This window comes from Macaca nemestrina, chromosome 5, assembly GCF_043159975.1.
Source record: "Macaca nemestrina isolate mMacNem1 chromosome 5, mMacNem.hap1, whole genome shotgun sequence".
Taxonomy (NCBI): domain Eukaryota; kingdom Metazoa; phylum Chordata; class Mammalia; order Primates; family Cercopithecidae; genus Macaca; species Macaca nemestrina.
The window spans coordinates 164,847,803-165,136,160 of NC_092129.1; the positions used below are offsets into that span (position 1 = coordinate 164,847,803).

Genomic DNA, 288,358 nt, shown 5'->3' on the forward strand with positions numbered 1-288,358 from the left:
CTTGCCCAGCAGATAGGGGCTGGTCCAACCTGAGCACCCTTTGGTCTGCTGGCTTCTCACAGGTCCCCAGCCTGGCTATGCATGTTTGCAGGACAGTTTTGGATACCCTGGGAACCTACATGATAGCTTCCACTCTGGCAGACCAAGATTGACTGGTGTAGAGCTCCAGTGGGGTGGCCCCTGCAACCACACACCAGCCCACATGCCCCTTCTCCATACTTCAGCTTCTGCCTGGGACCAAGGAAACTTTCCACATTGCTTTGCGGGAGCATGTCTGCAGGCACGTTTTGCATTCCTTGCCCTGACAGCAAGCAGGAGTGAAGTCTGCCCCACCTCTCCCTGCCAACCGCCATTGCTGACAAAGCCTTCACAGGCACAGAGCCAGCCAGCCTCGCGCCAGCCAGTGCCCTGCCCTTGCGCTAACACTGTGCAGAGAACAGCAGATACTCCACTGCCCCAAGCAACCACTCCTGCTTGTGGGGCACAGAAAAAGCACCCAGACCTGCAGTCACCAGTGTACTGTCTACAAGCCAACACCACCTCCAGTATGACCATGCAAACAGTCACCAGGAGGAGCTCCCTCAACTCCCACCTAGCTGAGTGACCTCCACCAGTGTGGTGAATGCCTGCAGGGAGGCAGGTACCCTGGCACCCACTAGCACTCTACTGCAGCTGACGCTGTGAGGATGAATTCCACTGTCACCGCACTACAAAATGCTTTGTCTGACACTGCCCTATGGGAGAGTAGTGACCAGTGGTCCAGAAGCACCTTGGGCCTGCCAGCAAAGTGGATTTCTAACCTCAAGGAGCCAGAGGACAAAGTCACGGCCAAATACAAGTCCCTCAGATTTAGGGCATGCAGCCCAGAAGTTGGGAGCTGCATGTTGGCCCCCTAAAATCTTCCAGAAATGAAGCCATTTGGCTGAATCCACTTTGTACCATAATCAAACCCTGAAGGTCATCAAATAAAATAAAAGAAAAAAAATCCAAAAGTCAGCAAACTCAAAGATTGAAGGTAGATACACTCATAAACATAAGAAAGAATCAGTGCAAGAACCCTGACAACTCAAAAAGCCAGAGTGCCCTCTTTCCTTCAAATGACCACATCACTTCTCCAGCAAGGGTTCTAAACCAGGTTGAGATGGCTGAAATAGAATTCAGAATATGGAGAGGAGCAATTGAGCTACAGAAGTACTCAATCCAAGCCAGCTAAAAACCAATCCAAGCAAGCTGAAAATTATGATAAAACAATGCATGAGCTGACAGATAAAATAGATAGCATAGAAATGAACATAACTGACCTGATAGAGCTGAAAAACACACTACAAAAATTTTAAAATGCATTCACAAGTATTAATAGTGGAATAGACCAAATGGAGGAAAGAATCTCAGAGCTTGAAGATTCCCTTTCTGAAATAAGACAGCCAGGCAAGAACAGGAAAACAAGAATGAAAAAGAACAAATAAAATCTCTGAGAAATACAGGATTTTGTAAAGAGACCAAATCTACAACTCACTGGTGTCCCTGAAAGAGTTGGGGAGAATGGAACCAACTTGGAAAACATATTTCAGGATATCACCCATGAAAACTTCTCCAACCTAGATAGAGAGGCCAACATTCAAATTCAGGAAATACAGAGAAACCTAGTAAGATAACTCATGAGAAGATTATCCCCAAGATACATAATCATCAGACTCTCCACGGTTGAAGTGAAATAAAAAATCTTAAAGGCAGCTTGAGAGAAAGGTCAAGTCACCTACAAAGGGAAGTGCATCAGACTAACAGTGAAACTCTCAGTAGAAACCCTACAAGCCAAAGAGATTGGGGCCAACATACAATATTCTTAAAGAGAAGAATTTTCAACCCAGAATTTCATATCCAGTCAAACTAAGCTTCATAATGAATGAGAAATAAGATCCTTTTCAGACAAGCAAATGATGAGGAAATTTGTTACCACCAGACCTGCCTTATAAAAGTTCCTGAAGGAAGCACTCAATATAGAAAGGAAAGACCATTCATCAGTGACTACTACAAAAACACACCAAAGTACACAGACCAGTGACACTATAAAGCAACCACTAAACAACTGTGAAAAATATCCAGCTAATATCATAATGACAGGATCAAATCCATACATGTCAATACTAACCTTGAATGTAAATAGGCTACATGCCCCGATAAAAGACATAAAGTTGCACGTTGGATAAAGAACCAAGACCCATTCATATGCTGTCTTCAAGAGATGCATCTCACATGCAATGGCACACATAGGTTCAAAATAAAGGGATGGAGCAAAATCTACAAAATAAATGGAAAACAGAAAAAACCAGAGGTTGCAATTCTGGTTTCAGACAAAAGAGACTTTAAAACAACAAAGATAAAAAAGACAAAGAAGGGCATTACATAATGGTAAAGGGTTCAATTCAAGAAGGCCTACCTATCCTAAATATATATGCACCTAACACAGGAGCACTCAGATTCATAAAGCAAGTTCTTAGAGACTTTCAAAGAGACTTAGACTGCTCCACAATACTAATAGGAGATTTTAACACCCCACTGACAATATTAGACAGATCATTAAGACAGAAAATTGACAAAGATATTCAGGACCTGAACTCAGCACTGGATCAAATGGACTTGATAGACATCTACTAAACTCTCCACCCCAAAACAATAGAATATACATTCTCCTCATCATCACGTGGCACATACTTTAATTTGGTCACATAATTATAAATAAAACACTCCTTAGCAAATGCAAAAGAACTGACATCATAACAAACAATCTCTTGGACAACAGTGTAATGAAATTAAGAATCAAGACTAATAAATTCACTCCTAGTCATACAATTACATGGAAATCAATATGGTTTGGCAGTGTCCTCACCCAAATCTCATTTTGAATTATAGCTCCCATAATCCCCACATGTTGTGGAAGGGACCTGGTGGGAGATAATTGAATCATGGGGGTGGTTTCACCCATACTGTTCTCATAATAGTGAACAAGTTTAATGAGATCTGATGGTTTTATAAGGGGTTTCCCCTTTCACTTTGCTCTCATCCTCTCTTGGCTGCCACCATGTAATACATGCCTTTCACCTTCTGCCATGATTGTAAGGCCTCCCCAGCCACGTGGAACTGTGAGTTCATTAAACCTCTTTTTTTTTTTTTTTTTTAATAAATTACTCAGTCTCATGTATGCCTTTATCAGCAGTGTGAAAACAGACTAATACAGTAAATTCATACCAATAGAGGGGGGCACTGCTGCAAAGATACCCAAAAATGTAGCAGTGACTTTGGAATTGGGTAACAGGCAGAGGTTAGAACAGTTTGGAGGGCTCAGAAGATAGAAAAATGTGGAAAAGTTTAGAACTTCCTAGACTTGTTGAATGGCTTTGACTAAAATACTGATAGTGATATGGACAACCAGGTTCAGGCTGAGGTGGTCTCAGATAGGTATGAGGAACTTCTTGGGAACTGGAGTAAAGGTCACTCTTGCTATACAAAGAGACTGGTGACATTTTGCCCCTGCCCTAGAGAACTGTGGAACTTTGAACTTGAGAGAAATAATTTAGGGTATCTGGTGGAAGAAATTTCTAAGTAGCCAAGTGAGCAAGAGGAAGCAGAGCATAAAAAGTTTGAAAAATTTGCAGCCCAATGATGTGATAGAAAAGAAAACCCTATATTCTGGGGAGAAATTCATGCTGGCTGCAGAAATGTGTATAAGTAATGAGAAGCCAAATGTTAATTGTCAAGACAATGGGGAAAATATCTCCAGGGCATGTCAGAGGTCTTCATGGCAGCCCTTCCCATCACAGGCCCAGAGGCATAGGAGGGAAAAATGGGCTATGGCTTCAGAGGGTGCAAACCCAAAGCCTTGGGAGCTTCCAGGTGGTGTTGAGCCTGTGGGTGCACAGAAACCAAGAATTGAGGTTTGGGAACCTCCACCTAGATTTTAGAGGACGTATGAAAATGCCTGGATGTCCAGGCAGAAGTTGGCTACAGGGGTGGGGCCCTTAAAGATAACCTCTCCTAGGGCAGTGCAGAAGGGACATATGGGGTTGAAGCCCCCACGCAGAGTCTCCACTGGGGCACTAGATAGTGGAGCTGTGAGAAGAGGGCTACTATCCTCCAGTTCCCAGAATGGTAGATCCACCAACAGCTTGAACCATGTGCCTGGAAAAGCTGCAGACACTCAACAGCAGTCTATGAAAGCAGCCAGGAGGGAGGCTGTACATTGCAAAGTTACAGGGGTGGAGCTGCCCAAGATCATGAGGTCCCACCTCTTGCAGCAACTGTGACCTGTATGTGAGACACAGAGCCAAAGGAGATCACTTCGGAACTTTAACATTTGACTGTGTCGATGAATTTTGGACTTGTATGGGGCCTTTAGCCCCTTCATTTTGGCCAATTTCTCCCATTTGAAATGGGTGTATTTATCCAATACCTGTACCCCCATTATATTTAGGAAGTAACTAACTTGCTTTTGATTTTACAGGCTCATAGGTGGAAGGGACTTGCCTTGCCTCAGATGAGACTTTGGACTGTGGACTTTGAGTTAATGCTGAAATGAGTTAAGATTTGGAGAACTGTTGGGAAGGCATGATTAGTTTTGACATGTGAGGACATGAGTTTTGGGAGGGTCAAGTGGTGGAATGATATGATTTGGCTGTGTTCTCACCTGAATCTCATCTTGAATTGTAGCCCACATAATTCCCACATGTTATGGGAGAGACCTGGTGGGAGATAATTGAATAATGGGAGTGGTTTCCCACATATTGTTCTCATGGTAGTGAATAAGTCTCATGATATCTGATTTATAAGGGGTTTCCCCTTTCACTTAGTTCTCATTCTCTCTTGCCTGCTGCCATGTAAGATGTACCTTTCGCCTTCTGCATGACTGTAAGGCCTCCCCAGCCATGTGGAACTATGAGTCCATGAAACCTCTTTTTCTTTATAAATTACCCAGTCTTGGGTATGTCTTTATGAGCAGCATGAAAACGGACTAATACAGAAATCAAACAAGCTGCTCCTGAATAACTTTTGGGTAAATAATAAAATTAAGGTGGAAATCAAGAAGTTCTTCAAAACTAAGGGCAACAAAGATACAGCATACGAGAATCTCTGGGAGACAGCTACGTCAGTGTTAAGAGGGAAACGTATAGCGCTAAATACCCACACTGAAAAGTTAGAAAGATCTCAAATTAACCTAGTATCACAACTAAAAGAACTACACAACCAAGCGCAAACAGATCTCAAAGCCAGCAAAAGATGAGAAATAATCAAAATTAAAGCTGAACTGAAGAAGACTGAGAATCAAAAAAACATTCAAGAGATCAACAAATGCAGGAGATGTTCTTTAAAAAAAACTAATAAAATAGATCACCAGCTAGACTGAAAAAGAAAGAAATAAAAGATTTTAAAGTAAACACAATCAGAAATGATAAAGAGGATATGATCACTGACCTCACAGAAATACAAAACAACCATCACATAATATTATAAACAACTCTATGTACATAAACTAGAAAATCTAGAAGAAATTGATAAATTCCTGGACTTACACACCCTCCAAAGACTGAACCAGGAAGAAATTTAATCCCTGAAGATACCAATAATGAGCTCTGAAATTGAGTCAGTAGTAAAGACCCTGCCAAGAAAAAATACCCTGGACCAGATGGATTCATAGCCAAATTCCACCAGATGTACAAAGAAGAGCTGATACCATTCCTGCTGAAACTATTCCAAAAAAATGAGAAGGAGGAACTCCTCCCTAACGAGTTCTATGAGGCCAGCATCAGCCTGATACCAAATCCTGACAGAAACACAACAAAAAAAGAAAACTACAGGTTGATATCCTTGAGGAACATCAATGTAAAAATTCTTAACAAAATATTTGCAGACTGAATTCAGTAGCACATCAAAAAGCTTATCCACCATGATCAAGTAGGCTGTATTCCTGGATTGTAAGGTTGATTCAGAATATCCACCTTAATAAATGTGATTCATTATGTAAACAGAACTGAAGACACCACATGATTATTTCAATAGATGCAGAAAAGGCTTTCAATAAAATTCAAAACCGCTTTATGTTAAAATTTCTCAATAAATTAGCTGTTAAAAGAACATATCTCAAAATAATAAGAGCCATCTATGGCAAACCCACAGCCAATATCATATGGAATGGGCAAAAGCTGGAAGCATTCCTTTTGAAAACTGGCAAAAGATGAGGATGCCCTCTCTTACCACTCCAATTCAACCTAGTATTGGAAGTCCTGGCCAGGGAAATCAGGCAACAGAAAGAAATAAAGAAAGAAACAGAAAGAAAGAAATAAAGAAACAGAAAGAAATAAAGGGCATCCAGGTAGGAAGAAAGAAAGCCAAACTTTGCAGATGGTGTGATACTATATGTAGAAAACCCCACAACATTAGCGCAAAAGCTCCTTAAGCTGATAAACAACTTCAGCAAAGTCTCAGGATGCAAAATCAATGTGCAAAACTCACTGGCATTCCTATACACCAAGCCATAAATCAACTCAGGAACACAATCCCAGTCAAAATAGTCCCCTGCAAAAAATACTAAGGAATACAGCTAACCAAGGAAAACTAGAAAAAGCAGTTTCAAAATTCATATAGAACCAAAAAAGAGCTCAAATATCCAGGGCAATTCTAAGCAAAAAGAACAAAGCTGGAAGCATCATGCTACCCAGCTTTGAACTATATTACAGGGCTATAGTAACCAAAACAGCATGGTACTGGTGCAAAAGCAAATACATAGACCAATGGAACAGACTAGAGAACCCAGTACTAATGCTGCACATCTACAACTATCTGATATTCAACAAACCTGACAAAAACAAGCAATGCAGAAGGATTCCCTATTCAATAAATGGTGCTAGGATAACTGGCTAGCCATATGCAGAAGATTGCAACTGGACTCCTTTCCTTATACTATATACTAAAATTAACTCAAGGTGGATTAAAGACTTAAATGTAAAACCTACAACTATCAAAACCCTGGAAAACAACCTAGACAATACCATTCTGAACATAGGAGTAGGCAAAGATTTAATGATGAAGAAACCAAAAGAAATTCCAACAAAGGCAAAAATTGACAAATGGGATCTAATTAAACTAAAGAGCTGCTGTACAGCAAAGGGAACTGTTAACAGAATGAATAGGCAAACTACAGAATGAGAGAAAAATTTTGCAAATTATGCATCTCACAAAGGTCTAACATCCAGTATCTATAAAGAACTTAAACAGATTTACAAAAACAAGCAAGCAAACAACCCCATTAAAAAGCAGGCAAAGGACATGAACAGATACTTCTCAAAATGTCCATCAGAGACAGACTGGATTAAGAAAATGTGGCACATATACACCATGGAATACTATGCAGCCATAAAAAAGGATGAGTTTGTGTCCTTTGTAGGGACATGGATGCAGCTGGAAACCATCATTCTCAGCAAACTATCGCAAGAACAGAAAACCAAATACCGCATGTTCTCACTCATAGGTGGGAACTGAACAATGAGGTCACTTGGACTCGGGAAGGGGAACATCACACACCGGGGCCTATCATGGGGAGGGGGCAAGGGGGAGGGATTGCATTGGGAGTTATACCTGACGTAAATGACGAGTTGATGGGTGCTGACGAGTTGATGGGTGCAGCACACCAACATGGCACAAATATACATATGTAACAAACCTGCATGTTATGCACATGTACCCTAGAACTTAATGTATAATAATAAAATAAAATAAAATAAAATAAAATAAAAAGAAGACATATATGGGGCCAACGATCATGAAAAAAAGCTCAACATCACTGATCATTAGAGCAAAGCAAATCATCAAAACCACAAGGAGATATCTCTGACACTAGTCACAATGACTTTTTTTTTTTTTTTTTGAGATGAAGTCTTGTTCTTGTTGCCCAGTCTGGAGTGCAATGGCATGATGTCAGCTCACTGCAACCTCTGCCCTCCAGGTTCAAGTGATTCTCCTGCCTCAGCCGCCCGAGTAGCTGGGATTACAGGTGCCCACCACCACATCCAGCTAATTTTTGTATTTTTAGTAGAGACAAGGTTTCACCATGTTGGTCAGGCTGGTCTTGGGCTCCTGACCTCGTGGTTTGCCTGTCTTGGCCTCCCAAAGTGCTGGGATTATAGGCGTGAGCCACTGCGCCCAGCCCAGAATGACTCTTATTTAAAAAGTAAAAAAATAACAGATGAGGTGAGGTTGTAGATAAAAACTTTTATACACTGTTGGTAAGAGTGTAAATTAGTCCAGTCATTGTGGAAGACAGTGTGGCAGTTCCTCAGAGACCTAAAACAGAAATACCATTAGACTCTTCAATCCCATTACTTAGTGTATACCCAAAGAAATATAAATCATTCTAATACAAAGACACATGCACACATACGTTCATTGCAGCACTATTCACAATAGCAAAAACATGGAATCAATCTAAATGCCCATAAATGGTAGACTTGATAAAGAAAATATGGTACATATACTCCATGAAATACTATGCAGCCATAAAAAAGATCATTTCCTTTGCAGAAACATGGATGGAGCTGGAGGCCATTATCCTTAGCAAACTAATACAGGAACAGAAAACTAAATACCGCATGTTTTCACTCGTAAGTGGGAGCCAAAAGATGAGAACACATGGACACATAGAGGGGAACAACACACACTGGGGCTTACATGAGGGTAGGGGGTGGGAAGAGGGAGAGATTCAGGAAAAATAACTGGTGGATATTAAACTTAATACCTGGATGATGAAATAATCTTTACAACAAACCCCTATGACACAAGTTTACCTGTATAACAAACCTGCACATATATCCCTGAACTTAAGATAAAAGTTAAGTAGAAAAATAAAATATATAGTAAGTATAGTATTATATTTAATTTTATAGGGATTTAATTATAGAAGAAAGATAAATTGATGTGAATTTAAAAGCATGCTGAAATTCTCCTTCATTATCCTAGATCATAAATAGATTTACCATTTCTTAAAAAATAATTTAAAGTTTAGAAATATTTATGAAAAATTGTGAGAGACTTGTCAATATTGTTTTTAATCAACCTGTTTTCATTTTACACTGTACAGATTGACTCCCTGCTATAAAGATGAGACTGTTAACATGTGTATCTTTCCCCCATTTTCCTCTCTTCTTGCTTCCTGGTTTTGTTAATTATTTGTTTTGTTTTATGCTGTTAATGTGTTTTACGCTGTTAATTTGTTAATTATGTGTTTTATGTCAAAGTTTCTTCTGTTTACATTCTATTTCATGATAAACTGCATTCATTTTTAGTGTTAATTCTCTACTTAAGATAATTCCATGAATGCGACCCTCAAATTGTATCTGCTGTATTCTTGTATTCTTAATTTCACAATTTGTTTGGTTTTCATTTTTCATTTTTTCTAACTTACAATCACAATCAGCGCATCAAATATGGATTGTGCAATTGTAATTCATGAGTTTCCTTAACATTTTAAGGTATCTGCCTATCGCCTTCAGACTAGAATTACATCACTGTGGAACTTAATTTTCTCTGTCACAATTTTCTTCATCTAGAAATTTGTTCATAAACCTCTGACTCCCATTATTCAGTGTGGCTGAGGAGATTATTTTTTTCTTCTATCTTGGAAGCTAAGTAATTTTTGTGTTAGGATTTCTAAGGTATTCTTTATTTTTCCTGTAAGTGTCATACACCAAGGTTTGTTTTGATGTATAGTGTGCTTGATATATAGTGTGTTCTGTCAATTTGCAAATGTAGTATTTTTTCATTTTAAGGAAATTTTTGAATACTTTTAAGTGCTTTATCTTCTGAATTTGCTAAATTTTTAAATTTATGACTGTCCAATATCTATATGTAGGCTCATTCTTTCATTCTTTTCTTTCTTTTTTTTTTTTTTTTAAGATAGAGTCTTGCTCTACTGCTTAGACTGGAGTGCAGTGGTACAATCTTAGCTTACTGCAACCTCTGCCTCCAGGGCTCAAGAGATTCTCATGTCTCAGCCTCCAAAGTAGCTGAGATTATAGGCATGTGCCACCACACCTGGCTAATTTTTGCATTTTTAGTAGAGAGAGAGTTTCACCATGTTGCCTAGGCTGGTCTAGAACTCCTGGCCTCAAGTGATCTGCCTGCCTCAGCCTCCCAAATTGCTGGGATTACGGGTGTGAGCCACCATGCCCAGCCTATATGTAGGATCATTCTTTTTTTTTTTTTCTTTTTGAGACGGAGTCTCGCTGTGTTGCCCAGGCTGGAGTGCAGTGGCTGGATCTCAGCTCACTGCAAGCTCCGCCTCCCAGGTTTACGCCATTCTCCTGCCTCAGCCTCCCGAGTAGCTGGGACTACAGGCGCCTGCCACAGCACCCGGCTGATTTTTTTGGTATTTTTTAGTAAAGACGGGGTTTCACCGTGTTAGCCAGGATGGTCTCGATCTCCTGACCTCGTGATCCGCCCGTCTCGGCCTCCCAAAGTGCTGGGATTACAGGCTTGAGCCACCGCGCCTGGCCTAGGATCATTCTTATCTGTCTTCCATTTCGATTAGTTTTTCTCAGTTGCTTTAATCTCTATATTTTTCATGAGCTTTCACTGGGCTTATCCCAAACCATTTTCTCTTTGTAATTATCAATTGTGTATGCTGTGTTTTGTTTCCAATGTATTCTCTAATGATATTACTTATGTCCTCATTTTGTTTTCTTAGGCCTGTAACTTCCCTTCTTTTGATTCTGGATTTACTAAATTTGTGTTCTTTAACACAAATTAAAGCTTTTAAAATAGTATAAAACATGCATATGGAATTACATTATGTGAAGAAATCTGAGTTAATTTGCAGTCTATCTTAGAATACTTGATTACTTATAAGGATCTCGTAAATGTTCCATAATAAGATTCACCCCAACTAATTGAGAGGTGCACCCAATCCCAGAGAGGGATATCCACAGGGTTGAGATAGCTCACATGGATTGACATGAGGCCCTGACCTTTGACGTCCTTCTGAACAAGTCAATCCCTTGACTCCTTCTCACTTTTATTTGTTTTACACTAACAGCTGTTGTCACCACTTCCTGGGAGGAGGAAGGAAGTCACAGATAAGGGTATCTTCTCAAAAGAGGATCTGTCTGGTTTGGGAGTATTGGTGAGAAAGCTGAGGTTTATCAATGCAGTGCTTGTGGGTAAGGGTGGTGATTAAGGGAACCAAGCTCTTTTGCACTGTGCCTTTCTCCCAAGCTCCTAAGTTTTTTTCCTTGACTTTTACTCCTTGACATTTATGGCTTTGGGTCATCTTTTCATCATGAGTTGATGTAAGGGAAGTTTGTCTAAAGAAACAGATTCCCACATTCTTACTTCCAAGATGTCACCATTGCACTGGATCCTGCTCTCCAGTCTGGGGGTGCCTGACTCTTTAAACACAAAGGCAAAATAAGGGAACCGTGCAGTTCACGTGCAAATCATGAACGCCAATGATAAAGTATTAATACCTTTCTCCAACAAGTCTTTAAACCCAACACTAGAAATTTTCCTAACAACTCTATTCATTCAGTTTTTTTCATAAAGCTGGAGCAAGAGAGATCATTAGAAAATGATTTCCAATGAAATTGGGAGAGGTACTCTGAGAAATATGCTTCATTGTACTGATACTTATAAAAACTGGAAATAGTGAGTGCACTACAAGTAGAGCTCTTCCCTCCAAGAAGATGTCCTCACTTTGTGTCCAGTTCACCACACCAGAAGCACATTAGCCAGATGCTTTCTCAGATATAGTCTACTTTTATTGTTTTGACATGACGACTGACAAAGTACTTCTAGCTTTTAGTGTTGGGTCAAACCTAACACACCCAAACCCATTCTTGCAGCTGTGTTTTCCCATAGTTGTGATGTAATATACTTGGGGAAGGCTACATTAATACAGTCTTGTCACTTAACTGGAGGTCACTGATTAATCTGCATAAAGATCCTATGGAAGTGCTGGAGCTTGAAGGTTAATCTTGTAGAAAATGAGAGAGCCCGTAAGATTAGTGGTCTCATATTGCACTGTGTAGGTGCTCAATCTATAGTTGGCAATTGATTTATTTTCCTTGTAGAACCCCACAAAAGCCTATGGCAAAACAAATAACAGGATCATTTCCCTTAATCTCACCCTAGTGTGCTCTTTTATTGGATTTAGAGAAATGAAAACAAGCCAACTTATTATTCTTGGAATAAAAAATTCACATTTTGGTTTGTTTTGCATATTTGACAAGCCAAATTTAAGAGGGCACTTATAATCAGATTTGAAATCTGAAATAGATTTAGAGGAAGAATTATTTTGCCTACACCAATCATCCTTCTCCCCCAAATGGACTAACACAATAAAAACTGCAAATAATTGGTTGAAGTACTTTCCAGGTTTCAAAGATTTAAGTAGAGTTTATTATCATCTTTAGAAAGTGTTCTTAAAATTAAATCTAATTTTGTCCAACTTCCTTCTTAGGTTATGGATTCCAGACCTATGGAAAGGAGGGTTTTGTACATTGTAAGCAGTAGGTTGTGAATATGCTAGTGTTGGTGAAGTGGGTTTTTAGCAATACTCTTTCCTGTCCTTTGGCCTCCTTTGCATTGTGCTTAGGCCTGCAAACTTTAAGAGAAAGGAACTGCATCTTCCAACCAGAAAAGAGCCTTGAAGGCAGGTGCTTCTCTTCACCAAATAGGAAAGGTCCAAAGTAAGCCCTAGTCTCTCAGCTGTGCCACGTTTGCTGGTATCATGGTCTGTTTGTACCAGAGCAAGGCAGCATTCTGGTGGGGGTGACACAACATGAGATCTCTCAGCTGGGCCTTCATATGAACCTTAATGAGGAATAGTAGGGTGGGTTGTTATTGCTGTATAAAGAAAAGAATGCTTTTTCATTTACCTCAAAACTGTAGGGAGAAAAAAAAAACTTTATGAAGACAAAAAGGCTGAATACAAAAAAGCAATTATCTTTTATTCATTTACATTCCATTTGGTAAGAAAAAAATTATATGCTGTTGGGCTTGATATCTTTTAAAACATTGAAAAATCAATCAATCAAATAAATTAGGTGCTTTGGAATTTTACAGTCAATGTCAAGAACATGCCATGGGGATTACATATGAATTCGGAGCTATTTTTTTCTGAAGCATATTGCATTAAAAACATTTTGAAATGATTTGAAGCAATACAATACAATATAATACAAATAAATGTGAAAAGAGAAATAATAACTGGGCAGGGGCTTCATTTGGAAGGGGAAAATATCCATGCAAGGCTTGGCCCTGCTAAATTTCAAATGTGGTATCAGGGCTTGAGTTTTTTTTTTTTTTTTAAATTTATTTATTATTATTATACTTTAAGTTGTAGGGTACATGTGCATAACGTGCAGGTTTGTTACATATGTATACTTGTGCCATGTTGCTGTGCTGCACCCATCAACTCGTCATTTACATCAGGTATAACTCCCAATGCAATCCCTCCCCCCTCCCCCCTCCCCATGATAGGCCCCGGTGTCCGGGGCTTGAGTTTTTAGAAGAAACATCAAATAGATTCAAGTCTGCTAAAGCCTATAGGTGGCTTTGTTGTACAGTGTGGGGGAAAACCTTTGCTACGTACTTCTCAGTCTGAGAATTCATTATACAGTCAATCAATCTCTCCTCCTCCTCAGTTCTAAGGTTGGTTCCTGCACTAAAGCCCAGAGTCAATGTACCACAGACTTAGCTGTCATTGTGAAGATAATGTTTGTGTCCCTGTGTTTTGTCTATTTTGAGATGCAACTACAAATAGTCCCTGACTTATAATGGTTTGACTTCAATTTTTCAAACTTAAGATGGGTTCATCGAGGCATTAAATATACCTTCAACTTCTGATATTTTTGGCTTATGATACGTTTATTGTAATGTGACTCCATCGTAAACAGAGAACCATCTGAATTCATCTGTATACTGATTGTCATTGGTTGACACTTTCATACATATTTAACTCACACATTTATCCCACTTACTTTCTGTTATCAAATCTTTAGCATCTAAAGATATTTATTAGATATCACATTTTTTGTACTCTTCTAATGGCAAAGTGCAACATATACAAAGCAGAAGGCCTTTGTGATGCTGAAATATTTCACAGCTTTTCAAGAATAAACAAAAGGTATTTGGTGTAATTTTAGTGGAAATGGTATTTTAATCATATTCTAATATTTGTTAAAAATATGTTAACCCCTGTATATTACACATGAGAATTATCTTTATTCTGTATAGTGTCATTTATTTATTATGTATAGTTTCTTTCTGGTAACATAGTTTATTTTATATTCACATGTTATCTACTTATTTGCTATAGTCTTGTCTTAATTTTGAATGTCATCTGACAAACAATATCATGCATACTTGAAAAGAGATTCTAGGTTCTATAAAGACAGAGCACAGATGCTCCCTGTGTTAATGAAAGTGGGGCCATTTGGAAAAATAACCTTCAGAAAAATAGAAAGGCAAAGACAGGAACTCATAGGAGGGAAAGGAGGAGAAGAATATCATGGTTGAAGCCAAGAAGATGAGGACGATAATGAACATTCCCTAGGAGCAAGGATGTAGGATTGGCAAAGGATTTTAAAGAACAAGTAGCTTTCTTGATTGTTCTGCAGCGTGGCAACATTGTGTAGCCCTAGGCCTTCAGTAATACCTGCTGCACACTTATCTTTAGGCCAGTGGTACTCTGAGAATTGAAGTCATCACGGCTTTTTCCAGTGATAAGATAGAGAGTTGAAAGGGCAGAAAGTGTTGAAGAAGTCAGTTGTGGAGACCAAGAACAGAAGCAGAATACAAAACTAGGTAATTAGGAGAAATACAACTTCTCCAAATAATTCTCAGTGATAGTAGCTGGGATGCTGGATGTCCCATTTTACGTGAGTTAGAGATTTAAGTCAATATTTCTTACATTTTAAAGTACTTAAAAGTCTTGAAAGAACCCAAAAAGGTGATATATAGGTTACATTCTGTTATTGCAAAAGTCTAAAGAAAATTCCATTCACAGGCATTAGTATAAACTTATCAATGCACGGAGAGATTATTGTAACTAAAATGAAGCCTCAATGTACTGATCATACTAATCTGAATACAAGGCAAAGTGGGTCAGAAGTCACTGAACCCAGAGACTCTGGGAAAGAAGATTGAAGTCAGTAGTGAAATGAAAGGGAGGAGCTGTTGGCGAGGCTTCTGGGACCAATTTGTTTTGGCAAATGTTATTATGCGTTCCGCATAACTCGAAGATGTGGGAGAATTGTACCTTCTTGTTATTCTTCAGGCAAAATTTAAAACACTAGTTACATGAGGGTGTGAAATAATTATTTTATGATTAAACTATGTTCATGTTAGCAAACCGCAATGGTTTGACTTTCGTGAGTCCTGCTCACCTGATACTATTAGCCATGCAACAGAGGAGAAGTTACTAAGCAACGTGAGCCTTAGTTTCCTCATATAGAAAATGGTATATTAACAGGCAAATCAACCAGCTGCCGATAGGATTAAATGTGAAAAGTACCTAATCAAGAACATGATTTAACAGTGATGTGCAGTACATTTTATTAATCCCCTTTTCCTTTTCTGCAGAAGTCATCACCAAAAATTCCAAGGAAGAGATTAGGTTGGCATCCATAGTCTAAGCAGGAAATAGCTTAACTCATACGGTATCAATCACCACAGCTGGGGATGGAATGTGAGGCCAATTTAGATAAGGGAGATTTAAAAAGAGTAATAATTGTGAGTGGTCAGCATGTTCTAGAATATGGCTTGACATTGGGGGTGGAAAGTTAAGAAAAGCTTGAGACCTTCAGGCCAAATCATCAAAGACTATAGATCTAATGATCAGAAGTCCTAGTAAGGTGGGCTCTGCAAATTGCTATCAGACAGGGGCTATGGGTGTTTTCTTAGGATACAGAGATTGAATGCTTAGTAAAGAAAAAAGTTGAACACATTTTGCCTTGGCAAGTGTGGTAGGAAGCTCCAACGCCTGAAATGCGTATCTCATTAGAGCCTCTTCTGCTAAAAGCAGCTTTCGATTAATTAATCAATGGAAGCAATGCATGTGGATGCTTTATTTTTTATTTTTATTTTTTGAGTCATTATCAGGGCCAAATTTTAGTATTTATCAAGACTACCTTAATTAACCATTAGGATTGCAATGATTTTTCTTAAATCTACAGAATTACTTTCCAAAACCATTTGTACCTGTTCCCTTATATCTGCCTCATGCCATAGTCTAGACTAAAACTGGGTTATTATGGCTCTACAAGAGTGTTATATCAAGAGTGGAACAACTCCAGTCTTCCCTTTTCACTTCACTTTCAAACTTTCTAAGCTTCTACCTGCGTTGTTCCAGAAGCTTTTGGATTAGGGTTTTGGTCCTATTATTGAGATATGCATGTCTTTGACAAGCCTCAATTTCCTTGCCAATGTTACAGGATTTCTAGAGAACCAAATGGCAATAATGCACTGGCAAGAGCCTTGAAAAGTAAGAGTATTATGCAAATGGGAGACACTCGATATGGTAGAGCTTTGAGGGCAAAATAGGTAAGTGTAGCAGTGATAGCGATAGATAAGTGTTCCTTCTAGAGGCAAAAGAAAGGCCCAAGTTTCTTTTTCAGCATCTTTCTCCTTCTTTAGTTTCTGTATCTCCTTTCTGCTCTTGTGTTTACACATAAATTTGGCTATAATAGCCCAAGATTTGTCCAGGAGCCTCTGCTAGGGAGGCATGTTGGTTGGTTTTGTTTTTCTCTACTTCAGTGCATGGGTAGGAAGGAATGGCAACTGTGTGAAAAACATTACTTCTCTCTGTAATGGCCAGTGCATTGCAGTCAGGCATCATCTTTCCTTTGATGCTCTTGGTAACTATCGAGTGTCTATAAAGGGTGACATACATGATTGATTTTCAAGGAATCCCCAACCTGTATACAAAGAAGTATGTGACTACTTTAGAGGAAAGACTTTAAAAGCCAATGCCAAGTCTTAAAAAATTTACTACCAGAGCGTCAGCTGGAAGGTGTCCCAGATAGCATCAGAGCACCGAGATGTTGAACCAACATTGTCCTCCAAGAGGGTGTTAGAATATTACAATGTGCTCATAAAAATAAATGGTTAAATTAAACCTATAGGCAGTGACTAAAATAACCACTTCCATTATATAAATTCATCTATCATGGGCAGATGCACCATGGCTCCTTCAAAGAGCTATTATGACCCCTATGACTTCAGTGTCTGAAGATAACAGGTTCTCAGAAATTTTTGACAAATTAATAATCTAACAAGTGAAAATGTTTGTATAACTTGGATCAATGGTTCCTCATTTCCCAGCGTTAGTTTAAAGGGATATTATGCTTTTGAACTATAAAAATCATGACATCTTTTTAAAGTTATCTACATATCTTACTCAATAATTAGAAAAAGCACTGAGCCTGCAGTCAGAGAGAAACCCAAGTCTTAAACTCTGACCTGCCTCTACTGAGACTTCAATTTCTTTATCTGCAAATTGAAATACTTGACTTGAACATTCTACTCTTCTATATATTGTATAATCTGATGCAAATACATACAAACAAACAGATCCTGACTTATGGTCAAAAGAAAATCTTGGAGTCTGTTGACAGTACAGCCCAGAGTTAGGTCCCAAGTTTAAAGGTATGATTCCAGTCCATGACAGTCTCTGTAATGCAAAAGAATCTTGGAGCAAATTATATAAACTGTTACAAAGTTGTCTTCTCTCAACCTGGTAGTAGCCTTTTATTCAACCTTCCAACATTCCTAGTACACTTTCTATGTTCTGTTATTGGAGCCTGAAGGCAGTGCTTATACCTCCCACTGCTCCTGGATTTCCTAAATTAAAGACAAGTAGGGTGTGGTTTGGCTGAGATAAGGAAATGAAGAGGAGTTGAAGTTCCCTAGGGAGGAACAATGGCTGCTGTGGTGAAGATTACCAGGTTAAGGAAAAAGAAATCAGAGAAGAGGGACAGTAGCAGCCGGAGGACTACCTATGAGATTAAAGAGTGACTAAATCTGTGGCTCAGACTTCTCAAGAAATTCTGTAATCGTTTCCCACCTTCCTCTCCTCCATTCCCATCCTGATCCCAACCAAAAACACTTGGAAAGGACTCATTTGGCAAACTGGCAAGGGATCTTTGGGATGCAATGGTCAGAACACATTGGAATCTGAAATCTGCAAGGTGGAATCAGTGGAGTCGTGGGATAGAGAGGGAATAGGATGCCACAGAAGGATGCTCAATCCTTGTGTTCCAGATCCTGTTTGAGAGACTCATATACCTTGTCACTTACCTCTTTTCAAAAATTATCATTTTCCTAAGCAGTAAATGTTTGCAGATATACTTAAAATAATATGACATCCCTATACTCTCCATCCAAATTCAACATATGTTACTATTAATGCTAATATTTTATAATCTTGATAAAGATCTTTTAAAAAATATAAAAATAAAATCGTACACACCCCATTGAAATGCCCCTCTTCATCCCTCTGATTATGTTTCCTTCTATTCCTTCTCTCTCCTCTTAAAGGCAGAGGAGTTGTCCTTCTGTCAGAAGCACAGAGTCTGAGGGGGGAGTCAAAGGTAGCCAAATGGTGACCTGCAGGAGAGATGCCTGGACCATTGCCAAGGTTGTGTGAGAAACCTCCAGGATAGGGAGTCTCTGAAGAACCCATAAGTGTGTCCTGGGAAAGAAAGGAAGCAATTGCACATCTGCCACATCCAGATCATTCCAATGTCTGGATCACAGTGAGACCAGAAAAGTGACACAATTTTTACCGTTACTTTTCTCCCTCCCTTTCTCCAAGACAGCACAGGTCTTTTCAATTAGGTCTCAACAGAAAACAGATGGCACTCTCAAAACAGCATAATTTGAGGAGGGTTTATTTATAAGATGACAGCTTACAAAGATGTGAGTATAGGGGAACCACCAGAGATAGCACAGTAACCCAGGGCTGGTCACAGCTGGGTAGTTCACTTCTAGGCCCAGAGATGAGGGAAGGGTGCAGTTACTAGAACTCAGAATAAACTGTTAGCGGGACATAGCCATCTGGAGGCAACCACTTGGAGTGGATGCCAGGAGAATAAACCCACTAACATCACTTTCCTAACTCCACCTGATCCCCTGCTGTGGCACCATCATGAAGCCAGAAGGCACTGGAACTCATTTACATAAATCTATACAGGTCAGCCATACATTTACATGCCAATACTATATTAGCAGCATTAAAAAGTTTTGCTCTATGATATTTCACATTCCATTCTAGATACTGTGCAAGTTCTATTATAGCCTCTTTGACCCAAGAATTATTTACAAATAAAATTTATAAATGTTCAAATATGTAACTTTGTGGCTATCTTTCATAGTTTAATACCAATTTTCTGGCATAATCCAAAAACATGGTCTCTACTATATAATTTTTTGTTGAGTCTTTTGGGACCTGGTACATGATTAATTAAAAGCTGTTCAAGGTATGGTGGATAAGACTGTATAATCTTAGTGATTATAGAGTTCCATATATATCCATCTAATCTAGCTTATTACTTTGTTGCTCAAATTACTTTTCTACTTTTTAAAAAAATATATTATTTTCAAGAGAAGATCTCACTCTGTCACCCAGGCTGGAGTATATTGGCACAATCATAGCTAACTGCAGCCTCAAATTCCTGGGATCAAGCAGTTAGCCCACCTCAGCCTCTCCAGTATCTGAGACTACAGCATGCAAGACTATGAGGCTAAGTTTTTTTATTTTTTGTGGAGAAGATGTTTTGTATGTTGCCCAGGCTGGTCTCAAACTCCTGGCTTTAAGTGATCCTCCTACCTCAGCCTCCCAAAGTGTTTGGATTACAAGCATGAGCCACCATGCTCAGCCTCTTTTTTCCTTTTTTCTTTAGAATTTTTAGTTTTATTTGCTTCCTGATTTGTTTTTTGTGAATTTGAGTCAACAGTTTTCACTTTGCATTTATTAGTTTCTCATTACAATTTTATTAATCTTTGATTTATATAAAGTTACATTGCTATGTGCCAAAAATAACTTACATTTGCTACATAACTCTTACAATTTTATTTCCATTATTATGTAATGATTGTCTTTTCTGTATGTGATTTTTTTTTTCTAGAGACTTTTTAAATCTGCTATTAACATGGCTAAGCAAGCTTTATTTTTGACAATATTTTCTCAGATGTGTTTTTTATCCTTTAACTTTCAAAGCATTTGTGTACTTATATCCTAAGTGTCTCATAGACAGCATATAGCTGGATTTTATTCTATATTTTGGTCACTGGCCAAAACAACAAGCAATTTAAATCTATTTAATTTTATTAAGACTACTATATATGTGGGATGTTTAAATATTTTCCTTTGCTTTACTCTTATGCATTTTATCGGATTGACTGAACTATATTTCCTTCCTTCCTTCCTTTCACTCTTTGTACTGAGATGAAGTTATGTATATATTTATTCTCTTTCAATTTTCTTATGACATTTTTAATTTAACAGCATTTAAAGTTAAATAATTTATCTCATACTCCTACAAAAGCAATGACATTAGTATGCTTTAAGCCTTCTATTTTCCATTTTATGATTACTATTTTTGAGTTTTATTTGTACCATACCAAAATTATTTATGTTAATTATTATGGCTTTTTAGAACCAATGCTCCCTTAGTTTGTCTCTCAGTTTCTTTGGATATTTTAGGTTCTTGGTTTCATTGCCTCCTTTCGTTTGAACTTTTCTCCAAATGATATTTATATTTCTGTGATTTTTTAACAAAGGTTTGTGGATGATAAATTATCTTAATTTATTTTCCAACATTATTTTTTCACTTTTTGTAATAGTTTGGCTGGTGTTGAAATTTAAGTTTATAGTTATTTCCCTCAGTTTTTTGAGAAATCTTATGCCTTTTGACTTCTTTGTTGCAAATTTGTGTTTATTATAAGGGACCTGCCACATTTCTCTGATTGCTTTTAAAATTTCTTAAGATTTTGATTTCTTTAGTTTTATTACTGTCTAAATGCAGAATTGTTTTTTAGCCTGTCTCAGTGTGCTTCTTCAATTTGAGCACTCATGATGTTTTTCAATGCCAAAAAAATCTCAGCCATTAATGTTTTGAATAATGTGTTTGCACTATTTTTTTCCAACTACTTTTTCTGGAAAACCTATTCTTTGTGTTTTAGTCATTCTCATTCTATCATCTATATCTTTTGAACCTTCTTTGCTGTTTATGATTATGATTATTATTGTTAGCTATAGTGTTCTGTATAATTTCCTCATATCTATCATCTATTTCACTAACTCTCTCTGAATTGTGTTTTTCTGCTCTTTATACGTCCCATTGATTTTTATTTCAATGACTGGTAGTTCTACTTGGATATTTTATAAATCCACTTTTTCTCCATAAAATCATATTCTTCCATTATGTTTTTTATTTTCTTTTAAACCATCATGCTCAATATGCTGATTTTCTTATTTCTTTTAGATATTCCATGATCGCAAGTTCTAATTTTTCTACTTGTTTCTGCTGTCTCTTTTTCATGGAGATTTTCTGTATTAGCCTCATTCACTCTGGATTGGACCCCTATACTGGTATTTTGCTACAGAAGCCTGAACAGATTAAGACAATTAAAGTGGAGAATTTCTAAAACAGAGATATGAAGAAAATGATGCCAGAACACAGAGGGGCGAATTGAACTTTAAAGTCCTGATAATGATTTGCCTGATTTCAAACTGATATTAAAGATAGAACCAGGCCAGGCGCGGTGGCTCATGCCTGTAATCCCAGCACTTTGGGAGGCTGAGATGGGTGGATCATGAGGTCAGGAGGTCGAGACCATCCTCGCTAACATGGTGAAACCCCATCTCTACTAAAAATACAAAAAAATTAGCTGGGCGGTGTGGCGAGTGCCTGTAGTCCCAGCTACTTGGGAGGCTGAGGCAGGAGAATGGGGTGAACCTGGGAGGCGGATCTTGCAGTGAGCCAATATGGCACCACTGCACTCCAGCCTGGGTGACAGAGTGAGACTCCATCTCAAAAAAAAACCCAAAAAACAAAAGATAGAACCAGTGAATTGGGTTGCTCTTCCATTGCTATAAAGAAATACGTGAGCCTGGTTAATTTATAAACAAAAGGGGTTTAATTGGCTCACAGTTCTGCAGGCTGCACAAGCATGGTGCCCACATCTCTTTGACTTCTGGGCAGGCTTCAGGGAGCTTTCACTTATGGTGGAAGGCAAAGTAGGAGCAGGTACATCACATGGCCAGAGTAGGAGCAAGAGAGAGAGTAGGTGGGGGGATTGCACACACTTTGCACTTTCTAACACAAAATCTCCTGCCTTTTAAAGCAGAAATGGTAGTAGCAGCTTCAATATAAGGGTTACATCATGAGTGGTGGGAGAGTTGTCCTAGATAGAGTGCTGGCTTACATTTCAGATTTAACATTAATTAAATAATCTTCAAAGGCTCTTGCACCCCTCCCTCCCATTTCCATTTGAAAATATATATATATTGCTCTAAGCCTGAGCTTTCTCTTGCCACTAATTTCCCAGCACCTATGACAGAGAGCTCAATGGTTAAATGAAAGCGAATTGTAAACCAGAATTTGGGATTCCAGGAAGTCCAAGAGCATAGAAAATGGCAGAAAAGAAGGCCTGGTAGGATGAGAATATTCTGGAGTTGAGGCTTGGTAGTTTTAGACTCTATGGGAGGGAAGGAGATACTATCTGGGACAGTTTATAGCCTTACAAAACAAGGACTTCATGTGGAAAACGTCTAGGAAACAGCCACCAGGCCTCCTGCTGTTCCCTCCTGTTGATGAGCAGAGAGACTTTTCAGAGACTTCACCTTAATTTCCTGCCCAGTTGGCAGCCTTTGAATTTTTCAATAAGTTTTATGTTAAATAAAATTGTTTTCTTCCTCTTAAAAATGACAATTTTCTCATGTATGTGTTTTTGATCTGGAAAATTCTTAGAAAGTCATTAATTATTTTATCTGATATTAATTTGAAATGAAAAACCGAAAGAAGAGGCAGGCAGATCTGCTACACTGATGATGTTTTGTAGCTAATTTGATTTATTGGATAGGAAGAAATGTCAGGAAAAATCTAAAGTCTTCACTTCATCAGATATGGTCTGATGGCACCTATGAATCTACCACCCTCACCATTTCAGAAAATAATGCAGGTTTACACACACACACACACACACACACACACACACACACACACACACACACACACACCTTAGGAGCCTGTGGCTATCTTTGTGGCTTGGCCAAGTTGGCCCAATAGTTCAACTTCATTTGACGGTCAGGTTTCAAAAACCTATTTATTGGTGTTGTATCTTACAGTCTTAAAATTTTTAATTAGCTGGGTGTAGTGGCATGTGCCTGTAGTCTCAGCTACTCAGGAGGCTGCAGGAGAATCGCTTGAACACAGGAGGCAGAGGTTGCAGAAAGCCGAGATTATGCCACTGCACTGCAGCCTGGCAACAGAGCAAGACTCTGTCTCAAAAAAAAAAAAAAAAAAAAAACCAACAACAACAACAAAAAACAATTTAGTTTTCAGTTTTCTTAATGTTTCCAATTCAGCTAATAATTTACTTGTTGATAGCTATAGGTGTGATAGGAATGTGGATCAAAGAAAAAAAGTTTTTCAGAAGGACAAAATATGACACCAAAGCAGAAATTTAAGGCATTATTTTTGTGCGCCTTACAGTCGGCTTGACATATATGTGTTGACATCTTCCAACCAGATCTCTTTTACTCTGGATGTATACATTAAGCCACTTATTGTACACTCCATCTGCTGCTTGAACATTTGCCTTCAACTCAATACATCCAGAATTGAATTTATTGTCTCGCTAACTTTCTTCTTCCTCATCTGCCTTTTCTTCCTATATAACTTAAATGAGTGAATGGCAACACTACTTAACCAAGTGCTAAAGCTAAAAGCTTGGCAATGTGTTGACTTTTGTGTTGTTCTTTTTAAACCCCAAACCATAATATGATACTTTGATATCATTTCTTGGGTACCTCCTACTTGGTAGGCTCTGTAGTAGGTACCATCTCATTTAATGTTTACAACAATCCTCTGTGCAACCTATTATTGGCCTATTTTCTAGATAAGGAAGCTGAGGCACAGAGAAGTTAAATAGCATGCTCTTGGTAACACAGGCAATAAGTGGCAGAGTCAATATGCACTACTTTCAGCTTCCTCAACGTATCTCAAGTGGTTGCCTAGAACTTTTCTTCTCTATCTGTTTGACTTACCTTTTATTTTTTTTTTTTTGAGACGGGGTTTCACTCCTGTTGCCCAGGCTAGAGTGCTATGGCACAATCTCAGCTCACTGCAATCTCCACCTCTGGGGTTCAAGTGATTCAAATGGAACTTCGAGACCATTTGATTAAATCCCTCAGAAGAAAGAGAATCCCAGAAAGATACAGCAATTTACCCAAAATTCTGCTGCTAGCAAACAGTAGCCTATTTCTACTTTATTTACTCAGCTTCTCTCTATCATTTTGCCTTTTTGGGGTCAGGTTGATCTCCATTTGGGTGGGTGGTTATACCTGAGAGCCTGGGCTCTACCGACTTGTCTCTGGAGGCACTCAAGAGGGCTCAGTGCTGTGCCTCACTTCTTCAAGGTCATCCAAGACTGACTGTAAGACAGTCTCGTTATCTGGTGTTGTAACCTCAGAGCAGCCTGCAGCGTGACCAGTCACTCACTGAACAGAACAACAGCCAATTCTGTCACCCGTCCAAGGATTTGTAGCTTAGCCATGACATCTGGGGAAAGTGTTTACAGAGTCCAGCGCTGGACTCACTGAAGACATGTACTCACATCTGGAGTCTAGACAGCGTGGCTCTCTCATCTGGGCTCACAGCTTCTTCACACCTCCTGCACTTCTTTCTGACTGCTTCTTTACCCCGGTTTTCATTTTACTAAAGCTTCTTCCCTACCGCCATGTGCTTCTCTCTCTTGTTTTCTTCTTCCATTTTTTTTTTCTTTTTTCAAATCACATTGGGCTTAAGTTTTTCCAGATAATCCTGACAAACTTCTTAGAAACAGGTTTTTCCAACAATGAGGAGATCATACAGGCATAATGTCATGGTAGACAATGTCCTAGCAACGTTCTGATACAAGGTTTTCTACTGACCAGCTGCATGACCTTAAAAAAAATATATCACTGTGGCTTGGTTTTGAAAAAGTTAGACTACATTTGGTGCAGTCCAAATGTATGTTTTTTTTAAAAGCAACAAAATCCTTTCTTCAAATACAATTGTATGAGGAACATCAATATGGGGAAAAATGAAGAAAAGCTTTTCTGATTAACATGAGGGAGGGGGCAGAATAACTTTTTCACCTTCAAGAATCCCTAATGAATGCTGGGAGCAATAGAGCTCCTGGCATGCACAAATGGAAAATCTTTGGCCTGGATGATCTTGGAAGTCTTTTCTATTTGGTAGGTATGGCTGAAACAATAATGCTCATCACATATACTCTTTGTACCCTACACTCCTCAGCACCTTGCAGCTAGGTTTTGCAATGCAAATAGTTCTGGCCAATGTGGGCAGACATGATATGTCATTACTGAGTCAAGACAGTGAAAACTCATGTGATTCTTGTAAGATACAATAAATCTTTCTGAGTTTATCTTCCAAGAGTTTAGCCTGTTAACTTCCTTATCCTTTGTTCTCAAACTCAACTTTCTTGTTCTTCCTTGCCCCTTGTTACCATAAACAGCCTACTCCCTTCCCATTAGCTCTAATCAATAACTCACATCCATTCCCTTGGTTACCTGTACCCATTGTTCCCCTGAAACTGCATGTCTCACATGCTCCACATCTGTACACCTCACGTCCCCCTCCCCTTCTATATTTAGGAAAATATGTACAAGTAGCCAATTGGGTCAGCTCAGTTTGTGCAGTTCGACCCCAGCCCATGGGGGAGTCACACAGAGATAGGGACTGCATTAAGGATAAACCCCGCCTCCCCCGGTCTCCTTTGTTCTCCGTGCTCTTGCAATCTTGATTAACGCAGGTAGCATCTTTCTGCAGAAGTAAATTGCCTTGCTGAGAGAATTAAACTTTTGCCTGAGTGCTGGTTTTACTTTGTGTCACTGAGCATTTATTCCTAGAGCATTTTTATATTCAACATTCTTCATACTTTTTTCCCTTGCTGCAGTGACAAAAGAGGCTGCCTCTTGCATGGGGTGTACCTATGAGAAGATGAACTCTCTGTTAGCCTGGGTCCTTGAATGGCAATGTGGAGCAGAGATGTTTATGGTGCCACTATGGACATATAGTATGATTGAAAAACAATCCTTTGTTGTGGTAAGCCACTGGGATTTGGAGATTAATTGGCATGCTGAACTGAAGCCAGCCTATGTTGATTAAGGAGAGAGGTAAGAAGAATAAAATTAGGAGAACAAGATCAAACTTTCCTTCAAGTTAGGGCTTATTCAGCTATCTGTGCATTGTGGAACTATCTCTTTCTACTGAGTTATATGATTAGACAAACCAGACAGTTTCCATACTGGTTTATTTAAATGAAATTCAATAAAAAAGGAGTCTCCTGAATAATAAATAGAAATGCTTTGAATATAATTATTCAAATCTCTTCAAATCTATAAAACAATTTTTAAACAAAATCCTTTCCCCAAATAGGGGTCCATACATTTCTACAGAATCCTATACCTTGGAAATAGAATGTTAGAGCTCTCAGGGCATCTTTGGAGAGGAGGGCATCAGAACAGGCTGGAGCAGAGGCTGCTTTCGTATTGTAATGCAGGACTTCCTTCCTGAGGGCTTTCTCTGTTTCTTCCCCCAAGGGCACTGTGCTAACTGAGGATCATTATTAGTTGGTATAAATACTCCAGCTCCTACCTGGGGATTAGTGAGAAGTGGAGGTAACTCTGAGTCCCATATTGTACAATGAATCCTGCAGGATTAAGCTCCAGTTACTCAATGGGTTAACTGGCATAATAAAATCCCCTTTATTGGCTGCCTTTCTTTCCCTCTTTCCCTGTTCCACTCCCTTTTTCCTTACTGTTCCCCCCGCCCCTCCGTGGTATCACATATCAATAAACCACTGCACATGAATCCTTATCCCATGATTTTGGGGGAACCCAAACCAATACAAAAGCCATTTAGCCCAGTCACTCCATTTTCCACAGGTCCAACCAGTCTCCTCCAGGAAATTTCTAAATGACATGAATTCATTAGATAAGTGATAAAATCAGGTATTTGGGTGGGTTTTTTTTAATGAACATCACAAAAGAGTTGAGAGTTTCTAACTGGAATTGAGTTAAATCCACTATGGAACTGTAGCAGTGCCTCCTACTGGGTTTTGCTGTTAAGAGATTGCTAAAACTCATCTCCCACTTATTAAAACAAAAGTCTTAAAAGAATGCACCTTGTTTTTATGCTGAATCTCCCATTTCCATTTGTTCACAAGTGCAAGAGTATTGTCACATGACCATTGCCCCTAAAGTATTCCTGGTTTACTGGGTAAAGGCTGATCAATGTTCTTGGGAGAGTGTTGGACTATAGAACAGAAAATGCTAATGGATACAAAGAAAAGAGATCAGTGCTCCAAGGGGTGTAATGTCAAATAGATTTTTGTATTAGAAGCATTTGAGGGAGTGAAATGGGAGAAATGATGCTGATGATCTCAGAGTATAATGTCTGATTTCAGGAGTGGTACAGCAAAAGGAACAAATTACAAGGTATAACGACAGAAGGAAGTGGCTAAAACAAAGTGAGAACAATGGAGGAAAGATGGCAGAGAAGTATATAGCCGTCAGAGTAGGGTCGTATTTCTAATTCCTGTTAGTAATGAACTTCATGTTTCTAAATGTACACTTAGTCTTTATATTTGTAGATTTCTCAAAAAATGTTGCCACTCTCTCTCTCTCTTTTTTTTGTTTTCCGCCAACACACCCACTCCTCATCTTGGCTCCTTGGCTCCATAACTTTAGGAGTCTCATTTACCTCTTTTCTCTTCCCATATTCTTTGCAAATACCTCTTTTTAAAATGTTGGTGCTCCATAGGTGTTAAGTCCTACATTCTCGGTAGTTCCCGGTCAGCCTTTTTCTCTGGATGATTATATCTATTCTCATGGTATTAATTCCCATCTGTATGCTGACAAGTCCCAAACCAATATCTCTAGCCCAGACTTCTTTCCTGAGCTCCTTCAGTTGTATACCTCAGGGGCACCTCAAATCGAACGTGTTTGAAACAGAATTTTTCACAACTCCAACCTCCCACCTAAAACCCACGAAACACTTTCTATTTGACTTTTCTCTATCTTAATAAATGGCAACACTGGGATCCAAGCTTTATGAAGCCAGAGACTTTTATATGTTTTATCTACTGAAATATCCCCCATAGAATGGTGCCTAAAAAAAGAGTAGTTATTAAAAACTATTTGAATGAATGACTGCTTGACTCTTCCATACTCTATAAAATCAACTAAAAAGTCCAGTTTAGCTCTGGCTGATTAGTTGCTTGCCAAATTTCTGTCCAGTTCATCACAGTGCAAAAATATAGGAGAAGTCCAATAATAGGAAATAAGTTTATCACATCGTTATTAGTAGCAACTAAATTTCATATTGATATATGTGATTTTAGATTGGGTAATAATTCATACTCTGTGACTGAAAAATGTGAATATTATGGAAAAGGGAATAATATATAATAGTGCATTTTTCAAGGGAGCATTGACTATTTCAAATATAGGATATTTTTAGTACATTCATATATAACTATATATGTGTTTAATGTACAAACAAGTGACTAGAAAAAAATATAGCAAAGTATTAATACTGATTTTCCTTAGAATAATGGTTTTTTAAAATTTTTATTCTTTATACTCTTGGCTCTTTACCAAGTTGTCTACAAATAAGCATGCTTCACTTTTATAACCAGAAAAGAGGTCTAAAATATTTATATGTAATAAAATCAAGGTTAAGCATTTGGTTCTTACCCTTTTTTGGGGTGGGGTGGGGTGGGGTGGAGGGAGGATCTCACTCTGTCACCCTGGCTGAAGTGCCGTAGCATGATTATGGCTCACTGCAGCCTTGACCTCCCCAGGCTCAAGTGAACCTCCTACCTCAGCCTCCCGAGTAGCTGGGACTGCAGGTATGTGCCACCATGCCTGGCTAATTTTTTGTATTTTTTGTAGAAATGGAGTTTTACCATATTGCCCAGACTGGTCTTGAACTCCTGGGCTCAAGCAATCTGTCTGCCTCAGCCTCCCAAAATGATGGGGTTAAAAGCCTGAGCCACTGCATACAGCCTCTCTTTTTTTCATATTTTAAATTTTTTACAGTTTTCTTTTATTATTCAGTTAATTTTACTGAAAATATTTTCTTTTGATATCTAATAATGAAGTCAAATGTTTATTTTTTAATAGAACTACAAAAAAAAAAAAGAAAATGGTTTTATGTCCTGTGTCTCCTTATTTTTTAAGTACTAATATACAATGGAATATAACATTCTTTTTATTTTATGTAACTACTTACAAAAGATCTGGGCCCTAGATGCTTCTGTAAAGAATATAGAGTCAACAGAACAATATTGCTTTTTATATTAATGAAGGTATGGGTTAAATACCCTCATCCTGAGTTTTAATTGCCATTTATAAACTTTATGGTTCTTCATAAGTAAATCTGTAAATTGCAAAGCAGTAGTACCCATCACAATAAGAATACATTTCTCTGTCTCCACAGATATAGAAATATGACCAAATGTGCTATTACGAATGAAGATTGTTATATACATATAACCTGCTCCGAGAAAGGACTTTGTGAAAGAGGAAAGTAAAAACATGACTATGAAAAATTTAGAAAGATTATAAATATTCCTATGTCTACAAAATATGAGTGTACATAGAGTCTTTAAATGTGACCCATGTTAAACACAAATTTTGTTGTGAACTGAGAAAAGTTTATATCGTCATTTCAAATAGCTTGGATTTCAGAGAAGAATAGCACCTAGGAAGAAAAAGACCATCTTTTGTTTCATCAGGGTTCAGTATTAATTCAAAAGAGTGAATGGATTCCTTCTGGTTCTCTTCCCCAACCACCTAGCAATTTAGCTATATATCTCAAGCAAGCAGAGTTTTACATAAGCCTGTTCATTGCTTCCATCACACTCTCCAACACACATTCACTCACTCTCCTCTCCTATTTTGGGATAAGCAGTTGTGAAATTTTGCTGAAAATTTCTTACTGTGCCTTTGAGATTAATTCCCTCTGTTAAGTGAATACGGATGGAAATAATTAACCTTTCACTTGGTTTTAATAGAAAAAATGTAGAATTTCGGTAGCACTAACTTACTTTATAGGCTATTACTTCTATTGTCTCCATCCCATCTCTTCCCACATGTGACCATCTGGTTGGCTGAATGCAGCTGTTCATTTGTGTCATTTGCATGACTACAGGTCCAAAGAGCATAATAGGAGGCAAAGGAAATCATGCACATGTAGGGAGGGGAGAGCTGAGTTATGGACCCCAGGAGTTCTCATTTTGGATAATTTCTGAAAATGCATAGCATATCACTGCTGGGTGATGTGATTGTTAAATTGCTGTTCTGGCCTCAGAAAGGGAGCCTGGGTGCAGCAATTGGTGTTTGGGAAAAGAAACATGTTTATGGTATTATATGTTCAAATGACAAGTGAGATTTAATAAGCAGGAATACAATATCTCCTGCCTTTACTGCACACCTACTCTGACCATGGGAAATGAAATGTATACAATATGGTGTTCGACGTTGAGTATCAGATACATAATCCCACCTTCTAGGGACTTTTGAGGATGTCTCTGCCTGCCTGCTTTTTTTTTTTTTTAGATGGAGTCTCACTCTGTCAGCCAGGCTGGAGTGCAATGGCGTGATCTCGGCTCACTGCAACCTCCACATCCTGGGTTCAAGTCATTCTTATGCCTCAGCCTCCCAAGTAGCTGGGACTACAGGCATGTGCCACCATGCCTGATTAATTTTTGTATTTTTAGTAGAGACAGGGTTTCACCCGATGTTGACCAGGCTGGTCTCAAACTCCTGACCTCAAGTGATCTGCCCGCCTAGGCCTCCCAGAGTGCTGATATTACAGGTGTGAGCCACTGTGCCTGGCCTGCCTGTCATTCTATACCCTAAGGACAGACTCTGGAGTTCAAACCCAGAAATCTGTGTTTTAACAAATTCTTCAGAAAATTCTGACACATACTCAAGTTTGAGAACCACTGGCAAAATCTTTCAGCCATTTACTCGAGGTGATGTTTCTTTCTACTGTTTTAGATCCAACTATGTTGTTTTTTGATGTGTTTTGTTTTCACTCTTTCATTCCTTTTTTTTTTCCGGGTATCCAACAATTTTCACTGGACAATCGAATTATGTCTAACAATTGTTTCTCTACCCTGAATAACCTCTCCACCTTGAGCTTTTTTCCAGGGGTGGGGGTTACTTATTTTCATATTTTTTTCATTGATATATTATAGTTGTGCATCTTTTTTGGATATGTGTGATATTTTGATATCTGTATACAATGTGCAAAGACCAAATCAGGGTAATTGGGGCATCTATCACCTTAAGCATTTATCTTTTCTTTGTGTTGAGAACATTGCAATATTTATTTTCTAGCTATTTTGAAATATACATTAAATTATAAACTATAATTTTTCTATTGTAGTATCAAATACTAAAATTTGCTCCTTTCATTTGACTTTCTTTGACCTTTTAATCTTTTTTAAACATCCCTTACATCATGGCCTCTTACTTCAACCCCTAGAAACTCCCCAGTGTCAATTGGATGAAGTCCAATTGTCCTGCCCTGTTCTGTAACACTCCACATGGTACAAGCTTCTGACAGTAACTTATGAACTTATTTTTTTTTTCCTTTCTTCACAATTTAATTCTGTGGTGAAATTTATTTCCTTAATGTCTATACCATTCCTTGCATATATTTTTCCTCTGTGCTTTTGTTTACCCTCTTCTTCCAGGTCTAGATCATTCTTTTTTAACCGTTCTTGTGTTTTCTTTTCTTTTTTTTTTTTGAGATGGAGTCTTGCTCCGTCACTAGGCTGGAGTGCAGTGGCGCCATCTCAGCTCCCTGCAAGCTCTGCCTCCCAGGTTCACACCATTCTCCTGCCTCAGCCTCCCAAGTAGCTGGGACTACAGGTGGCCGCCACCATACCTGGCTAATTTTTTGTATTTTAGTAGAGACAGGGTTTCACTGTGTTAGCCAGGATGGTCTCGATCTCCTGACCTCGTGATCCGCCCACGTTGGCCTCCCAAAGTGCTGGGATTATAGGTGTGAGCCACCGTGCCTGGCCCCTTCTTGTATTTTCAAATCCTAATCACCTCTCAGTTTTCACTTCTTTCAGGAAGACTTTCCCATCACCTCATTTACTTACTCATTTACTTGCTTACTTACTGTTCATTCCTCTCCTCTGACCACTACATGTACCCTATCTTATACACATGTCCTCAAGGACAAAAAAATTTGATTTTGACATTTTTTGTGTCTTTTCACCCAATAGCTTACAAGGCAGACTGAAGTGTTAATAAACCGTAGTGGTCTTTGAATAATAACTCCAAAGTTTTGAAAAATAGGTAGAAGGCTTATCTTCAGTGAATTGTTATTTAGATTGACATATTAGTATTTAATTGTTGGTCACGATTCACTATCCTAACTAGAAATCACTCTGGTGTTTTGGGATGAAGGTAACTGTGCAATGAGAGGTCATTGTTCTGTAGAAGCAGAGGAGCTCCGATGGCCAGTGGCAGTGAATAGCTCTGAGGATGGAATTATTGAACCAAGATAAGGAAAACTGGCACCGGCTTCAGTTTCTTTCAGTGTCAGAATTGCAAGTTTTCTAGTGCCACAAAGATAATGTTCTGGTTTTCTGTCAACGATACAAAAAGAACAAGGTGGGGATGTGGGAGGAGGATGAAAATCCATCTCTCTGCTTGCCTTTGCTACTACAGGAGAAAAGTATGTTGGAAAATGAGAAAATTACATCAACTATACAACTCAAATGATAAACAAAGTCCTTATTGTAAATTCCAGATAAAGTTCTGATTTGCTATATGAGGTTGGTCAAGTAACTTCATGCTCTGATACTCAGACTTCATCTCTCAAATGAAGATTCGAATCCCTTGTCCTTGGGATTGTAAAAATTCAAGAGATAATGGCTGTTCCTGGATCAGAAGTTGGCCAATTAAATCCTTGCTATTCTGGGGCTAGTATTGGGACAAGGTGTGAAGTGCAGGGTGTTCATCGTACCAAGGATGACTGCCTTTGTTTCCCATGTCCTGCATTCTCCTTCTACTATTGGAGCTTTCAGGCCCAAAGGAGCTATGAAGAGAAGAAAGTCAAATGCTCAAGCAGATATGAGGGAAATAGCATGGCTATACCTTTATTAGGATAAATAGATCTTATCCCTGGGTTTCCCTGGATACAGAAATATAAACGTCCATTTACTTGTGGAAACTATGCTTGCATAGTATCTCTAGATTTCCCGAGTTCCTGCCATGAGCCAAGCAACATGCTAGATGCCCTTACATAGATCACTTCAACCTGGTCACAGCTCCACGACGTAAATTGCCCAAAGAAGAAAAAAAATTCAAAGAAGGATATGTTGATTTCCCAGAGATATTTTTTACTCCGAAGATGATGTTCTTTCTACTCTCCCAGGATGCCATTCTGAAGCCAGCATGACCTAAGAGAAGAAGCCACACAGAAGAGGAGGGAAACTTGTACTAACTGTAAAAGTTTTGATCCAAGTGGCAGCTGTATTATAAAAGCCCCGGAGTTCCCTATTTTACTTGGGATAATCTACACAAAACCATATCAGTTAAGAATATTGAAGGGTGGAAATCAATAAGAATATAACATGTCTATGCCTGGGATAAAGTTGCATACAATTTTTAAGTAATAGAGCATCCACTCCTGTCTGATCTAGATTCAAGACTCACTGGCACAGATTTATCAGTCTCACAAAACACTGGTTATTTTGCTCCTTCACTACTCCATTAGTTGTGCAGTCGTCTTGGGGCATCAGAGGTGAGTCCTTAAATGGTGGTTGGTCAACTCTCAGGGAAGCATGGGAAAGAGTATGAGACAGGTTCCCTACTCCATGCACTGGCCCTAAGCACTTAACATGGAGTCCCTCTTGCATGCTTCATTTGGTTCACAGGCTCCAGCATGACACTGGCCTTAGAACATCATCAGGTATCCTGAACCATTTCTTTGTTCTTTTTCCTGTCTTGTGCTCATGGTCCTGCCAACCCTTGATATTTGTTTAAGGTTCTCATTAGAAGACATCCTTCATGCCTTTTCTCCTGCAAAGGAGCAGATTATCCTTTCTAGAAGAGATTGATGGCCTATTTAGAAAGACCCAATTGCTAGAAATACAGAGTGAGTTCTTTGTCCAGCTTGGAGAACAGGTGGGGCAAATCCCTGTTATTTGCTGTTGATGTTTCACCCCTCAAAAGCCTAACAAAAAGGTTTCTTGCTATAGCAATGAAAAATAAAATACAAGTTAAATTCTCAAGGCACTCCGTAAGATAAGCCTTTGGCAGCATTCCCTCCTAAATTTATATTTCAACAGAGGTTATTTTTCCATATTAAAATGAACACAGGGAAATTATGAGAAGGAAGAGGAGAGGAAAAGATGGAAGAATTAGTAAAATGAATCCAAAAGGAGAAATTTAGATCTCAGGTTAGCAGTATATCTCTGAAATTTTGTTCTGTCAGTGCTTAATTTATCTGTGCACTAATGAAGGTAAATACTTGCTACTCTAATCTTAAAATCTCAGTGTTTCAACATAGTAAAAGCAAATTTTTCCAACACATTAGCATCTCATACATATCAGCCTTTGGGGGCTAGTGGAGGGGCTGTATACTCTGTTTCACACAGTCATTTGGGAACCTAGCTCCAGCTTGTAGCTTGCCATCTTTAAGAACTCAGGTTCTCCAATTATATTCTTTGCTTTGGGCAAAATGAAAGAAAAGCACAAGTGGAGAGTATTTCAGGAAGCTTCTAGGGGTTAGGACTAAAAGGGGCATACTTTCTCCAACATTCCATGGGTCAAAATTCAGAAATATGGCTTCATCTGTCTGTAATGGAAGCTATAAATAGAGCTTAGTTGTGTAAACAGGAATTTTAAAAAGCAGGATTTGGAGAAAACCCACATTGTTTGGTAATAATTTGGGACCAGAGCTAGGAATGGCTTTCCCCACTAGTAGTACTTCTTTCTGGCTAAGAGAGGAGTGTCCAACCAAGCTTTGGGAGCCTCTGGTTAGCCTTTTTAAACATTTAAACTGCATGTGGTAAAAGAAAATTTGACCTTCTTTTGTACTGTGTACAAATTCACAAAATATACCAGTAATTAATTTTTTGAATGTAAGTGAAGAGGTTTTATGTACTAGTTTAAATCTTAAATTGATGCTGCCATGAAAACATTTCATAGGTGTCTATATTTCTGCTGGCTTAAAATTTAAAATACATTTAAAAAATTATAATCTGTAATGTACCTGAAATAAAATTTTGAGCAGAAAATAACCCCAAAATTGGTGTGTTCTTTTCTCCCAAAAGCTTTCCCTTAAGTAGAAATAGAAAGGGTTACTGTAGGATTAGCATGGCAAGTAAAAATATTCTTTCAGCAAAACATACATTCTTCTATTCAAAAATACATAATGGCAAATACTCAATAGTTGATTATAGATCAACATTTGGGTAATAGAGTTGTTGTAATTTCCCCATACTCCTCTATGTTGCCATTACAATGCACTAAAAAGCATTATTAACACCGTGATAAATTACATGTGCATAGAGATATATAAGTCAGAGTTTAACTAGAAAAATAAAAACCAGTTCCGGTACCTATGCTTAGAGAATTGGTTATACAGGTGATGGAGGAATTTAAAATGCAAATAAGACACAATAGAGTAATCTAAGATATTTAAACAGCAGGAAACCACTCCTAGTCTGAGGCTGGAGAGATAAAGGAAGGAGGTAGTGTTCCCTGGCATAGGGGCTGGGGTTACTGAGTGGAAGCCCGAAGCATAGCAGATGTGTCCTGCAGGAAGTGGTAACGTGGAGATTATGAAGGTGCTAGATATGAAGGATGTAAAGGAGCTGGCCCTGTGGAGAGTATAAAACCAGTGTCCAAAAGTCTGCTGGAGAGAAGAAGAGAAAGAAACACTCGGTTTCTTCTCTCCTTACCTCTCACCTCCCACAAGCTTCTGCCTGTGTCTACCATTGACCAAACACAGCCAAAGTGTGGCCGATAGTCAGAAAGGAAAATGCTTGGTACCTGCTTTTCCTCTGATAACACAGAGGAACAGACAGTAAAGACCAATGCCTCCGAAACAAGGACACCCAGGATCATCAAATGCAATGAATGCACCTAGGCAGATCATCATGCGTGCTTTATATTCTCCACTGATTTCTCTTATTCAGAGCAAATGAATGATAGCCTCTCTCCATGTAGCTTCTTCAAGAGTACCTACAAGTTCAGAAGAATTCCAAAGCCTTCAAGTCATGTCTTTGAGTAAAACTAATGTTTGGTTTTAATAAATTGCTACCTAAGTTTCCAAAACACATGTTGGAAGTTTGATTTTTAGAATTGTGTTCTTGCTAGAAAAAAACTTTTAAAAAATAAACTAAAATAGTTGGGAAAATGCATCTAGACTTCACACCTAGAAGATCCTCTCCAAAAATATCTGAGAGATGAACATAGGAAGGAGATTGTGTACCTTGAGAATCTGAGTGGCAAATACTTTAAACTAAATGTCAAACTGACAGAACAGGTTGATAAACCCTGGGAATTCATTCCCCAGTCAACAAGCAAGAACTACACAAATAAATTCCCATACTTCCTACACTTCTCTAAAAATCTGTAACCTTTCTTTAGAGTTAGTTCAAAATCATGCAAATAACCTCAAAGATAAATAATTTGAGACACGCTGCTTTTTGAAAGGTGATAGAAATGAAACTGAAGTTGCAGAAACAAAAAGAGTTGGGCATAGGGAGAATCTCAGGGCAGTAATGAAAATGGCACATTTTCAACCCGGTAGTGCTAAACCTTATTAAAGAAATGTCTGGATATTAAATGCTTTAATAGTTCATAAAAATAATGAGCGTTCCAACAACTTTAGCCAAATCGATGTCACCAGAATTCTCTAAGGCTAGTGTCTAACGTGTATTTTGTCTGTGAAAAGCTGTTACTTTTTTTTTTTCAGAATGAATTACAGTCGAATAGAAAGAGCCAGAATTATGTAGCCCAAACAGCCTAATATGAGGCTGATTTAGGTATCTACTAAATGTATGGCCTTGGAACAAAGCATTTTCTCACAAGAACCCTCAGTTATTTCTTCAGTGAAAAGGAGAAATTACTTCTCTTATGGTTTGTGATAGGAATTAGCAATAATGTTTATAATGAGCTGACACATAGTAAATCAGTGTTCCATAAGTCTTGCTTGTGATTATTATCTTATTATTTGAGCATTTGTGCATAACACAAATTGACAAGGTAGCTTCCTTTAATATTATAATTTTTCTCTTCTCATCAAGAAAGAGATTATAACTTCTTGGAGACACCTTAAAAATGCAAACATCCTTGAGAGGAGTTACTTCTTTAAATAGTATCTGTGAATATAGTGGTTATTTTTAATACCCTTGCAAAGCTCAGTTGACAGTCACCAAAGAGCAAAATTGGGGCAGGTAGTTGGGTGGAAGGAGGACTTGCAGAAAGCTTTAATTCACATATTAATTGAAATGCTTGTCAAAAATGCAGGCAACTAGACACCATGCCTAGGATGTTAGAGCCCAAGAATCTGTATATTTACTAGGCAAGCCAATTGACTCTGAATTATGTAGCCTGGAACCTCACTTTGAAAAAATCACTGCTTTACAGAAAATATGAGAAGTTGCCAGGGAGGAGGAATTGAGAGTGGTGAGTGGTCATCCAACACAGACTACAGCTCCTTAAAAGTTTTGCTAAGCTTCTTGATTCTACCTTATTTTGTTGCCAAACAAACAAGAATAGACTGAGAGTAACCCAAAGGGTTTTATGGCTTGATGCCATAGCTTTGAGTCCAGGAAATCCTTTAAATGCCAGAACCTGTTGTTGAGGAGAGGGGAGTGGTATCTACAATTACATATTTAGAACTGCATTTTGGCATGATTTTAAAAATAGTCACTTTTTGCAAAGTATAGTGAATTTATCAATGCAGGTAGAGGGCCAAGAACCCACATTACCAGGGAATGGACAGTCCTCATTTTGGCAGAGATGGAGGGTGGGCAGACTGGTATGACCCTGACTCACATTTCAGAATAGTAATTGTGCTTCTCCTTTGCCACTTGACCTTGACCTTTTCTTGCCATGTTTTATTTTCTGTCTTCTGTCTGCTATATTTTGTACTCAGCACATCTACCACCCTTTCTTCTTACTCATCAATGATTTGAGTTGGCCTGTGGCTAAAAAGGTCACTCACCTACCCTATATGTCCCAGCCCAAATGTTAAAGAAGTGACTTACTCCCAGGTTCTATAATGATTCTATATTGAGTAATAATAATGACAAAAATCATCATTGCTTTATTAATACTCCTGCCACTACTAGGAATATAACAAGTAAATGCAAAGGTATGCCAGAAAAACTAAAATTAATTTTTAAAAATGTTCTTATGGTTATCTATGTTAGTTCCAGTAAAAATACTTAAAAAGCATACAGTTTCATTGTTACAATAGTATTTTTCAGGGCTGAGATGATGAACCATCAGTAAATTCATTCCAGATTCAAAAGGAGAACCCACTAGTAGTTTGCTCCTCCCCCCTGTAATATCTTACTGTGACAGAAATAAACTCAAATTGCCAAATCACAGAGTAAATATGCAAGCTTCCTTTGCTGGTAGAAGTCTGTGAAATGTGTTCCTCCTGCTCTTTGGATTTCTGAACATGAAATTGAGTACCTTGTTCTTGGATCCAGCTGACAATCAAGAGAAGCTCACTGTTTTACATATTAGCCTCTGTAACTCTCTTTTTCCTTTAGACCTAGGTGACTTATGAAACTGATAGCAGACCTTTAGAATCAGGAAAAGGCCAAGGCTGAAGTCTTTATTTAATCTGATTTCATGGAACATCCCCTTTTTCTTTTGGATCATAGGTGCTGTGAAGTATAAAACTTGAGCTGTATGTCAGTTTCAGTTGAGGCAGTTTAATAATTTTACATACATGATCAGTTTCACACCTGATTGTCTTCCTTGCTCCAAATCTGGAGAAATGGTAAATTTACTGACTCTGGATCTCAGTAAATACGAAGCAAATATAGAAAATACACCCTGAGGCATGGACTCTTCTATTAAATATATGATACTATTTACTAAAATCCTTAAACTTAAATATGGCCACTGATTTTTAAAAATTAATTGCCTTTTTAAAGAACAAATATAGATTTACAGAAAAATTGAGATGATAGTACAGAGAGTTCCCATATTCCATCCCCTCTTTTGCACAGTTTCCCCAGTTAAAATCTTGCTTTGGAGCAGTGTATTTGTTACGATTAGTAAACCAATATTGATACATTATTATTAACTGAAGTCTACAGCTTATTGTAAGGTTTACTCTGTGTTTTACCTTCTATGAGTTTTGACAATGCATAAAGACATGCATCCACTATTGCAGTATCATACAGAACAGCTCATCACCCTAAAAATCTATCATATATCACCTACTTATTCCTCTCCACTCCCCTCTGCCTGTTTTCCTCCTGGCAACCACTGATCTTTTCATTATCTCCAGAGTTTTGGCTTTTCCAGAACATCAGACAGTTGGAATAATATAGCATGCAGCCTTTTTTGACTGGCTTATTTCATTTAGTAATTTGTATTTAAGTTTCCTCCTTGTCTTCTCATGGCCCTTTTTTTTTTCACTGAGTATTTTATTGTATGGATGTACCAGAGTTTATTTATTTATTGTTCTACTGAAGAACATCGTGAATGCTTACAGTATTTGAAGACTACTCATAAAACTACTATAAACATTTATGAGCAGGTTTTTTTTTGTGGACATAAGTTTTCAGCTTAATTGAGTACATCCTTGGGAGTGTAACTGCCGGATTGTATAGTAAGACTATGTAAGCTTTGTAGAAAGCTGCCAAACTATCTTCCAAGGTGGCTCTACCATTTTTCATTCCTACCAGCAATAAATGAGAGTTCCTGTTGTTTTACAACTTTACCATCATTTGGTGGTGGTGTTCTTTGGATTTTACTCAAATAGGTGTGCAGCGGTATCTTATTTTAATTTGCAATTCCCTGAAGACATGATGTTGAACATCTTTTAGTATGCTTATTTGCCAGGTCATCTATATATATCTTCTTTAGTGAGGTTTTAGTTGAGATCTTTGGCCCATTTTTAAAATTGGATTGTTTATTTTCTTACTGCTGAGCTGTAAGAGTTCTTTGTATATTTCGAACACAAGCTCTTTATCAGTTATGTGTTTTACAAATATTTTCTCCCAATGTGTGTTTTTCTTCTCATTCCCTTAACAGTGTCTTTTGCAGGGAAGAAGTTTTTATTTTTAATAAAGTCAGTGTATCGGCTTTTTATTTCATGGATTCTGCTTTTACTGTTATATTTAAAAGCTTGTCACCAAACCCATGGTCACCTGCATTTCTTCTGTTATCTTTTAGTATTTTTAAAGTTTTGCAGTTTGCATTTGGATCTATGATTCATTTTCAGTAAACTGTGGAGTGTCTGAAATCTGTGTCTAGATTATTGTTTTATATAGAATGTCCAATTGTTCTAGAACCATTTATTAAATGGTTTTCTTGTATCCATTGAACTGCCTTTGCTCTTTTGTTAACTATGAAAGATAGGTTGAAATAGTAAATTTCCCAACTCTGATTCTGAGTACAAAAGTAATTGGTTAAACCAAATACAGAAAATCTATACTGAAACGTGCTTTAGTATATCAAATATTTGGTAATGTTTGTTAAGATCCTTAAACTCAAACACAGCCATTAATTTTCCTGTTTCATCAGAGATATAAATATTTCACTGTGGCTTGAATTCTAATAATGAAGTAATCATTTATTGAATGTGAGATGCTAAGCTCTGTCTCTCTATATATATTCATTTAATCCTCACAAAACCCTTATGAGGTGTTATCAATATCCACATGGAGCATATCATAGAATGGTGGTTTGCAGAAGTTAAATACCTTGCCCATGGTCATCCAGTCAGAATATGGCAGAGCCAGGATGGGAAGTCACCAGGTGATTCCAGGAGCAAAGATCTTAAGCACCTTTTGATAATTTCTTCATGTTCTCCTTTAAAACTTAAGAGTCCTCACTTTAATTGGCTTCCACTTCAGGATTGTGGTGAAATGACTGCTGCAGTTCTGGGTCTCACATCTCTTCCAGGAACTTTAAAAAAGAAAATCAATGGAACTTTTTCTCAGAGAACCTCTTAGATGTCCCCTTTCATTTTGGTTTTTTGTGTATTCCTAAAACAACTCCAGTGAGCTGGGGAGTGATGAAAGGTGATTGGCTTTGCCATATAGTGTTGATCAACTGCTGTTGAGGCAATTAAAATTATCCATAGAAATATAAGGCCCTTTGAGCTGGGGATAGTCAGGTTTCCTTGCATGGGATGGTGATGATGAGAAGACACCTATTTGGAAATAAGCTAGGCTCTAAGTAGAAAGCCAAGAATTTCCATGATACCTGTTTGTATACTTTCCTAATCACGTTGCACCTTCCAGCCTCATCTCCTGTGTACTTTCCTTAATTTCACTTAAACTAGATGGTCACTGTTTCTACTTATGCTCGTGATAAGCTCCCTCTGTGCCTTTGCTACTTTGTAGAGGCATTGTACGTTTGAGTCGAAGACAGCTGGTTGCAAATTCTAGTTCTGTTCACCCAGAGTGAGTAACTTACCCTCCCCCATCCTTGGTTTACTCCATTGCAAAAATCGAAATCACAGATACCTCATAGAGTTACAACAACTATAAATTAAAAGAAGAACTTATCGCAATGCCTGTGGTGAGGAAAAATAAATGATTCCTTGAAATACCTCCTCGATAATACCTCCTTGCTAATAGCACACAATTGTCTTCTGGCTTCATCTCCATCTTATCTGTGTCAAGAGTTGAAAAATAACCAACGTATGAAAAGAGGGAAACATGGTAGTAAAAGCTTTTTTTCTAAATGTTTTATTTTAGACATTGGAAAAATAAACTTCTATAAAGTATGTTCAGAATCCTTGCCATGAACACGAGGCAAGGAAAGGAGCTAGCCTCTTACATTACTTTCTGTTCCTCAACAAAAGTGGCTCCTGGTGCCTGCAAAGCCTGAATTTCCCTCCCCTGCCATTGACATTTGGCTGATTCCTTTATTTCTTCTTAAAAATGTCACCTCTACAGAGAAGATATTGCTGATCCTTCAATCTTTCAAGCTCATTAAGTCTTCTGTCATTGGTTCAAACAACACTCCATCCTTCCCCTCTTGTAGCCCTCACCACATGTGTGATTATAGGTTCTGTCTTTGTCTTCTTCCCTGACTTGTGATCTCTCGAGGACCCAGGTGGCTTTATCTCCTTCATTGCCATAGCCTAGTGCTAGTATGGTCCCTGGCACACACACAGGCACTTAAACATAGCTCTTAGTTAAGTGAATGAACAATTGGAACCTGGACTGAAAAGTGACAATTCTCAGAATCCAGAAAGCTAGATAGACTTATTTGTTTGCTGCATATGCCTAGAAAAGAGTAAGAAAAATTAGCAGAAATAAAATATTTCTAACACAACACAGAGATCTATTTACTGCCTTGTGGGAGTATTAAATGTCCAAACTGTTCCGTGAAAAGTAAAATGATAACTACATTGGGTAAGTTTTATTTCCAGTTGACAGACACATTCTTGTATAAGTGTCACATCATTCTTATTGAATCAAACCATATTTTACAAATGCAAAAAAATGGAGCAATAAGAAAATAGAGTATAAGAAAAAATAGAGGTAGACATGGCAATAAAACTAATTAAAATTAAAATAAAGGATGTGAGGCAAAATTCCCTGAAACATCTTTAAAATCCCACAGAATATTACAAAGAAAATGTTTAGAATGACTTAAACACAAATAAGGTGACTGATCTCATTAATATGTTAATCACATTAGACAATTTCTTTTGTATATTGAAAAATAATGCATAAAATTTGTTGATTTAATTTCACTGGTTCCTGAAGTACAGCACTGAAATTAAACACTTCAGATAACAACTTGAATGTTCCAAACGCAGTTCATTGCAAACTTGGAAAAAACCAAATATAATACAGTGTGCTGCTGCATGGATTTTGGCATTTTTCAATTCTCCTTGAAATGGGAAGGAATCTACATACTCCAAGGTGATTATCATCAAGAGATCCATGAAAGGTGATTAGTATAAAGTTTGTATTTTAAAAAGTTGAAGCCTGAGAGAAATGTATTTATAAAACATTTATGACGGGAGGAGAATGGTGTAGAATACAGGATTGGAATTCAGATTTTCATAGGTTTAAGTTCTAATTTCCAGTCAGCTATTTATTGCTATTTAATCACTCTGACATTGTTTTCAAAGCTACTTGATAAGGATAATAATTATAATAAAAACTCCATATTATTTTTGTTTGACTCAGAAGTAATATACACCAACCAGCTGACACAGAAATAATGGCACAATAAATAGTGAGTTTAATTTTATTGTGTAGAATAAGAAGCCACTTCTTGTCAATAAGACAATAGGCTGCTTCCCTAACATGAAATCAAGTTCATTTCAACACTGAAGTTGAAACCACCAACAGTTACAAATACTCAGGTAAAGAGCGATATATTTGGCCAATGTCATACAAAGAAACAGTCCTTGTCTATTACAAATTGCATTTATCATAAATGCTGCTGACAGCTTTGGTAAGAAGGCCTCAAAAGGAAAATATTTGCAAAACTAGAAAATGCTCTGAGGGCTCAAAGGAGAAAAAGATACTACTGCCAGCAAAAATACCTGTAAGAAAGCTTTGTTCTCAGTTGAACTTTTTTTTCTGTCAGTCTAAAAACCACCGGTTTCCTCCACCAAATGCAAAAACCAGTAGAGGAAACAGAACTGATGGATGAGTTCAAAGCCAGATTTCCTTAAGCCTGTGATGGCAGGTAGAGTCAGGGATAAAGATTGCTTCTTCAAGTGATCTGATTTCTTGAACTTAATTTCACAGTCTATCAGTTACCTGAGAGACATTATTTTCTTCAGCTTGGTCAAGTCAAAAGCAAGATTTCACAGATATAAATAAAGAGAGGGAGTAATATCTTCTTTCAGGGGAATATTACCCCCTAGAGACACGAACCAACTTCTTATAGCTGTTTGTACCTCTGATGTTTCCTGAAAGGTTGGTTAAACCATGGAATACCTTTAATAGCTCCAGCTTCCTCATGTGGAAAAAAAAAAGCCCAATAATATCTTAAATGTACAAATAAAGGACATTGCAGCAGTGGATAAAATGTCACCATAAGATTTACAATATCAGTGGTATTGTGTTATTGTTCTTAGGTATATTTTAATGACTTTAACATACTTCTCTTGGATGATTTGGAAAACAGATCCTCTTAGCTAATAGAAACAAAATCAAAACAAATAATTTTCAGAAGGAATTAGCCTTCAGCGGTAGATTTGTGGGTTGTGTAGTATAAGAAGACTAGCAGAGAAAATTTTGATGTATTTATGTATTAATTCATTTTTATGTATTTATGTCTTCCCTTCTTCCACAAATGATTTAAGATGCCTAAAAACAACACAACGTGATTTTTAAAAATTAAAAATAACTCAGTGAGGAAATGAGGGCAAATAAAAGAAAGAAAGAAAAGATAGATTGACAATTGGTACAAAAACTACGGCCATGTGGTTTAGAATATGTGTTGTTTTGTCTACGATTCAGAATTAATTTTTAGTGAAACAGTTGCCCAAATGGTTATGGGCCAACAGAGATTTTACTTTTCAAAGACTGAGAAGAAATAAAGTGGTCCTGACCTGCTTCCCCTGGAAAGTACTTCTTGGACCCCACCATGATGGTAGGTGGCCCAGTCTATTTGGCTGAAGTTCCTGCATTTGACAGCTTGTATAGCTACAGCTTAATCACTGCTGAAACTTCAACAGAGGAAAAAGGGTATTCTAGGTATAATGAAAGTTAAACTTTTTTCTCTGTTATTCTGTATACCCTGCATATGGTCATCACAGATAATGCCTGCCAGAAAAGCTTCACAAAGCCTCCCAACACAAAATCATATCAAAAGAAAATGGCCTCAGCTATAATGTAAATAGCAGTTTTTATTGTAGGTAGGACCACTTGAATCTACAGGGAGGATTTCCAAGGTCATGACTGTGTAGCTTTTCTCTCTCTCTAATTCTTACCCAGGGGATCGTCTATGTCAAGAATGACAAATAGATTTTCATATTGAGTTACAACTTAGCTCAATGGTTAATTGGTAGTTGATAGCTAACACTATACGTTGAGCAAAATTCTGTGCCTGAATCTGGCCCCAGTGAGAAAGACTAATGTGATCAATTAATGATATTGGCCAAGAGAGTGAGAAGAAGGGTGGCGGCAACTGCACTGAGCATATCTGGTTTCAGGAGTTTTCTGTTTTTTTAATTCTGATTATACCCCAGAGGTGTAGGAAATTGACCTTATGGTACCTATATTTCTTTCCTAAGACCCTTTTAGAAAGGGTGATGATGAGTCAAGAGTTTTCTCAACTCTATATAAGGAAAGAATGATGACTTTCCTCCATTCTGTGATTGCTTCCATGTGTATTTGTTGCTGTGAACAAAGTACCAATATGAACAACAGCATATTTCATATGTTGAAAAAATTATCCAATTTAAGCAGAATTGATCTGGATTGCAGATGAAGAGCGAGAAAAGGGATCCATATCCAGGGTTATATATTTTCTGTCATTACGTTACAGATCTTTTCATTATATTAATTTGCTATTAAGCCAGAAATAGGCAGTTATGACAATCTTCTGCTTCTAGTGTGTAGGTGGTTTCCAATTTTAGACTCTTCCTATTATGGATGGTAGAATGATTTCAAGTCCAACATAAGTCATGTTTGTCTTCTAAGATTCTGGAGGTATTACTTAATCCTCTAGGAATATGAAAAGTATTGTGGACATTATCATGATTGAAAGGGTAAACACAGATGTGTGTTGCCAGTGAATTTTTGAGCATGAATAGTGTGAGAACATCATCGATGGAATTCCAAGAACTTAAAATGCTGTGGGAAACTGGCTCCCAAAAAGTTACACAACATCTGACATGCAATTATCCTTCCACTAATCATTTCACTAAGAGTCAGTAGTGTTCATGAGGCTAGTTAGTTGCTTAAAAATGTTTAGAGGAGAACATTTAAAACTGTAATGAAATTGTAATTGTAGACTGAAATTTGTAGCTGAAGATAATGATAGAATCCAGGCAGTTACTATTATTTTCATATATAAATGTGTATAATGTATTGATCCATGACTGGAGTCATCTGTGATGTTGTAAAAGATCATAAAACTTGCTTAGAGAGCTAAGGCTTCCCAAAATTGGTAGGTGAATTTCTTTTTACTGATGTTGAATGTATTTACATTTTTATTATTGGAATAGAAATCTGTTTGGTAGGAAGCGAGCAGGTGTCTCTGAGGAGATATCACAGTGGGAAATGTTTATGGAATTTCCATACTTGGTTTCCACCCAATAGTACATATTTCATAACATTTCAGCTAAATTAGCACATTCATTTTTGTGTTATATGGGGGTGGGAAAGAACTAACCTTTTCTAGTTTTTGAAAATTAATCAGACATTTTTAGCTTTCATTTTCTTTTGAAATAAGAAATAAAAGTTGCAAATATGAACTTCCACCTTGGCAGGATTAAAAACTCATTCAGGCATGAAGAAAATCAATATCAAGTCAGGAGAAAAAGGAAATGAGAAGGCTCAAGTATGAAGGTTTGAAATAAAACTCCTGTGCACAATGAGTCCTATCTTTTCAATGTCATCCCTGGTAGCTGCTGATCCCTACAAAGACAAGAACTTATGAATCAGGAAGTATAGTACAGCATGGTTGAGGGAACGCTCTCCGAGGGAGAGCTTCTGCATGACTGCTGCCGCCTTCGGAGAATCTCATAGCCATCACTGATACCTCTAAGGCAGGTATTTAGAAGACGAAAGCTTGATCTGGTACTTGAGAAAAGCCACCTGACCAGGAATATGCATTATGTTACATGAATAAGAAGTAAATTTTTATTGTGTTAAGACATTAAGTTTTGAATTTGTTAGTTTCAGCTGCTAGCATCATTTTAACTAACGTGGACAATTCTTCTTATCATCTCCAGAAATTTTTCCAAAGTGTCTCAAAATAATAACAAATTAAGTAAAATGATATTCTTGCTAGGTAAAGCTAGCTTTCAAGCAAATGTTCTAGACCCCAAATCCCTCCTCTAGAGAAATTAGAGATGAGCCTCCAATTCCCCCACCTGTCACATACTTCCACTAAAGTGTTCACAGGAAAGAATATACCCACCACGAAGGTGCCATATAGAATGGGTTTCCTGGCAAATAGGACCTGGAGGTATTGTGATATAATAAGAAATATATTTGTGGATTCTGCCCCAGATTCCTGACATACAGAGCTCCTAAAACCCTGGTGTATAGGGGTGCTAGGATAATTTTTTGTTCTAATATTTGCTCTTTGATCCAGGTTCCTGACACAGAGCTCCTAAGACCTTTGTAATTTTCTGAGTGATAGGAGCATCTGGCACAGAGCTCCTACATTCCTTGGAATTTCCTGGGTGAGAGCAGTATCTTTTGTTTTCTGATTGCCAGGGAACCAACAATGTGATTAGAAGATTGGAACCTTCAGCTCCTGCCCCGAAATCCCTGGACCTCTGAGGAGAGGAGAGGGGCTGAAGGTTGAGTTGATCACTGATGTCAATGACTTAATCAATCTTATCTATGTAATTATGCCTCCATAAAATCCCAAAATGACTAATTTCAAATAACTTCTTGGTTAGTGAAAACATTTGCATGCCAGGAGGCGCTCACACTCCAACTCAACAGGTATGGAAAATCCTCCACTCAAGGCTCTTCAAGACCTTGCCCTATGTATCTCTTCATCTGGCTGTTCATCTGTACTCTTTATTATATCCTTTATTAATAACCTGGTAAACATAAAATGTTTCTCTGAGTTCTATGAGACACCACAGCAAATTAATTGAACTCAAAGGAGGGGACCATGGAGACTCCAACTTATAGCCAGTTGGTCAGAAGCATAGGTCACAACCTGGGGCATACAACTGGCATCTCAAGTTTGGGCAATTTTTTTGGGACTGAGCCCTTAACCTGTGGGATCTGATGCAATCTCCAGGTAGCTGTGACAGTATTGAATTGAATTGGAAGACACCCAGCTGGTGTCCACTGCAGAATTGCTTGGTGTGTGGGAAACACTCCACAGGCACCTGGTTACAGAAGTGTTAAGTGGGTGTGTGAGTAGAAAAAAACACTATGATTTTTCCTATCCATATTATATTCCCACCTCAATTCTAGGTAATCCTTTTAGTTTTCTAACAAGCAAACAAAACAATGAACACCTTAACACTGAGCGCTACCTTAGGAAGCCTTAACTGACTTACAGGACTAAGAAAGGCAAGATGCTTTATGTAAGGTAACAGGTTGTATATTAAGATTCCTGGATATTTTGTTTATTTGCCTTTTTTGCATGGAGTATCAAAGCAATAAACAATTTTATGTCAGGCTAATAGTGTGGCTGGAACATGAAATTTATAGAAGTAGTAAAAGCAATGATTTACGTTCTAAACTGAAAGGGTAATCACGTGATCTAAGACTGGCAGAATCAAAAGTCAAAACTGCTATCAGTCATCTGGAAGTTTTCAAATATTTAGACATTTGGCAGTAAGTAAACAAAAGGTTTGAATAAGTCACAATTTTTTCCTTAGCTTTTGAGAAAATTATTTTGGTATGTACATTAAATATTAATTGAGATAGTATATTTCAAATATGCATTTTAAATTGTATAGTAATATAGTACTACCACTATTTTAAAACCTTTGTTATAGCTTTGGTAAGGTAGCTATTCAAAATATACTTTAAATTTTTTATTGCCTGATAGATACTGCCCATATAAAATATCCTTCCAGGGATATGACAATAGAGTAATTTTACTGAAACATTTCCTAATTTTTCCAAGAATATTCTGAACAACCACGTATATGGAAATGCGAAATTTTCAACTAAGTGATGATTTTCTGCAGTCATTGAAAGCAAAATAGAAAAATTCAACTGTGAATCTAGACTCAGAGGTTTAAAAAAAATCAGGTAGAGTCCTAAACAAATTAAGGCTGTCCTGGTTCATGCTCTGGCATTAATGTTCCATATGAATTTTGCTAAAACACATGCAAGTACTAGAATTTGTGGTCAACAATTGTGGACAGGTTACATTTTCTTTAAATCCAAGATACTTTTAATTGCTCTAGGCCTGTATTATTAAGAAGATCCATTGAAAGAAAAGATAGAATCCTTGAATTTATATTCTTTTTATTTTATGAGATTCCTAGATAAGAATCTTAGGATTATTATGGTGGGGGAGAATTGGGAGGTTAACTTAACTGGGTTATAGCCTTTGCATCATATGAATAATAGTAACAATAAGTAGTTAGCAGATATCAACCATTGGTCTTAGATGCTATTGCAGAATTCTTTTTACAGAAAGAAAACAAATTCCATATTTTTGAAAAAGTTTACAATCTAGTTAAGTTTTGAAAAACAAATACTTTAAGGATTGATATAAAGCAAAATATTAAAAAGTAAGTGTTACAGGGATGCCAAAGAAGACTGGCATTAATGGATAATATTACCTCCAAAAGAGCTGAATATTTGAGGTTGATCTTAAAGAGTATGATGGGTATAAATTAGTGAAGAGTAGGGAGATAGAGTTCCAGACTACAGCAGGGTAAGAACAGGGAAGAAACACTAGTGGAAATTTATATTTATTCACTTTTTCATGTAGGTGAGAGTTTAATTTACCTTGAGAATGCAGCATCTAGGAATTGTGCTTTTTGTGCCTCTTTCAGCAGATTTTTTAGTTCATAATTTTCCTCTGGCCCTGGTTGTAAGATATTTATGCTCGACTGTGTTCATTGTTTTTTGTGAACTTATAAAAATTGCTTTTTTATTAGTCTATAAAAGCCATGTTTGGAGACAGCCTAAAATAAAAATTAATGCAACTTATCACCCTACAGCATGGAACAAGTGCCTGTTTCAGTCTCTTATTTAAGCACCGCAGACGCGTTGAAACCTAATAAAAACAGTTCCCTGGCACATCAACCCTAACCAGAGAGTAAGAAGTTAAAAATCTGTGAATCGCCTACAACCAAAGGGGAGTCTTTTGAGAGCTGCATTGTTAAAACTCTGAGAACAGGTATGTTATGTCTAGAGGCCTAAAATCTGGGCTTTGTGAAGAAGCAAATGTTTATGACTTAGTAAATTCTCTTCCTCCTTCATCACCTTGACTTTTTAAAACAATTAGTCCTTTTAACTGTGATATGGCACTCTTTGGCTTTGAAATATATCTTGCTAGACAGAAAAGGAAGCTGCATTCTTTATGGTCCTGAAATAATAATTGCAAGTAGTAAGACATATGAGATGTGCTAGTTTAAGGCATGTTCAATAACTATCTCTCTATATCCATGAGGGTGAGGGTCATAGAAAATACATTAAAATGAGCCAGTTTGGAAAATCATAACAATAACAGCAATAATAATGATTATTATTATATTACCAACACAAACACAGCACACAGCCCTGTGGATGTGATTGTTTCCCAGCAGAGAGCTTGGGCCTCCCAGTTTACTTCTGAATGTGTCCAGGGATGCTGTGCAGATGGCCAGTACTTGCAATGTGAGCCAGCTCACTGGTACACAGAAAGCTGGAGTTTGAGAGGAGAGAGCAAAATACAAGGTGTGTGTCCTAGACTTTCCCATCTAGCCTTCTCATGAGATAGGCCAACAGCCTTCAACAGGTGATGCTTCCTTCAGTAGCCCCACCTCCCTTGGCTCCTGCCCCTGCCCTGGCTCGGGAGTCTTCATGGGAACAGCGTGCCCTTGTCTTAATCAAAAGCAGCCCTGCGGGGAGGAGGCTCAGAAGGAACTGGTAGGAAAATAGCACTCTAATGCTTTTTCCTCAGGTGCTCTCCAGATACGTTCTCAAGGACACATTCATCTGTGAATGCGGATTTTTATTCCTGTGCCTCATTCTGTTGGAGCTGTAGAAAACCAAACTCTCTATCTGGTTAGTTTTTAGGAAAAGTATGCTGGTCCTCCCAAATGTGATAAGAAGCCAGTGAAAATGATCTGGGCATTAAGGCAGCCACAGTGGAAGAATTATAGCTACATAGACACCATCTATACCCCCAGAGCAAGCACATCACATCCAACTCCTGACCCGATTATCTCTGAGCTATGGCTCTTGTGGCTTGGTCCACAAGTCCATGCCTGGGGTTCCCAGAACACAGACCAACTTGTTGTGCAATGAAGACTTTATGAGAAACTTTGTTTTCTCTTTTCCTAAGGGCCTGAAATCAGCAAGCCAAAAAGCATTTTATCCTAATATAGAAAAGAATTAGACAGCAGATGCTTCTTCACAGCAGCCTGTGTGCTGGGGATAGAAAAAAAAATGGCGTAGCCTTCTCTCTGGCAAGAGTTAGGACTGAATCATCATGGGAGTGTTTGTGGTAAAATTACATTTTTCCTTTAGATAGTGGAATTATTATCACTGGGCTATAGACAGCTAGTCCGGAGTGACTTTGATGAGACATACTCTTTTTCACCACATAAAGAGTGTGTCTTTTGACTCCAAGGGAACAAAATATCCAAGAATATCGTCATGGGAGGAGAGCAGATAGGAGACCCTGGAAAAAAGTTGGCTAAGATCAAGAAGGGAGGGGAGCCAGCAAAGTAATGAAGAGGATTTGTTTTCTTTTTGAACTAAGGATGGGGATTCGGTCATGTCTCAATAATCGGGTGAACACAAAAGGTCATTCCAACGAACAAATTTCCCAGTGGCCTCCATGAAGCAAACTACAAAATCAATTCTATATCATCCAACCAAAGACCACCAGGAGGGACTAGGACGCTTTCTTAGGCTTGATGAGTGAAAATACAATTTTGTCTAGAGGTTTATTCAGATCAGGAAGGGAAAGGAGAAAAGAGAATTATTGAGGAAGTTCCTCCAATGTTGGACAACATTGGATTCCCCCCCGCACCCCCCTCTTTTTTTTTTTGACAGACCTCACTGTTGCCCAGGCTGGAGTGCAGTGGTGCAATCCGGGCTCACTGCAACCTTCGCCTCCCAGCTTCAAGTGATTCTTGTACCTCAGCCTCCTGAGCAGCTGGGACTACAGGCGCTTGCCATCACACCTGGCTAATTTTTGTATTCTTTGTTAGAGACGGGGTTTCACCATGTTGGTCAGATCAGTCTCGAACTCCTGGACTCAAGTGATCCTCCCGCCTCAGCCTCCCAAAGTACTGGGATTACAGGCATGAGCCACCGTGCCCGGTGATTTTTTGCATTTCTAATGCTTTAGGTTTTCATCTTTACCTGGCAGTTGCATAGATATCCAACTTGACTCCTTGCCACTAATGTCTTCTCTCATTTAATCAATTCTTCCAGTTGGCCTTTGTTTTATCTTTCTGAAAGATTAAATTTCCCTCTGCAATCCCTTCCCTTTGCTAGCTCCTCATGAACTATCAAAGTCCAGCTTCTTCAACCTGAACATCATCTATAAAATATGGATACTCTCTGCCTCCTCCAATCCTACCTCCCAACAGTCCTCTGATCCTAGATGACTTTCTTCTCACTATTCCTGGAAGATATCTCCTCTTGCATTTCTATGTATTCAGTTGATTATGTTGTTCTCATCAAAAATGGGCACCTCCTTATATACATCTGCTTATCCAAATCTGTCCACTCCCCAAGCCCCTCCTTCAAGATCATCTTCAGTGCTCCTCCAGATGTGTCTTGCGTATCTGAATTTCTATAGCATCTAATGCTTATACTTTTGTAATTTTAGCACTCCATTTAGGCTTATTCAGATTTTTTTCCAACATTATTATGTATTTGTATAGAATGTCTTCTCCATTGAAAGAAAAATCTCCTCTATGACACGAACTGTGTCACAGACATTTTAATATCCCTCATGATAGTTCAAACAGTTTAATATAAACATTCAAAATCTTTTTGTTCCCAAATCAGTTTACGTGTATGTAGCCTTTAAACCTCATTGCCAGCCTTTGGTAATGGGAAAATAAGTCCAAATGAGGCATTCCATTGGAGGCTCTTTTAAAGTCATCATGCTTCTATCTCTCCTCTCCCCACTAGGTCAAGAGCTCAGGGTGATCTTTGAGCTAACGAGGACGCTAGGTGACACCAAGCCCAAACACTCTCTGAGCAAGTGCCTGGTCCTGAGAGGTGATCGAGGTCACACGACTATAAGATATAGGCAGGAACTGAAAAATCACATCTCCAGACTCATCACTTGGTATGTTTTTTCTCCTTTTGTTATATTGCTCCCCAACCTAGCTTTTCTATGGCTGGTGGGCCAGCAAATATTGGTTAATTCAATTTTAGAAAGAAAAAAAAAAACAAAACTAAATAAATGAAAACAGTAAGAGAGAGAAAACAAAATTTAGGGTTGGTGTGAACAGGGTTTTAGCTTTTCAGTTAGGTTTCCAATGCTTCAGGAATACAGGGCATGGATATCAATTATGGCTGTGCTTTTGTTCACTTTGATTCTGTTTTGATATTTTCTTTTTGACATTTTAGAAGTTGCTTTGTATCGAACTAACCACTAACTAACCACATAAGTGGTTGCTTATACCACTAATTATGATCAATTGTCAAAAAAGAGCCACATTATGCCCTCCAAACTGTTGGGTTGCTGCTTCTTTGTTCCAGATAATTCTACCTGAGATAAAGCAAGAATCACAATGTTGGACCTAGGAAGGTAACTACCCAAAGGGGATTCTAATGAAAATATTGATGAAATATTCAAAGTGGACAAATGCATAAAATGTGAAAAAAAGAGTAGAAATTTGATGCATTTTAGAAATACTCTAAGAATCATTACATTTATATTTTAGGATGCCAAGAGGTATTTCTAGAAGGAATAAAATTAACATATCAGTATGGTTTTATAGAAAGAATTCTAAAGCAAGGTTTAAAAGTCCTTGAATTTAGCTGTTTTTCAAGGTATCAGTCATTAAATTCCTTGATTCTCAGTTCCCCCATCAGATGAGAATTACACAACTCACATATTTGCTTTTATTATTAGAAATATATATAAAAGTATGGGAAAATGTATTTACACATTGAATTTACTTTTTGTGGACTTAAAGAAGGGTTGTCCCCTGGGCTGAGACTTATTTTACTGGTTGTGTTATACTGATTTTCCATGTGCATTTGCTAGGAAGAAAATAGTAATAGGATTTTTACTTTTTAAATGTGAGGCTTACCAATCAGGCTCCAAGATGGATGAATTCAACCATATAGCATACAATTTTTTATTCTTTATGCTTCTTTGTTATCTTCCCTCCATTTCTCTCCACATCCCACATTCCATCACCCCATTCTGATCACTGTCAATCACTGCACTGTTTTTTCCTTGCTCTAATGTCCTAACCAGATAGATCCACAACTGAAAGGAATTTATCGGGAGAGACACAACAACTCACAACATACAAGCCATATATGAACCTGACAGCCCCTATTAGGGGTGGATGCGCACAGGATAATGATAGAGCCGTTGACAAATAACTAGCAGTTTGGCTCATTTACACTGAAGAGTTGTGCACACTGGGGTAGTTTTGTGCCCATTTATTGCACCTTCATAGGCAGTATAAATCCGATTTAGTCCACTTAACCCTCTACTGTGATTTCTGCTGAGAATGCACTTACATAGTCTCACGGTAAAAGAGATGATCAGAACTGAGCAAAAAACAAAACCAAAAACTTACTTTCTAATTTTCTTTCTCATAATCACCTTTAGGATCACTACAGATCAAACATAACTAGTGTTTCTGCAAAGCAACATTCTTTTTTCACATGTGCAAAGGTAATTCTGTTAACATAATAGTTATTTATAATCTAAGTAGGTCTCCGTTTCTGCTTTCAGCTTGGTGTAGTTTATAGCAGACCAGTGTTAAGATCCAGAAAAAAAAATCAGATAAAACAAACATGTAGAAAATTGAAATGTAAAAATAATATATGCTATTTACAATAGCTCAAAAAATATCAAATACTTAAGAAAGACATGCAAGACCTCTGCACTGAAAATTAAAAACAGTATTCAGACACACTTAAAAACTTGCAAATAGAAGCATATTCCATGTTATAGACTGATGACTCAGTATTTTATTTTTTAATTAAATTCTAAAAATATTCTCAGAGTCAGGGGATGAATTGTAAAGTGTACATTTTATGAACTATGTCCCAGTTCTGGCCACAGCGTCTTACTGATTTCAGCTGCCGACGACTACCTGCTCCCCAGAGAGGACCATTTTATATCTTAATGGTGTCAAAACGAGGGTTACTTCATTTGCAGTTCTGTAAAACCTACAGTCAGATGGGTATGGTGACAGGATCTGGTATAAGCAGTAATCATATTCAAAATTAACATACTAGGGGTTGCTAAGTTGCCTGTAACCAATCATAGAAAGGGTGTGAACTAACACATGTAGAATGATTAATAACAGTGTAGTGAGTTAACTAGTGTCCACTCCAAATTCATGAGACACAATTTTTTCAAGGTTTTCTGGTATTTCCAAAGTAACATATATGGTTACTACAATTCCTATCAAGATGCCAACAGGTTTTGCTGCTGTTGCTGTTGTTGGGCTGTTGCAATGGTGGGGTGGGGGTGTGAAGATTGTCGGGCTTATTTAAAAATATATATGCATATGACAGGCTACCTTGTGGAAACACAACGTTGAAGGACTAACACCGTCAGATATCGAGATTTGTTCCAAAGTTTCATAATTAAGACAATGAGGTGTTGGTTCAATGATAGACCGTCAGATATCAAGATTTGTTCCAAAGTTTCATAATTAAGACAATGAGGTATTGGTTCAATGACAGACCAATACAACAGAATAGAGAATCCAGAAATGGACTCACAAATATATAGTCTCCTGGGGCATAACAAAGTGTAACTGCAATGCAGTGAAGGAAAATATTTTATTTTCAATAAATGATGTCAGCTGAAATGTATATTTGTAGAGGAAGAATTAGTTTAAATCATAATTTAAGGTGGCTCATAGATACAAATGTGAAAGGTAAAACCCTAGGACCTCTAGAAGAAAAGATAATATTTTCATGAAACTTGGGGAGAGAATGATTTTTTAAAACAGGACTCAAAAAGCACTAATTATAAATAAAACTTTGATTAAGATTAAAACAGTTTCATTAAAACACACCATTAGGAGAGTGGTAAGGCAAGTTACAGAGAGGGAGAAGACATTGGCAATGCATACACACACACACACATGCACACACACACACACATATATACACACACAAAAGACTTATATTAGGGATACATAAACTCTTACCTATCAGTAACAAAAAGATATGTCAGTAGAAAAATGAGGTAAGGATTTCAATAAGCACTTCTCCAAGAAACACATCCAAATGGCCAATAAAAATATGAAAAAATCTACCTTCATTAGTTGTCAAGGAAATTCTGACTAAAACATAAAACTCCTACGATACAACCAAATTGACTACAATAACAAAGACTGACAATAGCAAGAGATTGTAAGCATGTAGGGCAACTAGAAGCCTCACACACTGCTAATGGGTGTGAAAAGTGGTACAGCTGTTTGCAAAAGTTTGGCAGTATCCATTGATATATATAATATGCATAGTTTATTACCTAAATGTTTGTGTTCAACAGAAATGCATATGCGTGTGTTCCCAAAATACTATTTGTAAGAGCACAAATACTAATAGATATTTAATCTATTGTTGATACCTGCAATAAGATACTATACAGCAATTGCTATCACATGAATGACTTGATAGCATTGCTATCACATGAATGACTTGAATAATCGCTGCACACACTACTGAGTGAAAAAAAACAGACATAGAAGAGTACACACTATATAATCCGATTTATGTAAATTTCAAATACTGGCTAAACTATGTTGTTAGAAGTCATGAGAGTGATTACTTTTTGGGGAATTGTGACTGAGCAGGGCATGGGGCTTCTTGGGTGTTAATGTTCCATTTCTTAGTCTGATAGTTAAAGGGGTGTGTTTACTTTGTTCAAATACATCAAACTGAGCACTTGAGATTTTTACACTTTTCTACATGCATAATATACTTCATTAAGAGCTTTCTCAAAAACAATCCAGATCACCTATTCCTTCTGCTTCTACTAATCACTTTAAGTCATTTAATGCAATTACTGTTGCTCTCTAAAATTGCTATGTAATATCAGTGCAGTATGTAGAACCTGGTCTAAAATAATCAGGAAATTCCAACTTTAACGATTTCATGTTGTCTTTTAAAAATCAACACACATACAATCAAGCTGTCAAGGACCCAGCTTGTCTATCGGAGATAGGAGATTCAGGCCAAGAAGAGAATTTTAATATGGCCATGCATTATCTATAACTTGTAGGATGAATAAAGATAAGAATTAGAGTGGACTTAACTGAAAATAGCCTTGTGATAAAAACAAGTCACTTTATTTCAATGACACTCACTTCCACTGTGATTTTTATCTTGTGCTTATTTAGTTCCTAGGCCCAAACCAAGCCTTCTCAGGTTTTTTTTTTTTTTTCTTTTCATTCTTTTCTTTTTTTTTTTTCTTCAGCTCTGCAAAGTCAATGTAACCTATGGAAATGGAATTGCCCTTTTGCACAATGTCACTGAAGACATAGTAGAGAAGGAAAGCAAGTGTGAAGCCAAAAGTATTTGTGAAGTCTGAACTACCTGTTCTGAACTTAAATTTCAAAAACATTGTTTGAAGTGACTCTGATATTATTTTTATTTACTATATTAGAAACAGCCCTTTCTTAGTTCAGACTTGCAAGCTAGTCACATAAATTAAAGCAGGATCTCATGAGGGCTGATGAGAGAGAGGAGAGAGAGAGAGAGAGAAAAGACAGGTAACTTCATACAGGCAAGCGGAAGTATATGTTTTTAGTAAGACTTTGAGGGGACATTGCCAGATTAAAATTCTTGTCCTTAATTTTTCAAATGATACCCTCCTTAGTAAATTTAAATACTATGCCAACTTCAATTCATTCAGATACATCACCTACAATATTAATTTAATTGCTCCTCTATTCCATTCTGGTTTCTCTTGTTGCTCTGACTTTACATTTGGTCATCAAAATATAAAGACAGAGTCACCTCAAAGCAATTTCCCCAAAGGCGTGGAAATAAAATAACTTGGGGCATTTTTAAATGTAGCTTGAAAGTTCTAGGTAAGAAAATATAAAACTAACGAGAGTGAGAGATGAGAGGGTAAGCAGCCATCCTTAATCTAGTCCTGAGAGATTAGGATGATGACATCTTGTTGTAACAGGAATTCTTTGAGAAGGTGATGAAGGGTGAATAAATGGGTTGTCACTGGCTATTTTACTTAAGGATGTTTGCACCACTATGGTTATGTACCTTTAGAAGACTTCAATTACCTGAAGATGAGGTTAGATATTAACAAAGCCATGTGAAATTTACTGTGATCAGCAAATAGCTCACCACAGGTGAATCTGGAATTATACTCCTCCAATTTAGCAAGGAATAAACTGGAGTTGTCTGACAGGGACAAAAAAACTGATATTTAGTAAAAGACATTTCACAGAAGGTCTGTTCAGAAGGAAATAAAATTTAATTTCTAACAATTTTTTGTGGCTAAAATTGCATTTTAAAAATGTAATTAGCAGCCTCAATAGAAACTCATATAACCAACTGAACCATGCTTATACACACAGCAGTTTTCACCACCTCTTAAGAGACAACAGCTGATAATTTTGATCTGCCTGCTTCCTAGACAAAAGTTCACTGTCTCTGAATTAGCCCCATATTTGGAATCACAGCCCTTTTTTTTTTTTAAATCTATGCACGTTCTTATTGAGCAAATCCTGCACGCTAACTTGCTGCAGAGTAAATCACTGTATGGTCTAAGATGAATGAGCACTCTTCTCCTCCCCCTCATCACCAGTGCTTTATTATATGTCACAGCAATAATGATGGCATGAATAAAGAAACAGTAATCAAACTACCCCACTGTAAATGGAAAGTTTATACTGAGGCTCAAACCATATTCTATTTAGGTGGAGAAATGGGTATCTTTCTCAATGAAATATAGAAAATATCCTATGCTACAGTTGTGGCTAATGCTTCTCTGTAACCAATCTAACAATGTTGGAAAGTTATTAGAAGTCAACTTTTTCCAGGGCTGGTACTTAGTGATATATACGTGGACTTGGACACTGGAAACCTCGGCATGAATAGCTTCACCAAGATAACTGGGCATTCATCATGTCTCATTCAATAAAATAAAGAAGTTAGAAAATAATGCACTCTGTGACATCTTGTATCTGCCATGTAAAATTTTAATCATGTATATGACCTTGCATTTGTAGGATATAGTAAATTCCTCTTCAAAGGTTTTAGCCTGTAATTTGTTAAGTACAATGAGTTCTGAGATCCTCTTTAAAGAACCAATGTATCAGCATGTTCAGCTCCCCTGTTCTTTGTTCTCCGTTTTAAAATTTAACTTCCTTGTTCTCCTCACACCTAGTTTCAGTAAACAAACTTTCCCACCAGTTCTAATCGGTAGTTCACATCTGTTCCTCTGGTCACCTGCTCTGTCTTGAGTCACTCCTGGTCACCTGCTCCATCCTGAGTCACCCCTGGTCCCCTGCTCTGACCTGAATCATCCTGAGTCACCTGTTCTGTAACTGCCCTTCCGACCAAACTACTCACTCCGGCACTATGGCTAGTACCCCTGCTTTCTTTCAAATAGCCAATCAGAATTAGCTTAGACTGTGTAGTCCAACCCTAGCCAATAGGGGAATGACACAGCAGTAGGAGCTACCTGCATCAGGAATAAAAACCCCTTCCCCTCCCTTGTTTGGGTGTGCTCGCCATTGCTCCTTCCGTGAGTCATACCCTTCTATGGAAGTAAAATTGCCTTACTGAGAAAATTGAATTTATGTTTGAGTGCTATTTCTTTTGCTGCACCAAAAATTTATTTATAACACATTTATGAATCTGTATTTGCTACTAATGGCTGCTATTGAAAGATCGGAGAGCTTAGAAGCAACTTTCATCTATATTTTTTGTAAATAAGGTGATGCTGATTCTAGATCTTACCAAGGTGTTAGACAAAACAAGTTATTCCATTGAGTGAAAAATGAAGAGCTTTTGACCCCAGGCTTCTAATACTACACTTGCCTCAGTACCCATGGAAGGCAAATCATTTATACACTAATACTCACATTTGCATTTTATAATTGGTATGGTAGTAAATAGTTTATAAGCAAAATGAAATTCAGTTTAGTTATTAGGAATTCATGTTCACAAAAGGCAAAGATACAAGTGTGTAGCTGGTTTATCAGAATAGGAAAGCAAAGGATTATATGGATTGAGAATGCCAGAGAATTCAAAGACAGAAAGAAAGTTGTGATTCATGTCGCATGTTAGATATGGACTAGGAGCTGAAACCCAAAGAAGTTCAATTACTTGTCCAAGTTCATATAACTAGTTGGGGGTGAAACCAGGGCTATAAGAGAAATCTCTTCTTTGTGATCCAATTCTTACACCACAATACTGTGCTTCTTTTTGAAGATTAGATTTTCATATCTGTAGCTCAATACATTTTAATCATATATCTCAAAATTTCCTTCTAAGTGATTGTTAGGTAAACACGTCTATTTTCAAAAGTAGCAGTATTGCCTCAGGAGGTCACCAGGAGCTTTTAATGCAGTTTTCATTGTCAGTTGTTCTGCTCCAGCTGAAAGCAACAGTCTCCAGGCTCCTGTGCAACCCAAATTCAGAATGTGTTAAAATCCCTGGAGACCGCTCTGCCATGGGGCCCTAAAGAATTCATACAGTCACTAACAAGAGTCCAGAAATAAATTTAGTGGCTAAAATATGGTACCTTGAGTCCCCACATAATGTGAGGCTGTGGGTTCTCTGCCAAAAGTGGGGTCTACAATGTTTGACTCTGTAAGCTTTAGTGTGAAGAAAACCAGGGCTTGGAGGACATCTGAAACCCTCATGACTTTTTAAAAATTTTTTTCCCTCTTGAATTTTAAATAGAGCTGAGCTGTGAGAATCCTTTTAAAGTTTTTGACAATTTCCTAAAATATAGTATGCACATTGCCATTGCCAGGTGATATGAGTAGAGCTCATTTCACCCAAGTCTTACATTGAAAACCAGAAAGCTAAAAGAGACCGTGACTCTTTTTTCAATTAAAAATACCAATTTGACAGATATTTTACTCACAATAGCCTGGTAACAATCTACCCAAATGGCATGTAGTCATGCATTTTCTTTTTCTCCAAGGACTAGCTATGTCTCATGATTTTCACATATATTATGCAGAAGAAGAGGAAATGTTCAAAGAGGATGCTTAGCTCAAGTGAGTACTCAGTGAATGCGTGGAAGGGAGAACCATTAAGAAAACTGAAACAAGAAGAGAAGCAAGTCATTGTGGGAGAGGGATCGATAGGCACAGCTGATATATCATGCATCTATCCATCCAGTTAATATTTATAAAATAAACTCCATTTTCTTGCAATAAACTCACCGTGTTACAGCAGAAACAGATCAAAAAGGAAACAAAGAAACAGATAATTATTTACAGGTACATATCCTGGTGGATTTTTCCAGCAGACAGGTTGGAAGTACTAGCTTGGGGATGAAATAAAAATTTACAGATATTTGTATGGGAGAGGGTAAACAAGGAGTATAATAATTCTTACAAATGGCACCAGAATTCCTTTTAAGGTGGGAATTATGTTTGTTGGGAAATATAACTTAATTGCTTGGGGGAAAAATCGAGATCCTTGTTATTGGTTGGTTCCAAGGTCTCCAAGAATAGAGCTAAGTTGTTCTGTTAGATAAAAGGGTGGTATGTGTGTTTGATTGGGTGGGTAGGAGGGGAGTGCAGGATGGGGAAGACTAGAAGATTCTAGAGCACTTCTAAAAGTGGGGTCTGCAGAATTCTAGGGGTTACTGATACTCTTCTAAAGGACCTGAGAAGTCTAAACTATTTATAAGATAATACTTTGGTGTTACTTGTTTTTACTTACAACATTGACATTTGTACTATTGGTACAAATGCAATGGTTGGTAAAACTGCTGGTGCCTGTGTGAATGAAGGTAGTGGCACTGAAAGATATTTTGTAAAGCTAATCTAATTTAAAAACATCTTTTGGCCTTGTGCAGTGGCTCATGCCTGTAATCCCAGCACTTTGGGAGGCTGAAGTGGGAGAATCATTTGAGCCCAGTAGTTTGAGACTAGCCTGGGCAACATAAGGAGATCCTGTCTCTACGAAAAAATTTCTAAAAATTAGTAGCATGTGGTGGTGCATGCCTGCAGTCCCAGCTACTCAAGAGGCTGAGGTGGGAGGATTGTTTGAGCCCAGCAGGTAGAAGCTTCAGTGATCCGTGATTGTGCCATTGCGCTCCAGCCTGGGCAACAGAGTAAGGATCTGCCTCAACAGAAAGTCTTTCATAAGGCAGTAAACGTTGTTAATTTTATCAAATCTTTTTTTTTAATTTTTGTAAATTATTTTATTTTATTTCTTCCTTGATGAAGGTACTATCAAGGTACTGTCTTCAAACCAGTACAAATATTTCATACTTAATACCTGGTCATTTTCTAACCAATTGAGTAATTTGTTGCACAGTAAGCTACCTCACATCTTTCAGCAAGAAATACATTAAATCTGAATAGTAAAGACATTACATAATGAATTAGGACACAATTAAAATTTGCTTTAAATATTGCTTTGTGGGAGAGGACACCATACTTCTACTCAATGAAGAGAAACATTTTTGCAGTCTAGAGGTCTTTTATTTTTTAACACCTACGAGGCCATGAATTCATAGAGAAGAGGTTCCAGCAGCTCAGGCTCCTTCCCATTGGTTCTCACACAGTGTGCTTCTCTGGGTAGAGCAGGCTGGTGCTTCAATTGAACCCGGGGACCTTTCTCTTTGGCTTCTTTCTTTTTCTGATCATTATCCTTCACACGTTTCAGGAAGCTATCTCAGCTCTTAGAGTGCTTAATGTGCTCAATACGCACATTAATTCTCTTGGCAAGAATCTTACCCTTAACTTGTTTGTTTACAACAATGTTACAGCATGCTGGGGAACACTGTAGACTCTCCCAGTTTTGCCATGGTGACATTGTGGGCATTCCTTTTTGAACAGTACCCATTCCCTTGATGTCTACAATATCACCTTATAGATTTGCACATACATAGCCAAAGGAACAACTCCATGTTTTTTAAAAGATCTAGAGAACATATATCAGGTGCCTCTCCTCTTTCCCTTTGTGTTCGTCATTTTGGTGAATTACTGGAAGATGGCAGTTCCGGCCAAAAGAAATGATCAAATCTTAATTCTTGAGTTTATATCTCCCTTTCCAAGCATGTATCTGGGCATGGTCATATTTTCTTCATAAACTACAGCAAAAACTATTATAACAGGTAGAATGCAGAAACAGATATGAGAATCAGCCATCTTCTATTATGCCAAAAATTAAATAGGTTTGCAAAAATCAAAACAATGCCATAGTTCATATGTCGTAGAGCAGCTATGCCACCCAATACAGTAGCCACAGCCACAAGTGATGATTCACATTTAAATTAACTAAGATTAGAGTAAATATCTAACTCTCAGTCATACTAGCTCACTTCAAGAGCTCAATGGCCACATCAGCACAGAATGCATTTCCATTTTCACAGAAAGTTCTACCGGGCAGCATTGTAATAGAGTATACATATAAAGGTGATTTTTATTCTGTGTTTCTAGACAAAAATGAAGTTTTTAAGAAAAAAAACTGAATACTTTCATTGTAATGCGTAAAAATAAGCAGTTTTCAATAAAACTGGTCTCTGTTCTCCTCTTCAACTTCACTTCTTTTGGGCACTCGGAATCTCCAATTCCCACTGTCAGTCATTTCAGATCAAGGATCAGATGAAGTAAGCATATTTATTTACTCCATAGCCCAGAAGGTGCCAACCCCAGGCTGTTCCCAAGCAATAAGGTCATCTTCAGTCAAAAGTCCCCGAACTCAAGTGACCCTGTTGTCGGTAGAGCTCTTCTGTTGTCAGAAGGAAGACAGAGAAGGCAAAAAAAATTCTTCTTTCTAGCATGAATTCAAGTTACCCTCTCAAACCTTCTTAATAGCACATTTGCCCCCAAAGTCACAGTTCCCTCTTCTGTGTCCAAATCTGCAATACTTATGACACACATTTCGAAGAATATGGCTCTACCCCAGAGATTTAAGATTGCTAGAAACTGGGACAAGAGAATGCCGGTTAGCAGATGCCAATGCTTTACTTTCCCAATATTTTCTCTTCCTGTGATAACAACCATCATCATTCTTTTTTTAGGAGACAGAAACCCATGCACAGAAATTTGTGTGCTGTTATTCGCAAGGTAACGATATTTGAGTGTTTACTCTCACGCTGGTGTTAATTAGTTCACAGCATATTTAAGTCTGGGAACAAGGCAAGTCAGCTAACATCTCCGAAGGACATCTTTTACACAGCTACATTATGTTCTGACAAAACCCAAGCAGCATTGCCAAGACACCAATGGTGCCTGGTAAACACGGTTTTGGCAGAGTGCAGAGGGATTTTTCTCTACTGGCAACCAGGCAAATCCAGGTTTACAAATGTGCCACTCTTGGTTAATTAGTGACAGTGCTGGCTTTTAATTTAATTTAAAGCAATGTGAGAAAAAAATAAGGAAAAAAAAAAGTGGGTAAACAAGCACACTAGTCTCACTGCTGGAGAAATGAAGTTACATAAGCACGAACGATCCAGGCCTGCAAAGAGCTTGATGGATGTGGTTGCTTCTGAAACACAAGAACATCTGGTCACACTGCACAGCTGAGGGGGAAAAAAAAGAAGGGTCCAAATTCATGGACACATTTCTGTCAGAGACATCGGTAAACAGATGGCACTGGTTCCAAATAAAGTCCCATAGATATGCTGAGAGGTTTTGAAAACTCATGTGCCCATAAAGGCATTCTTTCTACCCCTTTATTTCCAGCTCAGTAACTTGTCATTAACTCCTTCCCTATGCACTATCTTCAGAGCAGCGACATTTCTGAAGGCAGAGGCAGTAGTCATCTGAAGGCAGAGGCAGTAGTCATCTGAAGGCAGAGGCAGTAGTCGTCTGAAGAGGTTCTGTGCTGTGCTCTTATCCTCGACCAAGTCTGACAGATGTGATGAGGAAGAACCACATACCACGATCTAGGATTTCAGTCTAGGTGGGAACCGTACTGCTACAAGAACCAAAATGCTCCAGATAAATGAAAGGCTAATAGATAGTAATGGCCAGCATTTATTGAACACTGAATATCAGACATTGCTTGTATTATCTCATGTCATCTTCATTCATTTTATATGGTGGCTACTATTATAATAATTTAAATTTTAAGGATGAAGTTCAGATACACTGGATACCTGAAGTTATCTAATTAGTCAGCGGCAAGCTTAAAATTCATACTCCGGTCCCTGCTGGCAAGATAATAGGTTCCTAATTACTTCACTGTCCTGCTGATGAATATTTTGGGATAAATCATGTACTTTTCATTTGAGGCAGACAAGTCCCAGGCAATAAGAAGGTAAGATGCATCATTTAGAGCAGTAAGTTGCTGTAGTCTTTTGAATAGGAAATCATATGTTGTTGAGCAAATATGTCTAGAAACTGAAATTTAAGAGATTTTTGCTTCTTTCTGTGATCTGCTTCTGGTCCAGAAATCTCTTACACATGGAGAGGGGAGGACAGAGAGCGGCAGCTGAAACTCCTTGGAAAGCCAGCAGAAGCCTGTGCTTGCTGCAGAACCAGAACCCCACAGGTTTCGCCCATTGCCCCCACTCAGCTGAAACCAATCAGGAACAGAGTTATTACTCCTAGGAAGAGGACATATCAAAGTTCACTTGTTGCCTTGCTGTTCTAATAGATGATCACAAATACCCACAAACATCAATGTCATCCATGAAGACGAGATACAATAGAAATTAAAAGCATTGGCACGGTGGCTCATGCCTGTAATCCCAGCACTTTGGGAGGCCGAGTCAAGAGATCGAGACCATCCTGGCCAACATGGTGAAACCCCGTTTCTACTAAAAATACAAAACTTAGCTGGGCATGGTGGTGCACACCTGTAGTCCCAGCTACTCGGCAGGTGGAGGCAGGAGAATCGCTTGAACCTGGGAGGTGGAGGTTGCAGTGAGCCAAGACTGCACCAGAGCAAGACTCTGTCTCCAAAAAGTAAAATAAAATAAAATGAAATAAAACAAAACAAAAACACAAATATATACAGACTTAAACACCTTGAACACAATGGTCTGCAGAGAATCTATGCAATCCTACAGCTCTGAAAATCAGACCAGATGCAGGCAACTGGTGATACTGAAGCAATGCATACTTTCATTAAGCATGACTCTAATGATGTAACTTTTTCATCAACCAAAGAGAATCTGGTAATAAGGCCATCTGCAGAAAAAGACATAAAAAGGCAAAGTCATGACTGTATTATTGCATTACTTATGCCATACAATTTATGAGACCCAGACTTGTGGTCCAAACTGATAGTGGAAATCACATAAGGCAAAAGAGGATTTTGCATATTTTCTGATTTTCTCACTTCTGAAGCAGTGCAAAACTCCACAAAATAATTTGGTTCTGTTTTTGACTGTTTGCAACTACACTGGTTCACTGAAGTGGTAGAAGGTAGAGAATTAAGACTCAGTTCACTAAATTGAATTTTAGAACTAAAAGAAAAAAATACTTTATTCTTTCAAGGCTCACATTGTTATACATGTAATAATACATGTAAGGATAACAAAATGCTTTATGAATTTACATGGTATGAACTCAGAATACTGGTTATATAGTTTTAGTATGTTTATAATTTGTTACTTCTATCTCTGTCTTCAGATTGGGCCCAGGAGTGATTGCTGATTACTGTATAGCCCGTAGTGAGCCCAATGTTGGACTAAACCCACATGGGTGAAACATATTATGGGCATCCCTTACTGCACTAATACCAGGGAAATGACATCTGCAGGGAAGTCTGACACTGCGAAAAGGGCACTCCTTTGGAACGTGAGAAGTTCATTAGCTGCAAAACATCTTAGCTCAAAATTAATTCTAGTCTGCGGAAGGGCTCTAGATGGGGTATGACAATACCAACAATGATAATGATAACCGATAACATTTATTGGGTGCTTGTGTATGTTCAAGGCAATGTGCTCAACCCTTTATGGACATGACTTCGTCACAATAACTCTATTCAATTAGTTCCGTAATTATTCTTTATCATCGGAGAAAACTGAGGGACAGAGAGGTTAAAACTTGCCCAAGAACAAACACTGCCAAAAACTAAGTCAGAAAATGACAGCTTCTAGATTCAAATTCTAATCCATCTGGTGCCAGAGCCCCTAAATTTAACTCCTATTTTCTGCTGAGTGTATGGGAGATCTGGAAGCAGAGCAAACATATCATTTAACATCTTCTCAGGGACATATTTGAAAGTGGAAGGAGGCACTATTGATAATTACACCAGGACAGCACGAAGTAGGATGTAAAACCATTCTACCTAAGAAGAGTACTGACATGAGACGTGTACCTGCCTGAGAGAGGAAATGACAAGTCTGAAAGCACTTGGACATTAACATATGTCAACTGCCCCCAGATTTTAATAGAAACATTTTCAAAAGAGAGACCACCATCACCAGGTAGGCAGTTCCCCTTATCTGTTTCAGATGAATATGGGCTTAAAAAGTTAGCCTGTTTGCCTTTGCCTAATATATTTTAATACCTTTCTCTTAGTTTCATTTTATGCTGTCACAAGCATTTTTAAACATCAAGAACATTTTGCTTTCAAGTATTTGTTGCCTTTCTAGTTTAGGTTGGCATTAAAGTGAGCTGTTTTATATAGACACTAAGGCAGAATTGCAAAATCCCTGCACCCAAATGACCATTTTCAAATGGTTTGGTTTTTAAAGTCTTGGCTGTAGTGAAAATACGCTCACAGCACTCGGTTTAAACTCTTAGTGATTCCAGTATACAGGAAACTGGCTTTGGGAGAAATATTAAATATAGGATTATCAATTCTATCTGTTCTTCTCACACATTGCCTCCCCCAAGGCAATGTACATGTAACAGTAGCATTTCTTTTTAAGCAAGTCTCTAATATCATGAAACTCCTATCACATCTGACACTGTGGGCCACTTCCCTCTTTTCCTGAAACTTTGCTCTGATGATTTTCTGGGACTTTCCTCCTTCCCTGTTTCCTACTCTTCCTCTGTCATTTCTGTTTTCTTTCTCAGCCATTCTGAATGTTGCCACTGTCCCTGGGTCTCACTACTGGCTTCCTGTTTCCATTTTTCTCAATACAATTTGTCATTTGACAATCTCATTGATTTCATGGGTTCAATAAATACTTTCAGGTAATATAAGACTCCCAAATCTATATTTCCTGCTCTAGCATTCTCTCTCAAACCCTAACACTCTATCTGTCTAAAATTCTCTATCAGGATTTCAGGATATTTCCTTCTGACATCTCAAATTCAATGCGTGCATCTGAAGCAGGTCTCACATCTCTCTTCTCTTGGCAGCCCTCACCAGTGTCCTGTCTATCCCAGGCATGCCTCTTCCTTTGAATTTCCTCTTTGCAAATGAAACAACTTACCTAAGCTCACAATCTTTGCATCCCTTTTCTTTTCCTCATCTAAAATAATCCAAAATAAAATTAGTTGACACATTCTCTCAGGTCTGCCGTTCTAATACCTCTTAAATATAATATATCACTTTCTCTAATTGTTTCTAGCCAAAGTTGTCCAGAACATTACTGTCTCTCACCTGAAATATGCTAACTGTTCTCTCCCATTCTTAATTCCTCTTTTGCATTCATCCTGTAGTAAAGATTCAACTGCTTTAAAAAAAAAAACAGATTGGAGTATGCCATTTTTTTCTTCAAATTTCTGTGCATGCAAAATATCCTGTTCTGTTCACATTTCTCAGGCAGGCATCTAAGATTCAGTATTGATTTGACCCCACCTCATGATTCAGATCTTAGTTGGCAAGACATTTCTTCTGTCAGTCCCTCTCTGAACCCATGGGTTGTGTAGCCCTGATCTGAACTCTCCCAGCACCTTTCCCTCCATCATAACCTGCATCGTGCTTTATTGCAAACACTCATTTACTTACTTATCTTCCCTTAGTCTTTCAAGTGTCTACAAGGACAGAGAGAACAGAATGCTTAGTCGTATCCCAGTCCTAGCCTGTGGGGGGAATTCAATAAACATTTGTCAAATTAACAAATAAATGAATCTACTCACTGTAAACAAATAAATGGACCTATTCACGCTAAAGTTCTGTGGCTCTGGACAAAGTGACTCATTCTCCCCAGTTTAGCCATTTATCTATCTCAACGCGGTCCTTAGCTGGTCCCACCCACCAGTCTCCACATGGCTAACCTCAACCTACTTTGACAGAAGTGTAAGTAAAAATGCCCCCTCTACCAAGAAGTCATCTTTGAGTCTCCTGTGACTGACCTGTTCCACTTCTAAACTCTCACAGTATTTTCTGTGTACCTCTTTTATGGTATTGGGTGCCTTCCACTTCGTAGCATGCATATTTTACTCCCCAATACATCTGTAAGCTCTCTGAAGACAGAACCTTCGTTTGATTTGTTTTTAATCACCCTAAGTACCTAGCGTAATGCCTTTTAAAAAGAAGCTCAAAAGATCAATATTTATTGATCTAATGAATCAATACGTGGCTTTAATGACCTAATGAATTTCTTATATCCACAAATAAGACACTCTCTTACTTCAAACCATCAAATCTGTATTTCTCAGAACTGTTTTGTACATTTTTATTGAAACAGATTCTCAATTAGAAAAAAGTGATGTCCCCTCCCTCAGTGATTTTAAGACTTGCACTTAGCTCCACAGTAAAGACCTTGTGCACACAGTTGATTTCTCTCTCTGTGTGCATGTGTGTATGCATGCTGTCTATATGCAAGTGTGTATACATTTTCAAAATATAAACTACAAGCAAAAAGTACAATGATCACAGATGTACAGTTTGGTAAATTTTCTATAGTGACTATATCCATGTAACCAGCACTCAAATAAAGAAACAGAAACAGCAACAGCACACAGAAACTCCCTCATACTCCCTTGCAGTCATTAAGTTTCCAGAGACAACCATCATCTTGACTTCTAATCATATAAATTACATTTTCCTGCTTTCAAGCTATATGTAGATGAAATACTAAAATATATATTTTATATACATTATGCACAATCCAACATTTCATTTATAAGATTCATCCACGTTGTTGTATGCAGCTGTACTTTGTTCATATTCATTGATGTACAGAATTTCATTGTATCAAGATTCTATAGTTGCTTTGTCCATTCTATAGTGGATGGACATTTTGGTTGTCTCTAGTTTGGGGCTATATGGGTAATGCTGCTATGAACATTTATGTTCTTTTCATGAACACATTCATATATTTCAATAGGGCATATATTTAAGAGTGGAAAAATTGAGTCAAAGCACATATAGACCAGACTTTAGAAGATACTTCTAAACAGTTTTCCAAAATGATTGTTTTGATTTATACTCAACTACAGTGTATGAGAATTCCAGTTGTTCTGTAGCTTCATCAATGCATGACAAGGTCATGATTATGATGAGGTTGTGATTATTAATAATTAATCATTATTAATTTCATTATTCTGGTGATATGGCATTATATCATATTGTGTTTTTAATGAGCTTTTCTCTGAGAAATGAAATTGAACATCTTACATTATTATTTGCATATCTTCTGTGGCATTCAAGTTTCTTTGCCCATGAGTTTTTTTAATCATTTTTTATGGGTTTGTGAGAGTTCATTTTTACATATTTTAATATTAACTTCTTAGTTAGATACAGGTATTGCAAATATCTTCTCCCAGTTTGTGGCTTGCTATGTACTCTCTTAAAGGAGTGGACTTGTTTTTCTGCTTCACTGATATTCAAGTTCAAGGACCATACCATGTAAGTGTGATTAAAGAAACATTCTTTAGCTTGACATATCTTACTTTAAGCCAAAGCTGCCCCTCCATGCTGCCTAAGTTAGATGATAAGAAATATGTGTCAGCATCCATGGCAGCTGGCAAGTGTCCTAAAACTGCTTGTTCTCTAATCCATGTGGGAGCCAATTTTTCTGGGTTACACAGAATCACATAACACATAGAGCATGAAGTGAACTGAAGGGGCACCTGATATAGTACATCTAAACTGGGTTCCTCTGAGTTCTAGGGTCCCTTACATGTGAAGTTGAGGACTGAAAACAGAGAACGGGATATGGGGCTTTATACCCCTTTTCAATTTATACAGCTACGCATTTCTTTGATTCATTTAAGAGGGTTGTATAAGATTTCATTTGACGAATTTGGAATCCGTGCTTGAAAACCTAGATCTTATTCAACTATCTAACACAGTGTCTGTTGAACAGTGCATTTCCATGTTTGGTTGATGGGTTAAATTGAGTTGCATTTAATTGATGAGAAAACTGAGCTCTGAAGAAGTTAAACAACATAGTAACTTTACACAGTATATCTGGCATCTCCCATACACTACATCAGTTCACCCATTGCTTTGGCCACCAACTGATGTAGTGAACTACCATGCTCTGATGACTTCCACGCTGGCTTTGTCTAGGTTTGCACAGGCACAACAGGCAAAGCCCTACCTGAGGCCCATACTACATACCTCATGGTTCCTGTTCAGGGACTTCTCTGATGCCTTGTATTGAACACCTCATGGAAATGAAACCAGAGAGTTTCCTGATTCCTCTTGCAGGACGTGTGATGGAGTGTCATTGCTTGGTCACCCTGCAGTTCATACCCCCAGGGGAACATGCAGATGGGCAGCTGCAGAGGCCAACATGAGTGCTTTGGGGCTCTGGCCTCATGGTAGCGTCTAGGGATGGGTGTCTGCAACTCCCGAAGCCCCAGTGGGCATGTGTTACCAAGCTCTTTCAGATGTGCCATCTGCAGAGGGCATATGTGTTAATTAACTCAATGTACCCTCTGCCTTATCGCAAGAGCAGGGGGCCAATGTGACAGTCTTCTGTATCCCGAGTCCTTGCCAGTGTACTGGAAGATTTGGATCACATACTGGAAGAATGTGTGCAAAGTTTTATTGAGTGGTAGAGACAGCTTTCAGTGAGATGGATGGGGAGCCAGAACGGGGGGATGGAGTGGGAAGGTGGGCTTCCCCTGGAATCAGGCCACCCAGTGGCCAGACTCTTCTCTGACTTCTCCTGGCTGAACTCCCCTTGTCCTCCAGGCATCCCTCCTCTTCTCTGTTTCTCTGCCATGTTTTTCCACCGTCTTTTGCGCTGGTCCCAAAGTTCAGCCACTTGTGTGTGTGCCTGTTGAGGTCTCGTGGTGGGCCAAAAGTCAACTTTTGGGGTGCGAAAACAGAAATGCCTGTCCTCATTTAGGTCCACAGGTCTTCAGGCTTGAGGGTGGGGCCTTTGCAAGGGAACCACTCACTTCTAGCCAGTATTTTCCTGTCTCCTGTCTATACCAGAAACACATGTAGCACTCACCTATGTGTAAGCCAGAAGTATAAGGGAGTTAACCTATACAGGTATCAGGTGACAGCAGATAAATGCTTCACTCTTTTATACTTGGGTGGACAGTACGAGACCTATTTCATAAAGCTCCTGAAGAGATCTAGTGGGACGGAATTCTAGTTATCCTCTCTGGTTGCTAGCTTAATAATGCTTCCTTGTATTGGCTTTTTTTCTTTCCTATTTCATTATCGCTTCCCTATACACTTGGTCCTTGCCATGGCACTCTCCAGTATACAACCTCAATGTCCTCACATGAGACATGGTCTCAGTCTGCTTTCAGAGACCCAGACTAAGACACATACCTATTAAGTTGGAAGACCCAAATATTGGACTTTAGCTCTATATATTTAAATGCATTTTCTGCTCCTCTGGCCCAGAAGGTGTGAGCTTTGCAAAAACTTATAATGTCCTTATTTTATTATCTCTCTAAGGAACATCACACCTAGAAGTAGAATTAAACAAACAAAAACCAGTGTCACTGGTTACCACTCACTTTTTCCCCCATGAAAGAATGAAATAACCAGTATCTGGAAAACTTAGAAACACATACAACATCCATGTGTATGTGTACATAGTAACCACCAAATGCTTTTCAGTAGAGACGATGCTATAGAAAAAGAATATATTACAGCACAAAGTGCAGATTTGGACTGCTTCCATTGCGGGCTTAAATATTCAGTCAATGGTTAACTATGATAATTAGTGCAGAACTTATTTATTAACACAGAGAACAAAGGAATTCTAAACTGAGACGATATGAAGAACTCTTTACTGGATATCCAAATACCACGCAGATAATCAGGAACAGACAGCAATGAACATGAACCTGACTGAAAGCCCTATCTGCCACATCACATGGCCAAACCATCATTATTTCAGAGAAGAGGACTCCAAAACAAACACTGTGTCCCCAATTTGTGCCAGACACTGTCTTAGTGCTTCCCTCTTATACTATCACCCCACACAGGCATCCTTTACAATAATATGAGTAATAACATAATCATAATAATAGTAGCTCTCTGTCCTCTTTTATTACATATATATATCCAGCACTATTTTAAACATTTAAAACCATGTTATTTAATATTCATGACAACCTTATGAGGTAAGCACCCTCATTACTCCTACTTTTCAGATGACAAAATTAAGGCTTACAAGACTTGCTGTCTCTTGCCTGGTGAGGGAGAGCAACAGATAGGTCTGTAACTCGAAACCTTGAGTTCTTAAATTCAGATTACTTCTAGAACTTCAACGACTTTTACTTCTCACATGGACATCCAGGTATTAGTCAGCACTGTCTCAGATCTTTCATTCTAACATATTTCAGTCACACTCTTTGCTGCAAAACTGTATTCCTCATCTGCCTGATCACTGAATCATGGCTCAGTTTTGCTATCTGTGGCCCTATATTTCCGAGGAATCTCAACTATTCTCTGGGCCAACCTATCCTCTGAGATATCACTCTTATCATTAGTATTTGGTGAAAATCTGCTCATTAACATGGGCAAATGGATTTTCATTCATCCTGCACAGATAGGCTTTGAAACATAGGCCTTTTTTCAAGGAGATTTCTTCATCCTAGAGAAGCCTAAGATTTACACTTGCAATCCTTTATCATTTGTTTGTGCTTAGGTCTCTGAGAATCTGCTTCCATTTTTAAGACGGCTATTGTGATGTATCATAAATAATCTCAGATGCAAAAGTTTCCTTATTTGCCAAGTAGCCATTCTCAATAATCTTATTGAGGTTATGTTCCATAGTTTTAAAAACCCTCTATTTTAGGAGTCACTTCCAAGTTCCAAAGTCTACTCTTTCTGCAAGCATATGACAGAGACACATTAAGGCACATTCTTTTATATATCGCTTTTCCTAGAGCAACAAAATGCCATGTTTTTTAAAATAAACTTTCTATTTTAGAATAGTTTTATGTTTACAGAAAAATGTTCAAGAGAGTACAGAAAGTTCCCATATACCCAATACCAGAAAGATCACAGAAATAAAAAGCTATTTACATCACATCATATGAAATGTACATACTATCAATGTGACTTACCACTGTTGATGTTGACCTTGGTCCTTTAGCTCAGACAGTGTTTCTCAGGCTTCTCCTGTTAATAACATCAAATATAGTATGGCACATTAGTTACATTAATGAAATAATATTGATACTTTGATATTAACTAAAGTCCTTACTTTATACAGATTTCCTTAGTTTTGTCCTTTTGCTATTCCAAAATCTCAGTATTTCATACAGGCTACCACATTACATTTAATCATTTAATTGTCATGTTTTCTTTTATTTTCTTTTTCTTTTCTTTCTTTCTTTTTTCTTTTTTTTTTTTTTTTTTTTTTTTTTTTTTTTTTTTTTTTTTTGAGACAGAGTCTCGCTCTGCCACCCAGACTGGAATGCAATGGCGTGTTCTTGATTCATTGCAACTTCTGCCTCCCAGGTTCAAGCAATTGTCCTGCCTCAGCCTCCCAAATAGCTGGCATTACAGGGGTCCACCACCATGCCTAGCCAACTTTTTTGTATTTTTAGTAGAGGTGGGGTTTCACCATGTTCAGACTGGTCTGGAACTTCTGACCTTGTGATCCGCCTGCCTCGGCCTCCCAAAGTGCTGGGATTACAGGTGTGAGCCACTGTACCTGGTGAATTGTCATGTTTTCTTAGGCTCCTCTTGGCTGCTACAGTTTCTCAGACTTACATTTTTTTTTATGACTTTGATAGTTTTGAGGAGTACCTGTCTGGGTATTTTGTTAAATGTCCCTCAATTAGGAGTTGCCTGGTATTTTTTCATGATTAGCCTAGGGTTATACCTTCTTAGAGAGGAAGATCACAGTACAGACTAGCAAAATGACTTATCACTACTGATGTTCACCTTGATCATCTGGCCAAGTAGCGTTTGCCAGGTTTCTCCATTATAAAATAATTGTTTTTCCCCTTTTCCATATTGTACTCTTTGGAAGGAAGTAACTATGTACAGCCCACACTTAAGGAGTGAACAGCTATGCTCCCCTTCGTGTAGGGTGGAGTATCTAAATAATTTACTTGAAATTCTTCTATATGGGTGATTTGTCTTTTCTCCTCCATTTACTGATTTATTAAATCATTTATATGCACTCACAGATATAATACTTATTTAATACTTTGGGCTATAAATACTGCTTTTCTTATGCTCTAGTTGTTCCAGGTTGACCATTGAGAGCTGCTTCTGTTGTCCTTGTAACATAACTTCATCATTATGGGTTTTCAGTTTGTTTGTTTGTTTTGCTTTTAGTACTTCTTCATTTCTGAGCAACAAAGTGCCATGATGCTTGAGGTCATTTTGTATATTTCCAGCCCTGGTGCTCAAATCAACCATTTCTCCAAGAAGTCCTGCTTACCTTTACTAGAGAATGGTATTAGACACCTAGATCTTGGTGCTAGGTGTGCTTGTTGCTAACTGGTTGTTTTTAGGCTGCCTCAACTGACAGAAGAGGAAAATAAATGTCTGTATACTTACCCCTATACATACACATATTTATAAATATTTCTATTCATAACTATCTGTATATTAAGCTAAACATGAGTTGATACTGAAGTGTCCAAATCTAACCTACTACCACATGGATCATTCTAGCTTCCTCCCCTTGTTTTTCTATAGATTTCTACTCCAGCAGTGAGAAACTTAGCTATCATCATCTGTCATCTATTTACTTCACTGTTCAATCCCAGTGTACCTGTATAGCAATAACAGAATTAATAACCCATACTCCCATGGAAAACAACTTTATCATCTAAAGTATAGAGCATTGCCATGTTTTTTAAATGTATGTATGAAAAAATAATTCTAAGGGGCTCTCTTCATTTTTCCACTCTTGATTTCTAAATTTTATTCACTTTACAAGTGGAACAAAAACTACAGACCAGAAAAAAAATATATATCTAGAAAAAGTCTTAGGAAAGAGTAAAACTGAAGTCCACAAATATAGAGTTGGTACCTCAGGACTATGAGAGGAGTGAGTGCAATTTCAGATACGACTTTAACAACCCCAGCACAGGGAGCTGTGTTGCTGTCTTTGAGTACAGCACAAAGCTGTCTTTGATTGACAGGCTATCTGAAAGCTGGTGGCAGGCAACAATAGCCCTTTACTTTCTTTCTTTAGTACCCCGACTTGAGAAACAACTCCAGGCTCACCCTTATCATTGCTAGGTGAATGTAGAGGATAAAACTAGAAACTCTTTCTTTAAAAAGAAAAAAAAAAAAAAGCTTTAGTTTTTAAAGCCATTTTGAGTTCACGGCAAAAACTGTATACAGAGTACACAAAGAGTTCCCCCATACAGCCTGCCCTCACACAAGCACAGCCTCTCCTACTATCAACATCTTGTATCACAGTGACACATTTGTTATAATTGATAAACCTACACTGACACACTGCTGTCACCCCAAATCCATAGTTTATATTAGGGTTCACTCTTGGTGTTGTATACATTCTAGGGATTTTACAACTGTATAATGGCATGTACTCACCTATTCAGTAACATGCAGAATAGTTTTACTGGCCTAAAAATGCTCTGTGTCCTGCCTATGCCTCCCTTTCTCCTGCTTAATTCCTGGCAACTACTCATCTTTTTACTACCTTCACAGTTTTATCTTTTCCAGAATGTCATATAATCAGAATTATATAGCATTTGGCTTTTTTCGAAATTGGCTTCTTTCTATTAGTAATATGCATTTACACTTCTTCCATGTATTTTTATAGCTTATTTCCTTTTTACAATAAATAATATTCCATCATCTGGATGTACCACAGTTTATTTATCCATTCACCTACTGAAGACCATCTTGCTTCCAAGTTTTGACAATATGAGTAAAGCTGCTGTAAACATGTGTGTGCAGGTTTTTGTGTAGATAGAGTGTTCACTTCATTTTGGTAAATACCAAGGAGCACCACTTCTGGGTTATATGGTAAGTTTGTTTCGTTTTATAAGGAAACTGCCAAACTGTCTTCCAAAGTGGCTGTACCTTTTTGTATTCCCACCTGTAATGATTGAGAGTTCCTGTTCCTCCAACTCTATCCTGTGTTCTCAGTGTTCTGGATTTTAGTTCTTCTATGTGTGTGGCGATAATTCATTGTTTTTCTAATTTGCATGATGTTGCTTTAATGCCATGATTTTGAACACCTTTTTATATGCTTATTGCCATCTGTATATCTTTTTTGGTAAAGTGTCTGTGTATATCTTTGGCTTATTGTCTTTGGGTTGTTTATTTCTTATTGTTGAGATTTAAGAGTTCTTTGTACATTTTGGATAAGTCTATTATCAGATATGTCTTTTGCAAATGGTTTCTCCCCATTTCAAGCTTGTCTTTTCATTCTCTTAACAGTGTCTTTTGCAGAACAATTTTTTTTTAATTTCAATGAAGTCTAACCTTTGTTATTTCTTTTATGAATCATTTATTTGATGTTATATCTAAAACATCATTTCTAAACCAAGGTCATCTTGGTTTTCTTCTATGTTATCTTCCAGGAGTTTTCTTGTTTTGCATTTCACATTTAGGTTAGAGTTCATTTTTAGGTAATTTTTGTGAAGGTATAAGGTCTGTAACTATATTCACTATTTGCCATGTGGATGTCGAGTTGTTCCAGTACCATTTGTTGAGAAGACTAGCTTTTCTCCATTGTATTGCCTTTGCTAATTTGTCAAAGATCAGTTGACTATATTTATGTGGATCTACTTTGGAGCTCTCTATTCTGTCCCATTGGCCTATTTGTTTATTTTTTTGCCAGTGCCAAACTGCCTTGATTACTGTAGCTTTGTCTTGAAGTTGGATGGTGCCAGTCCCCCAACTTTGTTCTCCTTCCATATAGGCTCTGTTTTAGGCCAATTCCTTCTGAATGTAGTGCAAAGGCATTTAACCATATTCTCTTTTTCTCTTCCTAGCTTTTCACCTTTCCTACAGTATTTGTCTTGGGAATAACTGACAAAATGGTATTCTGCCTTTTTTTTCCTCTCTGACCTTAAGAAAATTTGATATTAGAAACATTTCTCTGTTAATGCTTCTGATAGGAAGAAGCTGGTCTAACAAGGTGGGTAAGACAAAAGAGACCGAGAGAGATACAGAGACCAACTTCCTGGATGCTTCTGTAGTGATTCCAGATACTTTCTTCCTGGAAGATGCCAGGCAAATGAGCTTCACTGAGCATGCATCTTTCTCAGGCCAGACCCTCTCCTATGACCACAAGGAACTGGATAAATAGTTTTAAACACTGACTGGTGAAAAGTGTTCTTTGCTACATAAAGTTCAAAAATAAGGAAATATTGCAAGGAAAAGATTCCACAAAACCTGAAGTATATTTTCCTAATGCTGGTCACACAGGAAAAAGTGAAAATGTAGTTTTTAAAAAACTATAAATATAATGTGTATATTGTTCTAATTAGTAAAAGTGTCCTTCAAGTATTTAGTAGTATTCAAAATAGGCATTTTTTTTTTCATTTTAAGTTGTGGGATATATGTGCAGAACATGCAGGTTTATTACATAGGTATACATGTGTCGTGGTGGTTTGCTGCACCTATCAACTTGTCATCTAGGTTTTAAGCCCCACATGCATTAGGTATTTGTCCTAATGCTCTCCCTCTCCTTGCCCACCATCCCCAACCGGCCCCAGTGTGTGATGTTCCCCTCCCTGTGTCCATCTGTTCTCACTGTTCAACTCCCACTTATGAATGAGAACATGCAGTGTTTGGTTTTCTCTTCCTGTGTTAGTTTTCTGGGAATGATGGTTTCCAGCTTCATCCATGTCCCTGCAAAGGACATGAACTCATTCTTTTTTATGGCTGCTTAGTATTCCACAAAATAGGCTTAAAAATCTTTACAATGCTTGGGGCTAAAGCAGGTACTTCAAGACTTCCTTTTGTTACATCAGTGAGATTCATTTAATAATCATATTTTAGAATGCTTTAGTGAAAATAATTTTTATTGTTATCAGGTTTTTAAATATTCAACACAAGCAATTTTCATTTTTGTTAATTTTCGTAGTAAAAGTGGATACTTCAGACATATGCTTTCTTTCACTCATAGAAGCATATTCAAATTGTTTTGTTTTAGTAACACAGAATTAAGAAAGTTTCTCATATTTCATTTAAAATGAATAGTGTATTTCTGGATGCAAAGAGCTATCAATAAGAAAGGTAAGAAATGTGCTTTATTTTCTAGACTACCTGAAACAGCCACAGGTATATTTACAAGGTCTCCACTAAGAATCTTGTAAGTAATATTGTTACTAGTTTTAGAAATGAAATCTTCATTTGGAAGAAGTGTCCTTAGAAAGTATTTATTTGTAAGTAATGAAGAGGACTAGATAGAATCATTCTTGAAGAGCAGTAATCCACAATACAAAACCACCTGGTACTATTTTTAAACATCAGTGTAACATGCATTTTCTATTCAATAGGAGATGATCATTATTTGGAAAGTTTTGCCTCCCAGCACTTTCTGAGTCGTTATCATTACATATATAAATGTGCCTTACAGAAGAAGAGCGTCCACGTGATAGTTGTCATTGCTTATGTACTATTCTTGTTTCTTGTTTTGGCCTAGTCCTTAGTCTTACCAAATTTGTTTGAAGCAACTTACTCTGGAATTGCATCCTGGAAAAGTGTGTGATCCAATATTGCTTTGCAGCACAAATCTTCTCTCTCAGATCAATCAAACACAACTTCACACTCTACCACACATTTTACACAATAATAGGATTATCTTGCAATTTATCAAATGGGCACAATTTTGAACATGAAAAAGTATGTGTTAAATATTACTTTGGGACAACAGGCACAAACTGGACATGTCATACAAATGGAATATACAACATGTAGTCTTACGTGTCTGGTTTCTTTCACTTAGCATAATGCTGTCAAGGTTCATCCATGTATCAGTACTTCCTTCCTTTTTCGTGCTGAGTAATATTTCGTTGTATGACTAAACGTTTTGTTTCTCCAGTCTTCAGTTGATACACACTTGGTTTGTTTCTACATTTTGGCTGTTATAAGTAATCCAGTTATGTACCAAGTATACATATTTTTGTGCAAATCTGTGTTTTCAATCCTGATGGTACATACTGAGGAGTATAATTCCTGGGTCTTATGGTCATTCTACATTTAACTTTCTGTGAAACTGCAAAAAAATGTTTTCCACAGTGGTTGTATGATTTTACATGTCCACAGGCAATGTATGAGAGTTCTAACATCTTTTCAGGGTCCCCAACATTTGTTCATTTGTTTAAATTATAACCATCTTAGTAAGTATAAATTGGCATTGCATTTTGGGTTGAATTTGCATTTTCCTAATGTCCAATGATACTGCATACCTTTTCATAAGCTTATCCACCATTTGTATATTTTTATAGAAATGTCTATTCACACCTTTTGCTCATTGTTAAAAACTCGGTTAAATTGTTTTCTATTACTGAGTTGTAAGAATTCTGTATATATTCAGGATATTTGACCTTTATCAGATATATGATTTGCAAATACTTTCTCCCAGTTTTACCTTTTTCACTTGCTTGATAGTATCCATTAAAGTAGAAAAGGTTTAACGTTTTTTTTTCCTGGGTTATTTTTAAATAGTGTTTTCTTAGTGGTGCCCTGGGGATTACCATGACAACTTCATTTATAACAATATATTTTGGATTAACACCAACCTAATTTAAATAGTATACAAAAACTTTGCTTCTATAAAGTTCTATTTCCTGTCTCTTTCATGCTGTTATTGTCACAAATTTCATCTTTTTACATTGTGTGCCCATCAACTTAGACTTACAATTTTTTATTTATGCAGTTGTCTTTTAAATCAGATACAAGAGAAAAAAGGGTTACGAACAGAAAATACGTTATACTGTCATTTATATTTACCTTTGTCCATACCTTTACTAGTGTTCTTTATTTTCTTTACCTGTATTCGAGTTACTGTCTCGTGTTCTTTCTCTTCAACCTGAAGGACTCTTTTCAATGTTTCCTAGGGAGCAGGTCTGCTAGTAGCAAACTCTCTTTGTGTTTGCTTATCTGGCAATGTCTTAATTTCTCTATTTTAAAAGAATTATTTTACCAGAGATAGTGTTCTTGATTGACACAGTTTTTGTCTCTCAGGCCTGTGAATATGTCATCCCATTTTCTTCTAGTCTCCATGGTTTCTGATGAGAAATCTGCTGTTAATTTTATTAAGCATCTCTGATATGTAATGCATCTTTTTTCTCATGCTACTTCCAATTTCCAAAGTGTTTTAAAATTATCATCAGGATGTCTTCTTTGAATCCATTAGTTATTTATTTGTATGCTGCTTAGTCTCTAAATATTTTGAGATATTATAGTTGTCCCCTTTAATTTCCACATTTGTTGTCAAACCCCAAAAGCTAGTTTGAGTACATTTTGCATAGTAAGCCAAACACTGACATATCACTGATTAGGAGCAGAGAAAGGCTTATTTGATTTGGCCAAAGCATGAGAAGAGGAGAGGCAGACTCTCAAATCCAACATGGCTTTGAACATAACTTGTGACTTTTATGAGTAAGGTAAGTATGCAGGAGATGAGGTCCCCAGTGATCAAAGCTGCTTGCATCCCTCATCTGATCAAACTCCTGAACACCATCGAGGAGGTCAGCATGACCTAAGAATTACTGTTCTATGAAAAACAAGTTCATTAATCAAGTAGGCAACTCCCAAGGGTCAGGATGTGAAGTTAATCAATTATTAGTGACTTCTCTCTCTCTATGGAAATGACTAAGCGCAAGCAATCATGCATGGAAGAAGAAAAGGACAAAGAGAAAGGAACATAAGTAAAGCAAACACCTTAAGATTTTTAAAATATAGGCTCTGTTACACTTTAATCTTACTTGGCACAGAAAACATACTAAGTATGGTTCTAATACTATAGAATTTGTTCAGAATCACTTTATGATCTGGTATATAGTCTATTTTTATTAATGTTCCATGTACAATTGAAAAGAATATGTATTTTGCAGTTATACTGTATAGTATTCTATATGTTTAAATGAAGTCAAGTATATTAATCACATTGCCTAATCATCTGTATCATCTATATCTTTACTAATTTTGTCCTGTTAATTTTATCAGCAACTGGGAGTTGTCAGTAAAATCTTCTCCTATTTGCCTGCTTCTTTCATTTCTCTAAGAGATTTTCTTTATATATTTGGAGGCTGTATTATTGGGTAAATATAAATCTAGAACCTCATTTCTTTGTTTTAAATTCATTATTAAATGATTAAATTTTTATCCCTATAATATCTACTGCTTTAACGTCTAATTTATCTAATATTAGCATAACTATATAACATTTAGTGTTTGTATGGAATGTTTTTTCTGTTCTTTTACTTTCAATATTTTTGCCACTGTACTTAAAGTATGTATTAAAGGAAATAAAAACTATTTTACCCCAAAATGTATTTTTTTGATATATTTTGAAATGGTTGCCTTGAGACTAGCAGACTGAGGTAGGGGAAATTTGCATCTCTAGAGAATCTTCATTAATGCAGCCATGCCATCCATTTCTATGCCTCTCTTGGATCTAGGAGAGATTGAGAGTCTGACACCTTCAAAAATCTGAAAAGAAACATTTACCATCTATTCTCTATAAGGGAGGCTTCATCTACACAACAAATCCAACTTTGCTAGCCAAACCTATTCGTTTCTCCCTCTCATGATCTGTCTTTCCAGTAAACCTGATTTACCCACATAACCTGTTTGGGGCCATGCTCTGAGTCTGCATTTTTTTCAGTGGCCTCAGGATGGTATATAAGCTTCTGTATCTTATTGTTGGGTTGAGTCTTCATTCTGAAGACTCCCATGTAAACACGTTAAATAAATTTGTATGCCTTTTCTCCTATTAATCAATCAGTCTCATGTCAGGGATTTTTCAGTGAACTTTTAGGGGACCAAGAGTCTATGACTTCCACAGTTTCTTATAAGCAACCTATCATGGTTATTTTTACGCAGTCATTTCCTTTGTCTTTTAATTCAAACACGCTATTTACTTTTAATATAATCATTGATACATATATTTGAGTTTATATCATTTACTGTTATCTAGCCCATTTTTCCCCTATATTAACTTATCAAGATTAGCTCATTTTATCTTAGCCCATTTTCCTTTTATATTAACTTACCAAGTGTGATCCTCCAGCTTTGTTCTTCTTCCTCAGCATTGCTTTAGCTATTTGGGATTTTTTGTGGTTCCATAAAATTTTCAGAATTTTTATTTATTTATGTGAAAACTTTGTTTTTTTCATACAAGGTAAGAATTTTAGAATGGTTTATTTTCTCTTATCTATCTTCTGACTTCTGTGCTTCTTATTTTTTGTATTTTAATTCAATGTGCATTTTAAGTCCCAGGAGACATTATTTTATTATAGTTTTATGCAATCTATATATACATATATGTATATGTGTATATATATGTATATGTGTACGTATACACATACGTCTATGTGTATATATATAGATTGTATACAACTATAATAAAATTCCATTGATAGGAATTGCACTGAATCTGTGCATTGCCTTGGGAAGTATGAATATTTTGACAATATTGATTCTCTCAGTCTATAAACATGAAATATCTTTCCATTTATGTGTATTTTTTTATTTTTTTCATCAATGTTTTATAGTTTTCAGTGTGTAGATTTTTTACCTCCTTGGTTAAATTTCTTCCTAAGGATTTTACTATTTTGGATGCTGTTGTAAATGTGAATGTTTTCTTGATTTCTTTATTATGTAGTTTGTTACTAGCGTAGAGAAATACTAGTAATTTTTGTATATTAATTTTCTATCCTGAATTCATTTATTAGTTCCAATACTTTTTTGATAGAGTACTTAGGGTTTTCTCTATATATATAATATGCCATCTGCAAACAGAGACAATTTTAACTCTTCCTTTCCCATTTGGAAGTCTTTTCTTTCTTTCTTTTGCCTAATTTCTCTGGCTAGGACTTCTAGTACCCTATTGGAAAAAAAAGTGGTAAAAGTGGGCATTCTTACCTATGTACTGATTGTAAGGCAAAAGCTTTCAGCTTTTCACCAAGAATGATAATGTTACCTCTGGTCTTGTCATATGCAGCCTTTATTGTACTGAGGTACATTCTTTGCAGATATAATTTGTTGAGTGTTTTTATCATGAAGAATGTTGAATTTTGGCAAATGCCTTTCCCGCATCTCTTGAGATAGTCACATGGTTTTTATCCTTAATGTTGTTAATGTAGTGTATGAAATTTGTTAATTTGCATATGTTGAATCTTTCTTGCATTCCAGGAATAAATTTCACTTGATCATGGTGAATGAGTCTTTCATGGGTTGTTCATTTCAGTTTGTCAATATTCTATTTAGCATTTTTACATCAATGTTTATCAAGAATATTGGCTTGTAATTTTTATTTCATATTATGACCTTGTCTGGCTTTGCTATCAGGGTAATGCTGGCTTCACAAATTAAGTCTGGTAGTATTACTTTCACTTCAATTTTTGGGAAGTTTGAGATAATTGGTATTAATTATTCCTTAAATGTTTGGTAGAATTCAGCAGTAAAGGCATCCCATCCTGAGCTTTTCTTTGATGAAAAGACTTTTTGTTACTGATTCAATCTTCTTTCTTATTATTGGTTTGTTCAGGTTTTCTATTTCATAATGATTCAGTCTTGGTAGATTGTATCCAGGAATGCTTCATTTTCTTCTAGATTATCCAATTTGTTTGTATATAATTGTTCAGAGTAGTTTCTAATAATCCTTTGTATTTCTGTAGTATCAGTTATAAGTGTCATCTTTTTTTCTTTAAAAATATTTTTAAGTGCTGGAACACATATGCAGGACATGCAGGTTTGTTACATAGGTAGACGTGTGCCATGGTGGTTTGCTGCACCAATCAACCCATCACTTATGTGTTAAGCACAGCATACATTAGTTATTTATCCTGATACTCTCCCTCCCCTGCCTCCTCCTCCCAACAGGCCTCAGTATGTGTTGTTCCCCTCCCTGTGTCCATGTATTCTCATTGTTCAGCTCCCACTTATAAGTGAGAACAAACAGTGTTTGGCTCTTTGTTCCTGTGTTAGTTTGCTGTGGATGATGGCTTCCAGCTCCATCCATGTCCCTGAAAAGGACATGATCTCATTTCTTTTTATGGATGCATAGTATTCTATGGTGTGTATGTATCACATTTTCTTTATCCAATCTATCATTGATGGGCATTTGGGTTAATTCCATGTTTTTGCTATTGTGAATAGTGCTGCAATGAACTATTCACATGTAGAATGGTTTATATTCCTTTGCGTATATACCCAGCAATGGGATTGCTGGGCCAAATGGTATTTCTGGTTTTAGATCTTTGAGGAATCGCCACACTGTCTTCCACAATGGTTGAACTACTTTACGTTCCCATAAACAGTGTAAAGGAGTTCCTATTTCTTCACAGCCTTGCCAGCATCTGTTGTTTCTTGACTTTTTAATAATCACCATTCTGACTGGCATGAGATGGTATCTCATTGTGGTTTTGATTTGCATTTCTCTAATAATCAGTGATGTTGAGCTTTTTTTTCACGTTTGTTGGCCACATAAATGTCTTCTTTTGAGAAGTGCCTGTTCATGTCCTTTGCCTGCTTTTTAATGGGGTTGTTTTTTTCTTGTAAATTTGTTTAAGTTCCTTGTAGATTCTGGATATTCGACCTTTGTTAGATGGAAAGATTGCAAAACTTTTCTCTCATTCTCCCATGTCTGTTCATTCTGATGATAGTTTATTTTGCTGTGCAGAAGCTCTTTAGTTTAATTAGATCCCATTTTTCAATTTTTGCTTTTGTTGCAATGCTTTTCATGTTTTTGTCACAAAATCTCTGCTCCTGATTATGTCCTAAATAGTATTGCCTAGATTTTCTTCTACGGTTTTTATAGTTTTGGATTTTACATTTAAGTCTTTAATCTATCTTGAGTTAATTTTTGTATAAGGTATAAGAAAGGGGTCCAGTTTCAATTTCCTGCATATGGCTAGCCAGTTCTCCCAGCACCACTTATCAAATAGGGAACCCTTTCCCCATTGCTTGTTTTTGTCAGGTTTGCTGAAGATAAGATAGTTGTAGATGTGTGGTCTTATTTCTGAGTTCTCTATTTTATTCTATTTTTCTATGTGTCTGTGTTTTTATGAGTACCATGCTCTTTTGGTTACTATAGCCTTGTAGTATAGTTTGAAGTTGGGTAGCATGATGCCTCCAGCTTTGTTCTTTTTGCTTACGATTGTCTTGACTAGTAATGTATCATCTTTCATTTCTAATCTTATTTATTTGAATCTTCTCTCTTTTTCCTCTTCTAGCTAAGAGTTTCTCAATTTTATCTTTTCATAAGCAAACTCAGTTTTGTTAATCTTTTTTAATGCTTTTCTAGTCTCAGTTTCATTTATTTCTGCTCTGCTCATTTATTTCTTTTTTTTTTCTTCCTCCTTCTAACTTTGGTTTTAGTTTTTTCTTCTTTTTCTAATTCCTTGTAGTGTAATGTTAGGTTTTTTATTTAAAGTCTTTCTTTTTTATTAATGTAGGCATTTGTTGCTGTAAACTTTCCTCTTAAAATTGCTTTTGCTTCATTCCATAAGTTTTGGTATGCTATGGTTCCATTTTCATTGTCTGTAGATATTTTAAAATTTCCTTTTGAGGCCTTCTTTGACCCATTGGTTGTTCATGAGTGTGTTAATTCCCATATGTTTGTGAATTTTCAAATATTTTATATTATTCATTTCTAGTTTTATAGCATTGTGGTTGGAAAATATACTTGACATGATTTCAATATTCTTAGAAATGTATTCAAACTTGTTTGTGGCCTAACATATAATCTATCCTAGAGAATGTTCCATGTGTAATTGAGAAGAATGTGTATTCTGCTGCAGTTGGATAAAATGTTCTATAAATTTTTAGGTCCCTTTGGTTTAACGTGAAGGTCATATTCAATTTTTTATTAATTTAATTCTGAATGATCCATCCACTGTTGAAAGTGGGGTATTTGGTAGAAATGATGTTAGCAAGATGGTGGAACAGGAATTCTTCAGCTAAACTACTCCCCCATCTCCAGCCCACACCCCTGCCATACACATACACCCCCACACACAGAAATCCAACTAACAAATATCCTCAGGCAAAAATACCTTTGTGAATACCCCAAAACTCAGGAGTGAGGCTGAGATATCCCCTGGGAAACTAGACCTGAAAAATGCTGCATTCAAAGGATAAGGAGAATGATTCTCTTTGGCGATGTTACCCTTCCCATAACCCAGTACAGCACTACACACAGAGGATGCGACAACATCCATGGTTTTTACAGTGGAAGAAGTGTGGACATTCAGCTCACCTCACCACCATTCTGTGACCTTTTGCAAGGGGCTTATTTCTGTCTTGCCCTATAGGAAACATTGACATTACCAGCAGGAATAGATCACCTAGATCAATTAGAAACAAAAAGCAAGGGTGGGGCTCACAGCAACAAAGTACAGATCTTGGCTGTTGGTCTGCATTCTAGACGACAGAGGCACCACAATGTAGAGACTTGCTCACAGAATCATGTGGCAGAAAGCATGTTCCATAGATTTTCCATACTTGAGTCCCTAATCAACTTCCTCACACAGCCCTGGTACTCTTGTTAAGCCATATCCAGGCCAGAAGGCAATAGCAGGTCAGTGGTTATTCATAGAGGGAACATCCAGTCCCACCCATTCACGGCTGTTGAGTGGCAACTCTACATATCCTTGGTGCTCTGCTTAAGCCCAGTTTATCCTGAGAGGCAAGCCCAAGTCCATGCATATGTGTGGAACATAACCTCTGGCCCTACCCACTCAGTGTGGGCCAAACAGCAAGCCCAGAGATATTACCTAGCCTCAGTGCCCTGCACACAGCATTTCCCAACTTCATATTCCACACAGTATTGCCCAGCCATGGAGGATGATATTCATCCCTGCCCAATCAGAAATATTTACAGGACCTAGCCGGCAGCTCTGTCTGATGGCATAGTCCAGCCAGTGGTATCACTGGAACATGGACCACAGCCAACAGTACCACTTGACCTCAGAGCACCAGAAGTAACCCAGCCCAACTAGAGAACCTAACACCAAGGTCTGCCTGTGCAGGGTTGCTACCAGTTAGCCCATCCAAAATCCCAGGCTAGATTAAAGAGTAAAGGTCTGTAAATTCCAAAGAACACCTGCAAATGATGAAAGAGGTGGCAATCTTCTCAAATGTGGAAGCATTATGTAAGGACACAAGGATTGTGAAAAATCAAGGAAATATGACACCATCAAAAGAAATGAATAAAGTTCCAATAATCAACTCTATAAAAAATGGAGATCTGTGAAAAGGCTAACAACGAATTCAAAATAATTGTACTAAGGAAGTTCAGGGAAATCCAAGAAAATATGGACAAAAATTAAATAAAATATAGAAAGCAACTTATGAACAAAATGGTAAGTTTGACAAAGAAACAAAACAATAAAAAATTTGAAATCCTAGAGATAATACAATAACTGAGCTGAAAAATTCAACAGAAAATTTAAACAGGAGACATGATTAAGAAGAAGGAAGAATCAGTGAGCTCTAAAATACATTTGAAATTATTCAATCATAGAGGCAAAAACAAAAAAAAGAGACTAAGTAAAGAAGACAAATGGGAATTATGGAACACCATCAAGTGAATTAACCTTCATAATAGCAATTCCTGAGGAAGATGAGAAAGAGAGAGTCCTGAAAAACAGATTGAAGAAAATAATGGCTATCAATTTTGCAAATCTTGGGAAAGATGACACCACTTGGTTACAGAAAACTCAGAGATTACCAATCAAATCTAATCCAAAGAGAAGTTTACGAAGACATGTCATATTAAATTATCAAAAATCAGGCAAAGAATGAATACTGAGCAGCAAAAGATATAAGACATACCACATTCAAGAGAGTTCCAACATGGCTGTCAGCAGATTTCTCAGCAAAAACTCTGCAGTCCAGGAGAGAGTAGGATGATATATTCAACATGCTAAAGCTGAAAAAAAAAATTGTCAATCAGCAATGAGGGGAAAAAAACTTTCTCAGAAAAACAAAAGCTAAGGTAGTGTATCACCTCTAGGACTCCATTACAGAAATTGCTAAAGGAAGTTCTTTAAGCTGAAGTGAAAGTCTGCTAATTAATAACATAAAAACATATGAAGGTAAAATTCTCAATGATATAAGTAATACATAGTCATATGCAGAATCTCTTGTACTGTGAGAGTGGTGTGTAAAGCAATTCTATCCCTACTAGAAGGGTTAAAAGACAAAACTATTTTTAAAATGATAACTACAATAAATTCTTAAAATATAAAAATTACAAAAAAAGATAAATTTTGATAGCAAAGTCACAAATGGTGGGAGGGAGAAAAGGAAAGTGTAGAGATTTTGTACATTATTAAAATGAAGTTTTTATCAGCTTAAGCAGCCTGTTACAATGAAAAGATATTTATTGTAAGCGTCATTATAACCACAAACCAAAAGCCTAAGGCAATTTCATAAAATATATAAAGACAGGATTCAAGGCATACTGCCACAGAAAATCATCACACCACAAAGGAAGAAAGCAACAGAGGAAGAAACAAAGAAAAGACCTCAGCTGGGTGCAGTGGCTCATGCCTGTAATTCCAGCATTTTGGGAGGCCGAGGCGGGCAGATCACTTGAGCCCAGGAGTTTGACACCAACCTGAGCAACATGGCAAAACCCCATTTCTACCAAAAATACAAAAATTAGCCAGGCGTGGTGGTGCACGCCTGTAATCCCAGGTACTCGAGAGGCTAAGGCAGGAGGATTGCTTGATCCTGGAGGTAGAGGTTGCAGTGAGCTGAGATCACACCAGTAGACTCCAGCCTGGATGACACAGAGACCTTGAAGGGGGAAGGGGGAAGGGGGAAGGGGGAAGGGGAAGGAAGGAAAGGAAAGGAAGGAAAGGAAGGAAAGGAAGGAAAGGAAGGAAAGGAAGGAAGGAAGGAAGGAAGGAAGGAAGGAAGGAAGGAAGGAAGGAAGGAAGGAAAAGAAGAGAAGAGAGGAGAGGAGAGGAGAGGAGAGAGAAGCAAGGGAAAGGAAGGGAAACTAAGGGAAAGGAAAGGAAACAAAGGGAAAAGAAAGGAAAGGAAAGGAAAAAGGAAGGAAGGAAGGAAGGAAAGAAGGAAGGAAGGAAAAGAAACTACAAAACAATCAGAAGCATGTTACAAAATGGCAGTAGCAAGTCCTCACCTTTAATAATTACTTTATATTTAAATGGGTTAAATTATCTAATAAAAATACAGATTGGCTGAATGGAGTAAAAAACAAGATCCAATCATATGTTGCCTAAAAGAGACTCAATTTTCTAGTAAGTATACACAAAGATCGAAAGTAAAGGGATAGAAAAAGATATTCCATGCAAATGGAAACCATGAAAGAGCAAGGGTAGGAACACTTATATCAGACAAAACTCACCTTAAGTCAAAATTTTAAAAAGAGACAAAGAAGGTCACTAAATATGATAAAGGGACTAATTCACCAAGAGGACATAACAATTATAAGTATACATGGACCAAACATCACAGAACCTAAATATATAAAGCTATTATTAAATAATCTGAAGAGAGAGATTACAATACTATAGTAGTAGAAGGACCTCAAAATTCTACTTTTAACAATGGAAAAATTATCTAGACAGGAAATCAATTAAAAAATTAAACTTGCACGAATTTTACAACAAATGAACCAAACGATCATAAACAAATATTTTTATCCAACAACAGTAGAATACGTATTCTTCTGAAATGGACATGAAACAGTCTGCAGACTGATCATATGCTACACTACATACACACAAAAAATCTTAACAAATTTAAAAGATTTAAAATTATATCACGAATCTTTCTGGATCCCAAAAGGAATAACTCCCAAACTTATTTCCTGAGGCCAACCTTAGCCTGATGGCAAAGCCAGACAAGGTCATAAAAAGAAACAAAAATCACAAGCCAACATTCTTGATGAACATAAATACAAAAACCCTAAACAAAATAAAACATTAACAAGTTGAAGTCAACAACCTATAAAAGAATCATTCATCATGATCAAGTGGGATTTATTCCTGGGATGCTTGCATCCATATATAGTTAATATATACATGTCCATGTATGTGATATACCACATTAACAAAATGAAAAACAAAAATTACAGAATAATTACATAATAAAAAATCTCAATAGATGCAGAAAAAGCACTTGACAAATTTTATCACCTTTTCATGATAAAAATTCTCAATAGATTTAGTAGAGAGAATGTACTTCAATACAATAAAGGATATAAATGGCAAACCCATTGTTATCATCATTTTCAATGAAAATTTGAAAGCTTTTCCTATAAGATCAGCACCAAGCCAAGAATACCACTGTCACTGCTTCTCTTTAAAAGGGTACTTGAAGTCCTAGCCAGAGCAATTAGAAAAGAAAGCAAAAAAAACCTCTCCAAATAGAAAAGGAAGAAATGAAATTGCTTCTATTTGCTGACAACATGATTTTATATAGAGAAAATCCTACAGACTCCACTAAAACACTGTTAGAATTGATAAAAATACAATATAAGTTGCAGGATACCAAATAAACATATAAGAATCAGTAGTTTTTCTATATACTAAAAATGAGCTATTTGAAAAGGAAATTAAGGGAAAAAGTCTAATTTACAAAAGAAACAAAAATTATTTTATTATTTTATTTTTCAGTTCTGAGGTACATGTGTACAGGATGTGCAGGTTTGTTACACAGGTAAACGTGTACCATGGTGGTTTGCTGCACCTATCAACCCATCACCTAGGTATTAAGTCCAGCATGCATTAGCTCTTTTCCCTAATGCTCTACCCCCTACCTTCCCTCTACAGGTCCCAGTGTGTGTTGTTCCCCTCCCTGTGTCCACGTATTCTCATTGTTCAGTTCCCAATTATAAATGAGAAGATGCAATGTTTGGTTCTCTGTTCCTGTGTTAGTTTGCTGAGGAAAATGGCTTCCAGCTTTATCCATTTTCCTGCAAAGGACATGATCACATTTCTTTTTATGGCTGCATAGTATTCCACAGTGTATATGTACCATATTTTCTTTATCCAGTCTATCATTGATAAGCATTTGGGTTGATTTCATGTCTTTGCTATTCTGGATATGCTGCAATGAATATATATCTTTATAACAAAATTATTTGTATTCCTTTGGGTATATACCCAGTAATGGAATTGCTGGGCCAAATGGTATTTCTGGTTCTCGATCTCTGAGGATTTGCCACATTGTCTTCCACAATTGTTGAACTAATTTACATTCCCACCAATAGTGTAAAAGAGTTCCTATTTCTCCACAGCTTTATTAGCATCTATTATTTCTTGACTTTTTTTTTTCTTTTCTAGATGGAGTCTCACTCTGTTGCCCAGTCTGGAGTATAGGGGCGGGATTTCAGCTCACTGCAACCTCCACCTCCTGGATTCAAGCAATTCTCTTGTCTCAGCCTCTCAAGTAGCTGAGACTACAGGCATGCACCAGCATGCCCAGCTAATTTTTGTATTTTTAGTAGAGACAGGGTTTCACCATGTTGGCCAGGCTGGTTTCAAACTTCTGACCTCAGGCAATCCACCTGCGTTGGCCTCCCAAAGTACTGGGATTACAAAGGTGAGCCACTTCACCTGGCTACTTCTTGACTTTTTAATAATTGCCATTCTGACTGGTGTGAGATGGTATCTCAGTGTGGTTTGGATTTGCATTTCTCTAATAATCAGTGATGTTGAGCTTTTCTTCATATGTTTGTTGGCCACATAAATGTCTTCTTTTGAGAAGTGTCTGTTCATGTCCTTTGTCCATTTTTTAATGGGGTTGTTTTTTCTTGTAAACTTGTGTAAGTACCTTGTAGATGCTGAATATTAGACCTTTGTCAGATGGATAGATGGCAAAAATTTTCTCCCATTCTGTAGGTTGTCTGATCATTCTGATTATAGTATCTTTTGCTGTGCAGAAGCTCTTTAGTTTAATAAGACCCCATTTTTCAATTTTTGCTTTTGTTGCAATTGATTTTGGCAATTTAATCATAAAATCTTTGCCCATGAATATGTCCTGAATGGTGTTGCCTAGATTTTCTTCTGGAGTTTTTATAGTTTTGGGTTTTACATTTAACTCTTTAATCCATCTTGAGATAATTTTTATATAAGGTATATGGAAAGGGTCCAGTTTCAATTTTCTGTGTATCGTTAGCCAGTTCTCCCAGCACTGCTTATCAAATAGGGAATCCTTTCTCCATCTTTCTCCATTGCTTGTTTCTGTCAGGTTTGTTGAAGATCAGAAGAAGCAACAAAAATTTAAATACTTAGAAGTAAATATAAGCAAGGAGATAAAAGTCCTCTACACTGAAAACTATGAAAGAGCAATGACAGAAATTGAAATGAATACAAATAAAGATATCACATGATCAAGAATAGTAAGAATTTATATTACTAAAATGTCCATATTACCCCCAAAAGATCCACAGATTCAATGCAATTTCCATCAAAATTCTCATATACTTTTCACAGAAATGGAAAAATCAATTCCTAAATTTGTATAGGACCACAAATGATTCTGAATACACAAAACAATATTGAACAAAGAACAAAACAAAAAAATAAAAAGAAAGCTGGAGATATCACATTCCCTGATTTTAGAACATATTATAAAGTGACTATAATCACAATAGCATGGCCCTGTCATAAAACAGACACATTACCCAATGAAACAAAATAAAAGCCCAAAAATAAACCCATGCATCTATGGTCAAGTGATTTTTGACAATGGTGTCAATAACACACAATGCAGAAAGTACAGTCTCCTCAATGGCGTTGAGAAAATTGCAAATCTACATGCAGAAGAATGAAATTGGATCCTTTTCTAGCACCTTATAAAAATCAACTCAAAATGAATTAAAGTCTTAAACATAAGATCTGAAACTATAAAACTATTAGAAGAAAACATAACGGGAAAGTTCTAAGGCAATGGTTTTGGAAATGAGTTTTTGGAAAGCACCCCCAAAGCACAAGCAACAAAAGCAAAAGACACACACACACACACACACACACACACACACACACACACCCCTGGGACAGCATCAAACTAAAAAGCTTCTGAAGAGCCAAGGAGGCAATTAACAATGTGAAGAGACAACAAACAGAATGGGAGAAAACATTTGCAAACCATACATCTGATAAGGCTTTAAAATTCATAATATACAAGGAACTCAAAGCACTAAATAGCAAGAAAACAAATAACCCTGTTTAAAAATGAGCAGGACCTGGACAGAAATTTCTCAAAAGAAGGCATATAAATGGCCAACAAGTACATGAAAAAGTGCTCAACATTACTAATCCACAGAAAAATGCAAATTAAAACCATAAGATACGACAGTAATCATAATAAGACAAGAGGGTAATCTTGTCTTGTGCTAAATTTCAAGGGGACTGCTTCCAGCTTTTGCCCATATCAAAAAAAGGAATAACTTTTGGTAAGGATGCAGAGAAAGTGGAATTCTTGTACAATGATGGTAGGAATGTAAAGTTGTTGCAGCCATTATAGAAAATGGTATGATGGTCTCTCAAAAAACTAAAAATAGAACTAACTATGGGCCAGTAATCTCACTTTTGAGTATATATTAAAGAAATCTGAAGTCAATATGTCAAAGAGGTTTCTGCCTTCCCAGGGTTCTTGCAGCATTATTCACATTAGCCAGGATATAGAACAAAACTAGATGTCCATGGACAAATGAATAAATAAAATGTGGTGTGTGTATGTGTGTGTGTGTGTGTGTGTGTGCACGCGTATATATACACATATACCTATGCTAAATGGTCATGGACACAAGAATGAAGAAAACCATCTTTACTCATTTGTCCATGGACATTTAGCTTCGTGGTGTGTGTATATGTATATATACCTATGTATACATATACATACATGTACATATATACATATACATACACACACATATATACACATAGGTATATATCTGGTGAGTGTATATATGTGTATATATGTGCATATATACACACATGGATACATATACATATATGTATATGAGTGTATGTGTATATGTACACATATGGACACACATATATCCACACAAAGTATGTACATATATACACATATGTACATATATACACATATGTACATATATACACATATGTATGTATATACACATACCAGATATACATATATACATATATATATAAAAAAATGGAATACTATTCAGCCTTTAAAAAAGAATGAAGTTCTGTCATTTAAAACAATATGGAGAAACCCAGAAGACAATAGTCTAAGTGAAATAAGCCAGCTGCAGAAAAATCAATACTGTATGATCTTACTTTTATGTGGAATCTAAAAAAGTTGAAATCACAGAAGTAGAAAGCAGAATGATGGTTATCATAGGCTGTGGATGGGGTGGGGTGGGAGGGAGGAAATGAGGAATTGCTGATCTAAGGGTATAGAGTTTCAGATAGAATAATTTTTGAGATCTATTGTATAGCAGTGACTATAGCACATAATAATTGATTGTACATTTCAAAATAACTAAGACAGTAAATTTCAAATGTCTCACCATAAAAATGATGGGTAAGCAAGGTGATGAATATGTGAACTAGCTTGATTTAAGCATTCCACATTGCATACATCTATCAAAAATTAATTACATTTTACCCCACAAAGTATACAATGATTTATAAATCAAAATCATATTAATAATAATAACAGAAAGTAGAATATTAAAGTATCCTACTATTATTTTATTATTGTCTATTTCTCCTTTCTCCTGTTATGTATTTTCATGCTTTATGTTTGATGCAAATATACTTACAATTGTGGTAACCTCCTGATGAACTGACCACTTTATTATAAAATGACCTTTGTCCATTTTTACAGTTTTTGATTTAAATGTCTATTTTGTCTGATGTGAGTATGCCTGTCCTTGCTCTCTTTTGATTTCCATTTGCATGAAATATCTTCTTCCATCTTTTCAATTTTGGTCTTTGTGTGTTCTTACCAGTCAAGTGAGTCGCTTATAGGCAGCTTATGGTTGGATTTTCTTTTTACATCCATTCATCCACTCTGTGTCTTTTAATTGGAGAACTTAATCTATTTAAATTTAAGAAAACTATGGATAGGTACGAACTTACTATTGCCATTTTGATAATTGTTTTCTGGTTGTTTTTCAAATCTTTTGTTTCTTTTTTCCTCTCTTGTTGTCTTCCTTTCATGATATTCTACAGTAGTATACTTTGAATTTTTGTCCTTATTTTTTGTGTATCTAATGTACATTTTTGCTTTCTGGTTGCTAGGAGGGTTACTAAAAATCTCATAGTGTATGTGATTATAACAGGCTATTTTAATTGGTAACAACTTAACTTTGAATTTGACTATACACCTATCTTTACCAGTGAATTTTATACTTTTATATGTTTTCATGATAATTAGCAGTTTTTCATTGGAACTTGAAGAATTCCCTTTATTATTTCTTGTAAGGCAGGCCTAATGGTGATAATCTCCCTTAGCTTTTGTTTGTCCAGGAAAGTCTTTATCTTTCCTTCATGTTTGGAGGAAAACTTTGCCAGGTGAAGTGTTGTATTCTAGGTTGACAGATTCTTTCTTTCAGTACTTTAAATTTATCATCCTCTTCTCCCTGGCATGTAAGGTTTCTGTTGAGAAATATACTGATAGTCTTATGGAGGTTCCCTTGTGCATGTAAGCCTCTATTCTCTTGCTGTTTTCATAATTTCGTCTTTTACTTTTGAGTTTGATTATAATATATATTGTCAAAGTCTTCTTTGGATTGAAACTGCTCATTAGAGGAATGCAAGTCAAAACCACAATTAGATACCATCTCATACCAATTAGAAGGGCAATGATTAAAAAGTCAGGAAACAACAGATGCTGGAGAGGATGTGGAGAAATACGAATGCTTTTACACTGTTGGTGGGAGTGTAAATTAGTTCAACCATTGTGGAAGACAGTGTGGCAATTCCTCAAGGATCTAGAACCAGAAATGCCATTTGATCCAGCAATCCCATTACTGGATATATACCCAAAGGATTACAAATCATTCTACTATAAAGACACATGCACACATAGGTTTACTGTGGCACTATTCACAATAGCAAAGACTTGGAAACAACCCAAATGCCCATCAGTGATAGACCAGATAAAGAAAATGTGGTACATATATACCATGGAACACTATGCAGCCATAAAAATGGATGCGTTCATGTCCATTGCAGGGACATGGATGAAGCCAGAAACTATCATTCTCAGCAAACTAACACAGGAACAGAAAACACCACATGTTCTCACTCATAAGTGGGAGTAGAACAATGAGAACACATGGACTCAGGGAGGGGAACATCACACACTGGAGTCTGTTGGGGGATGGGAGGGCTTGAGGAGGGAGAACATTAGTAGAAATACCTAATGTAGATGACGGGTTGATAGGTGTAGGAAACCACCATGGCATGTGTATACCTATGTAACAAACCCACATATTCTGCACGTGTATTCCAGAACTTAAAGTATAATTAAAAAAAAATAAAAAAATTTTAAAAAAGAAGTAGCACTGAATCTGTAAATTGTTTTGGACAGTATGGCCATTTTAATGATATTGATTCTTCCTATCCATGAGCTTGGGATGTTTTTCCATTTGTTTGTGTTTTCTTTGATTTTTTTGAGCAGTGTTTTATAATTCTCATTGTAGAGATCTTTCATCTCCCTGATTGGCTGTATTCCTAGGGGTTTTTTTGTGTGTATGTGTATGGCAATTATGAATGAAATTGCCTTCCTGATTTGGCTCTCAACTCGGCTGTTGTTGGTGTATAGGAGTGTTAGTGAGTTTTGTACATTGATTTTGGATACTGAAACTTTCCTGCAGTTGTTTATCAGCTTAAGGAGCTTTCTGTCCTAGACTATGGGGTTTTCTAGATATAGTATCATGCCATCTGCAAAGAGGGATAGTTTGACTTCCTCTCTTCCTATTTGGATGTCCCTTATTTCCTTCTCTTTCCGATTGTTCTGGCTAGGACTTCCAATAGTATGTTAAAGAGGAGTGGTGAGACAGGGTAATCTTGTCTTGTCCTAGATTTCAAGGGGACTGCTTCCAACTTTTGCCCATTCAGTATAATGTTGGCTATGGGTTTGCCATAGATGGCTCTTATTATTTTGAGGTACATTCCTTCAATACCTAGTTTATTGAGAGTTTTTAACAAGAAGGGATGTTGAATTTTATCAAAAGCCTTTTCTCCATCTATTGAGATCATCATGTGGTTTTTGTCTTTAGTTATGTTTGTGTGATGAATCACATTTGTTGAATTGTTCAACATACTCAAATCAATAAATGTGCATCCCGGGGATGAAGCCCATCTGTTTACGGTGGAGTAGCTCTTTGATGTACTGCTGGATTTGGCTATGTATCCATCTGCTCCTGGGCTTTTTTTTTTTTTTTTTTGTAAACTATTTATTACTGATTTAATTTTGGAGCTCATTATTGGTCTGTTTGGGAATCAATTTCTTCCTGGTTCAGTCTTGAGAGGGTGTACATGTCCAAGAATTTATCCATCTCACCTAGGTTTTCTAGTTTGTGTAAATAAATTTTCTACCCCTTTATATTTTTCTGTTGTTCCCTTTGGACTCTCATTAATGTGTATACTAGTTTGCTTTGTGATGTCCCATAAATCTCAAAGTACTTTTTTTCACTATTTTTATTCTTTTTGTTCTTCTGACTGGATAATTTGAAATGGATTATCTGTCTTCAAGTTTGCCTATTCTTTCTACTACTTCATTGTGCTGTTTCACTCTCCTTAATTTTTCAGTAGAGTCATTTTATTCTTCAGCTCTAGAATTTCTGCCCTTTTATGATTTATACCTCTCTTGAATTTCTAGTTTTGTTAATACATAACTTTCCTGATTTTATTAATTGTGGTTTTTTTGTTGTTGTTGTCTTGTAGCTCACTGAGTTTTTAAAAGACAATTATTTTGACCTTTTTGTCAGGCAATTCATACCCACATTTCTTTGGAGTCAGCCATTCAGCTGTTTTGTTCCTTTCATGGTGTCATGTTTCTTTGATTTTTTTATGTTCCCAGAAGCTTTGTGTTACCGTCTTCCTTTCATGTTTCTTGAAGACTTTCATTGCTGCAGTTGAAGGAGCAATCACATCCTCCAGTCTAGCTAACTAGTTTATAAAACAAACAAACCAACAAACAAAGAAACAAAAAAACCCACAAAACTTTTATCAATCAGCCTGGCTAGAGATTCTGGGGGTCTCTCAGGTCTTTTTTTTTTTTTTTTTTCAGACAGAGTCTCACTCTGTTGCCCAGGCTGGAGTGCAGTGGCACGATCTTGGCTCACTGAAAGCTCCACCTCCTGGGTTCAAGCAAGTCTCCTGCCTCAGCCTCCCTAGTAGCTGGGACTACAGGCGCGTGCCACCCCCCACCCCCCGCCCCCAGCTAATTTTTGTATTTTTAATAGAGATGGAGTTTCACCATGTTGACTAGAATGGTCTCAATCTCTTGACCTCATATTTCCACCCGCCTCGACCTTCCAAAGTGCTGGGATTACAGGCATGAGCCACTATGACCGGCCTCTCAGACCTTTCTATGAATGTGCCTTTCCCATTTCTCTTGTTCCTTCGCAGTGGTGGTGGTGGTGGGGAGGGGTGCGGGGTGAGGGAGGTGTCTTAGAACTGTGTGCTTTCTCAGTCCCACAAAGCAGGTTGGACTCTGTTTATTTTCCTTAGGGCAGTGACGGGAAGGTTCCTGGCTCTGCACTTTCTCCTGATCCACCAGAGCTGCCTGCTAATGTATGTGTCCTATGTGTGGAAGCTCACATGCAATCTGTGGTAGTTCATGTGTACTCTCCATGGGGGGAGTACATACATGTTGATGTCTATGGTGTGCTCAGGATGCCAGCCACAGCAAGTGGTGCATGCGGAGTGCTGGGGATATATGTCAGCTTGTTGGGTGTTCACAGTTCAGACACCCCATGAGACTCGCGTTTGGAGATCCGGGCAGAGTCTTCACCCCAGCCAGTAGGATCTGCAGCTTGTTGAGATTTGTGTGCCAGTTGCCACGATGCCTCTCTTCTTGTCCCTGCTCCTAGCTGCCCCCGGATGTTTTTGCTCTGCGTATTCCCTGTGTTTTGGGTGGGGTGAAACAGAAGTGAGCCTCCTGGATAGCATCCCAGAAGACTGGGGAAGCCAGGTACTCATTTCGGTCTCCATTTTTCTCATTAGGAGAAATCACAGGCTGAGTGAATCTCTTAGCATTGAGCTGTGCTGCACTTGGGCAGGGGTAATATGGGTAAAGTGAAGCTATTCTTACTCTCCTTAGTGTATTTATTCTTCAGTTTTTTTTTCACTTCATTGAGGTGCTGGAACCTTTTAACTAAATGACTGGGCTACCATAAAAGCATTGCTATCATGTGTAGTTGTTAAAATCAGTGTTTCTGGGTGGGGGTTGGGGGTGGAGGGAGAGTTGAAGGCTGAAACTTCCCATTCTATCATCTTGACATCCCAAATAGGACCTTCACTGAAAGAAATTGGTTTCTATGTTTCTTTTTATAATTCATATTGCTTATCTTTTAAACATTTAATTCAACAATCATCTCTGTTCTCTGCCTCTTCAGCGGCCTTCCCCAGTTACTTTCTATCATTGCCATATAGTTTATTTACTTTGCAGCATATGTGACAATGAAAATTATTTTGTGTTTTCATTGCTGTTTATTTCTTCATTATTTATTTCTGCCATTGTAATAAGGTCTTAGAAATTTTATCTATATTGTTATTTTTGTAGCCCCTAGAACAATACATGCCCCAGAGTAGGTGCTCTCTGAATAATTATTGAATAAATAAATTTTTGAAAGGATTCTAGTTTTCTTCAAAGCTCCAAAAAGTTCTAATTAGTCTATTATTTTGCTGAAATAAAATGTAATTTCTCAAATATTAGCATTTGTAATAAAAATGATTTATTCTTCAACTTTATGTTTTGATTATATATGTGGTATAGCCAATTATATTTTATTGCAAGTCTAAAGCAGTTCTGTTATATCCTAGATCAAATAGGCTTTATGAGCCTTCCAGGGAGCTTAAACTGTATTTATTACATTGTTTCTGCATGAAAATATGATTTTGTGATTGAAGTAACAATAATTTTTACTTTCCAACAAACTTTTACTTTGTTTACTTTTTTTGTTAAAAAAGAAGTTATTTTTACATTGATAACAGTCTACCTTTGAGTTCTGAGCAAGCATTAAACCTTTGGGTTATACACCACCTTTGCATTAAAAGCACACTAATATTCATGCAACAACTATACTAAGTCTTTTTTTCTGAAGTGAGTAGGAATGTAAATGTCAAATTGGTAACTATAGAAGTATATATGAAACAGATAAAGTATCTGATATATAACTTCTGCCTTTGTTAGGTATTTGTTTCTGCTGTGGCCATTGGATTTGAGTGCAGTACCCCATGGTATTGGATAGTCATTAAGACAGTCCTTACGTGGGTCTATTTAAAAACACCATTGAATAAGAAAATACTTATTGGTGCATATTTGCCTATTGTTTAGAAAAAAGTCAGAATCTGTTGCATCCCACTCACTTTCTTAAAGTTCACCTGAGAGATAATGTAGAAAAGGCATTATCTTCTACAATAAAATGTTTTGTTTTTATTATGTATTCATATTTTTCTTTGATATTTATTTAATTTCTTTTTGTGAGATTAATGGAGGCCATATTCTTTACTATTTAGCCAAACTATTTTTTAATTCCTTAAATAATTATTTTATTTCATGTAAGAGGTTTAATTTTTTTTAAAATGAATAGGACTTTTAACATATTTTTCTGGCCAGGAGTTAATATATAATTTACTGAAACATGAATAATATCCAAATTTCTGTGTTAATAGTCAGGAGCTCAAAGTGTTATTTCAATAAAAAATTATACATATTTGGTAGCTCTTATGGAAGATTTAAAAATACTTCTATGCCCATATATCAGCAAAACTATTTATACATGTTTCTCTTAAATGAATTTTATTTTCTCGGAAGTTTAGAAAAACAATTTCATCCTTAAAAATGTTGGAGAAGAAAGAAAATGAGTTCAAATGTGTTCTGATATTTGAATGTTGCAAACTAAGATATGTGTGTGTGTTTGTATATTCCTTACATGCTTGAAATACAGTTTTTCTCTTACCAGGCTAACGTTAGGCATAAAAAACTTCCCATAACAGGCTGCATTGGTCAATGTGTCCCTGGAAGAAGGTATTTTGTATCTCAGAGGTAGCATAAGCAGCATTAGATGTGGTGTTGCCATGGTAACTGCTCTCTTTTTTTTAATTGAATGGCATAGTAAATAGTCTTATAAAACCCACCAACCCGTAACTTGCTGGTGCCCCAAGGCAGTTTTAACTTAAGCACCTTCTCTTTTTCTTTATATTTTTAATCTAAGTGATTCAGGTGTTTGACTATACCAGTTTTATGAGTCTAATGTGCTTTGGAACTTAAATCCTTGGTTTCTTGACCATAGATTATTTCTAAATAGGAGCTCAATGCAGTTATAATATCAAGGAAAGAATACAAAATTTCCAGTGCAAAAAGAAGAAAAGCAAACTTGTACATAAGGCCATGTCTATAACACACAAACTGAGTAAGATGCTAATATTTGATCATCTGATTTCACCAGAACCTAGCTACACATGGCAAAACACAAATAAATCATTCTAGAAATGAGAGCCACAAAAATACTGTGCTAAAATATGTCTTGGGCAACCAGTACAAATAGCTTAGTTTAAATATAAATTCTCCTGGGATGCAAGAGTCCTTTGTATTTTTTTGTTTGGACTCAAGACACACCTCTTAAAATATCTATACCCTGCTGCAAAGATATTGCATGGAGTCAAATAAAATGTATTGTAACTTCCTCTTTACCTACTTTGCTTCCTAGAGACACTAATTCTTTTGATTATTTTGCTAGTCATTTATGTTTAAACTGTTAATAAATCTATTTAAATTAAAAATTCAATATATAAGAATTGATAATGCTCTGTAGGAAAATAGGGCTCTTATGTCTATTTGTGGAAAAGAGGGCATTGTAATATTGATGAAAAGATTATTCCAACAATATTAATTTAGTATCAATAAATATTATCTTCCTACTGAGTAGCATTGTCATTTTCCAAAAGACTGTGTGGGTAAGTACAATTAGAAATAACTGTAAGTTTATAATGGGTACTAATGCTTAAGCATACCAAAGAAACCCAAGTTGAGAGTTTAGAATTTACCTTGTCCAGCTTCCTGAAAACATGCTTTTATCTACTCTTTCAGTGCTTCTAATTTTCTTTTAAGAGAGGGTCTCACTCTGTCACCCAGGCCAGAGTGCAGGGGTGCAGTAATAGCTCACTGCAGCCTCAGACTCCCAGGCTCAGGGGATATGCCCACCTCAACCTCCCAAGTAGCTGGGACCATAGGTGTGTGACACTATGGTTGGCTAATTTTTGTTATTTTTTTGTAGAGACAGGATCTCCCTATATTACCTAGGCTGGTATAGAACTCCTGGGCTCAAGTGATCCACCCACCTCGACCTCAGAAAGTGGCTTATAAATTTTGAGGCAACTCAAATATAGATGATTGTTTTCTCAAATTTGCTAGCATCTTTTTATAAGGTGAATAATTTAATTTACATATAGACAATTAATATAGACCATAGTAGAGTGGGAAATTATGACAGCTTACTCTTTGCAGGAAATTCCTCTCCCTAAGTCAGAAAAAGCCCACAGGAAATAAGGGTATTGGGACAAGGAGTTAAGTATGATGATGAAATGTATCCACACTATTTTTTTGGAAGAATCACATCTCATTGAAATCAGAGTAAAGAGAACTCCAGAGGAGAGATGTTGGGAGACACTTCTGCATAGGTATCTTTTGTTCCTGCTTTCTTGCTCAATATGCAAAGAATTCAAGGCCCTCATGACTCTTACCTGGTCATTTTTCAGTGTTGTGTTTGTAGCAAGCAACCTTAAGGGATAAGATAATGTGTTGTTCTGGAACAAAGAGCAGGTTTGCTTACTGCTTGCTATAAAACAGCAGGTTTCCAATCTAAGTGTTCCTTGGCTGTAAGACAAAGTCACTGCATCAACTTGGGCTCTATGCATCACTCCTATGGAACATGGGGATCAAGGGAGAACTGATGCAAAGATGCTGGTGCTTGTGTTGCTTGCTTTGCCATGACTAATAAAGTCTTTTGTCTCTGATTGAGGAGTCTTGTGTCTTCTACTAGCATTCACGAAGCAGTAGCAGCCTTACTTATTAGCTTAGACGTAGGGCAAAATCCCTGACCAGATAGGAGAAAGCTGAATTAACTTACTCCATCATCCTTTTGGGGATGGAATTAATGGACCACCAAAACTGCAATCTGATTCTTGCCAGAAAAGACAGCTATGATTTAATTAATCTAAATCTGAAGCCATTACCTTGGTAGATGTTCCATGAACAAGTGAAATGTTTTTTAGAAGCACATTCAAAAGTTGTGGGAGTGGGGGAGGGATAGTTTACTCAGAGGTATGTATTGTTAGTCCTTTAAATAAGATGAGGGTTTTTGTTTCCCTCCCAGTAGCAGAAAACTTTTAAACTAACATTATTCTGAACATTTGAAATAAAATTTTGCACCTTTGAGCACTTATGTATTTATGTCGTATAAAGTAATTTTGAATCCATTATAAGCAGAATCTTGGCATGATCTATAGACTTCTAGCAAAAGTGGCATTTGGGTCCTAATACCGACCTAATAGTGACCTAATAACTGAGTTGTTGGGCAAATCAGTTATCAAGTGAAAATGTCAAATCTATCCCTTCACAGATACCTGCTTGGGCGTAACTATTTGTATTCAACTGGTAACAGCCTAACTACACTTTTGATCCTATGGGAATAGACAGTCTGGAATGTGGTGATACTGTGTAGCTATCAAATCTGCAGGTGAGAGAAATAATATTTATGAAAATAATCTGAAGAACATGCAGTCCATCTATTTCTCTAAACAGTTATTTCTCAACCTTTTGCTTTTTAAATTGGTCCCTTATGGAGCCTTTTTAGGCATTTTTCTCCTTATCACCTTCCTGCTCCTAGAGAAACTTGAATATCAGAGATAAGTGGTGTATATATTTATGTACTGTGGCCCTTTAGAAGTCTACAAGCTATTTTAAGATCTAAGATTTTCTTGCCTCCTAAGAACAAATAATCATCTGCTTTTGGATGGTATTGCCCATGTTGAGAATTCATGCTCCAAGCACTAGGAAATCTATCCCTGGACTGATAGAATATTTCTCTGCCTACACTCCATTATATTGACTCCTAACAATTGCTTTTTTGCTTAACTGTCCTGTACTTTGGATTAATATGTATATTTAGTAATGCTATAAGAAACAACACCAATAAACTACTGTAAGGCTACAGATAAATTGCTAATTGGAGGCAACATAGCATAGTGATTACAAGTTCTATCTGACTACTTAAATTTAATCTTGACATTACCACTTACTAGCTATGCAACATTGGACCTATTATATATCATCTCTCTAAGTCTCAATTTGCTCATGTGTAAAATGAGAATAATAATAGTACTCACACCACAGGATGATAAGAATTAAGGATAAAACAAACATAAACTGCCTGACCCAGAATAAATGTTCAGCAATATTAGCTCTTAGATATACGTACAGTAATGCAGGGTGCTCTCCACAAATATTCTAAATGGAATGTTTTTTAGCCAGGACCAGTGGCTTATATCTGTAATCTCATTGTTTTAGGAGGCTGACGTGGGAGAATCACTTGATACCAGAAGTTTGAGACCAGCCTGAGCAACATAGTAAGATCCTGTCTCTCCAAAAAAAATTTAAAAAAAAAAGAAAAGCTTAGAACTTAGCCTGGTGTGGTGGGGAGTATATACTGCCTGAAGTCCCAGCTATTCAAGAGGCTGAGTTGGGTGGATTGCTTGAGCCCAGGAGATCGAGGCTACAAGGCTACAGTGAGCCATGATCACACCACTGCACTCCAGCCTGGATAATAGAGCAAGGCCCCATTTCAAATAAAACAAAAAACAAAAAAACAAAAAACAAAAAACAAACAAACAAAAAACAGAAAACAAACAAAAAAACCCCAAAATCAAAAAGAATGTTTTTACTTGTCATACTGAGTATGTTTACACTGGTCATATATAGTTGAGTAATGGATTTTATCTTAGGAACACTAGAAATAGACATTGAGGCTAGTGATATATCAGTTTTCTTTCTTTGTACCATCTGAAAGTTTTAAGTTCAATTTGTCTCCTTCGGTTAGCAAGTATATAGTAATTCATAGCATATATATTTACTCCTGATATCTAATTATGTCCTTACTCTCATTTCCGTTTCTTGTTTACCGCAGATATACAGGCCTGGATTTGAGTCCTTCATTCATTACTCATCAACTGGTTAATCTTGATGGTGTTTTCAAGCCTCCTTAACATCCCACTTACATAAAATAGGGTCAATAGTAGGACCTAATTAATAGGATTGTTTTGAGGAAAGTACACAGTACCTAACAAGTAATAAGAATTCAATACATGCTAGTTACTTTTACTATTTATGTTAGTTTGCCATATTTTAAAAATCTGTGTAAACCACTGTAAATATTTTTTCTGTAAAAAAATGAATAAATAAAATATACTTAGAATGTTGCCATGACAGCAGTGTCTTTTCCACCAGGGTTTGGGGTTTCAGGTATTTTCTCACACTATTACTTAAGCCTTCTTGACTAGGAAAGGAGCAATGAAATTCACTCAGCACCACTCTGGTCATCATTGTAGACTCATCTTCAAGTCCCTAGTTGGGACACTGGCTTATGGTCTGCGGATGAATGAGAATGAGAATTTTACCAGTATGATGACTGCTTTAGTAGGGCAAGCCCTAGAACTAAATTTAGATCTTTAGACACTTTCCTTGAAGGTCAATGAAGCTTTACTCATGATGCTAAGCAAAGTAACTTGTACATCCTCATGCCTGTCTCACATCTGCTAATAAAAATAGTTGTCTTTTTTAGTAGCTGACATCTAGGGCTTGTACTAACATATTTAAAAATCTTCAGCCTAGATGAAAGTTCTAGCTTCTTTATTTCACTTCTGTGGCCTTGAGCAGGTTATTTTATCTCCTAGGTTTCTCTTCCATAAAATGGAGATAATATTCAGACATGCTGTTGAGAAGGAAGTGAACTTATATATAAATATGTAAAGCTTGTGCCATGCCTATTGTAGATACTTTGTCAATGTAAATTTGATTCATTTCCCTTTTCTTGGTAGGGGGATCAGGGTTTTCAGGTTGATTCTCAGGTTAAGAATAGAAAAAGTAAAGCATTTCTTACCTTAAGTCCCTCATACTGCTGATTTAGCCTAGTAAAAATACACCTCAATACAAAGTGCAAGGGCAGAATCCTCTCACCACAATAAGGAATTTCTTGCTTTTCTCTTTTCAGAGGAGTTTGGCTGCGCATGGATGAAATTAATGGGGGTAGATATGAATGGAGGAAGGGGAAGGGGATGTTTAATAGTTTTTCTCCTCCTTTAGTGTTGGTGTCATGGGGAATGCAATTTCTGAGACCCTGTGTGATAGTCATAATTCTAAAATGATTCTCAAGGACCCATTCTTGTATAATTTCTTCCCTTTAACTGTAAGAGGAATGCTTGAATATGAAAGGACATCACTCTGGTTAAGTTACACAGCAAAGATCTTGCAGATGTAATTTGAGATGCTAATGAGTTGACTCTGAGTTAACCAAAAGGGAGATGATTTGGATAGGCCCAACCTAATCACAGGAGCCCCTTAAATCTGGGTCTAGAGGACAAAGACAAAGTTAAAGACTTGAAATATGACAGGATTTGACTTGGCACAACAACTGCAATAGAAAGGGGGCCATATGGTAAGGGTGGCCTCTAGGAGCTGAGAGCAGCCCCACGCTGACAGCTAGCAAAGTAACAAAGACCTCAGTTTTATAACTGCAAGAAGCTGAATTCTGCCAAAAATGAGAATGAATTTGGAAGTCAGTTTTTCTCCAGAGTCTCCAGCCAAGAACTCAGTCTGGTTGACACCATCATTTCAGACTTATGAGACCCTCAGCAGAGAAACCAGTCTTGCCATGTCCAGACTTCTGACCTATGGAAACTGTGAGATAATAAATTTGTGCTGTTTTAACTTGCTGGGTTTGTGGTAATTTATTGCACAGAAACAGAAAACGAATGTGCCCTGGTGCATTATATATTTACTCCTGACAATACAATAGGTTTTCTATTAAATAAATAAATATGGCAAAAAACATAAATAGTAAAAGTAACTAGCATTTATTGAATTCTTATTACTTGTTAGGTACTGTGTACTTTCCTCAAAACAATCCTATTTATTAGGTCCTACTATCGACCCTATTTTATATAAGTGGGATGTTAAGGAGACTTAAGAACTCAACTAAGATTAACCAGTTCATGAGTAATGAATGAAGGACTCAAATCCAGGTCTGTACATCTATGCTAAATAAGAAAGGGAAATGAAAGTAAGCACATAATTAGATATCAGGAGGAAATATATATGCTATGAGTAAATAGTTTTTATCATATTTATTATATTTTTTTAATAGTTTTTCTATTAAAAGAACCATGATATAGTGAGTTTTGCTTGTGCTTTAAGTCTTACCCTCAATTACTAAGCATATAATAACTTACAGAGAAGCCCAAGGCAGCACCTGGGAAGAGCCTGAAACTCGTTCCACTTATTTGAGCAATAGCTTCATCACTGTTAGACATTATCCTCTTGAGCTACCAGCCCTTCAGATTTAGCAACTTTATCCTACACACAGCTTGGGAATGAGGTCATGGTAGCTCCTCACTGGCATGGGCCCTAATTCATGATTCAAACATATCAGGCTTTTCAGCAGTAGTCAGTTCAAAAGTTTGATTCTATATGATTCATAACATGCTCATTTATTTCTTTTGTGCCTCTTAATGTTCTTATTCCTTCATTATTATTATTTGAATCCTCCTAGATTCCGAAGTCCTGGGATGACGAGACCTTTTTCTTCCTTTTGATCTTCTACAGTACTTATTATTGTTTGCAAACTAGATAGTCAAAGATTGATTAAAAGAACCATGATATAATAAGTTTTGCTTGTGCATTAAGTCCTGCTCTCAATTAGTAAGAATTTTCTGATCTAGCATTCACCTGAAAGATAGAAAGGAGATGGAATCTTATTAATAATAAACCACCAGAACAGAGTCAAATGATGCAATAAGAGTGGAAGCTCTTCTTTCTGGCAGAGAAGAAGAAGTCCATATGCTCAGAACTGTCAAGCAGTGAGAGCAGAAATGGGTTACGGTAGTTATCAAGGAATTAATTCACATACTCTCTATGAAACAACTGAGCCACTAATGTCTTGGCACCCCAGACACACTTCCCCATGTGAATCATAGCCATTTCTATCCTGTGATACAAGCAGAGAGCTGCCATTAAGGAAATGCAACAGTTTGCCAGAGGAGAACTAGAAATACAGGTGCTGATACATGAAAAAGTAGAGCAGAGACTAATGTAAAGCGTCCAACAGACAAGATATTTTAAAAGGAAGGCAGATCTGACCAAGATGGGAAAACGATAATATGTTCCCAGAGTAATGGATGACATCACACACCAGAGTAAGTCCATCCATATTGGCTGGACCCTAAACCAACTGGCTGGATCCTTTTGATACATACTAAAACCAGTCATGCTACAATGCACACTTTACCCATGTAGACAAAGCCTGCAGTCATCCCACTATTTCAAGGGAGAATAATAGAAAAACAGACCACAAGTTGCAGAGGCAAACCACATCAGTGACTTGCTAATGTAAGTTCAACTGATATTAGGTTCCAAACTGGAAGCCAGCCATGGTGGTTCATATCTGTAATCCAAGCACTTTGGGGGGCCAAGGCAGGAGGATCGCTTGAGTGCGCATGAGTTCAAGACCAGCCTGGGCAACATAGCAAGACCCCGTCTATAAAAGTTTTGGGGTTTTGTTCTTGTTTTTGTTTTTAAATTAGTCAGGTATGGCGGCACACACTTGTAGTCCTAACTACTTGGGAAGCTGAGATGGAATGATCACTTGGGCCCAGGAGTTTGAGGCTGCAGGGAGCTATGATCAGTCCACTGTACCGCAGCCTGGGTGACATTCCAGCTTGTCTCTAAAAATTAAAATAAAAAACTCTTCTACACCATGTACTGTGTGCTATTCATTGTAAGTGAATACTAAAAGATGGGAGCTATTTGTGAATTTTGGAACTAAGAAGGCCTAACAGATGCAGATGGAGTCACAGTATGAGCTCAAGTACAAAGATGGAAAGAGCATGGCGCATTGGAGACAGACTCATCCACTATATCCAAATTACTTAGTGGTTCATGAACAACTGTGAGTGGATAATCAAGAATCACCAGATACATGCGTAGAAGCAGCAACAAGGGGCCTTATAAAAAGAAACTTGATTCTGGAAAGAAATAGGTAATTCAGGAAGAAAACTTAAACATGATCATTTTGGTATTCTCAGAGAGATCTAAGAAGCCATTATATCCAGAATTGAGTAAGATAAAATAACTAGAACTGGTCCTTAGAAATGCGTATGATTGTCAAAATAAAATACTGGATAGGATAACTGAATAACAACTTGGACACCAATTGTTAAAGTTGGTGATACAAAATATTCATAAATATCTCTCTACATATATATAGAACTTAAAGAAAAAGACAAAAAAAATTTTTAAATGGGTGAAAATATTGAGCTACGAATAATATTTATTAAAATATATCAATCAAAGTGTTCACAAAAAAAGTAAAACACATTATTGAAGATGCAACAGGAAAATTTCTTTGGGCAGAGTAAAGATTCACATCTCCAGATTTGAAAGGAGCTGTAAAGTATCTGTTTATTTCTTTACTCAACAATTATTTGAGCTTAGTATTATTCAGAATTTTGTGGTTATCAAAGTATCAAAAAGGGCTGGGTGCAGTGGTTCCCACCTGTAATCCCAGCCCATTGGGAGGTCAAGGCGGGCAGATCATGAGGTGAAGAGATCAAGGCCATTCAGATCAACATAGTGAAACCCCGTCTCTACTAAAAATTCAAAACTTAGCCAGCATGGTGGTGCGCACCTGTAGTCGCATGCAGCTACTCGGGAGGCTGAGGCAGGAGAATCACTTGAACCCTGGAGGCGGAGGTTGCAGTGAGCTGAGATTGCACCACTGCACCCCAGCCTGGTGACTTCATGACAGAAGGAGACTCCATCTCAAAAAAAAAAAAAAAGAAAAAGAAAAAAAGGAAAAGGAATTGTGTGAAAAATACATGATAGGCAGTGTTTTAAAATACCCCCCAGGAATCCCACCCACTGTGTACATGCCCTATGGCATCTCTTCTTCTTAAATATAGGGAGAGACCCCTGATTCTGATAGATGTCATTCCCATACTAGGTTACGTTATGTGGCAAAGATGAGGAATGTTTTCAGATAGAATTAATGTCCCCAGACAGTTGACTTTTAGTTAATCGAAAGGGAGATTATTCTAGGTATGCCTGACCTCATCAAGCAAGTCCTTTAAAAAGGCTCCCTGGACTAGAGACAGGAAGAAGAGATTCTCTTTTTATGGCTGTCTTTGAAAAAGCAAGCTTCCATAAATTCTACAGCTTCAAGGAAGTGAATTCTGCCAGAAACGTGAGGAAGTGCGGAAGTCGACGCTTCCCTAGCCAGTTGAGAATGTAGCTTAGTAAACACCTTGATTTTAACCTTGAGAGACTCTGTGCTGTGGATTCAGCTGGCCTTTCCTGGACTTCTGACCTTCACAAACTGTGCTATAATAAATGAGTATTATTTTAAAGTTACATTTGTGGTAATTTGTTAAGCTGCAGTAGAAATCTAATGTATCTACATAAATTATGGTGAAACTTCAGAACACTGTGTGTAAAAAAATTTCTTACAGCTTTCAAATAAAATTTTAAAAGTTATAAAACTCAAAATAACTTTAAACTTTTCATTAACACCACCATATTCTAGAAAACAATGCAACAACTCTCTCCATGTTCTGACAGAAAATGATTTGGAGCCAAACAATTAATAAAGTCAGAGTGAAATAAAGACATTTTCTGACATATAGACTTTGGAAGTTCACTGTCCATATGGCATGATTCTGAGAAAGTGATAGAATATTTTTTAAAGAATGAATTTGACTTTCACTCTTAAGATAATCTCCTTGCAGGGGTACATATGAATATGTGCCAGATATCTCACTTGGATCTGGATGACATATTTGCAATATCTTAGTATTTTAAATGCTGTTTATTGTTTTTTACATTTTTTACTGAGGTAGAATATATGTGGTCAAATGAGTATCAAGTTCACTAATCTTTAGGAGGTTTGATCAAGTTTTAAAGATGTATACACCTAAGTAAACACTACTAAGATGAAAATATATAACATTTCCAGCACCCAAAAGTAGTCTTTATGCTCCTTTCTAGTCATACCCTTCCATTCTCAAAATAGTAATCACCATTCACACTTCTTTCTTCATTCATTAGTTTTGCCAGTTCTTAAACTTCATCCAAATGTAATCCAATGGTGTGTATTATTTTGTGTCTAATTTCTGCCATGGTGAGAGTCATCCTTGTCATTGTGTTTACCAGTTGTTCATTCTCTTTTCATTGCTGTGTAGTATTTCTTTACATGCTATAATTTAGCCATTTTTGTTGTTGGACATTGGACTTGGTTTTGGTTCTTGGTTGTCATAAATGAGTCTGTTATGTACATCTTTCCACAATATTTTGGTGGATGTGTGCACTCATTTGTGGATGGGAAAATACCTAGGAATGGGATTGCTAGGACATAGGGTAGTAGATATTTTTATTGTTTTTAACATTTACACTCAATTTACAGAGGAAATATTGAAGGCTTATGTATAGTTATAAGCTAATAAAAATAATAAAATTATTGCCAATTTGAAAGCAATGTTAAGACTGAGCAATAAGATCTATAGGGAAAGAAATAAAATTTCAGTTTATTTCTTTACATCCACTAAGCTGTGATTAGGGTAAACTCTCAAAAACCTTATTCTGATCATGATTTGATCAGAATTCAGTGACTTTTCCTCGATCTTAAGATAAAGGCGAAACTCCTTTATAAACGCTGCAAAGTTCCAAATGGCCCGTCGATATTTATCTTTTCTTTTTTATGTCTCTGCAGTTCTTGACTTTCTCCACTTGAGTCCCACTGACACTCATCATTACTTCTCCGCCACAGGGTCTTTACACAAGCTGTTCCTCTGCTTAGAAAGCTTTTGTTACAATTTTCCACATAGTTAAATCCTACTCATTGGTCAGATTTCTTATCAAGGGTGGTCTCTTCTGAGAAACTATCCCTGACCTCCTTAATATAAATTCTCATGACTTATCTCATAATGATTTTATTTTGGGCCATACTTATAATTTATTTTGTTTTGTTATTATTGATCACCCTTTTCATTAAGTGGTGATTTTCACTATGGCAGGATTTATGTCTGTTTTTACTCATTTTATTGCTAGAATCCAGTGCAGCATTTGATCCATGTGGACACTCAATATTATTGAGCAGAAGAAAGAATCTTGTATGATTTTCAATGTTGAAATCTCAAAATTGAAGGAGTAGTATCATTTAAAATTATGAAGGCAACCACTTGAAAAACTGAAAATAGTGTAAATCAGAATGAAAATAGTAGAAGACTCTAGTAAGGGAACTAAATTTCTCTTCTTTGTAGAATAGAGTCTGTATAAGCTATCTAAAGCCCAGTACTTATAGTGACAAACACTAGAACTAAAATTAGAAATATTTAAATGTAATTGTCTCTGGGAAATGAGACTGAGGCTGAGGAATGGAGACTGGGAAGGTGAATTTCTAAGTTTTACCCTTATTTTTAACTTATTTTGTTACATTTATTATAATATATATCAGAAAGATGAAACTCAAGGTCACAATACACGCCCAGCTTTAGAAAACTTTGGAAGACTGGGAGACCTAATTTGCATATCTGCCCCTGTGCCACAGATTGGGCATAAGGTATGGCACATGTAAATAGTTATTTGAGATTGCTGACAAAATTACTGGATATATGATAAGCTCAAGGCTTTTGGGATAAAGTTATGCCAATGGGAGCCACAAACTCATTTGAAGACTATCAACGGTAACAATATATTTTGGGAACTGACTTGTAAAAGGTTGAAGTTCACTGGAATTAGTTCAAGCAGTCAGGGATTAGTACAAAATTTTAACATCCTGGGTGGTTTCTGCATTTGCTCCCACTTTAGTCACAGCACAGGTGGTAGCAATACCAAACCAAATTGATCACATACAATGACAGAGTATGATAGAGGGGAACAAAATGTTAATCACTATATAGGTTTCAGATATAAGATCTCAAGAGCTGAACTGGAGCAAATATTTCTAACCTAACTGATGAATTCAAGCTAAGGATTAGTACTATCAGGAGAAAATTTAGTAGTAGGATGTGGGGACTTGGGGTCAGGATGATCCACATTAATTCTGTACTCCCTCGGTGACTCTGTTTAGAAACCAGGACCTTGTCTTCTGGGCTGTATCACTGAACATTTCCAGTATGTAGCCTGTCCTCCAAGTTCCAGCACAAAGCTAATTCCTTTTTTGAAGCCTTTCTGTTGCCCATAGCCAGAAACAGTTCCTCTCTCCCTTATCTCCCGCAGCATTTTTCCAACTTTCTTATGGCATTCAGCACTTTATACTATGTATTCTGGTTACGTATGTGCATCCCTTACTTCTTCCATTAATCTGAGAGCTCATAAAAATTATGTCATTTGCATTCACCACAGGGCCTGGCCATGGACTTGCATATCATTGCTGAGAGAAGTCTCAATAGCAGCTTAAGTACTATTGAGGACCTCAAGATGACAAATTTTCTCCATCTCTTCTAAGGCTGAATTGTCATATGCAATGTGCTTTATGACTATGCTGGTGAGGCTGGTAAGTGTCACAGAATTTAGAATTTGTGCTAATCTATATATGCTCTAAACATATACTATAATTTCCATTGTATTATTTAAGGAAGTGGAGAAGGTTTTTGTCAGTGTTAACAAGCACTGGGTATCTTCCTATATCAAATATATGTTAAAAAAGCAGAGGTTGGTTTTCATTAATAAGAACTGAGAAGATATTTGAATGTTTGTAATAATTACAATGATTTTTGCAAGCTGTATAGCTTAAGCTAATTTCTAATATTACATCACTTAAATTCTCATAAAAGTTATAATATTCTCCTACAAAGACAAACTAACACTCTACATATTCATTGTCTACAAACCTAAAATAGTAATGAAAATGTCTTAGAGAGGAAATAGAGACAAAATTCATGCTACATTCAAAGCAAAAAATTTTTTGTGATTTTAAGTATGTGCAAAGAGATTCTTAGCAGCCTGTACACTGAAGTTGTGATTTCTAAGTTCCAAGGAATTCCTTTTCTTATTTTCTCCCAAGGCTATCTTTTTTTTTTTGTATTATTATGGATTAGATTTGTTTGGAACATAAAAAACAGAATTGATCTTCCCTCTTTGAATAATGCAGAAGACAATATATGTAGGAAACTTTTTCCAAAGCATGTCTGAGTATATACCTTTGAATTTTACTTGAAAACATGTCATTCCATTCAAAACTCTGAATTAAGATGCACTATTTTTTGCTGAAGGCTATTTTAAATTAGGCTAATAAATTGCTACTCTCTGCCTTGTGTGATAATGCATTACATTATCTACTGATGTACATGTATTGTTTGACTCTAATGGTGTGGAAATTAAATGTTAGACATGGGCCAGATGTTCCTATAGATGAATATGAAGTATGACTCTGGCATAGTTATGTCTCATCAGAACAGAGAGGAAGAATGCAATAACCAAACAACAATCATAACCACCCAAGAATGCCCTCTGATATTGGTCTCCAGTAAGAACTAACAATCATGCAAGCCTAGATCCTTAGTCCCTACCTTTGAGGAGTGTTCTAAATGTCAGCAGTATTTGCACCTGTTCATGAGGAAAGTGATGTCATTTCCTAAAATACAGAATAAAATAAAGTTGTTAATATACTACTATTTGGAGGGGTGTCCAGAGACAGTAAATATATGTCATCTTTATTTGGCAAACAGGAGCAGCTTGATTTGGACCTCCACAGGACCATGAGATTCCACGGGTCATTCCTCTGCTCTGAGCAGTTCACAGCAGGGTGGGAGGAATATGTGACTTGGGGGAAGGGAAATGGCAAACAAATGGGCCTTATGGTGAATTTTAATGAAGATTCCCTGCTGGCTTTAGCCCCATTGGGAAAAAGAAAGAAAGAAAAAGAAACCCATAATCTCCTATTTGAGGTTAAGTTACAAATGGGATAATAATTCAAATAGTAGCAACATCTTACAAGAATGAGGTGGGGTTAGGAGGGTATATAGGATGTTTGCTGCTGCTGCTGTTTCTACTAGCGCTAACTAGATTACTAATGATAAGTAGCTATGTCTTTGAAAATAATCAGAGAGACGGTGATAGAAGACTAATACATTGCATCATCATCCACTCAGTGAGAAATGGCTTTTGCAGATTTGTGCTGATGGATCTAATGTGTGGACTTCTGGAGGCTTTGAGGTGGATATACTTCAGTTGTGGATAAAGAGGTGAAGAAGGACATCTATGGTGATGCTCAGTAATATCTGCGAAGAACTGTGGAGACAGACAAATAGTCAAAGGCGAGGTCAGTGCTTGCAAGTATCTTCTTTTTAAAGAGTTGCCTAATACCAAGAGGAATATCATGGGGAAAATGCAACATGAAGAAAGAGGATAATTTATCCCTGCAAGAGTTTTTTCAGCTGCAAGTGTTGCTATCAATTTTTTCCCTCTCTAGTGGTTCATTTGAAATATGGGATAGTGAGGGATTCATTGCTTTGTGCATTGGAGGTTTGTTTGTGTGCTCCTTTTCATTAACAGCCATATTTCCTTTCCAATTTATGTGAATTCTTTTTTTTCTTTCTTTGGCATTGTTACTGATTTTTAGCCCAAATAAACACTGATTTCTCAGGAGTAACCTAATTTCTACCTTTTTCTTTTTCTTTCATTTCCATATTATGTCACTTTCTAAAAACAAAAAACTGGTGTCTTGAAAATCTTTTCCTTATTAATCATAAAGGTAAAGTAAAGTTTCTCTCTAATGTGAGCTTTGCACTCAGATGAATGCTACACCTTCTGGATCTCTCTCTCAAGCTATCTGTAAGCAGAAACCTATTGCTTTTCCATTTAAAAGTATGATTGATTACATATTTAATTTGTTCCTGGTGTCATCAGTTCCAGGCAAATTAAAAGTGTGTATTCCTGCCTGCCAGGTTAATGGAGGCACTGGAAATAACTTTCTAGAACCCTCATCTTTTGGAGAAAATTGCTTTCATTCTCCTTAGCTCTGGAAGTTTCCTTTTCTTATCATCTAATCAAATCCACTGTCTTATCATCTAATCAAATCCAAAATAATAGAAGTAGATTATTTGCAGAATTTCCCTTGATAGGCTGATGTTGGCATTTTTTGTGCCTGGTTATTTAGCCAAATTTAAAAAATGGATATTTTTTGTGTTTAGCTCAAACTCCGTCTTGCTCTTGGATTGGTCATTTCTTTCTAGACTCACACTTCTTTAGCACTGGCACAGTAAGTGGATGGTGGGCCCAGGACAAAAGGCAAAAGGAGGCCACTTTGCCCAGCATTTGCCTCCTCAAGAAGAGTCACTGGCAGAATCTACACTAATTCACTAGTTATTTTATTGGGGTTGAAGGCTGAAGCCCTAATTCCCCTTGTGCTCTAGACAATTACTTCCTTTGAGGTCCTGAAGGAGATGACCATGGCAGGATAGGATGGGAACCCAGGATCCTGAGTGATGTTCAGATATTAAGTATTGTATAGCTAGAGTAGTATTTAAGTAAAGAACATAAATTGGAGAGTTAGGCTCAAAATGGAGTCATGTCGTTATCACTTACTAAAGTTGGTGGTAAAGTTGTTGATACTCATTCAACCTGTTTTCTCGTCTGTCCAATATATGTGATTATAGTTACTACTTTATAGCACTGGTGTACTAAATGAGATACTACATATAAAAATGTTCTGCTGAGGGCCCAGTACAAGGTATACCCTCAATACATATTATCTGCTATTAGAACATTAACAATAATCATAATACCATTAGTGAAAGTTAGAAAGAAGGATTAATTTTAAAAATTCAGTCAGACACTTTGGCTGTTTGGGACAGTCAGATAAAATCAAGCACTGACAAACTCCCTCTTCTACTTTATTTTCCATGTCAGATTTATCATGACCCCTGTGAAACAGGCACCACACGTTTTATTAGGTGATCATGACCACTCAATATTTACTTTGGGTTTAGTTGGAACAGACTTAATATTTTTGGAAAGTAAATTTTTAGTTTTCAACCCACTGTAACTGCTCAGTACCTATCAGTTAAATCAATAAAACTAATCAGGTATGTAATCTAATCATATAGAGGCTGCACGATAAATATAAGCATTTTTCCTAAATCCAACAAATCTTGGTATATTCCAATCTTGCAATGTAATTGGGAAAATGAGGGTAACATATGAGAAAATGTGAGCGCAAAAATAAAAACTATACGATGTACAAAAACTTTGCCTTTGAAACTATTTTGGGACGTACCTTTCCACTTACGTCTTGGTTTTTTTTGTTGTTGTTACTGTTTTTCTATGAGAATTCTGGACCTGTTATAATTGCTTACTTTCTTACCAAACACCGCTTGCTTAGATTTGCGCAGAAATTATTATATTTGAAGTCTGTCTTTATGTCAACCCAAAATATAAAACTTCCATTTGACCTGTGGCATCACTATTATTTTAAGGACTTAGGTTTGGCAGCTCGCCCATAATTTTTCTAACTTTTGACCTTGGCCTCCATTTTTAGCTTTGCTATTCTTAATTTCACACTGACAATTCCAAAAGACATTGCCCAACATATTGATATTGGCATGGCATTTATGTTATGTTTTACAGTTTATCAAGGGTTCTCCCATGTAATCAGTTTAGTTAAATGTATGATAAGGCACTAAATTATGTAGTGTATAAAGGGAAAGAGTTTTAAGAGTGCAGATAAAACAAATCAGTAAATGATGGAGTAGGGAAGACTTCATTTTTTTTTTTTATTTTTTATTTTTTTGAGACAGAGTTTCGCTCTTGTTGCCCAGGCTGGAGTGCAATGGCACAATCTCTGGTTCACCGCAACCTCCACTTCCTGGGTTCAAGCGATTCTCCTGCCTCAGCCTCCCGAGCAGCTGGGATTACAGGCCACCAAACCCAGCTAATTTTGTATTTTTAGTAGAGGCGGGGTTTCTTCATGTTGGTCAGTGTGGTCTCGAACTCCCAACCTTAGGTGATCTGCCTGCCTTGGCCTCCCAAAGTGCTGGGATTACAGGCATGAGCCACAGCGCCCGGCCTGAGTAGGGAAGACTTTATAAAATGGGGAGAATTGAACTGGGCATTGAAAGTGGGGTAAAATAGTGTTTATATTTTATAACACCTAACTTTATTTTACTTTTAGTTTTTCTATAACATATGAACATGTGCTCCTTATATAACATTCAAAGAAGACAAAGTATAGAGTCCTCCCTTAAAAATCTTCCCAATACTGTACTCTTCTTCAGAAGTAGCAACTGTTAAGAGTTCAATATACATCACTTTAGTTCTTATGCATTTTCACACATAAATGTGTACATGGATAAGCAAACATTTTAAATAGCTAGGACTATATTCTATTTTAACCTACAACTTTGTTCTCTCCATTGGCAATATAACTTGATAATTTTTTTCTTATGCATTTTTGCATACCATAATTATTTTTCAGGTACCATAAAATTTACTCTTATGTTAAACCACTCAGTGGGTTTTAGTAAATTCACAAAGTTGTGCAGCCGTCAATAATACTAATTACAGAACATTGTCATCACCCAAAAAGAAACAAAGAAACTCCTTATTTATTATTCTTCCCTTCCCCAAACCTCAGGCAAGCACTAATCTAATTTGTGTGTATAAGAATTTGCCTGCTATTGACATTTTACATGAGTAGAATCTGTGGTCTTTTGCATCCGCCTTTTCTCACATAGCATGTGTTCAAGGTCTACCCATGTTGTAGCATATATCAGTAATTCATTCATTTTTATGGCTGAATAATGCACCACTGTGTATATATAACAAATTTTGTTTATCCATTTACCAATCAATGGACATTTGTGTTGTCTCTACTTTTTAGCTATTATGAATAATGCTGCTATGACTATTCATGTACAAGTGTTTATAAGGATATGTTTTATGTACATATGTTTTCATCTCTCTTGCATATGTGCCTAGGATTTGAATTGTTGGGTCACATTGTAGCACCTGGTTTCAGGCATGGTAACACTAGCTTTAAGAAACTGTCATACTGTTTTTCAATGTGGAGACACCATTTTACAATCACATCAGATATATTGGAAGATAACCACACATCCTTGTTGTTGTCTGTTTTTCTGATAATAGCCTCTAGTGGGGGTGAAGTGGCACCTCATTGTGGTTTGGGTTTAATGATGTTGAGCATCTTTTCATGTGCTTATGGGAATGTGTCTATCATCATTGGAAAAATGTCTATTCACACCTTTCATCTGTTTTCTCGTTGAGTTGTAAGAGTTCTTTATATATTCTGGATACTTGACCCTTATCTGTTATACAACTTGCGAAGAGGTTGTCTTTTCATTTTCTTGGTAATGTCCTTTGATGTACACTTTTACATTTGTTTAATGAAATCTAACATTTATTTTTTGTTATTACTTGTACTTTTGATATTATATGTAAGAAACCATTGTCTAACCCAAGGTCATGAAGATTTATGCATATCTTTTCTCATAAGAGTTTAGAGTCTAAGCTATTGTTTTTAGGTTTTTCATCCATTCTGATTTAACTTTGGCAGAAGGCGTGAGATAATTTTAGAATCAGCTTGCAACTTTCTGGAAATAAATCAGCTGAGATTTTGATAAGAATTGTGTTGAATGTGTAGATCAATTTGAGTATTGCCATCTTAACAATATTCTTTCATTCTATGAACATAGGGTTTTTAAAATTTATTTAGTCTTTGTTAGTTTGCTACTTTCAATGATGTTTTATAGTATTTGGTACATAAGTCTTACACTTCTTACACTTTAAAAATTATATTAATATATTATCTTTGACACCATTGTAAATGAAAGTTTTCTTAATTTTATTTTCAGATTGTTCATTATCAGTGTATAGAAATACAATTGGCTTTGGTATGTTAATTTTGTATACTGCACCCTTGTAGAACTTGTTTTTAGCTGTTTTTTGTTTTGTTTTTGTGAAATCCTTGAGATTTTTGTATAGAAAAAAAAATGTCAGAGAGATTGTTTTACTCTTTTCTTTCTTATCTATATATCGTGTGTTTTATATTCTTGCTTAAATGCCCTGGCTAGTACCTCACTTACAATATTAGATAAAAGCAGCAAGAACAGACATCCTTGTTTTGCTCCTAACCATAGGGAGCATTTAGGTTTATCATAAATACGCTTTATCAGATTAAGTTCTTTTATATTCCTAATTTGTTAAGGGTTTTTATCATAGAAATGTGTTAAATTTTGTCACATGATTTTCTTGCATTATTGAGATAAAAATGTATTTTTTGTTCTTTATTGTATTCATATGATATATTACATTGATTTTCATATGTTGAAACAATTATGAGTTCTGGGATAAAACACACTTGGTCATTGTGTACAACTCATTGTAAACGCTGCTGTTTTTGGTTTGCTAGTATTTTGTTGAAGATCTATAGTCATAAAATATATTGGCCTGCTTAGTGATTTTTTTCCCATGTGATATCTGCATGTGATTTTGATAGCAGGGTAATACTGGCATCATGGAATGAGTTGGGAAGTGTTTCCTCCCCTTCAGATGTGCTTATGGCCTCTTTATTTTTTCAGAAGAGTTTGTGAAAGATAGGTATAAATTCTTCTTTAAACCTTTGGTAGAATTAACTGATGACAACTGGTCCTGAAACTTTATTTGTGAGAAGTTTTTTGATTATGAATTCATTCACCTTAATTGTTCTAGGGCTCTTCATTGGAAAAAAAAAATTAGGTCCGTTTTGGTAGTTTGTATCGTTCTCAGAATTTGTCATTTCATCTAGAATATCGAATTTGTTGGCATACAGTAAATTTTGTATACAGATGTAACTCATTCTTCTAAATTTCTTGGTGATATTCTGTGGCATGGATATGCCTTAATTTGTTTAGGTGTAAACAGTTTTTCTCCTGATTTTCCCTATTATGGGCAGTGTTACAAGTAACAAAAAACAAATTGGTCTCATATATTTGAGCATGTTTTTCGCTAGCGATTTATTCTCAGACTTTTATTTTATCTTTCTGTTATAATGTATATGCAATATGATGTTTTAGGCATTCTGTTTCTTTAGCTTTGCAGGCTATTATGTTTAATCACATAATTTTCTCACTTTCACATCACATAGAAGAGGCAATATTAAGTGTTCTCCAAATCCTGTTTTATTTTCCTCTTCTTAAACACACAGGAATACTGTACTCCCGCCCTCCTCTTGCAGTTAGACCAGATGACATGACTATTTCTGGTCAATGGGCTACACACACTGGGGTTTTCCACTTTTAGTCCCATGGAAAAAATAAGCAAGAATGAGTCCTCTATATCAGCAATCCCCAAACTTTTTGGTACCAGGGACTGGTTTCAAGGAAGGCAAATTTTCCACGGTAATGGTTTCAGGATGAAACTTGAAACTGTTCCACTTCAGATCATCAGGCATTAGATTCTCATAAGGAGCATGCAACCTAGATTCCTCACATGTGTGCAGTTCACCACAGGGTTCACGCTCCAGGAGAATCTAATGTTCCTGCTGATCTGACAGGAGGTGGCGCTCAGGTGGTAATGCTTGATGGCCCGCTGCTCACCTTCTGCTGTGTGGCCCAGTTCCTAACAGGCCACGGATGGGTACCGTTCTGCAGCCCAGGGGTTGGGGATCACTGCTGTCCATTCTTTCTTGTTGGGATTGCCTAATAAGATGGCAGAGTTACAAGATAGTGACAGTCTGGCTCTTTGAGCAATAGCTTTGGAAGAGCTTTTTATGCCAGGAGGAGCTTCCTGACTTTATCAGACTTTGTTGTACTACTGACATTGAGACTCTGGGATAATTTGCTACCATCACAGGACCTAGCCAATCCTGACTAATAGAGATGAGTATCCATTCACTCCTCTAATCCTTACCAGCCTTCATTTATTTTGCTTTCTTCTTCTGTCTCCCTAGACAATCTCCTCCTGCTGCGTACATCAACTATATGGTGAATTAAACAAAAGAAGTGATGGCTAGAAGATAGAATAGGTGGGGTTTAAAAATTATGGGGGTGAAAGGAAACTTCACATTTTTCTTGGAAGTAACAAACAAAGCAGCTCAAATCTCAGCTACTTAGGATTGTCTCAGAAGTCTGACCAAAGCTGATTTTCTTTGCCCTTCACTATGTAGTAGGAGACTTGTGTTTTTTTAAATATTTACTTTTTTTTTGGATACATAATAGTTACGCACAGTTATGGGGTACATGTGATATTTTGATACAAGCATACAATGTGTAATGATTAAATCCAGGTAACTGGAGTATCCATTATCTTAAACATTTATCATTTCTCTGTGTTGGAAACATTCCAAATTCTCTTTGCTATTTTTAAATAGTCAATAAGTTGTTATTATTGACTGTAGTCACCCTACTGTGCTATCAAACACCAGGTAGTATTCCTTCTATCCCCTGCCCTCACAAACCTTTTTAGCCTCTGGTAGCCACCGGTGTATCCACTACTTTTATGAGATCTATATTTTTAGCTCCCAGTTATGAGTGAGAACGTGATATGTCTCTCTGTGCCTGGCTTATTTCACTTAACATAATGTCCTCCAGTTCAGTCCACGTTACTGCAAATGATAGGATTTCATTCTTTTCTTTATGGATGAATAATATTCCATTGCCTATGTATATACACCACATTTTCTTTTTATCCATTAATCCATTGATGGACCCTTAGGTTGATTCTATATCTTGACTATTGTGAATAGTGCTGCAAAAATAAAGAGGGGGAAGTTCAGATCTCTCTTCAATATACTGATTTCCATTCTTTTGGATATATACCCAGCAATAGGATTGCTAGGTTATATGGTAGTTATATTTTTGATTTTTGAGGAGCCTCTATATTATTTTTCATAGTGACTGTGCTAATTTACATTCCCACTAACAGTGTGCAAGTGTTCCCCTTTCTCTACATCTTTGGCAGCATTTATTTTCTCTATTTTGATAACACATTTTAACTGGGGTGAGATGGTATCTGATTTTGATTTTGATTTCCTTGATGATGTTGAGCATTTTTTCATATACCAGTTGGTCATTGGTCTTCTTTGGAGAAATGCTTTTTAAGGTCTTTTGCCCATTTTTAATCAGATTATTTGGAGGGTTTTTTTTGTTTTGTTTTGTTTTTTTTGCTATTGAGTTACTTATATATTCTGATTAGCAGTCCATTTTTGGATAGTTTGCAAATATTCTTTACTAATTTTGTATATGGTGAGGGAAGGGGCATAATTCTTCTAATTCAACCTAATTCTGTAGGTGGTTTCTTCACTTTGTTGGTTGCTTCCTTTGCTGTACAGAAGCTTTTTAGTTTGATATGATCCCATTTGTCAATTTTGTAGATGGTGAGATAGGAATCTAATTTTATTGTTCTGCATATGGATATCCAGTTTTCCCAGCACTGTTTATAGAAAAGACTGTCCTTTCCTTAATGTATATTCTTAACAACTTTGTCAAAAATGACTTGGCTGTAAATGCAAGGAATTATTTATGGGTTCTCTATTCTGTTTTATTGGTCTATGTGTCTGTTTTTATGCCAGTACTATGTTTTGGTTACCACAGATTTGTAGTATATTTCAAAGTATAGTAGTGTGATATTTCCTGCTTTGTTCTTTTTGCTCAGGATTGCTTTGGCTATTTGGGGTCTTTTCTGGTTCCACTGGAATTTTACGATTGTTTTTTCTATTTCCTTGAAGAATGCCATTGGTATTTGATAGGGAGTGCATTGAATCTGTAGATTGCTTTGAGTAATATAAATATTTAAATGGTATTAATTCTTCTAATCCATAACATGAGATATCTTTCTTTTTTGTGCATTTTCTTCCATTTCTTTCATCAGTGTTTAGTAGCTTTTATTATAGAGATAAAAACTTTAGTCAAATTTATTCCTAGGTATTTTTTGTGGCTATTGTGAAAATGATTGCTTTCTTGATTTCTTTTCCACATCGTTCACTGTTGGCATATAGAAATGCTAATGATTCTTGTATCCTGCAAATTGACTGAATTAATTTATCAGTTCTACCAGTTTTTTTGGTAAAGTCTTTAAGTTTCTCTAAATATAAAGACACAAACAAGGACAACTCAAATTCTTCCTTTACAGTTTAAATGCCTGTTCTTTCTTTTTCCTGCCTAATTGCCCTGGTTGGGACTTCTGGTACCATATTGAATAAAAGTGGTAAAAGTGGGCATCCTTGTCTTGTTCCAGATCTTAGAGGAAATGCCTTCAGCCTTTCCCCATTCAGTATGACATGAGCCATGGGTTTGTTTTATATGGCTTTTATCAAGTTGAGGTATGTTTCTTCTATACCCAGTTTATTGCGAGTATTTTTATGAAAGGATGTTAAATTTTATTTTATGCTTTTCCAACATTGATTGAAATGATTTTTGCCCTTCATTCTGTTATGTGAGGTATCCTTCATTTTATTATGTGATGTATTATGTTGACTGGATTGTGTATGTTGAAACGTCACTCTATCCCTGAGATGAATCTCATTTAGTTGTGTTAATGATTTTTTTTTCTTTTTTTTTGAGACGGAGTCTCACTCTGTCACCGTGGAGTGCAGTGGCGTGATCTTGGCTCACTGCAAACTCCACCTCCTGTGTTCACACCATTCTCCTGCCTCAGTCTCCCAAGTAGCTGGGACTACAGGCACCTGCCACCACGCCCGGCCACATTTTTGTATTTTTATTAGAGATAGGGTTTCACTGTGTTAGCCAGGATGATCTCAATCTCCTGACCTCGTGGATCTGCCCACCTCAGCCTCCCAAAGTGCTAGGATTACAGGTGTGAGCCACTGCACCCGGCCTTAATGATCTTTTTAATGTGTTGGTGAAGTTGGTTTGTTAGTTTTTTGAGGCTTTTTGCATCTATGTTGATCAGGGAAACTACAGGCCTGTAGTTTTTGTTGTTGTCAAGTCTCTGTCTGGTTTTAGTATCAGGGTAATACTAGCCATCTAGAATGAGTTTGGAAGTATTCCTTCCTCTTCAATTTTCTGAAGAGTTTGAGTAGGATTGGTGTTATTTTTTCTTTAAATGTTTCATAGAATTCAACAGTGAAGCTATCAGTTCCTCAGCTTTTCTTTGATGAGACTTTTTATTACTGTTTCTACTTCATTACTCATTACTGGTCTGTGCAGGTTTTCTATTTGTTTATGGTAAAACCTTCATAGTTTGTATGTTTCTAGACTAAATTCATACATTTCTATTATGTTTTCTAATTTACTAGCATATAGATGCTCATCATAGTCTATAACGGTTCTTTGCATTTCTGTGACATCAGTTGTAATGTCTTCTTTTTTCTCCAATTTTATTTATTGGTTCTTCTGTTTTTGTCTTAGTCTCGCTAAAAGTTTCCAAATTTTATCTTTTCAAAAACCCAAGTTCTTTTGTTGATCTCTTTTTTTTTTTTAGTCTCAATTTTTATTTCTGTTTTGACATGCATTATTTCTTGTCTTCTACTAATTTTAGGTTTGGTTTGGGTTTAGCTCTTTAAGGTGTACCATTACGTTGTTTATTTGAAGTCTTTCTACTTTTATGATGTAGCCATTTATAACAAAAAACTTTCCACTTAGTACTGCTTTTGCTGTATTCCACAGGTTTTGGTATGTTTTCTTTCCATTTTTGTTTCAATAAAAATTTTAAATTTTCTTAATTTCTTTGTTGACCCACTAGTGGTTTGAGAACAAGTTATTTAATTTTCATGTATTTTTATAGTTTCCAAAGTTCTTCTTGTTATTGGTTTAGAGTATTATTCTACTGTGGTCAGAAAAGAAACTTGATATGATTTTGATGTTTCTGAATTTGTTAAGACTTGTTTTGTGGCTTAACGTATAGTTGATCCTGGAGAATGTTCCATGTGCTGATGAGAAGAATGTTTTCTGCATCTGTTTGGTGAAATGTTCTACAAATGTCAGTTAAGTTGATTTAGCCTAGCATGTAGTTTAATTCCAATATTTCTTTGTCGATTTTCTGCCTGGATGATCTGTCCATTGCCGAAACTGGGTTTTGAGGTCCTCTGCTATCATTGTACTGCAGTCTATCTTTAATACTCGCTTTAAATGTCTGGGTGATGTATTAGTCTGTTCTTGCATTGCTATAAAGAAATACCTGAGACTGAGTGGTTAGTTATAAAGAAAAGAGGCTTAATTCACTAGTGGTTCTTCAGGGTGTCCAGGAAGCATGGCTGGGGAGGCCTCAGTAAACTTACAATCGTGGCAGAAGGCAAAGGGAAACAAGCACATCTTATGTGACCATAACAGAAGGAAGAGAGAGAAAAATGAAGGAGATGACACAAACTTTTAAACATCCAGATCTCATGAGAACTCACTGGCTATATAGTACCAAGGGTGATGTCACTAAACCATTCATAAGAACTCCACCCCCATGATCTAATCACCTTCCACCAGGTCCCACCTCCAACTCTGGGATTACAATTGAACATGAGATTTGTGTGAGGACACAAGTTTAAACCATAACAATTGCTTTAATTTTGGTCGCATATATAATACAATTGGTTGCATATATATTTAATACAATTAAATACAGTTGTTATATCCTCGTGCTGAATTGACTTATTAATCATTATATAATGACTTTTGTCTCTTTTTACAGTTTTTGACTTCAAATGTACTTTAAGTATAGCTACTTATTGTTCTTTGTTGGTTTCAGTTTGCACAAAATATCTTTTTCCATCTTTACTTATTTTTCATCCATTTTTACTCTCAGTCCACATGTCTTTATAGGTAAAGTGAGTTTCTTGTAGAGAGCACATAGTTGTGTCTTATTTCTTTATTCAGCTACTTCATGTCTTTTAACTGGAGAATGTAGTCAATTTATATTCAGTGTCAATAAATCTTCTCTTTCTTACTGGCTTTGTGGATAAATGATTTTCTCTGGCAGTATGTTTTAATTCATTTTTCCTTTTTAGTGTATTTGTTAGATTTTTGCTTTATGGTTACAATAAGGGTTGAAACAAATATATTAGAGTTGTAACAAGTTATTTTAAACTGATGACAACTTAACTTTGATCCCAAAGAAGAAAAGACAGAAGCAAAGAAAAATTAAAATACTCCACGGTTTAACTCCATCCCCCTAGTTTTTGACTTTTTGTTGTATGTTGTATCTATATATCTTCTTACAATTCCTATCTCTTAACAAATCTTTGGAGTTATTATTTCTTATAGATTTGCTTCTTAGTCTTTATACTAAATGTACGCATGGTTTACACACTGCAATGGCAGTATTAGAGAATTCTGTGTACTTAACTTTTTCCAGTGACTTTTCTACCTTTAGGTGATTTCTTGCTGCATGATAGCATCCTTTCTTGCAGTTGGAAAACTCCCTTTAACATTTCTTATAAGACACGTCTGGTGATGATGAATTATCTCAGGTTTTGTTCATCTGGGAAAGTCTTTATTTCTCCTTTGTATTTGAAAAATAGCTATGCTGGGTACAGTTTCCTTAGTTGGAGCTTTTTTTTTCCCTTTAGCACTTTGGATATGTCATTCTCATTCCCTCCAGGCCTGTAAGGGTTCCTCTGAGAAGTCTGTTGCTAGATGTATCAGACCTTAGATGTTACTTGCTTTAATCTTGCTGCTTTTCAGATCCTTTGTTTTTGACCTTTGGGAGCTGATTATATGCCTTGGGACAGTCTTATATGGATTGTGTCTCGATGTTCTGTGAACTTCTTGTACCTGAATATTAATAATTTTACCCAGGTTTGGAAAGTACTTTATTATTTATTTGAATAAATTTTCTACCCTGATCTCTTTATCTACATCCTCTTTGTGGACAATAACTCTTAATTTTGCCTTTTAGAGACTTTTTTTTAGATTTTGTAAGCACGCTGTATTCTTTTTATTTTTTCTTCTCTTCCTATTTTTAAATAGCTCATCTTTGAGTTCACTACTTCCTTCTTTTGCTTAATTCTGTTGTTAAGACAGTGTTGCATTTTTTAGTTTATCTATTTAATTTTTCAGCTCCAGTTTTTTAAATGTCAATGTCTTTGTTAAATTTTTTGGATAGATTTATGAATTCCTTCTCTGTGTTATCTTGAAGTTGGCTGAGCTGCCTCAAAATATTTATTTTGAATTTCCTATCTGAGAGATTATATCTCTGTCACTCGAGGGTTGTTCACTGGTGCCTTATTTAGTCTGTTTGGTGAGGTAATATTTTCCTGGATGTCCTTCATGCTTATGAACATTTGTCTTTGTTTGGGCATTGAATCGTTAAGATATTTGTTCTAGTCTTCACAGTCTGGCCTTGTTTGTTTGGGACTCAGTTGCCTCCTGCTTGGGTGATGAAGTCTCCTCTGGCCCAGGGCTTGCCTTAATGGCATCAACAGAATTCTGCCCTGTGCTGTGTTCTGACTGTGACACGGTGGGACTGAGTTCCAATGCCAAGTTCCAAATTCACTTTGCTCTGCCTCCTCCAAGCACAGATTTTCTCTCTTGACTGTGCTGCTGGGAGTTGGGGTAGGGATAGTGTAGGGAACATGAGAGACTCTCCTTCCTACCCTCTTCAATGTGTCCTAGTTATTATGCTAAACCCAGGTACTCTGATCACTCACCTGATATTTTTGGTTCTTATGAAGGTGCTTTTTTGCATGGATAATTGTTTGATTTTATGTTCCTGCAGAGGTTGAGGGAGGGAATTTCTGGAGGGTTCTAGTCGGCCACCTTGCTCCACCTCCTTCAGTAGGAGTCTTATCTTTGTAGCGTGGTCTTCCCAATAATTTTCTATGGACTTTTAATAATTATGTCAAAAATTAATTTACCAAAATAATTTTGAAGCGATATCATGCCAATTTTAAGTGATAATGCATATTCAACCTAAACTAAATTAAGCCAAACTAAAAACTAGGAAAAAGTTATTAAAAAATTGCATCTAACAATTTTAATCTGACATGATTTTAATGAAAGCAATAAATTACTTGAAATAGAAATCATACCATTAATATTCCATATAGATTATTTAAACAACTTTTCTATATATGTTGAGAAGGAAATAAAAATTGAGACAAAATTTTGTAGATGAGAAAGGAAAAGACAACATAATTTCTAAGTAATATGCTTGGATAAATGCTATTTTTAAATAGCAGCTAATAATTTTAATTTGACATGAATATAATAAAAAATGCGACTAAGGTGAATGAAAGAATTGTAGGACTTCATATTGTCTTCATCATATCAGGTAACATGTACCAAAATGTCCCTCTAAATTAAAAAATAATTAAACTATCAATAACTTGTAGTCAGCATAGATTGAAATTACATATTTTAATTTCAGTAATCATCATTAATTAACTCCTTCTCTGAAAGATGATATAATATGGAACCTCTATTTCTCTTTTCTTCTTTGTTGATTTTATAATATTTAATTTGTGATGGTTTATTATATATCTGTTCTATTCTGCAATAATAATTACCTCAGTTGTTTTATCTTAGGTCATACTTAAATGAAGTAAGTGTTCAGCCACCTGTTGTATAACCATGGTTATACATAATAACGAATACAATTTCTGTATTTTTTATTATGATTTATCTCCTCATCGGTTGCATTTAATCTTCAAGTAGGGTTTAAGTTTCATTTTTGTAAAATTTCATTAAACCTGTTATTTAATGTATAGAAATGCCTTTCTGTTGTATTTATAACTGAAGAGCAATTTGCTCTACATAATGGAGACTTTGTTACATTGTTTCTGAAACTCAATATTTATTCTGAGGCCAATCAGATTTCCCACTTGTTATGTAACTTGCTTTTTTTTCCTGAAACTTGAAGAATGGATTTTTGAAATTTAATAACTAAATATGTTTTTATTAGTTTTTTATTAACTTTTCTTGACATGTGCCATATATTTAGTCATTCATTTACTTTAGGTAAATTTCCCTCTTCTATATCTCTCATTATTTTCTGTTCTATTTGTTGGTGTCTTTACTTCAGCAGTATCAATAGCCTTATGGTGGATGCAATATAGTTTATATACCTATTGTCTAATTATTTAAACCTGTTGTCAGTTTATTTTTATTCACTATAACTAAATAAATCATTATCTCCATGATGACTTCTATGTCCTGCTGCTTCTAATTTTTTTATCTATACTGTTTATTTTGTATCATAGTTTTTTTTCTTAGAATATTCCTTTTCTCATAATTCTGACCTTTTATTACATTATTGTGCTTTCCTTGTTTTACTAAATCTATGTCCTTATTGGATTATTCAATAAATGCAAAACACCAACAAAGGAATTTTAGTTCCTTGGATTGTATATTCTTTCAAATTGGATTATCTGTGTTATGTTTTAAAATCAACGCCTTTCTCCATTTATATATTAACATATTTTTATTTTGGGGCTGTAATATATTTTCATCACTCTCAAACCATTTTTTTCCTCTTGCACCTTTGTTAATATCTTATATTTACTATGAAATGGTGTATGTGGTTTCTCCTTGACATCACTCTTACCTTATCTGGGATTATTTCTCTTCCCCCTATGTACTAGAAGGTACAGAGAACAGACAGAAGAGAGTGGGAAGCACAGCTGGGACTGATTGCAGTCTTTGAGGAGGTCCTGGGTTTACTCTTCTTGCTGAGATCCCACCAGATGTTCTTCATTGGACTCCATTACACCAAGCTTGGCATGAATTCAAGTCTTTTGGGCTTTGGCTCACTTCCCTAATTTAGCACTGTATGCTGGAGCAACAGAATCTGTGGCCCTTCCTGCTTCTGCCAAGGTCCAGATGTGATTTGTAGAGCATCCACTAAGTGTTTTATCTTGATTTTCCCAGACCCATCAATTCATCCCTTCATCCCACTCCTTTCAAGTTACAGAGCATTCAGATTCAGGATTTGTGTCACTTCTTATATCCCCTGTGTTGCTTCTGTAGGTGGAAGAAGAGTTGGGAATTCTGTTGACCTGGCCATGACACCAGAATTTTCTGTTACTTCATTGGTCATAATTTTTTGAGGTTATAATCCTTCCCCATTTCTTTCTGCTGATGGGAAAATTGGCAGGGTTGTTTTTGTTTTGCTTTTTTTATTGGAGGAGGAAGATTCTGTACCATAACTTCACAGCACCACCATCCCACAGATAAATAACTATTTTTAAATGTATTTGTGAGATATGCATCTTAAGAGATTAGAGCAAAAATACTAATGTATAAAAATAAGCAAGCAAGTGCATGAAACACCTAACTTCGATGGCTTGGACTATCAAATACTAACACTTATCAACATTTAGTGTCCATTTTATACAAAATACTAGGCCTGGTGCTATGAGAGACATAAAGGTGCATAAGTAGGGACAGGAAAATGGAAAGAGGCAACTATGCTTATACCACTGTATAAGGTAGAATTAATTACTTCCAATAACAAATCACAGACAAAATGTAAATGTGAGTTATAGTGGGGAGATAGTATATCCAGTTAAGGGAATATCAAAATGCATAATGAAAAACATGGCATTTATAATGTATTCCAAAAGATGGTCAGGGATGGGGGCAGGTACATTTAAAGAAAAGAAAGTAAAAGGATAAGCATTAGATATGAAGGTAGAAGAGCATAGAGTGTAGCTAGAAAAGAACAAGTTACATAACATGTGTAAAACAAATAAGTTTACACATATTGGAGCAGTGAAAAAAGCTGGAAGTGGAGCATGTAGATGCAGTGTACTTAACTGAATGCCGGAGTGACTTAACCCTATAAGGTAATGGAGAATAAAAACCACGAGCAGTTAATAAGCAAGAGTATGACACGAATAGGCCAGTGAGGATAAACATTAATCTGGCAGCGGGATAGAGGCTGAATCCTGGGCAAGTGAAAAAAATGTTACATTGAGTGTCATGAGATTTAGACTCTCGGTCCAGCTTTACCACACTACCCATATGTGTGAGATTAAGTGAATCATTTGACCCCTTTTGTTCCCATTGAGCTCTCTGTAAAATAAAGATGGTGAACTTGGCTTCTAATATTTATTCTAGCTCTCAAATAGCATAGGCCTATATATTATAATGATGCAAACATGGGAAATATAGAAACTCTTTAGTATATAGCATACGTCTGGCAAAAAATAAATGGAAAAATAAATTATGATTGAAGTGTTTATAGAAAAAAATATTTTATACGCAAGGGAATTTACGAAGGTAGAGTCAAGAAGTCAAAGAAATTGTATGAAAAGATGACTCCGAGTTTCTGATTTGGCCTTATTAGGAGAATACAGATAACTTTCAGAAGAAGTGTGAACACCAAGCTGGGGAGCTTTTTTGAAGAGCAGGATCTTTCTATCAAAATGGGATAGTGGAAGATTAAAGTAGTGATGACTACATATAGGAATACAAAGTTGACAGTGAGAGACGCAAGTCTGATACTGCAAAAGAAAAATGTAAGAAACTTAGGACTCAACTTTATCAATGAGTTTAACTATAGAAATGCACTAGGGACTGAATGGTGTCCCCCCAAAATTTATATGTCAAAGCTCTAATCCTCAATATGATGATCTCCAGAGATGGAACTTTGGGGAGGTAATTGGGTTTAGATGAGGTTATGAGGATGGGGTCCTCATGAAGGGATTAATGCTCTTATAAGGAAAGGTCAGAGAATGCTCACTTGATCGCATATGCTCTTGTATTCTCTCTCTCTCTCCTCTACCCCCACCATAAAAGGACACAACAAGAAGATGGTTGTCTATGAGGCAGGAAGAGAGCCTTCACAAGGAACCAAATCAATGGGCACCCTGATCATGAGACTGCCAGCCTCCAGAACTGTGAGAAAGAAATGTCTGCTGTTGAATCCACACAGTCCACAGTATTTTGTTACAGCAGCCTGAGCAGATTAAAATAAAGAAACGTAACTTGTGAGATAGAAAGGTAAGAAAAAGAAAATGCAACATAAAGCCTATGCTTAAGGGAGTGCTTATTAGTAGTTAAGACGAGCTAGGCAAAATATAAGTGGTAGAGAAATGAAAGATGACAACACTCATAACTTGCCCATTCATGCAACAGATACTTGCAGAGTATTTATTGAAGGACCCTGCACTGGCACTTAGGGATCAAAGTTAAATCCCACCTTCCCATCTGACAGAGATAAGACATATACTGTTTTTTATTCAGGTAAATTATGCATACCCATTAAAAGATCTGTAGATAAATGCCTTTGGATTTCTAAGACGGGGGATATTATTTCAACCGGGAGAAACACAGGAATATCATTTTATATAGTAGGTAGCATTTGGTCTAGACCTTATAGAGAAATAAGATGTTCGCATGGACAGAATGCTGTATGGGGAACTCCAGATGGAACAGTTCGTATTAGCTCTGGTACCAGAGTAGTGAGTATCTTTGCAGGAAACCTCAGGTGTAATCTTACGGAGCTCTGGAAAGACCATAACGAAATAACTATTTATGGAGATGGCTGGCAAAGTTAAGGATGTGGACAAGGGACATGAGGGGCCTAGGGACAGGCAACAGTGAGAAGTCACTCCTAGGAAAGAGTGTTCAAGGAGCTAGTAAAGAGTGTAGCCACGTGGAAAGAATGGCCTGACAGAATGGCTCATCCTAGAGGGATGCAGCCACTGCAAGAGCCATGATGCTGATGCAGGAGAAGAGGGAGACAGGAGACAGGAGACAGGAAGAGACAGGAGGAGACAGGAGGAAAAGCCTCAACCTCTCTCTTCCCACTCTCCAACCTCCCTGCTTGAACTCTCACCAGCTGATCCCAACAAGAAACACGGTCAATAGGAACAGCTCAGTGGAGCACAGCTTGAGGTAGAAAATGGAGTGGGGTAGGGACCAAGAGGAAAATAATTGCCATAGCTACTGAGACAGGAGAGAAGAAAATGTGTATGTGAGAAAATGGTTCGTTTTGGCTAGAATAAATGATGCATGAGGGCAAAAAGCCAGAGTGTGCTTATAAAAGTAAATGGTAGCTGAAATTCATCAGAATAATGACAAAACAAAGGGAAATGGAAAAACTTTTGAATCTGGCGCTTAACTCATCAGGGATGTTTAGTGCCTTTCCTGGAAATTACAGATAAAAGCAACAGGAATGGAGAGAAATGACATCAGAACATAAGAGGTACCACAAAATATAGTTAGTTTTTAGAAATGTGAATGCAACAGTGGCCAGAAAGAGGCCGGAGGAAGAAAGCAGTACTCTGATTCCTCCATCTCACTCAATGAGGTAAACAGAAAGAATGCCATTTCTTTTCTTGGACAAGGGCAGCATAGTCTTCAGACACTTGCTGGGATCAGGAGGGACAGGCTACTTCCATGATTTGGGTCATTGTGAGGGAAATAGTTAAAACAAATGAAGGACAGGAGATCAGGGGAACTATTTGTGGGACTAGTAGAAAGAAGGCAGCAGTGGAGCGGGGAGAGGTGGAACAGAGCTAAAGAGGAAGGAGAGAAGGAAAAGGGATGTCAGAGGATGGGATGGTGATTTTTAATGGCAGGATCACAGAGTCACGTTGTCAGAAAGTTGAACAAATATATATATGCCCCTGTGGGAATTCTAGAGAGGAAAACCAGCCATGAGACCTTTCTAAGTATATACTCTTAAGAGAAATCTTGATATGGTATTCGACCTCAGAGGTTAAGGAAGAGTGGGTTTCAGGAAGGACCTGGGGGGCGGTTAGCTACACACAGAGAGGTGTGCTGCAGCCAGTTTGCACCAGCTCCTGAGAATCAATTGTTACATCTCTTTCCAACTCTGGGCTCTGTGGCTTCATATAAATACCAAAATAGGTCATGGTAGGTGTAGTTCTACCCATAGAAACTGACAAATGCTACAGATGTGAGAGGGTCCCCTTCTCACAAAGTCAACACCCCAGAGCCTATTACTAAATCTTTACGAGCACACCACTGATCTGCTGCAGCTTCAATTTGAGGACAGGCTGTTGCAATGAGCACTGAGGATGGTGTTGCATGAGAACATTTTCATGAAAGCAGCAGCACCTTCTGCCAGAGGTCACCGGGTGAGTGTGCACTGAGCAGGTGCAGGCACGGTCCTCCTTAAAAGACTGGAATGAGTGGCTGTTCATTGATAAGAACTAAATTTTGATCGAGCTGAGAGAATTCCAGATGATGCAACCTGGAAGAAGCTAAGCAAATAAAAATAAATCATCAACAACCTGTCAGACATGCAGAATTCAGTGAATAGAAAATTAACCCATTCCTCTGAACTGAGCAATGCTTGATTTAGCTTCAGTGAGCCTCACAAGTGGAAGCTGGAACTTTCTTCCTGTTTGTGTCTACTGCAAAAAGTAAAAATACACACCACCTACCTGAAGCCTGTCATGATACTTGTGTTTCTGTAGGAATATTTTCTAAAACACCTTAAGTTACTGCTAGAAATTGCCAGCAACTGTGTCTGTGTTTTCCCATTTTTGAAAGACAGTAATACCCTCAATGCCTTAGAATTGCTCCTTCCCACCTTCTGATGCCTTGTCCTGGGCTTAGTGGATGTAAATTAACTCTGCTGTTGAATAAAGAAAATTTTATTCTAGGAATACAGTGCTGAATACAAAAAGAGAGTCATCAATTTTGTCTTTCTTTTCATTTTCTCTCCTTGACCCTTTTCTTCTTAACTATCCTTCTAATTTTTTTTTTTCTAGCTAGCATGTTTTCTATGTCTGTCACATATACAGGGTTTCTTGGGGACTAGAAGTGCATAAGAAGTTTAACAAGGGGCGATTTACCTGCTTAATGTTATTGTTCACATAGCACAGTCATTCATCATCAATTCAGTAATGTTTGTTAATCACCTGTGATGTGAGAGACACTGTTCTAGACATATTATATCCTACACAGCAACATCTTCTAAGGTATATATTAAAACAGAAGATACAGACTTCAGGCAGGTCCATTCTGCTCTGATTTGGGTTTGAAATCAACAGTTCCATATTTGTTTTCATTTATTTTTAATATAAATTTCCTTGAGTATAGTTAGTATACAACATGATGTTATAGGATACATATATATAGTGAAAAGACTATTATAGTGAAGCAAAGTAACCTATTTGTAACTGTATTAGTCTGAATACTCTTGTATATTGACCATGTGAATGTCTTTCACTTTATTATTTTTATTTTCTTAGCCTTACATCTTGGGAAATATTAAGTTCTCAGAGTGGAAGCAGTTCAGATGAGCCATACTGTAGGAAATACACTATTACTATAAAGGATACTTGCAGGAGAGCACTGTGCATTTCCTCCCTCGGTGTCAGCCAAATACACATAAAAAGTTGGGGCAGTGATACAATTAAAATGTTAGTTGAAGGATGCCTACAGGGCCCAGGCACAAAAGTGTCACCTCTTTTGTCAGTCAACTGCCTGACATCCCTACAATCAGCCTCTGCTTCTTCCTATTATAACAAAAGTCTTTCTTAAAAATGTAAGTAATGTCTACCACTTACAAAATTTTAGTTTCAGCTGTGCAAGGTAGCCCTCACCTGTAATCCCAGCATTTTGGGAGGCTGAGGTGGGAGGGTCGCTTGAGACCATCAGTTTGAGACCAGCCTGGGCAACATGGTGAAATTCTTTCTCTGCACACGCACGCGTGCGCACGCGCACACACACACACGCGCGCCAGGCATGGTATGAGTGCCTGTAGTCCCTGCTACTAGGGAGGCTGAGGTGGGAGAATCACTTGAGCCCAGGAGTTTAAAGTTGCAGTGAGCCATGATCACACCACTGCACTCCAGCCTGGGCAACAGAGCGAGACCTTGTCTCTGAAAAACAGACAAATCAAAATTTAGTTTCTTAAAGAACACCTTAAATAGGGCTCTGAGCCATTTTTCAAATCACATGTATGTTTTCACAGGAAATGGGGCAGGGGGATAGGAAATAACTGAAATACAGGCTGTGTAGAGGAGTATCCACAGGGGAAGACAGAAGTTAGCAAAAAAGCATGGTGTGGAGGATGGTCTAACTGAGAAAGAGAGGCATTACCAGAATATAAGATCTGCTGCAGTTAGAAGAGACCCAAAATAACATTGTGTCAAATGGAGACAACTTTATATCTCTGTTGTTTAACGGCCCAGAGAGACATGGGCAGGGCTAGCATTGTGAGTCAGCTCCATGGGGTCATCCAGGGACCCAGGCTCCTTCTACCTTGTTGCTCTACATCCCTAAAGTGTCGCTCTCCCTCCAGGTCTCACTACTACAAGCTAAAAATTCCCAAGTTCATTACACCTGTGCTTTCAATCAAGTTTGCTCTGCCAAGCCCCATTGCCACTCTACTTTGTCATCATGTCCCCGGTACAGCCTTCTTGTCCCTACTAGATACCCAATAGGTGGCAATATAGGCATTGATGGATCCTACTGGGCTCTGATAGGCTCTAATGCCCACTGACTGTTTGTTTTGCTAAATCTGTAGGGTTATCTGTGGTTAGGTAGGGGAAAATGCTTCTTTCTCTTCTGGTTACACCATGGTCTAGAGTTTCCAAAGTAAGATTGTTTATACTCCAGTGTTCTGTAAATTTTTATCAGAAAAAAACTAAATAAAATAATTCCAGCTTTAATGGACAGTCCCTATTCTCCACTGCTCTAGATATGTATCCAAGAGGAACTAAGTTGTAAGATACACATGGAAAATAACAATCATACTGTGTTCAGAATCACTCCCCCTAACTTACAACTACATCTCTATTATAGTAAGCTCATTTACCTAGGCTCCCTTCCCCCAAACAAGATCTCCTGTCCTCATCCTACCCCTCCAAATATCTTCTGTTAGACCTGCCCCACCAGTTCAGTGACATGCTCTGATCACTTATATTTAAAGTGAAGTTCAGCTAGACACAGCATTGGCACAAGGAAATAGGTTGGGGCATAATACTTTGAAAATCATAACACATGAGAAACAGAACAACACATCAGTTTGTTCATTGGGAGCCCCTCATAGCATGAGGTACACTATTCAAGACAGTAAAAGTGTCTCAAATTGTGATATCTGTATTATTCAAAGTAGCCAACTATTGGGTATAGCAACCTGCTTGAGTGTTGGGTCTATTGATTGAAAGTTCTATTATAATTCTAAAGTGGATTTAATCTACTATGTTGTAAATGTCAGTAAATATTAATTTTGAAACAAAAAAGTCATTTTTTAACAATACAGCAATAGTATTCCTTAGGATTTACACGAAAGAGTTAAAAACCACAATAAGATACTATCTCACACCAGTCAGAATGGTGATTTTTAAAAATTCAGGAAACAACAGATGCTGGCAAGGCTGTCAAGAAATAGGAACGCTTTTACATTGTTGGTAGGAGTGTAAATCAGTTCAACCATTGTGGAAGACAGTGTGGCGATTCCTCAAGGATCTAGAATCAGAAACACCATTTGGCCCAGCAATCCCATTACTGGGTACCTACCCAAAAGATTATAAATCATTCCACTATAAAAATACATGCACACGTATGTTTATTGCAGCACCACTTAGAATAGCAAAGATTTGGAACCAATCCAAATGTCCATCAATGACAAACTGGATAAAGAAAATGTGGCAAATATACACCATAGAATACTATACAGCCATAAAAAAGAAGGAGTTCATGTCCTTTTCAGGGACATGGATGAAGCTGAAAGCCATCATTCTCAGCAAACTAGCACAAGAACAGAAAACCAAACACCACATGTTCTCACTCATAAGTGGGAGGTGAACAATGAGAACACATGGAAACAGGGAGATGAACAACACATACAGGGACCTGTTGGAGGGTGGGTGGCAAGGGGATGGAAAGCATTCATTAGGAGAAATACCCAACGCATGCAGGGCTTCAAATCTAGATGACGGGTTGATACGTACAGCAAACCACCATGGCACATGTATACCTATGTAACAAACCTGCACGTTCTTCTGCACATGTATCCCAGAACTTAAAGTAAAATTAAAAAAATATATATGTCCAAACAAAAACTTCCACATGATGTTTTAGTTTCATTCATAATTGTCAAAAAGTAACCAGGATGTCCTTCAGTGGGTGAATGAGTAAATAAAGTGGAATACATCCAGACAACAAAACATGATTCAATGTTTGAAAAATGAGTTACCAAGCTACAAAAAGACATGCAAGAAACTTAAATGTATATTACTAAGTGAAAGAAGCTAATTGATAAAGACCACATACTGCATGATTCCAACTAGATAACATTCTGAAAGAGGCAAAACTATGGAGACAGTTAAAAGACCAGTGGTTTCCAGGGATTAGAGAGAAGGAAGGGATGAATAGCTGAGCACGGAGGATTTCTAGAGCAGTGAACCTACTCTGTGTGACACAACAATGTTAGACACCCCATTATACATTTTTTCCATGCCCACAGAATGCACAACACAAAGAGTGAACCCTAATGTAAACAACTATGGACTCTGGATGATTATGATGTGTCAGTATAGGTTCACCAATTGAAACAAATGTAGTACTCTGGTGGATATTGATAACGGGGGAGGCTATGCATTTGTGTGGGGAGAGAGTGTATGGGAAATCTCTGTACTTTGCACTTCAGTTTGCTTTGAACCCCAAACTAGTCTAAAAAGTGAAGTCTACTTTAAATGAGGGACAATACAGTTCTTCTGAAACAACTGTTAATATCCTCAGTGCAATCCAGGTTCCAACAACATAAATACAGCCCTAAAGTCCACCTGTGAAAATTTCTCTTCCCAATTTATAAACACCAATATTTTGTCAATAATAAATTACATAGATGTAGGTAAAAATGTTGTAAAAGTTTCCTAAGTAATTTAGAGAAAACAAGAAAAGCTTCACACCCTTCCTTTTGGGGGATTACAGGAATATATTCCATATGTTCCAAACCTGAGATATTAAATAAAAATAACAATCTGGATGAGAGCCTGCCTCTAGGGAGCACAGGGGAGACTGACTAAATGTTGGAACATGCCAGTGTATGGCAGCAACATGAAATGCATTATATCATTTTAAACTCTAAAGCAACTTTTAAGCAGACATTATCATTCTCACTTTATTAAAATTTTGCATGAGACAAGGTCAGGATTTGATGTTACAAACACGTTTTATTTTGTAGTCTCATTCTCCAGGTACTCAAATTCCCTGGTTGTAAAAATAAACAGCATTTTTATCCAGCTTATTTGTCAGGATTATATGAAAAAAAAACTGAACTCAGCCAGTGGCCTTGAGTAGGAGATAAAACTGTAGAAATAGTCCTATGAACTAGAAGTAGGAGAGACAATAAATGAGGCAGAACTGGAGTTGAAGAATCCTCAGGAAGGAAAGCAGCATTACAGAACCAAGAGAGGATAAGAAAGGCAGCTATGGCTGGGTGTGGCTCATGCCTGTAATGCCAGCACTTTGGGATGCCAAGACATGAAGATTGCTTATGGCTAGGAGTTCAAGCCCAGCCTGGGTAATATAGTGAGACCCAACCAAAAAAAAAAAAAAAAAGGAACAAAAGGAAAAAAAAATTAAAAATGCAGTCATATTCTCAACTGGGAGGAGAAGGTTGAAGTAGGCTAGAGATGTGTATATATATATACACACACACACATATATTTTATATATAATCATACGCATATACACACATATATATCTTTAACTCATAAATATATGATAAAGATGAAGTTGGGCCAGAAGTGGAGGCATCCACCAGTTGTGGGCCAGTGGCAAGGGTTGGGGAGTAGTGGTGATCACAAACCATGAGCAGGAGGAAGGAGGGGGTAGGAATAAAAAATAATTTTTATGTTTATTTTTCACTCCTGAGTCTCAGCTCCAGCTTGAGACTGACCTCACTCTCATCATTTGGTGTCTTAACATGGAAAGTGGCATAATTAAAGCAGAAACTCTAACAAGCTTGCTTCTGAGGCTTTGAGCCTAAAATACTGGGGTGACTCTAACATTGGAAGACTGATCACTTTCTCAACACCAAGATCAGGATCTTTCCAATCAGCCATGTCACTGCTAGGGAGTAGGAACATAAAATAATAATGATTTTCAATAATTTAGGAAAGTTCAAACCAAACTAACATTAACTTTTCTTTGCCTCTCCATCCCCTCTTCCTCTGGCTGAGTTCCACTCCATGGATGAAAATTGCCTGAAGTTGCAGTGGTTCTCAAGCCTCACTACATATTAGGCTCACCCAGGCAGGTTTTGGAACTGAAAAGGCTGGCCCTACTCCAGAAAAACTGTACCCAAACCTATGAGATGGGGAAAACCTGAGCAATGATATGTTTACAGCACTCCCCAGGTGACTCTAATATACATCCAGGGTGCTGAGCATCTTTCTATCTGAACTGTTCGAGGGAAAACAAAGGATAGGATGTTATTTATTTAATTATTGAGCAGGTTTCCAATTCTTATATATGAGCTAGAGCCTTTGTTGTGAGACAATTTGTCTGTCAATACAATTACCTTCAAATGTTTTGAAGGCTGGGATTTCTTGTTCTTAGCACAAAGAACAGCATATGCCATTATCAAAGTACCAACAGGAATCTGGATTTAAACCAATCTGGCATTTTTCCTTTATATCTTTTTTTGTCAATTCATTATCATATTCTCTAAGAGAAACAACAAGAAGTGAGCATTTCCTCAGGGTAATCACTTGAATATGAGTGCCAATAATTTCATTCTACAAAAACCAGATACTCAATTAGAGTCTGCTAAGAAGAAAAATAAAATATATTAAATTCATAAGAACAACTTCCAAATACTGAACCTTTAACATTATCTCCGATTATAGGTCGTTGTCATATCTAGGGTGTAACCAGCAATGTCAAAAAGCTATAGAATCCTGAAAAGTGCTCCAGCACGAGAATATGACATAATGAAAAACTTGCAAAGAAATTCCTGTTCCTAGAAATGCAATACATTGTTAAAAATAAAAATCATTAATTTTTGGAGGGGAGGTGTTTTCCAGGACTCTTTGTCTTATGACTAAAGTATTTGTTAATTGGATAAAAGTAAAAGGAATATTAAATCTCAGTATTTGATGGCAGAAGCCAAGGGTGTTTCCCTAGATACAGTCTCAGTTTCTCTTCCCCCGGGCATCCTGCCATAGGGATTGCTGAGGATGTACATTTGTGATGATGTGCACATCTGGTAAAATGACATATGTGTGACCTTCAGTATTTTCAATGTGCGTGCAGCTTGTAGATTGCCTTCGGTGTTGACTTTCCTTCGTCTAGCATTTGCAAGAAATTTCCGTAGTTTCTAGGTCACTTCATGGAGCTTTTCACAATCTCTAATTTTAATTTTTAGACAGATATACAAATGTATTCATCACAGAAAAAAGTCCAGAAATCTCACCTGCTATAGAAAGATTGAAGAAAATTAAATTTAAACATACTCAACTTGTTCATAAGACTCCAGCAGTTATTCCCCACTGATAACTTTTGTGTACTTGCCTGGGTTCATCATCCCTGAGAACTATATCCCCACCTAGTTTCACATGTAAGGAGCTTGGAAGTTGCCATTCTGTCCTATTAACGTGGAGAAAGCAGAAGAAACTGAAAATATCAACAACGTTTCTTGAATGTATAAGAGAGGTGAGACACAGGGTGAAGCACTGCCCCCAAGATTGGAGAGATAGGCGAATGCAGGAAGTCATAGCTTACTGGAGCAGAGACTCACAAGCAGAAACCTCGGCAGGAATCAGTACCAGGGAAGGAAAAATCTGAACTGTAATTGACAAATTGCTGGAGGCCTCATGCAGGTAACTCTTAAGACTTAAAAACCCTAGGAGGCACCCAGTCATAGGGGGACCCTCCCAGTTTTGTGAGGTTTACCTCCAGGATCTTGTCCAGGTTCCCACAGTAAATAACGGAGAAAACATCGGGCTTTTGGCAAAGGTAGGGGTATTTATATAAGCATATTAGTTTAAAATTATCTTTTTCTCTCTCATCTACATATTTTTTGTTTCAATTTATTTCCCTCTCAATATATGTAGAGAGGTTGTTTAAATAATCTTTAGGGAGTACTAGTGATAGAGGTTTCTATTTTAAGCAATTTATTGCTTTAAATAAAATCATGTCAAATTAAAATTACTAGATGCAATTTTAATATTTTCTTTCCAACTTTTAGGTTCAGGGGTACTTGTGCGTGTTTTAACGTTTTAATTTTTGTGGATACATGGTAGGTGTACATATTTACAGGTTATGTGAGGTATTTTGATACAGGCATGCAGTGCATAATAACACCGGGATAAATGGGGTATCCATCACCTCAAGCATTCATCCTTTGTATTACAAACAATCTAACTATACACTTTTCGTTATTTTATTTTTTTTGTTTTTGAGACGGAGTCTCACACTCTTGCCCAGGCTGGAGTGCAGTGGCACAATCTCGGCTCACTGCAAGCTCTGCCTCCTGGGTTCAGGCCGTTCTCCTGCCTCAGCCTCCCGAGTAGCTGGGACTATAGGCGCCCGCCACCACGCCCAGCTAATTTTTTTTTTTTTTTTTTTTTTTTTGTATTTTCAGTAGAGATGGGGTTTCACCGTGTTAGCCAGGATGGTCTGGATCTCCTGACCTCGTGATCCGCCCACCTCGGCCTCCCAAACTGTTGGGATTACAGGCGTGAGCCACCGCGCCCAGCACTTTTAGTTATTTTTAAATGTACAGTTATTTTTTACTATAATCACCTTGTTGTGCTAACAAATACTAGATCTTATTCATTCTTTATAATTATTTTTTTGTACTCATTAACCATCTGCACTTCCCTCCCACCACACCCCCACTACTCTTCCCAGACTCTGGTAACCACCCTTCTACTCTTAATCTCCATGAGTTCAATTATTTTAATTTTCAGCTCTCATAAATAAGTGAGAACACATGAAGTATGTCTTTCTATGCCTGGCTTATTTCACTCAACATAATGACCTCCAATTTCATCCATGTTTTTGAAAATGGTGGGATCATCTTTTTATGGCTGAATAGAACTACATTGGGTATATGTATTTTTTTTAAACTATTCATCTGTTGAAGACACTTAGGTTGCTTCTAAATCTCATTAAATAGGTGAATTACATGTTGCAGGAAATTGGTGCACAGATTATTTTGCCACTCACATAATAAGCATAATACCTGATAGGTAGTTTTTTGACCCTCATCCTCCTCCCACCCTCTACCCTCAAGTAGGCCCCAGTGTCTATGCTTCTCTTCTTTGTGTCCACGTGTACTCAATTTTTTGCTCCCATTTGTAAATGAGAATATGCAGTATTTGGTTTTCTAATCCTGTGTTAGCTCACATAGGATAATGGCCTTCAGCTCCATCCATGATGTTGCAAAGGGCATGATTTGAGGGTTTTTTTATGGCTATGTAGTATTCCATGGTATAAATGTACCATATTTTCATTATTCAGTCCACCATTGATGGGCGTTATGTTGATTCCATGTCTTTGGTATTGTGAATAGAGCTACAATGAACATACACATGCATGTGACCCATCATAGAACTATTTACATTCCTTGGGGTATATACTGACTAATGGGATTGCTGGGTCAAATGGTAGTTCTTTTTTAAGTCCTTTGAGAAATCTCCAAACTGTTTTCCACAGTGGCTGAACTAATTTACATTTCTAATACTAGTGTACAAGCATTCCCTGTTCTCTGCAACCCCACCAACATCTGTTATTTTTTGACTTTTTAATAATGGCCATTCTGACTGCTGTGAGATGGCATCTTTTGTGGTTTTGATTTGCATTTCTCTGATTAGTAATGATGAACATGTTTTCATATATTTATCTGCTACTTATATGTCTTCTTTTGAGACATATAAGTCTTCTTGTTTTCTTGTGTCTGTTCATGTCCTTTGCCTTATTTTTTATTTTTTTTAAATTTTCTTATTTTTTGAGACAGAGTCTCACTCTTGTTGTCTAGGCTCCAAAGCAATCTCAGGTCTGTAACTTCCACCTCCCGGGTTCAAGCGATTCTCCTGCCTAAGCCTCCCAAGTAGCTGGGATTACAGGCACCTGCCACCACGCCCAGCTAATTTTTGTATTTTTAGTAGGGATGGGGTTTCACCATGTTGGCCAGGATGGTCTCGAACTCCTGACCTCAGGCAATTCGCCCACCTCAGCCTCCCAAAGTGCTGGGATTACAGGCGTGAGCCACCGCACCCAGCTATCCTTTGCCCATTTTTTAATGGGGTTGGTTTTTTCTTGTTGATTTGTTAAGTTCCTTATAGAAGCTGGATATTAGACTTTTGTCAGATGTATGGTTTAGAGATATTTTTTCCCATTCTGTAGGTTGTCTGTTTACTTTGTTGATGGTTTCTTCTGCTGTACAGAAGCTGTTTAGTTTAATTAGCTCCCACTTGTCAATTTCTGTTGTGTTGCAACTATCTGGAGGGACTTAGTCAAAATCTCTTTACCAGGGCTGATGCCGAGAAAGGTATTTCCTAGGTTTTCTTCTAAGCTTTTTATAGTTTGAGGTCTTACATTTACATCTTTAATCTATCTTAATCTTTGTATATGGTGAAAGGAAAGGGTCTAGTTTCATTCTTCTGCATATGGCTAGCTAGTTATCCCAGTACCATTTATTGAATAGGTAGTCCTTTCCCCATTTCTTGTTTTTGTCAGCCCTGTTGAAGATCAGAGGTTGTAGATGTGTGGCTTTATTTCTGAGATTTCTGTTCTGTTCCATTGGTTTATGCATCTGTTTTCATACCAGTATCATGCTGTTTTGGTTGATGCATCCTTATAGTGTCATGGAGTATAGGAGGCACGGCTGGGGAAGCCTTAGGAAACTTACAATTATGGAGGAAGGTGAAGGGGAAGCAAGCACATCTTCACAAGCTAGTAAGAGAAGGAGGAGAGAGTGAAGAAGGAAGTGCTATGCACTTTCAAGCAACTGGATCATGTGAGAACTCACTCTCATGAGAACAACAAGGGGTAAATCCATCCCCATGATCCACTCACCTCCCATCAAGCTCCCCCTCCAACATTGGGGATTACAATTCAACATGAGACTTGGATGGCAACACAGAGCCAAACCTTATCAGGTAGTGTGATGCCTCTGGCTTTGTTCTTTTTTTTTTTTTTAATTTATTTATTATTATACTTTAAGTTGTAGGGTACATGTGCATAACGTGCAGGTTTGTTACATATGTATACTTGTGCCATGTTGGTGTGCTGCACCCATGACCCAGCCATCCCATTACTGGGTATATACCCAAAGGATTATAAATTATGCTGCTATAAAGACACATGCACTCGTATGTTTATTGCAGCACTATTCACAATAGCAAAGACTTGGAATCAACCCAAATGTCCATCAGTGACAGATTGGATTAAGAAAATGTGGCACATATACACCATGGAATACTATGCAGCCATCAAAAAGGATGAGTTTGTGTCCTTTGTAGGGACATGGATGCAGCTGGAAACCATCATTCTTAGCAATCTATCACAAGAACAGAAAACCAAACACTGCATGTTCTCACTCATAGGTGGGCTTTGTTCTTTTTGCTTAGGATTGCTTTGGCTAGTTGGGCTCTCTTTTAGTTCCATATGAATTTAAAAATACTTTTTGTAATTCTGTGAAGAATTAGATTGACAGTTTGATAGGGATAGTGTTGAACCTCGAAATAGTTTTGGGCTGTATGGCCATTTTAACAATATTGATTCTCCTACTCCATGAGCATGGTGTGTTTTCTGGTTTATTTGTGTCATCTTTGATTTCTCTGAACAGTGTTTTGCAGTTCTCATTGTAGAGATTTTTCATCTCCTTGGTTAGATGTATTTCTAGCTATTTCATTTTCTTTGTGGCTATTGTAAACGGGATTGTGTTCTTCATTTGATTCTTAGCCTTTATGTAACTAGTGTTCAGAAATGCCACCAATTTCTGCACACTGATGTTGTATTCTAAAACCTTGCTAAAATCTTTTACTAGTTCTAGTAGCCTTTTAGCAGAGTCTTTAGGGTTGTCTAAGTATAGAATCATGTGATTGGCCAAAAGAGATAGTTTGACTTCCACTTTTCTATTTGAATGCCTTTTATTTCTTTCTCGTGCCTGATTGCTCTGGCTAGGACTTCCAGTAACATGTTGAAAAGGAGTGGTGAAAGTGAGCATCCTTGCCTTCTTCCAGTTTTCAAGGGGAATACTTCCAACTTTTGCCCATTCAGTATGATGTTGGCTGTGGGTTTGTCATAGATGGCTCTTATTATTTTCAGGTGTGCTCATTTGATACCTAATCTGTTGAAGGTTTTTATCATGAAGGGATTTGGGATTTTATCAATCATTCTTCTTCTGCATCTATTGAGATGATCATGTAATTTTTAATGCTGTTTATGTGACGAATCACATTAATTTGTGTATGTTGAACCAACCCTATATCCCATGAATAAAACCTAGTTGATGGTGATGAATTAACTTTTTGATGTGCTGCTAGATGCAGTTTGCTAATGTTTTGTTGAGGATTTTTTCATCTGTGTTCATCAGGGATATTGTCATGAATTTCCCTTTCTTCACTGTGTCTCTGTCAGATTTAGGTATTAGGCTGATGCTGGTTTCATAGAATAAGTTGGGGAGGAATCCCTCCTCTTTGATTTTTTGGAATAGTTTCAGTAGGATTGGCACCAGTTCTTTGTACATCTGGTAGAATTCAGCTGTGAATCCATCTGGTCTAGGGCTTATTTTGTTTGTAGGTTGTTTATTACTGCTTCAATTATAGAGCTCGATATTGGTCTATTCAGGATTTTAATCTCTTCCTGATTCAATCTTGAGAGATTTTGTGTTTCCAGGAATTTGTCCATTTCCTCTAGATTTTCTAAATTGTGCATATAAATTTGTTTACAGTATTCTCTAAGGAGCATTTTTTATATATGTGGGATAGGTTGAAATTATCATCATTGTAATTTCTGATTGTACTTATTTGAATCTTCTCTTTTTTCTTTGCTAGTCTAACTAGTGGTCTATCAATCTTGTTAATTTTTTAAATAATCCACTTTTGGTTTCACTGATCTTTTGTATGGATTTTTGCATCTCCATTTTCATAAGTTTTTCTCTAATTTTAGTTATTTATCTTCTTCTGCTAGGTTTGGAGTTTGTTTGTTCTTTTTATTTCTAGTTCCTTTAGGTGCAAAGTTAGATTGTCAATTTGAGATCTTTCTGACTTCTTGATGTAGCCATTTATGGCTATAAACTTTCCTCTTAACACTACTATAGCTGCATCCCAGAGATTTTGGTAAGTTCTGTTCCTATTTTTGTCAATTTCAAATAATCTTTTTTAAAGTTCTGTCTTAATTTCAATGTTCTCTCAAGAATTATTTAGGAACAAGTTGTTTAATTTCCATATGTTTGTATAGTTTTGAGAGGTCTTTTTGATATTTACTTCTATTTTTATTGCACCATGATCCAAAAATGTGCTTAGTATGATTTCCATATTTTTTTGTTGTTGAGTGTTGCTTTATCACCAAGTATGTGATCAATCTTAGAATATGTTCCATGTGCAGATGAGAAATATATATTCTATAGTTGTTGGGTGGACTGTTCTGTAGATGCCTCTTATGTCCAGTTGGTCAAGCATTGAGTTTAAGTCCAGAGTTTCTTTGTTAGTTTTCTGCCTTAGTGATCTAATGCTGTCAGTGGGGAGTTAAAATCTTCACTATTATTGTGTGGTTGCCAACATTTTTTCATAGGTAAAGAAGAACTTGTTTTTTAAATATAGGTGCTCCAATGTTGGGGGCATATATATTTAGGATAATTCAGTCTTCTTTTTAAATTGCACCCTTTATCATTATGTAATGCCCTTCATTGTCCTTCTTCATTTTTATTGATTTAAAGTCTGTTTCATCTGATATAAGAATTGTGACTCTTGCTCTTTTTTGTTTTCCATTGCATAGCAGATTTTTTGGCCATCTTTTACTTTGAGCCTGTTGGTGTTGTTACATGTGAGATTGGTCTCTTGAAGACAACAGATGATTTGGTCTTATGTTTTTATCCAGTCTGTCTTTTATATGGGGCATTTAGCCCATTGACATTCCAGGTTAGTATAGATATGTGTGAATATAATCCTTTCATCTTGTTGTTAGCTGGTTGTTATGTAGACTTGATTGTATCTTTGCTTTATATTTATGCCTGTGAGCTATGTGCCTAAGTATGCTTTTGTGGTGGCCAATCATGGTCTTTTGTTTCCCTGTTTAGTACTCCCTTAAGGACCTCTTGTAAGGCTGGTCTAGTTGAAAGGTATCACCTTAGCATTTGTTTGTCTGGAAAAAGACTTTATTTCTTCTTCACTTATGAAGCTTAGTTTGGCAGGATATATAAATTCTTGGTTGACATTTCTTTCCTTTAAGGATGTTAAAAATAATCCACCAGTCTCTTCTGGTTTGCAACGCTTCTACTGAGAGGTCTGCTGCTACCTTGATGGGGCTCCCTCTTTATGTGAATCGACCCTTCTCTCTAGATGCGTTTAAGAATTTTTATTTTACATTGACCTCTGTGAATCAGACTATGATGTGCCTTAGAGATATATGGTCATCTTATACAGTATCTAGCTGGGGTTCTCTGTATCTCTTAGATTTGCATGTAAATCTCTCTAGTGAGATTAAGAAATTTTTTGTGGACTATGTCCTTGACATAGTTTAGATATTTGTCCCTGCCCAAAACTCATGTTGAAATGTAATGCTCAATGTTGGAAGTAGGGCCAGGCAGGAAGGTGATTGGATCATGGGGGTGGTTTGCTCATGAATGGTTTAGCACCATCTTCTTGGTGCTGTCATTGTAATAGTGAGTGAGTTCTTGCAAGATCTGGTTGTCTAAAAGAGTGTGGCACCTCCCTCTCTCTCTCTTGCTTCTGCTCCCTGATGTGAGATGCCTGCTTCCCCTACACCTTTCACCATAATTGGGAGCATCCTGAGGTCTCCGCAGAAGCAGATACCTGTGTTATGCTTTATGTACAACCTGCAGAACTGTGAGCCAATTAAACATCTTTTCTTTATAAATTACCCAGTCTCAGGAATTTCTTTATAGCAAAGCAAGAATTACCTAATTACAATCCTCAAATATAGTTTCTAAGTCGCATATTATCTCTCCTTCTCTCTTAGGATTGCCAGAGAGTTATAGATTTGGTATCTTCACATAATCCCATATTTCACAGAGGTTTTGCTCATTTTTAAAAATTATTTTTTCTTTCTTGTCTGACTGAGTTGATTTGAAGAACCAGTCTTCAAACTCTTGAGATTCTTTCCTCAGCTTTATCTATTGTAATATTAATATTTCTGATTGTATTATGAAATTCTTATAGTGAGTTTTTCAGCTCTAGAAGTTTAGTTTGGTTCTTTCTTTAAATGGCTATTTAATCTCTCAGCTCTTGGATTATTTTACTGGACTCTTTGGATTTGGTTTTAACTTTATCCTCAATCTTGATGAATTTCCTTGCTATCCAAATCTTGGATGCTGTCTGCCACTTCAGTTACTTTAAAGTGGTTAATAACCATTGTTGGGGAATTATTACATTCATTTGGAGGTAAGGGGACACTCTGGTTTTTTGAATTACCAGAGTTCTTGCACTGATTCGCATCTGGGTGGTTGGTGTTCCTTTAACTGTGGCGTAAGTTAGATATAAGCAGTTTTCTTTGTTTCTGGTGCTTTCACAGGGCCAGGGCTCTGTACAGGACCTTTATGTGTGGATGAATTCTTGCAGTTAGGTTCACAGATAGATATTAGTGGCAATCTTTATGGTATTGTCTTTTGGGCTGCAATCCAGTAGATGACACTTAAGAGTAATGGTCGGTAGCTAGGTTAATACCTACTCTCACAGCTCTTTTGTATTTTCTGACATTCAAAGCATGCTCTGTAGTTGAGGTGGGGCATAGCCTCCTCACCAGGTTCATTCCTGGGACTTGGGGGAGCCACTTCTGATCACTGGCACTGCATCTACATTGCTTTTGTTAGATGTTCTGGGCTGTGGGGGTCTCTCAGGCAGAGGCTGCAGGAGGCAGATATACCACACCATTTCTAGACTGGCCTTGTAGAGGAAGGCATGCCCCACTCCTGCACTGGCCCAGGAACCCATGCATCTTACCCTTCTCAGTGCTCTGAGGGTCAGGGTTCTCCCCTGCTCTTCTGTCAGCCACATATCTCCATATTCCTCAGCTGAGCACCACAGTCCTTGGGACACCAGAACATCCCACAGCTTGGGGTCAGGTTCCAGCTGCACAGAGGGATCTTATGTGCTCCCAGGTCACCAGGAAAGTACTCAGGTACAGAAATCCACTCAGTATGGCATGCAAGGGCTGTACTGTGACCTACTCCTGCAGTTGGTTAGCCCTGGGCCCTGGGAAGGGCTGGTAGGCAGGGGAGCTTGCATCTTCCCATTGGAACAGATGCATCTCAGGTCCAACAGGAAGCTAGCCCTGCTGTCTCCTGGCTCAGAGGTCAGTTGAGACTTCCAGCTCCTGGAAAGGGATGGGGAGACCTGGGGAATGGCTGTCCATGGCCACTCTCTGGCAAAGCTGCCCAGCTCACAAAAGCTTCCCAGCTCTATGTCATCTGAAGGCTGTCTCTGTTTCTGCAGAGAGGCAGATCCCTATGCTTGCTCACATAATCACAGGGGATGAAGAGTCACCTGTAGCTAGGATCTAAAAGGTCCACAGTGAGAGTGAGCCATCCTTCAGTTCCCTCACTCATCCTTTTCCCATGAGCCATTCAGGGCCAGAAACTACTCCTAGTACGCCTAGTACCCCACTCAAGGGTCTAAACTTCCTTCCTCTTAACTTCAGCTTTAGTACTGTTTCTACATCCACTCTTGGCATTTTGTATCTGAAGATATATACAAGTTATGGTGGTTTACTCAATAATTTGGTCTCCTTGGTGGGAGCAGCACTTCCTGGTTGTATCTAGTAGGCCATCTTGTCCCACTTCTCTAGGCACATTATTTTCAAACTACAGAAAACCGAAGATGAAGGAAAAGCCCTGAAAACATCAGGATAAAAACACTTTACCTTTAGAGGAACAAAGAAAATAATTATATATGACTTTTCCTCAGAAATAATACATGTAAGAAGAGAGTGGAAGAGATTTTTAAAGTGTTGAGGGAAAAAACCCACTGACCTAGAATTCTGCACTCTGCAAAATTATCCTCCAAAACTAAAGATGTAGTAAGACCTTCTCAGAAAAACAAAAATTGAGGAAATTTTACCAGTAGAACTGCCATGTAAGAAATGTTAAAAGAAGTTCCTTAGAGAGAAGGAAAATAATATAGTTCAGAACTCAGATTTACATAAAGAAGAGTATTAAAAAAAGACTGAGTGAAGATAAAACAGAAATTTTTGTTTTTCTTATTCTTAATTGATTGAACAGACAACAGTTTGTTCAAAATTCATAATAACAGCAATGTATTTGATTTTTGTACTCATCCATTTTCTGCTGCTATAACAGAATACTGAAGACTAGGTAATGTATAATGAACAGAAATTTGTTTCTCACAGTTCTGGATGCTCAAAAGTCTAAGACCAAGGCACCAGCATCTGGCAAGGCCCTTTCTCTCCGACTTCTGGAAGGGAGAAACACTGTGTCCTCACATGATATACGGCAGAAGGGCAAGAGAGGAAGTATACTCCCTCTTCCACCTAGAGCCTTTTTATGAGTCCTAATCTCATCTATGGGGGCTCTGCCTTTATTATGTAAGTATCTCTTAAAGACCCCACCTTTCGATACTATTACATTGTGGATTAGGGATTAGGTTTCAATCTATGAATTTTGGAGGGGACGTAAAAATCTAAACCATAATAATTATGTATGCTTATGTATATATAATACATAGTTGTAAATATACACTACAAACTCTAGGGCAACCACTAAAAATAAAAATAGAAGTATAACTGATATGCTAAGAAAGGAGATAAAATGGTATCATACAAAATGCTCGATTAAAACCACATACAGCAGAAAAAAGGACAAAAATAAGAACAACAAGAAAAACAAATAGAGAACTGTTCCAAGTAAATATGAATACAAATATCTATATACCAATAATCACTTTGAATGTCAATGGTCTAAATGACCTACTTTAAAAAGAAAGATTGTCAGAATGAATTAAAAACAAGACCCAACCATATCTTGTCTACAAGATACCCACTTTCAATATAAAGACACACATAGATTAAAAGTAAATCGATGGAGAAAGATATACCATGCTACACACACACACACACACACACACACACACACACACACACACACCAGAACAGACTTCAAAGCAAGGAGAGTTATCAGAGATAAAGAGAAGCATTACATTATAATAAAGCAGTCTATGCTACAAGAAGACATAACAATTCTTAATGTGACAACAGACAGTTGAATTGTGTGAAGCAAAATCTCATACAGCTGCAAGAAGGAAAAGGTGAACTCACTATTATAGTTGGAGACATCAACACCCCCATAAGAAACAGAGAAATCCAGCAGGCAGAAAGGCAGCAAGGATATATTTGAATTCAACAATACCATCAATTAGCTGGATATAATCAACTTCTATAGACTACTTCATGCAACAACAGCAGAAAATACATTTTTCTCAAGCTCACATAGAGCATTTACCAAGGTAGACCACATTGTGGGCCATAAAACATACCTTAACACATTTTTAAAAATAAAAATCATTTAAGTTCTGCTTTCAGACTAAAATAGACTTAAACTAGAAATTACTGAAAAAATAAATGAAAAATCCCCAAATACATGAAGATTAAACAACATACTTCTAAATAACACATGAATTAAATAGGAAATCTCAAGACACATTTAAAAATATTTTGAACTAAATGAAAATGGAAAATACAAATTGAAATTTGTGGGATGTACAAAAGCAAAGCTTACAGGGAAATGTATAGCATTGAATGCATACATTAGAAAAGAAGAAAAATCTAAAATCAACAATATAAGTTTCTACCTTAGCAAACTAGAAAAGGAAAGCTAATGAAATCCAAAGGAACAAGAAGGAAAGCAATAATAAAAATTAAAGCAGAAATCGTGAAATAAAAAACCTGAAATCAATAGGGTAAAGCAACAAAACCCAAAGCTGTTTCTTTGAGAAGATCAAAAAAATTAATAATCCTCTTTCATGCCTAATATGCAAAAAGAGAAAGGATATAAATTACATCAGAAATGAAACAGAGAACAATACTACAGATCCAATAAATATTAAAAGGATAATAAAGAAATAGTATAAATATCTCTATGCTCTCAAGTTTGGCAATCTAAATGAAGTGAATCAATTCCCTGAAAGATACAATTTGCCAAAAATTCCACAAGAAGTAACAGACAATCTGAATTAGCTTCTATCTATTAAAAATTTTAGTTTCTAATTTTAAAATTTCTAAAACACAAAGCATCAGACCCAGATGCATTCACTGGTAAATTCTACCACACATTTAAGGAAGAAATCATTTCAATTCTCTACAATCTCCTTTAGAGAATAGCAGCAGAGGCAATACTTCCTAACTCATTTTATGAGGCAAGAGTAACCCTAATACTAAAACCAGGAAAAGGTGTTAAAAGGAAGGAAAACTACAAACCGATATCTCTCATGAACATAGATGTAAAAATTCTCAAAAATAAAACACTAGCAAATCAAATCCAACAATGTATAAAAAGAAATACATTACCACCAAGTGAGATTTATCCCAGGTATTCAAGACTAGATAAACATTTAAAAATCAATCAATATATTCTATCACATTAACATTATAAAAAAGAAAAATCACATGATCATATCAATAGATGCAGAAAAAAGAATTAAAAAATGATAAATTTTTTAAAAAATCTACGAAACCTATAGCTAACATCTTAATTAATGATGAGAAACCTGAAGCTTTTCCAATGATTTGTAGATTAGGAGGAAGGCAAGGATGCCTTCTCTCACCATTACTTTTGAGCATCATATTGGAAGTACTAGCTAATGCAATAACACAAGAAAAGAAAATAAAAAGTATACAGACAGGAAAGGAAAATAAAACTGTTTTGTTTGCAGATGACATAATCATTTATGAAGATAATCTTTAAAAACTGATGAAACAAAAACACTATTACACAATTACGGCAAAGTTGTAGGATATAAGATTCATAAACAAAAGTCAATTACTTTCGCATATACCAGAAATGAACAAGTGAAATTCTAGATCTAAAACACTATGCCATTTACATTAGCATCCTCCAAAATAAAATAGTTAATTATAAATCTAATAATATATGTATAAGATCTATATGTGGAAAACAATGAAACTCTGATCAATGAAATCAAGAAAGAACTAAATAAATGGAGAGCTATTCCATGTTCATAGTTAGGAAGACTCAGTATTTTCAAGATGTCAGTTACTCCCAAATTCATGCATAGATTCAATGCAATCCTAATAAAAATTCCAACAACTTATTTTGTAGATATAAACAAAATGATGCTAATGTTTTTACGGAGAAGCAAAAACCCATAATTGCTGATGCAAAATTGAAGAAGAAGAACAAAGTTTGAGAACTGATACTACATGGCTTCAGGACTTGCTATGAAGCTATAGAACCCAAGATAATGTCATATTGGTTAAAGAATAAAGAAATAGATCAACGGAAAAGAATTGAGAGCCCAGATAGACCCACATAAAGACAGGCAACTGATAGTCTTTCAGTGAATGTTGCTAGAACTGGAGAGCCACATGCAAAACAGTGAACTAGACAAAGACCACACACACTTTACAAATATTAACTTGAAATAGATCATAGACCTAAGTGAAAAAAAGAAAAACTATAAAACTCCTAAAAGATAACATCAAAGAAAATATAAAAGACTTTGTGTATGGTAACAACTTTTTGAATAAAACACCAGTCACAAATAATGAGATAAAAATTGATAAGCTACACTTAAAAAAAACCCAAAAATTCTGATTTGTTAAATACAATGACAAGAGAATAAGAAGACAAGTCACAGACTTGGAGAAAATATTTGCAAAAAGACACATTTCATAAAGGACTGTTATATAGTCCTATTAGTACTATTATATAGGTCTTTATCACATGAGTCTTTTTGCAAATACTTTTATATCAAAATAATATAATATATAAAATAATATATATCAATAATATTTATATATATCAATATTTATATCTATATTTATATTTATATATCAATATTTATATCTATATATTTTTATATATACCAATAATATTTATATCTATTAAAATTTGAGTTTCTAATTTTAAAATTTCTAAAACACAAAGCATCAGGCCCAAAATGCAAGTATTTTGATATATTACTTATATATATCAAATATATTAAAAACTTGAAAACTCAACAATAAATAAGCTGATTTAAACAATAAACCAAAGACTGCAACACACATCTGACCAAAGAAGACATACAGGTGACAAATAAGCATATGAAAATATGTTCCACTTCCTATGTCATCAGGAAAATACAAATTAAAACAATAATGAGATAGCAATATACACCTATTAGAATGGCCAAAATCCGTAACACTGACAACACCAAATGCTGACGAGAATGTAGAACAACAGGTACTGTCAATCATTGCTGGTGGAAATACAAAATGGTACTGCAACTTTGGAAAACAGAAGTTTCTTACCAAACATATTCTTACCATATGATCTAGCAATCACTCTCCTTGGTATTTACTTAAAGGGGTTAAAAACGTATGTCCACACATAAGCTTGTGGACTAAACTGGTACTCTAGGTGTTTACAGCAGTTTTATTCATGGTTACCAAAACTTGGAAGTGACCAAAATGTCCTTTAGTAGGTGAATGGATAAACTGTGGTACATCCAGACCATGGAATATTATTCATTGTTAAAAAGCAATTAGTTATCAAGCCATGAAAAGGCATAGAGGAAACTTAAATGCATATAATCAAGTGAAAGAAGACAACGTGAAAAGGATACATACTTATTATTCCAATTATATGACATTTTGGAAAAGGCAAAGCTATAGGGACAGTAAAAAGATCAGTGGTTGCCATGAGTTAGGGAGGGAGGCATGAATAGACAGAACACACAATATTTTTAGGGGATTGAAACTATTCTATATGATACTATAATGGTGGATACATGTCATTATATGTTTCTTCAAACCCATAGAGTATATTATGGTAAACTGTGAACTCTGGGCATAAGTGATGTGTCAACGTAGGCTTATTAATTCTAACTAATGTACCACTCAGAAGGGGGATGTTGATAATAAGGCAGACTATGCATGTGTGGGGGCAAGGGTCATATGGAAAATCTCTGTACATTCCTAATTTTGTGATGTGTAGTTATAATCTTCTAAAATAGTCTTTAAATTAGTAATTTGATTAAAGAATGAGTTAATTGTAATGAGGGTTGGAGGTGGGTGGGTGGAAGGGAGAAGAGAGGAGGAAGGAAGGAAGGGAGGAAGGGACTGTGTCCCCTTTTATCATAAAAAGTGTAGGGCAAGTAGATGCTTCTATAGCAGAGAATGACTTTGGGCTCATGAATTATGTGCTCCATTATGGTTGGCTCAGTAAAGATCCCTTGCAAGATGGAAAAATATTTAAACCTTGGTCCTCCTTGTGAAATACCAGAGAGTGAAAGAACAAATTCAAAAAGATGTATATTTTCCTTTTCTGAAACATTCAGCAATTTCCAAAATATTTGCAAACATTTAGCTTTAATCTGTAGTATAAGCATACTACTACCCGCTTAGGGATTAGAAGCAAAAGTATTTATTATGCACTGAACACGGCATCTGGAATATATGATAGAAGAGACTTAATAAATGTGGATTATTGACCTCTTCTCTTTATTTCTCAGAAATGTAAGTGAACACTACACAGGACTTTTGAGGAGCAGAATTTTGAAGATATCTTAATACCTTATTATACTTTTCCCTCAGGCACTGAAGAAGTGCAGGATGAAGCCAATTCTTTCGATCTGAAAAGCAAAATCAGATCCCTATATTTTTTAAGTTGGGATGTGTAATCTGGTGCTTCTGGGTTGTTCTTATCTAGGATCGTGATGACCTGTTACAAGTGTGCTTTAGCAACCTTGAAAATGGATAACATCAAAATGCAATTTATTATACAAAAATGGCATGAAACAATGCATCTTTCAAACATGCTCTGAAATGCTCATCATGATGGTGTCACAAAGATTAACAGTAAATTACAAAATAAGTACATGATAGCATAGCAGTGCATTGTTAAACGAAAATGAGCAGGGGAGAGAATGAAAACATAATAGGCATCTTCTTTCTGAATTTCTTATTGCCAAATCTTAAATGAAACAAGAGGCATAATCACAAGTAGATTAGGAGCACAGCCCAGAAATTGTTGAGGACAACGTGCTTTTAAAGGGCGAAGGTCATGTCACCTTCTCCATTTTGGCCTCTATTACACTTATGAAGAAAAAGGTAAGTGTGTTTCTAGTTAATAGAGTAGCCCACAAAATCAATATAGAGAAATAGTAAATACATAGTGCAAATGTTACTTGAAGGAGATACTATCAAGGAAAAGACACTTTCAGCAAAAGAGAGGCCTTTAGAAGCAATTTTGTTCAACTGTATTTTTTTTATTATTATTATTATACTTTAAGTTCTAGGGTACATGTGCATAATGTACAGGTTTGTTACATACGTATACTTGTGCCATGTTGCTGTGCTGCACCCATCAACTCGTCAGCACCCATCAACTCGTCATTTACATCAGGTATCAACTGTATTTTCATTGGTGAGGAAAAATGAAGTCCTGAGATGTAAAGGACATAGAGTGTGGTGTTGTTGCTTCAGCCTCTAATTGAACCCAGGGCCTGTAAGCTGTTAGTGCTTCTCTTACCTTTTACATCCTATTGGATCTAAGAGTGTGAATTGAAAGGATTTAAGTGTAGCTACAATTTCCTTTCTAGAATAGGGCCCGTAGAAAGTCAGGTGGACTTTACAAAATAAGTGAAAGGCAATTTTCAGCAATGAAAAGGTTTTGATTCTAAACTGTCTCTATTTAATAATCTGTAATTCTGCTTACACAGAAAAGAATGTCAGAAGAGAATTAGAGATGAGTTTTTTATATGGGGCTTAAGTGGATGTGGTCTGATAGAAAACAATCATTTTATTTTCTAATTAAGTTTATACAATTTGGCAACCATATCCATTTCCCAAAAAGAATTTCCTGTGGATTCTACAAACTGGAAGTCAGAAATAATACTGCTCAAAAGTTTCTCCTTCCTTTCCCAACTCCAGTTTAAATTTGTCTTCTTGACATGAAAATCCAAGCAAAGCTTTGCCCAAGCCTGTAAAAGCTTTATATGAGGTTCCAGGGAAAAACAAGACAAAATAATACAAACAGCAACTCTGACAGCAGAGACCAGAGCTCTGCTCTCTGTGATTTTCCTGGCTGTTTAGTAAAGGTCTTGATGCCTGGTGATGAATAGACTGCATGTGTACAGTAAAAGATAAAAATGATCTCCATTGGCCCTTTCCCAGCTACAGATGCCATTGCCTTGACCTTAAGCATCTTATTCCAGCCCCAGTTTGCTGAAATGCTCCAAGGCAAAATACTGTGTCACTCTGCCTCAGTGTGGCGAGCGGCTCCTGGGCCTGGGAATGTGCTCATATTTGGTGATGTCTTCCTGCGTCACTAAAGCAATCAGATGGATCCAAATTGAAAAGACAATAAGGGCTGAACAAAAGCCGAGAGGGCAGACAGATGGGTAATAATCCCCTCTTCTATCATTCGTGTCTATAGAGAATTATTCAGCAAAATTGAACTCTGATGAACAGAGCCCAAGATAGCTTTATGCAATGAAAATTATGGGATTCTTCCTTTCTATTTGCTTCTGTGCTCTGAGAGAAATGGTAAAATGATATTCTTATTCATGGTAATAGAAAAAAAGGATCTACTGATGTTTGTCACAGTCAGCAGTGTGATACCAGAGAGTGAGAACTTTATTCAGCCAGGCTCCCTTTATCATGAATCAGGATGTATATGGGAGATCTGCCGACACCTCTGTCAGTTCCCAGGGCCTCTGATCTGGGATAGATAACGCTTGGGGAAGGAAATGGAACATCTGCTCTTCTAAGTTGACTCTGGAAATCAAGAGAGCCAAATGGATAATAACCTTTCATTCAGTAAGTTTTGAAATAAATCAGTCAAGTATGATTTGAAAACCTGTAGCGACAGACTTGGGAAAAGGAAGTCCCCCGTATCTAAGGATGTGGAGGCTAGAAAGTGGGGAGGTATTTGCTAAAATGAGAAGTTCATTGGTGACTTTCATATTTTATGTGGCCCCCTTCATCCCAACTACATGCCTCTGAAAGGGTGTTACAGGCACTGTGGGTACCAGTGGCAGTACCTCTGGTGAGGCATAAATCTAGTACTGCTTACCACTGCAGAGGTATCTCTAACCAAATGCTACTGCAGTAAGTTTGGTGGCCCTGTTTTCCCCTGAAACATAGCAGAAGACATCTTTTAAGCTTAGGTTCCGAGTTATCGTGGTCTGTGTTTCCACCAAGGGAGGGTGAGTAACAAGCCACTTATGACAGATATCTATCAACCAGATAATCTAGAAGAAATTCTTTCAGACTAGATGAGTAATATCTTTACCTTTGCTTTGGGACTGCTGTTCAACAGAGGTTTAAAAAGGGTAACTGGGATGATGTCTTATTTTATCCCATGTCTGAAAAAAATTCTGTTTCTTATCAAGGATTTTATTAAAAATAACAGCAGTTATTACTTCTTGAGTTTTTGAGTTATTAAGGATACATACTGATTGAATATTTTGAATATTCCTTATCTGAAATGCTTGGGACCAGACGTGTTTTGGATTTGTACTTTTATTCATATTTTGGAATATTTGTAGATATATATCTTGAGGAAAGGATGTAAGTCTAAACACAAAATTAATTTATGGATTTTTATACTTTCTACACATAGCCTGAAGATAATTTTATACAATATTTGTATTAATTTTGTGCCTGAAACAAAGTTGTGTTGAGTACTTATGTGTAGAATTTTCCACTGTGGTATCATGTCAGCACTTAAATACTATTGGATTTGGGAGCATTTCATCAGATTTTTGGATTCTCAGCCTGTATACATGTGTATGTTTATGTGTACACACACACACACACACACACAGTTACAGATTAAGTGACTTGTTTAAGATAATGCAAGTAGTGAACTTTGGGACCCAGGGCTGCCTGATTCCATATCTCAAGGTCCTTGTACTAAAACCAAGCTAGCTTATCTCCGGCACTCAGTTGCAATTGACTCTACATTGCCTTCTACTCTTACCTTCACATTTCCTTTACCATGTTGTAAGCTCCCTCAAAGGCAGAAGCTATATCCTATATTTGTCACTCCCATAGAGCCAGAGCCTAGCAAGTCATTACCAGACTTCATGTGATGAACGCCTGTTCCATACCTAGAGTGATTATTTGTCAATGTTATGAGACCTCAAGCCTTCATCGGGTTTGAAAGATAAGGTGGAAATAGTCACTCACAGATTACTGAGGTCCTTGCATGCCATATGGGGCTGAGAAAGCTGCTCATTGCATATCCATATGTGCCCTACATTTTCCAGCCCTCAGCTGCATTTGGGACACAACAGTGTTGAGGAATGGACTGTGAGCAGAAATGACATATGTCACATCTAGGTCATGGCAACTAAGAATCAATTTCCCTTCTCCATTCTTCTCTTCACACACAGGGTGACATGAGGTAGTAGTATCACAAGATAAACCCAGCCTGAATTTCTCAGTGATCAAATAGATGAGAACTCTTTCATCAGACTTTGCTAGAGAAAAAAATACACTTTTCTCTCCAAACCATTGAGATTTGGGGGTTTATATGTTGCTGCCACAAACCCTGTCCTTTTCTTGTCAATATGCCATGCCATGAAGTTTAGACTTTTAAATATTAACTAACGCGGCTCATTAGAAGCTTTTATGCAAGGCAGCAGCAATCTAAAGTATCTTAACTATCAAATTAGGTCTTTTTAAGTCATACCTTCATATTTTCTTTCCTTCTAGCATTTTCCAGGGTCTTTGACTTTTCACTTATTCATTCAACAATTGATTGTTAATTATGTTATCTGACTACTACTGTGTGTCTGGTGTGGGACATTGAGGTCATTTAATTATTTGTTAAATATTGAAGTATATCATGTACCAGACACAGTTCTAGTGCTTGTCAAATATTTAATCTAGAAATCCTGGAAGGCACTATCATCACCCTCATTTTATATATTAAGGAAACTGGGTCACAGAGAAATTAAGGAACTTGCTCAAGGTGATACAGCTGGTAGTGGAAAATACTGAAACTTGAAAATAGCTAGACTTGGTTCCAGCACCTAAGCTCTTAACCAAAAAGCTATACTGATGATAGTGTTACAATTGAATCAATGCAGGGGATGGAATCCTAACAGATCATCATGGCCAACCTGGTCCTTGCCCATGGGCCTTACTGAAGCTGCTGCTTCCCTCCTATTTTATCACAAACATCAGCTTGGTTTTAAGACCAGGAAGTTCTCAGGAAAATGCTGAGAGAACTCTCAGGGAATTCATCCCATCTCTACATTCCTTTAATATCTTCTTTTTTTTTTTTTTTTTTGAGACGGAGTCTCACTCTGTCCCCCTTGCTGGAGTGCAGTGACCGGATCTCAGCTCACTGCAAGCTCCGCCTCCCGGGTTCAGGCCATTCTCCTGCCTCAGCCTCCTGAGTAGCTGGGACTACAGGCGCCCGCCACCTCGCCCGGCTAGTTTTTTTGTATTTTTTAGTAGAGACGGGGTTTCACTGTGTTAGCCAGGATGGTCTCGATCTCCTGACCTCGTGATCCACCCGTCTCGGCCTCCCAAAGTGCTGGGATTACAGGCTTGAGCCACCGCGCCCGGCCGCACTTTAATATCTTCTTTACATTTCATCAAGCCACTGCTTATCCCATATATTTATTTAGTTAGTTATGTACAAGGTTTATTCATATTAGCCTACAGCATTTACTTCACAACATGAATATGCAGAGTGAATATTTTACAGATGATGTAAATGAAGAATGAGGAAACTAATTAATACAAGTTAAGCCATAATCTACTGCTAAAATTTAAGCACTTTTGAATATTTCTGTCTACCCTACCCTATAAATGGCAGGGTAGACAATACAGAGCAGTAAATATATTTTTTTCTGCCTATGAAACCTAACTATATAACACTTTCAGTGAGTGTTACTTAATATCTTGTGGTGTTGTTTCAACTGTGGAGGGATCTTTTCCTGTTCTAGTACTGAGAAAATAATAATAGAGGGCATATATTGAGCATTTACTGTGAGTTAGGCAGTTGCTATGGACTGAATGCTTCTTTCTCAAAATTTATGTATTGAAGCCCTAATTCCCAATATGACGACATTAGGAGGTGGGGCTTTCAGGAGGTAATTAGGTCATGAGGATGGAGCCCTCATTAATGGGACTCCTGTCTCTTAAACAGATATGAGAGAGAGGATCTTTCTCTTTCTCTACCACGTAAGAATCCAGCAAGAAGGCACCCATCTGCAAACCTGGAAGCAGGTCTTCACAAGGAACCAAATCAGGCAAGTGTTAGTTTGTTCTCACACTGCTATAAAGAAATCTTTAGACTGGGTAATTTATAAAGAAAAGAGGTTTAATTGGCTCCTGGTTCTGGAGGTTGCACAGGAAGTACAGTTGTTTCTGCTTCTAGGGAGGCCTCAGGAACTTTCCAATCATGGTGGAAGGCAAAGGGGAAGCAGGCCTGTTTTACACAGCTGGAGCAGGAGCAAGAGAGAAGGAGGGGCATGCTACACCATTTTAAACAACCAGATCTTGTGAGAACTCTATCATGAGAAACAGCACTAGGTGGATGGTGCTAAACCAGTCATGAGAAACCACCCACCGCCATGATCCAATTACCTCCCACCAGGCCCCTCCTCCAACACTGGGGATTACAATTCAGCATGAGATTTGCATGGGGACACAGATCCAAACCATGTCAAGCTAGTAGCTTGATCTTAGATTTCCCTGCCTTGAAAATGGAAAATAAATGTGGTTTATGCCACCCTGTCTATGGTATTTGTTATAGCAGCCTGAACTAGGACAGCAGTCTTGTAAGGACTTTATGTATAAAAATGTATTTAATCTTCATGATAGCTTGATGAGTCATATTCAATCAGTTTTCATTATTTACAGTATTTATGTTCTGTTCAAACATTGAATTGGACTGCTGCTCCTAGAAAAAATAAACGGTCAGGTTCCTTTGAGCCCCTGGTGACAGCATTTTCATCAGCTGAACAATATACAACCCTGTTTTATGTGTGCTTGTATTTAAAGACACCTCATGTAATATATAATGTTGTTTTATTTACATTGAACTCATGGCCAACAGCACCATAGCTCCTGCCTGAATAAAACTTACCTAACACATGTATTTTCTCCATAAAACACACCACAGCCTTCTTGCACACAGAAACACTAGACAGACAGCACTTTGGCACTACACTTAGGGCCATTTTAGGAGGCGAAATCACCAACAGTAATGCACAAAAATGTGAAAACGTGGCATCACCTAGACTGTGGAAAGGATATGTGTTTACAGCATGTGAGCTGAAACCAGAAAGCAGAGAATCACCTTGTTTGACCTCAGCTGGGAGCATGTATATCAGGTGAACAAAATTTTTCACAGCTCTATGCATGTCTTCAAATAACCATGAAAGTGCCGCAAGTATTGATTTTGGAGTTATAAATAAATTGTAGTGAGCAGACAAATTTGCAAATATGAAATCTGTGAATAACGAGTGTTAAAGATGAAATATTTGTGCCTTAAATTGATAGGTAGGTCCCCTATCCCACAGTGTGAATGTGTTTGGAGATGGGGTGTGTAAGGAAATGATTAATGTTAAATAAAGTCATAAGTGTGGGGTCCTGATCAGATAGGACTAATTTCCTTATAAGGAAGAGACACTGGAGAGTTTTCTCTTTCTGTACCTCATGCTCTGAAGAAAGGCCATGTAAGGACACAGTGAGAAGGTGGCCATCTGTAAGACACAAAAAGAGCCCTCACCTAAAGCCGAACTAGCCAAATTGGACTTCCCAGCCTCCAGAATTTTGAAAAAATACATTTCTGTTGTTTAAGCCACACAGTCTAGTATTTTGTTATGGTGGCCCTGAGCAGACTAAAACAGTAAGTACTGGTTGTACTATTGTAATTCCACTTTAAGAATAAGGAAACTTGGGCACAGGGATATGTAACTAATACGTGACTTTCCTATCTACTGCTTAATGGACCCAGTTTCAAACCCATGCAGTCTGATTCCAGATGACATATTTGAAGTGCTGGAACACTATGCTAGACTGCCTCCTTGAACTAGACCACATGATGAGGCTGCCCTTCCCTTTTACTCTAAATTGGTCTGTGAAATCATCAGGTTGAGCTCTGAAGCACACCTCTTCCTTTCCTGACAAAGCAGATTCTCTTTGTATCTCTCAGACTCCTCGATAGCTCAAGATATAAAAAGAGAACACCAACATGACACATTCTTTTTTAAAGCTGAACACCACTTCTCCCAGCTGCCAGCCAGCAGAGAGTCAATCTTCTCCTGGAAATTTCCTCTCCTTGACCATGTTGTATCCATTAACCAGGGAGAAAGTTTTCCCACTGCACTGACCATATTACTGCATTGTCATAATTGAAACCATTAGGTTACATTCTTTCCATATGTGAGAGTGTAGCCAATGCACTTCACTTGGTGATACTTCAGTTCCTTGGTTCTTAATGTGTTTTGGGTAATGGACCACTCTAATAATTTGAGGAAAGTTATGGACATACTGCCCCAGGAAAAAAAAAATGCACAGGCAAAGTGATATAGGAGCTTTTGCATAAATTTCAGGGACCCAAGGACCAACAGAAGCCCACTCTCCCTTCTGAAAGCCCTTGCTCTAGTAATACCATTTCATTTACACAGAAAGGGTAACAGCTCTATCTACAATCTATATAGTGGTGACGACAGCAAATGGAAAATCTAGGTTGGAAGACTTGGCATTTATGTGAAGCTGTGTTTCTGGCTATTGCAGAATCTCTTGTTACACTGTATCATGCTTATCTTCATCATGCATTTCAATACTTCATCTTTATTCCCACAGTCCCTTAGCTGTTTCCAAGCCCTTCTCACTAAGAAACAGGGGCAAAGCACAACATGTACTTGAAAAGAAAGAAATGCTCTGCTTCCCTTTAGAGGGGCATTGGTTTCTGAACCTTGGGAAATGGGTGATGTTACCACACAGCCAGCCAAAGTTTCCAATGGCAACTGAAAGCAGAATAGCAAGAAACCAGTTCAACAGCTGACACCAAAATGCTTTTCCATATGTAAAGCTGTCTTAAACCCACAAGAGACACTGAGAATAAACTTTGTGCTTTCTTTTCTTTTTTGCTTAATACCAAATGGGTCAGGGAGAAGCCCTGGACGCTTTTAAAAATGTACTTATAATTTTGAATCCAAGCTGTGCAAGTACCCATTGGAGACAACTGTTCTCTCATGGCCTGCTTTGAATAAACAATCACAGCTCTGTGTGATATTACTTCTTAACCAGATTCTAGCATTGAGCTGTTGGCTCGCCATGGTTACTTGCATTTTAAACCAGTGGCTCCTTTTCCTTCCCGTTGGCTAAGATTTCTGCCTGCTTGGCAATGGCTCCCTCTCATTTGAACTTTTGCCCTCTTTTAATCTCCACCAAATTTTAGTCTAAAAGAACCTTTCATGGGCACCTTTTGTTACTCTGAGTTTCTTTCTCGTGTGAGAACCAGCTTAGGGAGCTGCTTACTGGAAAACACTCAAGGGCCTGTCTTCCTCCTCTGTGAAGCCAGCAGTGACAGGCTGTTTTGTGTATGTACTTTTCTCCCCCACTTTTTTTTTTTTTTAAATTAAGGAAGCACAAGATGCAAGCTGTTTGCTGAAAACAAAATGTTTGCTTTCAAAAGCAAGGGAACACACACATATTTGCATATGTCCGTGTGGCTCCACTATTGTCTGACTCCAGGGCCACTCCTCTTTATTTCTCCAGCATATAGCTCTTTCAAAACTTATTTCAGATCAAAAGCCAAGCTAATGAAAAGTTTTAGTTCTTCCTGACTTCCCACACCAGTCACAATTCAGCAAGGCCTTCCAGGACCTCAACATCCATGGAGCCCGGTCCTCTTTCCAAAGAATATACATTTCAACCCCTTCTCCCATTTGATGGTTAGACAATCTGCTTCCTATATAAATGGAGTCTGCCATTTTATTCAGAACCCCCAGCTTCATCCTGTTCATTCTCTGGATTCTCTCCTCAGCCTGGACTCATAACCACTCAGCTCTGTGCTATTGTCCTCTCCTCACCCCAACTGTGCCTAACCACTAAGCTATATATCAATTCCTTTCCCAAAAGCAAATCCACCATCTCTCTCTCTGTTTCTTTTCCTGAGCCTCACAGCATGGGGGTCTGTTCACCAAACAATCTGGTGTTGACTCCAGCTGGAACCCACTCTGATGCCTGGTAATTCAGTTCTGCAAATTCTCTCCCACCCTTTGCAAAATATTCTAGACCTCTCCTTTCTCTCCGCCACTCTCAATAATCTTCTTGCCTCTTGACTCAAAAGATAGGGGTTTACTGGCTCAAGCTACTAATTTTTCTCACACTCTCTCTTTTTTCACACCCTGGTAAGTACTCAGAAGCTGCCATCCAGTCTTGGAAGGGAAGTGAAATTCCTCTTTCCCAAAGCCGATCCCATCTTTGTGAGCTCAGGCCTTCCAGATGCAAAGGGACTATGCTTTATATTTTCTTCACAGTCACAGCCATTTATTCCCAACCAACTCCTACTCTTCTGCCTTCAAACATACTTAAATGTTTGAAAAACAAAAACAAAACCCTTCCCAGCAAGCTTTCTTGTTCCATATGCCCTTCTCACTACCATCCAACTTCTTCCCATCCTTGTAACTCCACACTTGAATTGCCTGTATCTGTCACTTTTATTTCTTCATCTCACCTCCTCTACTCTCTTATCTCTCTTTCTCACTTTCAGCTTCACCACCATTCTAAGAATTTTCTTATGAAGGCCATCAATAAAAATAAGGAGGTTTCCTTTACCTTCAGTGTCCTTGTCTTCCATGCTGCAAATGGTCTACTTTTCATTAAACTCTTGTTTTCTGTTTATCACATTCTCTTGATTTCCTTCTCCTTTTATGCCTACTGCTCCTTCAGCAACTCCTCTCCCCAAGGTTCTGACCTTAACTCAGTTAAGTTTATAAAACATTTCTTGGACTTTGACTCCAACAAAATGTGGAATAAAACTTTTTTTTTTATTATCTGGAGCTTTTAGCTCAAGCTTCAATTCTTTTCAAATACACGTTGTGCTTTGCCCCTGTTTCTTAATGAGAAGGGCCTACAAATAATCCTGAGGAGAATAGGAAATAGGCAGGGGTCTCAAGCACTTGGCTGCTAAAATATAGAAATACTTCTAGAGAACTGATAAATAGCCACCTCCCTGAGCCCCACCACTCTACTGTCCTAGTCTCTTGCCTGGAACCCCTTGACTTCCTAATGGTTCAGAAACTAAAAGATTAAATTCTAGATCATTAAGGCCTTTACAGAATACCGTTTCAACATTATGCTCTGAATCCATCTAATGACCTGCCATAGGAGTCGTTAAACATGTTGAGGACCACCATTGTCAATAAGTGCTTCTGTGTTCTAAAGAGCAGCCAGCAGTCCTTCTAGTGTTTACTAAAGGGTGATCAAACTGGAACTTATTTCTCCCACTTACCTTCTCCATCTATCCAACGTAAGCAGGAGTTCCTGAAAAGAGACCTAAGTTGGAAAGAATTATCTGCCCAGGGACAAGAGCTGTTACCGGGGGGAAATGCACATGAAGAAAAGGAAAGAGGGTTCTCCCCACCTAACCAAGTAAGGGGAGCTCTGAAAGAGACCTTTGTAGAGATTTTGAATGTCTGCAAAAGAAGAGACACCAGATTGTCCTCTCCAATTGGATACTTTCAACTCACAGTTTTAGGCTTAGTCAGTACATCAGAGTTTGATGAGGGAGGCCCTGGGAGCACTTGACTTTTAGGAGGAATTTATTCATGTCCCCTGAAGTTTGACAGTGTACATAAAAATAGATACTGGTGTCTGCTGCCAAACTGGAAAAATCAGAAAATAAAAGGCTCACTGGAGCTGTCTTCCATGGCAAGACAAGGAAGGAAGAGTGGAGCCTGGGGGCAGCAGACTACCCAGAGTCTGGCATGGAAATGAGGCATGAGTTTCCTTTAGTCCAAGTGAGCTTGGGCTGTCTCTGTGGGATCATACTTTAAAAAGTGCTGGGGTGAGTGGATCCTAACAGGATGGATCCCTGTGGACGAAGACTGAAAGGATGTCACTCTAGGTCAGCTGGAAAGCACATTACCCATGTCATCAAACAATAACCTGGAACAATCTCAGTGAACAATGTTTAGAGATATTGGCTGAAGAACTCAAAAGGAAAATAAAGGGAGAGAAAAGAAAAGTTATCCATGAGAGAGCAGTATTTAGAAGCCTGCTCTAATGGAGAACACACTAGCCATTTACTATCAGCCAAGAGAGAACTACAAAAAACAGCAGCTAAATAAAGGCTTGAAAGGGTAAGAAGGAAATCTGAAAGTTGAGAACACGGCCCCTCCCCTACTACAGGCCCAGAGCCATGGGTCTGGCCTGAGCTGTGAGAAGAAAGATATTCAAATCAAATCAGAAGTGAGACTGGAATTTTGGCTTAACCTTATCCAGAAATTTTACTTCCTGAAAGTGTTATATGTATCTAAACATTTTTTATAATTGAACATTTCTAGGAAACTGTGGAATTGTCTCAGGAAATCACATGAAGGAAAGAAAGATATGAACAGTCAGGTCAGAAAACAGGGATTAGAGAAAAATAAAGACATCTGATCTGTATATCCCTGCTCAATAACTAGTTATACATGCTTACAAACACCTAGTTTACTGATACACTTTTATTGTTAACTACTGCTTTTTTGTTTATGTCTCTTCCAGTTGTAAGTGATGGAATCCTGACTCAAATAGGCTTAAGCAAAAGAGCTCTCATAACAAAGATGTCTACAGGTATTTTAGATTCAGGAATAATCCAGGACCTCAAAATAATGTTATCAAGGCCCTGGCTTTCTTGTTATTTGAAATCCATTTGTCTCTGCTTGGTTTAATTTTGCATGCATATTCTTTCTCAGTTGTAGGCATGATGGATCATACCATGCCAGCTTAATAAATCTTGCAAAAAAAAAAAAAAAGTGGGGTAGCATAGCAATAAATTTCCATTGAGTTCTCTAACTGACCTATCTTGGATTCTGTCTTAACTCTAGAGTCTGTGGTATTCTAATTGGTGAAATATACATCATATGCCCATCCCTGTGGTTGGAAAATTAGGGTCAGCTTCATATAAACCATGTGAAATGAGTTCCCCCAAAATAGGGATTCTATCAAGAAGAGGGAATTTGGAACAACCCAAAGATATTAAAACAAAGATAACAGAAATTCATTAGAATATCCTCATTTGTAGCTTCTTCCAGGTTATCACTCACTGTCTACTTCTCCCTTCAGTTCTGTCAGGTTATGCTTCATGTATTTTGGGGCTCTCTTATTAGGTGCACACGATATTATCATAAAATGTCCTTTTTCTCTAGCAACAAATTTTGTTCTAAAGTCCATTTTGTCTAATACTAGTATAGCTAAAAATGAGGTGAAAAAGACAAAGAAAACTAGATGATAGATTATATTTATAGTGTGTTATTGAACAGATGAATATGATTTTGAGATTTGTGGTTTGGTTGACAGGGTATGGCTATTCACTGAGATTGAGAAAGAGAAGGAACAATAGATGTGAACATTAAAGAGATGAATTTTTTTTTTGTAAAAAAATATTATTAGTTTCCAGATCTGTGAGAGAACCAAAAAGTCCTTGGTGGCTACTTCAGAATTGTATTATTATCTAATTATTTTTATGTAACCCTGTTTTGAAATTTCAAGCTTTATGTGGTCAAGACAATAGTCTACTTGCAAGTTTCTCATGCTTTGTGCAGAGTTTAGCTCAGATCAGATGAAATGCTTGTAAAGGGAAGGATTGATTTAGAAAATTTGATGTTGGGCTGGGCAGGGTGGCTCACATTTGTAATCCCAGCACTTCGGGAAGCCAAGGCAGGTGAATCATTTGAGGTCAGGAGTTTGAGACCAGCCTGGCCAACATGGTGAAACCCTGTCCCTACAAAAAACACCAAAATTAGCCAGGCATGGTGGTCGGTGCCTATAATCCCAGCTACTTGGGAGGCTGAGGCAAGAGAATCAATTGAAACCAGGAGGCAGAGGTTTCAGTGAATCAAGATCATGCCACTGCACTCCAGCCTGGGCAACACAGTGATACTCTGTCTCAAGAAAAAAAAAAAAAAAAGTAAAAGAAAAGAAAAAGAAAACTTGATGTCCTTATGAGTGTCTAGCCAGCCTGAACAAGATTTAGTTCCCTTAGCCTAATGGGTTGCTTTTTCTTTTGATCATGGGTCATTGAACACTCTGCTTTCTTTCCTTAGAATGCCCTTCTCTTCTTTCCATATAATTCACTTGGCTAAGCCTACTGTCTTTCATTCCTCAGCTATCTCCTTCTACAGAAAGCCTTTTCTAATGACTCAAGGTTTTCTGTGCAATTTATTCCATTTACCCCAATGCAGCCCTTGTTGCACTGCATTAATAGCCTATTCCATGAAGATAGATATTGTTTCCTGTTTATTATCTTAGTTGATAGCATAATACATGGAAATTCAAAAAATTCTTCTGAATTAACTATTAAACAGACATATTTAGCTATAAGGAAAGAACTATCTGTCTAATTGTTTATTTTACACTCCTATACCAGAATATCCAGGCACTGAACAGATTGACTTTTGGTCAAAACTGAGAAAAAAGACAGTTTCAGATAAAGAGGAATGAATGTCTCCAAAGTAGATATCCAGAGAAATATAAAAAGAATTTATTTATGGAACTGACATCCACTAAATTCTTTTCTGGAATTGAAATTCCATTCATCTCTCAAAGATGCCCAGGAATATGAACTAAGTTGGTGTTGAAATGATTGGCTGATGGATGATGCCATTATCTGAGTTTGGTATCTTTGGGGCCCAGTTATCAATTACACAGCATATTTCTTCAAACTAAGAGTGATCCTTGTAAAATGCACCATTATTTTATATACCTTCAAAATAGAAAAGGAAAACCTGATGACAATTCTGTGACAGTGACTAAGAAACATTGATTGTAAGCCACATTTCAATTTTAGAGACACTAAAGTGTGAAAAAGATGTGTGTCTTAAACACAATTAAATATGTTAGATAATATATGAATTATAAAATGTGGAAGGACCTAAGACTTAATCTACTCTAGTCTTCACCAACTTATAAATAAACTAAGAACTAAAGATTTGTAAATATACAGGTACACAAAAATTGGGTAAATCAATCAACCTTAAAAACCAGATGGGCTGGTTTGTTCCAGTGTCAACATTTTATAATTCTGTTCTAATATTAATACTAAAAAGAGACCCAGGAGAATATATGTCATCATCAAATGACAAATGTCTCCTTCCTATATTAGAGATAGCTAATTTACCTCAACAAATATGTTATTTAATTTTCTACACTCAAATGCCTGAATCATAGCATCTCTTCCCAGTGAGTCAAGGGTTTGTCGAGAAAGAAAGACTTGAATCCAGGGTTTGATAGTCAAGCAAATACCTAAATGAGACGTATACCCAATGGTACATGTAACTATTTTCCTGCCATTTAATAATCTCTCATTTAGGCCAGGTGCAGTGGCTCACGTCTGTAATCCCAGCACTTTGCGGGGGGCCGAGGTGGGCAGATCACAAGGTTAGGAGTTTGAGACCAGCCTGACCAACATGGTGAAACCCCGTCTCTACTAAAAACACAAAAATTGGCTGGGCATGGTGGTGCACACCTGTAATCCCAGCTACTCAGGAGGCTGAGGCGGGAGAATCTCATGAATTGAGGAGGCGGAGGTTGCAGTGAGCTGAGATCGTGCCATTGCACTCCAGCCTGGGTGACAGAGCAAGACTCCATCTAAAAAATAAAATAAAATAAAATAAAAACAAAAAATCTCTCAATTAATCAAAGACCATTTCCATGGCATGAGATATTCAATATTTCATTAGAAGAACAAATCAAACTTGCTATAATTATGAATTCAAGAATTTGAATTCATGATTTCTAATGGCAACTTTAGACTTAGCTTTCTTCAGTCAATTTTAGTTTTCTTGGCACATAATGCTCCAGGTTTTGTTTTAAAAAGCAACTTACTCTCTTTCTCTTTCCTTCATTTTCTCCTTCCCTTAACACCACAATTGAAAAACTCTCCCTCAATTCCACCTTCTCTCAAATTCCCCTACTTCTAGAACCTCAGGCCCTCCTTTCATTACTTTGCTAATAACAAATGCATCTTCATTTTCTCTGGAACTCATGCAGAAGAAACATTTTAAGCTCAACTAAATAATTATCCACCTACTTTATATTTCCTCCCAAGGAAAAAAGAAATCCTGATTGACTGAAAAATCACCAGGTTGTTGTCACCAGAATCCTTAATGTGAAACCTTCCTTACAATCTTTCTTCTTTAACTTTCTGTTTTTGATGTGAGAAGTAGCAAAACTAAGAGAATTTGTGAATTTTATGAGAAAATGCCACCAGATAAATGGAGGTACATTTAACTGAACAAAGTCATCATAAATGCATTCAGTATATGAGTGACATGGCAAAGGGAACCACAGAGTATAAGAGGTGCATGGTTGTGTTTGAGTTTGCCACCAACTCTTAGAGCAGGGCTGCAAGGTATGCTCAAGGGAATGTGCTCAAGGCCAAGATTACAGCATAGGCAACAGTTGAGAGCACGGTGGGGGACAGGTGGAGGTGGGAGCAGCTTAAGAATGACTCACCCAGGCAAGTGAAGACAAAGCCTTTCTCAGCAGACCTAAATCCCAGTTGCTTCCTCATCTTTATTTTGCAAAAAATACTCTTTGGTTAGAAAAGATAAGAAGAAACCATGATTCCACTGAAGAAGTTCTCTGACAAAACAACCTCAAGATTGTCAATGGATTCTTCCTGCTTGTGAATACATAATATACAAATATATATACATACATGTGCACGCATACAAAACCAGTATTTCAAATCAGTATAAAGCCCTTTCTGAAACCAGAGCTGGCCCCTGAGCAAAACAGTAATTTAGCAAAGTTTGACTTGCTATCTTCTCACTTCTTTTAATGCCACCTTTTTGCCCCTTATCTTACTCAAAAGTCTCATTCCTGTTGTCTCTGACAGCTTTAAGCGCCTCCCTATTAATGTGCTAATAACTAAGTGTTTTAGTCTATTCAAGCTATACCAAAGCATCCTCGACTGGGTAATTTATAAGCAACAGAAATATATTTCTCATAGTCTAGAAGCTGGGAAGTACAAGATGAAAATGTCAGCAGTTTTAGTGTCTGGTGAGGGCTCTCTGCTTTAAGATGGTGCCTTGGTCAGGTGTGGTGGCTCATGCCTGTGATCCCAGCACTTTGGGAGGCTAAGGCAGGAGGATCACTTGAGGCCAGGAACTGGAGACCAGCCTGGGCAATATATCAAGATCCTATCTCTACAAAAAATAAAATGTAAATAAAAAAATATATAGCCAAGACATAATGAACATGCCTGTAGCCCTAGCTCCTCAGGAGGCTAAGACAGGAGGATCCCTTGAGCCCAGGAGTTCAAGGCTGCAATGAGCTATGATAGCACCACTGCACTCCAGCTTGGGCAACAGAGTGAGGCCTTGTCTCTAAATAAATAGAATAAAGTTAGTGCCTTGGTGCTACATGTTCACATGGCAGAAGGAGCAGGGGCACTCCCTTCAACATTTTTCATAGGGGCATTGATCCCATTCAATATGGCAAAGCACTCATAACCTAATCACTCGCCAAAGGGTTCTATTTCTTAATGCTATAACATTGGGTACTAGGTTTCAATACATGAGGTTTATGGGGGAAAGCATCATTCACACTATAGCAGTAAGTATTTGAAAAGTGCTGCTATATCTGAGGCCTTTTTAGAGAAAATGAGAGGGCTGTGAGTGTGAAATGTGGACTTGGTAACTGGTAATTTGAAAATAATCTCATTCTTTCTTGACCACCTCAGCAGCTTGAGAGCTAGGAGAGATCTATTTAATATATCATTTTTTTAACTGGTAATGGACATTATCTATAGATATTTTCAAAATTGTGGGAGCTGGAAGATTTTAACAGTCATCTCAAACTATGTCTGCATTTTATAAATTTGGTAACTGAGATGTAGAGAAGCAAGAGAGTTATTGCCAGAGGCCATCCTCACTCCCATCGTATTTCCAGGTCAGTAGTTTCCAGAAATTCTGCCTTGGGAAAACTGACACTGATTAGAGGTTTGAATTTTTGGCACTTAGCAAGCTAAATAATTTAGCATGTGTTATCTGAGAAGGCTGAAGATATAGGTCTAATTTATGGACCCTCATGTTGAAGGGACACTTAAACCAGTTTGTTTTTGTCCCTCAGTAGGTCAGTGTTGCTTAAAAGAAGGGTTTCAACTTCATCATATGGTGCCACAAGCCCTGGGTAACATATATCAAATGCCCATGTATTGGAAAGAAGCTCCATTCCTCTGGATGAGAAGGCCCTGGGAAAATCTTTTTGACTATCTGCTTTTAGCACTATGGCTGACTAGGTGATCTGAAAACCTCCTGTTATTATCTATTACATAGGACAAAGTCTTCAAAGCATGTTGTTTTCATTTAAATTGGTGGAGATTTTCAAACCTTCTCCCCAAACTCCTGTCATCTGAACTGCAGTGAAGAACTGGGATCAGAACCATCAGGGGTCAGGAGGAACAGGGTTACCTAAGGGTAGATCAGGAGAGTAGCAGTGGTGTTGGTTACTAAGTCTTGAGCAAATATTAAAGTAGGGAATCTGAGTCTAGAATTCTTGAACTGACCCAAGGTAAGCAGAAGTTTTCTACCATTAATGACAGAAACCATAGTCAGAAAACATACCCAGACTGAAAGAAAGCCTTCTCAATTTTTGACCTGCAGGATTTCCCCCAAAGAGATCAAGTAATGTGCTCACAATCAAAGATCATTAGCAAAGTAGAAAGGAAGCTGTATTAAAGTTATCTGTTGTAGAATAGCAAATTATTCTAAAAGTTAAAGTTTTATAAAATGACTATAAACATTCATTATCCTTCCATTTTCTGAGAATAGGAGGACCTAGAATTTGGGGAGTGGGTCAATGTTTTTCATAAGGGCACTGATCCTATTCATGAGGGCAAAGCACTCATAACCTAATCACTTTCCAAAAGGTTCTACCTCTTAATCCTATAACATTGGGTATTAGGTTTAAATGCAGGTTTCTCATAAACTTGCAGTCATTTGAAGGCTTGATGAGTGCTGGAGGATCCAATTCCAAAAGTACTCACTCACCTGCGGTGTATTGGTGTTGGTTATTGATTGGAGACCTCAGTTCCTCTCCGTGTGGGTCTCCCATTAGGCCAGCTGAGTGTACTCGTGACATAGCAGCTGGCTTCCATCAGAGTAATTGATCCAAGAGAGAGTAAGTCAGGAAGGAGCTGCTATTTTCATGTCCTAACCAGAAATGAAAACAGGGGCAAATTCCTTTGTAATCTTGGGGGAAAAAAAGGCTAACCATAAAAAAATCCAATCATATTTTAATATTTAAATTAAAAATTTAGTATTTAAGTTATTTTTTATATTTTAATTAAAATAAAAAATTGTGTTTAGCAAATACACCATCAGAGAATAAGAAAAATAAATGGCAAACAAAGGGAGATATTTACAAGTCACTTAACAACATAGGATTAATATCCAGAATACATACATAATTTCTACAAATCAGTAAGAGACAACCCAACAGAAAAACAGGCAAAAGCCAAAACACACTTGAGAAAGAGAAACAAGCATGGCCAGAACAGATATAATGAGGTGCTCAACCTAGCTAATAATTAAGGAAATACAAGTTATGACCTTAATAAGATACAGTTTTACACCTATTTAATTATCTCAAATTAGAAGATCTGACAATACCCAGTATCAGAGAAGAAGTGAATCAATGGGAAAGCCAGTAGGCACTAAATTGTTACAATCACTTTGGAAAGCAACTGGGCTTTTCTCCTGTGAAGGTGAATACTTATATATTGTCTCTACCCAGCAGTTGTATTTCTAGGTAACTGATTTTGACCCCTAGAGTACCTTTGGCAGTGTCTGGAGACATTTTTGGTTGTCACAACTTGGAGACACTACTGACATCTAGTGGGTAGAGGCCAGGGATGCTGCTAAACATGTTATGATGCATAGGACAATTTCACACAACAAAGAATTATCTGGCCCCACACATCAGTACTGCTGAGGTTGAGAAACTCTGTCCTAGGTATATGTGTTAGTGAAACTTGCATATATGTGCAACAGGAGATGTAGAAGACTATATTCATGACAGCAACAGCTAACTAGAAGCCATAATTATCCTTTAACAGAATAGATAAATCAATTGTAACATAGCTGTTCCATGGAATACACATGATTGAACTATAGCCACAGACAACCATGATGCAAAGTGAAAAACAACAAATTTCATAAGAAGATATCCCATGTAATATGTTTAATGAACTGCTCAAAAAGAAGCACAACTGAAAAAATCTGTTATTTAGGCCTACCAACAAGCAAATGACAAGAGTATAACAGTAGAGTAAGCAATAATTACATAAAATTCAAAGTGCTGGTTACTGTTTGTGCAAAATGAGAGGAATATTTCAGCATGGAAGCGGGGGATAAATACAGGGAAGCATTGCAACCATGTTTGAATATTTCGTTTGGATGATAGGTTCACAGTTGCTCATTACACTATCAAACTTTATAACTTACATCAGCAGTTCCCAACCTTTTTTTGGCACCAGGGCAGGCTTTGTGGAAGACAATTTTTCCACAGACCAGGGATATTAGCGACAATTTGGGGATGATTCAAGGGTATTATTAATACATTTATTGTGCTCTTTATCTCTATTCCATTGTAACACTAAATGAAATAATTATACAATTCACCATAATGTAAAATCAGTGGGAGCCCTGAGCTTGTTTTTTTCTGTTTGTTTGTTTTTGATTTTTGCAACTAGACAGTCCCGTCTGAGGGTGATGGGAGACAGTGACAGATCATCAGGCATTAGATTCTCATAAAGAGCATGCAACCTAGATCCCTCGAATGTGCAGTTCACAATAGGGTTCACGCTCCTATGAGTGTCTAATGTCGCTGCTGATCTGACAGGAGGAAGAGCTCAGGTGCTAATTCAATCAATGGGAGGCAGCTGTAAATACAGATGAAGCTCCTCTCACCCACTGCTCACCTCCTGCTCTGCCAGTTTCTAACAGCAACCAGTACCAGTACCAGTACCCATCCATGGCCTGGGAGTCGAGGATCCCTGACTTACATATACATACATACATACATACATACATATGTCACATGTTATTTTGTACTATTGTATTAAAATGTAAATAAGTAAATAGAAATATTATTTAGGCAGACGTGGTGAGGTAGATTGTCCAATATAACTACACAAGGAACTACCTGAAATTACAGCAACCAACTTGCTTTTGTCCTTTTGGAGAGGAGATGCTGCTCTTTTGATGGACTAGGCTCAAAATCCTAATCCTAACATGAATTTATCTCATGAGTGTAATTTATCTCATGAGGTCTGTCCCAGCAGCTCACTAGAGTAGCGACCATCACATCAATATTGTTGACTTAAGCACCCCTGTACCTTTAAGTTATGTTGGCAATAAACGCAAAGAACACAAAGCAAATAAAGGATAGCATGGGGATTGTTAAGACATTTCTCTCTCTCTCTCTCTCTACACACACACACACACACACACACACACACACACATATATATACACATATATGTGTATATATATATTTGTCCAACATTGCTGGACAAAACAGCTTTGCTGAAGTTGATACACACACACACACACACACACACACACACACACACACACATATATATATACTGTAGTCATACACTGGTAGGGGCATAATACCATATGTAACAACAGGGAGTAAGTAGATGATCTGCTGGATTTCTTTGTTTCTTCAAGAAGACCCTGATTCTTCTTAAGAGCCAAATTTTCACAATCATGTGCCTTTAAACCACAGGTTGGAAAACGGAGACAGCTCAAGTGATTTGGAGTGCCCGGGCCACCTACCAGTTTTAAACAAAATTGTAAGGATTTCATTTCTTTTTCTTTCTTTCTTCTTATTCTAACTAGGCTTTCCAAGTGCCAGCCTGCCTCTATTCCTATTCTCAGCTGACTTTCAAATAATCCCTGCTAGAGTGTTAATTGAAAAGCAAGGTATTAACTGATTATAGCTTAGTATGATCCCTCCTAGGGTGATTTTATTTTCATAGGGGACTCATAACGGTTGGTGTGGGTAACAGGGAGTGAAGGCTCAGAGATGACCTTCAGGAAGCTATAGCTAACTCCAACACCTGACGGAGCAAATAAAAAATATTTGTTATGCAGCCTCTGAAAGGTTGGCAAAACCTTGCTTCGGGCCCTGTTTAAACACCCAGGCTCTGTCTACTACTTTTGGAACTGAACTGCAATAAAACCTCTTATTTTCCTGACCCAAGAGGAAATATTTTATAAATTATAGCGTAGAGAATTATTTGGCCAATATTTAGACCTGAAATACCCTGAAGAGTGAGAAAGGTAAGGAAAAGAATAGATTTGGAGAAAGCACAAAGGCCAAAGTCAATCAACAAAATGCTTAATAGTGTAAAGAGAAAAAAACTTTTCAAGTGTCCAAGCATAAATGTCAAGAGTATTTCAATAAAACCCAAAAGGCTCGAAGTTGAAGCAGGTGTGAGAAAAGGGGACAGAGAAGATCCCCGAGGAGAATACAAGCATGTGGGATGTGTATCTCTATTTACACAATAATTGTTCCACCACCTTCCTGTTTCACAGTAATTGATATTAGCAACTGCTCCGCCTGATAAGAAACGGTATCAGCCATTTATAAAAGAGGTATCCCCGAGTCAGGATGTTTAAGCCAGCAAAAACTGGTCACAGCTGAATCCAAATCCAAATCCAAATGTTCAATACCTGTTCTTAAACTTTACTGTGCACAACTCATCTCACAATGTTCATGACACATGAAGATTCCAGAATCACAGCTGAGGTGATTCCAATGCAGCAGCTCTGGGGCATGGCCTGGGAGTTTACGGTTTAGGAGCATGCCAATTGATTCTAAGGTAGGCAGTGGTCCACTGTGAAACAGGCTTCAGAAAGCCTAACCTAGGGTTTGTATTCAGTGCTTGTGCCCCTCCTTCCATCTCTCAAACTGCCATTTGCTCCAGCAACATTGCTGGACAAACCAGCTTTGCTGAAGTTGAGCCTGAGAGATCCTCTCCTCACTGGCACCATGCATCTCTTACCTTCTGTTCCAAGTGGGTCACCTCCCATGCAGGCTGCTGCGTGCGACGCCTGCAGGAACCTACTCTGTGCTCACACAGGGGCAAAACTGGAAATGTGAGGGGGGCTAAAACTCCCAGGGGGATTCCTTGATCAAAGGAGGCAGGAGCCAGTAGGTAAATATTCCCAAGTTTCCATTCCTCAGGACAATTTTCTGAAACTTATTCTGTATGATTCCCCCAGAGCATCCCAGCAGGAACGAATCCCAGTTGCCCACAGGGATGGCCAGCTATGTAACTCTTCTTCTCTTCCCAGTCCAAAAGTAAACTACTTATCCAAAGGTAAACTACTATGTGGGAGCTCTTGCTGCAAACCCTGCCATCTGAGAAGAACACAAGCTGAGGGAAGGTTCGCCTGAGAGACTGGCTCTGGAAACCAAGAAGGAGAGAGTGAAGGGGAGGGACAAAGAGGCCTGGGTATATTCTTCCCACGCCGCCTCACTCAGAGTAGCCCCATTTTGTCTGTTTTGTGTATTACACTTCTCCATTTTAGTTTCCTTAAAAATAAAATTATGGAGATAAGAGGTATTTGAAAATAATCAGTCTAAGAAAAAGGCTCAAATCTTGGCAGCAAGAGTCCAAGATTGACCACTAGTACAACCTGAAATCAAGTACATAATATCCCCAGCATTCGTTTTCTTGTGTACATGACAGGGTTGTTAAGACAATTACACACGATTATTATTAACTGATAATATAAAATTAATACGAGTATGCCATGTGGCCCAGACCCAATCTCTCTCTCCATGCAGTTGTTATCAGGCTCTTGTTTGATTCTGCGATTTTGTTCACACTAATAAGCCATTGGACACAAGTCACACAAACCCTAAAGTGGTTAGTTAGAAATCTTACAATGTTTGTGCAAAATTTGGCTTCATCTCTTGATGCTGCATCAATATGAGTTTGCTGTTAATATAAGTTTCAAGAAAGGAAAGGAAATGGAAGGGAAAAGAAAGGAAGGAAAGGGAAGAAAAATAAATTCTTAATAAACATGAAGCAAAATTATATGACTTCTGCATCCTGTCTAGGATACAGGTGCCTATTTGGGCCACTCTTACTCTCTCTTTTCCTCTACAGTTTCTTTCCTGGGTTACCTGGTAGACTGCTGCCATCCACGTACTTTCCTCATGTTGACACTAGGCATTTTCGTAGATTCTTCCATAGGTTCTTCTGATGTGGAAGTGCGATATAAACATAAAGCCTTGTTTGTTATATCAGAAACTATGGATCCACAGACGTTTCCATTTGTTCCCAAATTTTGCTCTATAAGAACAAAATAAAATGGAACCAAAATGAAGCTATTATGCCTCATGTATGATATATATTCAAATAATTTTCATTGAGATATAACATGCATAGAAAAAGAGTACATAAATCATAAATGTACAGCTTGAGAAATTTTCACAAAATATATCCTCTTGTGTAATCAGCACACAGGCCAAGAAGATTACAAGTACCCAATTACCCTCCCTATGCCACTCTCAGTCATTACTTACACTCCAAAGAGAGCTGATATACTGACTTCCAATACTATCAATTTACTTTTCTGGTTTCTGAGGTTTGTATACATAGAATCACAATTTATACTCAACTGTGTCTGGTTTCTTTAATTCAATATTGTAAGATTCATCTGTGTCATTACTTTTAGTAGTAGTTCATTTTCATTGCTATGCGTAGCATTTACTTGTATAAGATAATTAATGTATTCATTCTACTGTATTGAACATTTTAGTTTTTTCTAGATTTTGCCCATTTCAAAGAGTGCCATTATGAGGATTCTTGAATGTCTTTTGCTACATCATGCTTGCACTGCTTTGGGGAAGGTACTTAAAGTAGAATGCCTGGGTACACAGGTTTAACTATGTACTCACATGCTTTCCAAAGGAATTGGAAATTAACAAGATCATTTAAAATGTGTATGTTAATATGTAGGGCCACATCCAGCCAAGACATCCTAGGAAAAAACAAAACAAAACAAAACACCACTACCATCAAAGTGGAAAGACACTACCAAGTATGACTTATTATGAAACTACACTAATTAAGACAGTGTGGTACTATTGCAATAGTCAAATAATGGAATATAACATGGTGTCCAGAACATCCTTTCCTTCCTTCCTTCTTTTCTTTTTCTTTCACTCGTTCATTCATTCTTTCCTTCTTTCTCTGTAGATGTTAATGTGTGTGTATACATTTGTATATTATATATAGATTTGATTTACAATAAAGATGACATTGTTGACAATTGTGGAGAGAATGGTCTTTTCAATACATAGTATGAGATCAATATTTTATCCATATTGAAAAGAATAAATCTTAATCTGCATCTCACACCATACACAAAATCAGTTCCATGGTCTATCTGAGGTTTGCACTCTTTACCAGGTGTATACAGTTCATCAGAAAGAAATGAAGTTCCAAGACTTAATCAGTTGCATATATCCTTTAATAAAATTTATTTTCATTTGTATTAAAATTTAAATTAGCACTCCTGGTATTTTCTTTATTGAGACTAGTGGGGATGGTTAATAGGTATTAAAAAAACAGAAAGAATGAACAACACCTATTATTTGATAGCACAACAGGGAGTCTATAGTCAATAATAACTGTACATTTTAAAATAACTTAAAGAGTATAGTGGGATTGTTTGCAATTCAATGGATAAATGCTTGAGGGGATGACTAACCCATTCTTCACGATGTGTTTCTTTCACATTGCATGTCTGTATCAAAACATCTCATGTACCCCATAAATATATACATATATTATATACCCATAAAAATTTAAAAAATAAAACAAAGCAGTAATAAAAAATCTTTATGTATATTGTGGAAAACTGATTTTCTTCTCCCTTTTTCCCTTCCTTCCTTCCTTTTTCCCTTCCTCCTTTACTTTCCACCTTCCCACCATTTGTTTTTTCATTCATCTAACAACATACATCAGATATCAGTGGTTACAAATCAGCAGCACACATGCCAACTATGTGAGTTATTTAAAATATTTATTTTATAGTTATTTAAAACAACTATGTTATAGTTATTTAAAATAACTATGAATAGATATTTTTAAATACTTTATGTTAAAAATAAATCCTGTTGCCAGGATTTATGTAAATGTAATTGTGAGAATTTACATGAGATCCAATTATGGGGCATCTCTTGAAAATGTGGCAGATCTGGCAACCTCCGGCCAACAGTATTCCATAGCAACAGTCTGCTGGATTTTGTGAAACACTTGCCAGTTTAAGACAGGGCAAACCTCTCAGGTTTACCTTAATCCTCACTGGGCCTGTTTCACTCATGTATATTTATTACCTGCCTGACCCCTGTAGGAATTTGCATTCAAGATTTCTATTACTATAAATGTTTGAATAGAGTAGTTAGACATAAAAACATGTTTCCAAAGAAATTATAGATGCACAAATGTCAATATTGTTTTCTATTTATATACAGTTTTCAGTGTTCTACATATGGCAGCTAAAAAGATTCTTTCTTCTTCTTCTTTAGTTTTAGGCATAAATCCCTTCTTGTTTCCACAGGAACATTAGCTCAAATTTGCAGATACTGTGTGATACAGATAAAATTGTTGCATTTAAAACCATATGTCACACTGAACTGCTCAAGAGGCATCAAGCCTTTCTTACTTGCAGATCTTTAAAGATTTTTATGCTCGGTTAAGATGGAAAAGAGCATTAGGTTTGAAGATAAACCTATTTACTGTGGAAGCACTCGCTAAATTATTTCACCAAATTACTAGGTAGAGAGACATTAGTAGAGTATGTTAAAAGTGAATTTTTTCAACTTACATGTGTCTTCCTCCATATTCATCAGCTGCCAGGGATTATTGTCTTGATAGTAGCTGGATACATAAGGATACGACAGACCCTGGTCCTATTTTTTTACACATTTGTATTTACTTTTTAAAAGTTATAATAAGGATCTCAATTCTTTAAGTGGCCATGAATCATTTAAAATTGTATGGGAACTGTTGCTCTATTTCAGGCCATCATTATATTATGGTGATAGAAAGGCATAAAACTCTATTACCATTTCATAGAGATAAAATAAATCGACTTGAGTAATACAAAATAAAGTAGTTCACAACCATGAAAAGTCCTTCAGGAATAAGATGCATTTCAGCATTACTATTCTTCACTCCCGTACATATAACTTGTGCATCCTTTTCAGACACAGAGCACATAATGGAAGTACATGTCTTGTTTTAAGAAAATATGACCCCTAGGGCCCTGTTCTCTTAAGAAGTATTTAATACATCTCATGCAAATAGAAAGTTTAAATGACAAGCACACTGAATGCAGATCTCAGATTTACCAAATTGGCTTCATTCAGCTGTCTTACATGTGTATATAAATGTATACACACATATATTTTTCTTCTTCTTCAAGTGAATATTAAAAGCCAAGTAAGAAATAAAGAGGATTGGAAGTGGTCAGAGAGAATATCAATGAAAAATTTCTTGGCTCAGAGATGACCAGAACCCAGAACCCTGGTACCACTTAGCCAATCTAAGTCTTGAAAACAAAGACAGTAACATGATGATAGTCTACACAGAATATTTACAACAGTAGTAAATAAACAGAATGGATAGTCAGTTTGGGGCACATACACACATATCCAACAAAAGGCCATTTCAGACTTAGGAGAACCTAAAGCTCAAATTGCTCTCATCACCGTTCACGGGCACCCTATTTTCAGTTTTTAATTTTACTCAGTTCTTTTCGCTCCTACCTCCCACCCCTGGTCCATTTCCTCCCCTCTACCCTGTCCCAGGTGTTGATTTTGAGATCCACAGACTAAAAAGAAAACATGGCCTCTACTGTTGTCCCACATATCTGTATTTGCTTCTTCCATTGTCCCAGTGTACCGAATGAAATGGAAAAAGGGAGGTGGTACTGAAGCTGTAGAACATAAGTCAGAAATCAAAAATCATAAGACAATTTTTATATGCTTCTCACAGTACATTTTCAGCCACTATTCCTTCCTCTGTCATAAACTTGGTTCTGAGCCTTTTCCTCCAAGTTCTCCAGTCCCTCAACATACTAAATGTCCCTTCTCCAGTGAATTCATTCTCTCTCCAGCAGGACATCCACCTTGAAAGTTGATCTTCCATACTCAATGGCCTTATTTCCTTCTCTAACACGCAACAGGTCCCCATCAGCTACTACTTTTTCTTGCTCTAAAAGTTTTCCCAAATTTACAACTTTGCTTTGCAATCTTCAAATCCCAGTCAGTAAATACATCACAAGTTTCAAACACAAAAGGTCATATGAAAGTTTCCTCTTATACTGGTCATACACTAATCCCAAATGAAATTCCTAATAAACCAGTTGTCAAACATTCAACTCTTGCTTGCAGGTCATCAGTGTTGTTGAGGAATTTTGTAATATAGTTTTAGAGTGGGCCTTTACACGTTTATAACTGTCAGCTTTGTAAGAAATCCTCTGACTTGACCCCAGTATTTTCTGTCCTCTCAAGCCCCTTCTTTAATTTTCTTGCTGTCAAACTTTAAATATGAGAGTGGGGTGTGTGTGTGTGTGTGTGTGTGTGTGTGTGTGTGTGTGTGTGTGTGTGTGTAGAAGATAGGCAATAATCTGAATCCGGCCAGTTCTCTTTCCCGTATTCCCCAAATCAATGAAAATCTTCATTTTCAAATTCAACATTGCCACTTGGGTTGTGCTCTTTATTGCATTTCTATCTCCATGGAGACCATACAAATCCAGTGTTTCTATCTTATACTTAATTCTCTTTGCTAATTTCTATGCTTCAGCTGGGAAATATGCTCTGACCTTTTTTATCCTTAGCAAGTTCTCTTTAAATTTTCCTTTCTTTCCCTTAACCATACAACTTTTAAAAAGTATATAATAGATATTAACCATTTCCTTCCTTCCCCTTCTCTTCAACCTCCCAATCTTTCTTTCCACATCCATATCCCCAGCAGCACCTCTGACTTTTATTAAAGCTCCAAGCTTGTGGCACTATCTACTTGCTGGATATCTTCAACTGGAGATTTTATAGGCACTTCTAATTTAATATGTCTGAAACCAGATTTATTATCTTCCCTTTGCTAAAATAGTCTCTTTCTCTGCTATCTCGCAACCCACTTATAAACATCACTTAGAATGTTTTCTCTTTCTGATTCTTCATGTTCAATAAGGACTGAAAGAATTGTAAAGCAGGGGGTTAGTGCTCAGCTGTCCACGTAGCTAACATACCTAGGTAACCACAATGTATCATTAGACATTCAGGAATAACACAAATGTAGACAGTCTATTTTTATTTGGGTGCTTTGTGTTCCTTGTTGTATCATCTTAATCAAGAAAAGGAACTTGTAATAGCTGTGGATTTCCCTTCTAGATGAAACTCATTTGTGTTCACATTTCCATTTCAGAAAAGAGGAAGGCAGTACCAATTTTAATTAAAAATCTCAAGATATAAATTCACCTAGCCAGACGTTGTTCCACAGAACGTTCTTTCTTAAAGATCATTATTTCCTAATTAACACACTGGGTATATGTTATATTTATCTAAATGGAGCTGGTGTTAAGAATGGGGTAAGACACATTCTTTTTGATAATCAATCTTATGCAAGTATGACCCTCCTTCAGTAAACTACACCTATTTTAAGTGGATAGTTCAATGAGTTTTGGCAGCTGTATACATCTGTGTGACCACCTTTATAATAAAGATATAGAACATTTTCATAAAACCAAAAAGTTTATCTGTGCCCCTTTGCATAAGGGGCCTTCATTCCTCCTTAACCCTAGAGAAAGTATTTATCTACATCTGTCATTTGCAATTTTTGGAATTTCATGTGAATTGAACCATAACAATCAGCTCTTCTGGGTCATTTGCACAGTATGTTTTTAGAGACCCACTTGTTGCATGGATCTTCATTTTTTTTTTTTTTTGAGACGGAGTCTCGCTCTGTAGTTTTCTGTCATATGAATATACTACAATTTGTTTATTGTGATGGACTACTTGTTTCTACTTTGGAGCTGGAAGTTAATGAATAAATTTCAAGGACATTCACGTACTTGTCTTTATGTGGGTACATGGCTCCATTTCTCTTGGGTAAATACCTAGGAGTGAAGTGGTAGGGTTATATATTAAGATAAGGAGCTTAAAAACTGTTTTCCAAAGTGGTTGAAACTGGCCAGGCATGGTGGCTCCCACCTGTAATCTCAGCACTTTGGGAGGCCAAGGCAGGTGGATTACCTGAGGTCAAGAGTTCAAGACCAGCCTGGTCAACATGGTGAAACCCCATCTCTACTAAAAATGCAAAAAAAAAAAAAAAAAAAAAAAAAATTGGCCAGGCGTGGTGGCTCATGCCTGTAATCCCAGCACTTTGGGAGGCCAAGGCAAGCAGATCACAAGGTCAGGAGTTCAAGACCAGCCTGACCAACATGGTCTACTCTCATCTCTACTAAAAATATGAAATTAGCCAGGTGTGGTGGCATGCACCTGTAATCCCAGCTACTCAGGAGACTAAGGCAGGAGAATTGCTTGAACCCAGGATGCAGACGTTGCAGTGAGCCAAGACTGTGCCATTGCACTCCAGCCTGGGCGACAGAGTGAGACTTGGGCTCAAAAAAATTTTTACATATATATATAGTTGAAACATTTCACATTTCCATCAATAGTGCTACTTCAGTGAAGTTGGTGATTGTGTTTTTCAAGTCTTCCATATCTAACTGACATTTATAACTACTTGTTTTATTAACTACTGAGAAAGAAGTATTGAAATAGCCAGCTATGACAGAGAGTTTGTCTATTGCTAATTTCAGTTTGGTAAGATTTTTCTCCTGGTATGTTTTGAGGTTCTTTTATATGGCACATACACATTTAAGGGTGTTATACCATCTTGATGAATTTACTCCATGATGAAATGTCCCTTTTTATTTCTGATAATATTCCTTTATCTGATATATGTTTTGATCAGTATTAGTATGGACATTCTAATTTTCTCTCTTGATTTGTACCTGCATGTTATATTAAACTACATATATCTTTATATTTTAAGTATTTTCTTATAGACAGCATATAGCTGTGTTTGCTTTTTAACCCAGTATAACAGCTAATGTTTTTTAATTAGACTGTTTAAATTCAGTGTAATTTCTATATAGTTGGTATTATATAAATCCTCTTGATATTTTTCTATTTGTTTCATTTGTTCTTTATTCTTTTTTACTTCTTTTTGTGTCTTCTTATAGACTAATTATTTTTATTATTTTCTGTATCTATGTCATTTTAGTTAATATTTAGTCATTTGCATCTTTGATGAGTCTGCCTTCAAATAATACATCACTTCTATAACAATATAAGACCTAGAAACAGATTTATATTCCCCTCCTCCTTTTTGACTTCCAATTATGTGGCTATAGTTGGACTGTCTCCACATCTCAGGTCTCAGTTGAAACAACTGGAATAACTTAGCCCTATTTCATGTGCTCTATGCTTAGTCCCATGGTGGTAGCAATTTTCCAGAAAAGCAAGTGGAATTGTTTAAGTCTTCTTGAACCAACATACACTTTTACTTGCATTCTTTTGGCCACTGCAAATCATAGGGTCAAACCATGTTTAAGTGTTGGAGAAAGAGATACCCTCCTCCACCCCTGCAGTCTTTTGATGAGGAAAGCTGTATGACATTGCAAAAAGTTTGGATATGAAAAGCAGTGGGAAGTATGGGTTATTATTACAATTAATCTACCATATAAACTTTACCTATGTAAAATGATCTTATTTTTGGAAACTGACTAATGACTCCGATTACAGTGATCTGAAGTTTTCTCTGCTAAGCTTCACTAATCATGATGAGTCACTCTAGCATATGGGCAATGGGAATGCTAGGGAATCTCATTAATCAGCCATCTATATCTGTCTCCTCAGGCCTCTGCCTATTACTGCCTCCATCTTCTTCATTGTTTTTTGTTTTGCCAGATCCTGTAAATATGTCACAACTTATGATGAAGCAAATACCATTTATGAAATCTATCCTGAGTGCCTTGGAGAATATATTTTCATAGCATTTTGTACCATCACCCTTATGGCATTTATATTTTACCTTTCATTTTATTTGTTCTATTGTGTGATCCTCCCCTATGCCATATAATCCTTGAAGCCAAAATCATGTCCTTTTTACTTTGCATCTTCTTCAAGATTAACTCATAGCCTTTTACATAATAGTTGCACCATTGAATAAGCTAAGTGAGAAATAGATTAATGCGTACATGCTGTGGCTGCTTTTCTAATGAGCAGAGAGAAAAGCTTTAATGGTAATTTAAATCAAGACTATAAATATTAATAGCAATCATTTATTATATTCTATGTCCAAATACTGTTCTTAAAATTTTACAAACGTTAAGGAAAACAAGTAATTCTTCATTGTTGTCTGTTAACTTCAGTCAATATTAAAAAATTTCAGCCAATGCCTGCTCTGCTGCCTAATCAGTTTAGGGGAGAAGGAAAAAAAAACAGGTCTTTGGAGACAGAGATTAAATTCAAATCTCTCCTGTTTCTGAAGTGTTATTCATCCTGAGATTCTTTCCAAAAGCTGACCAATATTAACTCAATATTAAAAGAAATAAAAGAGAGGGAGAGGGTCTGACACATAATAGGGATTTGTTCCTTGTTCACTTAATTCTATTCTCTCAGAATGCAGGTCTGCTTTAACGGAAATTACTGTAGAACACAAGTGGGCTCTTGTACCTTTACAGAGGTGGCTTGAAAAGAAGATGAACATGAAGGAGAAAAGAGAAATTTGGTTTTTGTTTACCTTAATTATCTTTTCACTTCACTCTAGCTTATTGGAGAGAAGTTTTATAGGTATCAGAAGAGTTGAGGACCACCATGGAATAATATCTCACCATCCGCAAAAGGAAGTGGACTGCTCTTCCCCTTCAGCCTTTGCAATTAAGGGCTGCATCCTCGACAGGATATACTGGGGAAAGTTTTACCCTTGCCTCCTCCCCTTTCAGAGAGGCTGATGACCCATGCCCAGTGCTCATAAATAGTTCATTCACATCCTGCTTCTCTTCCAGTCATTTCTTTTCTCCTTTTGGTTGTTACAACTGTTCTATCTTTGAGATTTTTCACCCTTCAAATGTCCCAGAATTTCCCACCTCCAAAATTATTAAGAGATATTTCAGATCTGAGAGTTCCTTATACCAAAAATGCCACTTTGGGCCACAGCAAATATGTAGTTTTCCCCATAGCACCACAAAAAAATATCTGAAGATATTAGAAAAGAGAGAAGGCTAGAGGACACTGGATAAAGAGTGGGTGTGATAGGCAAAACATTGCCCCTTTTCCCCTCAAACATTGTCCTCTAATTCCTGAAACTTGTGAATATGTTACCTTAATCTTAGCTCTTTTTCCAGGTAAGTTAAGGTCCCTGAGATGAAAACGTTTTCCTGAATTGTACCGTTGGGCCCAACTTAATCACCTCTCCTGCTTGAGGTGAGACAGAGATGTGAGAATGGAAGAAATATCAGGGAGATGTATTGTTGTTGGCTTTGAAAATCGAGGAAGGGACCACTAGCCAAGAAATGAAGACATTCCCTCGAAGGTGAAAAATGCAAGGAATCAGATTCTGCCTACAGAAGCCTCCTCTAAGCATTCTTGGAGAATGAAATTTTCTCTTCAAGGTAAAATTATTTAACCAGAGGTTTTCTTTTCCCTCCATAATGTTGTGTGTCCGTGCCTATGCATATCTGAGATTAAAATAAAAAATAGAATTAGAGAAACAGGTGGTATAGGTAGGTAATATCAGAAAGTTTCAAATCTCTATTGCTATCCTTGCCACAACAATCTGCCAATTGCCTGCTGGATAGAAGTTATGTTGCTATGTACTGAAGATACATAAAATTAAACATTTGGCCTCTGCTCTCAATAAACTATTATATGATGTTTTGATTAACTTAATATTTTTCTGAGCATTGCTTTTAGGAGGAACTCATAAATGACCTGAAAAAGTGTATATTTTTTTATGTTTTACAATGGTACCTGATTTTCCCCATGGGCTCTGAAAAGCAATAAATCATCAAAGTAGAAATTTTATTTCCTGTCCTGTACCTACTAAGGCAAAATTTCTAAATTATACATTTTAGGATGATCTAACAGAAACTACAACAGCAAAGGGATTGACACCAGCAGAAGGTCACAAATCCCTTGAGTTCTGGTTAATGGAGACCATATTGTGCATTTATTATCAATTGAACAATGGTGTAGAAGGCCATTCACATATGTTAGTTATGTAGAGATAGAGGAAATAAGGAGAAAAAGAAACCTTATTGGACATATTAATGAAAACTGGCCCTTCAATGGAGCAGATGATCTGAGATCAAACCAATCTCTGATACTTTGTAGTGGTGTGATATTGAGAAAATTCCTTAACTCCTATGAGCTTGCATTTTCTTAATTTTAAAAACATGTATAATAAAATTCTGAATCACAGAAATTTTATCAGTATTATATGATTAAAAGATTTTAAAAGCACCTAGTGATATGTTTGGTACATTTAATATTAATTAATGATCTTTTACTCAATCTTTCGTTTGTTCAAAACCCACTTAGCATTTGCAAATACAGTGACACAATCCTTGAATATAATGACTCTGTACACCTAAGAACTGCTGATTTCCAAACTTTGAGATTTGCAAATGGATTCACCAATCTGCCAAGATCTGCACGAAATGTTTCAACAGAGCAATTATAAGTTAACTCTCTCTTTTGTTTCATGCTTCATTTTTAGATGTTTCATAACCAACTCCTTTGGAAAGAAAAAAGTATCTAGCACATCAGCAATTTTCAAGCACATTAGGATTTGAACAGCTGAATGACAGTATCTCCTGGAGGAAAGATTTTCTACTCACAGAACCTGAGATGAGAATCATCTGTCCCAGTTTTACAAATTAAAAAGAAAATAAGAAACTCCAGTGCTTTTTCTGCCAGTATTTTTTCTGATGTTGAAATTCTGATACAAATATTCAAGTTCAATGCAATCCCATCATAAGCATGTGTGTGTGTGTGTGTGAATGAATATGTATACATAAACATGATAGACTTCTGACAATCAAAATAATGTTTTACAGGCAAGACTTCTTTAAATTATAAAGCTACTAAAATGCATTTAGCTTGCTTTGTGAGAAAGCTAACCCTTTGTCTGTAATTCCCAACCCCGGTTGCAAAATACAATGACCTATGCTGACTTTTATTTTCTTTTTAATCCTATATCTAGAAGTTTCTCATTCTGATTCAATTGGTCTGGGATGGGGCCCAGACTACATTGGGGTAGTTAAAAAGTTTCTCGGGTAATTTTAACAAGTACAAAGTTGAGAAATAATGCCCTACACCAGTGATTAGTGGCACATGGCCTTGGTAGTACATTACAATCACCTGGGGGAGCTTTTAAAAATACTGATGCCCAGGGCATACCCCAGATTTATTAAATAATAAGAGGAGAGAACCAAAGGCATCAATATTTTTAAAGCTCCCTGGCATGTGCTACCTGGGTTGAGAGACACTGCATGTGCTGTGCCAGTGGTGTAATGATTATGATGTATATTAGACATCAAATGATTCATTATGCCACCTTATATCTCAACTCACTGCAGCTGGGACTCATATTAGACACATCTTTGTTTCACATATAGAATTAACAAAATTAATTTCAGGTTCTATCATACCTTTACTAAGATGAACATTGTGTCAGTGATCAGAGAATTGCCTCCAGTGTTTCTGACATATTGGCTTTCACAATATTTTGAGAACTAATAGTCTACTCTGAGCAAATATTAATATCATTCCATGTGAGTAAATTTCATCCTGGAATTGACTGTGGGCAATTCATGATTTCAAGAGCATTGGGGTCTCTATTCCTTTGCTGGAAATTTTGATACCACCGATATATGTTACATTTTAGGCATATTTAACTGTGCAGCTGGTGTTGGGTTAGACTCTACCCTTCATGCTCATGACTCATTAATATCTGCTAATTTCAGAAGATCTTTTGAATATCGTAGAGAAGTGTAGGTCTATGTTACTCATCAACATTTTTCTAAAGCTCATCATGCTCCAACATTAGAGAAGTTTCAAGAAAGCTTCATCTTACTATTGACACCTTGATATGACCTGTCCTCAAAGAAGAACTGTCAAGTTTGTGATCAGTATCTTTCCTCAAATAGCAATGAAAACATTGGTCTGGAATTATTGAGTCATTTTACTTAGTGATAATTATGGTAGTCTATAGATACTAGAGATTGTTATGCATTTATTACATGATCTTTACTTAGAACCATTTTTACACGATCTTTGTTGGCTCTCTTGTAAATCTGTTTCAGAGCAGGATCCTCAGGCAGCTGTATTTGAAATGAAGCTTTGTTAGATGAGAAATCAAATTCACAATCCTTCTGTGATTTTGTTGCAAGAGCTCCATCTGGAAATGGACCAGCCCTTACTGCCTTAGCGTATGTCCCAGGGACTACATTCTCCCAATAATTGAACATTTTGATTCCAAATACAGCACAGTTTTCTCTCTCCATGCTGTTATTCACCTATCTCTGAGCATGCAAACTTCAGGAAGCTAAAGGGAGTGTGGAAAGACATAATGAAGAAATAAAAAAATCCTCATCATAATTAAGTGATGCTGAAATACTTTTATAGTTTGTATTCTGCCTAGGAGTTTAAAGGGTTTTTACTTAGTTCTGATTTTGCTCACCTGTAAATCAACTGAGTTCCCTCCATTTCCCCGCAGATTGGCATTTTAGTGTTACAAACCAACCTTCTGTCATTACTCAATGGACCTCATCAAAAGACAAGGGACCTTTTTCATTACAAAGCGCCTGGGTGTAATAAAATGGCTTACATTGTTGAAGGGAAAAGGGGGACAAGAAATTAATATTTTCATTCTAGAAACTACACACACACACACACACACACACACACACACACACACACACACACACACCTGTATATCCACAATCCAGATGGCTATGGTGCCCTGGATGGGGAAGAAATAATCCACTTACTGCTTCTTTTGCCTTTTATATGGACTACCACGAATGGTCAATCCTGACCCTCAGGGACTGATCTTTAAGTGTTCTTACAATTGAAATAGAATTGGAAGTGTTAGTTTCCGGACCATGTCCATGTCACCACAGGTGGAAACACAATGGTTAAACTAGGATGGACAGAAACTAAGGAGTCAATCAACTTTAACCTGGATTGGCATCCAATATGGAGGATTTCCATAATAATAACAGGACACAGTTCTCTTTAGGCTTCCCTTTATCCTTATCTCTGATATATTAGATTCTTACATATTCTCTGTTTTTAACTGAAACAGCCTGCTGCTAAAGCCTTCAGACTACTCTAATTCTGGAAGCCTAATTTCAGACTACTCTGCCTTCTCACAGAGGGAATGAAAGTCAGGGAGAGATTCTAAAGCCATAATCCTGAAAAGACAGTTCTGCTTGCAGATCTAGGGCTTTCATTTAAAAGAATGACTCAAAAGGCCATTTCTAGGCTCATGAATCTCAAAGTCAATGTCGATGAATATTATCTCAGACACTTATAAGAAATGCATGCTTTCAAGCCCCTTTTTTCTGATTCGGAAGTTCTGAGTTCAGGTTTGGGGCCGGGGATCTGATATTTCACCGCATATGATCCTGCTGTAGTTGTTGTGTGGAATACAAAATAAGAGTCACTAAACTACAAGAGACTTGGGAACACAGAAATAGGAAGTTTCTTAGATTTTTCTTGAGATGTGGATTTTAAGGTGTATTTGTTATATTTTCTCTTAGTTTATTTTAAATACCAGGTAACCCTGAGACACTCTGAAACCTGAAAGCCATATAAAGTTATGTCTAATTTAGTGTGCCTGGGTACATGAATTGGTTCAGACTAGCTAATGAGGACACATTCATTCATTTGGCAAATAGTAAACTTTTTTTTTTTTTTTTTGAGATAGTCTTGCTCTGTTACCCAGGCTAGAGTGCAGTGGCATGAACACAGCTCACTGCAGCCTTGACCCCCTGGGCTCAAGCAATCCTCCTGCCTCAGACTCCCAAGTAGTTGGGACCACAGGCGTATGCCATCACACCCAGCTAATATTTTTTTCTTAATTTTTTTTTTTTTCGTGGAGAGAGGGTCTTGCCGTGTTGCCCAGGCTGGTGTTGAACTCCTAGGCTCAAGCAATCCTCCTACCTTGGCCTCCCAAAGTGTTGGGATTACAGGCATGAGCCACTATGCCTGGCCTAGTTGAATTCTTGCTCAGCTAAGAATTGTGCAAGGTACTGGTGGCACAAAGGCAAATGAAATGCAGTTCTTGCCCCTTGAGGAGTTCATTTTAGTGGAAGAAACAGTGATATAAATTAATTAAATACAGTGATATGAAAAAGTGTTATCAGTGCATGTATGACAATATAATTTACTCTGCAAGGGAAGATTTAACAGAGACAATTGGAGCTGAGCTTTGTTTTCAACTATTGCTAGGAAATTGCAAGACACAGAAGAGAAGAAAAATTTTGAGAAATAGGAAAAAAATGTCATGAAAAGGCAAGGAAGTAAGAAATAGCCTTTTGTATTCTAGATATGTTACAAAGTTCAAAAGTTTAGAAAGATGCACTAGTGATGGGGAACGGCAGGAAATAAGGTGGGCAGAAGAGATCCTTGAGACTATGCTACACAGAATGGTATGTATGCTTTTTGTGTATGACAAAATGAGGACCATTATGAGAGAAAATAGGCACCTAAATAAATGAAGGAATGCACCACACTCATAGATGGAAAGACTCCATATTTTAAACATAAACATTTTTAATTGAAGCATAAATATAAAACAATCAGAATTAATATTTGATTAATATTCAATTAGTTTTGTGAAAGTTGGTAAACCTATCCTAAAATTTGTATACAAATTATAAGGTCAAAAAATAGCCAAGGTAGGCCGGGCACGGTGGTTCACGCCTGTAATCCCAGCACTTTGTGAGGCCAAGACAGGTGGATCACCTGAGGCCAGGAGTTCATGACCAGCCTGGCCAACATGGTGAAACCCCATCTCTACTAAAAACACAAAAAATTAGCTGGGTGTGATGGCAGGCACCTGTAATCCCAGCTACTTGTGAGACTGAGGCAGGAGAATCGTTTGATCCCAGGAGCCGGAGGTTGCAATGAGCTCAGGAAAAAAAAAAAAAGAAAGAAAAAATAGTCAAGATAATTTTGAAGAAACAGAACAAAGTTACAGGTCTTACTCTGAAATCTTGTGACTTACTATAAAGCTATAATGATTTGGGCAGCACGGTATTATTATAACGGTAACTAAATAGATCAATGGAATAAATATTAATAGAATAAAGAATATTAATAAAGAAATGCACTCAAATATGCAATAATCAGTTTATAAAGAGATACCACTATACTACAGTGAAAAAAAGATAGCCTTTTCAATAAACAGCATTAGGCTCATTGAATATCTATATAGAAAAAACATAAATTTTATCCATACCTCACACCGTGCACAAAAATTAATTCCAGATGGTCCACAGATCAAAAAGTTAAAGGTAATTTTCTTTTTGAGGCAGGATTTTGCTCTGTCACCCAGGCTGGAGGGCAGTGGTGCGATCTTGGCTCACTGCAACCTCAGCCTCCTGGGCTCAGGCAATTCTCCCACTTCCGCCTCCTACGTACCTGTGACTGTCGGCATGCACCATCACACCCAGTTAATTTTTTGTATTTTTTGCAGAGATGGGGTTTTGTCATTTACCAAGGGTGGTCTTAAACTCCTGGGCTCAAGTGATCTGGTTGCCTCGGACTACCAAAGTGCTGGAACTACAGGAGTGAGCCATAGCACCCAGCCAGTTAAAGGTAAATTAATAACCATTCTAGAAAATAGCATCTATGCAGAGATTTTTCTTTAAAGAAAAACTAACCAAAATGAAAAGCCTTGAAAAATTGGATCACATGAACATGAAAAGCCTATGTTTATCAAAACACTCATAAGCGTAATAAGGCAGGGCACAGAGTAAAAAATTCTTGCCATGCATATGTCGAGAATGGAATCATGTGTGAAATATGTAAAGAACTTCTACCAAAAAATTAAGTCAAAGCAACCAACCAACTTTTAAAAAATCTTCAAAATGTTTGAAAGGGCATTTCATCAAAAGAGATATTCAAATCATCAATAAACATATAAAAATAGAGCCAATCTCATTAGTCAGCACGGGGTATAATTTAAATCCAATGAATAAAACTATATGCTCACTAAATGCTAAGATTGAACACACTAACAACACAAACTGCTACCAAGATTTGAATTAAGGGACACTCCTATATACTGTTACAAGAAACCAAAAAACGCTATAACCACTTAGGAAAAGCATTTAGCAGTATTTATAAATACGAACATTTCTACAACCCAACATTTGCCTTCCTAGGGACATAGCTAATAAAACTGCGTATATATTTAACCCAAAGATGAGTAAAATATGTACACAATGCACTCTTTACAATAGCCTAAAACTGAAAAATTCAAATGTCTATCAATGGCAGACTGGATAAATTAACTGTAGTATATCCACACAATGGGAATCGTATATAACAAGAAGAATGAACAAGAATGAACAAAGTACTGCTATACATAACATAAACATCAACTTTATAGTTGAGCAAAAGAAAACAGACACAAGTAAATCGTAGCATTATTCCATTTATGTAAAGTTCAAAAACTGAAAAAGCTAATTGATAACAATATGAGTAACCACTCCTATGAGTAACCACTCCTATGAGTGGTTACTTCTGGGAAGAGAAAAAGCAAGAGGTTTTGGGGAATGCTAGTGTTCTTTTTTATGTCTGGTGGTTACACATAAAAAGTTGCAAGTGTGTTCATTTTTTGAATTTTCACTAAACTCTACACTTGTGATTTGTGCAGACTTCTGTCAGTTATAATTTAATAAAATTCACATTAAACATTTTTGTAGTAATTTAATGAGAATGGAGGAAGCATGTCATTTTCTCAGATGGGACATGGCTTTTTCTAGCATTATGTTGAAAGGAAACTTTTTTCTTGCTGTATTTTGTTTTCTCTTGGACATGTTTTAAAAAACAAATCTTGAAGTGATTTGCCTTAAAAAAGAGAGATTATCACACAAGTGCAGAAAATAGATGATGAGGACTAAATTGTGTGGAGAGAGGGACATAAGGCCGACTAGAAGCAATGTTTCAGAGATAGAAATCACAGGATTTGAAGTTCAATTATCTGTAGGATGATGGAAGAGGAAGATAAAAGTCACCCTAAAGTTTCTAGCTTGATAGATTTGAATGATTATGCAGTTGGATCTAATGAGTCTTTTTTAAAAAAATGTTGGACATGTTTGTGGTATTAGAGAGTTATCTGAATGGACATATTTTTATGTAAATTGAAAATATAGGTCTGGAACTTAGTGAAAAGAATAAGAGTAGAAATATAAATCTGGGTCTCTTCAAATGTGTTTTATGTCTTGAATATACATTTTATGGCTAAAGCCTTGAAAATAGATGCAATACCCACTTCATTATCCTGGGGAAATGTGCAGTATAAAGAAAGAGGAGAATAACTGACAGAGGTGGAAATTGAAGTGAAAAAGGAGATTTCAAGCAAGGAGCCCACTTGCAATCCATCTTAACTACTTATATTTTAAGTATTCCCAACATGTCTCAATATTCAGTTGACCTAGGTAATTATTACACTCTCTTGTTGTCCACTGCTATTTATTTTCTAAATATAAAAATTATTAAAAGCATTACAAATAGTACCTGGTGTTCCACAAAACTTAATTTATCACTAACTTCTGAACTGTAGTGTTACCAGAGAACAGTATTAAATCCGTTATAATTATAGTTATTTCAGGAATATTTTACAACTTAAGTAAAACTGATGTTAACTTATATTTACAGCCTCACAAGGGAATTTCAGAGGTCTGAATCAGATATTTGTAATAATTTCCTGAAAATGGATATTTTTTTAGAAGAACCACATTTTAAACCAGCATTGATCATGAAATATTTCCAGGTTTGAATAAGATGACCAGCACATAATTATAAAATTATCTTGGTTGCTAAAAATATCATAGTTATTTTTAATTCTAGTGATCCATTTCAATTTACTGGCAATCACAACACATCCTCTGAATCCATACTAATAATTCCTGGAGTGAGAGAAACACATTGTACTCCCTTTTGGTAAATCTATTCTTGTGACTGACTATTGTTATGTAGCCAATCACCCCCAAAACTTAGTAGCTTAAAACAGTACTGCAAACTAGTTCAACCATTGTGGAAAACAGTGTGGCGATTCCTCAAGGATCTAGAACTAGAAGTACCATATGACCCAGCCATCCCATTACTGGGTATATACCCAAAGGATTATAAATCATGCTGCTATAAAGACACATGCACACGTATGTTCATTGCAGCACTATTCACAATAGCAAAGACTTGGAATCAACCCAAATGTCCATCAGTGACAGACTGGATTAAGAAAATGTGGCACATATACACCATGGAATACTATGCAGCCATAAAAAAGGATGAGATCGTGTCCTTTGTAGGATCATGGATGCAGCTGGAAACCATCATTCTTAGCAAACTATCGCAAGAATAGAAAACCAAATACCATATGTTCTCACTCACAGGTGGGAATTGAACAATGAGATCACTTGGACACAGGAAGAGGAACATCACACACCGGGCCCTATTGTGGGGAGTGGGGAGGAAGGAGGGATAGCATTAGGAGATATACCTAATGTAAATGACGAGTTAATGGGTGCAGCACACCAACATGGTTCGTGTATACATATGTAACAAACCTGTACATTGTGCACATGTACCCTAGAACTTAAATTAAAAAATTTTTAAAAAACAGTCCTTATTTGATTATATGACACAGTCTAGGGGTTAGGAATGCTGGCAGTGCCCAGCAGGGCAATTCTTCTGCTCCCTGTGGCATTAACTGAGGCACATTAGTGGAATTCAGCTAGTGGTTGCACTACATAGAGGGCTAAAGAAGATGTCACTCACATGTTTGGCATCTTGGCAGGGGTGGCTGGAGGTATGGGTTCAATGTGACCAGCAACTGAAGCAGCTGCAAGTGACCCTTCTCTCCATCATGGTGGTCTTAGAGTAATCAGACTTCTTACACGGTGTTTCAGGGTTCCTGAAGACAGCATTCTTAGAGAAAAGAAGGGAACATTGCTAATTTCTTAAGACCTGAGCCTGAGCCAGTACAGCATTGTTTTGGCAATTATTATTTTGTTAAACAGTCACAGAAACTATTCACATTCGAGAAGAAGGGTATAGATCCTAACTCTTGATGGGAGGAATATCAAATAATTTGAAGTTTTCTTTAATTCACTATGCAAATGTAATAATTATTTATGATACTGTTTACTAAATGTTTTGTGTATACCAACATAGATTTTAAAAATAAAAGCAAACCTAAAAATAGTCCAGTTTAATAAAGTACATTAATTAGTCTCTTTTTAAAAAGACAGATGATGTATACAGATCTGAACCTGGTAATATCTGGAATGAAAATTTCAGAATAAAAATGAAATAGAGAATTCTGAATATTTATAAATGGTATTAAATAAGAGATATGGTGAAAGCAGAGAAAGACTGAAAATTAACTCGATTATTTTTGATGCCTTGATTTACTGGAAATAAATTTAGACTCTTCCACTTAGAGAATAAATATGATCCTTGATTCTTTTCTCTAGTAACCATTGAAAGTAATACATATTAAAATTTTTCTACATGGTTACATTTCCATGTATTTGGTTTTAATGCATAAATGTCAGGAAAAAGAAACTTACTACAATTGTGTTCCTCTTGTATGCTAGGCTTTATGTTAAGTGCACTATTTATATAACTAATTTAATCCTCAAACTCACCTTTGAGTTAGACATTGTAACCCTCATTTTATGGATGAGGAGACTGAGGTTCAAATAAGTTATATATAAATACACACATACAACTATATACATGCTCTGATATTATAAAGTATGTTGCATTATGTGTATATATAAAACACACGTTCATAATAGGTATATATGTGTGTTTATAATACATAATATGCACATATTATATGTATTTATCATTAGTCACATAATATATATAGTATATATTATAATGTTATATATGTTCATATGTATTTTGGGGTGGAGGTACATTTTTCAGACCATGAGCCCTCTTTCTGTTTCTTAGGCTAGGAATTAGGTACCATGGCAGTCTGTGGGATGTAGCATCCTGCTTCGTATACGGCAGCATGCCAAGATAGCTTTTAAATTATGACATGTTCTTATGTACACTGCAGGTAAGCTTTCTGAATATGTCTCTTCTTTAAGCATAAACAAAATTGAATGCATATTAATTATGATCAGCAGTCTTTGCTGTAGATATGACAGATAGAATATTTTCAAACTGGGGTTTCAAAACAAAATCTGTACCACACCATAGTTTGAGTTCCAATAAGCATTGTTTTTCTCCAGGCGATCAACCACACTGAGCTGGCAGCTAAGAAAAGTGGAGAAGATCACCATGACGTGACTGGGCAGGGCAGGACTAGTGCTGGCGGGATGCACAGGTCTGGTTTTCAATCATCTTAATAGTACCCTACTGAGCCAGAGCACAAAGAACCTGATTGGTATTTGTCTGACGCTGATTAGAGATATTTGTGCAAGACCTTCATTTGCATTAATCTTTAGAAGTGACCTGCCTAAAAGGAGAGGTTGGGGATTCTGGATTCAGACATGCTTCTATATGTTGGGAAAGAATGTCATGGAAAATAAAAAAGAGATAGGTTCACTTCTCCCCTTACTATAGAAATGCTCCAAAGACTGTAAAAATTTACAGATAAGAATGAAATTTTGCTTCATTACTTATTTCAATTGGATAGAAGCCAAGTTGAGACTAAGAAATACAAACTATTTCTCTGTACAGACAGCAGTCTTCTGAGAACATCCACAGAAGAAAGGATGGGTCTGGATCCTAGTCACTAGATTGTGAACTCTTTTTTTTTTTTTTTTTTTTTTTTTGAGACGGAGTCTCGCTTTGTCGCCCAGGCTGGGGTGCAGTGGCCGGATCTCAGCTCACTGCAAGCTCCGCCTCCCGGGTTTACGCCATTCTCCTGCCTCAGCCTCCTGAGTAGCTGCGACTACAGGCGCCCGCCACCTCGCCCAGCTAGTTTTTTGTATTTTTTTTAGTAGAGACGGGGTTTCACCGTGTTAGCCAGGATGGTCTCGATCTCCTGATCTCGTGATCCGCCCGTCTCGGCCTCCCAAGATTGTGAACTCTTAACTAACTGAAACAATCTAAATTCATTTTACATGACACAAAAGTCATAGTTTGGGTTCCCTCCAGAAGCATACACTTACACAAGGATTCAGATCTACACTGAGTTGAATGGCATTCTCCTCCAAAAGACACATCCACTCAGAACCTGTGAATGTGACCTTGTTTGGAAAAAGAGCCTTTGAGATGTAATTAAGCTAAGGTTCTTGAAACGAGATCATCCTTAATTAGGGGATCCTAAGTTCAATGACAATTTCCCTTAGAAAATGGGGACAGAAGGATCTTTGACTATAGGAGAGGAGAAGGCAATGTGATGATGGAAGCAGAGACTGAAGTAATCCTGGCCCAAGCCAAGCTATCTCTGAAGGCACTAGCAGCTGGAAGAGGTAAGCAAGGATGCTCCTGTAAAGCTGGCAAAAGGATTTCTGGCCTCTAGAACTGTAGGAGAATACATTTTTGTTGTGTCAATTTATCATGGCCACCACAGAAAACTAAAGTAAGTTCCAAGTAGTTTACCAATAAGGTAAAGGAAAACAGGGGTTGGGGAATGGGAAAGTGGCACAGCAATGAGGAGGCAAGCAACAGAGATGGTTATCTAGCCAGCAATGTAAGAAGATGGATGCTGGGGAAAGGCTGGGAGGTGGCATAAAATGCATGCCTCGGAGTTAATGGATCTGAGGAGAAGGGAACTGGGGAATTTATACCCTTATTCCAGTTAGCCATTGACTGAGGGCTATTCTCTGGGGGTGTTATTTCTCCAGAACTTTCAGCTTTTTGTATGAACAGCAAAGTTCACTCCAGCAGCAAGAGAGTGAGCCCACAAAAAGAAGCACAGGTACATCAGTTGGAGATCTTGCAATGGTGGTATGTTTCATTAATAACTCTGTTACCTTGGGTGAAGTACGGTAAGGCCATGCATAGATCAAGAGATGCTAATTGGAAAGAGTTGTAGTTTTATGCCCACACAATTTTCTTGGCAGAACACAGACACCCCCCAACCTCACTACCTCTAACAAAAGACCACTCAGGGGAAGCACCAGGATCAGTCCTGAGGCAGAGGGAGAAAGCAGAACTGTGGGCAAGCAAGCTGGTTTCCAAGGGAAGGAATGGGCAAGAGAGGGTAACTGAGTTTAGGATTGGCTACTCTGAATAAGTTCAGCAAGCACTGGTGCACAGGGGCTGTCTTTAGTTGTCTGGTACCTGGCCCTGAGGTGCTTAGGAAAAGGGGATCATGGGCTGAGTATGAGAATTCCATAATGGAGGTGACTGGGGTATAGACTTAATTTGGCTGATCAAGAAGACGAATTCACTGACTTTTATCCAGAACCTCAGAACTGAGTAAAGATGGCATTTTAAAAAACCATACTAAAAATTATGCAGGTCTGATGAAAGAAATCAAAGAATAAATAAATGGAGAGATATTTCATGCTAATGAATAGGAAGACTCATGAGCCAGGTCATTTTTTCCCCACTTGGTTTAAAAATTCAACGCAATCCCAATAGAAATCCCAGCAAGTTATTTTGTGAATATCAATAAATTGATTCTAAAGTTTATATATATAGGCAAAAGACCCAGAATACACAATATTGAAGGAGAAGAACAAAGTTGGAAGACTAACACTACCTGGTTTCAAGATTGACTATAAAACTACAGTAATCGGCCGGGCGCGGTGACTCAAGCCTGTAATCTCAGCACTTTGGGAGGCCAAGGCGGGCGGATCACAAGGTCAGGAGATCGAGACCACAGTGAAACCCCGTCTCTACTAAAAATACAAAAAATTAGCCGGGCGCGGTGGCAGGCGCCTGTAGTCCTAGCTACTCAGGAGGCTGAGGCAGGAGAATGGCGTGGAGGCAGGAGAATGGCGTGAACCCAGGAGGCGGAGCTTGCAGTGAGCCGAGATCACGCCACTGCACTCCAGTCTGGGCAACAGCGTGAGACTCCGTCTCAAAAAAAAAAAAAAAAAAAAAAAAAAAAAACTACAGTAATCAAGACAGTGTGACACTGGTAAAAGAATAGACAAACAGATCGACGGAGGAGAAGAGAGAGCCCAGAAATAGACCCACATAAATTTAGGCAACTGATCTTTGAAAAGGGAGCAAAAGCAATACAATAGAGAAGAGGTGATCTTTTCAACAAATGGTGCTGGAAGAAGTGTACAATAACATGCAAAAAAATAAATGAATCTAGGCACAAACCTTCAACCTTCACAAAAATAAACTTGAAACAGATCACCAACTTAAATGTAAAATGCAAAACTCTAAAACTTCTAGAAGATAACTTAGGAGAAAATCTCGGTGACCTTAGTATTGGGGATAACTTTCAAGATACGACACCAAAGTCACAATCCATGAAATAAAGAATTGATAAGCTTGAATCATTAATATTAAAAATTCTGGAGATTATGGTACAGGAGGGCACTCTACACTCCACACGCAGGGAGATTCTCCAGGTCTCTGGAGCACCTACTCTCCTGGATTAGGGGTTTAGGCTGTCCCGCTCCCCCTGTGCAAGAACTTGGAGCTGAGGGAGTTTCCCAGCTTCACATCTAGGCATGCTTCTGAGTGCTTTGTGGATGCCTACTGAATTATCCCTTAGAGCTGGTGCTGATGCTTGTGCCTGCCATTAGGGGACCTGTAGGCAGACCTGCCTTACATGTCCCCATCAATTTTGCCCCTTGTCTCCTCAGGGCTGGGCAGAGAGCTCAGGCCATGTGCACTTCATGGATCAGTCCACTGTCTGAAGTAACAGAGAGCGTCTCCCAGTAAACAAGGATCAGGTGTATATCCAGCCACAATGGCCACAGCAAGCACTTACTCTTAAGTGCCATTTACTGGCTTACAGGTCATACAACACAGCCCAATAAAGAACCTGCCAATAGAAGTACATATGTCTATAGAAGCAAAACCAAAAGACATTACCCAGCATTCTCTACAGTCTCAGCCCTTAGGGAGGAAGGGAAAGAGAAAGGAAAAGAAAAAATTATAAAAAGAAATAAAAGAGGAAGAAAAAAGAACAATAATATTATGTGGAAATAAAGAAAAAGAAAATTTCCTATGGGCACAAAAATAATTACAAAAACTAGAAGTGTCAGTGTCTCCAGATGAGAAGGTACCAGTGCAAAAATTATGGCACTATGAAAAATCTGAATGTAGTGACACCACCAAAAGATCACATTTGCTATCCAGCAATGCTCCCTAACCAAAATGGAAACTCAGAAATGACAAAGAGGTAAAAAATTCAAAGCATGGACTGCAAAGAAGCTGAATGAGATGCAAGGTAAGGTTGAAAATCAACACAAAGAAACTTTTAAAGCAATCCAGGAAACACAGGAAGAGATAAACATTTTTAAAAGAAATCAATCAGAGCTTCTGGAATTGAAAAATTTACCTAAGGAATTTCAAAATGCAATTGAAGGCCGGGCACGGTGGCACACATCTGTAATCCCAGAACTTTGGCAGGCCAAGGCACAGTGAGCCAAGTTCATGCCATTGCACTCCAGCCTGGGTGACAGAGTGAGACTCAATCTCAAGAAAAAAAAAATTACAATTGAAAATTCTATCAATAGACTGGACCGAGCAGAAGAAACAATTTCAGGACTTGAAGATTGGCCTTTCAAATGAACCTAGTCAGATAAAAATAAAGAAAAAAGAATTAAGAAAAATAAACGAAGTCTTCAAGAAATATGTGGTTATATAAAGCAACCAAACCTACAAATTGTTAGTATTTCTGAGAGACAGGAGAAAAACTAAAAAACCAGGAAAATATATTTGAGAAAATAACTCGAGAAAATTTCCTTGATCATGATAAAGAGGTAGACATCCAGATGCAAGAAATCCAGAGGACACCTGTCACTCTAAAAAAAAGAGCATCCCCCAAGTCATTTATTCATCAGACTGTCCAAGGTCAAAGCTAAAAAAAAAAACCCAACAAACAAACAAACAAACAAACAAAATTCTTAAAGTCAGCTAGAGAAAAAGGCCAGATCACACATGAAGAGGAGGACCCCATCAGGCTGACAGTGGACTTCTCAGCAGAAACTTTACAAACTGGTAGAGATTGGATGTCTAGTTTCAGCATTCTTAATGAAAAGAAATTCCAACCAGAATTTCATATCCTGTCAAAATATGCTTCATAGGTGGAGGAATAATATATTTTCCAGACAAGCAAAGACTAAGAGAATTTGTTCCTACTAGACCAGCCTTACAAGAGATGTTTAAGACAGTTCTAAACATAAAAATAAAATAACGATATCTGCTACCACAAAAACACTCAAGTACATAGCCCATACACCCTAGAGAGCAATCACACAATAAAAACTACAAAGCAACCAGCTAACAACTTCACAATATGATCAAAACATTACATATCAATATTAACTTTGAATGTAAATGGTTTAAACACTCCACTTAAAAGGCATAGAGTGGCAAGTTGGATACAAAAGCAAGACCCATCCATCTTCTGTCTTCAAGAGACACATCTCACATCTAATGACACCCATAGGCTCAAAGTAAAGGGCTAGAGAGAAATCTATCACACAAATAGAAAACAAAAAAGAACAAAGGTCACTATTTCTATATCAGATAAAACAGACTTTGAACCAACAACAGTAAAAAAGGACATAGAAGGGCATTACATGATGATAAAGGGTTCAATTCAACAAGAAGACCCAACTATGCTAAATACATACTCACCCAACTTACGAGCACCCAGATTACAAAACAAGTACTTCTAGGTCCACAAAAAGACATAGACAGCCAGACAATAATAACATGGGACTTCAACATTTACTGACAGTGTTAGAGCATTGAGGCAGAAAAATAACAAAGAATTCTGGACTTAAATTCAATACAACCAATTGGACATAACAGACACCTAATATTCTATCCACCAACCACAGAGTATACATTTTTCTCATCTGCACACAGAACATATTCTAAGGTCAACCAGATGCTCAGTCATATAGCAAGTCTCCATAAATGCAAAAATATCAAAATCATACCAACCATACTCTTGAACCACAGTGGAATAAAAATAGAAATCAATACCAAGAAGACCTCTCAGAACCACACAATTACAGGAAAATTAAACAACTCACTCTCGAATGACTTTTGGGTAAAAAAAAGAAATTGAAGCAGAAATGAAAAAAAATCTTTGAAATCAGTGAAAACAGAGACACAATATCAAAATCTCTGGGATGCAGCAAAAGTGGTGTTAAGAGGAAAGTTGATAGCTCTGAACACCTACCTTACAAAGTTAGAAAAATCTCAAATTAACAATCTGACATCACACCTATGGGAACTAGAAAATCAAAAACAAACTAACCCCAAATCTAGAGGAAGAGAAGAACTAAACCAGGGCAGAACTGAACAAAATAGACATCCAAAAATCCATATAAGAATCAAGAAAACCGGGGGGCGGAGCAAGATGGCCGAATAGGAACAGCTCCAGTCTCCAACTCCCAGCCGCGAGTGACACAGAAGACCAGTGATTTCTGCATTTTCAACTGAGGTACTGGGTTCATCTCACTGGGGAGTGCCGGACGATCGGTGCTGGTCAGCTGCTGCAGCCCGACCAGCGAGAGCTGAAGCAGGGCGAGGCATTGCCTCACCTGGGAAGCGCAAGGGGGAAGGGAATCCCTTTTCCTAGCCAGGGGAACTGAGACACACAACACCTGGAAAATCGGGTAACTCCCACCCCAATACTGCGCTTTAAGCAAACAGGCACACCAGGAGATCATATCCCACACCTGGCCGGGAGGGTCCCACACCCACGGAGCCTCCCTCATTGCTAGCACAGCAGTCTGTGATCTACCGGCAAGGCAGCAGTGAGGCTGGGGGAGGGGCGCCCGCCATTGCTGAGGCTTAAGTAGGTAAACAAAGCTGCTGGGAAGCTCGAACTGGGTGGAGCTCACAGCAGCTCAAGGAAACCTGCCTGTCTCTGTAGACTCCACCTCTGGGGACAGGGCACAGTAAACTAAACAAACGCAGCAGACACCTCTGGAGACGCAAACGACTCTGTCTGACAGCTTTGAAGAGAGCAGTGGATCTCCCAACACGGAGGTTGAGATCTGAGAAGGGACAGACTCCCTGCTCAAGTGGGTCCCTGACCCCTGAGTAGCCTAACTGGGAGACATCCCCCACTAGGGGCAGTCTGACACCCCACACCTCACAGAGAGGAGTACACCCCTGAGAGGAAGCTTCCAAAGCAAGAATCAGACAGGTACACTCGCTGTTCAGAAATATTCTATCTTCTGCAGCCTCTGCTGCTGATACCCAGGCAAACAGGGTCTGGAGTGGACCTCAAGCAATCTCCAACAGACCTACAGCTGAGGGTCCTGACTGTTAGAATGAAAACTATCAAACAGGAAGGACACCTACACCAAAACCCCATCAGTACATCACCATCATCAAAGACCAGAGGCAGATAAAACCACAAAGATGGGGAAAAAGCAGGGCAGAAAAGCTGGAAATTCAAAAAATAAGAGCGCATCTCCCCCGGCAAAGGAACGCAGCTCATCGCCAGCAACGGATCAAAGCTGGACGGAGAATGACTTTGACGAGATGAGAGAAGAAGGCTTCAGTCCATCAAATTTCTCAGAGCTAAAGGAGGAATTACGTACCCAGCGCAAAGAAACTAAAAATCTTGAAAAAAAAGTGGAAGAATTGATGGCTAGAGTAATTAATGCAGAGAAGGTCATAAACGAAATGAAAGAGATGAAAACCATGACACGAGAAATACATGACAAATGCACAAGCTTCAGTAACCGACTCAATCAACTGGAAGAAAGAGTATCTGCGATTGAGTATCAAATGAATGAAATGAAGCGAGAAGAGAAACCAAAAGAAAAAAGAAGAAAAAGAAATGAACAAAGCCTGCAAGAAGTATGGGATTATGTAAAAAGACCAAATCTACATCTGATTGGGGTGCCTGAAAGTGAGGGGGAAAATGGAACCAAGTTGGAAAACACTCTTCAGGATATCATCCAGGAGAACTTCCCCAACGTAGTAGGGCAGGCCAACATTCAAATCCAGGAAATACAGAGAACGCCACAAAGATACTCCTCGAGAAGAGCAACTCCAAGACACATAATTGCCAGATTCACCAAAGTTGAAATGAAGGAAAACATCTTAAGGGCAGCCAGAGAGAAAGGTCGGGTTACCCACAAAGGGAAGCCCATCAGACTAACAGCAGATCTCTCGGCAGAAACTCTCCAAGCCAGAAGAGAGTGGGGGCCAATATTCAACATTCTTAAAGAAAAGAATTTTAAACCCAGAATTTCATATCCAGCCAAACTAAGTTTCATAAGTGAAGGAGAAATAAAATCCTTTACAGATAAGCAAATGCTTAGAGATTTTGTCACCACTAGGCCTGCCTTACAAGAGACCCTGAAGGAAGCACTCAACATGGAAAGGAACAACCGGTACCAGCCATTGCAAAAACATGCCAAAATGTAAAGACCATCGAGGCTAGGAAGAAACTGCATCAACTAACGAGCAAAATAACCAGTTAATATCATAATGGCAGGATCAAGTTCACACATAACAATCTTAACCTTAAATGTAAATGGACTAAATGCTCCAATTAAAAGACACAGACTGGCAAACTAGATAAAGAGTCAAGACCCATCAGTCTGCTGTATTCAGGAGACCCATCTCACACGCAGAGACATACATAGGCTCAAAATAAAGGGATGGAGGAAGATTTTCCAAGCAAATGGAGAACAAAAAAAAGCGGGGGTTGCAATACTAGTCTCTGATAAAACAGACTTTAAACCATCAAAGATCAAAAGAGACAAAGAAGGCCATTACATAATGGTTAAGGGATCAATTCAACAGGAAGAGCTAACTATCCTAAATATATATGCACCCAATACAGGAGCACCCAGATTCATCAAGCAAGTCCTTAGAGACTTACAAAGAGACTTAGACTCCCATACAATAATAATGGGAGACTTCAACACTCCACTGTCAACATTAGACAGATCAACGAGACAGAAAGTTAACAAGGATATCCAGGAATTGAACTCATCTCTGCAGCAAGCAGACCTAATAGACATCTGTAGAACTCTCCACCCCAAATCAACAGAATATACATTCTTCTCAGCACCACATCGTACTTACTCCAAAATCGACCACGTAATTGGAAGTAAAGCACTCCTCAGCAAATGTACAAGAACAGAAATTATAACAAACTGTCTCTCAGACCACAGTGCAATCAAACTAGAACTCAGGACTAAGAAACTCAATCAAAACCGCTCAACTACATGGAAACTGAACAACCTGCTCCTGAATGACTACTGGGTACATAACGAAATGAAGGCAGAAATAAAGATGTTCTTTGAAACCAATGAGAACAAAGATAAAACATACCAGAATCTCTGGGACACATTTAAAGCAGTGTGTAGAGGGAAATTTATAGCACTAAATGCCCACAAGAGAAAGCAGGAAAGATCTAAAATTGACACTCTAACATCGCAATTAAAAGAACTAGAGAAGCAAGAGCAAACACATTCGAAAGCTAGCAGAAGGCTAGAAATAACTAAGATCAGAGCAGAACTGAAGGAGATAGAGACACAAAAAACTCTCCAAAAAATCAATGAATCCAGGAGTTGGTTTTTTGAAAAGATCAACAAAATTGACAGACCACTAGCAAGACTAATAAAGAAGAAAAGAGAGAAGAATCAAATCGACGCAATTAAAAATGATAAAGGGGATATCACCACCGACCCCACAGAAATACAAACTACCATCAGAGAATACTATAAACACCTCTACTCAAATAAACTGGAAAATCTAGAAGAAATGGATAATTTCCTGGACACTTACACTCTTCCAAGACTAAACCAGGAAGAAGTTGAATCCCTGAATAGACCAATAGCAGGCTCTGAAATTGAGGCAATAATTAATAGCCTACCAACCAAAAAAAGTCCAGGACCAGATGGATTCACAGCTGAATTCTACCAGAGATACAAGGAGGAGTTGGTACCATTCCTTCTGAAACTATTCCAATCAATAGAAAAAGAAGGAATCCTCCCTAACTCATTTTATGAGGCCAACATCATCCTGATACCAAAGCCTGGCAGAGACACAACAAAAAAAGAGAATTTTAGACCAATATCCCTGATGAACATCGATGCAAAAATCCTCAATAAAATACTGGCAAACCGGATTCAGCAACACATCAAAAAGCTTATCCACCATGATCAAGTGGGCTTCATCCCTGGGATGCAAGGCTGGTTCAACATTCGCAAATCAATAAACATAATCCAGCATATAAACAGAACCAAACACAAGAACCACATGATTATCTCAATAGATGCAGAAAAGGCTTTTGACAAAATTCAACAGCCCTTCATGCTAAAAACGCTCAATAAATTCGGTATTGATGGAACGTACCTCAAAATCATAAGAGCTATTTATGACAAACCCACAGCCAATATCATACTGAATGGGCAAAAACTGGAAAAATTCCCTTTGAAAACTGGCACAAGACAGGGATGCCCTCTCTCACCACTCCTATTCAACATAGTGTTGGAAGTTCTGGCTAGGGCAATTAGGCAAGAGAAAGAAATCAAGGGTATTCAGTTAGGAAAAGAAGAAGTCAAACTGTCCCTGTTTGCAGATGACATAATTGTATATTTAGAAAACCCCATTGTCTCAGCCCAAAATCTCCTTAAGCTGATAAGCAACTTCAGCAAAGTCTCAGGATACAAAATTAATGTGCAAAAATCACAAGCATTCTTATACACCAGTAACAGACAAACAGAGAGCCAAATCAGGAATGAACTTCCATTCACAATTGCTTCAAAGAGAATAAAATACCTAGGAATCCAACTTACAAAGGATGTAAAGGACCTCTTCAAGGAGAACTACAAACCACCGCTCAGTGAAATCAAAGAGGACACAAACAAATGGAAGAACATACCATGCTCATGGATAGGAAGAATCAATATCGTGAAAATGGCCATACTGCCCAAGGTTATTTATAGATTCAATGCCATCCCCATCAAGCTACCAATGAGTTTCTTCACAGAATTGGAAAAAACTGCTTTAAAGTTCATATGGAACCAAAAAAGAGCCCGCATCTCCAAGACAATCCTAAGTCAAAAGAACAAAGCTGGAGGCATCACGCTACCTGACTTCAAACTATACTACAAGGCTACAGTAACCAAAACAGCATGGTACTGGTACCAAAACAGAGATATAGACCAATGGAACAGAACAGAGTCCTCAGAAATAATACCACACATCTACAGCCATCTGATCTTTGACAAACCTGAGAGAAACAAGAAATGGGGAAAGGATTCCCTATTTAATAAATGGTGCTGGGAAAATTGGCTAGCCATAAGTAGAAAGCTGAAACTGGATCCTTTCCTTACTCCTTATACGAAAATTAATTCAAGATGGATTAGAGACTTAAATGTTAGACCTAATACCATAAAAATCCTAGAGGAAAACCTAGGTAGTACCATTCAGGACATAGGCATGGGCAAAGATTTCATGTCTAAAACACCAAAAGCAACAGCAGCAAAAGCCAAAATTTACAAATGGGATCTCATTAAACTAAAGAGCTTCTGCACAGCAAAAGAAACTACCATCAGAGTGAACAGGCAACCTACAGAATGGGAGAAAATTTTTGCAATCTACTCATCTGACAAAGGGCTAATATCCAGAACCTACAAAGAACTCAAACAAATTTACAAGAAAAAAACAAACAACCCCATCAAAAAGTGGGCAAAGGATATGAACAGACATTTCTCAAAACAAGACATTCATACAGCCAACAGACACATGAAAAAATGCTCATCATCACTGGCCATCAGAGAAATGCAAATCAAAACCACAATGAGATACCATCTCACACCAGTTAGAATGGCAATCATTAAAAAGTCAGGAAACAACATGTGCTGGAGAGGATGTGGAAAAATAGGAACACTTTTACACTGTTGGTGGGATTGTAAACTAGTTCAACCATTATGGAAAACAGTATGGCGATTCCTCAAGGATCTAGAACTAGATGTACCATATGACCCAGCCATCCCATTACTGGGTATATACCCAAAGGATTATAAATTATGCTGCTATAAAGACACATGCACACGTATGTTTATTGAAGCACTATTCACAATAGCAAAGACTTGGAATCAACCCAAATGTCCATCAGTGACAGATTGGATTAAGAAAATGTGGCACATATACACCATGGAATACTATGCAGCCATCAAAAAGGATGAGATCGTGTCCTTTGTAGGGACATGGATGCAGCTGGAAACCATCATTCTTAGCAAACTATCACAAGAACAGAAAACCAAACACCGCATGTTCTCACTCATAGGTGGGAACTGAACAATGAGATCACTTGGACTCAGGAAGGGGAACATCACACACAGGGGCCTATCATGGGGAGGGGGGAGGGGGGAGGGATTGCATTGGGAGTTATACCTGATGTAAATGACGAGTTGATGGGTGCAGCACACCAACATGGCACAAGTATACGTATGTAACAAACCTGCACGTTATGCACATGTACCCTACAACTTAAAGTATAATAATAATAAATAAATTTAAAAATAAATAAAAATAAAAAATAAAATAAAAAGAATCAAGGAAACCAAAAGTTTGTTTTCTGAAAGGATAAACAAGATCAATAGACTGCTAGCTAGATCAACAAAGAAAACAAGATAGAAGAACCAATAAGCACAATGAGAAATGACAAAGGTGACTTTACAAATAATTCCACAGAAAGACAAAGGATCCTTAGAGATTATTATGAACACCTCTATGCACACAATTAGAAAATCTAGAGGAAATGGATAAATTCCTAGGAACACAATCTTCCAAGATTGAATCAGGAAGAAATTGAAACCCTGAACAGAACAATATTGAATTCCAGAATTGAATTAGTGATTAAAAAAAAAACAAACTATCAACCAAATAAACCCCTGGACCACATGGAAAGAGTGAACTTGAATGTAGACTATAGACTATGGGTGATTATGATGTGACAATGAGGTTGTTCATAACAAATGTACCACTCTGGTCCAAGGAATGTTGGTAATGGGGAAGGCTACACATATGTGGGGGCAGGGGATATATGGGAAATCTCTGTACTTTCCTCTCAATTTTGCTATGAACCTAAAACTGCTTTTAAAAAATAAAATCTATTAAAAGAAAAAAACATAAGTAAGGGCAGGGAGATATGGGTTAGGTGACAAGGTTCACTATAGGAGGATCTCATCGTAACACATACCACAGTGAAAATAAAATCAAATTCCCATTATAATTTGTAAATCCCTAGGAAGCACTTATAATCATTCATTAAAAATCCCTTCAAACAGTGACTTAAGAAATTTGTAAATATTATTCATCTTTGTTCTTTATCCTCTTATCAGAATATGGGGAAATCCTTATTCATGTATTCATTTATTCAGCTCGCAAATATTTATTGAGTGGCTACTCTATGCCAGGGACTAGATTCTGAGCATGCAATGAACAAAACAGACTGAATATCATTTCCTTGTAGAGCTTATATACTTCAGAGAAAGTGAGAGATGACAAGCCAGTAAATAAGTAAACATATACAGCATGGCAGACAGTGATTATTTATTGATTTAAAAGTCTTCCCATCTGGTAAAACAATAACTACAAATTAAGTGATATGAAAAGCTTATTTCACCATCAAATAGCGACATCACAGTTTCTAAGATGTTCTTTCATCACTGAACTATTGTGAAAGTATTACTTGGTACCGGTCTCTAGAATACTGCTGCATGCTGCTGGCCTTTACAAACACAGTTGTCTTGGAAAAGGATGCATTCCTGTAAACCCAGAGAGCAGAGGTAACAGATCCTGTTTGAAATGGTTGCTAAGGGACCATTCTATATAAATTAATTAGTAAACATCAACCCAGGTTTCAAAGGGCTAAGAAGGTCTCTCACTTAAGAAGAAAAAATTATTCCGTAATGATTAGGAAAAGGCTATCACAGGGTATTTCATGCACACCAGCAGGACTGCACTGCTGCATACTTTTTTCTTTTTGTTTTGAGGCTTTCTCTTTACTTCGTCCTTTATTGTCTTCCCTAGTTTTGTTTATTATTTTTGAGATTTTCTTTTCTTTTTTTTTTTTTTTTTTTTGCAAAGGGGAACAGGGAGAAAGTCAGGGAAATATGGACGGGCAAGCAGGTCTTTGTATCTTTTAAAAGGTGAGCAGGAGACAGCATGTCCTTCCTGCTGCAGGGCAGACACTGAAGAGACACTGTTTATGAGGGTTTTTGACATTAAGTCAAAAATGTTCAAAAATGTTATTGAAGCTATACACAGGCCCAGAAAGTGTTGTTGCTGTTTTTAATCAGAGATAGATTAAGAGTGATTTCTGAAAAATTTCGGTGGGAAATAGGGTTAGGATAGAGAGTTTAATATATATTTATGTTTATATTATTTAAATGTTGCTATAAATAATTTTGCTGATTTGTAAATAGTTTGCTTAAAATGATGCTTGGATGTCTTCATAAAGGGTTTAATTTCCATAAAGGATAAAATTTAGAAGAAAATGAGGTAAAACTTTGATTCAAGTATCTTATAGGACGTCTGAGTGTTAGGGTTAAAAAGACCAAGATAACATAATAGTTCATTTGATGACAAGTTAATTGAATTTCATGAATAATTATGAGAAAGAAAAAAAAAGCAAGCTTCTGGTACTCTAGCCTTGTAAACATCATAAAGCATTAAAGTAAGAGCTAGGGAGAGCTGTGGAAAATGTAAAAATAATTTTTCTTTTAGAATTTGTTTTTTAATGTTATATTTTAAAATCATAAAACAATTTTATTTTGAAAGGTAAATGCTTGTAAGGCATTCTTATTCTAAGCATACTTGTGATACAAACTGACTCAAGCATAAATGACTATTTAGAACAGTACTTTACTAACTTAATATCAAGAGGATACATATTTTTTCCTTTTTAAAGCTAATTCTCAATAAGATGAATAAGACAAAAATTAAATCTTAGTATGCCAAATGGAGTTCCAGCTACTCGGTCATAAGGAAAGATTTGCAAACTTGCAAATAAGAATAAAAAAAAAAGATGAAAAAATATCTTCATATTCTTCTCTCCTGCTGTTCTACAAAATTTGCCCTCATTTTAGTTATATAGTCCCTGCTTGTTTGGTAAAGAGGGAGTCCTATGGGATCCTGATGGTCACACAGTAGAGACAATGGACTGTTTCATTTCCCATATGCAAGTGAATACAGAAGGAATGGAAGAAGCTAGCACTGAAGAGGGTTTTTCAAAAGAATGAATGCCCGTTCACTGTTATTTGAAAAGTAGCTAGTTACAGGTCAAGTTACGTGTATTTATCATAGGTGGGAAGGTTAGATTTTCACTACATTAAGATGTAAAACTAGCATATCAGTGCGCAGGGTGAGGTTTCTGAACTCAAAGGATAATATTAGATATTTTCCTATTCTGTCCTAGGAGCAAGCTTGTACTATATATGGGGGAGGGAATCGACATATCTGAGCAGTGTGGTCAGGTAAGAAACATTTATGTGATGTTCATAATCCAGCTATTATCTCTTGCTGGCTTCTGTGAAACAGTTTAAACAGACTAATTACTAGACCAGGGGTGTCTAATCTTTTGGCTTCCCTAGGCCACATTGGAAGAATTGTCTTGGGCCACACATAAAATATACTAAAAAAAAAAAATCATGAAAAGATATAAAGTTTTAAGAAAGTTTCTGAATTTGTGTTGGGCTGTATTGTCAGCTGCCCTGGGCCACTTGCAGCCCATGGGCAGCAGATTGGACAAGCTTGTTTGGCTTTTGCTTTCCATTTTGTTTACTTCAATTCAATGAGTAGTGTCTGTGAAACTATAGATGTTGTCTTGGCCTACACCAGAAGTTTCTCTGGAATGTAAGATGAATAAATCAATGTGTGAAAAATCAAATCAAGAAGATGGGAGGAGATTAAAGTAAAGTGATTCTTCCTAGTGCTGAACTTTGCCATGAACTTGGCTTGGTTTCCTTCTTTCTTTCCAAATTTTGAGTAAATGGAAACCATTCTAAATAGGCGAGTCATTGGGTGAGTTGTCATATGGAAAGGTTAGGCGCTTTCCTACTCCAGCCCTTAGGCCTTCCCTTTGACTTGATTTAAGCTACATCCACGGTGTGTGGGGGAGAACTTGCTTCTGAGCTGATGTTAGTGGGTCCAAAAAGTGAAGTTGTAGAACCAGAAAATGTAGGTAGGACACATTTGTCTTTGCCAAGTTGCCTTCCATATGCATAGAAGGTCATGTTCAGCTTTTACCTCTCAAAGTGAAAACTCCTATTCCCTGTCTGCCCACTTTCTAGTTTGTGCGTATTGCTTCCTCGAGAGAACGTTCGAGACCAGGCATGATGGCTCTTGCCTGTAATACCAGCACTTTAGGCAGCTGAGACGGGAAGACTGCTTAAACAAAGGAGTTCAAGACCAGTCTGGGCAACATAATGAGACCTCATCTCTATATTTTTTTTTTTTTAAAAAGGAGAGAGAAAGAGAGAGAACATTAGAAGTAGGGAAATACATGTGCGAAATGTCATTACGTTTTGAAGTGTTAAAATGCATGAAATTATTACATACTCATTTCAACCAACTTTAGCTAGTTAAGAAAAACCCAAACCAAGAATGAAACAAGCATTTTTCATTGCAAAACAGGAATTTGGCAGATTTATTATCAAATAGGTGAGAGTCCTATTTGCCACAATCTAAAGAGTACTGTGTATAGGCGTCCGCCCTGTATTTAACTTAAGACTTCAGTCTGAAGAAAGTTCACAATTGTCTATTAGCAACCGTCTATACCTTGGCATGGGAGGCCGGCAACACCAATTTATCAAATGCATACCTGCCTCAAAACAATCCTTTCCTGGCAGATGCTTTAATTGCGCTCTGCAAGACAGCTAGCTTGCCATCCCAGAAGGCACTCTTTGGAGGCTGACAGCCGATTGGCTCCCCCTAGGGGCAGACGAGCCTCCGCGGAGGGAAGGCACCATGGCAGGTTGCCAGGAAACCAACCCCTTGGTGCGGCTGATAGAAAAACACAGGAGCAGAGGGTCTCCTTTCTGTGCACTGTTTGGTTAGGCGGTTTCGTCTCTCTCTAGCACACCAGCTGAGTGCAGATCCTGTCTTAACACTCTAAAGCCAAGAAGTTCATCTCCACGAATCCCAGTGGAGACACTTTCCTATATCACTTTCTCCTTCTCAGGGGCTGTCTCCCCTGATTTCCTTACACTCTTCATGTTTGCTTTTCATAGTTGCTCTTGCAAACGCGAGACAAAGCTGGAGGAGTGTGTTTGGAAAAATAGATGGCTGAGCTCCAGTAGTCAGGGAGCAATGTGACTTAACGAGGATATTTTATCCTTATGGCTTCATACCTGCAGAGCTCTTTTCCTTCTAAAAGCTCAAAGAACAATTCTGGTCTTGATTTTGCCTCAGCAAGATGCCATAACGTTTAAGAAAATACAACTTCAAAAGAAGCCTCTGAAGAAAATCATAGAGTATTTTTGCGATTACTATATTTATGCAGCATTATAAGATATATAAAGTTGTAGGTGTTGCTCCGCCGAATCTTTTATTATTTTGATTATACTTTGAATAGTCTTCATGTGCTTGAGAAAGGATTTTTAAAAATTATTTTCTTTACCACTTCGGCTCTATGTTCCAATATCTCTTTCTTAGTGAAGACTTCTCTGATTATATTATTTAAAAGTACAGCTCACTTCCCATAAGCACTTCCTGTTTCTAACCCTACTTACTTTTCCGTAATGCTTGTATCAGTCACAGTTCAGCTAGGGAAGCAGGACCCCCAAGAGTGGGATGAAACATGGGTATATTATAGAAATAAGACCTTACACAAAGAACAGCTGGGGAACAAAGACTCTGAGAAGGGAACTGGGAGGCCAGAGAAATGTCCTGAAGCAGCCCTCCTGAAGCACTGTTGCAGATGATGGACAAATAGGAGCTTTCCAAAAGAATACTGGTGGTGAGGCACATGGAGCTGGAATTGGGCAGCATAGGAGAGCTGGTAAAGTCAGCAGAAGGCTCTTGCCTCTGCTTCTGTTGGTCAACCTGAGATTGCCATAGGTCAGCAGGACAGACAGGAGCAAGAGTTGGACACAGAGCAAGGGGAGAGGAGGAGGCAGAAGGCTCTGGCACCTCTGCATCTGTCTTTCACAGCATGTAACCATGATGATGTTCAGATAGCATGGCTGCTGCTTCATTTCCAATTTCTAAACCTTGTGAAAATTCCACTTTGGCCAACTGTACCCAGGAACCATATGAGGAAGGGGATGCTGGGAAACATTGTTCCAGCTCAGGCAGTTGGACACAGTACAAACCTACAAGTGTTTAACCCCTTTCTCCATCTTACATACTGTATACTTAAATTATAAAGATTTGTACACCCGTATGTGCACGCACACACACACACAATTCTAAATTCTATGAGTATAGGGATTTTTATCTGTTTTACACACCTCGGTGTCTAACAATGCTTGGCACATAGTAAATATTTAACGAATATTTATTGATTGAAGTTTTTATTGCTAGCCTTTGAATTTTACCTGTGGGCAAAACCTGAGTCAGGATCATTAATTTTGACAAAAAATGACAAATATGGTTGACCAAACCTAGATCCAGGAAATGAAAAAGTGACCAATTCCAAGAAACTGAGTGAGCCACCAAGCCAGAATTGGAGACAGCAGTGTTTGATAGTGCATAAGACATTGTCCAGCTAACACGTCCCTCTCCTGTGAAAAATTTGACTCAGTCTACTTCCAGCGGTGACCTCATTTCTGTTTTTTAAACTCAGGAAAGCTTACATGTGGTTGGCTTAAAACAAAAGCCAATATGGGTGGATCCAGTTTGCCAGCTTTACCCAAGTGAAACCAGGAATTAAGCTGTAGAGATGCATTTTACAGCATCAAGGGCCACCCAGGTCTTAGAAATTCATATTATTGAATGTCTTGAGAAGACCCTAATTTCTACAGCCTAAGTGGGACACACTTTCTCATCTTATACATTTTCAGGGCCAGATTTTATTCATAACTGGCTGAATCTTAACAGACATAGTTCCTACCTCTATATACGTCCACTATTAGACTGTCTAGTGGCCTTATACCCATTAAGGAGATCATAGTTTGAAACCTACAATTTAATTACTTATAAAGGATTTAGAAATCTGTCTAATTAAAAGACCTGAAAGAACCACAAATTGAGGCACGTAACCTAATATAAAAGCTTGATTCACTATGGCCCTTGTGTAGCCTGTGTATCAGCTGGAATAATTTTCACTGCAAATAAAACAACACAATGTGGCATAAGCAATAGAGGAAACTTACTAGTTCACATAACTGAAAACCTCAGCCTTCAGACTGGGACTGATCAGAGCTCCAAATGCATTTCTTTTCTGTTTTCTTGTCTGTGTCTCTTCCATCCCTCATCCTCCGGCTAGCTTCACAAGATGACTGCCTGCAGCACCTGAAGCTGTGTGTTTCCTCAGTCACGTGCATGGGGAACAAAAGGGCACGTTTCGACACTATTAAACAAAAGTCCAAGGATTATGTTAATAATGGTACCACTAAATTAATCCTCGTGTCCAAAGAAATATCATGAGACTGACTGGCTTAGGTCAGGGTTATATAAAGCAATTGTAGTGGGGTAATGGGAAGGATTACCCCATGGGCACTGTATTAGCCTGCCAAGCTGCTGTAGCAAGGTACAGGCCCCATGGGCACTATATTAGCCTGCCAAGCTGCTGTAACAAGGTACCGTAGACCAGGTGGGTACCTTAAACAACGGGAATTTATTTTCTCACAATTTCAGAGTCTAGAAGGCCAAGATCAAGGCATCGGCAGGCCTGGTTTCTCCTGAGGCCTCTTTCGTTGGCATGCAGATGATACTTTCCTACTGCGCCCTCACCTGGCCTTTCCTCTAGTTAAAAGACCCAAAAGAACCACAAATTGAAGCATACAACCTGATATCAAAGCTTGATTCACTATGACCCCTATAGTATATAAACTGTACATAAGTTACAGTGATTTTCATTTCAGATAATACAATGTGGTTTAAGCCATAGAAGAAACTTCTTAGTCCACATAATTGAAAACCTCAGCCTTCAGGCAGGGACTAATCAGAGCCCCAAATGCATTTTTTTCTGTTTTCTTGTCTGTCTATAAGGACTTAGTCCCTCCCTCTTCTTCTAAGGACATCAGTCATGTCCTTAGACATGGATTGGATTGGATTCCCATCTCACCACCTTATTTAACTTTAAATACTTCTTCAAAGGTCCGATATCCGAATATAGTCACATTGGAGGTTAGGGCTTTAACATATGAATTTGAAGGACAGCACTTAGCCCATAACAGCAGCTGAGAATTGGAACAATCTCTTCCAAATAATTTGACTACAAAAGTGCAGGGGAGAAAGGTATTGGGGAATCAACCAAAATGTTCATGAAAATCCAAAAAACTGTTCAACCCTTAAACGTTCCCTTTACCCATCAAATTAATGACGATTTTAAAAAACATCATTAATAGTGTGTTGAGTTTCCCCAGGACAAACTGCTACTAGATATGGGTCTCCTGGGCCTTATTGTTTTGTCTAAGCAAATATTTCCAAAAGTGTATTCTAAGGAGTGCTAGTCTCATGACATACTTAAAAAAAAGTCCTGTTTAAATAATGGTAAATCCTACATAATGCATTTATCAAGATCTCAACTCACAAATTAGTATATTTAAAGGCCACAAGAAATCCTAGAGTTTTTTTTAAAAGTTTACTTTTATATGATACAGGACTTCCCCAACTTTTTGACAACATAGAATTTTTCCCAAATATGACATATTAAAACTCCCATGGAATACGTTTTAGAAAATGCTCTTCTCTGGAAATGTTACGTCTTCTTATTCGAAGTAGGAAGAGATGAATGGTAGGAACAAACATTCAGGCTGAATGATAGAACTGGCATAGGTTTTAGAATGAAGTCTGGTGTACTATACGTTAGTCTAATTTAGCTTTACTTTTTTCACTGAAAGTTTCCTGTTCTGGGAAAGGAAGCTAATACATTTCAGTGCTAGTCTTTGGCTGTAACAGAAGGGCAGCTAACTTCACAGAAATCACTCTAACAGAGCACCTGAAAGCATGTGGTCATAGCCTGTTTGCACCTGTTGCAGCCACAGGCTGAGAAAGAAACAGGAACAAGACACATTAAGGTTCAGGAATAATAAAGTGTCTATGCCAAGAAGATTGTACAATACAGACTCTGCAATGCAGGAAAATAAAGAACCAGTGACCAGAGGAAAAAATCAGTGGCAGAAGCCCAGAGACAAGAAAGGCCCAGAGCCTCAATTTGCAATGACTGCACAGGCTTGTGTGCCAATAGCTCAACTCCACCCCCTTGCTCCTGGGACACTCTTTCCCATTTTAAACACTTGGACACCATAAGGAGTGGCTGCTTCCAACATATAACCCAAGACATCTGTTAAAGCAAAGTAAAACAGAAAAACCTGAAGGTAATTTGGAGCCTTCCAAACACCTGTGAGTCAGACAACACACAAACCTCCCCTTCTTTAAAAGCACAGATGAGCTTGAACCTTCTGGGCATTTTAGCAGTTTACCATCTGTACCAATAACCCTTTTCTGCAGTACAGAGAGTCTTCTAGGAGGATGTAAAATCCAGGAACCAAGATGAGGAAACATGTTTACACCTGCTACATCTGTTCAATCTTTTCCAGGCTCTGCTGCACACTGGACTTTCTGTGCAGGCATACTTTTGAAATCATTCTTGTCCATTTAAGTTTCACACAAGCTCCATAAAAGCATAGCATGTAGAAACCAGCTTCAAGAGCTCCGTGGTCCAAGGTTGCATTTCCAGGGAATACTATCTCCATTTTCCTTGTATCTTCAACAATCATGGAACCTAGGTCATCGTGAATAAGGTAAAATACTGCTCTAATGGTAGGTGATGAAATCACATAATGTGGGGAGGACATTAAATCAGTTCTGTTGGAAAGTAAAACCTTTAGACAAGCTAATTACAGTAAAGCCATTCATAAAATAATAAGTTTAAAAAGAACAATAATAATCAAACCACCTAGACAAACAACACAGTCATTCATCTTACCTCCAAGAAAAGCATAACCCCAACCAGCTATTTGCCCTGCTTCCAGTAGAGCCAGACACACCTGAATGTGCTATGAAGCGACAAGCCTTAGGGGAGAAACAGTGTGACTTAGACAATATCAGCGATACCTTTCAAGGTGTTCAATGGCTGCAGAGAGTACACCACAGTGAGAGAGCAGAAAGTGCCCAAGGGGTTTCATATAAAAAACTATGTTTAGGCATAGGCCACAGTCTACTTAGAAAATCTTCAAAGGGCTGGATGCAGTGGCTCATGCCTGTAATCCCAGCACTTTGGGAGGCCGAGGCGGGTGGATCACCTGAGGTCAGGAGATTGAGACCAGCCTGGCCAACATGGCGAAACCCTGTCTCTACTAAAAATACAAAATAATTAGCCAGGTATGGTAACACACATCTGTAACCCCAACTACTTGAGAGGCTGAGTCAGAAGAATTGCTTGAACCCGGGAGACGGAGGTTGCAGTGAGCTGAGAACATGCTACTGCACTCCAGCCTGGGCAACAGAGTGAGACTCCGTCTAAAAAAACAAAACAAAACAAAAAACGAAACCACCAAACAAAGCCTTCAAATAACCTTCAAAGATGGGTTGGATGGTAGAAACTAAAAGGATACAACACTGATTACCTCTGACCTGTTCAGAACATTTAAACCACAATATTCAAGGAAAATGGCTGATACTTATACGATATAATAAGAAAAATACCAGCATTCATATTGAGAAATTTCAGGAGTCTAGGATCAACAGATGGTATGGAAGTTGATAACAGACACTATTTAAGAGCAAACATTATTCTGTTAAAGTTTATTTTATTGAGGTCTATTTATTTGCCCATCCAAAAATGAAATTGACTTTAAAATGGCAAGTGTTAAAACTAAATAATCTAGCCCAGTGTTTTCAACCCTCTTTCCCCAATTTTAAAACAATTAAAACAAAGAAGATCTAAGTGATTGGTCCAGGGTATCAGAGACAATGGCAAAGTTCAAACAAGAATACAGTTCTCTGCCTTTGAGTCCCAAGCTTATTTGGAGATTTCTACTAGTTCTAGTCCTAAAAGGACTAGGGTCTTCCCCACCTATAACATACTCTGACCATATCACAGACAAGTCTCATATCTGGAAATCTTTCAATTCCTAAAATTGTCTTAAATGATTCCAAAGATTAATACTTCTATATGTCCATTGAAGAATAAAGCTACTTCTCTGGAATGCATTATATCATTTTGCCTAATAAAACTTACAGTTTGTGCTTCCCTCCCTTTCTGAAAGAAAGGAAGGTCATAGAGAAGAGATAAACTTGTGATTCATGCAAATAAATACAGGACGAAGGGGCAGTTTATCCCAAGTCAGTCAACACTGCATTTGTAGAACTTGTATATGCTGCAACTTGCTTTCTAGGACCCTAGAGCAAATCTATGGAGAAACCAATGTCCAATGGCAACAGTTTGTATTATATTTACATTTCTAGTGTGCTGGGATTTCAAATCTGTTATCATGGAAATATATTTCACAAAATATTGCTATACAGATCTGAGAAGAATTGGATTACCTTCCCTGAAATGATACAACTAAAAGCTCTGATACTAATCCTTACTGGCCGCCAGCACTACACAGTGACCAGGCAGTGGGTCTATGACAGATGTGAGATTCAAACCTGGGTGATCACCCTCCTAAACTAGCGCTCATTTTCCTACATCTGGCTTTATAATAGCATAGTATTCTAATAGGCAACAGTACAACATTATTTGATACTGACTGCTGATTGGGGACTAGACTTATTTGCATTCCTATCATCTTTAAATCAATTTATAAAAGTGAAAACCATTTTAGCCATGGGTTAACTGAAAAGCAGGAAGGCAAAGATGAATGCTTCTGAAGTGAAACCTGGAACAGACAGATCTCTTGTGACTTTTCAGGCTGTTGGCAGTACCTATGGTGGTAATACCAATATGTCACTCCAAGTTCATGCACATCTTGCCTCCCATATAGTGGACCAACACTGTGATTCAATTTAAGAAAACTTAATATAGTCTGTACATAGTTGCAAGTAGACTTTCCCTTTCAAAGTACAATTTTAAAAGTACTCCAAAAAGCCCAAAGACTCAAAAATATTTGCTCCTCACTCTCCTGACTATCGTCTTGACTTTGGGATGAGATATTGTTTCCTACAAAGTTATTATAGAACTTTGTTAAAATAGAAACATTTGTTCGTTAAAACAGAAATATTTAACCTGGATGGAGTAAACTAATATTAAACAAATCATGATATCATCTAAAACTTTGAAACATTAACAAATAAAACTGTCTGAAGCACTTGAGCTGTTTGTGGCTCACCCCTAACCCTACTCTACTCCTCTCGCTATAGATAGAAGGTCAAGTTTAAGGGTCCTATGGATTTAAGGTTTAAATTTCTAACTTTAACACCTCTAGTGAGGATTTTCTGCTCCAGGTCAATAGTTTCTCACAGTCCTTTCTTGAACATTCATTCTTCTAAACCCCTTTCTCTACACTTATGATGCTCTTTCTTCCTGCACAATTTGTCCCCATCATCTCTATCCTTACGTTTTAATTTGACCTTTTCTAGCAACCTGAGCTCTTGGAATGTCTCTCTTCTCTGAGTCCTGGCTATTTCTGGATCACGCATTGCAGAACATAAACACAATCTGTTTTCCATTGCTCTTTAATACTTTGCTCCCCAAGCAGACTTTCTTCATAGCTTTCGTCTACTTTTTCTAATATAGAATATGAGGTGTGAGTGTCCAGAGGGCAACTTTTTGACTCTTGAGTATTAGGAGAGGGAGGAGATAGAAACAGTGATATCTTCAATAGCATTCACTAAGCACCTACTATGCACAGAGCAGTTGTTAAGTGTGAACTGCTGAAGATAAACTAGATTCTCCATGGGCCTTATCCCCAAGGAATTTATAGACTAGTGGAGGAGACAGAAAAAGCCAAGATGCCAGGGCTGAGAAAAGTGTGAACACCAATCCTTTTCCTGGGCTTCTTTTCTTGTGCAGCCACTGTGACTTTCATATTGCATGTGAGTTTAGTCATTAGCCAGATATGAAGTCTCTAGCATCAATAGTAGTATACCTCCATTTACATTACCATCCTCAAACACTTTTCTTACTGATGAGAACATCAGAAATCCTTTGGTACAATTTGATAATTATGTGAATTGAGTGCCTGTTATGTGCCAGGCATGGGGCCAATTCTCTTGTCATTGATTTGTAAAACCACAAAGGATGATTTATGGTACAGTGACTCTATTATTTTAGAAAATCGTACAAATGAAACAGCCCCATCAAAATTAAATTGTGTTTTTTTCCTCCCCTTCTATCTATACTCAGATCTCAAGGTCAGATAATGTTTTGTCTCAAAGACAAGAGTCAGGGGAGAATTCCATGAGAGTTTTCTTCATTGTCCTCAGTAACTCTTTAAGATTCAGATTGTCCAACCCTTTCAGAATGAGATGGGCTGCCACTACTCATGACTTATTCTGATTGCATCTTTCTAAGCAGGGCTGGGGGCTTCAAGACATGGTAGAAAAAGCTTGATCTATGCCTCAGACATAACAATCAAATTTTATTCCATTATTCTGTGAGACTGCTGACCTTTGGGCAAATTAGAAAGCGGCACCTCCTTTCTCTGTAATAACAGTCCCACACCAGAGATCTGGACAAGCAGAGCACAAACGTATGGCAGACCCAATTTGCCTCTCCTCACTACCAGATGCTGTTGTGCAGTATACAGTCATACACGGCAGTGCTGATCACTCTTTTTGGTCATTATTTAAGCTTATTTAGCTTTAGTTTCCTAATCTGTAAAACAGGGATAATAACATCTCCCTCTGAGACTGTGAAGAGTAAGGAGATAATTTGCTGAAAGTGACGGATACACGGTTGGCACTCAATAAATATTCACCAAACTTTCTCCTTAACAATACTGACATTTCAATAGGCTGGCTCACACAAAAGCCTGGTTTTCTAAGGCTGGTTACCTTGCCTCTGAGCCCTAGTATGCATGATTTTCAAACCTCAGCTTTTTATCTATGGAATGAGAATTTTCTTATCTTTTCATGCTTTCAAAATATTTTGAGAATTTTGAATACTTGGATAGATGTAAAGCACAGTCATACAGAAACCTATACTTTTATATACACACATCTATATAATTATATGTTCCCTTTAAATCAATCATACTGATATTAGCTAATATTAATTGTCTCATTAGGATTCCTGTTAGCCAGAGCTGGAGTCAGGGATCCTTGAGAAATCTAATTGACTCGAGTTAATTGTAATTTTTCCTAGGGGTTTTATTACAATAATTCCTAAGTTGATTGTAATATTCTACATTTTTGCACAGCACTGAGATTCTTCAAATGAATTATACTTATATGATGACAAAATGTTTGATGATAAAGACAAAGCCTATTATGTTTCATTTGGATCATTCTCCCTATCCTCTATGTTTACCCCAGCTCTTTTCTCACTTTCTATTTTTCTTTGTTTTCTCTAAGTTTTTTAAAATTGTCACTTTGTTATCCAGATCTGTGTTATAAGTTTCTTGTTCTCCTAGTCCACCTCAGTGAAAGGTAGCTTAGCCAGGCAGAAAGGATGTGTGTTCTAGAATCAAAAGGTCCTAAATACAAGCTCTAGCTTTTTCACTGACTATATGATCTTTGAAAAACACAATTTGTATTAACTTGTTTTCTCTGCTCTAACGGTGCAGTACTCTACATATACATAGTAATGTTTAATATGAGAGGTAGAAATTTAACCATTTAACATCCAGTAAAATTTGGGGGGATATATCTATTCATACAGCATACAGTATGGATTCAGAAAGACTTTTTTGTAAGTAATTGTGGTTTTTAAATTTAGTTTTGACAAAAGCTATTTTGTTTCTTTTACTCATTTACATGAAAAATGTGAACTGGAAAGAATGTTCTTCCAGAAAGATCATTCAAGCCCCATCTCTTCCTCCATCTATTAGCTGAGCGACATTAGACAAATCATTTAACTTCCTGAATCTGTTTCCTCACTTGTGAAATCAAAGAGTCAGAAAAGATCCCCTCTAAGGTTTTCCAGCTCTGAAAACTTTAATTGTAATTTTCCTTTACTGGGTTAAAATATTAATCACTCTTTAATAATGACATGTTCCAATCATGATATACAACAGCTTATCCATAAAGTCCACTTGATAACACATACCTAGAAAAAAAATACATCCTTAAAAATCTTCTATGGATTTTTAAATATTAATACTTATCTTGTATTTTAGCCATCATGTACATATTTGAAACATGTATGCTTTATAACACATGTATCATCTAAAGGACTACCAACTAAATAACTTTCCAGTAGATGTATGGACATGTAATATTCCACAGCCAGAGCCCAAAGAAAATCCTCAGTTACTGATACTTCACAAAAACTGAGGCCTGTGCCTATTGTCTTTTATTTTCTTCCAGTTTTATGCCAGTCTCTAAATCCTATGTTCTCATTTTATACTTAGTTTGATTTAGAGCCAGATATAAAGTAGGAGATATAGAATTTGTAACTACATTCTTGACTCAATTATCAAAATTCACTGCACAAAATGGACTTACATGCCTCTACACGTATCTTTCCAAAGCTTCCCCAAAGCCTTAGCATCTGAAATAATTTTATATTTCAGATTCCATTTGGATAATTGTTGGATGGTCATGACATGTCATATGTTTAATGCACTTTCCAGATTGAAAGTCATTTAAATATCTACATCTTAGGGCCAACAATTTCCAAAGGTAATCACCTCAGTTTGCCACATTTCACTTGCATGTATTACAGACAGAAGGGGACACTGTTTTGAAAATTGATGAAGAACATAAATACCATTTTACATGTATAATTCTTATTTCCCTAAAGGAAAATGTGTGTGGTTGTATAGATACATATTACATGTATGCTATATATGGTCTACAGATTTTTTTGCGATTTAATATTGAATAAAATATATTATTATCTATATAGGTGCTGATGCCTAATGAAAATTGAGCAATTAATTGGGAAATTAGATTAATCATCAACTTGTTAAGACTGAGTTTTCCAAAGATGACAATGTAGTACAAAGGTAATATGCTAGACAAACAGGGAGACATCAGTTTGAATCCCAGTTTCTAATCATGTAAATTTTAGAAAGTTATTTAACTGCTTTAACAATTTTTCCATTGAAAATGTGGATAATAATGTCTATTCCCTAAGACTACTTCAAAATGTGATAAAATGTAAATGCAGGTGGTCTAAGGACTTCATAATGAGGACCACTTTGTTAAAAATTTTAGCTCCCCAAAGACAAAATTCAAAGTTATATCCTAGGAATTAAGGGTCATTTTAGTTAATTTATCTAATAACTGTTTCCTGATATAACTGTCTAGTATCCTAACAGGGGTATGAGGCATTGTGAGTTGCTAGGCAACGTAGGAAAGCAAATAAGGCTTCGGTTTGCCCTGGTAGGAATGTAAGTCAGCTACAGAGGCAGATCCCAAAGAAGGAATCTGTAGAGAGTTTTTAGTCTTACTCAGCCTTTACAATCATATTACCATTGAAGGAAAATTGCTACTATTATGTTCCCCACCTCCATGTTTTACAGACTAAGCCTTAGAAAGATTCCTGAAGACAGATATTCTATGGTGGTAGGTAGTGAGACTTTCTAATTTCAGGACTGTACTGTTAAAGGACAAAAGGATGATAAGTAAATATTTCTTACATGTGGAAATGCCTATAACACACTTAGTGGTTATCTAATCTGTGAGTTCATCAAGGGGCCATGCTTTATTTATTTTTACACTTTTCTCTTATCCCAGAATCTGGAATGTGTATGGCACTTAATAAACATTTCTTAACTGAAGAACTATATCTTTATAATGTAAAATATGGATAATAGTCTTAACTGGCTTTACATAAATATTGGGCAGTAGATAGTGAAGTTTCCTTTTCTCAGTAGAACTGAAACAATCAAAGAAATGTTATTTTAGTAAATGTTGATCTCTTTTCATTCTTTCTCCCTGGACATTCTCTGAAATCGGTCAATGGAATTTGTTTACTCCAAATCACATCTTTGTTGCCTTTGAGTATTGCCATGTTTGAATGTTTACCACTCAAATCCAGCATAAAAGTGCTTTCTTTTTTAGGTAAGATCAGGCAAAGAGGTACTGAATGAATAACACTTGATTGGGAATGGTAAATAACCATGTAATTAACTGTAAACACTGTGTGTGGTGATTTTAATGTAATTTGAGGACTTCTAAATTATATGGTCATAAAATGGCACTTGGGCTTATGCTTTACAAAAATATCCATGTTTGTATGAGATTAATTAGTGCAGTTTGCATAAAGACATCGAGTAAAGCACTTTCTGAACATTCTCATTTGTAAGGTTTTCTTATTTATAAGGCTTTCTTGAGTTTTTCTTTCCATCTTTCTCTGGTCTTGAAGAAATTATTATCATTGTCCACATATTTCTGTAGCTGCAAATTAATCTGGACACCAGTAAGGAGTTGATGGGCTTTAGTTCTACTTAAAAATAGATTTTTAGTTCTTAAAATGGGTTGATCATTTTACAGGCTGATTATATCATTACTTCTTTGGTTCAATTCACGGATCATCAGATGCCCAAATGGGGCTTATTCACTGTTGGGAGAGTTTATATGCATTATGTAATGAATCACACATACTACAGCCCAAGGGAAATAACTGTAGTAGAGGGGCTATTAAATGCCCTTACCACTGCTTTCCACTCATGGCAAGTTTTACCCTGCAAGGGTCTCCTTTTGGTGTGTGTGATGGTAACAGTAGGAGACTCAAGGTAATCTTACCATCTGAGGCAGCTCTTATGTTTTTCCATCTCCTGGAAACTTTCACTTTGCAAACTCAGACTCAAGTTACCATGGCGCTACTGGGAATTCTCATAGATTATGTTATGATGAAATAATGGTGGTGAGGATGATTGTGTAAAATTTTTGATGACTATTTTCCAGATGCTCTGCTGAGCATTTTATATGTATTACTTCATAGAATCCTTACAATCCACCACCACTGATTTTTAAAAAGTATCACTTTACACATGAGAAAACTGAAATGTAGAGAGGCTAAGTGATTTGTACAAGGTCCCACAGCTTATGGAAAGACATGGTTTGTTTGTCTAGCTCCAAAATCTTTTTTTTTTTTTTTTTTTTTTTTTGGAGACAAACTCTCACCGTGTTGCCCAGGCTGGAGTGCAATGGTGCAATCTCGGCTCACTGCAACCTCCAGCTCCCAGATTCAAGCGATTCTCCTTCCTCAGCCTCCCTAGTAGCTGGAATTATAGGCACATGCCACCATGCCCAGCTAATTTTTTGTATCTTTAGTAGAGACAGGGTTTCATCATGTTGGCCGGGCTGGTCTCGAACCCCTGGCCTCATGATCCACACGCCTTGGCCTCCCACTATGCTGGGATTCTAGGCATGAGCCACTGTGCCCTGCCAAATTTTTTGATATATTGCTTCAGCATAGATTAGGGCTATGCATTCCTTGAAACTGTATGCACAGCTAAGTTTCAGGTCTTTTTGCATGTGATACGTCACGTGTTAGGTAGACTCATTTTTTAGTTAGCAATTGAGATAGCTAAGAGACCAGAAGTTTTGACTACTGAACTGCATATCTCACATGGAAGAGCTAACATTCCTGATTTGTAGGACAGCAGTAAAACTGGTCTCTCTATAACTTATGTAGATCTTGGCTATATCAGAATTATTCCAGGCTGTGGTAAGAAGTCTAGTTACTCACCTTTGGGAGAGTTGTGGGAAGATAGTATGTGCCACTATGAGACAGTCTGGTGTGCCACCACAAACCACCTCCAGAGGTCCAGGACATAGGGAAAGACATTTGATGGGAAGGAGAGGTATGCAATGGAATGGTGGCTGGAACACCTGCTCTTACCTTCTGGAAGCATGATCCTGAATGAGCATGTGGTCATGAAACACAAAGGCAGGTGAGGAAAAATAATATTGACCATGATCCTTGCTTTGGCATATTGGAAATCTGGTCATTTCATTCAAATATTCTATTTGCCATCATGATGACTACACCTTGTAAGTCTGATCTAAAGCAGACATTAGCTTCAAATGCCCAATTATTAATGCATGGCAAAAAAGTATGACAACAGTGCCAGATTTCCATAGACCAAAATAATCACTCAACTCTTTAAAGCAAACAATTAAGACTAGCCAGATCTATATTAAAGGGAAACCAGAGAGCTTAAGTGTACTATAGATTTGCCATTTCATTCACGTAGTCAGCACGTGGAACATCTACTAGGTATCAGGTATGGTGTCAGTGGCTGAGGATACAAAGAGTAATAAAATATAGACTCGTTTTGTCAATAGAGACATGCATGTTAACTTTGGTTCAGAAGTAACTATTACTCATAACATTGTATGATCATGAATTTCAATGAATTGACAATAGTCTGAGCATATTTTTTAGCACAGGTGGAACTAATTATAAGTGGTTATTTTGATTTGGACAGCAACATTACCTACTCTTTCTCTGATCAAACTTCTGTACAAGATTCAACATGTTTTCACCTCCCACATATTGTCAGATATTAACTCCAGCTGCTTTCCTTTCTGTGCCACATTTAAAAACACCCTTTCTTTTTAAGGCTTTATCACCCTATCCTTTATCTAGACCTCATTGACCTTGTTCTATCAAACAGCAGCTGAAAAATGATTATATGCAAAATTTCAATGTTTTCTCCAACTTCGTATTTGTGAATATTCCAAAGAAGAGGTCTGTTCTTTCCTCTGGCTTTTCATCAGTGAATGTGTTACTCTTTTCCTCTCTTTAAATTCCAAAGAAAATATCACTTTTCAGTATGGTACAAACAGTTAGCTTTTGCTCACTGAAGCACAATTTTCAAGTATTTGATTCTTCCTCAGATTATTGTACTCCCAGGTAAATTAAATGTCAGTGTGAGGGATAGCTTCACCCACTTCTGTAGCTGGCTTTATTCAATCCAAATAAGTCTTAAGGGAACAGCCCGCACAGCACAGCTTTCTATCACATTCCAAAAGCTTTCTCCCTGTGAGTACGCCTGGTCCAACCAGAAATTCGGAAGAAAAGCTAAGAATTCTAAATACTCAGTGGATTTCAGAAATGGGATCAAGTAAAATCCAACCCTAGGTGTTATATAAAGGGAACCTACCATTCTGAGTGGCACCAAATGAAGTAAGACATTGTTAAAGAAAAATAAAACTTCATTTATCATATAATAAAGCTAAGTGACACATTCTTTGACTCTTAAAAATTAAAGAGAAAAGCAAAAGAACCAAAACCCTAGAAACATAATGGGATTTTTTTTAAATGAAGGAATAGGAACAAGGAATTCTTTTCTCTTAAATTGTCACAGGGAGCTTCCTTTCAGGAACTGTCATCCCTTTCTTACCATTCTTTCCACCCCTTACCACAAGGTCAACTGCCGGATAGAGTTCCCTCAGCTGGGTCCCCCTGAGAATCCAGGTAATACGCCTACCCATTCCAGCCCAACTGTGCCCGAGCTCAGTTTGGACTTGTTAGCACCAGAACCAATATCAGGATCCCTTTGTGTGGGTAGAAGCAGCGCAGATCACCTCCAGGTGTGTGCAAGATTAGCCCATCAATAGAATATAAATAGAGCTGCTCATCAATCCTCCCCATAGTTTTCCTTCAGTCTCATGCTCCTGAGGTATGGATTAGAGGGAAAGATATATCATCTGCAAGGTTTTCCAGGTTCATTTTTAAGAAAGTCAGGTTTTCAGTGGAACTTGGTCTGCCTGGAGCAAGGTTCCTGGATATGTCACAGCCACAGGCGGCTGCACAGAGGAGCACAGGCTGGAAAGAAAGGGCACCTCACCCAGACAACAAGCCTGAGCCCTGGGGAGGCTGCAAGTCCTTCCCGGGTCATTCTCTAACCTGGTCTCCTTCACGGCTCATTACTTAGGACCAGAGAGTTTGAAACTAAGTGAATTAGAAGCAGGTATTGGGCCCTCTCTTAGAAATACTCTAAAAAAAAACTGATGAAGTAATACATTCTTTTACATATAGTTACTGCCTGAAAAAATGTGAAGGACGATAAATAGAACAGTATCAAAAGTCTCCTCACTGAAAGCCAAAGTATAATATACTCAAATCTGGGTATTTTTTTTTTTTACATAAATGACTTACATTTTTTTATCCACCAATTTGTAGATTTATAACCCACATACCTTCACACAAATTTCAGAATATCAGAAACTCTAGGACTCACTATAAATCCTAGAGTGTTAGATTCTGAAGGGTCTTTTGGGTTTACCTATCCACAGATGAAGACGCTGATGGCTGGAACCAAAATGACCTGTATTTGCAGATTCTCTTCCTACTAGCATAGGCTCTTAGAACTTTGGTATGAAGAGAAATTCCAAGGTTTTGGACGAAAGCAGTATGTTTTGAAACTGACTTTGTTCAAAACACTTAGTGTAATTCAATGATCCATGAAGGAGAGCCGTATCTGGGAACAGAACCAAGTTCTCCCATCAAACAAACTGGAGATGCAATCTGGTCTGTTGACACTAAAGGAATATACCACTTTTTCCACTATGAGCAAAATTAGACTATTTTTGAAGCAAAATTAGACTCTCAGGCAGCATGATCTAGTCAGAATAGACTCAGATTCTTACCAGCTGCTGCTTGTGTTATTGCCATCCCTGGGCCAATAAGAGCATACTGCTGAATTTGAAATGCTCCGTGTCCGTCTCTGGACTGCCATTTTGGCCACTCTGAGGATAGATAGCTGATTTTGAAAATGCTTTACATCAAAATGAATCTCACATTAGTATGCACTTCAAGTTCATAACTATGTTACCCTAAGTAGCTTTTTCATATTTTATTATAATCAGTATATGTAGCTTTGTGCTCCTCTAAAAACTAAACTTTTCTTTTTATTAACCCCAGCTGTTCTGATTCTGTAACAAAAAGAATGCATCAGGGAAAGTAATAAACCAATCAACCAACCAGTATTCATTGAGCACCTATTGATGGTCATGCCAGAGCTGACCAAGATCAGGAGCTTCTGTATCTCCAAGTAGTGGTTTTTTGTTGTTGTTGTTTAAACCACCACTGCATCAATGAATCACAAGGGTTGGAACAAATGAGCTCCGGGAGACCAGGTACTGGGTCTCCCCAAGTGCTTGGGATATTGCAGCCCCTCAATGAATATTTGATGAATGAATGAAATAGCTGAGATTTGGCTCCAAATTTTCCTCTGTATGTACTGCTTTAGTAATGGGCCAGTTAGAATATTATGAGACTCAAAGGCCATCTGTATCCCTGTAGCTGAAAACTTAGACTAGAAGCAAGCCTGAACTTCGAGTTGTGTAACACCTCCCTCTAGTCTCCACTGTGGTCCTCTTTGATTCTTCCATCTTACCCTTTCATGCCTGAAGGAAGGCAAAATGGATTTTTGTGATTTCTGCCAGATTATAACTCTCCCCTTGAGGTCCCATATTGGTCCCCGAAGCCTCGTTTTGACCCATCTGAGATATTGTCCATGTTCAGCTGAAATGGTGTGAAAGTGGGTTTAGTACAAAGATATTGAGCCGTCAATAGTTATTATCCTAGACTCTATAAATGGGTTCCAAGGACCACAGGAACATCTTGAAGTTTCAAGTTCATTATTTTTCCTGAAATGAGAATCCATGGCTTTCACTAGATTTTCATGTACAACATTCACAACCACTATCCTACAAATTAGTGTATGCAAGCGACACAAACTATGTGCCTCGAAGACAGCTAGTCCCTTGAGGAAAAGTCAAGATGCTACGTCCCAACATGCTGTATTTACTATCTGGATGTTAAGACTAAGTTATAAAAACTAGTTCATGTATATCATGTATATCATTTGAAAAAGTAATTCTTCCCCCCATCCAAAAGAGTCACCAAGTTTCTCTTTACATTGTGATCTTTTATTTCTAGAATATGACTCAAGTTACAAAGATATATTTCAGTGTACTTCTTTAGGAGGCCATCTGATAAAGTCAAAGACAATGTCTACCTTGATCTTTGCCTGATACAGAAGAGGCACTCAATAATTACTTATTGACTGAGTGAATAAGGAAAAAGAATAGGGGGTGCACCTGTATTTTTATGGTTGCTTCTAACTTGCACCTGAAGATGCCTTTACAAAGTTCTAGGACTACTTATATTTTCTGCAAAGATTTAATATTGAAATATGGAAGTAATCCACTGAATTTCACAATTATAGACGGGAAATTGTTCACATTATACAAGGTTGTCTAAAAGCAATGGTGCTGTCCTTCAATAACTTATGAAATAAATATACATAAAAACAAAGGACAAAAATAAAAGAGGGGGAATGGTCAACAAATATTACTGCAGAGGGGGGCTTTGGAAGACATTAGAATATACCCCTTCTAAACAATATAGCTCTATTATTTATAAATATGTGCAGTCCATCAGAACTAGGTTTTTACCATTCCCCTAAACTTGTCTCATTTTGAATGCCACAACACTGGAAGACACAGAAGACTTTGAGAAACAACATAAAGCAAGCCATAAACATAATTATTCAAAGCCTAAACAATGAAAAATTGGGCCATGAAAAAGAAAAATGAATAGAACATTAATAACAAATCTTCAAATATATCAAGATCCTCACTTACAGATTGGTACGAGTCTACTCTCCACTTCCAATAATCAGAAAAGTATGGACAGACCAAAAAGCAGCATGAGGCAGTTAAATGAGACATACATAAAGGTTACCAGACAGCATGAGATCCTGAAATATCTGATCCTAAATGAGATTGGGCAAGTTCCTTTCCTAAAGCACTTTAGAAAACAAGACAGATTCTTTGCAGGACTGAATAGATGATCTCTCATCTCCTCCTTCACCCTAATGGGTTTTTAATCTAATAGAAACAAACAAAACAAGGAATTAAATACTCTTCCAGTCGATGGAGAATTTCCCATTTTGGCCTCACTACTGTGTTCCTTCAGAACATATGGCAATAGTTGAAAGGATTTAGTACAGAAAATCTGCTGGTCACTCAGAGAGAGACCCAATATGCATCAGCAGTGAAAATCTGATTTCTTATTTCTAAAATGTGGCCCAAATAGCTTATCTGGTTTTCTGTGTGTGTGATCGTTGCATTTCCAAGACTGAAAGCTCACTGTAGCAAAAAGCAATTAATTGAATGATGAGTCCATGCTAACATGCCTGTGTGTGTGGATAATAGAGATAACTTAATATGCATCTAATGCCACTATTAATTTATCATCGCCACCATTTAATTTTTGAAATACAATGATTTCTGAAGAACCAAATGCTTGAGAAAATATTTTCTAACAATTTTATGAAAGAACAAGTTAATTGCATCTAAAATTATTTAATTAGTTAACGTAACTTTATTACACATGCTATAAGCCTTTTAATACATTTTGATCACTTAAGGACTGCATTCACAATGATCTCTTTCAGTAAAGTGTAAGGTCCTTTACCATTACCATCATGACGATGTCTTTTCTTATTTTAAGCCAAGTGGGAATTTCACAGAATTTAGTATTTAGAGAGCTTGTTACGGAAAATGTTTAAACCAGCTTCATCATTCAAGTAAAACTACCTCATCATTAAATCCTAGTAAAGAAAGAGGCACACACAGTATTTGGTAAAATTGCAATGTACACCTTTCACTAAGGAATTGGAGAGTTTGGTGATCACATGGCCTCAGTAGGTCCTTTTCTTAGGCCTCAGATAAATTCTTATCATCCCAGTCTGTGACTTATAGATTGTTAGAGGTTGTGTAGAAGGTATCAAAAGTACCTTTTCCTTTGGATGGGAAGACCAAGGCTTGGGAATTGTGTCTTCCTCCAGGTTCACTGCCTCCCTTGACATTCCTCCCTTAAACATTCAAATTTTATCATTTTCCCAACTTGAAAACCAGCAAAGAAGTGTGTGGCCTCTCTAACCCAAAAATTAATTTTTAAAAAGGTTTATTTACTTTTACTTACTTATTCACTTTTAACACCATGACCCTATGTTTTAAAAATTCAATGTTACAATTATTTATTGCTATTATTGGATTTGCTGGATAAGTATATTTTTATAATTCTTCTGTTGATACATAATATTTGTACATATTCATGGGATACATGGATAATATATTGATACATGCATAGAATATGTAATGATCAAGTTGGGTATTTAGGATCTGTCATCTGAAGCTTTCATCATTTGTGTTGGGAACATTCCAAGCCGTCTTTAAATATACAATACATTGATTTTAACTATAGTTACTCTACTGTGCTTTTGAACATTAGAACTTATCCCATGTATCTAACTGTATATGTGTAGCTATTAGTCAACTTTTCATCCTCTCCTCCTCGCCATCCCCCACACCCTTCCTAGCCACTGGTAACTAATCATTCTACTATCCATCTCCATGAAATCAACTTTTTAAGCTCCCATATATGAGTGAGAACATGCAATGTTTGTCATATGATAGTTCTAGTTTTAACTGGACTATATTCTATGATAGTTCTATTTTTAATTTTTTGGGAACCTCCATACTGCCTTTATAATGGCTATGCTAATTTACATTCCAATCAACAATGCTTAAGAATTCCCTTTTCTCTGCATCTTCACCAGCATCTGTTATTTTCTGTGTTTGATAATAGCCCTAATAACTGGGGTGAGATGATAGCTCATTGTGGTTTTGATTTGCATCTCCCTGATGATTAATGATGTTGAGCCTTTTTTCATACATTTGTTGGCCATTTCTATTTCATCTCTGAGAAATATCTTTTCAGATCCTTTGCCCACTTTAGTGAGATTATTATTATTGCTGTTGAATTGTTTGAGTTCCTTGTATATTCCGTCCCTTGTCTAATGAATAGTTTGCAAATACTTCCTCCCATTCTGAAGGTTGTTTATTTACTGTTGATTGTTTCCTTTAATCTAAAGGAAACAACGTTGAATTTAATGGAACTGTGTTTAACTCACTATTGATTATCGAATGTGTCTGGCTTTGTTCTATTTGCTGTAGTGGATGCAGAAAAAAAATAAAGTAGTCTCATGGAGAATTATACTCAGTCCTACAATTTAAAAAATAATCTTTTTAAAAGCAGTTTTAGATTTATAGAAAAATTGAGTGGAAAGTACAGAGTTCCTCTATACCAACTCCCAAGGTTTTTTCTATTATCATCATCTATTTTTGTGGTACAGTTGTGAAAACTGATGAGCTGATATTGATACATTATTACTAAATACAGTCTATTTAGGGTTGATTCTTGGTGTTGCATATTATACATTGTATAGGCAAATGTATAATGGCACTATCTACCATTAAGGTATCATATATAATAATTTCACTTCCCTAAAAATAAATCTCCTGTTTTCCATCTATTTGTTCTCCCTCAACACTAGCAACCACCTCATCTTTTTACTATCTCTACAGATTTGCTGGCTCTACATTTTTATCACTTGGTTTTCCCAACTCATTATACCCCCTACCCCAATTCCCTCCCTCCACTGGCTCCCTTCCTATTCCATTTATATTCCCTAGCCAAATATTATAATCACTTTCTTATATATGCCCTTGACCCCCTTACCTCCCTTGCCATCACTCTTTTCATCATACTCAACAACATTACAGTTCTCTGCCTAGTCATGCTGACAGCCCTATGGCTGTCCACACTGACTGACACCAGTGTAAATTCGTGACCACAAATTTCAAGTGAGCCTCTATACTTCCAGGCAAGCACACTATATACCTGGTCCATTCACTTTGTCACTTTCCAACTGGATGATTTTAGACACTTTCAGTTTCCTCAATCTCCCACTACATCATCTTCTGTTCTGCCTTTATCCCATGATGTTGCTTCCTTCTTAATTAGAAATCCTTGAAGCAGTCCGAAGAACTCCTCTCACTAAGCAGTATATGTATTTGAAGACTGTATGCTCCTGCCAGTTATAGCAGATGAACTAGCTTTATCTAAACTCAATCCCTCCACCACATATTAGATCCCATCCTTCTTTCCTTCTCAAGGACAGTCTTCTAGCTAGTCTCTCTCTCTTCCACATTATCAAATATTTGTCTCTCTCATGGATTATTTTCATTGATATACACATCTATCCTCGTCATAAAAAAAAAAACAAACAACTTTTCTTCACCATGGCTGTGATAACTGATTTTATGTGTTAAACTGGTTTGGCCATGATACCTAGCTTTTGGTTAAACACCAGTCTAGATGTTATTATGAAGGTATTTTATACATAATTAACACTCAAATTGGTAGAATTTGGGTAAAGCAGATTACCCTACATAATGTGTGGGTGGGCCTCATCTAATCAGTTGAGAGCCTTAAGAGCAAAGACTGAGGTCCCCTGAGGAGGATGAATTCTGCCTCTAGACTGTCTTCAGGCTCCAGCTGCAACATCTACTGTCCCCTGAGTTTCCAGCCTTCCAGTACGCCTGCAGATTTCAAAACTTCCAGAAATCCTTATCTATTCTTGCTGACTCCAAGTTTTTCTTCCCATTCTCTCTTCTACCTACTCCAATTAAGCTCTCCTCCCCATCATTTCATTATTCTCTTCTCATCAAGGTTTCCCATAACTTTATTACCAGGTAGCTGACCAATCCTTGTCTTCCTTGATGTATTTTATGCAGCTCATCTATCTGTTACTTTTTCTTCTCTTCACTTCTAGGACCACACACTCTCCTGAATCTAATTTTGCCTTATATACCCCTTTTTAGTCTCCTTTATCTCTCTTTAACCTCTTAATGTTGGCCTTTCTTCAGGCTCACTTCTTGTTCCTCTTGTCCCCTCATTATCATGGTCATGTCACTCAGTTCCATGGCATTAAGTTGGATCTGTATGATGGACCTTCCCAAATGTCTATGCACAGTTCAAAATGTCTACAGACTCCAGAACTGTATCCTCAACTGCCTACTCAACACCTTCACTTGGCTAGAACAGACATCTCCAGTGAAACAAGTTCGAAAGAACACTCAGTCTCATGCTCCACATTCAAAACCAGCTCTACTTCCAAGCCCTTTCTATTGATAGCAGCTTCATTCTTCTAGTTGCTCAAGAAAAATCCTTAGAGCAGCCCTTGCCTGCCCTTTCTCTCACACTCCCACATTCAACCTAGTAGAAAATCCTGCTGCACTATCTTCAAAATGTATTTACTTTGTACCACGTCCCCTGCTATCCTCCTGATTCTTGCTACCATTATATCTTACCTGTATGATTGCAAATGCCTCCTAACAGGTCTCCCTTGCTCGCTGCTGCCTAGTCTTATAACAGTCATAGGGAACCTGTTAACAGTTGTGTCAGATTTCATCACTCAAAACTGTGCTCTGGTTCCTCACTTCAGAATAAACACCTCCCTGCTTGCCTGCAATGACCCATGGGGCCCGCCACAGCCTGGTCCACCACACCTCGCTACCCGCCTCTCCTACTGCTCCTCTCATTCCCTTCATTCAAGTCATGGTAGCCTCCTGATATGGTTTGGCTGTGTTCCCACCCAAATCTCATATTGAATTGTATCTCCCAGAATTCCCACATGTTGTGGGAGAGACCCAGGGGGAGTTCACTGAATCATGGGGGCCGGCCTTTCCTGTGATATTCTCATGATAGCGAATACATCTCATGAGATCTGATGGGTTCATCAGGGGTTTCCACTTTGGCTTCCTCCTCATTCCCTCTTGCCACTGACATGTAAGAAGTGCCTTTCACCCTCTGCTGTGATTCTGAGACCTTCCCCAGCCAGGTAAAACTGTAACTCCAATTAAACCTTTTTCTTTTGTAAATTGCCCAATCTCGGGTACGTCTTTATCAGCAGCGTGAAAACGGACTAATACACCTCCTTACTGGTCATCTCACATATCAGGTATGCTTCTGCCTTAGGGCCTATATTCATTTTCTATGGCTGCCATAACAAATCATTACAAAATTATTGGCTTAGAAACAACAGAAATGTGTTACCTTGCAATTCTGTGCGTCAGAAGTCTAACATGAATCTCACTGGGCTAAAATCAAGGTATTTCCTTTTGAAGGCTCTAGGAGAGAATCCATGTCCTTGCCATTTCCAGTTTCCAGAGACATCCACATTCTCTGACTCACATCCTATTCCTCTGTCGTCAAAGCCAGCAGTATTACATCTCCATGCCTTTCTTCTGTGGTCACACTTTCCTCCAACCTCCTTTTCTGCCTTTCTCTTCTACTTTTAAGGACCTTGTGATTACACTGGGCTCACCTGGATCATCCAGGCTTATTTCTCTATCTTAAAGTCAGCTGTTTAGCAACCCTAATTCATCTGCAACATCAATTTCCCTTTGCTGTGTAACTTAACATATTCACAAGTTCTGCAGATTAAGACATCTAATCTGGCAATGGGAGGTGTGGCAGTGTGTATTATTCTTACTACTATAGAGCCTTTACTCTAATTGTGCCCTCTGCCTGGAATGTTTCTACTCTTGGTTATTTCTCTCATCCTCTTTAGGTCTTTGATGAAAGGCTTACATTCTCAATGAAGGCTATTCCAACTCTCTATTTAATCCTGCAACATGACCCCAGCCCCACTATGAGCACATCTGATTCCATTTTCACTTTGTCTCAGCTGAATTTCCTTAGAAGCAGAATCTGAGACTGAGGCTCCTGTGCAAGTGATTTAATTAGGGAGTGTTTTCAGGTGAAACTTGAAGGAGAGAGAGAATCAGGATACGGTGGGGAAAGCAGCTAGACAACGATGTGCGTTCACTTGGAGAATGCTGGCCCGAGTCCGTGGGAGGTCTAGCCTAGCGTGCAAATGGTACCTCAGAGTTGTCCTATGTTGAGCACAATGACAACCCCATATCAGTCAATAATTGTCTGCAGGCTAGCTCCCCACCCCCCACCCCACCCCAATCCTGAGGTGAGGGGATGCATGACTTCCTAGGCATCTCTTGTCAAGGCAGCACCACTGACTGCGAACAGTACTCTGGAGAAGGGTCCAATGCTCAGAGCAGCTGGGGGATGGAAGCACTGACCCAGTAGAGGAAATGGGGCTGAGCTTCTTGCCCACACCCATCCAAATAAGTATGTCTCTGAATGGAGGGTGAAATCCTTTGGGGGACACCTGTCTGATGGGCTGAGGTGCAGACACACAGGAAGTGGAGACTGACTTCCCCACCCTGGATGTCACAGGGTGCCTCTGTGGGGTGGCTGGTGGGACACAAAACCTGGCAGCTGGTGAGTCTTGTGCTGTCACGTGCCGAGTCATGGGTCAGGGCCCTGGGCATATGTGACGACCTGCACTCAGCCAGCATGTAGCCCTGTTCCCAAGGAACATGACATTAAATACAAAAAGACAAGAAAAAGACAGGCCAGGAGAGACACTATGTAAGAAAGAAATATGTTTCATACTTTAGTACCTTTAAGGGCACTAAAATGCCCTTTATTTCCTGCTGTTTGAACAAGGGGTCCTGCATTTTTTATTTGCATAAGACCAGGCAACTATATAGCTGGCCTTGGTTTCAACTTCCTGAATTACTTCACATTCCAGTCAGACTTGTTCATATTACCTCAAATCACATTGCTAGGCGCATTAAGTTATCACGTAGACTCTTCTTTCAAACTTGTACCATCTCTTAGGTTGCCTCTGCAGTTGAGGAGTATCAGCTTTTATTTATCCTTTGTTTATGCTCAGACGATAACCTTGCTTCTGTGTTATTTCACATACTTCTCCACCACTCTTGTGCACCTGCTTTGTGTTATAGTAATCCCAGCATGTGCCTTTGAATGTCCTCAGCATCTAATCAGGACATGCACACAGAGTGGGTCTGCAGTAAATGCGGTTAAATGTTCAATGCATGAATGAATTAATCAAGAAACCCTGAGGTTGTTTGTTGGCCTTATCTAGGCAGGCATCTGCTTCAGAATTATATTTCTTAGGTTCACATCATGCCGCCAGAAGTAGATGGATAATTTCTGATGAGTTCAGTCTGCCGTCCCAGACTTGGTTGCTTTGTCATCAAGGAGGCAATGTGCCCTCATCTCTCACCAGCTTCCAATCAATGGGTCTCACACAGGAATAGACACCAAGCCCAGAGAAACTGGGCACTGTCTCTCATTGATAAAGAGTTCTTGTTTATTCACCCAAGCACTTTAGTTTTGCATTCAGAAGACAAAGCAGCAAGTACGAGCTTGTTGGGAAAAGAATAAGTGCTGCCAGAAGTGAGAGAGGGGGTTCATTCAGTTGTCACTTGCAGCCCGTTCCTTGTCTGAAGCATCTTTTACCTCCTAATTGTCTCCCTCCCCTTTCCTGTGTCTGCCTCACACAGACTGAACACTCCCAGACAGCTTTACAAATTGGCTCTGGAATTGTTAAGCAGTGAAAATTCCATTGAGTCTGAAAAATACACACTTCTCTTGCCCATGTTTATTAATCAGTTGCTATTTTATGCCTGTCCTTGTCCACCTTATTACGCTCAACGCTGCCCTAGGCCATATTGAGAAGGAGGCAGTTAGTCTTTGTCCTTTGCTCTCTGCATCCTTGGTTATGTAGTCTTTTACTTATCTTAAAAGTCTTCTCCTAATTTCCTTTTCAGGGGTGTATGTTTTCCTGAGTCTCTGTCGATTTATATCCTTATTCACACTAGGTTATGATTGACATCATATATCACATTTCCTAGGAGTATTTGCATCTTAAAATACCTTTCCTAGAGAGGGCAACGCTCACCTGAAGAAGTCATATCTCCAGTTGTGTAATTTTAGATGCTGCAGAAGCTGGATGGACGTCATTTCAGGGCAAAGGGATTCCTAGTAGCCCTCAAATCATATTCAGAAGGAAGCTATTCACTATAGATCTTGTAATTATTAGCCCTAATGATTCTCCTCCTCTTGTCACTGAACTAAGTGAGATTTATTCCTTTCTGTAGCAAACAAACATTTACCAGCCACTGCTAATGTAGTTGGCCCCGGGAGCTCAAGTGAACAGGAAACATATTCATACTATTTAAGTTGCCTTCCTGGTTTTCTATATCCAAGTTCTGGAAACTTTTGCTTCTTTTTGACAGCTTTCCAGAGGAACAGTCAAAGCCTTTAAGGACTTATGGATTGCCTCTTTCACATTCTTTCCCAGCAATTAGCAGAGAAACCTGACCGTGGCATTCCTATAATGAAAATTGTTCAACGGCACCCATATCCTACAAAATAAAAGCTTGACGCCTTAGCACAGAGCATAAGACTTTCCTTACTGCCCAGCCTCCTGTTCTCCTAAATAATTCGTCCTCCCAAGCCTGCTGCCTCTTTTCTTAAAGCCCGTACATATACTGGTGCTATAGTAACACTCAAATTCTCAAAGGCCCAGGAACAGGTATATTTTCTTGGGTCTCTATGCATTCTCCTAGGCTGTTTCCTCTCAAAATGCCCACTGCCTGGTAAAATCTTCTTAATGCCTTAAGTCTCAGGAATGCTTCCATTCACTTAACATACAGTCTCAAAAACCCACGTGTCTATTATAGCACTAAGTAGATCACGTTGTAGCTATTTGCTTGTCTGTCCAACTGTTTACAAGATGGTAATCTTCTTGGGTTTTATGATTCTGTATTCTCAGTACCTAGCACAAAGCCTGGCACATAGCTAGTATTAAAAACTTAAATGACAGGCCAGGAGTGGTGGCTCACGCCTGTAATCCTAGCACTTTGGGAGGCCGAGGTAGGCAGATCACCCGAGGTCAGGAGTTCGAGACCAGCCTGACCAACATGGAGAAACCCCTTGTCTACTAAAAATACAAAATAAGCTGGGTGTGGTGGTGCATGCCTGTAATCCCAGCTACTCAGGAGGCTGAGTCAGGAGAATCGCTTGGACCTGGGAGGAGGAGTTTGCGGTGAGCCAAGACTGTGCCATTGCACTCCAGCCTGGGCAACAAGAGTGAAACTCCATCTCACAAAAACAAAAACAAAAAAAATTTAAATGATGAACTATCATATGAACAAAATTAAAACTCTGAAAATACTACATGGCTACTTTTATTTCATAAGTGGAATGAGAACTTCCCTTTTAGAACATTATAATGCAAGTTAACAAACTACAGCCTGTGGCCAAACCTGGCCACCACTTATTTTTGTAAATAAAATTTTATTGAAGTACAACCATACACATTTATTTATGTATGGTCGGTGGCTGCTTTTGCACTACCACATGCAACGGAGACCCTATGGGCCACAAAGCTTAAACTCTTTACTAGTTGTATTATTGGATCCTTCCAAAAGTTTGCCAACAGCTGCCTTTGGGGAGAGAGAAAAAAAGGGAGCTAACGAGTTGAGTTGTATCTACAATGAAGGAAAAAAAGAAGGACTCAGGAGAAGAAATAAGCAATAAAGTGTGGTGACATCCTTCAATTTGCTCTGAAGGGAGGTCCAATTTTCAAGTGCCCTCACAGACTCGAAGCATAGGACTCCTGAGCACAGACAGGAAAAGTGAAAATGAATTTGCCACAGGAGCCTGGAACACAAGGGTGTTGTTGTCAACTATTTACCGAGGCAGAGAGAAGGGCAAAGTCGATCCCAAGAAGTTAGTAAAAGCACTAATGCCTAATAATAACTGCAGCAGAGAGCTTTTTAGGTGCCCCATTAAAGAGAGTGCTTTGTCCTAATAAATACCAGGATGAGAGTCTGTTCTCAGAGCCCCCTTCCTGCACTTTATTCTTAATGAGCCTTCTAATGAGTGCACCGTCTTTATTTCCTTGAGAGACTCATCACTCCCCATCTTAGCCTGTTATTTAAATATATGGCATGGTGTGGAAAGCTTTAAAAAAAAAAAAAAAAGCCCAAGAAATCTTCTCTGTGCCTTTTTCAATTGCCTATGTCACCCCTGCAGGACAGAGGAGGGTGTGTAAACTGTATTCACAACATAACAGGTTCCTCTACTTTTAATAAGCCAAAATTCATAAAAGCAGAGAAGTATTATTAAACGCCAGGTTTGTTTCTAGATGTATTAGGGAAAAAAAAAAAAAAAAAAAAAAAACACTTAAATAGCAATGGCTTCCCTGCACTGTTCTTTAACCCTTAAAAAAAATACCAGCTCTTGGCTTCTCAAAACAAAAGAAATCGGATGTCAGTAGGTTTACCTTCGAGCTCAGGACTTCTTATTTTATTTTATATTTCATTGTCACTTTTCTCCTATTTAGTAAATGAAAATTACCACAGAAAGAAGAATTTCCCACAGCTCTTCAGTTAAGAATCATTCTGGGTTATCAACCTGTCCAGATAGATGAGGATTTAATATTACTTTTCAATGGCAAAGTATTAAACTACATTCTTGCCACAACCATAAAGTCATTATCTTGCCTATCTTTAAAAAAGAGGGGGGAAAGTATGTGGTATTTTCTTAATATCATTTAATATCATCAAATATCCAGTCATTGTTTAAATTTCCCTAATTGTCTCATAATTGTTGATTAGAATCAATGTGTGTCTGCATCTCTTCCACTTATAGGTTTTCTCTTAATCTTACTTTATCCATTGTAATTTATTTGTTAAAGAAACTGAGTTTTCACCATGTAGAATTTTCAGGATTGCAAATTTTGCTGATTGTATTCTTTTGACACCCTTTAATGTGCTATCCTGTATTTTCTGTAGTTAAAACCAGAAGCTTGTGATGTTAAAAAAAAATGTCCTTATGCTTCAGATATGCATGCTGATGACATGATATAATTTCTAGGATTTCCAGCAAACTCAAACAGTGAGAGGTAGGGCTATAGAGAGAAGGGCTGTAGGTGAAACAGTATTGTACATGTTGATAATTGTTGACGCCGGACAATAGGCACATGGGGTTTTCTTATTTCTTTACTTTGGTATATGTTTAAATTTTTCTATAATTAAAAAGCTAGTGTATATTTTAGTCATTTCAGATGAAAATTTCTGACACACATCACACACACTTTATCCTTGCTAAACATTTGATTTTTTCTTGATAACATTCAGTCCCCATTCTAAATACTATAGTATCATAGAGTAAATATCTCAACAAACTAAAAGAACCTTCTCCTTATGCATTTCAGTAAACGGAGGAAACCACACTAAATTATCAGGTTTCATTTAAAATCCAGGCCTCTAAGTATTGAAAAGAATTCTTTATGTTTACATTTTTGACTAATTAAAAATAACAAGAAATAAAACCACTAATCTAGAAAAGTTTCCCAAATAGGAATCACCACCCCTAAGAAGTGTGTGAGATTTGTATGAAAATCCATTAGAAGCAGATCCATTTCCCCTAGCTGCACCTTCAGTCTTGAGATGATCTAGATCTGCTGCTGCTTCTTACTATTATTTGGTAGTAACATGGTAAATGCAGGGCCAGCAAAAGATGGCGGGAAAAGACTGAGACTTACCAAACTACAGACTTTGAGATACAGTTGAGTTTTCGTTTCTTCTCAGTCTGTGCCTGAGGGGAATGAAGGTCAGAATGACCCTCATAGAAAATTCCAGCTCCCATTCTGACTCAGAAAAGGAGAAGGTATCATTGTTGGAGCTGGAAATCGGGGGGGGGGGGGGGGCGGGGTACGTTGATTTGGGGTGACAAAAGTACACAGTATACTACCTTTCCTTTTAGGAACATGTTAAAATGGTTCTAATAGAATTGTATCCCTTTATAAATAAGCCTGAGAATTAGCAATTGTTTTTATTCTCCACCATTTCAGCCCCAAGGCAGTCATGGAATTGCTCATTGGTTGAGAAACGTAGGATGCCGGCTCCCAGGCTCGGAACACCCATGTGTCACAGACTGAATCTTAGACTCATTAGCTACTTCTCCAGGATAATATTTTCCCTGACTCCTTCCTTGTCTGTTAATGCCTAGCCAGCCTCTGTTCAGATCTCACTGGGCCCCAGCTCAATGCAGCTGCAAGTGCATTCGCTGAAGGGTCACTTAGTGTTCAGTCTGAAGCTCTGATTTTGCACATAACCAGCCTTTTAATGACAAATGGCCATTCTGTCTGTCTCGAATCCCACAACCATGAATGACGCAAGAGATTCGGTCTTACAATCTGTTGAATGCCCATGTTCCTCCTTCTTTTATTTTTGAATTTTGACTACAGTATTTTTATACATTATAAATATGTATATGTATATAATATATAAAGTTATTTAACCCACTATAAAGATTATTGAAGGAATTGTGAAAAGCTATCACTAATCCAACTTGCAATTGGACAATATCTTGGTTTCTTCTATAATTTATTCTTCAGCTCAGGTCTATCATTCTGCCTCTCTAGAATATCCGACGTATCTACATTCGCCTAGTGAGCACTACTTTCATTGCCCACTTTCTTGGGCTCATGTACTGCCTCCACCTCCTTTTGTCCCTAGCTATGGCCTTGCTGACTCCCTCCTCCAGAGGCTAGCCCATTAGCAACCCCCACATCAGTAGTAATTTTCACTTGCTTTTCAAATTATTTACAGAAAAACATAAGCCATGAATCTCCTAGAATCTGCTAGATTTTTCTGTGGTGATGGAAACATCCAATACAGTAGGCACTACCCACATGTGGCTATTGAGCACTTGAACCCTTAAACATGAATAGTGTGGTGGATGGATTTCGATAGGTTTCATCCCTGCAGGCAGAGGATGGGCTCCTCTTAAAACCACTTCTAAAACGGTAAGTCTAAATATAAGTACCTGCAAAGGGTACTTATTCTGTTTTTCTCTTGTGGTTTGAAAAATGGACCATATACAATTTCCTACATAGAGCTACATTAGATTGTTATCTTTTCAGTAATCCATTTTCCTGGTTACAGCTACTAAAAACATGAAATGAAACTTGTGTTCAGCAGCTCATAGAGAAAGCAGCAAGCAATCAGCTAGATGACACTCTACCCCAAATACATATATTTAACAACGAACTCAATGTCATAAATGAGAGGTTTCAGACAATGATCAGAACCTGAATCTGGGTTTACCACACATGTAAAATGTCTTTAGAGGATACCAAAAGCCTGTAGGTCCGAAGCTCCAGGATGGGAAAAGTAGTCTTAGTAAGACAACATAGTGACCGTTGAGGCTAAATCCTCATGAGAAGAGGGTTCTTGAGAAAGCAAAACAAGCCATCCACAGAAAGTAAGTAGAAGAGTTAAAGTCAGGATTGTTATAATTCTTTCCATATAGTAGTATCCTTTCTTCAAATATTTATGTTAAGTCATTCATAGAGCATTAATGTTTTAGAGGAAGCTAAATATTAAAGGAGACAGGCAATGAGAGAAATGAGAACCCCAGCAACGAATGCCTTATATTAAAAGTGACCACATCACTTCTCCTCTATGAAGCTTAAATTAATTATATACTAAATTGGGAAATTGAGACTCCTGGAGATACATTCCTCTGGAATTTTATGTGGCACTTCAAAGGCTTGAACTATTTATTAATAATTATATTCTACATCAAGCTATCTCAGAGTCAGTCAGTATAGCCCCTAGAATATGAAGAAGAAAGAAGCACAAGTCCTTGATATGTCTGTCATATGTTGTCCTCACATGTGGTACTCACATTAGGCCCATCGGCTTATTCGGGTTCCATGCTTCTCATGACATTTTATAGCTTGATCTGAAAAGAAAAAGTTTTATAGAACTTACTTAAAAAATTAGTAATCTTAACAATTATTATCATCATCTCATTTTTATTGAGTGCTGTGCCAGGAGCTGTTCTAAACAATTAACAATCATTAAACTTTTTTAATCCTCATGATAATCCTAGAGAGTGATGGGTCTTATTATCCCAATCTGAAAATGAGGCACAAAGACTTTAATGTTTAACAATAAGAAAGCAGGTAAATACCAGCTTGGAATTGATTACTATGCATCCATTAAAAATCATGCTTTATATAAATATTTAATCAATTGAAAAAAATACATGATATGTATAGGTAAGGACCAATAGCGGTAATTCAGAATAATCCTTTTTGATGGAAATGGGGAGACAGAAGGGAAGATAGAGACAGAAACGAGAAGGACAGTCACCAAAATTGTACATATTTTACCTCTAGATAGTGGTTTTATTGCCCTTTTATGATTTGTATATTTTTCAAATTTTTTCAGTGATTGTTACTTTAATAATCACAAAATGTAATAATTTTTTAAATACTCATCTGATTTTCCTCCTATACTTAATCAAAGTGCTGGTCATAATGTTTATTCATACAACAAATATTTATGAAAGTCTTCTGTGCAAAGCATTGTTTTGGGCTCTCAAGATACAGCAGTAAACAAGGCTGACAATTATCCTACATGTTTTCATTCAAGTGACAGAAAACATAAACCATTAAACAAAAACACAAATAAGTCATTTCAGAATGCAATATACTGTAAAATAAAAAAAGAACAGATGACGTGATAGAGAATAAGAGGTGTGTGCGGTGGGGAGAGGCAAGCAGTTAATTTCAAAAGGATGCTCTAAGTGGACATTACTTAGGAGACATTTGTGTTGAGACCTGAAGTATGGAAAAGAACCATTCAATGAGACTGTGAAAGAGTGATGACAGAAAGAATGGTAATACAGTATTCCAAAGATGGCAACAAGCTCAGCAAATTCAGAATACAGACAGAGGCTCAGTGTGGCTAGAGTACAATGAAGAAGGAGAAGAGGCTGAGAAGTAGGAAATGCCAGATCAAGGAGGTCCAGGTAGGCCACAAAAAAAGTTGAATTATTATTTGTTTATTTATTAGGTATTTTTTTACATCCACTCTAGCTGTTGTGTAAACAATGAGCTATGGAATCCAAGAATAGAAGACCACAGCCAATTAGGAGGCTATTACTGTAATTTAGGTTAGAGATCATGATGACTTAGAAGAAGAGTAGCACTACAAAGAAACAGAAGTGAACTGATTAAATAATATTTTCAAAATACAGCATAAACTGTGTGGTGTTTTAGATGTAGGACATAAGTAAATAGTCAAGAAGAATGCATGGGATATAGGCTCAATCAATCAAGTAGATGGTGGTATCATTTGCTAATATGAAAAAGTTTAGAAAGAGATTAGGTCATAGATGGAGATTTGAAGGAAGAATGACATTTTCAACACAAATGCATAAGCCTAAGTAACCACTACAACAATCAACTATAGAGCATTTCCATCATGCAAAAAACTTCCTCTGTGCCCTTCCCAATCAAGTCCCTAATCGTGACCCTAAACAATCACTGGTGCACTCTCATGGTAAATTATTGTCTTGTTTAGAATTTCTATGAATAAAATTTGTGTTTAGAGTTCTTCACTCTGTGTTTATTGTTGTTGTTGTTTTTGTTTTTATAATTATCCATGTTGTTATGTATATCAATATTCTGTATGTTTTATCAGATACAAATTTTATTATAAAATACAATATAGGCCAGGAGCGGTGGCTCAAGCCTGTAATCCTAGCACTTTGGGAGGCCGAGGCGATCACGAGGACAGGAGATCGAGACCATCCTGGCTAACACGGTGAAACCCCGTCTCTACTAAAAATACAAAAAAAAAAAAAAAATTAGCCGGGCGTGGAGGCGGACGCCTGTAGTCCCAGCTACTTGGGAGGCTGAGGCAGGAGAACGGCGTGAACCCGGGAGGTAGAGCTTGCAGTGAGCTGAGATCGCGCCACTGCACCCCAGCCTGGGCGACACAGTGAGACTCCGTCTCAAAAAATAAAATAAAATAAAATAAAATAAAATAAAATAAAATAAAATAAAATATAGTTCTATATTATAAATAAAACATAACTTGCTTACCTATTCACCTGTTGATGAATATTGAGTTATATTTACTTCGGTGGTATTATGAATAAAGCTATTATGACTTAGTGTAGATACATGTTTTCATTTCTCTGGGGTTGACACCTAGGAATAGAATTTCTGAGTCACATGGTACGTGCATGCTTAAGTTTAAACTGCCTAAATGTTCCCAAAGAATTTGTAAAATTTTACCTTCTTACAAACAATATATGAGAGTTCCAGTTGCTCTCTATTCCTCACCAACTCTTGATGTTTTCTATCTTTTTAAATCTTTCTAGTGGTTGTGGAGTGGTATCCCATTGTTGAAATCTGCATTTCCCTGGTGACTCAAAGCATGTGTCTTCATGCTTAGGTCTTTCACTCAGCAATATTTTGTACTTTTTAGTATGTGATCTTATACATATATATTTTTAAAATTTATTCCTATTTTCTTTTTAATACTGCTGTAATAGTAAAATATTTTTAAATTTTATTGTTCATTTTTTTATTGCTAGTATTCAAAATAAAATTAATTTTCACAATTTTAAGGGAATATTCAAACAGCAACATTTTACAGAGAACTTCCATATATCATCACTGATTCTATTGCTATCATTGTAATTGGTTTATCACATATCTATCCATCTATCCACTTATCTATCCATCTAATCCATACGTTTTAATTCATTTCCAAATAAACTGCAGATATGATTTCTCTTTGTCTTTATTTGTTTGTTTGTTTGTTTATTGTGTAGAAGCAAAGCCTCACTATGTTGCCCAAGCTGGTCTTGGACTTCTGACCTTAAGGAATCCTCCCATCTCAGCCACCACACCAGGCCTCACTTTGTCTTTGTACTTCAACATGCATATCATCTACTGAATTCAATATATTTGATCTTATTTCTATTTTGATATAAACCATACATTCAAATAATTGCACAAATATTACATGTGCATTCACTGAGTTTTGACAAATACATGTACCTGCATATCTGAAATTCCTATCAAGATACAGACCATTATCATCAATCTAACCCTTTTGTAATATATTCTTCCCCTGCTGCTGAGAACATGAGAAGCAACCTTCCTTCCTTCCTTCCTTCTCTTTCTTTCTTTCTTTCTCTTTCTTTTTTTCTTCCTTTCTTCCTTTCTTTCTCTTTCTTCCTTTCTTTCTTTATCTTCCTTCCTTCCTTCCTTCTTTCCTTCCTTCCTTCCTTTCCTTTCTTCCTTCCTTTCCTTTCTTTCTTTTTAACACTATAAAATTGTTTGGGATATTCCACAATTTCATATAACTCTGATCAAACAGTTTATCAGTTGCATAAGACTTATTTTACTTAGCCTAATGGTTTTTCATGTAACAGTAGTTTGTTGCTTTCTTTTGAATGAATACTACTCTAACACATGAACATACCACAGTTTGCTGGTCCATTCTTCAATAAATAAGCTATGTCCAGTTTCTTGGCCATTATGAATAAAACTGCCATGAAAATTCATGCACAATTTTTTGCCACATAATCCTGATTTGGTCAATGATGGAGCATATACAATAGAGGTCCCATAATATTATAATGAAGCATATGGAAGCTGATACATGTCATTTGATATTGGCATTGCAGATCAAGCAGGTGAAATGATTAATATTCAGTAATGGTGCTGGGACATTTGGTTTCCATATATATGTATGTACCATCCAGATTTGTGTAAGTACACTCTGTTATTACACAACAAAATTACTTAATGATGCATTTCTAATGTTTAACGACACGTTTCTCAGAACATATCCCCATCATTAAGTGACACATGGTTGTATTTGTTTTGGGAATATGTTTTAATTTATTTTAGGTTGAAATCTAGAAGTAAAGTTACTTGGTCCTGAGGTAGGTATATTTATTTTGATAAAAACCACCAGAATTTTATCTCCAGATGCTGAACCATCTTATATCACAACCAACAATGTACAAAAGTTCTTGTTATTCCACATCCTCGATAGCATTTGGTTTTGTCCAGTTTTAAAATGTTAGCAGATATGTAATAACACATACTGTAGTTTTTATTTTTATTTCTCTAATAATTAATGACATCAAACATCTCTTTATGTGCTTATTGCTCCTTCATATATCTTCTTTTAGGAAGTATATGGACAAATCTTTTGATCATTTTAATTGCATTGCCTTTTTTCTTCTAAATTTAGGAATTATTTATAAATCTTGGATATCAGTCCCTTGTCCAATATATATTACAAGTGTTTTTCTCTGACTGTGCAGCTTATCTATTCATTTTAATTGTGCTTTTTATTAGTAGGAATTTGTAGATTCTATGAAGACTAATATACCATATTTCACTACACAGTTATTTTGTTCTGTGACCTATCTAAATTATCTTTGCCTACTTTCAAGTGATGAAAAATCTTCTTATGAGTCTTCTAAAAGTTTTGCGGTTTTATTCTTTACATGTAAACCCATGATCTATTTCAAATTAAATTTTATGTGTGGCGTGAGGTAAGGGTTGAAGCTTATTTTTTCCATATTATTCCAGCACTATTTATTGAAAAGGTTTTTTCTCCCAATTGGACTATATTGTTTTAGCATCTTAAGTAATTAATTTAAGTTTTATTTTCTTAATATATCATAATTTTATATATTTATGGGGTACATTGTGATGTCCTGATATATGTATACATCGTATAATGATCAAATCAGAGTAATTAGAATATCCATCACCTTAAATACTTGTCTTTTTTTGTGGTGAAAACATTCAAAATCATCTCTTCTGGATATTTTGAAATATAAAATACATTGTTAACTATAGTTACCCTACTGTGTAATAGAACACCAGAACTTATTCCTGCTATCTGACTGCAACTTTGTATCCATTGACTAACTTCTCCCCATCCCTCCCACCCTCCTGCTCTCCTCCGCCTCTGGTAACCTGTATTTAACTTTCTACTTCCATGAGATCAACATTTTTAGATTACACATTTGAGTGATATCATGCAGTATTTGTCCTTTTGTGCTTGTCTTATTTCACTTCATATAATGTTCTCCAGGCTCATCCATGTTGTACAAATAACCGGATTTCATTATTTTATTTATTATTTTTATTATTTCTTTGAGATGGAGTCTTGCTCTGTTGCCCAGGCTGGAGTGCAGTGATACAATCTCCACTTGACTTGGCCTCTCATAGTGCTAGGATTACAGGAGTGAGCCATTGTGCCTAGCCGGATTTTATTAATTTTTATGGCTGAATAGCATTCCATTGTGTGTGCGTGTGTTGTGTGTGTGTGTGTGTGTATCACATTTTTAAAAAGATTCTTGATTTTTTTTTAACTTTTAAGTTAGGCTCAGGGGTACAGGTGCAGATCTATTATATAGGTAAACTGTGTGTCACGGGGCTCTGGGGTACAGATAATTTCATCATCCACGTAATAAGCACAGTACCCAATAGGTATTTTTTCTGATCCTCTCCTTCCTCCTACCCTCCACTCTCAAGTAGGCCCCAGATCTGTTGTTTCCCTCCTAGCATCCATGTGTTCTCATTGTTTAGCTCCTACTTATAAATGAGAACATGTGGTATTTGGTTTTCTGTTCCTGTGTTAGTTTGCTTAGGATAATGGCCTCCAGCTCTATCCATGTTACTGTAAAGGATACTATTTTGTTCTTTTTATGGCTGCAAAGTATTCCTATGTATACCACATTTTTTCATCCATTCATTCATTGATAGATACCTAGGTTGATTCCATATCTTGGCTATTGTGAAAGTGCAACAATAAACATGGGAGTGCAGATATCTCTTTGAAATGCTGATTTCCTTTCCCTCAGACATATATGCAGCAGTGGAATTGTTGGATCATATGGTACTTATATATTTAATTTTCTGAGGAACCTTGATGGACAGTATGAATGTGCTAGTCCAATAATGAATGCACTTATTTACATTCCCACCAACAGTATAGGAGTTCCCCTTTCTCTATATCCTTGCACAAATTTGTTATTTTTTTGTCTCTTTGATAACAACCATTCTAACTGGGGTGAGATCATATCTCATTGTGGTTTTGATCTGCAGTTCACTGATGCTTAGTAATAAAGATCAGAGCAGAAATAAACAAAAATACAGATTAAAAACACTAAAGACCAATGAAATGAAGAGTTGGTTTTTTGAAAAGATAAACAAAATAGACAAATCTTTAGCTAGACTAAGAAGAAAAGAGAGAAGACTCAAAATCAGAGGTGAAAAAGGAGACCTCACAATTGATACCACAGAAATACACAGGATCAGTAGAGACTATTATAAACAACTACAACCTGAGAAATTGGAAAATTTAGAAGAAATGGATAAATTCCTACATACATACAACCTCCCAAGACTGAACCACGATGAAACAGAAAACCTAAACAGACCAATAATAAGTAACAAGATTGAATCAGTAACAAAAAGTCTCCCATCAAAAAATCCCAGTACAAATAAAATAAAAAGAATGAATAAGACCTTATACTTGATAGCACAAGAGGGCTACAGTCAATACAAATTTAACTGGACGGGCATGGTGGCTCATGCCTGTAATCCTAACACTTTAGGAGGCTGAGGCAGGTGGATCATTTGAGGCCAGGAGTTCAAGACCAGCCTGGCCAACATAGCAAAGCTCCATCTCTACTAAAAAATACAAAAAATTAGCCAGGTGTTGTGACACATGCCTGTAATCCCAGCTACTCAGGAGGCTGAGGTATGAGAATTGCTTGAACCCGGGATGCAGAGGTTGCAGTGAGCAAAGATAGTACCACTGCACTCCAGCCTGGGTGACAGAGCAAGACTCTACCTTGACTAAATAAATAAATAACAGTAAATAGAATTTAATTGTACATTATAAAATAACTGAAAAAGTATAATTAGATTGTAAGACAAAGGATAAATGCAATTTTTCCTGATATTATTGTGCATTGCATGTCTGTACCAAAATGCCTCATGTACCCCATAAAAATGTATACCTAATACATACCCACAAAAATTAAAAATTAAACTAAAAAGCCAAGGATCCAAGACTTCACAGCTGAATTCTACCAAACATTTAAAAATGAACTAATACCAATTCTTTTCAAACTATTACAAAACTATTGAAGTGGAGAGAATTCTTCCAAACTCCTTGCAAGAAGTAAGCATTACAATGATACCAAAACCAGAAAAAAAGACCACCACCACAACAAAAAGCTGCAGGCTGATATCCCTGATGAACACAGATGCAAAAATTCTCAACACAATACTAGCACGCCCAATCCAACAGCACCTCAAAAAGATCATTCACAATGATCAAGTGGAATTCGTTCCTGTAATGCAAGAATGATTCAACACACACAAATCAATAAGCAAAATACATTATATTAACAGAATAAAGGACAAAAACCATATGATCATCTCAAGTAATTTTAGACCTCACTTCTAGTAAAATCATTTAAAGCTATACATTTTTTAAATCACTACACTAACTGCATCTCATACATTTTGATGTATTGAGTTTTAATATTTATTATTTTCAGACTATTTTAAAATGCCTATAATTTCCTATTTGACCCAAAGATCACTTAAAATGTATTGTTTAATTTCTAAATATTTGAAGGTTTCCTAGATAACTCATTTTTATTAATTTTTGTTTTAATGCATTCAGTGTAAAAGGACATGCTGTGCATGATTTCAGTTCTTTTAAATGTACTGAGTCTTCTTTCATGACCCCATAAATAGTATATATTGGACACTGTATCATGTATCATGTGTACTTGAAAAAAATATGTTTTGTAGTTTCTTGTCAATTTAGCTGATAGTGCTGTTCAGATCATGTAGGTCTTTACTGATTGTTTTGTCTAGTTGTCCTGTTAAGCACAAAGAGATAAGGGTCTAGTTTCATCCTTTTGCAAATGGATATCCAGCTTTCTCAACACTATTTATTGAAGAGACTGTCCTTTCCCTAATGCATGTTCTTGGTATCTTTATCTAGTGCAGAGAATTTGGAGTTCAAATCTCCCCCTGTGGTCTTGCAGAAATCTTCATTTCTCCTTGCATTTCTGTCAATTTTTGCTTTCAACATTTTTAGGTTCTGTTATTAAGTAAATACAAACATATGGCCATTACTTCTTCCTAATTAATTAGCCCTTTTATCATTATTAAATGTTTCTTTTTATCTTTTGGTAATATTCACTGTTTTGACATTTATTTTAGTTGATATTAATATAGATATTACAGCCTTCTTATATTTATTCTTGACATATTTTTTCCCATGCACTTTCAGGCCATATATGACTTTGTATTAAGTTGTATCTCTTGTTTACAGCATAAAGTTGGTCTTACATTTTATCTGTTCTATTTTTGTCTTTTAATTAGCATGCATAATTCATTAATATTTTATGTAGTTTGTAATGTGATTAAAATTAGGTATACTGCTTTGTTTTCTGTGTGTTCATTCTTTTTGTCTTTCCAACCTTCCTTTTTAGGATTCTTGTATATTATCTTAATAATGACTATGAACTGTGGAAATTTCACAGAAGTTGTATCTCGTTTGTGGACTTCTTTATGTGTGTGGAAATGCCAATGAAAACAATTACATTAAAGAGTTTTAGGGAACTATTAGAGCTCCTCTGACCCAAGCCCTTCAGTTTTACAGATATAGAAATTAAGACCAGAGAGGTTAACTGACTTGCCTTCAAGCACACAAGAAGTAATCTTTCTAAGCCAAGATAAGAGTGCTGCCTATACCACCATCTCAATATACGTTGGGTAAAAAAAAAAATGTTCATTTTGTGCCACCTAGCACTGAACATCCTTCCTCATTGTGTGAGTTGCGATGAGAGGCAAGACCCTAACATCTCTCACTGTGGAACTGGATAGACCATACCATCCTTCCCACTCTAGGAGGATTTCAAAATTCTGACGTCTGGCTTATCTTGTAAAAGCAGGATGTATGACACCACTGAGCCTCCAATCCTATAGGGCAACAACCCAGCTGGAAATGAGTAGCAGCCCCTGCCTTCTGAGGCAAAGGCATGATTTACAGGTCACCAGAATCTCCATGCAGATACTTACCATTTACATGATTTGCCTGCCTGGTAGGCATGTGAGTTTGTGGCCCCTGCTCTAGCCATACAAGACTCCTTTCAGTTCTTCACATACATCATGCAGTTTCATGTCTTCATGGCTTTTTAGACAATGTATCTTCTGCCTCCTTCACCTCCTGTGCCTTGAACACCTCATCATCCTTCATGAGTGTGACCAAATGCCGTGTTCCTTCTGAAGCTCGTGCTGATTTCTGCAAGCAAAGGTGATCATGGCATCCTTTGAGACACGGCTGCATCCTGTAACTCACATTCTATTTTATCACAATGATTTTTTTAAACACATGCCTCTTTCTAACCTGTGGTCCCACAGAAGTCAGGGCCCACTCTGTGTATGTGTATGTGTGTACACAGGCATGCATATTTTCATCACAGAATCTCAGGCACCAAGAAATAAAGGACGGCGAACTTGTTAAGTCTCTCATATATTACTTTCTTTATAAAATATTAGTAACAGTTTTTACCTGCCTCGCAGGAGTGTCTTAAGAATTGATTCACATTTACAAAGCACTCGGAAATCCTTGGATTTGAGATGCTGTAGAAGTGAATGCATTATTATTATGATCAACCTGAGGCGGATAAATTGTAAGGAGAAAGCAGAGGATTGGGCTTGCTTGATATTTACAATAATATAGGTCTCTTTGCTGGGAATGCTATCTCCCCAGAAATGTATATTATGAATTACATTCCCTTTCCCTAGAAAATAGTTCTTAAAATCAGGCCAGACCTCTGTGCTGGTTACATTTTGCTTCATCTTTGGATTTATCTACCTCAGGGCAACATATTATACAGTCTGCTCTGAAACACTTCGGATACCCTCAAGGTATATATGTAAGCCTAGAAGAAAAGAAAAGGTAACTTTCTATTTTTATGAAGCAGCTGAATGAAATGTCACCCTGTTATACTAAATCATATAAAGCAAGCCTTCTGGATATTTAAAGTTAGAAATCTGAATTTGTTACATAGGTTTTGTTTTTTATCACAGCCAAGGTTTCAAGGGAAATGTGCCTGTGTCTTCCATACATTTTCAACTCCCGTTTAAGCTGCCTAACTGGAGAATCTCAGCCCCATATATTCCCTGCAGGCAATGCCCTGAATTTTTCTCCCCTCCCATTAGCAGTTTTCTGATGCTTCACCACTGCTTCTTGTTCCATCTCATCTTGTTTCCTCCACCCTGGGGATGATCATATTCTGAGAAAATCATTTGTTCTTCATTGATAAATCCTGGCTCCTTCTTAATGCTCATCTCCAGACACACCTTCTTATGTTGATGTAGTCGGTTTAGTCCCCAGTTTAGCCAAACATTCCCTGTATCTCCATTGTACTCCATATATAATTCCACCAGAATACTTACTGTTATTAAATCTAGGGAGATAGGATCTCAGTCTGCCAACCAGGCTGGAATGCAGTGGCTCAATCATAGCTCACTGTAGCCTTGAACACTGGGGCTCAAGCAAAGCCTTCCAATTTGCTGGGACTAAATAAGTCTGCCACTATGCCTGGCTAATTTTATTTTTATTTTTATTTTATTTTTTTCTGTAGAGAGGGGGCCTCGCTATGTTTCCCCGGCTGGTCTGGAACTGCTGGGCTTGAGCCATCCTCCCGCTTCCCAAAGTGCTAGGATTACAGGCATGAGCCACCACTCCTCGCTTGTTCTTATATTTTATACTTTGGTCTCCTCCCTCTACATCTAAACTTCTTTTGGTAAAGTCCTACTAATTTCATCTCCTTATCAATTCGTTCTAATATCGGTTTTACTACATAATGATTACGGAACAATTTTTCAGGTGAATATAAATGCAAGGTTAATAGTAGGCAACCAATTAATATCTTACCTCCACAGGTATATTTTGACTTTAACAGTGATATGCTGATGGATGGTACACAGTGATTGTAATCTTCAAAGGTTTTATGCTGGAAGAGATTTTGCAGATTCATTGTCCCTAACATTCTCTCTTGAAATCCTGGTATTATAAGATACTAATATGTTTTCTTAAAAGAGGTCTACAATTTGGGGAAAATCACGTATAAAATAAACCTAATCCCTGTTTGTATTATTTTTTAACTGCAGGATTTCTGAGAGCCTTACCCATATGTCACTGATGTCTAAAAGGAATACATGAGTATTTTCCAAATTTTTTGAGAGCAGGGTCATTTTGTTTGCAGAGTATCTAACAAAATTAGTGTTCTTCAAAAAACACATTGGGAAAAACTAGTGAGGCCAGTATCTTAAATGTGACAGAAGAATATACTGATGATCAGAGAGATCGAATGCAATTTCCAAAGTCTGGGTCTTGCAATTTCTTCTTTAGCATTCTTTCTATTAAATAGTGATGACAAAATTCTCACCTTTTTGGGAGATCATTGCTTGGGGAGTTAGATATTTAAAAAAGAGAATTTAAGATAATTTATAACCTAGCAGGACCAGTTCCAGGCAATAAGTATACTGAGATATCTGTTATAAGAAAGATGACTATTATGGGGAGGTTCTGCAGGTGATGGGAGGAGACGAGACATGGAGCCCAGGTGACAAATTTTGCACGGAGCTCAGGGGCACCACCCTAGTGAAGCAAGGGACTCCTTATAATATAACTTGGGAATGAAAGGGTCTTTTCTAACCGTGGCAAAGAAACCATCATTTGCTCTACCTCTGAGTAAGCCTCACTCATTTTCTGTTTAATGAGAGACCATTGTGTACTTTGCCCAAGAAGAGTAAGTAGGTTTGTAGTTACTTAAAACTATGAAGAAAACATGAGGAACAGACAAATACATAGGATCTATGTTTACACCATAGAAAAAGGTATAATGGAATCCAAAACCCCTAGTCATAATTTTCTTCTGTTCACTGATGTAAGAGTCTTGGCTAGTACTCTTCAAACTCTCCATTCTGAATAGTGGGTTCTAAATATTCTAAGATACAGTAGGTAGTAAGCTTGATTTTCCAAAGTTGGCCTATAAATATGTTTAGTCTTCTTGTTCCTTTTATAATCATTTTGGACTCACCTTAGAATCTTTAGGATAAAACTGCTGCTTCCTACACCAGCTGTTATCTTTCCTTCCTTGGGTATAATTCAGAAAGAATCAAAGGGCAGAGTCCAGGTGAAACTAATTTAGGTATTAGCTAGAGGGAGCTACTTGTAGATCAATTTTACTCTGACAGATAAATTTGCCTTAGAGATCCAATTATATACAATATTAAGACTAGCATGAATCACCTATCACACTTGGAAACAGCTGCTAATTAAAGCACAGAGATACCAGAACATTCAGAGAACACACTGAAATAGAGTTTTTAAGGATGCAAAATGGAAAAAAAGAGAAAGATTATTATTTATTTCCCAGAGATAAATTCCAGTAGTCACATTTCTGGGAAACTATTTCTGAATTCAGTGAGTCACAGTGAAATCCATTTTTACAGTTTTTGTTTCCCTGTTTTTTTTTTTAATTCCTGAACTTCCTACACAGTATTAAAATTGTAATATTCTAGCCAAGAGCCTATGGAAGTGTTACTATTCTAGTAGAAAGAGAATGTAGAATAGTAGCTAAAAGCATGGGTCCCAAAATCACTGTTTGATTTAAAACCTCAGTTCTACCACTATTCAGTTATATAATTTGAGGTAAGTTACTTAAATAATCTTAGTCTCAGTTTTCTATAAAAAACTGTAAAATGAAAATAAGCATAGTAACTGCCTCAGCATGTTATGGAAAGGATTAAATATGTTAATGTTCATGGGACAACAACAGAGTGGAAGAGAGTGCATACACACACCAAAAACACACACACATGATTAGCTTTAGTTTCCTGTTTTTCACTTAACTACTTGGAAAGAAATGAAGATTTTTCACTGTATTACATATGTTACTTTTTGATCCATTAAAAATTACTCTTCATTATTTGCTTAAATATGGCTGCAAATACCAATTTGTAATGGCATTTAAAATTACATGAGAAATATGGATGGTGATATTTTATTTTTTAGGAAAAAATAAAAAACAAAAATCTAAAATAATATAAATATATATCTGCACTGATTATAACTACTTTGCTGTGTGTAGCATCCTTCACGCCTGTGGTGATCAATGCCATGCAATGAATCTCTAGGGCATATATTAATTCATTTGTTCAACAAACAGAAATTAAATGCTTTTTAGGTGTCTGCCACTTATCTAGGCACTGGGGTTTCAAATAAGTAATTTCACTTGCAAATTATAGTTTTGCAGCTTCTCCATTAAAAACAATTGTTTTCTCTCTCTGTTTTCTAGTAGAAATGGAATTAATATAACAGACTTGCTCCTTCAGCTTACTATTATAAGAACACTAAGACTTGGGTGCAGTGGCTCACACCTGTAATCCCAACACTTTGGGAGGCCAAGGTAGGCAGATCACCCAAAGTCAGGAGTTCGAGACCAGCCTGGCCAACATGGATGAACCCCGTCTCTACCTAAAATACAAATATTAGCCGGGTTTGGTGGCGGGTGCCTGTAATCCCAACTACTCTGCAGGCTGAGGCAGGAAAATCCCTTGAACCCAGGAGGCGGAGGTTGCAGTGAGTCGAGATCAAACCACTGCACTCCAGCCTGGGTGACACAGCAAGGCTCTGTCTCAAACAAAACAAAACAAAACAAAAAAACTACTAAGCCTCTGTGGTGCCTGTCATATATCCTTTTAGACCAAAGCTTCATGGAAATGTAATTATAGGGAGATGAGATAACAAGGTGTTTGCTTTACAGAAAGGTAAAAAATATTCCAAGTAAATAATTAAATGGGACATTCTTGACAGAGTTTGTGATAGTTCTGGGAACAGAGAAAAATGAGAGGGAGACATTTTTTTTCTGGGAAAATTATCAAAAGAAATGTTGTCAATATTTTTACATATCTCATGATAAATATGTGTGAATCAAATCGTTTAGGTATGTGAACTTAGAGAGAGCTCTATAGAATTGTGACAAGTGTTACAACTCAATGTCTTCCTCACTGTTAAATGAAACCGCCGGAATTACTGGTCTTAAAAGAATCATTGAGTCTGAACCTCCGTTTTAGCTCCCAAGTGAGAAATCCTTAGCTATCTTGAAGTGAGATATGTGATGCAGGTGCTTAAACCTTCGCTAAAAATGAAATTGGTTGTAATCCCAGCACTTTGGGAGGCCGAGACGGGCGGATCACGAGGTCAGGAGATCGAGACCATCCTGGCTAACATGGTGAAATGCCGTCTCTACTAAAAAATACAAAAAACTAGCCGGGCGAGGTGGCGGGCGCCTGTAGTCCCAGCTATTGGGGAGGCTGAGGCAGGAGAATGGCGTAAACCCGGGAGGCGGAGCTTGCAGTGGGCTGAGATCCGGCCACTGCACTCCAGCCTGGGCGACAGAGCGAGACTCCGTCTCAAAAAAAAAAAAAAAAAAAAAAAAGAAATTGGTGGGAAACCAGGATTTCCACTGATTTTTATTAAGAGAAATAAACCTTATTAAGGATCAAGACATTATAAAGCGAGATTCTCAAACATTAGTGAGTTATTTTGTGGATGCTTTTGAGAGTGCTGAAAGAAAATTTATGCAAGATTGTGCTCAGAAGCCTCATGGGATCTCTTAAGAAGTCAAATCCAGAAAAACCAAAGGGATCCCTGGATACTTAACAGAAGCAAGCCTCTTATGACTTTTGGTTTGTATGTGTTTTCAAGCATTTAGCTTACAGTTCGTCTTTGTGTTAAAAAACCTGAATTTTGTCATGTCTGTTAATATCACAGGTTATTAAATAAATGTGGGTTCCTCATAACTCATATTGCAGCCCTTTTTCATTATTGCAGTTCCTGTTTTGTATTAGATCTTCCCTCAATGTAAACCTACACATTGAGTCTTGCACTTCTCATAGTGTCTGGTAGAACAGTAGAACCAATTTCTGCTCAGCTGCACGGCAAGTCATACATCAAGGTGTCTTAGTGATACGACCTACAGGTTAGAGTTGGGGTTGGAGGCTTTGAAAAAGCCTTTGAAAGCGGAACTTGTTCTATCCTGCGGCGGATTCACTATGTACCCAAGCTTTCGGGAATCCAGAGACTCTGAAATGGGGAGTGGCTTAGGTATGCGCAGGAGGGAAGGACAGTTGCTGCCCAAAGCCTGGCTATTCACCTTAGATCCCTCTGTCAGTCCAACAGTGAATTTTCTCTAGGATAAATGTTTACATTAGCGTTAGGGTGGGGTAAGAGACAGCATAGTTGGCACAGAGTAAAAGACAATAGAAAGGAACTGTTATTTTTATTCCTTAGAATTTACATTATAATGGGGTGAGTCATAGTCATAACAATTATTTCAGTTTCGTAATAGTTCATATACTAATGGTAGATCATTTATTACTTTGTCTTTTTTATTATTTGAGGGTACTTATTTCCTTTGAAATAAATAATGCTGAAATAAACATAAAATGTTTCTTAGGCAAACAGCCTGTTCTGCCCAAATTACGAAATGGTAATTTCTTACAAACTAGAGTTTAGGGATAAACAAAAATTTAACCTGGCACTGTATAAATAGCCCATTCAAACTGTTCCCCTAAAACAAAACAAAACACAGCCAAAAAACCCAGCATAATTTCTACCCTTTATGTGACAGACTATAGACATAACGTGAGGACAGTAAGTTTATTTAATATGTGAATGGGAGACTCGACCTAGAAAAATGTGCCAATATGGAGCATAAGGCCACTTAGTTAAAACTTAAGACATAAAACACACAAGAACGCAAGCGAAAAACACTTCAGATTTCCAACCAGCACAAGTTTATTTTAAAAACTGGAGAGATACGGCCAGGCACGGTGGCTTACGCCTGTTATCCCAGCATTTTGGGAGGCCAAGGCGGATGGATCATCTGAGGTCAGGAGTTCGAGACTAGCCTGGCCGACATAGTGAAACCCCATCTCCACTAAAAATAAAAAAAAAAATAAAAACTAACTGGGTGTGGTGGCGGGCGCCTGTAGTCCCAGCTACTCAGGAGGCTGAAGCAGGAGAATTGCTTGAACCTGGGAGGCGGAGGTTGCAGCAAGCTGAGATCGTGCCATTGCACTCCAGCCTGGACCACAAAAGCAAAAAACTCCATCTCAAAAAAAAAGCAACTGGAGAGATACAGTCTATCGAAAAGAAAACTCCTGGGTGAATCTGCCACAGAAGCTTACAAAATCAACAGTCATCTTGCAAAAAAAGAAAAAAAAAAAAAAAAAAAGGAAGAAACAGGGTCTATGCCAAATAGGCTACTTGCTTATTTATTTTGGCTAATAGATGCTTTCTAGAATGTTTATTTACTCAATTTTGAAAAAGTCTATATAATGCCATATTTTCTATATCCCTAATGCATTAATTTCAATCAAGTCATAACCTAACCTAAATAGTTTTTTGGAGCAGTGACCAACCACTCTGCCATTCATGAATGTTACCTGAGATGGTTGATAAGGGATTACCGTGTTTCTTGGAGTCAGGTTCCCAGAGGTGGGATTAGTGAGGTTATGAGCATTTTTATGACTCTTGACATATTGGTAGCAATACTGCACTTGCAAAACTTTTGATATGTTTTACTGAATTATTTTCCCAAAGGAGTTACTAATTTATAATACTACCAGAAATGCATGAGACAAGTGATTTCCTTTCACCTTCAGATTTTTGGACTTTGCCTTTAATTTTTTCCTATATTTAAAACTGGGTGAAAATATGCATTTAAAAAAACTGTTAAGAAGTGCCCTTCTCAGCCTGAAGCAGCAAATGAAATACCAAAAATTCTGATTTCAAATCCCATCTCATTAAATTTTTAAATGTCAAGAGCCTAATATTAAAGACACATCTAGTTTATGCCAGCTTGGCCTGTCCCGGCCACCCAGCCTCAATCATTAATGTGTACTGAGAGAATGTAAGAAAATAACCATCAAAATGTGACTGTCATGTAGAAATTTTAGTTATTTTATAATTGTTAATTTAAGGCAAATATAAATGTTTTCATTATATGATTGTCCTCTTTACATGTACTTCTATTCTGAATAAAGAAGAAGGCTGCAAAGTGTGTACCTATGGCAAAATCCCCAATAATGCTGAACTTTCTATTTCTCCAAACATCAAATAAGGCTTAGGAAAAGATCAGTGTTCATCAAATTATATTTTCTATTCCTCCTTTTTAACTTATAGAAAACTATACTTTCCAATCCCTTTGTTCACAGACAAGGTCAGGTGACTACTTCTGGCCAGTGAAATTGGGGAAAAAATGATGCATGAGCTATGGCAATGGATATTCTGTTCATGATTCTCCAGGTCCTTTCTTTTCTTGCTCTAACAAACCCTGACGCCTCATCTGGCAATGTTGAAACCTCTGTCAGCCTGGATCCCTGAGTGACCACGTGGAGGAGAGTGCCATCCCCAATCCCTATCCTGCACCTCTATAACTTGGATTAGAATGCATGAGCAAAAGATAAACTTTGGGTGAACTATGAGATCTGCTAACTAATACCTAAGGTGTGGTCACAGACTCTACAACCAAGTCTTTTCCTTTGTCTTTCTGTCTTAGATAACACATCCAGTCTCAATTAACAATTTTCTTACAACAAAGGACAAACTCTTTCCACATTAAACCATAGCCTCTAAGATAAAGCAGTTAGTTGAGCTACATACTTCTGGAATAGAAGAAAGAGGATACATGGAGTGAATATATGGAGTGAGGATTACTGGAGAGACTAGCAAGGGAAGTTTATTCTGCCTTGAGATGCCCAGTTCCAAGGAGGAATTGTCTTTGCATTTCACATGCACCAAATGCAAGGAGAGATATTAAAATGTATATAGAAGAAAAGAATCCTCAGAACAACAGTTTAGATTTATAATAACAAACTTCAGAAAACTCATAAAAGCCCATCTGTTCTGTGAAGCATTCCAACAAAAATGACCACTTGGCGCTCACTGTTCTGTGCTACCGCTTACATTGTATTTGTGTGTATGGCTCTCATATCCCCAAGTGTGCCTCAAATTCAGGGCTCTGCAGGGGAGGATATTTTATGGTGTTTTCTGCATGGCAGTCTACCTAAGATAGATGAATAGATGGGGGAAAAGCAAATAAAATAGAAAACTATCTCTTTCTACAGATGTGTGTACTGAAATTTCAAGTTTACAAACAAATCAAAAGCATATACATTTTCTCTCTCTTACCAAATTGCCCACTCATGGGCTTCATCCCTTTACATCTACAGAAGAAATGCTTTCAGACAGCAGACACAAAGAGGTAGAAAAAAAGATCACGTAGCTGACCTCTTTCTTCTATTCCAGAAGTGTGTAGCTCAACTAACTGCTTTATCTTAGAGGTTATGGTTTAATGTGGAAAGAGCTTTGTCCTTTGTTGTAAGAAAATTGTTAATTGAGACTGGACTTGTTATCTAAGAAAGAAAGACAAAGGAAATTCGGGCCACCTACCACATTCAAGACTCTTATTAAGGTATTTCACATAAATTGCTTCATTCAGCACTCTGAAAATCCCTAAATTTTTCACATTTACAATGTGGAGATGATAACAATATCAGTAAGGATTAAATGAGATTAGGTATGTGGACATTCTTTGTAAATTATACACCGAATACCACAGAAATGAAAATTATTATTTTCAAAAAATAAGTGGGTGTTTCCAAAATATTTGGATGTTTCCAAAATATTAGGTATTTCCTCTCGGGCAAAGAAAAGTATCACTTACCTTGTGATGTTTAGTGTGTAACAATTACAGGTAAAAGAATATTTTTAAAAAAATTTTTTTCTTTCAAATATTGTTGGAGAAAAGATTTTTAAGCTGCATTTCTATGTGCTAAGAGAAGGAGAAAGAGGAGACACTAAGAGAGAGAGATGAGACAAAGAAAGGTAGAAACAGAGGCACAAAGAGAGGGTAGTGCAATAGGCAGAAAGACACAAAGGAGCAGACACACACACACACACACACACACACACACACACACACAGAGAGAGAGAGAGAGAGCAAACCAAACCTATTGGAGAACAAACTTGTATATATTGTTTACATGTGTTAATTTCGTGTATATTTCCATTAAATCTCAGAAACTCTGAGATATCTTACTTTCTAAGTGGATGAAAATAAATGAAAAGTTATATTCCTTTATGACCACTGAGAGGAAGTAGCCTGGGCCCTCTGGCCGGTCTTGGATTTGTCTGATCTGCACCTTTATGTTCAAATGGCTGCTTTCCATTTTTGCAGTGAAAGAACAGTTTACTATGCAACAGCTTTGCACCAGGCAGTGAAACGTATGGGCCTATGTCTGAGCCCTTAGTTTGCAGTCAGTACGCCAGTACCTACCGGTTATCATGACCTTCAAACATAGTTCCAACACTGCTGTGCCCCTCAGAGATGTCTCTGCTGATTCATGTTGCGATACTCTGTCACCGGGAGCCATGCTCTGGACTAACCATGTCACACAGAAGCCTTTACCCACAAAGAAGTCTTAGAGCAGACAATCAGAAATTGGCTTTCTTCCTATAGCCCAACTGCACTGATCTGACTTTGAAACCAACTGAATTCTCCCAGTGGAACACTCGGAGCGTCATCTGAACCCAATCAATTGCAAGGTCTATGTATCGGCGGATTCTCATGCTGCTAATAAAGACATACCTGAGACTGGGTAATTTATAAAACAAACAGGTTTAATTGACTCATAGTTCAGCATGGCTGGGAGGCCTCAGGAAACTTACAATCATGGTGGAAGGGGAAGCAAACATATCCGTCTTAACATGATGGCAGAAGGGAGACGTGCCGAGTGAAGAGAGGGGAAAGTCCCTTATAAAACCATCAGATCTCATGAGAACTCACTCACTATCACAAGAACAGCATGAGGGTAACCGCCCTCATGATTCAATTACTTCCTACCAGGTCCCTCTCATGACATGTGGGGATTATAGGAACCTCAATTTGGGTGGGGACAGAGCCAAACCATATCAGTCAACAAGGCAGGCAAAAACAGAGACAGAAGTACAAACACCACCTCTGGAATGCCAGGCACCTTCCTCTATGTTTTGTATGTGCATTCTCATCTAATCTTTCCAATTACCCTTACTTTTCACATGAAGAACCTAAGCACAGAGTGGTTACATTCCACAAAGTTACAGACCTAGTTAGGGGCAGAATCCTAGAGACAAACTAGACACTGCATTTTCATACTTATATTTCAAGAAAAAAAAATAACAGAATTCCATTCTTGTTCTTAGCTTGCTATACATTCATGAGCATCCATAATACAATAAGCATGGCCTAATATTTGCTGCTCTGTACTTCATAAACTGGCATCAAAATAAAGGAGACAAATGTTCAAAAAAGGTGCTATTGCAAACATAGACACACACAAATCATACAGAATATAACAACTGTTTTAATGAATTCAGATAAGGGTTTTAAATGTTATTTTTAAAAGTCACTAAAAATATCTCTGGCAAGAAGATTCCCAAGGACCAGATTAAAAATGAGAGATGAATGGAAGAAAGACTATCCTAGGAAAGTGACACTAGAGATGCCCAAATGCATGGAGATTCCATTTCAGATAGTGTTGAGGTGAGCCACAAGACAGAAAGCCAGCGAGTTTGGAGCAAATTCATGGAGACAAAGAAAGTTTCTTTCTCAAACAAAGGAGATGAGAGAGGCAGCAGAGAGTGTTGATGTAGTTGCAGGAGGCTGGAGCTGAGTGCAGCAGAGGCTTTACAGCAGAAAGGGAAGAAGCACCCTGTCTGCTGACACCATTAGAGCCTTCCAGATCTTTCTTCTCATGCGAGCCTCCTCACCTAAGGAGGAAATTCTGTGGCTGCTAAGGCAGCATTGTCCGCACTCTTCTCCTCAAAATTTTACTTCCTCCATATTTAATAGATGTCTAACAGAAAAGTGATTCCTGGTCAAATAAGCTTTGAAGACCATGCCCACAGTATCCCCTACCAGGATATTCATAATGAGCACTAGCAGATGAAAGACTATGAGAAGACCTGACATAGACGTAGCTGTCAGTTTCATCCAGTATTCTGAAATGTGTTCCTATGGATAGACTCTTTTTTTTTTCAATTTCATCTTTCCCCAAACAGATGCCTTAGTCCATTTTTATTGCAATAAAGGAATACTTGAAGCTGGGTAATTTATAAAGAAAAGAGGTTTATTTGGCCCATGGTCCTGCAGGCTTTACTCTTAGAAGACAAGGAACTTTTGTCTCCTGTCATCATCTTTAAACTCTGGAAAGAGGTTCAAATATATTCTACATTCATAAGTAAAAGAGAATTATACTTCTGACTTACCATTGTCCACATCCTAAGCTTTAATTGAAATATCAATCTCAAAAGTATCAATATCCACACACTATGACTTGAAATTGGACTAGAAAAACTAAGAGTGAAAAGCTATAGAGTGAAAGAATTTTAAATGACAGAGCATCATGCATGCCAAATAATTATAGTTTCTTAAGAAGTAAACTAGTGTACTTTAATTTTCCTATATATTTCAAGTTGGAAAAAATTAAATTATTCACTTTCCATCAAATGAAAAAAGTAGCTCTAATATGCAAGAATTTTTCATGGGTCACTTGGGATTCTATCCTTCAGGCCTGCAGTAGATTAGGTTTCTGAACATAACTAGTCATTGCCTATCACATGATTTAACATCACTTATAAATAAAAAACCTAAACATCTTTATAATTTTGCTCTGTGTCTCTTAGGTATTATTTTACCATATCAATAAGATAAATAGCATGACATAGTTATGTTTTTCAATAATAATTAATAAATATATACCATATACTGAATCATCCTCACTACATTTTCTTTTTTCTTTTTGAAGAAAAGGGTCATCCTTGTGTTTTCCATAGAGCTTAAAACAATGCCTTGCACATAATGGCAAGTAATTAATGCTTTAGGATGAAAATAATTGTTGATATCACGAGCTAAATACATAGAAAATTAAGCAAAGTACTAATGGGATGAATCTTGCAAATTGGTTTCCCACAAGATTCCAAATAAAAAGTTTTGGTTCAACCTAACAGCCTCCCTACCATTACATAATAGAGCTACCCAAAATTACCAAAGGGGCATGATCACCTATTAATTTTTCTGTCACCACAGGATAAACGCAGATAATAGAAATAGTGGCAGAAGTAAAGGTCCTCTGAGACCTGCTAAGAGCTGCAGAGAAAGGTGGCTTTATCCTGAAACAGGTTTTGTCACACACATGACAAATATGACCTTATGTAAATCATCTCTTCCTATCTATGTTCTAAGTGACGCAACTTCAAAATCCAAACAATATTGCCAAACTCTCTATCAGTCTCATAACAATGTGATAGGGAGCTGTGTCCTGGTAGTCAAGTTGAATTAGGCACTGTAGGAACCCAATGATGTAAATATTCCTAAAGATAGAATTTCAGAGGTATTTCTAAAAGTCACATTTCTGAAACTAAGGTCACTCCAATTTATTTACAGAATCCCAAAGAATCACAGAATAGTGAATATGGAGGATTTGCTTATATCATTAATTTAGCTCACTCCCATGTATTTATAAAGAAGACAAAGGCTCCTGAAATGAAGTGCTTGCTGTGGTCTCAGAGGGTAATTCAAGGCACAGCTAAGAAATGAGGGCTTCATCCAACTGCTTCTATAGCCCTAGGGTTTTTCTACCACACCATAAAACCTTCTCACAATGGTTTCATGCACTGTTGTATGAGAAAGAATTATTTCCAAATTGAAAGGGAAGAGTTAATGAAAATGTAACCAATGTAATATACCAATTTAAGTCTCTATTTAATCTATCAAACCATTTACAGGGTGCTCGTTTTCCACAGAAAGCCACACACATCCAGGAGTCGCACACATTCATATTCAGAAATTACTATTTGGGGCTTCCACGTGTGGATGGGTGGTTGCCTAAGCATGAGAAATTTCCTCAGTTGGAAAGAGATATCTTTGAAGAAAGCTGACAAACCTACTCCCATCTCATGTCAAACTGAGAACTGATCCTCAGTGATCATTAACGATCACATAGTCTGCCCAACCAAGAACCCATTCTTTACGCAGTTGTAAGGATATCTCACTTAACACATAGAGGGACAGTAATCCATTCAGGAATTCGAGGACTAAAAGATGTACTAAATGATTCATTTACTTAAAAAATTCTTGGGAATATTCTAGGAGCCACAGAGTCAAATTCAAAATGAAAACTGAGATTTTTTTTCCCCCCTGAATTTATTTTTAAAGGAAATTAACTTCACCTTTCTCCTTCTCTAGTATTATAATGTTGTTGCCTGCTATATAACTTTTACCTCTTGCTGTTTCACTGGGAGCTATTTTGCAATGAAGGACAAGCTAGTTCTGTATGCATTTCTGTGCATGTTTAAAAACAAAAACAAAAGGCACTATGTAAAAAAACAAAGCACATGGCTATTTCAAAGCCAGCTTGGGATGACTTAGCCTTATATTTCCTATTTTCATACACATCCAAAAGGGAACAACTTTCTGTTACCCCAAATATCTTAGAATCACTAGATCTGGACCCCCAAAGATTGTACACAAGAAGGGACTAAGGCAATGTAAGCATAGTTCAACCTCAAGATTTCTTTCACCTTCAGACCACACAAGAGACTCAAGACTCGCTTCAGTTTCTTCCTCTATATGTTCCTCTATATGTTATCTTTCTCCAATGGAAGTAATTTTCCTTCTCTAAGCTCTTATTAAGTAGGATCTTTGCTGTCTTCATATTAATTTCTCATATACTATCTGGTGATATTTATTGTAAATTTTCTCCCCTTCAACATTTTACGCCTTGCCTCTCCTTTGAAGCCTTTCCTGACCTCCTCAGGAAGAGACCTGGCTCTCTCCTAAGAGTTTCTCCTGTGAATGGTACAAATTCATATTACATCTTGCATAACACTTTCATTTATCTTCATGTTGATCTCCCTCTCTGCTGGTCCCTTGGAGGTAGAAACAATACCTTAACATCTTTAGGTCTTTAAATCTTATAATACTTCCCAGCACAAAATAAATATTTCTTTGATCACTTATTACCATAAATTCCTGCAGAGGTAGCCTTTCCTAATTATAGGCTGTTTCCTGGGTTTTTGTTGTTATTGTTGTTGCTGTTATTATGTAACTGTAACTATCCCTTTTCCTATTTGTCATCCTCCGGACAATCCTATGTTTGCTTCGGGTAAGTCTCAATTTGCTTTATTGGCATGTGGATATCAACATTATCGGGCTGCAGATGAATTCAGTCCTGCCAGATTTACAGAGAAGCAGCAATGCTACGTTAATACATGGAGCAGTCACTTCTTCAATATTCTAACAGGGGAGAGATGAGAAGCTTGCATTCTCTTTCTGTTCACACAAAGAACAAAGCTCACACCTCTGGGCTGGCCACATATCCAGAACAAAATGGTACAACAATGATTTTTCAGTCGTCTTGGTTGATGAAACCTTCCAGCTGCCCAATGGTCAGGCATTTGAGTGGTAAGTAGGGGATATAAAGCATCCTTCCTCTTTACTGGGGACACTGGCTCATTCAAGAGGGATTTGTTGGAGAATCAATTCCCCAAACAGCTTGTTTTGTTTTGTTTTGCTTCTTTTGTATGTAGGCAGATTGTCTTAAGCTGCCAAAGTAGGAAATAAATGGCATTAAAAATGTGTTCCCGTGAAGAAGCAAATTATTTCTTTTACCAGAATATTCATCAGAGATCTGTGAAATTTTGAAAACAACACAAAACCACCAGTGACTTTCTTGTGATTCTTCCCTTGGACTGCATCTAATTTCAGGTTCTTTCTTTCTGCTCTTTAAAGTTGCTAATATCTGTGACAGTATGCAATATCACGCCAACTTTAATTCAGGTGAAGCTAAAATTAGAGGTAAACTTGCTGATTAAGTGGTCTCATATCACATATCACACAGAAGCTAAAAGTAGACACTTAGGGTTAAATTGTTACAAGGGCTCTCCAAAATTGCATTCACAAAACCTTCATTGGTATGCATGAGCAGCTGTCTGGTTATCCATCCCACCCAGTAGCAAGCTGGTGACTTCCTTATCAAAGGCTATATACATCGTGGACTAAGACTGTAATTGCCAATTGACAAAGCATCAACACATTGACCACAAAATTGCAACCAGCAGACTCTTATTCACTGTGCTAAGATAAACTAATCTATTTTGACAATCAACCATACACTCAATATTTGAACTTTTCTGTAATGCCTGCCCTTACTCTCACTCTATGGTGTGCACACTCTCACCTGATCAGGTATCAACCGTACCATAACTGAAGCACGTCCTCTGATACAGAAGCCAGCGGCTAGAGAATAAGACACATACAATCCAAATCTTCACAGGATGGTTTGTAAATCAATCTACCCAACAAAATAGAGATAAGTATTTCCTTTCATTCACTCACTCTCAGTATAAAGATTATTATAGAGCAAATGTTTGTGTCTCCCCAAAATTATACACTGATGCCCTGATCCCCATTTTGTAGGGTTAGAAGAGGTCACGAGGCAGGGCCCTCACGATAGGATTAGTGTCCTTGTAAGAAGAAACACCAGGGAGCTTGTTGCATATCTGTGTCTCTCTCTGTTGCATGTGAGGAAGGCAGCCAGAAAGAGTCCTGTGTAGAAACTGAATCAGCAGTCACCTTGATCTTGGGCTTTCAGCCTTTAGAACAGTGAGAAAAACTTTTGTTGTTTAAGCCACCTAGTCTGCGGTATTTTGTTGTGGCAGCCCAAGGGGACTGACACAAAGATACAGCTATATAAAGTATTATATGTACAAATACATAAATAAATATTAACATACTAGTTGTATTAAAGTAGGTATCATTGTATGGTTACATGTAGATGAAGATGCAGTTCCACATAATTAAGCACAGTTGCAGTTTAAGTCTTCAGCTGGTAAAACTTTCTCTGTTTAGCCCATTTAGAAAAGGTATTCCCTTTGGGAGACTATTTAATAAGTCAAAGACATAACAGAAACAGTGTTGACCTCATTAACATAAGCTTCCTTCTCCTGTTTATAACTTGGTCATAAACCTTCATAACTGCTCAGTAAGAAAACCGTCTGGATGATAATAGTACTCAGAGGGGGAGTTGTTTGCAGATCAGTGAAGCCAGGCCACATGTCCCTCCACCAAAGAGCTGTAAAAGTGCTACTCTCAGTGAAAGCAAAACTCCTTTAAAAATTATTAACACATCAGGACCACTGTGTAGAAGAGTATGTGAGTATACAGAATATAGAGCAAAGAGATTTCTCTTTAAACATCTTAATCGAGCTAATGCAGGCTTTCTCACATATTACCTTGATTCTAAAATTTAATCAATCACAAGGCACACCTTAGATTCAAATTAGCTTTTGGAGATAGATAGACAGACAGACATAAATATGTATATATGTGTGTGACCATGTGTGTATGTATGTGTGTGTATGGGTATACGTATGTGTATACATATACGTATGTGTGTGTGTACATATGTGCATATGAATATACATACACACCAATGTATACATTAATAATGAGACCTATCCTGATTATCATTATAAGGTGAAAAATATGTCATAAAATTGAGTAAATTAGTTACTTTTTTTCAATTATCTTTCTCCATATATGTATATGTATATGTATGTATGTGCTGGAGAAAAATGAAGAGGATAAAAGAAAACTTTAACATTTGCATTTGCTTTTGTGAACTCTAAAGTGTTTGTAAGGCAGAGCTCACATGTGAAGCTGCTCAAGGAATATGGTTTGCCAAAAAAAAAGATGGTCACTGAAGGGGGAAAAAATGAATGAAAGTAGTAGTCTAGATGTGGCTATTTCTTCTTTCATTGTAAACATCTCATTAGAAAAGGATAGTAATTTCAATTTGACTTGAAAGATAAGTTAAATACACTCTCCAGAGCATGTTTCTTTTCTTATTGGTTAAACACTTATATACCACACTCTACACAACCCAAGCAACATCCTAAAGTAAAAGGTGACTTCTAAAATTTTATGTGTATATGTGTTCAAGTCCAGAATTAAGTAAAGCTAATTATGAAGTATGAAAAATGCAAAAAATACAGTACAAGCAAATGCCAATCACATTCATATTGTTATTAATATCAGCATCACTAAGGGTGGACCAATCACACCTCTGTTCCTTGTGCCTTACCCACTTGAACCTCATTGAGATTGTGGATCTAGTTTCCAGTTTACAGGAACAGCAGCCATCAGAGGAACAAGTTAAGCAAAAAAGCAACCTGAGAAATCTAGAGGGTAGAAATTTCCATAGGATAATAGCTTAGGTCAGCTCAACAAGTACACAGCATGGAAGGGAAGGGGGAAGGTAGGGTGTATGGATTCCCAGTGTAAAACTATTAAGAGACAATAACCAAATGGTATGGGTGAACCTGAACTAGATCTTGCCTTGAACACACCAACACTAAAAGCTATTTTAAGGCTAATGCAGGAAGTTTGAATATAGACAGAATATTACTTAATATTGAGGACTTAGTGAGCGAAATGCAGAGCAAGATGATGGCCAAAATAAACCATCAAAGGGATAATTCAGAGAATTACAGCACAGAATGTCCCAAACCTGGAGAAAGATATCAGTAAAGTACAAGAAGGTTATAGAACACCAAACAGATTTAACCCAAAGAAGACCATCTCAAGATACTCAATAATCAAATTCCCAAAAGTCAAGGATAAAGAAAGGATGATAAAGCAGCAAAAGAAAGGAAACAAATAACATACAAAGGAGCTCCAACCTGTCTGGCTGCAGACTTCTCAGTGGAAACCTTACAGGCCAGGAGAGCTGGCATGACAAATTTACAGTGCTGAAGGAAGAAAACTTTTATCCTGAAATAGTACATCCAGCAAAAATATTCTTCAGAAAATGCAGGAGAAATACTTCCTAGACAAACAAAAGCTGAGGGATATCTTCAACACTAGACCTTTCTTACAAGAAATGCTAAAGGGAGTTACTCAATCTGAAAGAAAAGGACATTAAATGAGCAACAAAAAATTATCTGAAGGTACAAAACTCACTGGTAATAGTGCACAGAAAAAAAACAGAATATTATTACACTGTAATTGTGGTGCATAAACTACTTGTATCTCGAGTAGAAACACTAAAAGATGAACTAATCAAAAATTATAACTACAACAACTTTTTAAGACATAGACAATATAATAAGACATAAATAGAAACAATAAAAAGTTTACAAGCGGGGGATGAAGTACAAGTGCAGAGTTTTTATTAGTTTTCTCTTTGCTTATTTGTTCGTTTCTTTACACAATCAGTGTTAAGTCTTCATCGGTTTAAAATAGTGGATTATAAGATATTATTTGCAAGCCTTGTGGTAACCTCAAATAAAAAACATACAACAAATACACAAAAAATAAAGAGCAAGAAATTAAAATATGTTACCTCAGAAAATCACCTTCACTGAAAGGAAGATAGGAAGAAAAGAAGGAAGAGAAGACAAGACCACACAACAACCAGAAAACAAATAACAAAATGCCAGAAGTAAGTCTTTACTTATCAATAACATTGATATAAATGGACTAAACTGCCAATGAAAATGCAGAATGGCTGAAAGTATAAAAAAAAAAAAGACCCAGCAATCTCTTGCATATAGGAGACACACTTCAGTTATAAAGACATGCATAGAAATAAAATAAAGAGATGAAAAAAGATATCCTAGGCAAGCAAAAATAAAAAAAGAGCAGGAGTACCCGTACTTATATCAGACAAAATAGATTTCAAGACAAACATTATAAAAATAGACAAAGAAGGTTATTATATAATGATAAAGGGGTCAATTAGGCAAGAGGGTATAACAACTGTAAAGATGTATACCCAACATTGCAGCACCCATATGTTTAAAGCAAATATTAATAGAGCTAAAGAGAGAGATAAACCCCAATATGATAATAGCTGGAGACTTCAACATCCAACTTTCAGCATTGGATAGATCATAGAGACAGAAAATCAACAAAGACACATTGGACTTAATCTGCAGTATAGATCAAATGGATCTAATAGATGCTTATAGAACATTTAATCCAACAGGTGCAGAATACACATTCTTCTCTGCATATGTATTCTTCTCAAGGATAGACCATATTTTAGGTCATAAAACAAGTCTTAAAACTTTCAAAAAATTAGAAATCATATCCAGCATCTTCTCTGACAGCAATGGAATAAAACTAGAAATCAACAATCAGAGGAATTTTGGAAACTATACAAATATATGCAAATTAAACAACAGGCTCCAGAATGACCAGTGGATCAATGAAGTAATTAAGAAGGAAATTTAAAAAGTATTTAAATGAAAATGGAAACACAACATACCAAAACCTATGGGGTACCATAGAAGCAGCACTAAGACAAAAGTCTATAGCAAGAAGTACCTACATCAAAATAGTAGGAAAACTTGAAATAATCAACTTAACTATGTATCTTGAAGAACTAGAAAATCAAGAGTGAAACAAACCCGAAATTAGTAGAAGACAAGAAATAATGAAGATCATAGCAGAAATAAATGAAATTGAAACAAAAAAGACCATACAAAAGTTTAATGAAACAAAAAGTGGGTTTTTTGGAAAGATAAATACAATTGGCAAAACTCTAGCCAGGCTAAACAAGAAAAAAGAGAGAAGATGCAAATAAAATCAGAGATGAAAAAAGAGACATTATAACCAATGCTGCAGAAATTCAAAGGATCATTAGAGCCTACTTTGAGCAACTATATGCCAAAACATTAGAAGACATGAATACATTCCTAAACACATACAATCTGCCAATATTAAACCATGAACAAATTCAAAACCTGAACAGACCAATAACAAGTAATGAGATCAAAGCAGTAATAAAGTCTCCCAACAAAGAAAAGTTCAGGACTCAATGGCTTCATTGCTGAATTTTGCCAAACATTTAAAAAACTAATACGTTCCTACTGAAGGTATTTAAAAAAAAAAAAAATAGAGGAGGATGGAATACTTCTAAATTCATTCTATGAGGATGGTATTACCCTAATACCAAAACCAAAGACACATCAAAAAAAGAAAAGTGCAGGCCAATATCCCTGATGAATATTGATGTAAAAATCCTCAACAAAATACTAGCAAACTGAATTCAACAACACATTAAAATGATAATTTATCACAACCAAGTGTCATTTATCCCAGGAATGCAAGAATGCTTCAATATATGAAAATCAATCAATGTGATACATCATGTCAACAGAATAAAGGACAAAAATAATGTGATCATTTCAACTGATGCTGAAAAATCAGTGGATACAAACATGCCCACTTTCATCATGGTTATTCAACATAATACTGGAAGTCCTATCTAGAGCAATCACACAAGAGAAAAAAATAAAGGGCACCCAAAATGGAAAAGAAGTCAAATTATCCCTGTTTAGAGATGACATAGTCTTATATTTAGAAAAACCTAATGACTCAACCAAAAACTATTGGAATTGATAAACAAATTCAGTAAATTTGCAGGATACAAAACCAATATACACTAATTAGCAAAAATTCTGTATGCTAGCAGTGAACAATTTGAAAAAGAAATCAAGAAAGTAACTTCATTTACAATAGCTACAAATAAATTAAAACTCCTAGGGATAACTTAACCAAATAAGTAAAAGATCTCTACAATAAAAATTATAAAACATTGATGCAATAAATTAAAGAGAACACAAAAAAGAAAAGATATTCCACGTTCATGGGTTGGAAGATTCAATCTTGTTAAAATAACCATACTACCCAAAGCAATCTACAGATTCAATGCAATTCCTATACAATACCAATGACATTCTTCACAGAAATAGGAAAGCCAATCCTATAACGTATACAGAACAACAAAAGACCCAGAATAGCCAAAGCCATCCTAAGCAAAAAGAACAAAACTGGAGGAATCACACTACCTGACATCAAATTATGCTACAGAGCTGTAGTCACCAAAACAGCATGGTACCAACATAAAAACAGACACGAAGACCAATGGAACAAAATAGAGAACCCAGAAACAAATCCATACATCTACAGTGAATTCATTTTTGACAAAGTTGTCAAGAACGTACATTTGGGAAAAGATAATTCCTTCAATAAATAGTGCTGAGAAAACTGAATATCCATATGATGCAGAAGAATGATTCCAGAACTGCATCTGTCACAGTATACAAAAAAAAAATCACATAAATTAAGGACTTAAATCTAAGACTTCAAACTATGAAAGTACTAAAAGAAAACATTGGGGAAACTCTCTAGGACATTGGTCTGGACAAAGATTTCTTGAGTAATACTCTACAAGCACAGGCAACCAAAGCAAACATGGATAAATAGGATGACATCAAGTTAAAAACTTCTGCAAAGCAAAGGAAACAATCAATGAAGTGAAGAGACAACTCATAGAATGGGAGAAAATATTTGCAAACTATTCATCTGACAAGGAATTAATAACAAGAATATATAAGGAGCTCAAGCAACTCTATAGAAAAAAATCTAATAATCTGATTTTTAAAAAATGGACAAAACTGATCTACGTAGACACTTCTCAAAAGAAGACATAGAAATGGCAAACAGGTATATGAAAAGGTGCTCAACATCATCGATCATCAGAAAAATGCAAATCAAAAGTACAATGAGATGTCATCTCATCCCAGTTAAAATGACTTTTATCCAAAGGCAGGCAATAGCAAATGCTGTCAAGGATGTGGAGAAAAAGGAAACTTTGTACACTGTTGGTGAGAATGTAAATTTTTACATTCTACACAGCCATAAGAATGAGATTCTATCATTTCCAACAACATGGATAGAACTGGAAATCATTATGTTAAGTGAAATAAGTCATGCACAGAAAGATAAACATCACATGTTCTCATTTATTTGTGGGGCAACAAATTAAAACAATTGGACTCATGGAGATAGAGAGTAAAAGGATGGTTACCAGAGGCTGAAAAGAGTAGTAGGGGGTAGGGTAGGAAGTGGGGATGGTTAATGGGTACAAAAATATAGTTAGAATGAATAAGATACAGTATTTGATAGCACAACAGGGTGACTAGAGCCAACAATAGTTTATTGTACATTTAAAAATAACTAAAAGAGTATAATTAGATTGTTTGTAAAGAAAGGATAAATGCTTGAGGTGATATATACCCATTTACCCTGATGTAATTATTACACATTGTATGCCTGTATCAAAATATCTCATGTAACCCATAAATATATATACCTACTATGTAGCCCCAAAAATAAAAAATTTAAAAATAGAAAAAAGATATTGGGGAATTAGAGTTCATTATATAATAGTGGTGAAGTAGGAATATATCTATTTTTAGAGAAAGACTTCTAAAGCATTTAGAAATGAAATACCATAAAGTCTATAACTTATTTTAAGTGATATAGTAAAACGGTATAAAGAAAGTATGGTAAAAGACACACAATTATTACATTTAGCTACTGAATACATGGGTGTTCATTATACTATCTGTCTACTTTTCTATGTATTTAAATTTTTTCTAACTTTTTCTAACAAATGAATCTGAGTTAACCAACCAAGTTCGTTAACAACATTGTTTTATAGAGGTGACATTATCTCACCACTTAAAAAATTAGATAAAATAATGTACATAAATGCAGCCAAATATCTATTATTAGGAAATTATTTTGCAAAATAATTGTTAGAAAACTTGAATCCTGTTTTATTTCCTACTTGATTTGTCTTGTAAAAGTGTCAACATCTGTGTTAACTAGTAAATTATCGGAACTTTCTCTTCTCTCAAAATGTTGTTGTGAGGATCAAATAGTAATGTTTTATAAGCTATACATTGTGATACAAATGCTACTTGTATTAATAACTCTAGTACTAAACTGGCTCTTGCATTACAATTTATTTTCTAATAACAATGAGCATGCTCCTCCTCCACTTAGGAGTAGGAATGTGTTCCTAGATTCAAAACTATAAACATGCACATCTTCAAATACATTTACTATTTTTCTGTTATCTGGCTAGGAAAGAAAGACTAGTACCTTATTTCCAATAAAAGTTAACATATGCAGGCACACATATAGAGTCATTTATGTTTATTGAAGATAATTCTCTCAGAGTATGTTTTAATTTGTAACTCACCTTACATCTTTCCTGGTACTGTTAAGAGACCAACATTGTCAAATCAAAAGAGATAGTTGTTTCTCTGAACTTACTGCAGCATCTGAGATGCTACAGTCCAGTTCCGAAGCCCTATACTTTGCAGGTTTAGAGGACAGCAAGCAGATATTCAAACTTCTAAAAATTCTGAATCTCCTCACCGATTTCTGCTTCAGTTATTTGAACTACATCTTCTTTTGTTACATCATCAACTGAGATAAATTATTTTATATAGCTGCTCATGTGGGAACAGATTTAATACAAGTGACCAAGGTTATCAGAAATTGTATTTTATTCTTGATGCATGGATAGGGCCTTTAAATGTTATTTTATGGTTTTTTCTTTTAAATAAGCAAATTACCAAATCATAGATGACTAGAACACATTAGCATGTAAAATTAACTATTAGAAGTGACAATGAACCACCAAGGGCTATTTGGAAGTTAGAATTTTTAAATCCAAGGTGTGATGGTCTAAAGAGTTCAGAAAATATGATAAATACATTATGTGCATGGATATTAAATTTTACATTGGACCAAAGTTTCAGGTGCTCTTATGCCCAGAATTAGACTCTTTAAAGATCTTATGCTTATTAAAATTCTCCTACTCCTAGGTCCTATGAACCCAAACAAAGCAAATAAAAGAGGTCTCTTGGGTAAGGAAAGCACAGCAAGCCCTCACGCCCATTAGTCTACAGAA

General features: G+C 37.2%; 2 long non-coding RNA genes across 4 annotated transcripts; one reads left to right on the forward strand and one right to left on the reverse strand.

Moving 5' to 3' along the window:
- Window positions 1-24,615: 24,615 nt before the first annotated feature.
- LOC105482505 (uncharacterized) lies at window positions 24,616-195,361 on the forward strand. 3 transcript variants are annotated; one of them, XR_011624003.1, is made up of 15 exons: window positions 24,616-25,504; window positions 27,218-27,283; window positions 29,775-29,864; window positions 53,506-53,665; window positions 61,709-61,784; window positions 77,780-77,985; window positions 104,615-104,765; window positions 105,959-106,075; window positions 116,005-116,146; window positions 117,707-117,917; window positions 134,833-135,488; window positions 155,016-155,210; window positions 166,012-166,114; window positions 193,629-193,807; window positions 194,914-195,361. It is a non-coding gene; the product is annotated as an uncharacterized lncRNA (long non-coding RNA). The 3 variants fall into 3 exon arrangements; XR_987671.3 differs by lacking the exons at window positions 24,616-25,504; window positions 27,218-27,283; window positions 29,775-29,864; ... (5 more) ...; window positions 116,005-116,146; window positions 117,707-117,917 and adding an exon at window positions 130,876-131,177 and having other exon boundaries at window positions 135,285-135,488; XR_011624004.1 differs by lacking the exons at window positions 24,616-25,504; window positions 27,218-27,283; window positions 29,775-29,864; ... (6 more) ...; window positions 117,707-117,917; window positions 155,016-155,210 and adding an exon at window positions 130,876-131,177 and having other exon boundaries at window positions 135,285-135,488.
- LOC105482507 (uncharacterized) lies at window positions 68,536-234,574 on the reverse strand. The gene is made up of 8 exons (XR_987675.3): window positions 234,504-234,574; window positions 223,853-224,049; window positions 203,214-203,363; window positions 184,239-184,407; window positions 179,081-179,242; window positions 89,980-90,076; window positions 75,090-75,144; window positions 68,536-69,677 (listed from the first exon to the last, which is right to left on the reverse strand). It is a non-coding gene; the product is annotated as an uncharacterized lncRNA (long non-coding RNA).
- Window positions 234,575-288,358: the final 53,784 nt, after the last annotated feature.